Genomic DNA, 262,795 nt, shown 5'->3' with positions numbered 1-262,795 from the left:
AATTTTTCACTTAACAGGGCTAATGCAAGACAATTAACAGTGGGCGGCACCACGTCTCTCTCCCCCACTAAAGCTCCAGACTGACATTTCTCATCCTGACAGAACTATCGGGATTGGGGCAGCTATTAAATGATTGCAGGGATGTCCTGCCATCCCACTGCACATGGAAGAGCCTTTTACAAAATTACAATTACAAAATTACAAATTTTTGCACTCAAATAGCCATGCAACCAAAAGCCATTCCACAACACGTGAAAACGACAGCAGCCTACAGTCTGATATGCCTTAACTTGCAAATATTTTCTCCAGCCTCCCACACAAGGTTTGAATAACCATATATTCTGACAGTAAGACTCAGGAAAGGGTGAAAAGATGATTACATTTAAAAGAAGGAGTATATTTTATTGGAATTTGGTAGCAAACCTCATATTGTACTTTACCATAGTTTCTATCATGGAACACTACTGCAACTTTGCTTTTAGGATGGCCTGATTCTCACAATTTAATGAGGAGATAATCAGGTATATAAGGAACTATCTTTACTTAAACTGAGACACAAACACTTTCATATATATATACTTATTCTGTCATTTGTACTGTTCACAAAAGTATTTTCATGAAATTCGCACGTGGAGAACCAAATGAGGAAGAGTTGTGAATCCTTGATGTCCAAGACATAAATGCAGTTATCCCTAATTCCCTGACTTAAAGCAAAACTTGCTTTCAGTAGGAAGCTTCTCATAGTTCTAGTGCTATGAATTGTAGTGGTACAGAGACTTAAAGCTCAGCTGAGCTCCCTGACTCCAAAACAACTTAGCATTTTCAGTATTCCTCTCTGTGGAATGTGCAAATGCAGCAGTTGAAAGTGATTGTGATGACAAACAGGTAAACTTTGGGTGTGACGTGGCTGGGTGACCCAGAGACTTTCCTATTCTGCAGTACAAAGTAGTACTTCAATTACAATCGATTGTTAATTGATTAATTACAATTAATTGAAGATTACAAAGGACAGAATCTATATTTTACCTATCCTGCCGTGTCTAAAAATATTCAAGCACAAAATCTGCACTGGGTTATTCTCCATGAAATGCCACTGACTTCAGTGTAGAAATGGGTTCAGAGCCCAGCATATTCCAGCAGAATTATGAGAAAGACACTTATTTCCTCTCCAGTTGTCCCCATTCACGGTTTTCAAACGCTGGCAGGTATCCCCACAACACTCTTCATGTCTGGCAAAAAATGCTGGCAGGCTCCTGCTGTGCCAGTCCTTCACTCAGAACCTGCTTGTGATTCTAATCACTGAAACAGGTCGGAGGGTTTGGACATCGGTTTCTTCTGGGATTTCAGTTACTCAGAATACAGACTATAATAAATAGCATTTGGTGAGTGACCTGCAGCAATACACACCCTTAAGAACAAGTATTTATTTCACAAGAAGCTCTCAGTGGAACAGTAGCACCAGAGGAGTGGCGTGTATCTATCTGTATAAATGCAAACATACAAATAAAAATATGCAAATCACATACATATCTTGTAAATATAAATACATGGCTTGCATGTCTTGGCAAAGAAGCAGAAATATCCAAAAATTCCAAAATACAATTTTCTAATTGTATTTTCATGATGGATGATTTTACCCAGCAGAGGAAGTTCAGCAACTTTATAGATATGCAGAAATAAAGAGCTATGAACAAAACCTCACTTCATTTCTCTAAATAAATTAATTCGGCCTGGGACAAAACGGTTTTGTTAAAACTAACAGTTGTGTTGCCGTGGAAAACAGGAAAAAAGCCTGGCCAGTGAATTACTGAGTGCAGAGCAAAATGCTGTCACTATATTCTGTTTTTATGGGTTCAATATTGCAAATTCCATCCACATGCAGTATGCCTCCTGTGCACTATTTTAAGAGGGGTGTTGCTGACCTCAATGGGACTACTTTTCTTAGAGCCTGTGACCAGGCAAGGTCATTACTCTGCTGACACCTTCAGTGTTAGCAACCAAGGAAAGCTTTTCAGTCATTAAACTCCATCCCAGAGGATAAATGTCTGAGTTTACTGCAGTGGCATGGGGCTAATTAGGTAGTATTTATTACCTAATTAAATTATTTGCCAGAACGGAGTGAGAGAGAGACCAAAAACTCTCCAAGGCTCCAGCCAGTGTGACCTGAGGAAGAAGAACAACCCTTGCTATGTCAGGGCAGCCAGTTCTGTGACTGAAACACATGAGCAAGACAGACTCTGAGAAATGAGGTTGTCCTGCCCACCTCAGGAGCAGCCCCTGGTTTACGTTCCTGAATCTTGAGAAGGTGACACTGATTCCTGAGCCAGCCTAATGAGCAATGAAGGGAAAAAACACCCTCTCCATCCCTGCAGGTAACCAGCTAAAGCAGTGCAGAAGGTTTCCCTCCAGTCAAAACCATACAGAACCATACAAAACCAACCTTACAGCAGAACTCTGCATGTGATGGGCACCTCGAGGGCAACGCAGACAAAACCCCTCCGTGCCTCCCACAGCCAGGAAAGGAGCAGGAGCATTAAAATCCCTGCACGTAGGAGCAGATAGTTTAATTCCAAAGCTGCTTTAAAGCATATTTGCAATATGCATTTTAAAGCTAAAACTTCATCTCTTCTGATGAAATGATGTTGACAGAGCTTGGAAATTTAATCTCACGTGGAGGTTGAATTCGTTCAGCTTCAGCTGCCAGTCACTGGATCTTGCTATTAATTAGATATTGAAGTAGAAAAGCACCCTGGTGTGGATAAGCACTGATACACAGTGATGAAGTAATTTCCCAGCCTTTTAAATACTCTGTTTCGCTGAAAGACATATTTTAAACACTTTGAGTTCATTAGGAGTTTAATATTCTTATGTTGCAGTTGTTTTCCTCATTCCTATATGCATAGCATTATACTAAAATACATATGGTGATTCCTCATTTTCTACCAAACTGAATTTTTATTTTTCTTCCATCTTTCTAGATACGAAGTTTATTAGCAAAAAATCAAAAAAGCCCTTTTTTCCCCTTTTGTCTATTTTAACCTAAAACCATTTGACATTAAAAAAACCCATGAATTGTCTTTAAAATACAGTGTCCCTGCAATAAAAGGATTGAAATGCTTTCATTTAATTTCAAAGCTTAAAAGATGAGGGCTTAATCTTCTTCAGAAAAGGGCGTATTCTGCACTGAAATATATGCAAAGCGCCTGGGGGGCTTTCAGCTCACAAGGCTGCTGCAGTCAGGTCAGGACAGTGCCTTGCTGCTATCATTGGGCAGGATGGGAGGCAGAGGCTCACTGTTTTGTGTGTTTTATTTGTTTAATATTTCACTCTGCACTATGTTACAGAGGTAATTTACATTTATATTAGCCAGTACAGTGCAGAGTAAAGCTGGGGGTTGAAGCTGCTCTCATTTGCGCTTTTACTGGGAGCTATAACATTAGACTTTGCTGCAAGTCCCAGTCCTCAAAGGACTGGAGATTCTGTGCCTTTTAAATTGTTATAAACCACGATTTGAGTTGTATTTCTCAGGAACTACTACAGCAGGAACAACCTGAAGCAGGGGAAGAGGAGCCTCACAAGAAGCAGTTGCAGGGCAGCAGTGACCTGACCTGAGCTGGCTTTGGGGCACAGGACTCCCTCCAGCCTCTCCTGTCCTGAGCAACCAGCAGAACAGATGGAGCCCAAAGTCCTGCACTAAATAATTCAACAGAGATGCTTTCACCCCTTGGATTCTCTCCCCTGTCTCTCTGGTGGGGAGTGAGCTGAGTGGGATTGGTGGCTGGGGTTAAACCACGGCAGAGTGAAAACAAAAGAAGTTTTATTCAGTTATAGCAAGATCCCAAAGGATGTGGCAATGCCCTGCTCTTGGCACACCCTTCTGACTTAGCTGTGGCTGATTATTTCCCAGGCTGGGGAATCCCTTGGTGATGGCACTCTGGGTTTCTCCACCTGCTCAAAGCAGTGTCCCAAGTGGTGACAGTCCCACTGCAGGTGCCACCAGCCCTCAACCCCTCTCTGGTTCCCAGCTATGGATGTGCTCCAAGGGGATGCCCACACAGGTGTCCTGGACCAGGGTTTTTCACAGGTAGAACAGCTCTGCAGGTGGGGATCCAAGCAGCAGTGTCTAAAATGTGGTGCTTTACATCAGAGGAGGAATTACAGGGACTCTCAGTGCAAGGTAAAAACTGCCACAGGCCTGTGACACAAAGGACAGCACCAGCACAAGCTCAGCTGGTAATTTCACATGGGGTTAACATTTTTCCCAGCCCACTCTTGCCCTGGCTGTGCCAGTTCAGGTATCACCTGGAGCTCTGAGCTGGCACAGAGGTGGCGTTCGAGCCCAAAACTGGCACGAGCTCCAGAGAAAACACCTTGGCTCATCCACTGGCATGTGATTGTGTCACCCACACAGCCATAAAAAAATGTTCAAGAGCTGGAATGTATGGAGGCTCTGGCTAGCAGCTAGCATTGTAGCTTTTAATCTTATAAAATAAAGTAAGCTATTAATAAAGATTTATTTAAAAGATAAGGATATCTCTGTAAAATCCACCATATTACATTACACAACTTGAAGCAGATAGCCAAAAAAAAAACCAAAGACCCCAAAACCCAACTCTGTGCCTACATTTAAAAATGAAAACATAAATATTTGTTATATATTATATTTGTTATATAATAATATAATAACAAAATATAATATAATGCATAATATTTGTTACATAAATATTTCAGAGTATCTAGAAGGAATGCAAAAATTTTTGAATGTTTAGATTTAGGAAATATGTGAAAATATGAGGCTCTGGAGACACTCCCAAATGACTTTTTAGCCTGTTGGTGTACCCAGGTTGTTCCTTGAGTGCTGTCCTACATCTCCTTCACAGAAATTATTTTGTAATCTCTTAGGTTGGTTTTTTGAGCAGAAAAACTGAGCTCCCATCAGCCCTAATAATTCCTGTTTCTTGGGTGAAAACCCCATTTTTCCTACCTCATGGTTTCTGAAGAGCTCCCAGGAATTCCCAGCATGATTTTCTTTTTATACTTCCCTTTGTGCCATCCCAAAAACTCTGCTGCCCTCAGCAAAGTTCCTTTTTATTTACATTGGAGGAAAGATTAAAATCAACCATTGGAATTAAAACAAAATTTGATCCCACACTCGATCAAATTGCAGTGTTTGTAACTTCCAACTGCTCTGATTTTTAGTGTGGGAAGCCACAGCCTTTTCACATGGTGCAGATTACACAATGGGTCATTGCTTGTAAACCAATTGTGAATATTTTGTCATCAAAAGCTACCCAAATTGGGTCTTACCAATTTAAAAACTTTTGTATTACATTCTGTCTTGTATTTATATTTTTGAAAGTCAGTGTAAGAATGAGGCTCTCTTAATATGTTCTTATGGTAATGGATGCAGTTAAGACACGATGTATAAAATCCCCTCCTGCCATCAGCTCCTATCCAGAATCCAGCCTGGATTTATCACTGATGGGGGCAAACCTGGGGCCAGAACAGCCCTGCTGAGGTGGGGAACAGGATTTTACATGGAGACAGCAGCCCCTGTGCCTTGGGCACAGCCAGCACTTGCCATGGGACATGAAGGCAATCCTGGCCTCTCCTTTTTGTCCCTAAGGATGCTTCAGAAGACAACAAGTTTCCTCTGGACCCCTTTTTCCAAGCCCTGTCTCCATCAACCCGTACACTCAGGGCTGAGCATGGATGAAACTGAGCTGCTGCAAATGATTTCACTGACAGTGATATTGCTCCAGCTTGTCTGGCTTTTCAGCATTTCCTTGCTCTCCACAGATTTTCCACTCCTGCTAGAACCAGCTCCACAGGTTGTGGCAGTAGCTCGGAGGGGTTGTGTAAACAGCAGCACTGCCAGGTCAGCCGGTGACAGCGCTGGCGTCTGCTCCCCGCCATCTGGCACCCCAAGGGGGACAGATGTTGACAGCTGTTCTCGTGCCAAATGCTACCTTTGCCATCCAGCTACTGTGCTCATCCAGCCATAAAATTTATCTCAGCCTGGTGGCTTTGTATTTCAAAGGTAGAGATCTGTTTTCCATGGTAAAGAGGTTGGGTTTTTGTTTCTCCTCATACCTTGAATGAACATTTCTGGAAGGTGCATTGGGCTGTTTTGTGGCATTTTAGGGTTTTTTATTATTATTATGTAGATAGCTAAGCTATAAAATGTTTTTTGGGGTTTTTTTGGGTGCAATTCTGGTTTAATGATGAAAAGATGACAGCTTCTGTCAATCCTGTTTTATCTTGGGAAGAAATCCCACAGAACTGATTTATTTTTTAGATCATTCAGTTAGTTCATCACACCTTACAAACCTTTACAAGTGCCTATAGTGGCAAGAGGCACATGTCTGACTGGGAATGACTTCACTTCTAGGAAAAATACCTCTGCAGATGTTAAATAATGTCTTATGATCCACTAACACAAGGATTAATTAAGTTTAGAAAGGATAGACATAGAGCTGATTCAGTGTTTAAAAAATGAAATAAATATTTGATGGCAATTAAGAGGCATAGCTTCCTTTTACAGGGGTTAATTGAGTTACAGTTTTGTTAAAAGCATCTTTCAGTTTTGTTAAAAGCAATATGAACTCAATAGAAATATCTCATGGTCCTGTTTTGAATTAATTATTAAACAGCAAGAGTAATCAAAATCATCAAATAAATTTGTCTCTATCCATTAAAAGCATATCAGGATGGCTTGCAGTGGCAAACCACAGCCAGAACTGACATTTCTAAGGGAAAAAAGAGTGGCCAAAACAAGGACAAAATAGAGCAGCTGGTTTTTTGTGGCTGGGAGAGAGCAGAGGAGAACCTTTGTTGGGGAGAGCCCCAAGCTACACTGGGCACAAACCTGCCCTTTATGGAAAAATCCTGCAGGGCTCCCTCGTGTAGTTGCAAGTTTTTCTCAGGGTCCCTATATTATTTTACAGCTTTAAGGATGCAAATTTTTTTCTTCTTTTCAGGATACAGCTTTTTGGATTAAAAAATTCCCAAAATCTTAACAGCAAACGGTTCCCTTGTTTGGAGTTTGGAGTTAAAATTATAGTTTTTTTCTTTTTGCACCTTTTTCCTTTGAGAAATCAGGAACCATATTTTCTGGAATTTCAGCATTGCTTCTCCTGGGTGAAGGCTGGGGGTAGGTTGTGGAGGTGGCTCCTTGATCTGCAGGAGTGGTGGTACCCACAGTGAGGAACACCCCTGGACCGGTGCCTGTCCTCCTGTGGGGTTATGGAGCCATGCAAGCAGCTCCTGACTCCTTTGTCATATGTTAATTTGAGTTCTTTAAATGAAGAGACTCCTGTGAATGCTATAAAACTGCAGCTGGAGAAATCAGGGACCAGTGGTCCGTGATAGGGAGCCAATTCAATCCACAAAATTTGGTAAGGAAGAACAAAGGACAAAAGGGAATAGAGGCAGAAATCATGGCTAACAATTCTATGAGTAACCCACTCACCCCTCTGCAATGATTAAACATTAAACTCCCACAAGCTAAGCAAACAAAAAAAAAATCCTCTAAATTCCCCCAAGGCTTTTGTCTCTGTAGCAAGGTTTGAACTTGAGGGTAAGTGCAGCTGCATCCTCAGCTGAGCTCCCTCTGCCCTGGAGGTGCTCTCTGGATGAGCTGGGGTGTCTCTATCGGGGTGTCCCTGGCCAGGCTGGCCTCGGCTTGGGGTGGTGAGCACTCTATGCATGAAGCTCCTACACCATCCCTATAATGTCAGGGTTTCTGTGCCCCTGCTCCACCTTAGCCACATGAGTTCAAGTCTGAGGAGGCAGAATTGCACCTCTTTATTTTCCCTACGAACGAATAATCTGTGTTTGCCTCTTCTTAGCTGTTATAACCCCAGCAGCTTGTCCTGCTTTAGCTTCACTTTATCCACCAGGCAGATCCCAGGCAGACTGCCTGCAGCCCAAGATTTGCCTTTTGCTACTTATCGCCTCTCTGCAGCTTTAATTGTTCCAACTAACTTCAAAAAGCAGAAGATGATTTTAAAATCATCTTCTATAGCTTGACCCATCTGCAAAGATGATTTTAAACCCCAGCTTAAAGAGCAGGGAACTCAATTTACTTTTGCAGAGCCGCCTTGCCAAAACAAAGACCGCAAAAGCAGTGCTCTCCTAGGTGGACATTATCAAAGAAAGGAATGGAGCAGCCAGCTTCCCACATGAAGCTGGAACCCAGCTTCCCTGGGGAATGCAGCACAAGCAAGCACAGGCACGCCAGGGCGAGCAGCACGCAAACAAATCTTCTTTTGCAGGGTCCCACAGTGCTCTTGCTTAACGCAAAGCTCGGCTTTCCACCTCCGCTTTGCTCCGTGGTTGCGTTGCTGGAGGTAAACAGAGCCAGCAGAAATTGCTGAAGTTGGGATTCAGGGTTTTTTTTTCATCCTGTGGACTGCACAGGATGGTAGGGGATGAATTCCCAGCATGGAAAGCTGGGAAGGTGGTGGTGTTATCCCAGGGGGCATCTGGAGAAAGGGGATTGAAATCCCTGGTTGCTGACACTGAGACTTTGCCACTGGAGCATCTCCCCCACTCTCTGAGCAGCAGGAGGGTCTGGAGCCGTAGTGAGAGTCTCTGAAGGAGCTGTGATATGATTCGAAGAGCTACAATATGATTTGGGGTATGTAAAGTAGGCAAACAGAGGTCCTGCTTTCACAGCAGCTTTGTGAAAACACCAAGATTCATCCAGGCACACCAAAGGTCAGACGTGCAAAAAGGATTCCTCTTTGCTAAATTTGAAAACCTCCCTCTCCTGCAGCTCAACTCTGTACACCGTCACTTGGAAGGGAGTGAGGCATCTGACATCTAAATTGCAAGTATGCTATCCTAGACCATTATTTATTCAAACTCTGGCCAAAACAATAAGACACAGTATACGCCTGGCTGAAATAAAAGGGGTTTTATCCTGGTGGGGCTGTTTCTCAGCAGAACTAAAGGAAAGGCTGGGCAGTTGCATCTGGTTGAGTTATCATGTCTAATAAGTTAATTCAGCCATGTGAAAGGATGAAAGACTTAAAATACATGTGAGGGGATTATTTTATGTTTGCAGTAGGCTATGGGCCTGTTTGTAGCTGGGGAATATGATAGAGTGAATGAGAAGTGGCATGTTGAGCTCAGCTGCTTCAACAAATGCACGTGTAAATAACAGTGGTGGATTAAGGACTTAGTTTTAAGGAGTACAAATGTAGAGCTCTAAGGAAGTTAAAGAGCTGAACAGAGGAAAACTAAATTAAAATGGTAAAATCGGAGAGGAAAGGAGGAGAAAGGAAAAGGAAAAACAAAAAAAAACCCCAAAAATGGAAATTATGGAGTGGACATAAAAACAGAGGAGATCACCAGGAAGAAAACAAAAACAAAGACTAGGCTTTCAGATGGTGATTGTGAAATGAAAAAGCTTCACTGGAACCTAAAGCAGTCACTTGAGTTCATCTCCCCTGGAGAAGCCTGTAAAGCCAGCACGGCGTACCCAGAGATACGGAAAACGGTGAGTGTCGCTCTGCGTAATCTGTTTTCTTTCATTTGATGAAGGTCATGACTTTGATATTTTCCACCAGACTGGCCCGATTTGGGTGCCAGGCTGTTTGTTTGTTTACAGATGGAGAAATGTTTCCGACATCTGTCTGCAGCATTCTCCCAGCAGCTACCTCATGTTTCTTGCAACTTCCCAGCCTTGCCCACGGCCTGTTCTTGGAAGGTTAGTTTAGTTTGTGTTGGTTAAAACATCCTTTAGCTGAACTCACTTAACACAACACCACACTGAGGACTGTCTTAGCCTTTATGTAATGTTTTGCTAATTTTAACAAACAGGCTGAGTGGTAGGAGCCACTGGGGTTGCTGAAGAGCCATGAAGAGATTACTCACTCAGATATTTCTGGAAATGTCTAGATTTCTAGAAATACAGATGAAATCATACCGAGATCAGAACACAGCTGTGCAGAGAAGAGGCAACTCATTTTTCACTTCCATTGTCAAGCCCAAATTAGTCCAACACTGGTTGGAGAAGTGATGTGGTCGCTTGGTCTTACTGTGAGCTGTGAAATGGGCACAAGCTGGTCCTGGAGCTGGGGATTAACGAGTCCCCTGAGCCCTTGGAGCAGCTCCTGTCTCATCCCCGTGTGCATCATACAGCAGGGCAACCTGCATCTCATTTCCTGGGATGTCCCTTAGGGTTACCTGGTGGAGGAGACCAAATTAGTTTGGGAAATACACAGAAACCACAAAGTCAATGCCTCAAGTGGAAATTGTGTGAAAAGCCAAGCTGTTCTCTGCGCAGCCAAATAATCAGGCTTACAGAGCTGTGTCTGGCCCGTATTCCCACCCCCTGTGGGGCTCCCAGCTCCTTCCCACATTCTCCTGACCATCCCCTGGGGCGAGCCAGGGCTGGGGGTCAGCTGCCCAGTGGGCAGGACGGCAGCCAAGGACCACGTGTCCTCTCCACCAGTGTCCCAACACACGTCTCTCCTTCCCTGCCCCCGCTGATTTTATCATACAGGCAGGCATGTCCTTGGGTTCCTTAGGCTCTTTCTTCTTTTAATTAGCCAGCAGGCTCTGAATTATGACAAAATGTACTTTAGCCTTAACTCTGCTTTAAAATTGACTTCTGCAGAAGAAGATGTGAAAATCAGTGTGTGTGAACTTGGGAGCTTATTACCTGTGCAGTTTATCTACTAATGGCTATCCCTAAATGTTTTACACTTCCTGCAGTATATCAGTGTTATAATTGTGCAGCTAATTGAACAGGGCTTTCACTGAACTATCCCTAGGAACAGTTTACACTTAAAAACTCAACCAACCATTACCTAAAGCTTTTACAGAAATGCTTACCATAAATTTCCTTTCAAAATCATGATTTAGTGCAAGCATACTGCCATTTCTTTTAGCAAGCAAAAAATTAAATTTTACACTGTAGAAATGTGCAAATGGTCTTTGACAAACTGGCTCCTGACCTCAGAATTACTATGAAACATGTATTTTAAATACTGAGAAACTAGAGAGTAAATGCATTTACAGGAAAGGCTGACCAGAATGATAAATGAATCAGGCTTAATCAGAAACAAACAGTGACCTATTCATAGCTCTTTCAAAAAGGCAAGAACTTTGCAGATGTTGTTGGGTCAAGTTATATAAAAAGACAGTTTATAACGAGCAGAATGTGTGTGCTAAAGTCAAGGGAATTCTTCACAGACACATGTTTTTCCCATAGCTACGTGACTTTATTCCCCAGCGGCGTGGTTTCATTTTGATACATGCTCCTTTTCATCTCCGACCAGGGCACCATCCCCGTGGTGGAGGGACTGCTGGAGAGAGCAGTGAGAACTTGGAGGGACATGAGAAACTGGAGTTTGAGACTTAGTTCCCTTGAGACACCCCAATCCATATTAGTGGGAGCGATGCCCGGTGCCGAGCATACCCTGTGGCGGGAACGTGCGCCGTGGGCAGCGTGGGGGTGGTGCTGCACTGCCCAGATTTTGGGCAAGGTCAAACATTGCTGTGACGTATCCATCAGTGCCCCTGGGGTGCTCACAAGCGTGTGGGAAACGCTTTCTTGGATGGCAGCTCTGGCTCCCATGGGCAAGGCTTCTCCTGGCTGCGAGTGAGGTTTTGAGAGCTTTGTGTTTAGAGTCCACAGCAGGACTAAGGAGCTCTTCAAGAGCTGGAGCCCATTTTTCTCCCATCTCAAGTGGTGGGAGAGTCAGGCAAAGGGCTGCAATTCAGCCAGCAGAGGAGCTGGGGAAGAGCCAAGATGAGCTTTTAAAGGGCTCATGAGTTGACACTGATTTGCGTTTGAAAACCCTGAGCATCTGCACTGAAGCCCAGAAGACCAAAACCCATTCACTGGCCTGGAGCCCAATGCACGCTCCATTAAACCACATTTCATTTCTTCTAAAAAAATAATCAGTGTCCTTTATGGCACCATAATATATCTGAGGTAGTGTCTCCGCTGCTATTAAAGTAGAAGAAGAGGGGAAGGAGATTGATAGCCAATGTCTGATGTGATGAAAGGCAGAATTAATTATAACCCAAGTACAGGACGGCACTGCTGCATCAGTTCTGGCCTGAGCCTGCCTCTCTGTGTATCACCTTGTTGCACAATATTTCATAAAACATAAAAATGTTGAAATAGAGTCATCCTGGAAAGAGCTGTTTATACCCAAATTGTGGATCTGATGGCATTAAACAAGATCTCTTGCTTTGAATCAGGTTGTGCTTTGTCCCCTCTGGGGTTGCAGGGGTGGCTGCAGAGGAAGTCAGACCTGCAGGGTCCAGAGGCTGCCAAGAGCTGTGCACTGAAATTTGAAGTGCAGAGGTGGGGTAGGACAAAGGAACATAGCCTGGAGGGTCAGAGAGGGCAGAGAGTAGTGTGTAAACTCAGAAGGATTTACAAAAACATTTGCACAACTCATCTAGAATAAGCTCATTCATGGTTCATGTAAAATTAGAACAGACTTGGAAAATATTCAATCAAACAGAAATTAGAAATCTGCAGGAAATTTGAGAGGTGAACACCCCCAAACTTTCTCTTCCTATAGTCTAGAGCCAGGTTTTGCCATCTAAACCCATGCCTTAGTACAGTGGAAATTGCCAGTTTTCAGCGAGAGCCTGCAGGTAATGGAAACAAAGTGCTGATTGAATTTATCCTTCCCATGAGTATGACAGGAGGAGAGACTGCAGTTATTTCCATTCCTTGACGAACATGATTAATGGGCTAAATGGGTTGGTCCTGGTCCTGCTTCATCACCTCCACCAGGTGCTAAAATCACTTCAGTGACAGAGGAAACACCAAGACTGACTCAAGGAAGAAGAAGAGCATGTGTGGCATGGCTTGGAAAGAGTGCTAGCCATGCTTCACCACCTACACCCAGACCTGAACTAGGATCCATATTGGAGGAATCAATCTGATTTTTAGTAATTTAAGATTCTCAGATGACTTCTGGCTAAGCATTTTTTTTGGAGAAATAACTGCAATTCCATGGCTGTGAACGTTGAGCAAAAAGACATTTTCTTTTTAAATGAGGAAGGGGTAGCTCCAAGCACTTTGTTTTCCTGCTGTGAAGCAGACAGCCTTTATCTCTACCTGCAATCTAAGCTTTGCAGACAAGGTGAAAAGAGACATGTTTGATTCCTGTGTAACTATTCAAAAGTCCCGACACAGACGCACAGAGGCGAACCACAGACATCATCTCTTAAATAACTTCTTGCAAAAGCTGTGCAGGCGATTTCACAGGTCTTCACAGGAACTTGGCATTTTGCTGGGGAGCATAATCTTTTCTAATACTGTTAATTTTAATAAGCCCTTTCTTGTCTGGTGGTTAAACCACAGGTCTACAAGTCACAACACAGGCGTGTCGTTCCTGCTCTTCCTTGGCCTTGTGTCTCACCTCCAGCGAGACACAATTGCTTTGTTACGTTTTTCTGAACCTTGAGCCCTAAAACTGCAAGATGTTTGCCCATCCTTATTGCTTCATTGAAATAACATTTGCAGAGCACTTTGGGTTGTCAGAGGAGAGACATTATTTATTAGTGTAATTTCTGATTTCGGCTACGCCCACACAACCTGCTTGTTCGTGTGGAACGGCGTCATTTCTCTGACTTCCTTTCTGTGCAAAGGCTCGGTGTTATCTGCATTAGGAAGTGTGATTAAGGAAAGAACTATGCTCCTTTTTAAAGGTTTTTTTTAGATAGATCAACTTAACATGTGCTTTTCCCTTCACAGAAGTAATTTTACTTTTTTTTCTCTGAGCTGAAAACCCTGCAATGGTGAGCTACGATCCTGAGATAACAAAGAGCATTTTCTATGATGACTTGAGTCCACGTGCCACCAACTTTTTCCTTGAGGTGCTAAGCCTCTCCTTTCAGCACCAACATCAGTAAAATTCAAGGGAACTCCAGCAGTTCAGAAGTGAACCTTGGCTGGAACAATTCTTGTAGAGGCTATACATGCTCAGGCATCGCTTATAGGAAGGACTGGCACAGATGTACAAATATTTTATTTACAGAATCTGTGCTAATGAACTCTCTAGCTAGATGTGACCCTTGAAACACTCTGCAGCTTCTAGAAAGTGCAAACTGAGCTAATGGTCGTGTGTGGACGTGAGGATCAATGGGTAAAGGCTGAAGAAATCTAGTAAAACCCCATGTCAGCAGCCTGTTGAATCAGCTCTTTAAACAAGCTGCTGGATGTTGATGTAGGGTTTTGAAGTCTTACGTGCTGACAGGCCCTTGTATTTGCCTACTGATGGCAAAGGCATTATATTTGTCATCAACTGTATGGGAATAATTGGAGACAGCATTTTTGTCACACACTCAATAGGTGTGCAACAAGCCTGGTGTGTTGCCTCTGTCTCTGTCACCACATTTTAAAGTTCATGGACTATGCCTATTTTTTTCCCCCTAATATGTCATATCAGGGTCCAAGCTGTTTTATGAGCAGTAAGCATTTACTTACCACAAATACCACATCAGCATCCAGACATAGCAGGAATAACTGTGGCTGAGTTCTTCCTTTCCCAAATGCCTGGTGCAGGAGGACTGTGTCACTCCGGATTTTGGGTGAGCTGACCAGCACCCATCTGTGTGTCTGATTCTCTGAAGAGATAACTAATAAAATTCAGGCAAAAGCCTGTGATGTGTATGGGAAAACCAATGGCCAAATATTGCTTGTGTCCACTGGTAATTGCAATTCAGGTTGGGAGACTGTAGCCCCTGGTTATGTGCAGCCTTTTTCAATTGTAAACAGAGATAAAATTCTCTGAGATTTTCAGGAGGAGTGAAAATACTGAGTCTCATGCCAAAGGTTGCACAATGCATTTGATTTCCCTCCTATTTTTGCTGTTAGTTCAAATGAACAGGATGCTCTAGAGTTTTGACCCAGAATCATAGAGTTCTGCAAAATTCCTTGATATAGATTAAAGTAGGGTGTGTTTCTGTGAGAAGTAAAGAGATCCCATGGTAGGGATGCCCATCCTTACAGCAGCTGTGGAAAACAGGCTGGAGAGGTCCAGGCAAACACTTTGTCTGATATCCCAAATGAGAGATGCCCGCTGCAAAGCTGGACCTCTCAACAGTGGTGCTCACACACCACCCTACAAATGCAAATTATTAAATGATTGGGTGAGAAGGAAAAGCAATTTTGCTTCAAAATGTCCTCCACACTGCCTTGGTGTTCAGTTCTGAGCACACTTTCCGAGCTGCTCCTGGGCCAGCCCAGCCCTGGGAGCACAACTTTTTTCTGAGTGACAGCTGAGGCTGAGCCTGGTGAAGCACCAGCAGTTCTGGAAACCCCCAAGCAGCAGCAGCCAGGCAGCACAACCTGTGTGCTGCAAAAAAAAAGCCCTATTCACCACCATACCCAATATTATTAATCAGCCCATGGTTTGCTCAGACAGGAAATTGTTACTGACCACTTTAATTTTACTAAACAAATGAAACCACCCCATTACTCATTCAAATCTAATAAACCGCAGCACACAGAGGAGGAAGTGAGCACTTCAAAATGGCTTGGAGAAAAGTTCTCACTTTGTTTTGCCATTTAATTAAAGCCAGGCTCTTTACAGGAAAGGGCATAATTAAATGGCAGCATGTGTACTATGATAATCTTCTTCATTGGCACCCCAACATGCAGCTTGCTACTGAAGGCAGACAGACTTTGTGCTGCTCTTTACACTCCCAGAGCCTCACCTGCTGCTCAGGAAGAAAATACATTGGATACCAGCACAGCTCTCCTCTTCATACCTTGTTGGATGATACAGGGCTTCATTAGGAAGGTGCCAATGAAATAAATTTCCTTGTTGCTTAATGTCTGCAGATGTTCAGAAGGCAACTTCCTGAAGATGGGCCCTGCAAATCACCTGGCAGCTGCTGATTTTATCAATGCCTCAGCATTTCCCGATCATCAGGTCTTTAAAACATAAACAAAATAGTCCAGCTTTAATATTTGCAGTCCTAGCACTAGTTCAATATGTGATGTGATTTGTGTGCATATGTAAATATTGTCTTTGCAGTCAGAAGGCAGACAAAGCATGAATATACTTGTACCACAGAGAGGGATTGCTGTAATTGTTTGCCTTTCTTCTCAACATCAAATTACTGCTTTAAATGAAGGGAATTTCACAAACAGGCAGAAATGCCATTTTTGCTATGGGAATTCTACTTACTCCAGCTGCATGATGAAGTTTCACCAGAAACAAGAGCTCATAAATGGGAATTATTCTTTTGTGGTGTTTTGGCTCCTAAAAGGTGATTAAAGAAGAAAAACATAGATAATCTCAATAAAGGGCAAATATCACGAAGAAGCTTAACACCCAACATGTTTTTGTAGCACTGCAAAGGCCATGAAGGCGTTTTCAAGCACACACGAGTTTGTTCCTGTCTGTACAACACCCACTCTTCAGGACTGCTGGCGTTTGGCACCTTCACACTCCGGATGGACAGTGTTTGCTGGAAGGTCCTTGCCAATTTCTTTGGTGTCTCACCTGGTTTGCCCTAGACAATCCTTAATCCAATGCAAACAGGAGTAAAGACAACAGGAAGATGTATTAAAGAAGCCTGCATACTTAATAAATCCCCTATTAGTCACCATCAGAATGAACTGGTGTGTGATAAATCCTTTTTGTTACCGTGCTCCAGTCCCATGCACGGGCCATGTTATCCACATGAAACCAGCCCCTCTTCCCTTCCCCATCACAGATGTGCTGCAGAACAGGATTCAATCTGCTCTCCTTCCCGTTCTTCAAAATGTTCTCCCTACCACTCTCATTAGTCTTACTTAATTTGTTTTGCTCTGTGGAAGGAATTACAGATTTGCCATCCTAGAGAACAGCTGACATTTTTACAGGAAAAGAAGTACGTGATTCATCATTTTCCAGAAATCTGCACATTACATATGAAGCACATCAGCACCTTCTGAGAAGAAGGATAAATCTTGAGACTTGTACTCTATTGTTCCTGTTTGTCTGCTTTAGGTACCTGCTCAAACACCACAACAAATCCCACAGCCAGCAAGGAAAAATATCTGTGGCCTCTTGTGCCATCACCATTCAGCTGAAAGGAAAGTGGTTGCACCTTGAGAAGAAAATGACTTTAAACAGTGCCATTTTGCAATGGCATTTTCCAGTGCTGCAGAGGACTGTGGAATATCCATGGAGGTGGAATTTTGGAAGCTGTAGGATAGACCTTTTTTCTAAGTCAGAACACACACAAGAAATTCATAATGTAATTCTGATTCAGTGTTCGATTTCAGCCATCACTTTCTGCTTGTTGGTTTGGTTTTGTGGGGTTTTCTCCCTTTCCTTTTTAAAAGCAGCATCCTCAGCTTGTCTTATCAGGAACCATGGGGGGAAATGCTGTGATGAAACCAGACTGTCACAACAAGGGTCCTGAGGAAAGCTGGCAAGAAATGCTATGGAGAGGTGCCATGGTCAAGGAGATGTTCAGCTTCATCTTTCTTCTTGTCATTTTGAGGGGTGAACTTGCACATATTGTACAGAGCAGAAAAAACTCTGAGATACTGGGAAAAAATATTAATAATTCAATTCAGTGAGCATTTTATGTCAGTGAACACAATCTCAGGAGGAATAGCTGGATGTTTTCAATAATGTACTCCTCAGAAATCTTCAGAAACTCAGAAAAATTTATGAAGTGCATGTGAGGACAATAGTGGTCTATCCACTGAGCTAAAAATGTCTTCCTTTCCATCTTCTACATTTTAGCATCGCTCACGGGCACTTTATATCCCAAAAGGTGTACCACAAAATCTATTTTATATGTACAACAGAGCAGCAAAAAAGCTTTGCAGGACAGAGCTTGTTTCTCATACCCTTCTGGCCTTAATCAGAGCAGGACATCAAGGCACTTTTAGGATGAAAAACCCTACCTGGAGTGCTGAATCCAGCTCTGGGCTCCCACCACAGTCCTGGTCCTGGATGTGTTGGAGCCACTCCAGAGGAGGTGATGAGAGGGATGGAGCAGCTCTGCTGTGAGGAAAGGCTGAGAGAACTGAGATTGTTCATCCTGGAGAAGAGGAGGCTCCAGGGAGATCCTAAAGCCTAAAGTGGCTCCAAGAGAGCTGGAGAGGGACTTTGGAGAAGTCATTGAGTGACAGGAAATGGCTTCCACTGCCAGAGGGCAGGGAGAGATGGGATATTGGGAAGAATTCTTCCCTGTGAGGGTGGGGGAACTCTGGCACAGGGTTCCTAGAACAGCTGTGGCTGCCCCTGGATCCCTGGAGGGGCCCAAGGCCAGGTTGGAAGGGGTTTGGAAAAACCTGGGACAGTGGAAGGTGTCCCTGCCCATGGCAGAGGGCTGGAACTTACTAAGGTCCCTTCCAACCCAAACCACCCTGCAATTCTGTGATTACAAAAATCAGCGATCTGAGATTCAAGGAACAGCCTTTCACATTTTCTCTTTCTGCCCTGGAAATGATCCCTCCAGCTCCCTGCAGGCTGAGGCACTGGAAGAATTCATTCTTCAAGCCCCTCCAGCTGCAGGAGCTCTTCAAGAGCCGCCTGTCCGGCCCGATGGCACCCTCAGCCCCGTGCTCCCACCCACAGCACTGCTAGGACAGTGGTATTTCCTGCTCTGGAACTGCACATTCCTATTGCTTCCTCTGGAAGAACAATCCTGCAGTGAGTAAATAGCAGCTTTCAGAGGGAGGCTCCTCTGCAGGCCCGTTTCACTTGGCTCACCACAACTCTGGAAGTCCCCGGCTCGCGGTGCCACCGAGGCGGCTCCTCGCCAGTTTTCCCTACAAATCCCACTCCCAGAGAAGTGGGACAGGATCAGCCCTCCTCTCCAGGACCAGTTTCCTCCCGTGCAGGCTTTTGTGACACCCCTGGGCTGCAGGAGGCTTTAGAATTACCAGTTCCCTGCAAGAGCTCCTCAGCAGCACAGGTGGCCGCTGGCCAGTAAAAAACCTTTGTTACACAAGTGCTGAGGTTCCTCTTTCTCCCCCAGCACCTTCCCAAAGTTATATGAAATGATGGTATTGCTTTGTTAAACAAAAAAAAAACCCAAAACACTGAGCCCTAACTTTTAGAATCCTTTCCAATGTACCTCATCCTTCTTGTTGACTCCAACCACTGTTTAAACAGTTTGTGTTTGCTCAGGCAACTAGATTTATAACCCAGATCAGTAAATAAACCTGGTACTGTGTGCTTTCCTACAGATACTTCTACCTGATAATTGCAAGACACAGCAAGCAGGAGAAAATGACATGTGCACACAGAAAACTGGTGTCTTTAAGGAAAAAGACCAGGAATTATAGCTCTGGTGTGATGTATGGAAGCAGACACACAGGCAGTCGTGGCTGCTTAGCTCCAGGATTTAGATTTAGAAGTGTCTCTCAAAGCAAAATGATGTCCAAGCAAAAATGCTAGGGTGGATGATAAAATATGAATCCCGAATGTCTGTGGGTTGGATTTCACTGAGCTTTGGCTGGAGCTGCTGGATTGAGGAGCTCTGTCTCCTCTGGCTTAGACATTACATAGCAAAGCTTGCAATTTTTCATCTCCTCTGGAATGCAATTTTGCAACAAATACCAATTCTAACTACTAGGTGCAAAGGAATCTTTTTTGAATAAACTTCTACCTTGTCCACCTGTGTTCAGAGTAGGTCAGAGTGCAGAAGGAAGGTCCCCCCCTACTCAGGAGAGAGGTACTGGGGGGAGCTGGGCTGCACACAGACCTGGCACTGGCACTTCAAATCCTTCCATCTGAAAATAGGGGCTGGTGAGGTTTAAATCACAGACACACAATAAAACCCACTTGAAATGAGTCCATGTAAACGAAAGGGTTGAAAAACAGCTATGCATCTCTGTCCTATTTCCCTTTCCAGGAAGGAACATCTCTTGGGTAACCTAAAAACAAAACAAAGTAGCAGAAAACTTTACTTAACCTCCAGCTAATTTCCTATCCGGACTAAATTTAGCAGGTTGGATTTTTTTTGGTGGATGTGCTTCCCAACACAGTGAATTCAGAGGGATGCTGCCATTCCCCTAAAGGAACAGTTGTAGTGCTCTGGTTAAAACTGGCTGATTTAATTCCACATCACAGCATCAAAATGTCACTTTCTGTTTGAACACGGCGGCACAGGGGTCTGGGGAAGCTGATGGGTGAATTCTGCTCCCTGGAAAAGCCCAGCCACCCACATGGCAAACAGCTGCTGCCTTCCAGTCACCTCTGCCTCTCCAGGAGCCGGCCAGCGAGAGCACAGGAGGATAAAAACATTATCATGAAAGCTTCTCCGCGTGTGTTTTGAAACAGACAGTCCTTAATTGAAGGAAGATCAAGTCGGGGACCAGCCCAAAACACTTAGATTATTTTTCCATGAGTCAAGGGTTATACTCAAAACAAAAATTAGCCTACAAATACCAAGGCCAGGCTGGTGCACTGAGCGTTTCCCAGCACAGGTCACTGCTGCCAGCCTCCTGCTACAGAGGAAAAACTATCTGACAAACTACTTGGAAAGTTTTTAAAAGCTTTATTCACTCTGTCAGTCTTTGCCTTTCTAAAGCCTTGAATTTCAGGGCCTGCAATTATTTGCACTGCCGTCAGCTCGAGGTGTAGAAATTGTGGGAGGAGCAAAGGATAAGAGGATAAAAGGATAAAAAATACATTTAGAACCTCTAAAACTGACAGCACAGCTTCTGCTGTGTGTTTGGGGCAGCTGGAGACCAGAACGAGGTGCTTCTCTTACCTAACTGAGAATTGCATCGTCCTCGTGGTGAGAATCTTTCCAGGTTTCCAAACTGCCACAGAAACCATGACTAAGAAGTGTCTGCTCCTCAATCCTGAGATAGTGGAGGAAGAAGAGGAAGGGAAGAAATAATTTTTAAGCAAGTGAATTTAATAAAAAAAATTGCAAGAACTCCTATGAATGAAAAGCAGCACCGCTATTAAAGCAGGGCTTGAAGTTAATGTTTGAGCAGAGACTGTCTTTGATCCCATCAAAGTGAAATGATTGAAAGGGAATGGCAAATGCACCTGCAGACTGGCTGGAAAAGGTGATTTCAGGATACTTCCCTGCATCACATCCCTCCAAGAGCCAGCAGAACCCCTGTTCCAGCCCCTGCCCAGCCTCAGCCCATGCACACAGAGCTTCCTTCTGTGGCTGATTGGTTTTCCAGCCTGGCGTCCAAGGTCCCTGTCCTGTTACAAGCCAGAATCTGAATGCTTGAAATGACATAAAAAACCTCTGTGTGCTCATAAATGCAGTGGCAGAGGCTGCAGCTGTGTTTTCCTGCTGTGCTGGGAGGAGCAGCACCTGGGAAGGGGCATCTTGCTCTTGACAGATCCTTTTTTTTCTTTTCTTTTTTTTTTCCTTGTTTGTGGGCAGAAAATAAAATTAAATTGCATAAACCACCCTTGTTAAATTGGACCCTTATTTTCTTCATGAACTAAAAAGTACATTTGAGATTTCACTACTCACACTAATGAACTGGATGTAAATGAAAAGAAAGCTGTCTTACACATAATTTAGCCTTCTGTAATCATTAACACTCTTTCCTAAGTCCATAGCTGATTCAGTTTGACATTTTTTGTGGGATTTACAAACCCATTTAGCCTCTGTTGGACAAATGAGACTGTGCCACATACAAGCCAGGGCTGAAGATGATTTAAGATTTTTTCCACTCTTACAGCAGCAGTTTCTCCTTCTGTCTCTAGCATTAACAAATAAACACAATTACAGGCATGGCAAGAACAAAAAGTTGCTTACTAGCATGAAACAAAGCAGCAAACTTTTAGGAAGAAGAAAGTTTTTAGAGTTAGAAGTTTTGCAGTGGTTGGTTGTATTTTTCATCTGGTGACACTCAGCTCTGGCAGAGATCTGTGAAAGGTAATTCAGGGCTGGTTTGCAGAGCTCAGTGCAGGTGGTGTCAACGACTTTTAAAAAAAAACCAAACTATGAATAATACATAACCTAGCTTTTGTTGAGTAATTATTAATAGGAAACACACCATTTGAGATAAAGGAGACTCTCAGCTGGCAGAACGTGGTAGGGATCACCAAAACCCTGAAGTTGGCCATCAATGGGGTTTTCTTGGCACTCAGCAGAAAAGGAAATGTATTTTCCCTGCTATTTCCCTGAATAGTTGAGTAGAGCAAACCACCATCCGCAGAAGGCAGGAGAAAAAAATCTGTTTCTGATGCAACTTCCCAGTTTTCAATCAGCATTTTCCATAAGTTGCCTTTCAGTGATGCATTTAAAAGTGAAGAAAATGCTCTGATTGCAAAGAGGATACATATATTAAAAATGCACAAATAAATATTAAAAAAACCCATATATATTATGTATATATATATTTATGGATTGGCTGAACAGAGCCAATGCCACGGCTTCTGGGTGAAATGGAAGAGGAAGATTAATTATTTGCTTCTTCAAGCAGCAGTGCATTTGTGGGCCCTGGAAACACAGGTACTATTTTGCAAAGGGCTCACTGCAAATGAGAAGTGAGCTCCAACCTCGTCATATCTCCTCCCCCACGCTGTGAAAGGTCACAGCTGGCTGAGCTCCATTGTAGCTCCCCTCAGAAAGTGATGAAGGAATTCAGAAGTTGTTTTTCCCACCAAAAATAAAAAAAGAAAAAGAAAGAAAAAAAAGAACAATCATACACCATTCCCATTTTCTGAAGAGGAAATGGTGATTTGTCTCAGCCATGCTGTTGCCTGGGAATTCAGCAGCTTTTGGTATTAAAGGAGTTAAACAGCAGGTTTGCCTTAAATCTTGAGGAAAACATGTTGTTTGAATCGCTTTTTTCCATGGTAAATAAGCATGAATTCTTGCTTGCACATTCTCTGTTTGAGGTGCACCCTGCCTCTGGCTTGGCTGGTTTTTGTTGAATCCCACCTCAGGTCTCACACAAATAACACACCTGAAAGATGCACCCACACTGGAAAATCTCAGCTGAAGGAAAACAAGTAGGAAATGCACTGAAATGCTCTGAAATTCCATCTCCTGAGCAGACATGAATTCCAAGGCACCAATTAATTGTGGGCTCCCTCGTCCTGTGGGTCATGGTGGAAAGCCAGATGAGGATCCAGCAAATGGATTTTTCACTGTGACCTTTTAAATCATCCCAACAGCATGGGCACCACTGGAGAAGCCCCAGATCCTCTTTTGTTATGAATCAGCCCCTCCAAACCATACTGCAAAATCTCCCTCCAGGTCTCATATCCAAACACAAACCCATTCCATCTCCTCAGCATGAAATTCTGTGTCACAGCTGTGCCTCGGATGAACCTTTCCCATATTTTTTATTTTTTCCTGCGTGGCACCTGCCTGTTTCCCTCCCTGCCGAGGAGGGACCTTGTCTGGGCATGAATCAGGCTGATGAGGGGACGAGGCTGGGCTGCCTGTGACACCTGGATGGTTTGAGCTGATCAATTCCTCACACCAGTTATTAATGGGCTGCTTTCTGGAGACCTCTGATTCAGAGCTCTCAATAACTCATTTTAATCAGGTCAGCTAAGGCTGCATGTCAAATAAACAAAATGCTGCCTGCCCCTGAATCCTCTGAAAGAAGCCCAAATCCAGGCAGCGTCTGAACAAGGGGGCACTTTTGATGTTCATTTCCCTCTGTCCTTCTTCCCCAAGGGGGGCAATTCAGAGGAGCAGAATCTTCACACCTCAAATTCATATAGAAATAGATTATTAAGGAATTACGTTCACTGGGTAAGAGTGAGATGAGAATCATGACAAACCTGATGGTGACATTTAGTATCACAACTTTAAAAAGCTGTTTTCAACAGCACATTGCAAGATGCAGCTGCCAACAAGAAGACAGAACATGCAGACACCTCATTTTTGCATGGTTTTCCACTCTGCATCAGAGATGTGATGACAGAAATGGTTCTTATAACTATTTATTCAAGGCTTTATTATAATGGTAATGCCAGAGGGCCCTGGATTAAGATGAATTGGAAGTTTCAATCGTGTAATTTCATTGTTTTTGTGGACCTGACCTGGCGTTTGCTTGTGGGCGACTGCTGGCTTTACAAAGAAAACTGTGTGAAAAGTCTGTATTTTTCACTGGAATAACAATGGACAAAACCCCAGCTCACAGGAGTAATATATATCTACTGTTCTGCACATTGTTCACGTTCTGAAAAGGAAGAGGAACGGGGCTGGGCTCCTCCAGAAATGAGACAGAAATGCCATTGAGGTCTCATTTCCTGCGCAGGGGCTTGTGAGAGCGCAGCGCCTGCAGCCAGCAGTGGGTGAGAGCTGTGTCATGGCTTGTAGGAGCTGCTGCTCCCTCCTGAAATCACTCATCCCAGGTGAAAAAGGCTGGGAAAGGGTCTGCTTTTAACCAGTGTAAGAGCCCTAAGAGCTGCAGCAGACTGAGCTGGGGACAGTCCCTTGGAGTGGGGGGCAGAGATCCTCTCACCTCCCCCTGGGGAAGAGTGGGAGCGAAGCCTCAGGACATCTCAGCATCCAGAACAGCCTCAACATGGACACTCAGAAACCATCAGAAATCGTCAGAAACCATCCCAGATGTGCTCAGTGATGGCCAACAGGCCCCTGGCCACCAGCAGCACAACACATGCCCAGCTGGGCTTCAAACCCGCTGAAGTAATTGTTTAAAGCAGTCACAGCCAAGCAGAAGCTGGAAAATGTTAGAGCTGTTTTAGGTGCTGGTTGTACACACTGCCACTCACACTCATTAATCAGACTCCAAAAATGATGGATGGCTTCAAATGTTGTTGCTGGTGAGTGAAGTTTAGGGGCTCTGGCTGTTTAACACTGGCTTTGTGCCGTTTGAGGTTTTTTTGGGTGGACATGCTGATCCAGCTGCTTCCAGGGTGTGGGGCTTTCAAAGCCATTCGTCCTCCCGACTAAAAATTGTGTATTTGTGAAAAAAATTGCAGTTTGGCAACACTGTGCATATATTGGGTGGCATTTATGGGACAAGAGGTCACTGGTAGCTTCTCCTTTCCCCTGTGTGCTTGAATGGAGCACGGAGAGGCAGCTTCATCTCTGTGGTTGCAAGAATATCTGTGAAATAGGAAACACCAGCTGCACTGGAAAACCCCTCTTCACTTCCAGAAGCTATCCTGGGAGAACAACATGGATGATGTTCATTTTAACAAAAAGAAAACATTCTGAAAAATATTTTAGTTTATATATTTTTTAAAATATATTGTGTCTTTTTCTGGGAAATTATTTTCCTCATCTCACCTTCCTCCTCCTTCCCTCTCACCTGAAGTGATGGACACCATTAAAGACATTTCTTCCTCCCAGATGTGTTCCATTTCTTACAGCTAAAATCAAAATAATTGCCTTCTTTATAAATATCTGCCAGGGATGGAGATGCACTACTTAACAACTTTCTGCAACTGCTTTGGTTCGATTTATTTGGTTCAAATAAATCAGAAGGATTTGAGGAGATAGCCAGCATTTTCTAATTTGTTTCTACTGGCAAAAGTGCTGCAGCGAAGTTACATCCAAACAAATTTGGTGGCAGCATCTGCCTTATAATGACCTAAATGTCTAAAGTTAACTTTAGAAAGTGGCTTGCAGCAGGCTCAAGCAAGGCTTTCTGAGTTTTATTTTCACTCCTTTAAACGAAGAGCTGGTCCATGGGGTTTGTGCAGCCACTGATTTTGGGATCCCTGGAGGGATCCTAAACGCAGCAGAGCTGCTGTGAGTGGACCAAGATCCCCACATGTCCAGAGGAGCAGATCAGTGATGTTTGTGCTGGCCCACAAAGGGTTGGACATGCCAAGAGATGGCTCTGGAGGGAGAGAGGATCTATTTCGATATCCCACCTGACAGCATGGGATTAAAATGGGAAAATATGGGTGTTTTGCAAACTTTCAGCTCTTGTGTGATCCAGATCCTGCCTCTGTGGCTGGGCTTTAGTGCACAGGACTGCTCTGTTGATATATATACATATATATATATACGATTTTTGCATCCAGGATAAATAGATGTTGGAAAAAATGCTTTATTATTTTGTATCATACTCACATAAAAAATATAAATGTATAAGCAATACCACTTTTCTGAGCTGCACAAGAAAATATGCTCCTTACCAGTATTTTAAATATTTAAGATGCCATTCTGGAATAAGAGTAGTCACATTAATAATGCTAATAAAATGTAAGGTTAGTGTCCAGAGATGTAAGGGATTATTACTGTACATGATGTAAAGAAAAAATTAAAGAGCATGTAAATGCCTTCTGCCCTATGTAGCTTTGGCCTTTTAGGTATTTTATTGTAAGATTTTCTTTTATCTTAAAGTTACTGGTAAAAACACATCTCAGGTCAAAATAGTAAATAGTGAATCACCCACAAATTCAGCTCATTTCCTATCTCTCACTGAAAAAATGTTGATTCCAGGCATGGGAGCAGAACTTTGAGCCAAACAGTAATTTCTTTATGGTGTGGATGAGTCATAGGAAAGAATGCCTCATGGGGATAGCAGGAGAAAAAACTAAAGAAGAAGAAGAAAAAAAAAGAAGTAAACTTTCTTTAAAGAAACAGGCAATCAAGTAAAGGGCAAAAGGTCAGAAAAAGCCCTCAGCTGTTTTTGTGATGCTCCTGTGATCCTCTCAGTGCCCTCCAGCTGCTCTGCCCTGAAATGCCATCGTTTGTCCCCAGGAGCTCCAAGGCAGGGCCCTGGCCAGGAGAGGTGTGAGACCCATGGGGCAGCACGGGGCCAGCCCCACCTTTTGGGGTTAAAGAGCCCCAAATCAGGATTAGGAGCTCATTTCACACCAGACACTGGGAATGGGAGTTTTCTTCCCAGCACTGCTCGTGGTGTGCAGTCCTGGGATCCTGCACGTTTTGTGGCAGTGATCCCTGGTGGGAGAGTGATGCAGAGCCAGCCAGGTACCTCTGTGTTGGGTGGGGTTCAATGTTTTTAATCTTCAATCCCTCTTTAGTAACTCTACTTAAATGTCTCTTTTGCTCATCACTCTTTCCTTATTCACAAATGTGAATAAAAGCAGTTTAGCCTCCTCCATAAGTTGCTTTGTGATCTCTTGATGGGCCTTTAATTATTACAAATATTCCTCATCCTCCCTGGGAAGTGTCTCTTTCCTCAGGCAGATTTATCCAGTGGGGTGAATCGATATTCATCAAGCACATTTCATGAAGGCTGATTGAGAAATGAAACAGAATTTCAGCTCAGCTTTCAGCACCAACATCTCCAACATCTCCACTCATTGCCATTCCTCTTCTTTTTTTATCCACGGTGATAATGAATGATTAATTTCAACAAGCGCTGCTATCTACATTTACATAATTATTTATGTGCAATTAAAACATCTTGCCTCCTGTTCCAGAGTCAATATCACGTGGCCAGGAATACAAAACAAGATAATGATGCAACATTAAAATATAGGATAGCTCGTTCCTGTGGGGTAACCATGTGCCTCTTTAATGTCACCTATTTAAAGCCATGCTCAGGACCAATTAATTTCAGTCTGTGAAGACCAGGAAAATTATTTGTGTTATCTCAGTACAGACCATTACCCTCTCCCACACATTTTAGGAGCTTTCAAAAAATTGTGATTCAGGTTCCAGCAGGATATAATTTGAGGCCTGAGGCAAATTTCCTCTTCAGCACCTTTCCTTCATAGGGATGCTACAGCAAATGGACTGACATTTATGTACTGTGATTGCTGTAAGAAATAAACCAGATTTCTCTGATTTTCCAAGAACACTTAAAATATGAAATAGAAACGTGCCCTTTGGAAGAATTATTTAAGAGCTAGTTTTTGGCAGTGTAGGAAAATGCATTACAAAACTAAGGTTTCTATTTAAAAAAAAAATAAAAATTGAATTGGAATTGAATTAACTTCTTTCCACTCAAATTAACTTCCTCACCTGCTAAGATATAGTAGAACTGTTTCAGGAGTTGGATTTGTCCCTAGGAGCTGTTTCCAGAAGGTGGAATTCACAGAGTGTAAATAGTCTGCAAGAAGAAAAGAGTTGTTAACAACAGATTGGCATCAATTATTTATTCCGTATTACCAGGCCAGGGAGAGCTGGGCCCTGGGACTCTGTTTCCAACCACAGCACGTTGGGAAGCACTAGGTGGGGAGTCAGAGCTTCCACAAACATTTGGGAAATGAGAAGACTGTAAATCCAGAGTGACCTTTGCTGTTGGGATGGAACAGAGATCAAAGGGCTGATCTGCTCCAGGGTCAGGCCTGAACCATCTGAGCTACTCTTGGTGCTGGGCACGACGCTCTCCAGCCCTGAGCAGCTTCTCACACCCCACAGGTGAGAGCCAAGTGCTTTCCCTGGCTTTGGCTTGTCCTGTTTTTATTTGGATTTTAGGGTGGAAGACGCAGAAGGAGCAGGATAACAAACCTCTCATTTCAGAAGCACCGCAGCCGCCTCACTCGTTCCACCCCTTGGCGCCCCCAGCCACTCGCTGCCCCTGTCCTGCATTCGAGCTTGCAGAGGACTGAAATGCTGGAGTTGTTTATCCCTTAACAAAATGTTTAACCCTTAGCAAAATGAGAAATGCAATAGGTCCAAACTGGGCCTTCCTAACTAGAAGCACACTGACCCTCCTCACTTGCTGTGTTTTCTTTCAACATAAGAAATCATTTCTCTTTTGTACAGATCTGCCTGATTAACAGGGAGGAGAGAAAAGACAGATTATTTTTACTCCTTAGAAGGCAAACAGCTGGAGCAGGGATACCCACAGCATGACTTCCCATAGGGTGTGAGGATTTTGGATCAGCCAGGGACCACCAGGAGGAGGAGTGCAGGCCATGGGTCACCCATTTTGGCACGGGTAGGATAGGGGGAATTGTGGAACAGAGGCTCTGAAACAACCTCAGGCTGCAGGAGATGAAGCAGCAGGAGCCCTGTGCTCCATGCCCAGCACTCACTGGAGAGGCAGAGCCCAGGATCCCACATGAACATGAACAGGTTTTCCAAGCCAGAGGATGGAAACTGTCCCTGGCTGTCCATAGGGAAAAACCCTACCAGGGACAAGGCACACGAAGAGGAGGCAGCTCTGAAGGTGACCAAACAGGTGGAGGGATCCAGTGCCACGGGTGTTTGTGATGACAGCTGGTGTGAAGGAAAACGTCCTGGTTTTCCAGTGGAAAAGGCGACGTCAGGCCAGGCTGCGCCAGAAGTTGGGAAAGCACACTTTGTAGTGCAGGAGCCCAACAGGAACAGCTCTGATTTTCTGGTTTTGCTCAACACTTGACATGGAAATTGGAAAACTTGGTTTGGGAAGGACAATTTGTGTAGCTGGTACCCCCTAAAGAAATGGTAACCCCTCAGAGGGAGGAGAGGGAGACACAGAGCAGGGCAGGCCATGGTGCAGATGTGTCTTGCTGAATTAAATGTCTGTGCTGGGCTTGCCTGTGATTGCAGCAGTCTCCAGCACAGCAGGGGACAGGGGACACCCACACTAAACACAGCAAAGCACCACAGCAGGAGAGATGGGATGAGTGAAGGAGCCAGCTCTGCCTCAGCATCAGCCCTCCCTGAGGCACCGCTGAGAGATCAATGAGCATCTCTATTACAGTTCTGTTAAAGTTTTGCAGCCTACTCTTTCATTCCGAGTTAATTAACAGTAATGAGAATATTACATGGATTAGGGGGTGGCTCTTGTTTAGCAGAGCATTGACTTTGTTTGTCTATCAGGACTATTCTCATTTTACTGACTTTCAGATCCTCATTAGATATTAAAATCAAGAACCTGCAGGGGAAAAGCCCTTCATCACATTTCTACTAAGTCAGTTTTTGCATTGTGTAGGCTATGGTACTCTCTAATTATTGCTAACTTTCATTAAATTTGAGGTTTCTTTCTTATTAAAACATAATTAACTGGATGGGATTGGAGAGAAACTATGTTTAATATAAAAAAAATTGCAGTGCAGCTGAAGGTGGAAGAGCTTAGGAACAAAAGCGGGGAGGTGAGACTGTCAATATTTTGAACCTTCTAAAAAATCCCCAGACTGTTTCATTTTAAAAGGGCAGCAACAACAAACCTTCCAGAAAATTTGCTTTCATGTTTTCGTGCCCATTTCTTTGCTGTTTGTTTGTTTTAAAATGCTCTGCTCCACTGGTGGCCATGGTATGCTGGGTTACAACACAGTGTTTCCAGACACGGAAGAATGTTTATATATCTGTGGGGAAACATTTAGCTATCTTTTAAAAATAAGCTATTTATGTATCTGGGTGTAAAAGACTGATGTTCAGTTCAGAGCCTCGTCCCATCAGCCTTCCCTCTGCTCTGGGTCACTGTGGTCATATTTACAGGAGTTATTTTTTTATGGTTGTCCCTGTAGCTGGAAGACACCATCATGAACTTCAGAGCCTTCATAACAAACTCATAACAATTCCAATTTCACATAGGATATTTGCAGGGGTTTGAAACAGATCTGGAGAAAATAGCTAAACAAAAAGAGGTTTTAATATTCTTCTTTTTTTAGGTGATTTTATTACAATCTGTGTTCGGTGTAAGAGCTCTTACTCAGAGCACAGTGCATTACACCAGCCTTACACATTGATTTCTTTCTCCTTTTTTTTGCTGTTTCACAGTGTATTTGCCTGATTCTGCTTTCTGCATTGGCATGAAGTCACTCTGTGTAAGTGAAAAACTAGAGCATAACTAGTCCAGACACCAGCCTGGTGTCTCTGCAGAGAGCAGAAATTCCAAAAAGGAGCAGGATAAAGCTCACAAGTCTGTACTCATCCCACGGGAAAGGCTGGTGTGTGCTCACACTCCTGAGCTTCCCGACTGCATCCCCAGGGAAGCGCTGTCCTGTCTGTCCTGTCTGTCCTGGGGACAGGGAATGGGCTCTGGCACATCCAGGCAGGACTGGCAAGGGAGCAGCTTTTCACCTCTGCAGAGACCGACAGGACAAGGGGAATCGTTTAAAACAGAAAGAGAAGAGGTTTAGGTTGGATGTTAGGAAGGAATTGTTCCCTGTGAGGGTGGGCAGGCCCTGGCACAGGTACCCAGAGCAGCTGGGGCTGCCCCTGGATCCTGGAAGTGCCCAAGGATTGGCTTGGAGCAGCCTGGGACAGTGGGAGGTGTCCCTGCCCTTGTCAGGGGGCTAGAAAAAAATGATCTTTAAGGTCCCTTCCAGCCCAAACCATTCCCTGATTGTACAAATACAAACAAAGCTGCAGGCACGTGGTTTGGAAACAGATATTTTTGATTTAACTTTTACCAGGGTGCTTGTAAGGTGACCCAAGGACAGCACAAATCCGGCTGCTTTCTGACTTTATTTTTATTGTCAATGTAATCACCACCCTCCTAAAAACTGTGAACACCTACAAATGTGATTTAGGATTTATTTGATGTTGCGTGGAAATGCAGCGTAGGCGGGGATCCATCTCCCTGATTCAGCCCAGGTTTGAACTTTTCCAGGTGCCCGGCTCCTCTCGGGCTGCGAGGATTCCTCAGCCCAAATTCGCTTTTGCGGGACTCGCAGGAGCGGCCAGTGCCGATGGATGCAGCAGGAAGCGCTTTTTGGGGGACGGTAAAATAATGTCACACCTAAAGAAGGGGAAGCTGTCGTGTCCCGGCCGGGCACGGAGCACCCAGAGCTCCGAGGAGAGGAGCATTCCCGGCTCGGGCAGCTGCGGGATGGGTGGGATGGAGCAGCCTCTGGAAAGGGCTGTTTGCTGCTGAAACACAGCGCAGCTGTTCCTAAATGCCGGGTACCATCTGCTGGCGGGCGGGAGCAGTGCGGGGTGGAGCAGGGACAGGGACAGGAATGGAGCAGGGACAGGGACAGGGATGGAGCAGGGACAGGGACAGGGATGGAGCAGGGACAGGGACAGGGATGGAGCAGGGACAGGGATGGAGCAGGGATAGGGATGGAACAAGGACAGGGATGGAGCAGGGATAGGGATGGAGCAGGGACAGGAATGGAGCAGGGACAGGGACAGGGATGGAGCAGGGACAGGGATGGAGCAGGGACAGGGACAGGGATGGAGCAGGGACAGGGACAGGAATGGAGCAGGGACAGGGACAGGGATGGAGCAGGGATAGGGATGGAGCAGGGACAGGGATGGAGCAGGGGCAGGGATGGAGCAGGGACAGGGACAGGGATAGAGCAGGGATAGGGACAGGGATGGAGCAGGGACAGGGACAGGGATGGAGCAGGGACAGGGATGGAGCAGGGACAGGGATAGAGCAGGGACAGGGATAGAGCAGGGACAGCGACAGGGATAGAGCAGGGATAGGGACAGGGATGGAGCAGGGACAGGGCCTGGGAGCACCATCTGAGGCTGAGGAAATGGCTGGGGCTGGGAGCATCCCCAGGGACTCTGAGGATGGGGCAGGGCTGGGAGCATCAGCCAGGTCTCAGCAGTGCCTGCTGCCAGTGGGAGTTTAACAGAGTCCTGGTGCCAGGCTGTGCTCATCACATCAGTCGTGCCCATAAAATTCAAACCCCACAGAGAGTAAATTAAGTGTCTGAAAAATTTTACAGGAGAGCTGGAGGACTTTTTGCAAGGGCATGGAATGACAGGACAGGAAGAAAGGCTTTGAAGTGCCAGAAAGCAGGGATGGATGGGATATTGGGAAGGAATTGTTCCCTGTGAGGGTGGGCAGGCCCTGGCACAGGTGCCCAGAGCAGCTGTGGCTGCCCCTGGATCCCTGGAAGTGCCCAAGGCCGGGCTTGGAAAAACTTGAGACAGTGGAAGGTGTCCCTGGGGTTGGAATGAGATGGGTGTTAGGTCCCTTCCAACCCAAACCATTCTATGATTCTGTGACCTCTTAAACTGACCTTAATCAATGGGAAAATTAATCAGCATCTCAGTTTTGCATAGGTGCCAGAGTTCATAGATTTCAAGCCCAGTTTTTATCAACCAACACTATAAAAGCCATGCACAGAGATGCTTTATACGACTCAATGCATGCAGATGTTTATTCCAAGAGCTCTGGCATGTCCATCAGCAGTTTGGAAGTTCCTGAACCTGTTCTCAGTTTTGCCACTTTGAGACCTCCTACCCCAGGGAATGTCCCTGGGTCTCAGAGCTGTCTCTGCCTCTGGCCAGCAGCTACAGATGCAGCTTGGCAAACTCCAGATCTGCTGAAACCTGCGGTGCAGAAAAAAAAAATAATATATTTAAAGCATATAGAAAGAAACATCTCAATTTTGTCATCAAAAGCCAAAAGGAGTGAGTCTAAAAGGCCATGTTAACAGTTAAACTGGAGCGGGGTGAGCACTCCGGTTGCTAACAGCTGTTTGCCAACAGAACATTCTCTGGCATTTTCTTTGAGGAAAGCTGAAAAGATCTTTTCACATTAACAGTCCCCAGAATGGGTGTTAAATTTCCTATTATTGTAAGAACAGCCTGGGAATCTCGGTGCCCTGCGTGGGAGCCAATGCCCAGCCAAGCACAGGCAGCAGCTGGGGAATGGCTGAGAAGTGCCCAAGAACTGGTGCCAGTTGGAAGAAAGAAAAAATTCCCAAGGAAAAAGGAGTTTTCAGAAGGAACTTGAAGTTCAGTTGGGGTGACAGAAACATGAATAAGTGATTATTTTTGTATATGCAGGGGTGGAAAAAAGGGGGAAAAAATATGTTTTAATGATTCTGAGGAGACCAGAGCCAGCAGGGATACCAAGAGAGGAGCTGGGGAGAGGGAAAAGCTGCTCCAGAACAGGACAGCTGCTGATGCCCTCCATAATCCCTGGGAAACAGGAGCTCTGAGCTGGGAGTGAGATCTGGATGGATTCCAAATCCTCAGAGGAAAAGGTCTTTGATTTTTGTATAACCTTGTTTCTTATAAACAATTTGATTTTAATTTGATCAGTATTTATTCCCTCAATCTCATTTTTATCAGTAAGAAGAGGTAGCACACTCCAGGTCTGCAGCCTGTTGGGTGGTACCGGTTTGGAGAACACCAGGCAGCTGTGAAGGAACTTCATGAGCCAAAAAGAAGTGACTGATCCTCCTAATCCCTCAGTTCTCTATTGCTGTTTGATATCTTGCTCCATCAAATTAAATGCAATTTAAGGACACTTAAATATTAACAGAAGGGGGCTGCAGATGAAATTGTAGAGGCTTTGAATCTTAATTTTCAACATCACTGTCAATCACTGTCATTGATGTCACTGCTTTGGATGTGCAAAACCAAGTGTTTCAAACAAGAAAGATGAATAAATTGTATACAAATACAGCTGTATATTCCTGTCTGTAAGAGAAGTTTGTCTGGTTGCTGCTACAAGAGGTTTTTGTACTCTGATAATTCAAGAAAAACTAAAAATTTAAATATTTCTATATTGCTTTTAGTTTAAATAACCAACCAAGAGGGCTTTTTCATGCCTGTGGCCAATATTTGTTTTCATGTGCTGCAGCAAGGTAATAGAGACAAAAATTTTCTGCTTTTCTCTCACTCTGGAGATGCTGTGGGAGGGAAGGGAAGGGAAGGGAAGGGGAAGGGGAAGGGGAAGGGGAAGGGGAAGGGGAAGGGGAAGGGGAAGGGGAAGGGGAAGGGGAAGGGGAAGGGGAAGGGAAGGGAAGGGAAGGGAAGGGAAGGGAAGGGAAGGGAAGGGAAGGGAAGGGAAGGGAAGGGAAGGGAAGGGAAGGGAAGGAAGGGAAGGGAAGGGAAGGGAAGGGAAGGGAAGGGAAGGGAAGGAAGGGAAGGGAAGGGAAGGGAAGGGAAGGGAAGGGAAGGAAGGGAAGGGAAGGGAAGGGAAGGGAAGGGAAGGGAAGGGAAGGGAAGGGAAGGGAAGGGAAGGGAAGGGAAGGGAAGGGAAGGGAAGGGAAGGGAAGGGAAGGGAAGGGAAGGGAAGGAAGGGAAGGGAAGGGAAGGAAGGGAAGGGAAGGGAAGGGAAGGGAAGGGGGAAGGGGAGGGGGAAGGGAAGGGAAGGGAAGGGAAGGGAAGGGAAGGGAAGGGAAGGGAAGGGGAGGGAAGGGAAGGGAAGGGAAGGGAAGGGAAGGGAAGGAAGGGAAGGGAAGGGAAGGGAAGGGAAGGGAAGGGAAGGGAAGGGAAGGGAAGGGAAGGGAATGGAAGGGAAGGGAAGGGAAGGGAAGGGAAGGGAAGGGAAGGGAAGGGAAGGGAAGGGAAGGGAAGGGAAGGGAAGGGAAGGGAAGGGAAGGGAAGGGAAGGGAAGGGAAGGGAAGGGAAGGGAAGGGAAGGGAAGGGAAGGGAAGGGAAGGGAAGGGAAGGGAAGGGAAGGGAAGGGAAGGGAAGGGAAGGGAAGGGAAAGGGAAGGGAAGGGAAGGGAAGGAAGGGAAGGGAAGGGAAGGGAAGGGAAGGGAAGGGAAGGGAAGGGAAGGGAAGGGAAGGGAAGGGAAGGGAAGGGAAGGGAAGGGAAGGGGAAGGGAAGTGAAGGGAAGTGAAGGGAAGGGAGGGGAGGGGAAGGAAAGGGAAGGGAAGGGAAGGGAAGGGAAGGGAAGGGAAGGGAAGGGAAGGGAAGGGAAGGGAAGGGAAGGGAAGGGAAGGAAAGGAAAGGAAAGGAAAGGAAAGGAAAGGAAAGGAAAGGAAAGCCTACAGAGAGTCATGGGTGTGATGGTTACCAAATTTGCAGCCTCCTGGCTGTGTTTCAGTTGGAGGAGCTGTGACAACTCCAAAACCAGAAAACTACTGATCACACTCACTTGGATTTCTGTGGTTATATTGAGAAGCACCTCCCCAGTCCCGTGACAGATTCCTTCCTCGATGGCCCTGCTGTTCTTCAGCCCAGCGAGGAGTTCTGCAGGTGCTCTCATGATAAGCTATGCAAAAATAGGCTCATTCTCAAACTAATTCAGGCATTAAGATAAGCTGAGAGTCTAAAGCTTTATCTGAATCTGCTCACTGGATTCAGAGTGCACAGGAGCAGTTTCCACTGATACCTGCACACGATAGATCAGCTCATCCCCTGCCTTGTGCTTGACATAATTACCTTAAATCAAATGACTGACAAGATACAGATTCTCCTTCTAGTGCTGCCACTTGTAATCAAGTTTGAGTTGTAATTATATATATATATTTTAAATTCAAAAGATCCTCAGCTTTCAGAAACAAGATATTCCATCCCTAAATTCAGGAAATGAGATGCTGAGAGGATCAGACACTGTGGCAGGGGTTTCTTTTCCTGCCTGTTAAGCAGTTCTGTTCTGCTCTCGTTCCTGGAATAACTTAAACCACACAGCAGAGCTGGACTTTATCATGGTGTATATAGAATTATCTGCCTCTGCTGTCTGCAGAGAAGAGCTTGGATGCAGAATTGCAGGCATTGCTAAGGAACTGGTCCAGTCAAAGGCATTTCAGGGATGCTGAGCAGCAAATGAATGGCCTGCACAGCTCCTACTGCCTGCCAGCCCCAGCACAATGGAGGGAAAGTGAAAACTGGATATTGCTGCCATCAATGTCCCTCTGTGGCAGCTTTGTGTGTGTGTGTGTGTGCTGTTCCCTGGCCACCAGTGAGATCATCTGACTTTTCAAGGGTTAACACCTCCCTCTGTGCATGCTGCTGGCCTTAAAAGCAATTAAAAAGCTGAGAGATTGCACAGCACGTTCCCAGGAGCCTCTGCTAATCAAGGTGGTTACCCCCAGCTAACTGTGGCTGGATTGATTCCACTGAGAGATGCAATTCTGGCTCAGGTGGGTCATTTTGCAGTAAAAGAAATGCTGCACAACAAACAGCTCTTCCTGAGAACTCCATGAAGGCAGCAGAGCCAGTGTGGCTGAGAGCTGTTTTCACTTTGTCCTGTCTGGGAGCCCTGGCCATGGTCTGTAAGAGCTGCAGATTCCAAACCACTCCCTCCTTCCTGGGGGTGGAAAGGAAAGGAAGAGGAAGAGGCTCCAGGGAGACCTCAGAGCTCCTTCCAGGGCCTGAAGGGGAGAGGAGAGCTGGAGAGGGACTGGGGACAGGGGATGGAGGGACAGGACACAGGGAATGGCTCCCAGTGCCAGAGAGCAGGAATGGATGGGATATGGGGAAGGAATTGTTCCCTTTGAGGGTGAGGACACCCTGGCACAGGTTCATAGAGCAGCTGTGGCTGCCCCTGGATCCCTGGAAGTGCCCAAGGCCAGGCTGGGCAAGGCTTGGAGCAGCCTGGGACAGGGGAAGGTGAAATTACGCAGCAAAGAAATGAAGGTGATTTTTCTGCAGAAACAATTAAGAAGAAGAGCACTGATGCTCAACAAAAACTCCTTAAATGAGCCCCTGATTTGGCACTGCAGCCTCTTCAAGCTTCTCATGCAGAACTAGGGGAGTCTAATCTGATTGAAAATGCATCCAAATTCCCAGCAGCAACCAGCAGGGAAGCGGGACAGAGCTGACATCCAGACGGGCAGCGCTGGGAGGGGACCTGGAGCTGGGACAGGCTGGGACACCTGAGGGGCAGTGTCTGTCTGCAGCACCTCCCTGCAGCCAGGGCAGCCTTCCAGTGCCACCACCAGCGCTGAACATTGTCCCTCTTCCAGCCACTGGCTCCACTCCCATCTCCTCTGCCTGACTGGGGCTCGTGGCCACCTTGATCTCAGTTTCCCAGGTATGGAAATAACAGGAATGAAAATGATTCCGGAGGTGCTGGGCAGATCTAGAGCAAAAGTGGTTAGACAAGAAAAAAAAAAAAAATTAAAAGAGAACTATTTTAAGCCTGTGACTGACTGCATTTCTTGGGACCAGTGCAGCCCACAGGCCATCTGTCTCCTGGAGGACTGGTCTCTGAGACTGGGCACAGACAGATCCTCGAACACACCGTGGCTCAGAAATCAGCTCCAAGACGGGCAGCAGTGTTTTATTTGCTGGCTCAGGACACCCATCCGTGGGCAGTAATCCCCTCCTCATCCTCCTGAGGAGAGGCAGCTGAAGGAGAGGTCAGCAGGATTTGCCCCGAATAGCCTGGCTTCACAGTGCAGGCTGGAGCCAAGGGCTGGATGAGCATAAAAAGCTTTGGATAAGCCACATTAAAGCAAAGGTCAGATGAGATCACTCGACTCCTGATCATTCATGAACAAAGTATTGTTTTCAGTTTCCACAAGGGATCCTGACTTTTGAGGAGATGGGTTTTCCAGGGACTGCTTCTCTCTGAAGTTAACAGGAGGTGTCAAATCAAAGGAGGTTTTTTTTCCCTTGCTTGTCATCATCCTGAGAACAGTCCCATCGAGGCCAGCTCTGAAAACCCTCCTGGCTTGCACAGCCCCTCATTTATCACAGCTGAAATTACCAGCAACTGATGAAACCCTGCAAACTCCTCCTCATTTAAAGAGCACCAGACATACATACGCTGGGATTCAGGAGAAAAATCTCCTAAATCTAGAAAAAATGGGTTGGAAGGTGCTGGGGAGATGCTTTAGGAGAAGCTCCTCCTTGTCTTAAACCTTGGGATGAGTGAACCAAACCAACCCAGGGACAAACCTCCCCTTTTCATCTGCTGCACAAACCAATGAAAGGAGCCTGGTAGATCTCTCCTCCTCATAGCCCTGATCCCAGGAACGCTGATAAACCCCTGCCAATGCCCCCCAGGCACAGCCCTGCTTGGATCATTTCCCCATCAACATTTCTTCCTGGCCCAGTTCACTGCCCCACTCGTGGATTTGCTTCATCTCAGTAACTGATTTGCTCTTTCCAGAGTCCTAATCACTGAAACAGAATATTTAACAAAACCAGACGCCTTTATCCAATATGAGGAGTCATAGTTGGCTGGAGAATGTGGAAACAAGTGATGGAGACTGCCAAGTACTCGTGAGCACTGTTAATGGTACAGTGCAAGAGAGATGTCCAAAAAGACAGCTCCAAAAAGTGAAATTTAACCCTTAAGAGCTACATGAGATGAGGGCAGGGCTTGTCCCTTGCTGCTCTCCCCCACCCACGCCCAGCTCTCGTGGATGCAGTGCATCAGAAATGAGACTCAGAAAATCACTGAGGCCCCTGGATGCTGCAGAGGTGCTCATTTCCCTTCTGTGACACTTCCAAAGCATGTCCTGAGCCCCAGCTCTGCAGCCCCAAGTGTGATTTGGATGGATGCTGTGTCACACTCAGCTCCTGGGTCCCTGGCAGGCACCAGTGGGGCAGGAATTTTCCTCTGGAGCTGGCTCCTATGAGCTTTGGCCATCGAGACTTCAAATGCTCAGCATAAAGTAAAATTAGAGCAAAACTTATTCTGCTGATCAAGGCTGGTGATCACCAGAGTGTGAAGAGGAAATTCAGAGATTACCCTCCAATTAGAAATGTCATTCCAGTGACACTTAAGGATGAGAACTTGAATTTAATAACTACACACTTGTGGAGATCTTACTTGGGTTGGAAAGCCCTCCAAAAATGGTAGAAGGGGTTAAAGAGAAGTAGCTAAAAGGAGATGGACATCCTCAGGATCTCAAGAATACATTGCAAAAGCTCTCTTAAAGTTGGGAGAGCACAAGAGCAAACCCACAAACTAAAAGTTTCTTTAGGGAAATTCAGACTCTGAGCTGGCTGAAGACAGACCAGACAGTCCCTCTGAGTTCCAGATCTACAGACACTGATTTTTTTTCACAGAAAATCAGAAACTGAGGATGACTGACATTGCTTAAAACACAATATTGAATGTATCCAATGAAGGCAGTAGCAGTCAGAGATTTGGACACCAGTCTTATATTTTTGGCTCAGTCTCTGGCAGTGTTCAAATACCTTCCCCCTTGAGTGTTTAAAGGAAAAAATTAAAACCATTTTGGTGAGGATGAAAGGCAGGAAGTCCTCAGAGAAGAGAAATAGCTTCAAGAGAGAAATGCCTCTTCACCTTTCAAACATTATCTCATACTTCCAAATCTTTTGGGCTTGCAACTAAAAAAGGTTGTTTTAAGAGAAATATTGCCTGTGGGGCTAAGTCAGGCTGCTATAAAAGATGTAAAGAATTTTAGGAAAAGTGTACTCCTTAAGGGATTTCTAGTGCTAAGTGAGGAAGAAAGGAGGGTTGGGTGGCTAAAAAAGAGGGCAGGGCTAGATGGGAGATTGGAAGGAATTGTTCCCTGGGAGGGTGGGCAGGCCCTGGCACAGGTGCCCAGAGCAGCTGTGGCTGTCCCTGGATCCCTGGCAGTGCCCAAGGCCAGGCTGGATGGGGCTTGGAGCACCTGGGACAGGGGAAAGTGTCCCTGCCATGGCAGGGGTGGCACTGGATGGGTTTTAATGTCCCTCCCAACCCAAACCAGTCTGTGATTCTATGATAAAATGCTCAGCCCCATCCTCCCACTCTCATTCCTCTGCTTTAGTTTTGTTCCAGAAAAGTGCATCACCTTGGAAACCCATCCCTATGGCAACATGCAGGAATATCTCCATGCAGACATGTCAGAGCTTTGACAGCCCCTGCTTTTTGTGACACTTCTCATGGCACCATCCCGAGGTTGTCGAAGATGATGGGAGCTCGCCTCTGTCAAGACACCACTTGGAAAGATTTTCCACTGAGAACTTGTTTTTGCAGTCTTTCACTCTCCTGGCTCTTGAACTCCCAGTGTGTGTATCACGACTGTGATTTTATCTGAAATGTGTTGTAAAATCCATGTATTTGCCTTCATCAGCAAAAACCCATAACCTCAAATGAGATGTTTTTGACAAGAATGAGATGTTTTTTGACTTTCCATGGAGCCACCCTGCCAAGCACCACGAGCTGCTTCTGTGGCTCTTTCCAAACTCAATCCCACATTGGCTTTTCATTTGTGGGCTTTTTTTTTTTTTCTCAGATACTAAAAAAAGTTCACCTGTACCAGTGCCACCAGCATGGTGAATTTCTTGCTACACTCTTTTTGGGATTAGCATTGTTATCATTTTTCCCCACTCTGTTTTGAGTAAATATGCCACATCTGAGCATGTCACAAATTTACCAGTTAAAAATACCCTGTGCACTGCTGGCAGCGGGTGATAAGAGGGAGTGCATGTGCATGCAGGGTGATAACCTTGGGCTCCAGGAATTGCAGTCAGGAATTCTGATTTCAGCAGCACAAAACTCCTCCCCAAGGGTGTGTTACCAACCACAGCCAACAGCTCTGGGCTGTGTCCTAAACATCTGCAGGTCCAGAAAGGTCGAGGCCCTTTGGAGTGATGCTCACAATGAAATCTGTCACAGCTGGGGTTTCTTTGCACACAAAGACATGGTAACACAGGCTGCAAGCATGTTTTTTGTTTAATCCCTGCTGGACAAAAATGCATGACTAAAATCTCACATGAGGAAAAAAGGTTAAAAAATAAACTGTGGCTTGTGACACTAAGATGTAAATTTTCATCAAATTGCACAGCCAGTATTGAGCTGATCTACCTAGATTTACAAGGCCACAAGAATTGCTTATTCCTCACCAAGAACAAGGGAAAATTGGTACTTTGCACTCACTGTGGAAACGTCAGGTGTGGATGAACACTGACACAAATTAAGGGGTACATTCTCACTCTGTTACAGAGAGCTCAAGGCACTCTGCTCAGCTGTGCCCTCCTAGGAGCTCCCAGAGGCTCCTGCTGCCCTTGAGAACAGGAAAATACGGGAATGCTGTTTGTACAGCCAAAACCAAGAGGATAGAGAGGAATAATGGCAATTATGATTCAGAGCTACAGGTACAAATGGGAGTTTCTCTCACTTAGAAATCATGAATCTCTTTGGAGATCCTTCCTTGAAGGCAAGAGGGCAGAGCTACATTCAAACCCAGCACTTATCCAGCTGAGTCACTACATAAACCCAGCTGGTACAGGAGATGAAGAAGCAGTCTTGTAATTTTGAGTTGCAGAAAGCATTTCAGCATCAGCCTCTCTGCTGCTGACATCAAGGAAGGGAGAAGGAGCCTGTGCCTGCACCAGGAATTACACCTCAGAACAACCAACTTCTATTGCACCCGTGACTGGGAATAGCTCTGCAGTCATGGCAGTAAAAAATTTAAAATATTTTCTGCATTTTTAATGGAGTTTAAAAAATATTCCTTCTGGTTTTTTTTTGTTTTTTTTCTCTGTGCTTGTCCTCCTGTCAATGTTCACATCAAAGACCATCATGAAACCGCTCTGAAAACACCAATCCGCAGAAGTGCTTTATCCTTCCTAGATATCCACATGCAGGCACACTTCAGGGTCATAACTGGACAGCAAAAATGTCTTTTTTTTTCTGTAAAAAGCAAAGCAGGGCTCATGATGAGCTGGGAGGCAGGATGGGATGGAGGCGGTGGGAGCTGCCTGAAGATCCCAGTCCTGGCTGCCGGCAGGAACGACAGATGGTGTTTGTCAAGAGGATAGAGATTTACCTTCTTATTTTACCATGGAAATATAGCAGCAAGAACACACCACCAACATCCACTATTTTATCCAACAGATTTAAGAAATATATCCCACATTAGAAAAAAAAAAAACCCAACAAAGCCCAACAGGATTCCTGCAGGAAAACAGAGCGCCAGATGCAGCTGGAAATCCCAATTAAAAGAAGCAGTTGTGTTTACCAAGAGACAATGTCAGCCATTGCATGTAATTTATTTTCTCATTAAGGAAATGCACTGAGCATATACAAAGATTACATTCAATACAGATTTATCATTACAGAACCATATGAAGATAAAGATACAATCAATACCTGCTTCCTGTGGCAGAAGAGATTGAAGGAACTGCTTCAAGCTGAGAAAGAAATGAAAAATATTTACACCAATTTAAGTGATTTTTAATACAGATGAGATGCTGGAGTCCAAATTAACATTCTCAGCCAAGATCTGCTGCATTGTTGCAATCTTTATATTCAACAGCTTTATCAGACTGGTGCCTAGAGACTAAAAATAGACCAAACTGCCTTGTCTGAGCTCATCTCAAAACAAAACCCCAGGAGAATCCAGGCAGTCTGAAGCCACAGTCTGCATGAGATGATGGAAGGATACACACTGGGGAAGGAGCACAGTAGAACAAGGAGACAGCTCAGCCCCTGTGACAGAAGAGGGCTACACTCTGCAGGGAGGGTTCACTCACTGACCTTGAAGCAGCTCTCTAGAGTTTGCAACCTTAATAAAATTTTGGTCAGTGTGAAGAATTCTACTACACACTGCCTGGAACCGATTTTTCAAAGGATTATACTGAAAAAAGTCACAACACAAAACTAGGGGAAGAACTACTTTGCCACATATTTTTTGAGTTCCATAAATTTGATGACCTAACCTTTTTCCTGCTAGCTAACTAAAACTAGAACTGGAAAGACCACTTCTACTTCAGTTATACCAGCTGGACTTCAAGCCAATCCTGTGCATGTTGTGTGCCAGGGATTGGACCAGATCATCACAGCTGGACATTAAAATCTACAAATATCACTCAACTACTTGCCTGGTGCTCTGAGTTTTAGATCAAAGGAGGTAGTGATGCACAATGCCTTCTACTATGTGATCCTTTCTGGATCATTTACTTGGTAAAACTGCCATGAAAGAGTTTATTAGAAATATTGATTTAGTCCCTTACGCCTCTAAAGACCTCCAAGTAATTTAATTCACTTTGCAAAATGAAAAGGATACATAAACCACCTCAACTCAATCACATCACTGAAGGGGGAGGTATGGATGGATATATACACTCTTACTCTCAAAGACTGAAGTTTAGGGCAGTGGAAAATTATCTATATAACTGAAACCTCAAGAAAAATTATAAACTCAAGTTGTAATTTGCCTTCAAGACAAGGATTAATCACTTGTTTTTAAAACCAGCAGGGGAGATAAATTGAGCCAATCTTTGGATGGGGTACCAGTTCAAAAATAACTTCCAAACCCTTCTTTTTCCTTCTTCTTCTGATGCTGTGGTAAGATTCTCAAAGGATCAGAAAAGACTGGAAGGTGCTTTTTTCCAAGAAAATATGCACAAGCATAGAACCATTGAATGGTTTGGTTTGGAAAGGACCTTGAAGACATCCAGTTCCAGCCCCTCTGCCAGGATCATACACAATACAACTCCATGCCTTATTCTCTTAATGACCTTCTCTTATCAGTTTGTATTAATACTAAATCATCTGCATTTTGAGTTTCCTGGCTTTGTCCAGTGTGCCAATGCTCTCTGAAAGATTAACTTGCTTGCTAGAATTTTCAGTCACTTTGTGTTTGAAAATTTTAGCTTGCTTTTGACTACCTGCCACCAGTAAACAGCATTTGGCAGACATTTACCCTTTACCTTACTACCAGGCTACCTGCAGCAAAGATTTCTCCCTGTCTAAATTGCAGGAAAATGTTAAGTATTCACACAATCAACCCCTCAGGATAAACAACAGGGCAGAGCTTCTTACACAGAGATCAAGACCTATTTAGCAGATGAAACAATTTTTATCTAAACATCTGTCAGGTCTTCCTACACCTTTTGCCTAGTGAGATAAGTGGTACGTGGAGCATGACTAGGAAATATTATCATCCCTTGCTACGAAGGCAGAGCTGTTGTTTCAAGATACTTTTTTTTTTTCTTTTTCCCCTTCATGTCAGCTTCAACAAGGGGTGGCAGAGCAGTGTGAAGATGAGGAGGGAGAGGTAGCTGCTGGAGCTGGTGACCCTGGGAGCCGGGCTCTTGGCGTTGCAGTTGTTGGAGTAGCAGCAGTGGACGCTCACTCCGGGCGCCCTCGATCCGTCCCTCCTTGCCCGCTCGCAGAAGGACCTGAACGAGCAGGATTTCATGATGCCACCTGGAACAGAGCCACAGTGAGCCCAGGGGGGCTGCAAATGGCCACCTGCTCCCACCTGCACCGCCCCAGCACCAGCCTGAGCACCCAGCAATGAGCAACAACCTTGGGGCTGCCTGCTCCTCACAAGTAAATGAATACCACCGCAACACACGGCAGCACAGCAACAAGCGCCCACTTAAATAACTCTGATTTATCTTACAGGCAACTGGTGCAGCTTAGTATCTTTGGATGTGCCCAAGTGCAGGGGCTCATTAGCTTTTTTCCCATGCTAATTTCCAGCTAAGTCACTTAAGTAAAAAGTGGGCAATACTTAAAATGGTTCTTTCCAGCTTTCACACAGAGTGGGTGCAGCTCATTGTGGCACACCAACAAATCATTCCCAGTGGGATTTTGTGTCAACAAAAGCAGGACTGAGATTTATTAATGGGGTTTATTATGAGAGGAGACATTTGGTTTTCTCCTTAACTTACTACACATTCTTTCCAACACTGATGATTTATTTGTGACATTTGTGGCACTTACTTGCTTGTCCTCTAATGACTGCACAGGCATCTGCATGGCCTGGACACTGCTGACTTCCTTGTCTGTTGCAGTCGTCATCACTAGAACCTACACAGGTGTAACACTGCAGTGCCTCACCTGGGTGAAGGGAGAAGAGACCACTTAAGAGTTTACAAGAAGTATTTAAAAACATCAGTCTTTCTAGTACGGTTTCAAGCACACATAAAAGAAAAATTGCAAGAAAGTTTTGGGAAATCCAAAGTCTGCAAGTCTTATCAATGTATCTTTTTTAGAAATGGTTCAGATACTGATCAAAACCCCAACAATAATAAAAAAATCAAACACTGATTATTTAGTTGTTATAATCTGCACTTAAAATAATACAAGAAACATTTCATGTTCTTTAACTGCATCAATATCTTCATGTAGTATTTTCAAAGCAGAGCCTACAAGCTGTATTTTTTCCCCCTCCATCATGATCTTTGGTCCACAGTACCATGAAAAAGCACATTGTATACACATAAAATCTTACAATGATCCAATTTTCCTTTTCTCCTAAAGTATCAATTCAGCTGGAAAGCACAGCAGTGTATCTCAGTTTTGCTCTTGTTTAAACATTACAACCACACCTCAACCCTCTTTCTTTTCCTTGCCTCAAACTACATGGTATTTTCAAAGGCATGCATGACTTTGAAAGGTATTTAAAATACCACATTTGAAGCTTGCAGAGCAGAAATCCCACCCTTGCTATCAGTGGGGACATCTGAATCTGTTAGAACACAAATTTATCTTTACAGAGGTGCAGTTCTGTGCTGCTAACCACACACACAAAATGACCTGAAACCAACCCAACCCGGGAGAGGAGCCCAGAACAGCCAAGAGGCTCAGCCATGCCTGAGGTAGGAAATGCAAATGAAGTAAAAAAGGGAAGAAAAAGGAGTTGACTTACTTTTGAGGACAAAAAGGGAGCTGACAAGAAGCAGGCTGAAGACTGTCCACATCATGGAGATCCAAGAGATGCACCATTAGCCAAAGAAAGCAGTTTGTTTGTTATTAGAGCCTTAATGCTTCTCCTCCATCCCTAATCCTGTGCAGAGGATAACTTACAGGATAAAGAGGTGTTCGAGAGTGCTACTTATCGAGCTTATTCCGGCTGCACCTCTGATCACACCAACCTCATCTCCACCAGCCCTGCAGGCAAATTCTTCCAGGAGCAGGAAATGTATTCACCTTTCAGTGCCAGACATGCTTAAAAACCATCCTGTCACCACATGCCACAGCCTCCGACTCCTCCAACAGCCTCATTACATTTGCCCATGGGATTTGTTGGATCAGGGTCAGAGCATTAAATATTTTGGAGGATTAAGCCTATGCTTGAGACTTGAGTGGTCCAAATCCAGCACATACATATATATATATATATATATATATATTTAGAGAGACAGTAAGATATAGACCTAGATATGTGCACATAAGCAGCAGACTCTTGTGACCCACAAAGTATTCCAAGCAGCGACCCATGAAGCACTTTCTGTGGAGGAATTAATTCCCAAGAGCATCTGGTGCTGAAATAAGCAAGTGAAGGACACAAAACAGAGACATACTTATCTTCAACTTTCAACGAAAAAATTTATTTACAATAGAGAATTTCATTTGTGACATGCATTTTCCTTTTTTTTATTTTTTATGTTTTATTTTACAAATCAGCAAATGCAGATAAAGTTTACATTCCTTAAGGCAAGAGTCCCCATGCAAGTAATACATGTTTATATTAAATCCAAAAGACATCCAACATGGGAACTCATGTACAAAGGGAAGGCTAGGATCAGCAATTTGTAATTTCTTAGAGAACTTGACAATCTCCCTGATACAGGAACTTTGAGATCAACTTGCTATGAATTATACTATGAAAATGCAAACAATAGCAAGAAATTCTGATAGTCATCTTAGTACTGCATACAATTAAATCAACTTTATTTAGAAAGAAAATACAGTAGTGCATACGAAAAAGTGAAAATATAACCTGTCCACATAAATGTATGGACATCAGTGTGCCAATGGTCATATTGCACTCAATATTGAAGTCCAGAAATTTGGTTTAAAGTTAGCTTTTCCCCATTTTGGCAATCAGTTCATCACAAATCTTTGTTAATTCTTCTATCTCTTTATTCTGGAAAATAAAATATGAAGTATTATGAAAAGGATTGCTGCATTAGGATGAGGGTTTTTCTAATTTTATTATCATCTAACCAGTGGGAGAGGTGTGGGAAAATTAACTTGTCTCCAACGCTGAGAGCAGGAAGGAGATCTATACATATAGATATATGGGCATATGTAATACAACTAAATGTTCATACTCATAGTACAACTACATGCATTCAAACAAACGCTTTTTCTCCAAATACAGCGCCCCCAGTTTTAATAAATCAAATTTAGCACCAAAGCAGACAGCTTCAGAGCAGTCATTCCCAGCACACCACTATAATACATAGTGGAATTTTGTTTCTAGGCTGCACTTTTCTATTTTTTTCAATATTTTCAGCCTGCCTTGCAGAGCTGCAAGCAAGGACGAGCTGTTCTGTGCCAAAGCAAGCTCCCTTGGCTGAGCAAGGGAACACAGATATAAATAGGCATTTCCTACAGACACTTTGGAATTAGCATTGGAGTTACAGCTAGCACTAAAAAGGGAAACAGAGCCTGAGAGAAAAACTAAAGCAAGGTCTGAAACCTGAGAACTTAAGCAAACCAAGGCCTGGGCTGCACCCCAAGCTCTGGCCAAGGCTAAGCCAGCCCCAAACACTTGGGCTCAAATCAAACCTGGGTCCAGCTGGTGCACACGGGGGTTTTGCCTTACAATTTGGGGAGTGCTGCTGTCCCCAGGGCCAGGGAGCTGCAGGACAATCCTCAGGTGGAGTCTGACTCTGGGGAGAGCAGACTCCTGATTTACCTTTTGTTCCAGTGTTCTCTCCAAGGCATCCACTTTGAGCTGCTCCTTCCGAAGGCTGGCCTGGTACGCTGCCTGCTCCTGCTGGGCCTTGCCTCTCACTTGTGCAATTTCAGCATTGGCTCTGCAAAAAACACAGCGTTTGGTCTCATCAGGCTCTCCACAGGAAAGGGCAGAGGGTGTCCAAGGGTGGACCGCATCTTAGCAAATGGGGGGAGAGGGCAGGGCTGCCTCCTGCATATCTTGGGTATATTCTAACATTTGTCCCTAAAGACTTTTCACAACTCCCTCTCTTGCTCAGCAGGGGCTGCAGAGTCTTTTCTTACTGTCTGTGTTGCTCCCTTCATGCTCCTCTCAGATATCTCTGCTAGGATCACAAATAATGACTCGGGTAGAAGTGTTTTATGGCAGTTTCCAAAGGTGATCTCCAGTTCAGGGGACTGTACTGTAAGTCCTGAACGTGATGCGTAAAAAGGCTTAATTGGTTATTACATGGAAATCTAGAAAAAACTGGCTAATAGCTTCTTTCTTGATCCTTTCTTGATCCTTGACACTAGGCAAACATCAAGACATGAGCTAAATATAGAAATTTAAGGTGTTCTGTATGGTCAGGAGCTGGAAGAAACACCAGCACATTGCAGAAATTCTCATTACTGCATTTCTTTCCACCCTCTATCACAGAGCCTGTGCTTTGCATATTGCAGGATCAGTTTGGGATGTGAGGTCCAGCCATGGGAATCCTTCTGCAGCATGAACTCCTGAAAAAATGTACAGTCCATGCACCTGCCCTGGTGCCAAGGCCAGGTTGGACAGGGCTTGGGGCAACTTGGCATAATGGAAGTTGTCCTTGCCCATGGCAGAAGGTGGAACAAGATGGTTTTAAGATTCCCTCCCACCCAAACCATTCTGTGAATCCATGACTCAATTACCTGTCCAGTTTTTCCTCAGCGTGAATTTTGAGTGCCTGATACCTCTGCTCTTCCTTCTTCACTCGTGACAAATATTCCTGTGCACATTTCTTCAACACTTCCTCATTCTTAAAAGAGAAGATGACATCAAATTTAATCCCAGAGGTTAAAATGCAGGACAGGTACCTGTTTGTGGGAGTCACACACAGCTGTCTAAAGGGTTGCAGTCCAACACTGACACCCCCACAGAGGCCACCTGAAGGAGAATATTACACAAGGCAAAGAGCTTTACAATTTTTCTGTTTGCATTTGATAGCTGGCTGCAACCTTTCACCTGAGGATTATGGTCATGCAGGACATCAGAATCAGATGGAAACACAAGCCTTGCCTTCTGTTCAGCAGCACAGCATATTCTGGTACACAGAATCTGCTCAGCTCTGCTCTTTAAAGGAGATGTAAATGTGACTCACCTTCCGAAAGCCCTCCAGGACTTCTTTCATCTTCTCGTATCTCCTGAAAAGATCCGCCAGGGATTTCTCCACTGAGTTCAGATCGGCCAGAGCTTGCTCCTTCTCCACTATGAGCTGCTGAACAGTGTGGTGGGAGACAGATTTCTCTCTCTGTTCATCCTCTGAAAGAAGAGAGGGGTAGGGAAAAGAGGTTTTCAGAAGGGTAAGAGGAGCAAGTCCACTGATTTCACTGTCATCTATAGTTTCTACTGTACTCTGCCCTATTTTTGTATTAGTAAGTTTACAGGATCCAGAAAAGTCAGATTTATATAAAAACACAAGCCTGTTTTGGAAAACAGTTGCTAAATACAGTGATATTTAAATATTCTGATGTTGGGGGAAAATGTGAATGTATCTCTGTACTGATGATTTCTGCACTCTGAACTCAGCTGTTGCCATGAAAAGGCAGGTGTTGGATTTCCCTGTTTGCCTGAGGATGCACTAGCTGAATGAAACGACATTTATGCACATTCCTAGCACTGGCCACAAATTATTTGCCATTGCTGATAAATGCCTGCACTCTGTTCAGCGGAATTCAATTCTTCCCTTGGAAAAGCAGTGTTTTACCAGCTCTCAGGATTACTAAAAAAAGTGGCAGAAAGGAAATCTAACAGTAGACAGACTTCCTAAGTGTAAAAAAATCTGCAGAAAACATCTGCCAAGCTCCCCCTGTGTACAGTTAAGTTTGAGCCAGGGACGGTGGGAAGAACATAACAGGAATACAAATCCATATGGAGGAGGAATTTTCAAGGGAACTGACCTCATAATCAGTTGGAATATCCACATAACACTGGAAGAAAAGGTCTGGCATTGTCTTCCAAAATGCTGCATTGTTTCCTTCACATCCTAAACTATGATTCTTGTGTCCATGTTTTAAGGGCTACTTTGAATAATAATGAAAGGAAAACCCACCCACAAAACACAAGAGTTTTGTATTACTATTTTCCTTGGTTTATGACAGAAACTGAAGTAAGGTATAAAGTTCTCCTATGGAAAAAACATGGGGCATTTCACAATGTACAACTTTTCATTCGGGCCTTTATATTTGGAAACATAAAGAATGAAAAAAAGTTTGGGTTTTTTATTTGAACAGAAGATTTCATCTGAATCATTTATAGTGCTGGTCAGCTCAAAAATGCCAGAGCTGATACTGTCAATTCCCAAACTGAGATTCATCTCTTCCTTTTGCATACTCTATCCAAAAATTACACATTTTTGCTGGCCTGACCAAGGCCAGGGCAGGGATGATGCCACACTGTGAATCAGCTCCTGGGCTCCTCTGCTTACCCCTGACAGCACCTGGCTGGGGCAGAGCCTGACCTCAGCTTATTTTGCTCTGTGTGACACAGGAGATCAAAAGAAGCAGAGTTCTCAGGACCTGCTTGTAACCTTTTATTTTACTGGTGAACAAACACCTTTTACAGGGCAGAGAAGCCCAGAGTCCTGTAATACAACATCAACTGGATATATTGAATACTTTATTAAAAATTAAAACCCATTCGTTTCTATTTTGCCTTCTTAGAGACATCCTGTATTCCTCTGTAATGTCAAAATTGATGTGTTCTCAATCAAAACAAAAACCAACTTTGTTTTAATTTATTTTTGTTTAATTTTTGTTTATTTTTCTAAACCTCAGAGGCTGTCTCCTTGTGTTCCAGCAGTAGATTTGTTTAATCATGCTGGAGATTACACCCTGCCTAGATAATTCCAAAGCCCTTCCTGGCAGGATCCTGTTCTCTGGCAACACTTCTGTCACTGCAACTCCAGGCAGGGCAAGAGAGCCCTTTGCACAATCATCCAAAATGCTTTTATGTCACATCCCTACTTTTTGTGAGAGTATTGTCTGAGGTATTTTAGCAACTTCCTGATTTGTTTCCAGGCTGATCAGGAAGTTAATAACTCATGTCACACTCCCTCACCACTACTGAGCTCCTCCTCTTCCTCCAGCACATCGCAGGCTCTCCTCCCTCCTCAGCTGGATCAGCTCCTCCACCACTCAATCCCCAGCACCACTTAAACTCACTCATGGCAAACTGGGGCAAATGCTACAGAATCACAGAATAGTTTGGGTTGGAAGGCACCTTAAAGCTCATTTAGCTCCACCACCCTGCCATGGGCAGGGACACCTCCCACTAGACCAGGTTGCTCCAATGCCTGTCCAAGTGATGCTCCCAAACCAAAGTGGTTAAATACAACAAAATGCAGAAACTTGGCTGGAGGGGGACTAGTTATATGTAATATTTTCATAAAATCACAGAATGGTTTGTGTTGGAAGGGACCTTCTATTTCCTAAGACTATAATTTAGTTTCAATAAAATGTGCTGGTAATAGTCTGCCAGTCAAATCTTAGGTAAGTGGTTACACATCCTTAAATCTAAATATGTTTTTGAGGTTATGTGATCAGGACATTTGAATTAAGTGACTTCCATGTCTGTCCAGGGCTCACCAACAATAACAGCAGTATGCTCAGGACTAACACTATCCAAATTGACAGAATCAGAGCAGCACCACGGCAGATCCGCTTTCAGGCTCAGCTCACTACTACTCACATGACTTAATGGGAATGCAGCAAACAGAGAACAAAAGCAAAAGAAACTAAAGATGCAAAATGCTGGTGTGAAAGTTGGTGAAAAGCTTTACTTACCAGGCTTGCCTGTTTTGTTTTTGCAAGCAAATAGCAAGAAGCAACGAAAACGGAAGCAAAATAGAAAAATCGGGAATTGTTAGGAAAGCAGCAAATAAGTAATGCAACAACTTGTAATGCACAACATCTGTCTGTTTTTCACAAGGAGAATTTCATAATGTATTCAAATGTAGAGTATAAGGATACATTTTAAACAGGAAAAAAAACCTCAAAAACAAATCAACATTAGAAAGCTGTCAGTGAAGAGGAATTGGGGCTGGGATTTTGGCTGTGACCCAGGTGTGTGGAGGGTGGGGTGCAGGGAACACTGGGATCCCCCACGCTGTCAGAGCAAACATGGACACCAAGCACAAAGCAGCAGCACAGCCTGGAAAACCTCATCTTTCCTCTCCCCCATTCCTCATTGTGAACTAAAATGTGCTAGGGGTTGAGGCAAGTGTAAGAAAAAAGAAAAAAAAAGATAAAACATCAGTAAAAAAATACACCAAGTGACACTAAACAGGGATTTCCACACTGACAGCTTGCAAACTCTGGCTACAGAGCGTGGCATGAAGCAATCACAGCAGCTAAGCTGGGTAATTTTTGGGTTCCATATACGTATGACAGTAAACACTAAACCTTCCACAGCCCTCAGAATCAAAGGCAATCGCTGTTTGCAGTGCACATTTTTCAGTGCCTTTAACAGCAAACATAGGCAGTTATGTATTGCTAATATGGGATATTTTCAGTATTCATTATGCACACACCAGCCTACAAAAAGCTCAGCAGGACCTATCAACCTCATTTAATATTCATCAAGGGACTGGTGAAATTGGTTTATGTGCAGTGCCCTTCTAACAGGGCTGTATAAATAGTTCAGAAGGGTTAAATGATAAACAGAAACAACACAGGCATTTCTTTTGTTGTGATGCATATTCTGCTTCAGCACTGAGGCATTACTGGGGTAACAGGTCACTGAATACATGCAAATAACAAACACACATTTTCCTCCACATGTGGCATCGGATAAGCAAATTCCTTTATAGGAAAGGACAGCAATTTACAAGAAATGGCATGACAAAGTGGGACAATTAGATCAAAAATTTACATTAAATGCAGGGAGAAGCCTCACATTTAACGTATTACCATGCTGTAGGATTTGCATACTGCTCTAATTAACACAGAAAGGACATTTTCTGTGTCGCTGTTGTTGGCTCAGTTCCTTTGCAAACGGACAGCAAATTAAATTACTTACAGCCATAGCCCATAGAAACTCACCACAGAGCATCTGAGAGGCTCTGATACTCTGAATCTGATGTTTAAAGGCCTATTTACTCATAGTCAATGGGCCAGTACTTATTGAACCTTCACTTCTTTGCAACAAGAGGAAGTGGCAATAGTGGAATGTAGCATGTACACCAAGGCTGTGCCTCTGCCTCAGGATTCCTATTCTTACTGTTGCACTGCAGTCTCAAAATTTGATTTTTTTTTTTTTTTAAATCTATTTCTCAAAAATGGTATTTTAATGTATCTGTTGTTAACTGCATGCATAGCTTAGGGAAAAAAAGGACAGGTCCTTTGTGTGTCTGTAGCAGTGGCCAGGTTCAAGGTGGAAGCCACACCAGGGTACATTTACTGTAAACCTGAATGAAATAAACTCTTTGCATACTCTGGTCATTCCTACTTGAGCACCTGCACAACGACAGTGACAGACACCATGTCAGAAAGCAGCACATTGGCTCAGTTGTACAAACAAAAGGCAATGGAGGCATCACATCAGAGAGAATGAAGCCTGGCATATTATTAGTGTTTATTACTCATTATTATATATATTTCATTAATTATTTATTATAGTTGTCATTCTCATAAAACTTATTTGTAGGTCCATTTTACCCTTCACATGAAAGGAGGCTGGGATGTCTCCCAATGGCCAAAAAATCCAGGAAGGCAGCAAAAGCACCAGATACTGGGGCTCTTCTGAGCAACTCTGGCCTTGGAGATCCCAAAATCCCACTCAGCCATTTGCATTTCTGGGAAACAGCCTGAGCTGAAGCACTACAAGGCAGCACAAGCCACTGGTGCTTTCTATAGCCAGACTAATAAAAAGAGATTTAGAAATCTTACAGGAGGCTTTAAAATCACATCCCAGAGGCCAGACCTCCAGCACCAAGGAACCACAGGAGCCCTGCAACCTTTGGGTTTGAAGTGCTACTGAGCGTAGAGTTTGTTATTTGTGGCACGTGCTGTTAGCAAAGGCGTTTTTTTAATTACTGAGAGGCAAGGCTTGTCATAGTTTAGACTTAAAAGGAGACCCCTGTGTCAGTAACTGGGGGGGTGGATTGGGCACTTGTAACCTTCCAGCTGGGATTGGAGTTAATCTCGGTTTTGGTCTGATGGATGCATTTAGCACAGATAATCCCTGTTGTTGTGAAGGGCTAAGTTTGGTATCTGCCATTAAACGGCTGTGAGCCGATGCCTAAGGGGTTTTGAGGTCACTGAAAGTCTCTCCTGGAGAAACCCATGAATTTGAACCTGTTTCCTATGGGCCAGTTTGCTCTGTGGCAGAAGGGAAAGCCCTGCGCTTTCTGTGTTACCTGAACTGCCCGGGGGCTGCTGGCTGTGAAACGAGGCCCTGACTTTTCCTTTTCTGGTGTCCTCAGATGCATTCACAATTCCCCGCTGCATCAGCAGATGCAGCCAGCATCAAAATGAAGCCCACAGACTTCAACCAGGGAACATCTTTCACAGTAGGAACACCTACCTATCATCTGAGCAATCGTCTTCTCATATTCCGAAACTATTTTTCTGTAAGAGGGGGAAAAAAAGAAAAACTTTTGGCAAACAACATCACTGCTCATGCTAACTTAGCATATAACACTATCAGAAACCGAACTGCGGTGTTTTTCAGAGATAGAGAAACCCCATCACACTTTTATATGTTCTTTATTGCCCAAATAACAAATAAAACTGATAATTTTAACACTGCACCTGACTTTTAACTCTCCATGGAAATCACTAAAGGTGAGGGGAGGAAGAAGAGATTGCTTTGGAACAGATTCTGTCTTTTGAAACATTACCCATCATGATTATAAACATAATCACACTGGCCTAACTCAAGAATTACAAAGAGCCTGATTTTTCCATTTCCTTCTCCCCTCTTCTCCAAATTTGTGTTGCTTTATTTTTAATACAAACTTCAACTAAACTTATAATTGCTAGCAAGTAAACCTAACAGGAGTAGTGTTGGCTATCATCCAAAATACATCTCATCTTCTAAATTAATCTTCTCATGATTAAATGATTCACCACCACTTAAAAGAACAAGATGAAAATATTCAACTTTGTAGCACAAAATCCATCATGTCCCATTTCCCAAATCTGTTTTCGAAGCAGAGGTGGCAAAATGCTACTTTTAAGACTGTTTTATTTCATATACTCACGGTAGGCTTTGAATTTCCTTCTTAAAAAGAGGTTAGCCAAAATAAGCAGATTAAATGTGATTTAGAAAGATGATCCATCCCTTCCCAGAGCCAAATAAAGCTAATGAAATGAGACTAGCTTGATCTGTGCTTTGATTCATGAGCCACGCAGGACCATCTACAAAAAACAAAATTACCCCACACTTCATCTGAAGTGGATATTCAAAAGAGCTCACTGGAGTTGGAATACACAGCTTTGGAAACTCACTTTCACTTGCTCCATTTTTAGAGCTCTGCTGCAGTTGGTGAGGTTACAGAAAGAATGTGGGAAAATCCTGAGTTAAAAGTCAGTAATGAAAGGAGAAACTTGCAGAGCTCCCAAAAAACTACTGCAGTAACTCCAGAACTGCCTCAGATTTGAATCAGGACAGAGCCCAGAGCCCTGAGAGGCCACCTGGCCCTAAGGTCAGCAGCATCTCCCCTGTCCTGGTCCTGCAGAGAGCACGGCTCTACCCCAGGCACTAGGATTTTTCCTTTCAACCATAAACCACACTTTGGAGAGCAAAGATAACAGCAAGGATTTTGTCCCAAAAGGAAGGGTTTGGTTTCATGCCCAAAGCAGATTACCTCAGAAGCCTGCTGTAAGCAATGAGGATTCCAAAGCTTTGTCACATCCTTGTGACACAAGGCACCTTTTGGAAGTTTTATCATCCAAGTAAAGGAAGCCAAGGACTCAGGGTACCCACGGTAAGGAACACAACATTACAACACTGCAGCACTTCCCAGGGAAGAATTTGCTCCAGATTCATGTCAAAGGCCTCTTTCAGTCAAACAGCCTAAATAATGCTCATTGCAGCTGGGGAACCAAAGGATGCTGCCACATCATTCCTCTTTGGAAGAGCACATCTAACCCCAGGCTGACACATTACACAGGCTTAAATGTTTATATTTGAGACTCTCAGTCTGTTCACTGACTGCACATTTGTAAGGCATAAAAACACCAGAATCCAGGGCTACAAAAGGTCTCAGAGGTCATCCGCTTGACTCCCCTTACAGTCATAATCAATAAGAACTCCAAATAAATAATGAGTAATTAAGTATTTCTTGACTGCCTCTCATTAGACTCTTGGATTATGGTGCAGCCCACTGTGGTTCAGCTCCTCCATAGCTACTGCATTATTAAACCTTCTCATTCTGGCTTCTGTTCTCTGGAGTGGAATTTCCTCCAACTGATCTTTTCCTGGAAATTTAGACAAATTTGGGATATAGCAGCTACAGTATGGAGGACATGGGTACAGGAGCATTACTTCTCCTCCTCTGGGAAGTGATGCTTTTATGCTTGCAACTCTAAATAATCCCTTCACTCCCTGCTTATCATTATGTCATATCTCATTGCTGCATCTCTAATTTACCACACATGGATTGCTTGAACGTTTAAACTTGCAAGAGACCTCTCTTTGTGCACATATGCATATTTACCATTTTGTGACAGTATTAGCCAGATTTTTTCCTTTCATCCACACGTTCCAGGCATGTGCCTGTGGGAAATCTGGCTTGGTTATTGTGGGTTTTTTTTCAAACCAGACTTCATGGAGGGTGGAGACACACACAAGCAAATGACTGTGTGGAAGATGAAGGTGCAGATCTCCAGTGTGCCAGCTGCTCTGTGTCACCCCTGGCTCTCCTTCCACGAGGGCAAAGGCTGGCAGTGCCCGCTGGCAGCAGCAGACACGTGCACCCCGACACAGAACAGAGCAGGCACCACACTTGAGTGTGAGCTGCACATTGAGACATTCCTTACAATCCCTCATTTTGTTCCCTCCTTGTTTTGCTCCCTGGGTTTGACTGCTCACAGCCACTCTGTTCTGTTTCTCCTCATTAAGCATTTCAGGGCTATGCCAGGGCTTTGTTCCTCATCCCAACAGAGCACAAGGGAGGTGAGAGAACTCAGCTGGGCATGGGGAGGTGGCAAAAAAGAAATAAAGAGGCTGCCCTTGCCTTTTGCAGATGCTTTTCTTAAGATGCTTTGGCTCAGAGCCCTGTGCTGCCGCTATTCCAATCTGCCATGTGCAATTCCTGGCACCCATGCAAGTGTTTGTGGAGCTCTGCACTGCAGCTCCCTTCTACTCTCCCTCCCTAAGCACAGTTTTCCTGGATATAAGCAATTGCTTATGTAGGTCATCACCAGAGACAGAGTTTAGCTTTAAATCCCTGAAACTCTTCACTTTGGGAAGAAGCTGGTGCTAGAACGGAAGAGATTTTAAAGAAAATTCAGTCTCATAAGCAACTGTATATATTGTTACTTAAAGGAGGGATGCTAAAATAATCTGACAGTTTCCTTTTATTTATGAGTTAAGAGAGGGGACTACTTTTTCGGGTTTTTGAAGGCAGAAAATAATAAGCTTTAAACACTTCATGAATGATTTTATCATTCTCTTTTGCAATTGATGGCTTTCTCATGTTCAGATAAATGAGCAAGCCAAGCTCATTGCTTTGTCCTTCTTATGGTCCTACCAACTGAAAAAAAAACAGTAAAGCTGAACCTTTCAATTGACTGAATGGGAGGCATCAGTGGTTCTTTGAGCAGCACTGCTCACATCATCCACTACAGGGATTTTGTTGTTATCCTTGCAAGTGGTAGGACCTGGGCTGGAAAGGAAGGTCAAACCGTGTTCCAGTATACAGATATTTAATGTAATAGAGGCAGGCTGGCATAGAAATAGAACAGATACAACCAGAACAAACTGAAAAGCTCTGGGTCCTTCTGTCAGCTCTCAAAGGGAACAAGAGAGCAAAAGCCAAGAGAACTATTGTTTAACTAAAATCAACCTTAGTGTGTGCAGTAATTAAAAAATCATCTTAGTTCAAAGAAAAGTGTTGAATCTCCTTGAAAGCCAACATTCATAGCCCAGAATGGTTCCTTTACAAGAAATGCCTTTCTACTGACACTGGTCTGATTTCTATTGTTGAACAACTGTTACAATGATGGCCTGGAGGCAGCCTGTACTAGTCACAACTATCTGCAAACCTGCACAATCTTCCCTGCATTCTTTCCTTTTTCCAAGCAAAACTACTTGTGGAGAGTGAATTTAGTGAATTTAGCATTGGCATGTGCACCCACCTGCCAGCTCTGCAGGCAACTCCCCCAGTCTGCCACAGGAACCTCACTATGCAATCCTAGTGAGAATTCACACACAAAGCAGAGGAAATCCTTCCCTGACATTAACTCGGAGTAAAACTCTGAGTGAGTAAATGACACCAGCAAAACAGAAGTTTTCATTTATTACCCTGAACAGTGATGCCCACCATACAGAGAAAAGACAAAGTATCAGTTCAGGATCAATGCAAAGCCTTAAGTTAAAAATAATGAAGCAAATTCAGCTAAGCAAAACAATTGTATGAGCATGGTACTCTGTGTCTATCCACAGGCTGAGATGAGGCTCTCAGAGTGATCAAGTTAATAACCCACCTCATTTCCATCACTTCCCTTCTGCTTTCTTCATATTTCTCTTTCCATTCAGATACTTCCCTTTCCTTGGCCACAATCTGAAACAGAAAACAAAGGGAAAAAATCCCACAGGATTATACCCATTTTTTCACTGCCAAGGCTAGCCATACTAATATGATACATAGCTTTGTAAAATACATTATTTTATTCCTATTTCAAGCAGCTTACAATTTTATATAATTATATAGCAATGTCAAGATGCACAGCGTACACCTGAGGTTTAAAACCATCAAGATCTATTTTTGTATCATATCTTCTTTTCACATATATAAAACAAATAAAATTTGCAGTGTAGCACCTTTTCCTTTAGTGTGACTGAGGACGGTTCCAAGAACAGAACAAGTGACCACAACACAAAGCATCTGGGAGAGAACAGGCAAGGAGGGAACAACAAGGGGCAGGTTTTTCCTTTCCCAAATTGTGGAAACAGTTACCTCTGCTCTGGCCAGCCTCAGTGCAGAGTCCAGGTCCTGCTGGGGGTAGAGCAGAGCCGCGGTGCTCTCTGCGTCGGAGGCGCCGATGCGGGAGTACAGCACACTTTTGGAGATGGAAACATCTGCTGGGATAGCAGGTTCTCTCTGTGTGTTTGTTTTTTTAAATACAAAGAAACAAACCATTAAATAGGTGTTTAGCTCATGGGTTTTCTGGGTGTGGTGTTAGGAGTAGGGTTCTGTGCACCTCTAAATTATAACAGCAGTAACACTAACAAGGAGCTCTGAATTCAGCAATCAGCAAATACATATTTAAGATCCATACGAAGCACCTGGAGAGTCATATTACCTTTACAGAGAGAAAATAAAGACAGCACTTTGCCACCAATATATTAAGGGCTTATCTTAGAAAATGTACTGCTTTTCACCACAACATCCACAAGAAATGCACATCAGCAGAAGGAATCAGATTTGAAGGCAGAAAGCTTGTTAAGGGGAATTCTGCTTCCATAAAAACAAATCAAGAAACTACAAGCAAGAGGACAGCTCACTTTCACAGATCTGGCCTAAATATGGTATCTATCATAAAGAATACCACATGAAAGATGTGAATAGCCCCACTGGTGTCCAGCATGCGATTAGTCAGTTAAATAAATGAGGCTTTTTTTTGCAGCTGTCAATTTTGCTCATGTCAGCAGCCCAGATTAAATAGGGGAGAGCAGCATGTGAGATGAGGAGAGCAAAGAACAGGAACGTGCCACTGAGATTCAGGAGATGTCTCAGAAACAACTCTTGATGCCAACAACCCAAGCTACAGCACATTAAAACTGCTGAGATTACAAAGGATAGCTCATAGAACCCAGACTGGTTTGGGTTGGAAGAGACCTTAAATCCCATCCAGTTCTACCCCATGCCATGGCAGGGACACTTTCCACTGTCCCAGGCTGCTCCAAGCCCCATCCAGCCTGGCCTTGGACACTTCCAGGGATCCAGGGGCAGCCACATCTGCTCTGGGCACTGCCAAGTCCCCACCACAAGGGCTGGACCATGAGTGGGGAGGAAAGTCAAGTTGATCAATGCCTTTTTCCATCCCCTGATGGAAATGGATATTCACATCCTGTTTTCCTGGTGTAGCACTTCCTTGCTGCTGAAAAGGGGTTAATGTGTTTTTTCAGTTTACTTGTTAACTTTGTGCATAAAACAATGTATTCTGTTCCTTCAAGTTCACTAACACTGTACATAAGTCTTTAAGCTTTATCTGCAATAATTAAGGGTAGTAATCAAGAGAATTTAAATTATTTTTTACATAAAAGAAAAAATAATTGTTTTCATGTATCTTATTGTAAAAGGAGGTGGTGTGGTTTTGATTTAGTTGTTTTGCTTGTATTTTTTTAAAGAAAATAGCAGAGTCACACTAGTGGCTGAAGCACAGGAATATGAAAGGGAATAGATAATGTCTGGATCAAGGTTCAGTCCTGATTAATTTCAACATCACATATTCTTGTCTCAACACAGGTAAAGGAAATTTTGCCAGATGCTATTCAATAAAATATTCACTTCCTCACAGTTCTTCTCACAGTGCCCAGGATCACAGAAAGCATCCAAACCCACTGTTAATTTTGTTGCAATCCCTTGTGAGTTCTCGTATCACACCTGACTGAAGAAGCTGTATTAAAAATTGTACACAATGCACACAGGACCAGATGTTCTCGATATCACATCTGTAGAAAACATGAAGGAACACTAACAACATTAAAAGGCCAGGAAAGAAAATTTAATTAGAGCAAGAATAACCTAAACAGTACTTACAGAACACCTCACTGCATCTTCATTTACTAATCTCACTAATTTGCTTGCTACTTTTTGTTTTTAAACCTGGGAGTCAATTGACTCTCACTTCTAGGATTTATGCAGCAGGCTATCCTTCTCTGTTTTTGCTACCTTGAACATGGAACACCCAAAATAACGATGAGTTCCAGCAGAATTAGGAGGTGGAAGCTCACACTCAGTGGGTTTTCCTACCAGAAGAAAAAGCATTTCAAAATCTGTCAAAACTGCATAGTTTGTGCTCTTAAAAGTATCTCCCAATGTAGAACAACTACATAGGAAAAAAATACACCTGGGATACAAGCTCAGACACCTCTGTAAATGCATAAACTAAAAAAAAAAAAAAAATGTACTTTAGTACCTCCTTAATCACAAGGCAGGAATAACTGAGAGATAAAAAAAGAGCCATTAGATCATCAAAGCTGTCCTTCAAAGAAAGGCCACCCCTCAGATCGATCTGTTGAACTGCATCTGTCACATTTCAAAAGCCTCCTGCAGCTTAATTTGCTGGATCTCATAAAGAGATTGCTGGAAAATATTCATTGTGCCAAGAAGAAACACAAAATTTTTCAAATTCATATAAAAACATGTCAAAGTAACTGCTGGGAGGATGACAATTTTTAAAGCAAAAGACATGTAGAGCATTTAATATGTACATATAGGTATTTTTATACAGTGCACAATAGCTCATTAATACAGTTTTTTCTCTAGTTCTCTTTGCATTTGAGTAAATTGTGCAAAATAATACCAATGATGATGTGCAGAACTGCTTAAAATTTCCAAAAATGACATAAAAATTCTTGGAATTTAACCACTGAGCAGAAATGCTTGTGGTAGTGCTGCAGCCAGTGCAGCCCTGACTCTGGAAACACCCTGCACAAGTCACAGCCGGGCTCTGTGGCAGGAGTAACCAGTAAAACTCATCATGATTTTATTTCAAAAGCCAATTTTACACAGCTCCTAACTGATGCATAACTCAGTAACTGTTATTTGCTGCCTGCAAAATATTCCTACCCTGAGAAAATAACAGCACCTGACCAACAGGATGATGGTATTACCCAAAATAACCCAATAATAATGCTTTAACACCTAATTGCTGAGAAGGTAAGCAGTTAATTGGGGTAATAATCAGTGCAGGGATTTGTAAGTCACTAAACCTTGCACAGAAAGATTAGAGTCTTCAGGGGAATTACTACAAAATGTAGGTCACTGCAATCTTAGTGTAAATATTTGAGAGCTCAACACACTTCTCTCCCAGAATCTTTCACAGAAACCTGACCAGAAGGGAAACAAATGCACATCTATTAACCAGCTGCAGTTATCTCACTTCCAGGAGGTCAGAGAGGAAGAAAATAGAGAAATGGACTGAAAATGAAAACTAGTTTTTATCAGAGCAGTTAGAGGAATGTGTGTTTAGCCCTGCTGAAAATGAGGCTGCCCTCTCCAAGCACTGAAATGCTGCCTGGGTGTGCACGGAATGATGGACTCTCTGAACTGATGTGTGAGCAGACAGGTCAGTGCAGGTGAAGTGAGACCTACCTGTGCTTGCAAATACATGGAAAGGCAAGGAAAACCCAAGCAGAAGTTTTCTGCCTGTACAGTTCTGCTGAAATCAATGGCATTGCTGTTTGAAGGAAATAATCCTCCTCCATGGGAGGCCCAGGAAGCTGTAATGCACTAATCCCACTTTTGCCCATGCCCTTCGAGTTTCTGTTTTCTCTGGATCCTGTCTCAGCACCCTACTCTCCATCACCTCAGCATCCACAGGGTGCTGGGCACAAGCCCGACTAGAGTTGCACCTACTAAAAAATTACCTCACAACATCCAAACAGAGACCGTTCAACAGAGAAGTGTTAATTCACCTCAACACTGGAAGACAGAAATACTTGGCAATGTAAAAGTGAGTGACTGGTCCTGCTGTTGTTAAGTCTGTGACAAGAAATTTGGGAAAATAACTCCTCTCTGCCTGAGAACAAACTGCACATCCTTATTCTCACTCCTAGTGCTAGCACAAAATGCTTGTTTTCAATCTTTATTTTAGGTGACCTAATTTGTTGTATCAAGTGCTTCTGTCTTTATTTGTCATCCTATTCTTGTTACCCATCCAGTCATCGTTTAGCAGATGTTAAATGTAATTATACAACATTCAGAAAAGAACAAGGCCAGCCATCCAGAAAGGAATTCTGCCAGGAGCATCCACATTTAAGTCACTGCAGTCATCTGCTGGTTTCTGTTCTACTTAATCCAGGCCATCAGTCACTGTAGGTCACAAGGGGTGTCATCATAGGCTAATTTAACACCAGCAACCTCCCACTGAAATAGCAAAGCTATGCAAGGACAAAAGTCCTTCCCAGCCTGATATGACACCCATGGTATTGATCTACAAGCATTGCTGTGCCTGGACCAACATGGGGCTTTGTCATCATCAGTAACTGCTGCCAATTCTCTGTCAGACAGGGGAGTTTTGCTTGTTTTTCTCTTCTTACCTCTGCTTATCATTTTATTATCTCTGTTACACAGATTAATGACATTTTCTAAAAAGTCACATGAAATCCATTCCCCATTTCTAACTTCTAAGGAGTTCAAAAACTGTTCCTACAAACAAGATGCTGTGATGATGCTGAACAGCATCTTTAAAATGTAACCTCACATTCCATAAAATTTCTGCAGCTCAAAATCTCCCCTGGGTAACTTACAAGTACTCACAAACACACAAATGCATTCTCTTCAGTCTAAAATAGTACTATTTGTGAGTTTCTGAACAGTTGACTGGCTGCAAAAATGCAGATTTTAAACAGAAGTTTTCTGTATAACCCATGAAGAGCATCTATGTAATATTAGGTGTTTCATCTCAGGTGTCTCCTGATGCTGGAGGGCCTGAATCCTGCATGTTCCAGCAAAGTCTTGGGAGGACAAGGGATTTGAGAGAGAATCAGGAGGTAGAGAGGATCTAGAGCAGATCCCACCTCATTCTCTTCCAACACCTGACATTCAGGGCAGCAGAGCAAGGGGACACAGTCACAAATGGGAAAATTATTTTTGTTTTTCCTCCTTTGCTCTTTATGTTCCTTATTAGAGGTTTCAGCTTGGTTAGTCCTTCTAATGAAGACAACAGCATGTTTTTCTTAATTAAATAGAAGATTGGAACCACATACTCTAAAATACTCTTAAATCTATGAGGAATGTGTTTACCTTAGTAAAGGTATGTGCACAACAGAAACAAGGCAGTGTGTGGGCTATTTAAGGTATGTGAAACAAATCAAATATGACTATTGTTTTTTCAGAAGAGTACAGTTATACTTGGAAAAAAATCCTTACTTTTATGAAGTGGCTACTTAAGAACTGATCTTTAAAACACCAAGAAATTCTATCCTGTAACCAGCCCAAATGCTGTTGTGATGCAATGAACTCCAGACGACTTAGGATTGGGCAAAAGACTTTCTGCTGACTTACTAATGGACAGTACAAGAGGAGGAACGTCACTCCTCCTTCCTGACAGAAGGATATGTCAGAAGCACATTCTCCCCATTTGGAATGTCTCACTGCAACAGGACACTGCCATCCCCTCAGCATCCCATTTAGCTGATACCCTTTCCCAAGAAAGCCACTAACATTTATGGAATGGCTTTTTTTGGCTTTCCAAACACAGCGAGTTCCACGTGCATCCCTACAGCAGCACAAAGCATCACCCTGAGGCACAACTAGCCAGCATGGCCTGGAAGTAGCAATGAAAAAAATAAGATTTAGATCTCTATGAATAAAGACACACTGAGCTGTGAGGCCTTTTTTCTTTGGAAGCTGTGTAGCCCTTCTAACCCTGCTGCAGTGCCTTTCTTCAGACCAAGGTTGACTGAATTCCTCACTTCCAAACACTGAGGGTCAAAGGTGTCTGACCTCAGGCTGAAAATACCAGCAGAAGACAAAATGTCCTTATGGCCAAAGCAAGCCTGGTATTCTACACCATCAAATATTTTAGAACAAATCTTGCTTCAGAGAAATGACAGTCGGACTGATGCAGATGCAGAATCCATCTCCCGTGGAAGGAACGCTGCTGCTTCTTGCCTGTTGTTAATTGGGGTGTGAGTGGGGTGACAGCATTTCTGTGTCAGCTCTGCTGCCAGCATGCTCCTGGTGTCCCCAGGGAGCCCCAGGACAAGCACTGGGCTCCCCAGGCTGTGCACACTCACACACACACAGGGCAGGCACAAAGCAGGTACCTTGGAGCGCAAAGAGGAGAGGGCAATCTGCCTGGCTAACTTCAGTGCTTCTATCCTCATGGCAGCAAACTCTAGCTCCTCCTGTCAAAGGGTTTGGTGGGGGGTCCCCCACAGGGAAAAAAATGTAATAACAACATGGTAAAAACTTTTGACACACCCAAAAATGTTAAATTTTAACGTGTGATTCGGACAACTCCTGGGTGACAAACACCCCAAATTCCTCTCATGGTGAGGACAGGGACACGAAACTCCAGGGCTTGGTTAGTTTTGAGGTAGCTGTACAAACAAATAATTTTTATTAGATGATCAGTATGAACAATACTTCACGTAAAGGAAACGTTTTCTGAAGCTACAGCTGTTTTATCAGACTCCTCTCCTCTCATTTCCATTTTAATGTGAATTTATGCCACATGCTGGTCTCAGTTCAACCTTTGCTGTTTTAAAGTTTCACTGTAAATATTCCAGAAAGTATGTCCTGACATACAGAGCTGCTCTGCAGATCCATCTGCTTTTCCTAGAAGAAATCATGCCAAATTCTGCATTAGAGAAATTAGAGAAATTACTAGACAAACAAAGCCTGATTTTTATTTCAGCAGAATTAGGTCCTGAATCTCAAAAAATGAATCTATACATACAGACTTACTAAGGCCAGGTGTCAAGACAACTCTCCACACATCAAGTCCTGTGTTCAAGCTTAAAAAAATCTGCTTTGAAAAGACTTCTAAAAAATACATACATTAGAGGTACAGGATAGGTGTTGATGAAATTTGAAGTTATGCATTATATGAATTACATGAGTTAAATGAAAATATCTTTGTTCCTCAAGTCTTTGAAAGGGGAAAGTAGCTTTGGAAAGAATTAAATAATTATTTTAATTCTTTTCTACATCCCCTCCAAGCCTCCCTCCACCCCTTTCAGATAAGGCAAAGCACTTCTCTGCCTGTGTATGGACAAACAGAAAGAAAGGTGACATTTATATTTCTGCTACAAACCTGAAGTTTCTGAGCAAATACTGGGGGGTTCTTTTCTGCTAGGTCAGGATCTAGATATTCAGGTTGATCACATATTGAGGCTTTCTTAGATATCCTATTGAGAAGAGCATCAGCAGAGACAAAGGAGTCTTCAGGAGATGTCTGAAGGGTAAAGAGGAGGCTGAATAAGCAACAGAGTTTTTGCCCAAGTTGTTCTGGCCAAAAGCAAAATACAAAACTTCTGGAGGAAAATAATTCCCCAACTCTTATGATACAGGACTTACGATTTCAATAGCCTCTGGAGTTGTTCCTAGAGTCATGGGCTCCAGATCATTCTGCTTGGCCTTGTCAGGGGACTGTAAATGTGGCTCTTGGCTGGCAGCAAGGACTCGGGAAGCTGGGTGTGGTATTTTCATGCCAGAAGGCTGCTGGGCTTCAGGGTCTTCAAAACTTGACCTGCAAAAAGATTGTGTACATGTTCTCAGGGTGGAGCACAGTTCTACTTCTGTTAACAGCTGAGCAAGTCCTCTTCATCACTTTCATGTGTATGTTTATAAATATAAATATAAATGTATTTATACACATACTGTTTCAACTCAATTTTACATCATTGTATCTTGTAACACTTTGCAGTATCTTTTCAAAACAATGCACTGGAGACATCAAAATAAAACCAGTTCCATCAGAAATGTCACATTTCTTCAGTATTTCTCACTTGCCTTTTTACCCCTTTCTCATTGTGACCTACCTCTCTCCCAAAACACAACTCTTACTAACAAGAACATATGTCCTTGAAAAGCAAAATTATTGGAAGTAAACACAACTCCCACATCCTGGTCTTATGAACAGGAATTTGAATTATTTGTTCAAAGAATGTGTTCAGGGAAAGCCAAGTTAAAATCTGCAATGATCAGATTTCTAGATTAATGTGAAAATCACCTCAGTATCTGAGGAAAAACCTTGAAGTAGGAGGCCACTGTCCAGTAAAACAGTTGCAACTGTGACTATTTAGTTAGAATGTGAAGGAGAAATACATGTCCTTATTCTACCATGAAACTTGTGTATCTTTGCCCTCTGTTCTCTATCATATGTGTACACAGATGGGAATCTATTTTTAAACAAATAACTTGGCAGCACAGAGGCAGAGAGAGGAAGAAGTGCCTGTGTACGTTCTCTGGGGGTAATGCCCTCCCCTGACACCCTCCTGCATTGCTGCAGTGACCTACCCTGAGCAGGGAGTTGTGGAGTCAGACAGTCTGATGGGAGGTGACTTCACTGGGCTCTCCTGCTGGGCATCAAACATTAGGTACAAGGACTGCTTCTTCGGGGTGCTATCATCCTGCTGGCCACAGGGAGAGAGAAACTCATTAAGCTATTCAACCATTCTCCATTAAAGCTAATTCAGGTCACTGAAGCCTTTAGTGAGCAAATGAGTTGACAGAAAACTAATAATACAGGGTCAAAACCTAAACAGTTCACCCTTTGTAGTGGCTCTTCTTCTCCAAATTTGGGGTTCTCAGATTTCTGGTTCTGTCAGGCTGAGGGTGTTACTAAAACATCCACTGAATATTCTCATCAGTTTAAGCACAACATGACTGATTTTCTTAACGTCCCCAGTGGCTATCCCCTCACTGGATCCAGTCAAACTATCAAATCCATGATTAACAGGAAGATGAAATAAGTGATAATCTATAGTGCTGCATTCCAGACTTCACACTAATTCTGTTTCTCTCCTGATTCCCTCCAGCTTCTTCAAAGTTTTACTCCCAGTTTCCTAAACAGTCCAGGAGCTGGTATAGACAGCTCTGCACTGCTGGTAATACTGATTGGCTTTGAATCTCCAGAGAGAACTGCTATGATGCTAGCTTAGAAATAAAATCATAAAATGGAACAAGCTTTACAGGCCACATGACAACAAAGCACAGGCAATTTACGCCAGTTATGCCAATTTCAAGGAACTGGCTTTGCAAATCTGCTGCAGGCACATAATAATTAATTTAAAGGGTGGTGAGGCTGAGGGCATTATCAGGATACTGTATTATGATAAGGGAATGCAAATTAATGGAAATGGAGGTGAGAACTTACAGGCACAGAGGAGCCTATTTTCTCCATATATTCTATTTCATATGAGTTGCCATATTCCAATTCTACAACAGAAACAAAAAAAGAGGTGTTAATACATGCCATGACATGATTTTTTTCAGAAGTAAATGAGAGCTCCTCTCATCGACAAGGGCCATTCCCCACTCTGCTCAATACTTTCCAGTGACAAATTAAAAATAGAATATACAGAGAGAAAGTAAAAGGTGCACTAATACTCACTCATTTTCAACAATGAACCTGACACATTTCACAGCTTGCCAGAAGAAAATTCAGCTTTTTAATTTGCCCCAGGGACCAGAATATTAAGAAAGTTTCAGAGCAATTGCAGAGCACTGACAACTTTCCCCTATCACGTGATCTTATCACGGAAAACACATTTTTGCAAGAAATGGCAATGGTGATGCCAATTTCTTTTAAAAAATATTTTAACAGCTGTTGAGAAAAATTAATTTCTATTTTTTTATGTTTATCACACTCTTAATTCAGAACAACTACTGTGCTATCACTTAAGACAAAGATACCTAAAATACCTGCATGCTCATGAACCAGGGGTGAGACACCAGCCCAGCTTACTGGGCTGCTCTTAAGTTTTGTTTTCAGAGAAAGAGTCTAAGGCAGGAAGATTTACAAAGAACCCTAAGTCTAAAATTTAATAAAAATGCAAATCTTTACTGCCTCTCTACTTCTAATCTCCCAGTTACACTGGAGGGAATAACCAGCATCTCTTCCCAAGCCCAGCTGATAGAGGTAGAGATATAGAACACAGGAAAAGCACTTCCTGCACTCAAATAAAAGCAAACTTCCTACAATGACAACTTAATTTAACAATTAAAAGCATAATTAATTCGTCCAAATGCTGTACTTTGTTCTGTTTCCATGACTTAATTCAATAAACCACTTGCATAATTTGATTTCCACTATAAATAAATCCTAAGGAAATGCACATTAGCATTTGCATTATGATAAAATCATGTGCTAAAATCCTTCTAGATTTGGGCAGCTTTTGAAAAGTAGGGCTTGCATTAGGAAGATGGTAACTACCATTAAAATGTTTGATGTTTAAAAACAAACAACCCTGAAGATAACCTCTTGCCTGTTTTGTTGATTAAAAAAGTTTTAGAGGGTTCAATGTCATTTTACAATGCCTTTTTTAGTATTCTAAATATCTTTTAATAAAATTCTGAATTTCTTTTTTAGTAATAAAAAGCACTGCACAAGGACTGTAATTCCACAATCTATTTACTTTGTCAAACAACCACTGAAGAGGAAGAGCCACAAACCCTCAGTACTGGCTGGGGATATTCACAGTAAAACTTGTGAGTGAAGAGAAAGCTGTAATAGCAGGCTCCTCACAAATAAATTCCTAGCACTGTATGTTTTTAATGGTAACAGACAGCCAGGCAAGATGGACAACCTCCTGGTGTCAGATATCCTTTCTCATTCACTTTTCTCCCCAATGAAAGCAAAACCCAAACTGGAAGGATGAATTCAAACCCCCAACGAGGAGCTGAACTGCAGGAGAAAGCCTGAAATCCCAGGTAACAGCAGCAAGAGTTTAGAAACCGCCTCTCTGTATCCCATTTATGCACAGCCAGCCCAGTGAGGTGTGTCAGGAGCATTTATGGAGCAGCTTTATGCTCCAGAGAGCAATCCCTGGGTGTGCAGGCACGCTCAGGGGCAGCAGACGTTCCGGCACTGTCCTCTGCTGGCACAGCCACAGGGATCCTCCACCTGCCTGCAGCACTGCCAGCAGCTCTGCAATCCCAATCCAAACTGACTGCTGGGACAACACGGATTTAACTTTACTGCTGACAAAGAAGAAGAAAGGCAGGGCACAGATGGAAATAGTCCAAGTAGAAACAAAAGGAATAACGCGGCTGGCTAAACGCAGTTTGTTTCGTCTCACTGCTCTCAGGAGTCTCCAGCGTAATTCCTCTCTGTCCTCTCCTCTCCAACATCATCTCCCCTCCAAAATCTTAGGCTCTGGTTATCTCTACACATTCAGAATCAGAAAAGCCCAGGATATCCCACGAAGCAAAATAATTATCTTTTATAAACACGTACAACAGACTTACTAAGTGATGTCCTCCAACTCCTCCTACAAATAGCTGCAAGATTACATCAGAATTTTCTGCTAATAATTACGGCTTATTCGTGTCTGTGCAACAGGAAAATGGCAGCAGCTATAGGCAGTGCCTGAAATAGATGAGGGCTGGATGCCCTGGCTGACTCGGGAGCTGGGCTGTATCCCTAAGAAGCAGTGTTAGGTTACAGGGTAACACATGGGTGTCTGGGAGAGGTAAAAATATCTACACCGAGAAACAGCGCTCAAACTAGTCAGAAATTTCTTAAAGCTGCAGGAGCAAGACTGTCAAGGGAAAAAAATTATTATTTTTCAGAGATGTGAAAAGCGGAAGCATTGTTGATTATAATGAGTGTGTAATCTGAAACCCCGACTGTACCATGCAGCACACATGAGACAAGACAATTACCATTTAATTAGGAGCTTTGCTCACTTTTTTCTACCCACTGAAAGCTAAAATGATTGTTTCAGAGTGTGTCTCACTATTCTTTTGTTCCATTTTCTTCCATATAGTTTCCATTTTCCCAGATTTAGGGGGGCTTATTTTCTAAAAAATGTTTAAGTTATTTTTTAAAATACAAATACAGGAAAGTCAACGTCTAAAATTTATAATTTGACAATAAAGCCAAATGAATTAATCCAGACTGAAATACTTATCTGTTTAGAATACTCAACAGATTTCCAAAAAGCCCAGGGCACACAATCATGTGCAGATGAACAAAAGCACTGTGATTGTTGTTGCTTTTTGATGTCGAACACCTTGACCTAAAAGTTTAGCAGTTCTTAATCAGGCATAAATTTAGACCCAGCCTAAAATGGCATGAAGTAGAGTTAATGGTAGACTGGGACAGGGACTGAAAGGTTTGGGAGAAAAAAATGAATTCTGGTCAAGAAGAAAAAGTTTAAGCCAAGTTAAACTCAAACATGCTTCCCACCCACAAAGCTGAACATCTGCCTTTGGAGCAGATGTTGCAAAGCAGAATTCCCTCTGGTAGTCCCCCCAAGGAAGGCCACACACACATTTTCTTAATTCTGTCTCTTCCAAATTTCACAGACCTGGAATGACAGTTCTCTAAACAAACTTCCAGCTTTAGCTCTCAACTGCTCATAGGAAGGTACAGCAGGAAAACCTTTAAAAGGCTGATCTAGTAGGGAATTTTATCTGGACATTTGAATGGTAACTATCTTACAGAGGGGACATCCTGGACACTTTCATGCATGAAGATACTTGGAGCCCGGGAAGCTGGAAGAGGGATGGCATGGTATGGGTATTAATGCAGTAATACCAGAATACCAGGATAATGCAGAAAATTTGAGCAGAATTTTAACATGGGACCTTTTCCCATGCAGGCTAAGAACAGGCTCAGGCAGAATCAATAGTTCAGTGACTCTGGAGCAGTATCAGACCCCGCTGTCCTGTGAAGGCACTGAGAGAACACATTGCTCACAGAGAAGAACAATTAACCACACAAAGGAAGCAAAAGCCTTTCTCTGAGGGGCCTTCTCATTTCCCTTTAAGCACTTTTCTTCCCTGAAAACTCAAGGCTGGGGTGTTACATTCAGCTCCCCAAAATTGCCACGCTCCCCAGAATGGCCCAGAGAGCACCATTTTTAGGGTTCCCTAGTGAGAATCTGCATCCAGCAGAGCACAAGCCACCATCCTTGGCCAAAGCTCTCTCAGTGAACACCCCGTGGCTGGAGCAGACTGTACCCTCTGTGGGAGAGCTGAACTTGGTCTCGTTGACGAAGGTGGACAGGTCAGAGGGCTGTGGGTAGTCCTGCTTGTCCGTGTTCAGGTCCACAGTCATGCAGGTCCACTTCTGCCCCGTCACGGAGGACGCCAGCTTCTCCTCATCCGTGGCGTGAACCACCGTGGAGATGACAGGAGGTGTTTCTGGAGTTGGCAGTGGAGTAGGATCCTGCAGCAAACAAGAGCCAATTAATTACATTATCTTTCACTAACACATGGAACAGCTGAGTCTCTGAATTCCTCTGCACAGCCAGAGCCATCTTTTAAATTCCGTAATCTCTGCTGCAGTGCTGTATAAAATACTTAATGGAAAATACTAACTCTACCAGCAGCAAGTTTTCCCAGTATAACTAAGCTCTTTGATGATAAACACTTGCATTGCAAAGCTGCTTTGATAACAGGGAAGAAAGAAGATCCAGAGCTGTTGAAATCTGTTAGGCACTTGACACAAGTGGCACACATCACCCAGCACTGAAGTCTCTGACTACCAAAACTGACTTTTTAGGCTTCCCTCATAGAAGCAAACCCTCGTAGGTCCACAAGGTCATGAACCCTTTCCCCTTTCTTCGCTTCTACACTGTCAAGCAGCACAAATAAAAGGGCAGGATTGATAACAGGAAGGGGAACAGCGGCATGGAAGGAGCTGTGCCTTATCAAAGCAGTCAGGCCTTTGTGGAAGAGCAGCTTTTGTTAACTTCTCTTCCAAGAAAACCACCTGCCAGCAGTTTACAACACGGAATCCCAAGCACATGTTCTTGATAGATCAGCCCACTTGGTTTATTTCTATTTCCCTTCCAGCCCACCAATTTGGTGCACTTAGTTCCTTACTTTCTAATCTAAAAATTTCAGGGTGGATAGTGCTAAGTCTCATTTTTCAGACAACTGACTGAAGATATTTATTTATATCCTTGCTCCATCTTAACACAGGGCTTTGCAAAGTACATTTGCTAATACTCTGGAATTCCCAGAGAAAATACTAGATCTACAATATATTGTGTACACGCTTTTAGAGGACAAACGGTTAATGCTTCATGGTATGAGCCCAATGTGCTAGACTTGGACAAATGCATATGTTCTTTACAAAAATCTCCTCTATTTTTATAAGTCTACAACAAAAATACCTTGTTATTAAACATACAATTCCATAATTAAATGGATCAAACTTCCTTCTTTTCAGCCCTTCAAGAACACAAATTACATGCATCAAAATAAGGTAGCACTTTACCTGAGAAGGAGGATCTGATAGTGGGGATCTTTTTGGTGATTTTTTCACCCTAAATGTATCACTGAAAATAAAGTTCAAACTGTTAATATGGTAATAGCAGCAAGAATCAGGTCATTTCACACTTAGCAAGAGACAGCCACAGACAATGCAACCTCTGTAAGCCCTTCTGCATTAAAATCCCATCCATTAGGCAGCAGCACCACAGAGAAACATGCCATGGGTACATATTTTTGTCATGCACTTGGAACAGGCCTCGATCCCCCAAAAGCTGAGAACAGCAGGATTGCCATATTTTTTCATGCTAACTCCTGACACATTCACAGAGCAGAGTGCTGCAATTCAAATCTCTGCTCCACCAAAGGCACCCTCCGGGGCCCTGTGGAAATGATTTAGCTTCTGTCTGCTTCAGTTCCACATCCCCAAATTAGGCCAAACCCACACTTTTACCTGAGAATTTAAACTGATAAACTTAGGCTCGACTGACCCCAAAAAACATGAAGAACTGGATAAAACCATCTGAGGCAGATGCTGTTCGCCAGATGCCAGAATGAGCTGTGCCATTACAACTGGGGACAACAGACCTTTTTAAAAACAAATCAGCAAGAAATATGGCAATTCTGCTTCCAGTTCCCCTGACGCTTCACAGTGCAGACTGGGAGCACGGACACTGCAGCCCCCCAAAATCCCACAGGTTTCCATCAAGCAAAAAGAATGAAGAACATACATTATGTCATGATGGTGTATAATTCTGAATGTTGCCTTTATTCCCAATTGGCTAAAAATATTTCCTAACCAGGAATAAACTACTTATCTGTCTGTTCTCTAGATGCACATTACCAAAGTTATTAAAAACCACTGATGTTACTAGCTACAGAAGGGAGAAAAATGCCACAGCAAACTCACTGATTAAGATTTTATGTTTGAACAGAGATGCAGTGGCAAAAATTCCTGCCCACCAGCTCATCCCTGATCAATGATAGCGAGGTTGACACCAGAAATTCTAGTGGTGGTTTTCAACTGACAGAGGGTAAATCGATACCACATGTAGAGGGGAAAATAAATTGGGCAGCTGAATATTGGTGTGTTCAATGCCATTAATTATCTGGTTATGATGACAGAATTAACTAGGATAACTTTTTCCTTCAAGAAAGAGAAGCGCTTTATGCAGTATTTACAAAGAATTGATTGTACAATGTTGTTTAGTGGAAGAAATAACACTTTCATATTATAGCTCAGGGATACAAAATACCTATAGTTTTTAAATGAGGATCTTCTTTGATAGGCAACAGATAATGAGGCAACAGATTCCTCAAACTCATTCACAGTCAGACATCTTACTTAAAATAGCTTTCATATGTGCAAGTGAAGTGAAATCACTAACGTAAAAGCTTCATGCTGAATAATAACTGATCATGCTGCAAAATAAATAAGTAAAATTAAAAAGCCCATAAATCAAAGAGGAGATTTGAATTGTTAGCTTAGAATTACTTACAACAGAGAACATACAGACATCACATCTTCTACCATCCTAAGACAAAGAAGACAAAGAGAAGAGAGACAGACAGAAGGAACTGACAAAAAAGATTAACCTACAAATACTCTGCTAATGTTAATGTGTTAAGGCAATCTGATCATGCATATTTTCTAGCTGTATAATCTTAACCCCTACTTTGTACTGTGAAATAAACAAGGAGAAAAAAAATATTCATCAAGTCCTTCAATGTTTTCTTGTTCAATGTTATACTTTTGACACGCTTTCATCTCACAGAACGCATTTTTCAAAGCCGACACCTTAAAGTTAAGTTCCTTTCAACACACTACCTGTCCTTGCCTTCCCTGATGGAGGCCACCTGCTTTTAAAACACAGTATTTGTTATTATATGAGATGCAAAACTGTTCTTGAATGGCAGCTAAGCTAAAGGAGAGGGCACAGTTACTCCAGGTTTTGTCATGTTTGCTGATGTGTTGTGGCAGTAGAAAAAGCTACTTGACCATTTCAAACCATTTACCCAGGTTAGGACATAAAATGACATTTCTTTAAATCTCAGCTGGTTTGGTTCTCTCCAAAACCTAACCTGGTGTTCTAACAGAGCAAACTGCTTTCCCCCAAAGCAGAATCAAACCTTGCCAAACAGCTTAGGCTAAGAGAAATTTTCATTTACTTGTAAGCTTGGCAGCTTCTGCTCATCTTTCCTCACGTGCAATGCTCATGACAGCTTCCATTTCTAAACAGCCTCCAGCCATCCAAGAGCTTCCAGAGCAATGCCTGCACAAGCAGTATCTCTATAATCCACCCATTTTTACTCATCACTGTGAGCTGGCACTGGGGAGGCATCAGCTGCTCTTTGCTCAGCATCACCTGAGCAGTATGACTGTCTCCAAGCAGCTCAGCACTCGGGTAGATGACCAGAGAGCAACCTGTGTGGAGCGCACATCTCTTATAAAAAACCTCATCTTTTCACAGGGAGGTCAATGCTTAGAGTGTTGCAGTTTCATTCAAGAACAAAAATGGCTTATTTTTATTGATTTAACACATGTTAGACTGAGTACATGGCTCAGATTCAAATCAGTACAAGCTCAGCAAAGGCTTAAACTCATGCCTGGCTTCTTCACCTCTAATCTAGAAATCACTGCCTTTCCACATGAGGAATTAATTTTCAAACTTGTCCATAGCGTTTGATTTCTGCACCCCTCAACAGTGCTAATAAAACCTCCTGCCACTGCCTACCCTGGCATCCCCCCTCAAGCCTTAAGGTAGTTTTCTTCTAGAAAGTACCACAGCTGCAGGCTGCAATGGGTTATTAATATGCAGAGTCTCATCTATGTTAAAAAAAAAAAAAGAAAAAAACACTTGCAAAAGTAGGTTACGGGGCTGCAGTGAGCAACGCACAACAGAACCCAGTGAAAGCAGTGCCAAGCACAGGCTGGGAATTCCTGCAGCCCTCCTGACCCAAGAACTTGGGAGCCCTGAGCTGGGGAAGCTGCGATAAATACCAGCACTGAACTTTGTGATTCTAGGGTTTTCCTGCGATGGATTTTCTCAAGGATAAATGTGGCTCAGCAAACTCTGTAAACTCATTTTGCCCCTAAATTAATAACTTTGGAATTCTTTCCAATATTCAAAGCAGATGGGAGAACCCAAGAGGCCCACTCTGGGGGTCTGTCAACTCCAGCTACTGGAAGACACAAGGAGACTCCGGCTGGCAAAACTTGAAGATCTGGTGATATTAAAATTCCCCTCTGCACTTTTCCAGTAAGATTCAATTTGTTCCTCCCTTGCTGTCAGACTTTTAAATCTTCTTGGTTTGGACCAAATCAGGTTGGACTGGAGGCTTGGTAAAATGCATCATTTACCAGTAAGTTTCAGGTAAACCTCAAGAAGTAGCAACACCAGAAAAACCAGGCTCCTTTCCCAAAGAAAACAACTCAACTACACAGTGGTCTAAACTATCTAGAAGTCAGAAATGCACCTAGAATGAAAATAAAGGCACAAGCTTCCTCAAATCTGACAAGGGACTTGAATTAGAAGCTTAGAAGGCAGGAGACTATTCAGAAAAGTCTGAATAATCTCCATCTCACCCTTTACAGCATATCAGCTTTCATACTGCTTTACATTAACCATGTTATCTTCTTATCTTGAATTGGCATTTAAAATTTTTGCTCCCATTTTTGTAGCTAGCTGGAACATTTAAAACCATAAAAGAACATGAACTAAGATACTGTCTTATAGATACACACAGGAGATCAATTTCAGGTATGTGGGACACAAACTTAGTGGTCACCAATTCAAAATAACCGTATCTGACCAGATAAAGCAATATGCAAATCAGCAACCAGCCACAGAGGTTTTTAACCAAGTATCTAAAACCAGCAAGACAGATAATTTATCCTGGAATTTTTTCACCCGTACCTAAAAGCTGGATATTTCCCCAACATATAGTAGTTTCGGAGATTTTAAACTTTCTGCACAATTTTAAGGTCTCTCATAAACAGGAATTTTTTCACATTTCTTAGTCGTGTATATATATTTAAAAAAATGTATTTCAATACTGCACTTTTCTGTTTCAGGTTATTTTCTTTTAAACACCGTAAATCTCTGGATGGAACCATCTTCCTGCTGTTTGCAATGTGAGATTTTTCACTGCCTTACTATTTCACATCCCACGCTCAAAAACAATGATTCATAAAACAGTTGTGCTAGTGTGATTACTCTGATCATCTTAAACAGCATCAACTTCCCAGAAGGAGGTCAGAGAAAATTGGGTACCTAACTGATAAAATTACAATTTAACCAGGTTCAAAATTACACTGAGCCCAAAGACTTAAAAAATGCAGTTGCCTAATGTGGCTTGGTAGTTCTGGGAATATCAAATTATTGAGGAAACAGGCTGAGAGCAGGAACAGCCCCCCAGCGTGACTCCAGTTGTGGCCACCAACACCCAAGGTCACCTCCCTCTCTCTATTCAGATATAAATCCTGTGTAACTGTGCTAAGGGGGAGGAATGTGCTGCTTCTATTCTAGAAACGTCTCTGCCCTTTAACTTACGTTTTTAGCGGCGTCTTCTTCTTCTTGGCAGGTTTGTTGAGGCTGTCTCCTTCCGTTCCGTTCGTTTCGTTGGCACTGGCTGGTATCTCAAAAGAAGCTGGAGATTTGGAAGGTGAGCTGGCTATCTTAGAAGAAGACTTGAAAGGGTCTATGGAGTCCTCAGCCATGTCCGGCTCGAAGCTGTACGTTTGTTGAGGCAGTTTGGGCGATTCCTGCATTTTTGTACTGGATGAGAAGGGGTTAAAATTGGGATCGTCCCACTTGTCGATATCAAAAGTGTAAGAGCCTTTCGTGATGGGGATTTCGTTTGGATCAGTGGGCGACTTGGTCGGGGTGGTTGGAGCATTGTCCAGCTTCTCCACCGGTTTTTTAGTCTTTGGCCTCCGTAGCGGCATTTTAGCACCAGGCTTTTTCCCTGCTTTTTTGGGAGGAGGAGCGCTCTCCTGCTGGTCTTCGCTCCCCGCTTTCTCCTCAGAATAATCGAACTCCAGCCTCACCGCGACGCCTTTGAAGGGAGGGTCCTCCTGTCCCCCGGTGTCCGGCGGAGTCACCTCCCCAGCCTCGGGGGCCGTTGTTAGAGGTAGCGTTTTCCTACTGCCAGGAGGAGAGTTCTGCACTTTGCTGCCTCCGGAGCTAAATGCACTAATCCCTTCTAAACTGTCCGGATCTGAAGGGTCGGATCCTTCAGGCACAGGCGGGGCCTCCTCTTTCTCAGCAGAGATTTTGGAAGGTTCAGTACATTCGGGCTTTGCTGAGTCAGCCTTCACCTCAGGTGCTTTATCCTCACAAGCTGCTTGGCCAAGCTCAGGCGGCTCTTGTGGGGTTTCCTTCACCAGTGGAGCATCCAGAGGTTTTTTGGCTGACTGCTTCTTTTTTAAGGAAGCTGGTCTGGGTTTTTTTGTTCTCTTGAGGGTACTGGAAGCACTGCTGGAACCAGTACCATACACATCTGCTGATGGTGCTAAGGTGTCGCTGTTGCCAAGGTATGATGCTCCATCAAAATCACTGGCCTGCAGGCTGAGAGATCGAGACAACGTGGATTTGGAAATTGGGACCGAATCTGTGGATTTTCTCCGGACATTTGCTTTGGGGTCACGATTCTTGGGCTCTGCAGAGCTCGGTCCTAAGGCATGGAGAGAATCAACCAGCTCAATGTTATCGAAGTCCAAGTTGTAGGTTCCACTGCTGGCTATGGGCTTGTCCTCGTCAAAGACAGTGGAGAAAGAATGGCAAGGGGGACGGAAAGGGCTCTCTTGAACCGGCTCACTGTGTGACACATCGGTTACGGGCTCAGCTTCTGAACATGGGCCTGTGGTAAAAAACACAAAACTCAGCGCACTTCAAGCACAGTTTTAGAACTGGGGCTTAGGAGGCTTTATTATAATCAAATATTACTGCAAGTAAAAGGAAAAAGGCATTAAAGTCATACAAATCGACTAAGCAAACCAAAGTGACTTTTCCAGTTTATGAACCAGATTAGGGGAAAAAATAGAACTGCTCTCCCCAGAACATGATTCAAGGCAAGTCTCACAAAAAGACAAAATATGTATTTGCAATAGCCTCTAAAGCACCTCTTCTAAGCTACCACTTATAGAGATGGATATTACCATAATATGCTAAATATTGCAAATACCAGAAAAACTGCACATAAAGCACTTTTTTTATTCCCATTTTCTACTATTATAAAGAGTTCACACAATTGTGTCAGAGCTCTTATGAAGTGAATCTCTTGTAAATTGACTGGTGCTTCAGTAATTACATGTTGACCTTAAGTTTTGTTTCCCAAGTGCTATTTTTACCCATTTACCTAGCGGAAAGTGGCTTCCTCTCCACAACCCATCAATGTTGCTCCTCTATCTGCCCCAAGCAGTCAATAATTACAAGTTTATAATAAGACATGAATAATTGAGAACTTAATATGAAATAAATTATGGTAAAAAAAAAAAAAAAAAAAAAAAAGTAATTTAGGGAACTCCACAAACATTTTCAGTTGAAAAAAATCTTCCTTTAAAAAGCTAGAAACACTCTACTGATTATTTAAACAAGGTTCTTCCAAGTGTAGTTTAACTCACTGGTGAAAAGAGTTTTGTAGAGAGATTTATATTAAAACTCTTAATCCAAGCAGCTTTCCAATGCAATTAAAGGTTTTCTTATTGAATGGAATCCTAAAATACTTTATAGAAGTCTCTTCACTTGGGATATAACCACTCTACTGGACAAATTAGAAAAAGAATGTATAACAAAAAATCAGGAAATACAGAGGCAGGAAAGCATGAAGGTGATGGTCCTTGATGCCTTCCAGCTCATTAGGTCGATTATTCAAATGTTTTACAAATCCTGCATATGGTTGGTCCTGCTGTGACTATACTACTCTGATCTGAATGTACCATGGTCACCTCTGTCCCTGTGGGGTACTGCAGATCCAGGACAGATCTCTCCAGCTCCCAGTTCAGGCTGGGCTGAGCCAGGTGCTCACAGCTCTCACTGAGGAGCAAAATGCCTCTATGTTTCCTGTTGAAGCAATGCAGCCTTCTTCACTTTGTCATTTTCTTTTAATTAAGCAATTATAAAAAAACCCAGTCAAACAAAAATTAATGCTTTGCTCAGCCCTAAGCGATTTCAGGCATTTCTGCTCATCCTTTTCATTCCAATCCTGACATGTTTTGCAGAATAACTCTCATTTTGCCCTGCTACATTCAGTAACACTGTTCATAGAAGCAATACAGACAATCAATTATTATTTTAATGAGAAGCTATGAACGGATTAAGGGGGAAAAAAATTTCCTTTGTTTCACAAGAAATTGTATGTCTGCATAGAGACTGCAAGAATTATTATTTATGGGTGTAAAGGACAGAAAAGGATGTAAGGGAATTGGACACATTTCCCAAAGTGGCACCATGTACTTCCAGAGACTGTCAAAGGGATGACAGCTGCACAGTTTCTCTTTTAAGACAGTGGAAGTTCACTAGGACAGATCAATTAAAATAATATTCTGATGTGTTTTTCTGCTTAATGAATGCTAATAGCGTGGCAGTACTTCAGAACAGTTTATTTTTCTCCTTAATCCCCACTGGTTTGGGCTTGGTTTCAGCCTGGCTGAGGGGTCATTAATTAGGCTTCTCACTTCACACACACATCACTTGGTGACACTGATGGGACTCCTGTTAAGGGCACTCAGAGAGTGCCATAAACCTCCAGCATTAGCCTAATCTGTCCCTTTCACCCTGAAAGGAGAATGGAAGGCACTTCAGGGGAATACATCACAATAAACACTGGGATGTCAGTGGAGTACAAATGTAGGTCAGCATGAAAAGAAAGTGGGTTCTGAACAAGGAATCATCTGCAGTTATGCACTGTTTTCATTCCAGCCTACGTCAAAGCCCTCAACAGCATCGAGGCCCTTGCTCAGAGTATTATAAACATGCATTAAAACAAAGCAAAATAAAATAAAATAAACCACTGCCCCGCAGGACTTGGACCGTAAATAAGAGGATGAGGTTTGGGATGCATCACCCAATGGGAGTGTGAAAGGCTTTGCAGATACTCCCAACAAAGTGGCATTTCAATTCTGTGTGCTCCACACAATGCAAGGCTTTAATCTTCTTTAACTGCTTGTTTAATGACTTCCTCCTCATCAAATCCTTTTTACTCAAGAGTACAGATTTCTGCAGAGTGTTGCTCGATATTTTTATTGTTTCTTTATGAAACAAGATGTGAAACTGTCTCAGCAAACACAGCTCTTGGCAGAAGTGAAATGCTGCTGTCAGCCTCTTCTGGCTTTATGACAGGACTGGCTCACTCCTGGTAGCAGCAGAATTGGTAGGGCAGGAGGTATAAATGGTACTCAAGGGTTTATTACTACAAAGAGAAATGAAAACCACCCTTTCCTGACATTAACAGCCTATTCAGAGAGCAGTGACATTTGTCCTTTTACAACACAAAGTGAAGCCAATCAGTATCACTACAGTATTTTATTAAAATGTTGTTTGATCACAAAGGAACATACTATGGGAATTAAGGCAGGACTTACCTGCCCTAGAGAGAGACCAGCACAAAGTTTTAAATCAGGTTTACGCCTTTTGTTGGCACTGAGTCACCCACAATTTATACTGGTAAGAACTGCCCACAAGAGTGATAAAAAGTTTTATAAAGCGCTCCAAGAACTCGGATGATAGTTGGGGAACTACCATTGCAATAAAAAAACAGGCAAGGTCCTCAAAACCTCTCATGTCATTCATTAAAAGAGAAGGTCCAAGTTCTGCTCCTTCCACTAGGAAATTCCTGTGATTCTGGACAAATTTTGACTGGATCATCTATGAAAAAAAAAAACAAACCCTAACTCAACTATGAAAAAAAAAATCCCAAACCAAACAACATAAAACTCACACTTCTTGTATCCAGGTGATGAGACCTAAATATTGGAGTCACACAGTGTATTTAACACTTGGCATTTTCACCTGGCACCTGCTATGGAAGAACCAGAAGTTGCTAGAAAGTCACAGAATCACAGAATATCCTGAGTTGGAAGGGACCCACAAAGATCACTGAAGCCCAACTCCTGGCCCTGCACAGGAGAACCCCACCCTGTGCCTGAGAGCATTAATAAGATAAGATTAATACTAATAAGATATTGTACCACTGTGTGCATTAATAAACAAAACAAGTTCTGCTGCTTTTTTACAGAAGTAGCCAAGGGGCTACTTTGCTGAAGCATCTCTAAAGCAGAGAGAACCCCAATAAACTGAGAATAGGCCTAACACTGCTGAGCTGGAAACAAAATTAAACACTCTTCTGACAGGCTTAGCAATAACATTTAAACAGATGTAATAAGCAAATATAGAAGAAATTGATTATCAGTTCTGTTTTCTAGAGAAAAAGTAAACAGAGGCAAACCCCTAGAAAATGCATACAACATGCACCCAGTTATATGTTATGAGGAAAAAATGCCAAAAGCATATAGGAATTGGAACTACCTTACACTAGAAATTTTGAAACACAGTTTATTTCAAATTCCTTCTTGTTATGAAAACCCTGTGATGTCAGGAAATCGATTAGTACCATTTAAAGTTCTGTGAAAATACTTTTGTCATTTATTCTAAGATATATTCTAAGATTGTATATAAAAGTTTCTTTTTAATTTTTCCATATCAGGCTTCAGAAGGAAAAACACTGAAGAAGAATGCTGTACATACAAAAAATTTAGTTTGTTTTTGTCTGGGCCATAATGTCTCTATTGGAAAGCCTGACCTCGAATTTCTCTGGCACCAGAAGGGCTCAAATATAAATATCCTGATTGCTGGGCTGTAATGCACAGAGGGGACTCCAGCTCTGACTCTCCCCTGTGAATACAATCTGAATTCAGTAACCATCTGGAGAAGGCAGTGGGGGTGACAGAAAATTCCTAGGCAGAAATTTCCTGCCAAAACCAGGGTATTTGGGAGAATGGGCTTGGGGGACATTCTGGTGCTCAGATGAAACAAGGGACAAGAGGACACTGCCACGGGAAGCTGAGGAGACAAGTAATAATAATTTAAAACAATGACAAAAAATAGTAACTGCAACCACAAACTCTCCAGTTTACCTCGACATTATAACCCATGTTTCCCAGGATTTATTTAGGAATGGAAGGGATCAGGGGCAGTTTCCATACTTGCTCTGTTGCTCCTCTTCTCCTGCAGACTTGCCCTCAGACTGACTCCCCTCCTCTGCTCTGCTGCTGATGGACCCGAGCCATGCAGCAGGTTTTACCCCACCAGGAGCTGGCACAAACCCAGCATGAGTCCAGCTTAGTTCACTTTCATCATATTTATTAAACAACCACTGAAGTCAACCTAATTAAAAACTCTCCTTTTGGCTTTCCAGCAGTGGGGTCCAGCTGCTGTGCTAATGATATCATGCAACACAACTGCAGCCATCTGCATAAAACATTACTGTCAGCTATAGATGAAATAATCCTTTAAACACTTTCTGTGCTCCCTCCTTTCACCCAAACAGGCTCTGTCACCCATCCCATGTGAAGACAAAGCCATGTGGCTGCTGAACCAGGAGCCCAGCAGGTCAGTGCTGCCCCTACACATGCCAGGCTCTCCAGTTTCCCATATTTCTCACTCCTCCTCTAGGGAAACCTGTTTTTTTAGCTGTATGGTGCCATCCAGGAACTCTGCTTCAATGCCCCTAAGCCCTGAGGAAGGGACTCACTCTCTTTGTGTGCGGCCACATGCATAACTTATGAAATAAATAAACTACAAGACACTCAAGTGGTTTATAAAGTACGAAATGTTTAACATTTCTCATTTCTAAACACCTAAACTATAGTCTTACTATTATTTATTTCTTCTAAAGATTTCCAAAACAAATGAATGCTTTGTGTTGCCCTCCTACATTTGGATTTTTTCTGCATTACACATCTTCTTCCCCTCCAGTAAATTCCCCTGTTGTATAACTGTGTTTTGCATCATTTTGGAATACTGAACAGATCTCTGTCACTTTGCTGTAACTTGCCTCCCATGGACAATCTGATTTGCAAATTAAGTGGTTTCCCCTCTACCATCCAATGACCTTCAATAAAGTTCACACTGGCTGTGAATAGCTATATTCAGTTTCTCACTTTTCTTCAGAAAGATCTGAAAAAAAGGAGGGGGAGAATGGGGATGGAAGGAGACAAGAATCACATGTGCCAGGGAAGCAAATGTGTAATCAAGGGATTGAAGATAATCTATTGCAGTAATTAAAAGCACACTCCAATCCTGTTCAGCATGTGTGTACTTTTGTTTTCTGAGAACTTACTTTGTAATCATTGGATTGCCAAAGATTTAAAAAAGGGAAAGAAGATGTAGAATGAATAACTTTTGTACAGTGATGAGGGAACTCTAACAGCAGAAAACAAAAAGCATCAGGGCTCCTCTGTATTTACTTTCTGTTTTGTGAAATCAGTTTGTAGAAAATCCTTGAAGCTTCTCATAAACCTTTATCATAAATCAAGATCCTAAACAGCATTGCTTAATGAATAACTCACATAAATGCTTTAACTGGCTTGAGACCTTTGGTGAGATGCTACAAACACAATACAAGTGAGCTTTAGACTGCTGGGAGAAATATTATCTGCATACAATTTAGCCAGGTGATCCAACATCACTTGACTTTCAGATGGAAAAAAGACAGCATAATAGGGAATTCAGTCTCAAACTGTTGAGCTGTCATCCCACAGCCCAAACAAAGCTATTTTGGGCTAATAGCATGCTTTCTACTACCTCATATTCCATTACTTGATCTGGAGAACAAAGAACATTTTTTTGTAGAAAGAATTTCTCTGGGCTTTAAACACAATTTTCCCTTTTTAAAGGTTTTATTTTCCCAGTATGTACCAATTTTCACATATGTATACCATACATACATTCATACATAGTCCCGTGTTCCTCCTATAAAATCAGTATTTCTGTGGGCTTTTTCACCTCCTGTTTCAGTAACACATTTGAAAATGGCATTTTGTTAATTGTCACAGTTAACAGTGCTCACACAGGTACCTGCATCTGCAACTCACATCTCCTTTTTCTACTCATCTGACTCTGTGAAGATCCTACAAAAGGAAGCTTGGTTCAAAAGGAAGCAAGTTTTTTTTTCTAGAGAGCTCTTCTTTTCTTTAATATATTCAGAATGTTATGGACAGATTCTCCATTACTGTATTCCAGGAGGCAATAGGAGTTTTTCCTCTCTGTGTGGGAAATTAACTGATACTCCAGAAGCCAATTTATTAGCATTAATTCCTTGCCTGTGCTTAGAGAAATAGCTCCCTGCATATTCACCTCCCTCAGTAACATGTTCCACTCATTACCTGTATCTTCCACGGACAGCTGAGGTTTTATTTCTTGTTCTGCTACGTCTGCAACAACTGCTGCTGCTGCTGCTGCTGCTGCTTCAGGGGGTGGCTGTGGAGGTGAAGGTGGTGCCTTGACAGGTGTAGTGGACTCCGGGGTCTCAAAAGCTTCTTCAGAGTCAGAGCTCCTGAGGAAAATCAAAGCACAGACTGGTGAGCACAGGAGGATTCAGGTTTGCAGTCAGGTCTGGCAATGCTGGGCTTCCTGAGCTGGTGGCACAGACCTCAGCTCTCAGGCTACCTCTGCATTTCCCAAAGGAGATTTGACATTCCAGTGTGGCTCCAGAGCAGGAGGCCATGGCTGTGCTCTTCTCCCTAGACAGGTATTTATGTAATTTGTGTTACAGAAGTGAACACACACTTGGAAATGAATCCATCCTGCAAAACCTGCTTTGCAGTGTGAGGGTGGCTCAGCCACACAGACCAATCAATAACCCCTGTGCTACTCCTCTGCATAAGCACAACTAAATTACCTAAAAAATATAAAGACTCTTCTGAAGAGAATTTCCTAGCTTCATATAAAGCCCCCAAATATCTAAAACAGCACCAAATTTCTTTGTGTGCTCTCAAGGTTGAGAGAACAGACATGAAGATATCTGAGGTGCAGTAAACTCTTGTGCATCCTCCTTCCACGGAAATACTAAATTCTATTTTCAGCAGAATTTTACCAGAGCCCTTTTCAGACAGACCTTGTGACACGAGGTAAGACAGCCTGTAAAATGCATGGAATCCTGGTATTATCAATAATCCTTTTGTGGCATCATGTGCTCACAGGGACACAAAAACCCAGGGACCACCATGGGTTGGTGCCAGCCCAGGAAGGAGACAGCAGCACCCAAAATGCAGTCATTCAAGTGAAACACAAGCTTGAAAAGGAGAAACTCTACAAAATGATGAGCAACATAAACATTAAGTGAAGATCTAAACCATTCAAGGAAACACAGCTTGCTCTTAGAGGTGTACAGCCATATGAAACAGTCCTTCTAGGTCTGGAAACTATAGATCATACTTCTTAAACTGAGCCCAAATTATCAACATTTCATCCTCTGTTTGGGAGCAAGGAATGCAGTAACAATGGTGTCCTATTCAATATGCACTGAACATATGTTCAAAATACATTCAATAAGCATTTCTGTTGGTCAGATGCAGTTTTGGACTGCTGGTCTGTAATGAAGTAAATTGAACATAGCAGTTTGCTAAAGGACAGGACTGCTTTGCATCTTCCCAGTGGTTCTGTGTTGCCATAAAACCAGAAGCCATGTCATCTTCCAGAAACACTCCACAAGCCACCCCAAATCAAGGACTCCTCTCATTTTATTTGAGTTAGAAGGTAACTGAGCTGCCAGATTCTGTTTGTTTCCCAGGTTTCCTGGGACTCATGATTATTTTAAGCAGCTCCATGTCAGAAGAAGTACAAATACAGGATTTGCATTCATTTGCCTGAATCTATCACGGCATAAAGCCTTAGGAGAGTTGGGGAAGAAGAGACCCCAGTGTCACCCCTGACACCTTGAGAAGCACAGTAGTCCAAATCTTCTCTCTTCTTCTCTGCAGAATCCCAGAGAAAGCTCCCACCTCCTCCCACCCCACCAAGATGCACATCATGACCCTGCACCAACCAAATCCTGGCTCACACCCCTACTCCTGAAGCAAAAGGAATTCTACTAGGTTTTAACTTCGGATGTTTGGAGATTGCTTTTTTTCCCTCCCCAGACTTACACAGCTCAAAACCACTATGTCCAGTTTCCCATTATATCTGCTTTTGCAGCTCCTCAGAAAGCCTTTGTGCCACTTCTTTAACCATCCTCATTACTCAGGCCACAGTACAGTCAAACTGGAACAGGCACACTGCACCATTTCAAATCATACCCCTACAAAGACACACCACATTTTAAGTTCTACATATTTTAAGCTTAAAGAACAGCTGCAAACAAAGGGCTTCTACAAACAAAACTTCACAATAGGTATTCAACAACAACAACAAAAGCAGCTTTCTCCTTCCTCCATGGAGCTGGTTCAGGAAACTTTAAAGTTTAAAAATCAAAGAGAAACAGAGTTGTGTGATATTTTTTTCCCAGTGTCATAAAAATAAACCCAAAAAGTTATCATCTAAACCAAGAAAATGAGAAGTAATTCATATCTCTTAGGCTTTCACGTAATTTTTCATTGTGTTGCACTTAATGTTTCACCCTCTACAATTTGAACTCAAAGTCTAGCTCTGTAAAACAATAATGTTTAGACTCCTTTTTACCCAAACCGTCTGTACAGCACATGTAACATACACAGTAACTGGAATGGAAGAAAACCCCTCTATTTTCATATCCTACTCGAAGGAGGACTTGTTAAACTCCCTTGATGAGCAATACTGTGTCCTCCTTAGTTAAATTATGGATAGAATTGGTGGCTGTTTATCTACCTTTTAAAGGAGCTCCCTTTGTTTACTTGGTCTCTTCCTTGGATGAATTGGGCATAACCATTTGAAGTAAAATACTTGTTCTTATTTGTTCACTGCATGAGTTCCCACTCTGGAAAACCTTGAGTCTGTGGACAGACAGTTGAGGTGCCTGAGCTCCAGAAAAAGGCTTTGTTTTGCTAATATTTAATCATTCCCAAAAGATTCTGATGCAACACTCCTGATTTTCAGCTAGTACAATCAAGTAAGAACTGTTTTAACCATAACTCAAATCCTGATGTGCTTGTTATGAGAAGCAACTGTGCTCACAAAGAAAATTCTGTTTAACAAAGAAACACTAAGGGAAGCTTAATACCAAAAAAACCTTCTTTATCATGGCCTGGGATCTGGTCAAGGGCATAAAGCCTGGAAGCACATTCCAGTACTATGCTCCAAAGTCAACCTGGAAATATTGAATCTTGTATTTAGTTTTCCCTAGTGAAAATAGGGATGATCTCTCTGAAGTGAGAAAATTTTTTAAGACTATAGTCCTACGTTCAAATGATAAGAAAAGATTTTCCCAGAACAACAGGATTTTCTGTGAAAAGGAAATTACCTATTTCAGCCAGTTCAATTCACAATGCCTTTTCTCTGACAAATTCAGGGAATACATGGAACAAAAAGAAATAATGCTGCTGCTGTACAGCTCTTGGTGCAAAACAAGACTGCCAAATTGTGATACAGCCTGAGAGCCGGCACCAACTCAAAGCTGCACAAGGAGCAGCCACCACAGGTCCAGCTGAGGGCAGGTTCTCAGCAAAGGAAGGGTCTGGTACCATCGAGAAGATGACTCTGAAGCTCCAGCCAAGGATGAAGCAAAGAGCAGAGTGTGAGTCTGCAGGACTTGTTTGTGGGGCAGTGATGAAGTGGGATCTACAGGAAGGAGCACACATTCATGCTTCTGTTCAGCCAGCCTGGGAAATTAGTGGGAGCTTACTTTTGTAACATGTCATACACATCTTTCCATCTGTATTCTTTGGATTTTGTACATAACAGGTGAACAAATATAGATTGTAGAAGTCCCAAAACATTCTTTCAGTCTGTCTCTTTCATGTCCCTTCTTGAAAGACAGTGGTCAACAGTAAATATAACGCATACAGATGGGGGTCCCACAGCAGGGGAGAACAGGGAAATCTAAGAATCAGACTAGACCAACCAAATCTGCCAACACTGCATCAACTTGTGGAGCCTGAGCACTCCCACTCTCATCTGGGAAGCCTGAGCTCCTGCCCAGCCTGTTACATAAATCTCTGGAGGAAGTACTGAAGGCAGTCACCAGGGTTGACCTCTCTTCCTCACCTCTGGCTCTGTGGAAACCCAGCCTCATAAGTTACATTACCTTTTTTTTATAAACTACAGGTTCTTCCAATTTAAATCCTCCCCGATTTCAGAATGAAAAACCTCCTTTTCGTCGGTGTAGCTGGAAAGCAGTCAGGAAACAAGAATGAGATTTCTTCATTCCCCTTCCTCTCCTCACTGCCTGCCCTCGTCAGGCAGACACAGCCCCTGAAGTGAGTGAGGTCACCCCAGTTGCCACCTGGAAACTCAATTCATTAAAAAGTAGCTTTCAACAGAGCTGTGGCCTTGGGCCCTGGTGGGAACACTGCCATCTGCCTCGGGTTCCTCCAATATTTACACTGCAGCAGCACAGCCACCACCACCGTGCTGCTGGTTTCATTTCACAACACAGAAAAGGAATATAAAAGAAACTTCGAAGCAGGACTTTGACATGAGGACTGAGCTCAGCAGCATCGCCTCCTATGGAGGTGCTCAAGGGAGCAAAACAGGAACTGGGATGTGTCAAGGGAGCTCCACAGGCTTTTGGAGAGTTACTTCATGTAATGTTAAATCTATATAGGATTTTTATTTAGTGTGTAGCCTACTTCAGGATAAAAACAAACATGCCTGACTACTTTATGGAGTACTGATCTACTGATGTGCAATATGAACAATCTGGAGAGGAAATAGGGGGTGGTATTATGAATTTCTGAAGCCAGAAGTTGGAGCTGCATTACTGAGAAGTGCTGCCTGTGTTGAGAGTGGGGAGATGGGGATGGAGCCAAAGGAGCTGCTCTCCAATTACTTAAATTTGTACATTTTCATCCAAACTTTGTACTTAGGATAAAATGGCTCATTTCCCTAATTAATGGAATGTGCCCTGGATTGAGGTCTCTCCTACCTGTCAGCAACATCAGTGATGCCCTGCCAGCACTCCATAAACTCAACTTCCTCTCTGCTGCTCAAAAAAACCTCTGTTCACCAATGGTTTTATCTCTTTATTTTATTGACATGACAACTTCATTCTCATGGTATATTGAGAAATAGGACATATTTGGAGGAAATAAACCAGGCAATCTTAGAACACACAATAACAAAACCAAACTGTGCTCCATTGCCACCCAAGTGTTCTTAGAGGGTAATGCAATGAAAGCAAGCACTGCAAAGGTTCATTGGAGAGCTGCTGTTTGCAGATTGCCCTCTAACTGCAGTGTGAGCTACATTTGGAGGTGTACAGTGAAAATGGGATTCAGAAGATGTGCAATTCCTCCCTGACCAGTTTTAACAGTCTTTTCCTGAGGTATAGCCAGACTCCCTGAGGGGCAGGAGACAGAAATGGGGATTTTGTCTTTTTTTTTTCCCCATCTCATCTTTAGATCCCAAAGTTCTTTACAACTGGCTAGAGCTGCAGCTCAAGGGGAAAATGTCCAAGTACATCCATCGCCTCTAGGAAACATAACTCACACTGAAGTCCTCTGCAGACCCATTTCCCTGAGCCTTAGGACTCAAACAAGGAATCTGTCACCAGGGGATCGTCACACAGTGCTCAGCTCCTGTTCGAGGTACCGGCAGGGATCTGAGGCAAACACAGAGTCCAAGGCCGTGGCATGAAGGACCCAAATGTGCAAACACTGCAGTGCTAATGCAAAAGCACCATCTGTGGCAAGACCTAAAGGAAACAGATTCCATCAGGTCTGGCCCGCCAAAGCATTTGCAGCTGTTGCATCATAAATTTAAGGTATAAATTTCACATGAGTATTTACTGAACAATTTATCATGCACCATGAGAGGAAACTCAATCAGTGAGAAAAGGAGAAAAAAAACAAAAACCAAACCAAGCAACTTTCTAGATTGTTCAATTTAGTATTGAAGATTAATTTTGGCTTTCATTCTTGGTATCTCCCACTGGGAGATGAGCTGGAAATAAAAAGGAGGAATGAGTTCTGTAGTTTCACCTCCATCGATCATTTTCAGAGATGATCCTCATAAAGCTTGCATGAATAATTCAGGTGTGGTTTACTGATGAGCCCAGGACCAAGGATACAGGAGTGGCTGTGTCCTTCTGAGGTCAATCAGGTTGTGTGTTACTTAAGCAGGCACTTTTACTGCAGTGGCAAGGGCCACACAGACTGACAGATTTGGAAAGACACTCAGTAACTCCAAGCTTTAGAGTTTCTAAAGCCAGAGAGACAAGGCAGTCAGAGATATGCGTTAATTTCCGTCAAAGTCATTCACTGTAAAAATTTGATAAAAACTTTTTCAGATTTCCAGGTGTCATTTTCAATGGTTAAACTGATTTTCTCTTAAAAATCCCCCAAACCCGAGTAAGCTACAGCAAAAAAAGAACACTGAGACAGGATGTTCCAGCAATACATCTTTCCAGATGAAGATCAATCCTGCTCTCAACTCTGCCTCTGAAGTGCTGCACATACACAGAATCATAAAATAGTGTGGGTTGGAGGGGACCTTTGAAGTTCATTGAGTTCAGTGCTCTTGGTCAGTTCAGCTCAAGTCTTCTTTATCCACTCAGGCTGGAACATTCAAACATCATGAACAGCTTCTTGTTGTAAATGTATACAGAGTCCAGAGGGAGAAAATGACTGCTCATTACATTTTACATTTGAGGGCTTTTTCCTTTTGTTTATATAAAATTAAATAACTGACAATCTCTTGTAATTCATCTGATAGTATCACTTGTGGTACAATTATACAAGTCTAATACAGAGACACATACAGTCTTACCTCTTTTTCTTTTTTCCCTTCAGGCTCCTACAAATACAGCCCTGCATCGTAATTCAAAAACATCAGGAGAGACCAAATGGTAATTCCTTTCCTGAAGCTCAAGTTACCACTTCAGGCCAGCAGCCATTAGCTGACCCAAGGGCCTACTTGTGAGGACCAAGAATGTTCTACAGCTACAAGAAAAGGTCATATTCCTAATCCAAGCACTAGGTCAGGATAATATCAAGGATGTGCCAACTTTCTATGCTGTGATTTTTACATAATATTTGCCTACACAGTGACTTCCAGCTAAGACGACGTTCCCCAATAATTAGCTTCTTTTAACATAATGATTGTTTGTGATTACATGTTTTGGATATGAAACATCCCTACAGATTTTAAATTTTGATATTAAATTTGTATAGCAACCCACAGAAAATATAGATGCAATGATGGAGTTATCTGGTTATTTTAGGTATTAATATTTGGCATCTACCAAATTGGAATTAGTCTCCCTATCAAATCTAGCACCCACAGATCTGCTGAATACATGGTTTTAGAAAACAATGCAAATATATGTGGTGAGTGGCATAAACCTCACAAACTATTTCCCCTTTCTTTAATAAAACATACCTTTGAAGTTACAGGGTGTCTCAAAATAATTCAGGACCCTCTCTGGGGGTTGGAGCAGATGATCTCCAGAAGTCCCTTCCAACTTCAACCACTCTGATTGTGTAAAACTGTGAAAGCCAGTAACCTCAGCCCAGTGCTGGAGCTGAAAGATGGGTGACACTTGAGGGCCCATGGAAAGCCATCTGTCCTGCTGCCTCTGTCCCCAGGGGAATGCTCTCAGGGCTGGAGCCAATGCATGTAGGAGCCAGGAGCTGGGGGAGGCACCAACACATCACTTACGTGTCACCACACTCCGTTTACAAGACGGTTCATTTAGGGACACATTTCTAACCATTAACTATTAATGGACCTCTCTCGCACTATTGTAGGGCAAAGTGACAAGGTCATCCATCCTAGGATTAAATAAATTCACAATAACCCCATACTGTGAGGAGATCAACCACAAAAGGGGTCACAAGAAGATGATGTTAGGAAGGAAACAGATCACCAAGCTTTCCTTTAGCTCACATCCTGCTCCCACAGGCATGGCATCGTTGTCCCACAGGAACATTACTACTGATGTGCATACACAGGATGAGAATGAAGCCTTGAGAATATAATAAAACTGTGTTTGGTACCTGTAAGGTGGACACAGGTAAACCACAGGGTACTATTGTCTGAGGGTCTGCTCCAGTGATGTGCAAAATGCCCCAGACCACTGACCAGGAGTCAGTGGGAATTCAGAGATTTCTAGTGCTGGGTCTGCACTGAAAAAGTGCATCACTTTATGGGGAATCCTTCAGTCTGCTAGCTGTGTATATGGCACACATACAGAATATATATCATATGTGCAAATAATCATAATAATCATATGTGCAAAAGGCAATCACACCTTGTGCTACTCACCTGCAACACTCGTGCCAGATTCTACACGTTTCTGTCTTGCAAAGTCTGACCATCAAAACAAAGCCATGGTTTCATCACGGGTTTATTTCAGCTTAATAATGCTGAAGAATAATTTTAGTCCTACTTCATAAGTCACCACTGCTGAGTCACCAGATCTCTTTTTTACTTTAAAACTGGGTATGGCTCAATGAAAAGTACAACTCCAGCTTCTTTAATCATAGCAATTTCAATTAATTTTATAGAAGAAATCCATGAACTGGGATGAGGTTAATTTACTTGGTATCTTCATTCTTTATCCTGCTGTCTTTCTGATGCATTAAAATAGTAATTAAAAACAATACTGTAGGACAGAGGAAGTGAGGGCTATTTTTTAAAAAGAGTTTTTGTAAAAAAAACACAATCAAAGCTGGAAGGTTTAAACATAAATCATGTTTTGCATTCAGAGTAATATTCCACAAAATCATCTGCAGTTCCTTCCTCAACAGAAGCTTTCTGCTCAACCCAAGAGCAGGATAACATCACGTGTTCATTTTATGGCCTGAGCTATGAAGCAGCAGAGAAGCAACCTTTGCAATTCTCACTTAAGAATAAAGCTTTTGTCAAATAAATCCCATCCCACCGAAATGACAATTGCACAAGAGCTCATACTGATAGGGATGTGTGCAGAAAACAGGGCAGAAGCTCCTCTCCAGGGGAAGATTTTAATATTATTTCAGCATAAATATTCCTACAGAAAGCACAGCTCGGTGGTGGCACTTGCCAGCCCACAAGGATGTGTTGTGAGAGGCACAAGGCTGAATTTCGGGACACAAGGAGGAAGGTGATGCTGCAGGCAGAGTCATTCCCCTGCCCTGAGAGGTTCTGTGCCTCTCCTCATGCTGAGCCCAAAGGGTGTCAAATCCTTTGCTGCCCCAGAGCACCTCAGACAGCTCAGCTGAGCTGTCAGTGATGGACACCAGGGTAAACTGGGTGTGATTTGGTGAACATGGTCACACACTGCTGCTGATCTGATGCTACGGAGTCACCTCTCAGCTCTTCCGATAATGGGGCTTCCAAGCTGAAATCTTGGGATAACTCAGTGTCTGAGCTCACAGACAAGATTCTGGATTTTCTTTTTTTACACAGGTGAGATAACAGAAATAAAATTATAAGGCTTCCCCTTTCGGATCATTATGTGGAACTTCAGCAACAGAAAATAATACCTTGTGTGTTATCCAAGCCACACAGATCGGTTTGGAAATGTGTCTTCTATAATTGATGGCAAAAAGAAAACTATGAATACCTTAAACATTTATCACATGCTATAAAAAGTCCTGTTTTTCCTCACAGGATGGCTATATTTAGAGAACAGAACTGCAGTGGAGGAGAACTAAAAGGGCACAATCATCTTGTATCATCAAAATAATGTTGAATTTGAGATTTTAGCCTATTGTCTTATAAGCAATGTTCCTACCATAAATGAAATGGGAAGAAGGAATTATTTTTTCCTGCTTTTTCTCTTTGTTTGTTCAGCAGTTTTGAGCACATTTTGTGCAGAAGCCAAATTCCCACTCCCCCAACAAAAGCCATTTCCTGCTTTCACACAGCAATGCTAGAGAAATGTCTCAAGCTGTGGGAAACCACATCTGAAGGAAAAAAGACTGCGGGATACAACATGGCACACTTACAGCAGCACTTCAATCTACTTAAATCATTTTTCTAACTGATTAGCAAGAAGTTCCCCATATTGCTTTAAATCATGTTAAATTTTTCATTTTTATTTCTTTTCCTGAGATCTAGCAGGGTATGTTTTTCAACACCACTGATCTAAATGAATATAAAACAATCCCCCATCCTTTCTGGACAGCCTGCTTTCTCTTTTACTGGCTTCAGCCCGAATAATGAAAATATCTATGCCACAGAAACGAGATTCAGAATTGAAATTGTTTTTTAAATCCCTATGCTCTTCTCAGGCAGATGCTTTATTCTCAGAGGTACAACAGGAAAAAGCAATTTAATTAAAGGCACTCTTCTTCAGACATCACAACTGCAAATATACTAACATGTCCCTAAATCACCAGAGGCTGCTGAATATTCAACCACAGAAACCTTTTAAGAAAGATGCAGGTTGCCCCAATATCAAAGGTGGAAAATATTTAAATATAACCAGTTAATACATAATAATCCCAGCCAGTGATGCACTTTGCTTACCCTAGTGGGTTAGGGGTTGGTGTCTGAATCAGTATTGGAAATATTTAATACCCCTGGCAGGTAACTTTCCTCTTCTTTCAGTCCCAAGGTCTAAAATTTTAATCCAGGAAACATCATTGTGTGAACTGTCCCCTCAAGAAAAAGCATAATGTGCTCCTGCCACACAGCATCATCAATGGGGAGCTGATCAATAACTCATTGGGAGCCAGAGCCACGGGTTTGGACTTGCTTTGTTTACTGAAAACATCTTTTAAATTCAACAAGGCTTTGCAGAGCCACATCTGAGCTCTGCCACGCAGCTCCAAAGCAGGACCTGGGGACAAAACAGCGGCTGTGGAGCGCGAGGATGAACGTGTGACACCCTCCATTCCTGGGGACCAGCGTTCCTGGGAGCACAGAGATTGCTGGGAACACTGAGATGTGCAGTAAGGCCGTGCTCCTGTAGTGCCTGTGGATGGCCTTTCCTTTCAGAAAGGAGACAAGGATTACATGGGGGGTGGAGAAGCAGGGAGAACCTTCACTAAAATGGAGAGAGAGGAGGAGAGACTCTCTGCTTTTAAGCTGCTCCATACTCCACCTTTTTGGCCCCTGCACAGCCTCCTAAAGAACTCTGCAGGATCCCCTCTAATCCTTATTCCTCTCCTTCAACACAAACAGCAGCTGCATGGACAGAAACGTGGCCAGAGAGCAGTAGGAGCGAAGAACAAAAAGAATGTATCTCAACCTCTTAACAACAACAACAAAATCTTTGCTTGGGCTCTACTTGTTCCATCTCCAGCCTCGGGTGGGTGAGATCCCTCTGCTGCTGCTCCAGCCTGGGGCAGCTCTGGAAGGTTTCCCACTGACCTCATTCACCTCTCCCACGGCACACTCGGTGCTGCTCCAGCTCCCAGGGAAACCATCCTGTCCCTTCCCGTGGGTGCTGCGGGAACGCCCGGCTCAGGAAGCACCGACTCAGCACCCCAGGGTGATGGAAGGAGCAAATCCCTGATCTCAGTGGCATTTCACCAGCTGGCACCCAGCTGGAGCCCCCACAGCTCAGCCAGGTGGGGAGCAAGGTGCTGAACCCTCCCTTCTCAAGCTCCTGCTTTGCTCCTGCACTTGGGAACTTCAAGAAAGGGATCTGAATTCCTTGCTCATCTTTCCTCTCCTTCAGCAACCAAACTGTTTTCCCTGGACTCATTTCTAAGGAGAGCAATGGGCTGTTATTAACAAATAAATGCAGGTTTTTATGCTGAAGGATATCAAAGCCTTAAAGGAGCAGAAGCTTATGAGATGGTAACTGTACCCTGTGTCAGATACAACCTGGTTTACATTAAGCTCTACGAAAAAGCTGGTTTTGTTTAGGAAAACCATATTGTGTAAATTTGGACATAACTCTAAGGATTCCAATTAATCAAAATCAAATAAGCCTGAAATGGAAAGACAGGGATTTTCTCAAAGGTTACATATTTGTCCCAGGAGAACCAACAGCCCCAGTTCTTCCTCTGGAAGAGGTTTGCCAAGCACCCACTCATCCCCTGAATCGCTCCTTGCAGCAGAGGGAGAGGATCTGTAGCAAACAATGCTGCAGGGCAGCAACAAACAAGAAATGGTTTGGGTCTGTCTCAGACATATCCACAGCTGCTTCAACCAAAATTCAGTTCAAGTGAAACTTCAATCTGGTTTCCAGAGCCAAGGAAGGATCTCAATATCTTGTCTAGTGTTACCATCAATGAAAACTCTCAGGCCAAAACCTGCCTCACAAAAAAAATTAAGATTGTGGTGGAAAAAGGAAAGTAATTCAATTTTTTTCCATTAGCTGGTTTTAATGGGAATACAAAACATGATATCCGTAGCCTGCTCCTAAATTCAGATGGTTGCTTCAGAGCATTTAAGGATCTGAAAAGAAATGACACTTTTCTTTTCTTAGCTTTTTCCATAGTAAAAAATACATTTGCTTGTTTGCTTCTTACAGCAAACCCGCCCACTTTCTGCAAGAGAATGCAAACTGCGTTGCATTTCTAGCTGTAATTACAACTCTGCCTCTTTCCACTCAAAAGCCTTTTTACCTGGACTACATAAGAAGCTTGGTACGTAGCTAAATCATAACAAGGCATCAGAGATGGATAAGGAAATGGTATCCAAGACATAAGCAAATATAAAAACTGTAGGTGCATCGGTCTTAAAACAAAGGAAATGTGTTTGTAAGAGACAGAACTGCTTTTCTGGGTGCAGTAATCATGTTAGAGAAACATCAAAAGCACCCAGACTATTACCTCTTGAAACACACAGCACTGAAGAGCATCTTTGATTTAAATCTAACAATCAGTTCCTCTGGCTGCTGGGTCAAGGCAAGCAAAAAGCAAAAAAGCAAACGCAGCCAGGGCAACAGCTCTGCTGGTAAATGACAGCCACAATGCATGTGCAGGAAATGCCTTTTCATTCATGTTTTTACCACCTCACATCAGTTTGTATTTTCCAATTTGCCTGCATGTCATAATACATAATAGATGACAGCAGCTCCATTACACATGGCATAGGGCACCCCACTCCGTATGGAGAGCTTTCGAGCACACATGGGTTTGGCCAGACGTGTGCTGTGCCTCGTTAATAGAGGGCTGAGGGAGGCTGGGGTCTTTTCATTTTGTTTTCAAGTCTAAACGTGACCTGCCTACTTCCAGTGACAGAAGAAGTGGTTGATGTAACCACCTCCCATATCAAAGGGAGTGCTGTCATTGACTTCAGAGATGAGATCCTTTGGGCTCAAATAAGGGAGGCTGGAATGAAAGACAGGGAAGCTTGACAGAAGAATCTCCTCGTTACCTCTGGTACATCTTAAGTAAAACATCCCCATGGCTTCCAGCAATCCACCCTATTTAGCAGACAAACCCAGCAGATAGAGCATCCTCTAATTACTGATGGGGTTGCTCACTGAAGGCTGTCAGTAAGAGGAAGAAGAAAACAAATTTATGTTTCTACATAATAAGCTGACAATAGGCAGAACTGTCTGTCAAGGGATTAACTCAGACTAATTATCAATTCAGTAAAAGCAGCTTCTCCTCCTCCCAAGACCCAAATTCTTTCAATATTTTCTAAATATATATATATATATCACTCTTCCATGTACATATATTTATTTAGACCATTTTCCTATGTATGAGCGTGTAATACTGTGCCAATATTTCACCAGACTAATTTCTTTCAAACTTTTAAGAACCACAAAATGGATTCTTCCAGGTTTGGGAAATAGGAAAAAAAAAAAAAATGGTGGCAAGTAAGGGCTGTTTTTTTACACATATGGAGTGATAACTTTAATAAATACATGTGTATACAGATGCTTACACAAAGAAAACTGCTCACATCTCCTGTGCAGAAGGCTGAGGCTATCCAGTTTAAATTTTTCTGAGTCTCTCCAGTAACCAACAAACAAAAGACCACGCAGCAGAAGAAATATTGAAAAACAACCCACCGGGACACCAACATCTTGGCCTGCTACCAATGATCAGTGACATTCAATTTCTTTCTTGGAGCCTGCTCCAGCTCCCACTGAAGTCAGTGGGCATTTCACTATCAACTTCAGTGGGAGCTGGCTCAGGCTTCAGTCATTTTCCCCTTGGATTGGCAAGGGATGCAAACGTTAGAGACGCAGCATGTAGAGCTCCTGATGGGAGGAAATAACACATCAGCGGCCCTTTGGCTGATCAAGAAATGGGCACTGAATGTAAATTCTGCCCAGTTGCTGCAAGGACAGCAACCATAATGCAACCAGAAAAGCAAGGTGTGGTTCCTGCACAGGAGAAAGAAACTATATTCCCTTAAAAAATCCCCATACATTTCAGGGATGACAAGTGCCTAAGAGCTCCCAGCATTTAAACATTTAAAACCCTAGCAACGTTTCCAGTTTGCAAATGCTTAGAAAACATTACCAACAGATTGAAATATACTACAAATAAAAGCACTAAAGATGAAGGTGGTAGCACTTGGCAAGCTCATTTCTGCTCACACCCTGAGCAAGGCAGCACTGGCATCTCAGACAGCGCATGCAAGGACCAGACGTGTGCGTGCACACAACAAATCCGTGCACACTGAACATCATCTCACTGTCACTGCCTTTTATTTCAGCAGAGCCCACTCCGGTTATCTGATGGAAACGTGCCCCCGATTGAGCTCAATCTGTGACCACCAGGGTGCCTGCTGAGATTTGCAGAGCACATGACAGCGCTCATAGCGTCAGCAGCGAGGTCTGAACCACCCCACTTTCATCTGCAGTTAACTTTTATTGTCAGGGGCTTCCCTTGGGCTTTCCCTTTTTTATCATTCCAAATTGACTTTTCTTTTTTCTTTAAATAAAAGGGCAATTGTCTGCTGCCAGTGAGTGCTAACAATCCACAATGAGCAACAGAACACCCCAGGCTGTCAGTACCAATAGTGGGTTTATTACAAATACTTTTATCCTGGCTGAAACAAATTTACATTAAAATTGGGAATTTGGCATACACATACAGGAAGGGCATATTTAATCATAAATACACTCTAAAATCTTAACCTAGACCCCTTTTCAGCATGGACTGTAAAACCAATTTATTTCTACAACTTTCCCTAGTGTTTAATCAAGAAGTCCACCACAGGATACACTGGAGGAACTCCTAAAGCTGCAGCTATTTAAGGAATTTGTTTGCTTCTAGTCTTTTTTTTTTTATGCTATTCTACTCTAGTAAAGATTCCTGATTGACATCCCCCCATTCTAATGAACTCAGGGCAGCCAAACCCAGCCCTGCTCTCCCTTTGTGGAGCAGCTCTCCTTAGGGCAATCAGCCTCTGCTGATGGCAGAAATGATGACTTCAGGGATGCTGGAACTGTGTGGGCAGCTGCCCAACTTGCCTGGGACATGGCCAGATGTTTCTGCCTCTGAGCCATCACTGCCATTAAGGAATTTGCTTATGTGTGCAACACAAGTCAAATGCAAACTCATTTAAAAAGCATTGGTAAAAGTTACAGTGATAAGGGAATAAAGTCAAAACCTCACACCAGAACTGATGAGCATGACATCCTATGAGGATGTTCTTGTTTCATAAAACAGGCTCATGTTTTCTCAAGCATAAAGAAACACCTTCATTCTTATCTCATTTTGAAGAGTATTTAATTGAAGAAAGCAGCACACTCTCTTGGTGATTTATTTAATACAAGATTAGTAATACCTTCCACAAACTCCTCCCAAGGACATCAACAGTTACTGAATGATGCCTGTGCTAAAAATATATCTTTTGATTATGTCAGACCTTAAAAGATCATCTTGAAACCCCACAAGAATGACTTAATGCAAAAGATGAGTATGTTTATATATAAAAGGAGTCATTGAGAGAGATGACAATATAATTTGCTCAAGTGCCCCCCAAATGTATAAATATATACATATACACCTTGATCAATATGTTCATCCAACAGAATGCATTCCTAAAGGGCTGTGAAAATTTGAGTTAAAAATCCTGAACCCTGTTTCAGCAACATGTCTTTTATTGCCCAGTCCTTGCACCACTGTTTAAAATCAACAGCAGTGTGTGAAGATGAAAATGGAATTTATAGTGCTTTAAAGACAGCAAGGCATCAATTTATTCCACTATATTACTAAAATAGATGCTCTTCATAGGAATGTCAGATGGAACTATAGGGGAAAAAATATTAATTGCTGAAGCTACACATCAAAAGAACAAAGGATGCAGAAATGTTAGGCCTGTATCTTACAAATATAACAAGTCACTGTCAAGCAAAGCTATCTGCTGATATATTGGAATATGACAATAGGGAGCAGATAGCCACTTGTAAGGCCTATTACAGAGGCAAAACTATCAGTTACTGCTCTATCATTCCCCAATGGCTCTGAAGCACTTATCTCAAACACACAAATGATGTCTCAGCCATAATCAGAGCTACCTTAACAAGCACACATTACATTAAAAAAAAATAAATAAATTAAAGAGACCTATATAAGGTTAGTTTGTCGACTAGCCCTAATGGATGAACACCTAAAACTTACCAAAATATATATTCAGTAATGAAGGCAGGAGTCAGACATGTTAAGATAAATGTGATTTATATAACTGTAGTGACAAAATGAGGCAAGGCAGTCCTAAAATCCATTCAGAGGTAAGGTCCCTGCTCTAGCATTCCAGCTCACTAGCCTGTGGTGGAGGGTTAAGGAGAAAAGACTTGGCTAAGTAAACTGATAAATCCTGTACCAATGAACTACAAAATCCTATTTACAAATGGGAAATGATGCTGCTATCCCTGCATGCACATACACATTTCTGCACTTTTATATATGATTTAGCCACCCAGAAGAGTGCTAACTCCCTCTGAACAAGCACAATTTGTCTGCTTTTTGCTCCCTCCCCCAGCGAATCTTTCCGAGTCGGCCTTCAGTGAGGAGAGATCTAAGGACACCTTGCTTATGCTTCATCAGAGGCTATAACGCCGTGACAGGGATGGATGTGACAAGGTTGATGTGACCTGAAAAACAGTATCGGTGCAGAGAAAAGCAGAAAGAAGCCCTGATAAAAAGCACGGCGAAACGGAGCTCCACGCTGCGCATTTTAACCCGAAAGCACAGAGGTGGCGGTGGGCTTGGGAAGGGGGAAGGGGCTGGGGATGGTGATTGTGTTTGAGTGATCACGCACCCGACACACGGACAGACAAAGCGTGCTGCTGGGCAGGCACACACAGGGAGCGCGGTGCCCTGGCAGGCAGCTCGCCCACAGCCGCCGGAGCCCGGCGCTGCCCCGGCCCCGAGCGAGCCCGCGCCGAACAAAGGCCTCAGGCACCCCCACCGCAGCCAAGGCACCCGCACTTACATGGCCTCAGACGGCTCCCGGACCAGGCCACCTGTCTGTGCCTGCTGCAGCGACTGCGAGCCTCCCATCCTCAGCGTGCCCTGGGCTCGGGGCTAGGCGACAGCAAGGCCGGCTTCCTCCGGAATCCCCCCGGCGAGCAGCCCCGGCAGCTCCGGCGCTGTGCAGGCTGCAGTGCTGCAGTGCAGATGGAAACAGCTGCTCGCATCAGTGGCAGCGCAGGCAGGAACACTTCGGCAGCTTCTCTTCTCTGAACTCTTGCCAGTTTTGGTGGTGGGTTGTTTGGTTTTGGGCTCGGTTTGTTGGTTTGGGTTTTTTTTTTTTTTTTTTTCTATCCAGACGAACGGTATTTATAAAATGAAACAAAACCCCGGCCGCTGTGACAGGGTAATCATCTGCTAAACAACAGCGGTCGGAACAGCTCCGGTGCAGGCGCCTGGAACGGTACTATTGGCTATGGAAAGCGGCTTTAAAAAAATAAATAAATAAAAGAAGAAGACGAAGAAAAGCAGACCCTCCCTTTAAGCACACATTGTCAGCTACTGTGGCTCTCTAAGGACCTACAGGCAGGACCATTACATTGTGTTGACTCAGCTGATTTGAAATGCAAATGTACGTGTGCCCCGGGTGCCGCGCACGCATTTCCCCCCCAGCACCGACGGGTCGTGCACATCGGGACGCTGGCACACAGGATTAATAAACAGAACGGCTCCTTTCTTTTCGTTCCACAAACCGGCTCATCCCTCTTGCGAAAAAAAAAATGGAATCTTCCGTGAGGAACGTAAAGAGAATATCATGAGCAGCCAAGGTAAACAAGCCAAAGTGGGAGCAGCTCCATCCAACACTGGGGCACTTTAACCATTCTGCTCCTGCCTGCACACACCCGCTTGCTGGTCACCGACCTTAAGATAGGCGGGGAGGATCTTTAATATCACAAAGCATTCCAAAACCTACAGATCAGCTTATCCTTTTGCCATCAAGGAGGTACCAGGGCACTGGGAATTCTTAAGATGCTGAAAAGGATGGGCACCGTCGCTCTCTGCATCCCTGTCGTTGGCAAATAACAGATGATTCACATACAAGCCGTGTTTCACATCATTAAAGAAGCAAAAAGAAAAAAAAAATCAATTGCACTGCTGCCTGTACCAAGAATTAAACTCTAGGGATACAAATGGCTTGCAGCTATGTAACAATTCTGGATACATCACAGGGCAGAGGGGTCAAAAGGATCAGATAAATTTAACAAAAATATTAAAACCTACTGACTTCCAAGCACCTATCACAGCACAGCTTTTATGCTCTCCTGGAGGCCTCATCAGGCTCACACTTTCAACAGTTTCGGGGTTTTTTTTTCTCTGCTTGCATAAATGGAAATCCGGTTGGGTTTTCTTGCTTGACAGGAGAATGACTGCTGAATACATGTGTAAGGTTCTGATTCTCTGGGTGCATCCACAATAAATTATTCTTGAGATAAGAGGAAACAAGGATGTTTAGCGAAGATTAAGAACTTTTCATGTCCCAAGGCTGCCTAAAATTTAATTCTGTTTTATGAACAGTATCAAGATGTAATTTATCTTCCTTTTCCCTATTTTTTTTTAAACTATGGGGGAAAGCCTGTGAGCCAGCGCTTTGTTTAGCCACAAGCTTCCAAGCAAGTTATAATTTTGGGGTTGTTTTGTTTCTGATAAAAGCCAAACCCTCATTTCTTGCATCTCATTGCTCAAAACTCATCCCAAATCCACCAGAGAAGCAGCGGCACCGCCTCACTCAGGGACTGAGCTCCAGAACTTCTGGAGCAGGGCTGGGTGCCTGAGCCACAAGTGACCCCTAAACTCTGCAGTAGTGCCCAGCTCTACTCACCTTCCCTTGCCAAGGTGGTGGCAGCTCACTACACCCTCTGTATTTGCCATTCACAAGTAAGGAACACACAGAAAGTGGATAGAGTGTATGAAAATGTCCTATACATTCTTTGGCAGTAGATTTGAAACGGTTAATAACTCCAGGATTTCCATCCAGTATGGGAAATTGATGATACCGGCCAACAGACTAAAATTACATGTCTGTTTCCAGAGTCCCTGTTAGGCTGAGGTTACAGCTCAGCTTCACTTTCGTGTGTGGCAGCTCTACCTAGTCTTTCAATTTCATAATAGCTCCCTGCTGGATTTCACTTGTTACAGAGAAAATGAAGACTCAGAGAAAACAAAAACCCCTAGAAAGGCAAACACCAAATTAAGTAAAGCCCTACCAGGTACCTGGAAGCCAAGAGGGAGAACACAGGCACTGTTTGTCCTGACAGTGAGGAAAACAGGGATATTCCTAACAAGTGCAAAGAATGCACTTAAAATAACTGTGTCAACTCCTTCAAGTTTCACATGAACATTTATTAAATAAACAAAGCCCTAATAAAGAAGGCTGGGATTGAATCCTATGCTGGGGCAGCATGGTCTTTTCAGAAGCTGTACAGTGGAGAAGATCTTTTTTCCATTCTCCAACATTTCTATGCAACAACCATTCCAATTGCAACAGAAATGCAGGTCTTGGCAAACCTGCAGGATGAAGGGCTTCAGCCTTTGGAGCCCAGTTGTGGCCCTGGTCACTTTGCAGGTTCTGTCTGGGTTACAGAGGGCTCTGGGTTATGGTGAGGGGTGTCAGAGGCAAGGCATTGCCTCCTTCTCCCCTCCCAAGTTCTTGTGTGCTCGTGGCACAATTCAGAGATCCACCAGAGGACAGCTCACCACCTCTGAGCTTCTCCTCCTCATAAAGAGCACAGGATTCCACTCTTCCCCTTGAAAAATAACCATCCAAGCAGCTCAGCTACAGCAATGTGAACTCCTGCTGGCCATGGTCTTCTACAAGAGAAGTGGCTGTAACTGAGCCTTGGACTGGACAGAGTTTATTGCCTATGGGATGCAGTAACAAATACTAAACTGATGTCTCTGACCAACCCATGCAAGAAGCCACAATGCAGATTTACTTCTGATTTGGCCATAAAATCTGTTACCCTACAAAGCTGCAGCCCATCCTGACTGGTAAATACCTCAGATGAGAGGAGCTCTACCTCTCCTGCCTGGCCCCAGCTCACCCTTTAGGCCTGCCAAGAAGCATCAACTCAGCACTAAATTTAGTGTGGGCTTTTAAAAATACCAGAATTGTGTTGACACCGAGTGCATTTTGTAAGAACATCTCTGGAACCTTAAAAACACACAGATGTAGCTCAAGAAGAAAAAAAAATCCCATTGTAGCTTCAAAGGATTTAAAGATGCCCTAGGCACTTCAGCCGAGAGATTAAAAGCCATGTAGCAACTTACTGGGATCCTACTGCTGAAAAGCCTATTTAAGTATTCAGTACCACACTTTAAAATTAATAATTTTCTCTTTCTCTCTCTTTCACCTATTTAAGCAAGAGCCGTATTTTGGCCTCTACTAAATTAATGTTTTATTGAAACTGGATGTCCACTGATTAGTTGTTTAAAACACTCACCAGACTCCTAAATATTTGGTCTCATGACATTTCATGTTTATATATAAATTCAAACTTTGGTCACTTGCACCCAATTTGAAAGTTTTGGCTTCCATCAAAAACAATGCTGAGCAGGACTGTGATAAGGTTTGAGATACTGAAATTTATGTTCTGTTTCTTTGCTCTTGGCTTCAGTGTCCATCATGCCAGGCATTTACACAAGTTATAAACATGACCACACATACACACACACACAGAACATCAAAGAGCCTGCTGAAAGAAAAGCCTCCCTCACACATCTATTCCCTAGGGAAGGAGTGGTGAATATTAAGCTGTACCTCCTAGCTGCAATGCATTATCGAGGTACTGTGCAGAAACAAGAACCATGTAAAAGAAAATGCAAAGACAGAGCAAAACCAAACACCCCAGGCAAAAAGGGATTTCTCTGGTATCTGAATGTTGTTGCCACAGCTCCAAGGAATGATACTTCCTATAAAAAAGAGAAACAAAAACACAACAAAAAAACCAAACCAAACAAAAAAACAAAAAGCAAAAGATGGAGAAATGTTTTAAAAAACAGATTATTGTTTAAATATAATTCTCCTGCCTCCATAATTTTTATGTATACATACATATATATATATATATACACATATATTTTCAAATTACACTGCCTTTGGACCCCAAAGCCTTGAATGCAGCTTGGGAAGAGGTTTTCACTCCAAAGCCTCTCTTATCTATAGGCTGCCTGGAATCAAAGGGTTCATGGCAAGGCAATCCACAATATCAGACTGCTAAAGAACAGCAGCATCTTCCCTAAAGGACTAAAAGGACCTAACTGCTTGGAAAAACTGACTCTGTATGGACAGAGAGGCAAAGCAAACGGTGCCTGGGGAGGCTGGCTGTGTTAGACAGCACATCAGCACATAAAAGCACTCACATCTTTTGAAGTGCAGTGGTGACAGCCCTTTTAGGACACCCAAGGCTGGAGACTCCCTAAAAGCCCTGCAGGAGCACCAGCCCTCCTGGCCTCTGCTGATCTGACTCTGTGCCAAGCCCTTCCAGAAACCCAGGTCTCCCAGGAGAGGAGCTGATCTTTGTGCTCCAGGGAAGGTCAAGCAGGCTGTTTTCAGCCATGTGGGCACTCAGGTTTGGAATTCATCTTTCTAAGGGTTATACAGCAGGCAGCTGACAGGCTTTTAAAGAATTCCAGCATTCTTCATTATAGGCTGCACAAAAATATGTAAGTCTAGACATGTAGTGCATATTTCTGTGCTTCTCTGCTCACCATGCATTTTGTCAGTCCTGAGACACTTTTATTTCCTTTTGCTTTGTCTTTATCCTGCAAATCAAATTTTCTTGCTCCTGTAGCCAGACTTTTGCTCCTTAGTCTCATCTCTGTCTCTTAGAAAGAGAGGATGTAGCTTATAATTTCCACTTCCCTAGAGGAGAATCACTTAAAATTCCTTCTCAAGGAGCTGAAGCTGCTGCTGGAACACTACAAGGCATTTACGACCTTTCCTTTGGTTCTGCCCATTTTCTTGTTGATTCCAATCCTCTGCCATGCCCAGAGATGGAAAGAAGGAGGAAGGGATCCACAGGGAATCTCTGTGAGACCACACTCATCATGTTTTGTTTTGTTTTTTCCAGCCAGGTCACTCCATGCTCCAGCTCTGCACCTGCACTGCTGTGGGACAGGGAGAACATTTAACACTGGTGCTGTCATTATCTCCTTCAGGAAGTCACAGCTAAGCACAGAAACACAACCAAACCCACTTTCAATCTCTGTCTCCAGAGGTGTGATTTTTTTATTTTTTTTGGCTTCAGGGAATAGAAAAAAATTAACTCTGTTCCAGCCAAAACCACAGTATTGTGAGCACACTGATTTAAAATTAAAAATCTTTATTATTTTGGAAGATGATAACCCAAACCACCTCCTGGAGGGCCAAGCTGTAACCTCTTGCTGCTGTCAAGTAGCAAGAGCAGTGGAAAAAAAAGGAAATTTCTTTCTTTCTCTCCCTTAATTTTATGAGGGCCTTTGTGCTACAAATAAAAGAACAAAAAAGTTAGCTGAAAAGTGACAAATTTCTCCCATTTTGGTATACTGGCAAAAACCAGTGAAAGGTTAACACAACTTGTAACATCTATGCTTTAGCAGTGCCTAATAAATAGCCATGTACTGCAGTTTATGGCCATGGTATAGTTAAGTTATTATTACAATCTATAATCAGCCATTTAAAGATACATTTATTGCCATCCTTCTAAAATCCTGTTATCCTTAGCTTAATTCCATTCCAGTACAGATAAATCAGAAATTCAGTCCTACATGGAGAATGACAGACCTTCAGATTGAAAACATGGATTTGTTGGTTTGGTGTTTTTTTTGTTAGCTGTAGGTTTTAGATTAGTTTTTTCTCAGCGTTTATCTTTTAATGGTCTGAGAATGGGGCACTGATTCACAACTGGAGAGTGTAAATGAAATCTGAGCAGCAAAATAATTGCAGAGCGTTAAAATCAGTGGGGTATTTTTCAATACAGTTTTCAAGGAAAACAGAAGCAATTTGTTCGATTGCCTCTGTACATCAGCTGGCACAACACAGCCCTATCCAAGTCACCGTGGCACAAAATTATACAGCACCAAACACCATGAGGAGATCTAGGTGTAAAACCTCACAGACTTAACTTGTTCTTACAGATCAAATACTCTCATAGACACATTGTCTGCTCCACCACTTATCTACATTAACATAGTGTGAGTGCTATGTTTGCATTGATACACTCTTCATGAAAACACACAATGTCCCAGAGTTTCAAGCCTGAGTGTCCTGACAGAATTCCCATCTGCTAATTCCAAGAAAACAGGAGTGACTGGTGATGATGCAGCCAGGATGGACACTGAAGCTGACAAGAAACAGACATTAGAGTGCATTAAAAATAAAAGTAAGAATAGAAATAAGAATAGAAATAAGAATAGAATTAAGAATAAAAATAAGAATAGAATTAAGAATAGAATTAAGAATAAAAATAAGAATAAAAATAAGAATAAAAATAAGAATAAAAATAAGAATAAAAATAAGAATAAAAATAAGAATAAAAATAAGAATAAAAATAAGAATAAAAATAAGAATAAAAATAAAAATAAAAATAATGAAAATGAAAATAAGAATTAAAATAAGAATAAAATAATAAGAATAAAATCATAAGAATAAAATCATAAGAATAAAATCATAAGAATAAAAATTATAAGAATTAAAATTATAAGAATAAAAACAGTAAGAATAAAAATAATAAGAATAAAAATAAGACAAAACATAAATAATTGTGACCCCTCCTCACCGATCACTGCTTGGTTGCTAAGGTCACTGCTTAATCTAAATTGCAAGTGAGATTAATGGCATTAAGAGTTATGAATAACCAAGATGCCTGCTTAGTTATTGAAATTTCCAGCATGGGAAACGCAGAGGAAAGATAACAAAAGGGGCCCTGCACGGTGCTGCTCGGGATGCCGGGGGGGGGCTCCAGGCTTTCAGAGGCCGGCAGTGAATTACGATCAGCAACGTGAGAACTGCCCACCCCGCAGGATTCCACGTTCCAAAGCCTCCTATGAAATTCAGGAGGCACACAAAGCGGCAGATTAGGTTTCCAAGGGCTGAGCACAGCTCCGGCTGTGGGTGCCTCCTGCCTTGCCCTGGCTGTGTGGGATGTGGTGAAGGAGCGAGGGCTCTGTCCCACGGAGGAGACCCGAGAGGGGGTCAGGGCAGCCAAATCCCCGTGCAGAGCTCACACCTCACCTCGTGCAGCCTCTGCCCTCTCGTCTGCTCCTCTGCTTTCCCCTCCTGCCAAGGCACAGACACTTCTGGTTTGGATTCTGGGCTCCAGGCCTGAATTCCTTGGATGACAAACAAAACTTTAAACTCCTATTTACTGAATTTCTGGCCTGGGCTTCAGACTGGGACCACAAGCATCACCACAACAAAGGAGGGAGTTTGTTTTGCTGCTGAATGTGCCTCTGCAGACCGTGTCCACAAGCCAAATGCCCAAATTCCACTGACATCTCCAAACACCAGAATTGCAGATGCAGAACCATCACAGATGACAAGAGCTCATCTTGCTTCCATGCTTCTGAGTCTCTAAACATCCTGAGCTGTAAGATCCCTACGGCAGCTGGAGCCAGGCTTGTCAGGAAAGGAGCTGCCTAGAGCCAGGAGGGGACTGACATTTATTTGTAAGGGCTCTCGTGCACCTGCCCTCAGCTGAGAACATCAGTGTTGATAATGGTCTCCAGGAGCACCTTGTCACAGGAGATATCAGCAAGCAGAATCCAAAGGGCTCCTGGCCTCAGGGCCTAAGCAAGGAATTAGATTATGAAAATGCAGGATGAAGAAACCAGGCAAGAACAGTATTTCCCCCCGGTGCAATGTTCTGCTGTGGCTGCTAAGGATGGGTGGTCAAATGACCGCCTTAAAAGAAGTCAACATACAGCTTCAATTTGATTTCATGAGAGTTAACACAAAATTGGTCTAAAGTATGTCTAGTATGTTTCAATGGTTTCTTTAAGCTTTTGTTTTTAGAAGATTTAGCATTAGAGGTAGAGTACCCCAAAAGCACATGCCACATTTTAGCACCATGGTGATTATTGAGAAATACAAAATATACCTGACAGCAGTTTTAGAGCATGTATTACCTGCTCTAGGACAAGAGGTGATCCCACACAAGTCCTCCACCCTCCTGGCAGCGTCAGGAGCTGTCACTGTGTTTGCCACAGTGCCAAGGAACAGCATCCCAAGCCAGGTGTGTAATTTCTGAACATGTACTGCCATGGTTTTCACAGGATGCAGAAGGATCAATGCTGTTCTAAAACTCCTTGTGGATGGATTAATTAGTGTAACGACATATTCATTTTCATGCTGCTGAACCCGTTCTAGCAGCAAGCAAATTACCATAAATTGCCTGAGGGAACCTGTAAAATACACAGGAATAACAGGCAAACAGAGAGCTGCCATCACCCTTTTGTCCACCGCCTCAGACTGAGATCAGCTTTACAAGACACACAAATAATTGCTCTCTTTGAGCAAACCTGCAGGCAGAACACCCCAGAGAGCCCAAATTCCCAACCAGCATGTGGTTAGAGAACAGGTGACATTTCCCACTTGTGCCAAGCACCCATGAATGTTCTGCCTTTTAAAAATGGAGCTGCTGGCAGCTGTTTGTTGCACTGCTGCTGGCTGATGGAATCTGTCTGTGCCAGCACACACCATGGGGCTCTCTGGCCACCCTGCCCAGCAAACACACAGGACTGTCCCCCCACATCCTGCCTTCACCCAGTGTTTTGGGCTTGAAACACAGCAGACACCCTCAAATTTGATGCTATTAGTAATAAATCAAAGACACCTACACAAAGCATCCTCCTGACTAGGGGTGAGCAGTACTAAACACACCACTCAGGAGACAATCTCCTTAAAAAACCTGGAATGGTGGAAATGGATGAAGAGCAGGACTGTGGCTCATTCCTGTCCATTTTTTACAGGCTGGCTGGTTATATGGGAAGTATCTATTTTTCAATGCTGTTTTTCAGGAGATGGTAAATGCTTTTCATGGTATCAGTCACAAAGATCCAACAAAAATCCTTGGGTTTGATTTACAAGAATTAAACAACTTCATTTCAATGCCTTCTATCATAAAAATACACATCACTTCACTTGTGCACCAGACAGTCCAGACACACACGACTACTATCCAGTTCACATGACAACCATAAAACCCACAAAACTGCACCTTCCTTCTGCCCCAGAAAATCCCCAAACCCAAAAAACCTGCAAACTCCCAGATTTTGGAAAGAAAGAGGCATTTGTACCCCTCACTTGTACTTATCATCTTTTCCTTGCTCAGTGCACATGTAAACTTAAATGTTGTAACACATTTCTTTTAAAAGGGTTAAATTCACTCAAGGAAAAAAAAAACTTGAGTTTTTGAATCTCATTTAATCTCTTTGTGGTTTTGAATACATCATGAAAAGCAACTCAGTCTAGGATTATCAGTGTTGGCCCAAAATGAAGGCAATACATTGATTTTTATTTCCTTAATTTTACACCAAGCCTCTCTGAAGGTGGGCAAAAGGAGTAAACTTGGTTTCAACACACCATCAAGCAAATAAAACCCAGAAGTCATAAAGCTTATCCTGTTTTGCTGCCTGACACCAATTATTCAGCTTTGCTTCCTCCCAGGGAAGCATTATGAAACATTTTGGAAACCAACAACATACAAAGTTGAGCTTTGTGTAAACACTGTTGTGACTTTCTGCTTTCAGAGAGATTTGTTGCTTTGTTTCCAATTGGTTCCAGGCTCATTTCAGGAAAATTAGGTAAGACAGAAATGTGTATTTAATTTCAGAGATTCAGAGATCAACAGACATTCCCTGTTCATCCAAAGTCTCTCAAAATGTTAGGACTCCAGCCTGCTTTAGCTTTTGAAAGAAAACTGAGAAAAAGGAGGACCCAGCTCTCCATTCCCATCACCCACATAGAATACCCCAGGTGCAATTTTCAAAGCAAGAAGGGAGGCTGCAGGAGAGGACATGCCCAAAACCAGCCCCTGGTTTTTGTTCTCCAGAACAAATCACATCCGTCTCTCTTCCTCACAGGACAAAGGGATGGATCAGCTCCTCAGAGACTGCCCAGCTCTGTCCATAGGGCTTCCATAAAGAATCAGCTACTCTCTAGCAGTATTTCAGCACTTCTCTCAAATTGCGAGGTGTCTGTGACACAGTTCACAATGTGATCTTCATAATCATAGAGGAGACTGCAAAGCCTCAAGGATCCATTTTGTAGAAAATCACACAGTGGCCCCGCAGTTGCACAAGTTCAGCACCTTGCCAGGCACTTGCCATCAATGTGACAAAGTGAAATACAACCCAATTTGCAAGCTATTATTTTCTGTGGCTGATTTGATTTGATACACAGGAATGACATAAAAATGCAAGGTAGTCCTGATCAGAAGTGTTTACATAAGGGGCTGATTACAACAGCAGACAGCTATACGGACAGTTAACAGCTTTGCTTTTCAAGATGTTGAAAGGATGATCTTTTGTCCCACAGACAGCTCTAATTCTCAACTTTATGTGCATCTTAATTTCCATTAAGATGGAAATGTGAACAAACACAGCAGTTCAACTTTGGCGAAAGAAGCTGTGGGTGACAGGATCACTATTCTCAAGGCATAATGAGGATGCTGGGAGTGCACATTTGAGCTGCTGACATCCTAGGCTGGATTTTCTTTCTGCATTAAGAAGTTCTAATACAACATGTTACCCAAAGAGGCTGTGGACTTCCCATCTCTGTAAGTGTCCAAGGCCAAGAGTTTCTTAGGTACACACAGATATTTACACTATTAAACACACTACATCAATATCAAAACAAAACAGAAACTTCAGAGGCACAAGCCAAACTAAACATGTAAGCAGAGCAGTTCTGCTTGCCTGCAGTTCTAAAGTTATTTCTCCTGTCGTTGAAGCTGAATTCTAATGAAAAGGAAAAGAAAATGCCCGTGTTCTAGTGGTTCCAATTTGGATTTGTAAACAACAGTCATTTGTGACTACACTACAGCTTCTTACAGGTTTCCTGAACTAAATATTAACAGCTATCTCCCAGAATGTGAAAGTCAGGGTATCCGTAAAGTTCAAACAATTTTGGGTGATTCTCTGGAAAGAGCCAACATCTTAGGGTATGTTCCAATTTAAAATCGTACCTGCTCATTTTTCTCCATTTTTTTAGAGGATAACCATTGTATCTACCCTTCGATTCAGAAAATCCTCTCCAGATGACAGAAATTGCAAACTGATGTAAAACTGTTCTGTTCTCCATCAGTGGTACACAGCTTGTAGTGTCATGAAGGAAAACTACAAAGATTTGGCCTAACTGTGCTTCAGCAGCACATACACTAAAGGTGGAGACACCATTTTTCTGATCAAAACAATCAGGAGTTTAGAAGAAATAATTAATCAACGTTTCCTAGATATTATAGCTGCTAGTTTTTCCAGCAGCATTTGCTAATAGCTGTTTGTGCACTGTTCCACTGCAGAACACTTCTATTGTGTACATTTTAATTCAGAACTCAGAGTATCCTCCTGCTGACAGCAGCATCTTTTGACATTTCTGAACAGAGCTGTAGTGGCATAAATGTATTTCCTGTGGTGTCTCCTGTCTTGTATCCCACTTGTCACAAGCTGCCAGTGTGTATCGGTGGGGTGGAGAATGCTGCTCTCCAGGGAGTGCCCATTTCATACTCTCAGCTGTGCTGTGACCTTTTCCATTAATAGATGTGACAATAAGGGCAGGCCTTGATTGCTGAGCCACAAGAGCAGACTGGTTAATCACCCTCAGATGGGCGTCAGCTGAAGCTCTGACAGGAATATCCAAGCCCATCTCCACCATATTTTTGAGATGGGATGGTTGGGACATGATCTTTAATGTTCCTTCCAACCCAAATCATTCTAGGAGTCTGACTCAGTTTAGGGGTTTTCAAGGCAAAAAATGTGCTGGAGCACCTATCAAATGCTATGGCAACAATCAGTATAAATCTGAGGCAGTGAAACATTTATTCGGGGAGAGTGAAACCAAGCTGAGAAACTTCTTCCTTCGCTACTGACAGTGACAATGCAAATCAGGTGTGGGGTGGGGATGATGCTGGCAACATCTGAAAGGGAATGAGCAGAACAGTCCTCTTAAATAGGACCTGATCTTGCACTGTTTCACACCCAAAACCAAAACAAAACAACAAACTAACTTCAAGAAAGGAAAATATTGGGGAAAAACACCTAAAAAACCCCAATAGTTTAAAAATAGAAGGAAAACTCAGCATAGTAACAACCAGTGTAGCCTAAGCTCCCTCTTCTGGAATTTTAGAGTAAATACACTGGATTAGGCAGGTCTTGGTAAGTCTAACATCTGGATTCAAAATCTAGCAGCAAAGTGTTCATGTAACTTAGACAAAACACCTGTCAAACTTAGTCAGCCTCTTTCACACGAGCAACATTTCTTAAGCAGAAGATGTAAAGACGTGGAAAAATCTTGCAACAACTGAAATCACACAATACCTTTTTTTTTCCCTTGTGAAACCTTTGGTTTCTTGAGCAGGCAGCTCTACACCATCACCAGGGGCCACAGCCAAAGGTACATCCTCAGAAACGTGGTTATCAACTCCTTTGCAGCTATCGGGCTTGGAAGTGCTGCAAAACAATTATTAAAAATAAGCTGACAAATTTCAGAAATGCCCATGAAGCTTTAATGAAGTCTCTTTATAGGATGAATTTTGGCTGGATCTACAGGAGCTGTAAGGAACACATCACCCCCTCCTAAATTCCCTTCTCTCTCCCATAAATTACTTCTTCCTACAAACATTATTTCATTTCTCAGCTAAGCACATAATCAGTAATATTGCAAAGACTTTACAGCTCTTGTAGACCATAACACTAAGTGCCAGAGGAATTTAAGTGTATATAAAATCAGTATAATAAATAAATCACTAATGACTGCTTTGCAATTCTCACACAGCCCTTTTGCCTCACTGTACAATATAAACATTCAATTAAACAATTTGTGTTTTAGCAAAATAACTTAAAATCTGGGATTAAAACATTGTCTTACTTTAAAAGCTCTCCCTAGGCTGTAAAGCTAATCCCAGAACTCATTACATGCATGTTAAATCCTCTGCTCAGGAGCAGGGCAGCGCCCACACAACTCCCCCTGCTCTCAGCCACACTCATTAAACCACTGACAGAAAAGGAACAAAATAACCAATGACTTCATGTCTCAAAAGCAAGAGCAGTTTAAGGTCTTGTCACACCACACTGTCCCTTCCAGGGCACCTCAGACACACCAGAGGGACACAAATGTCCTGGGATAGCAGCTGCACACAACAACCACCCCTCCGGCTGCTGCCAGGATACTGACACAAGTGCTGATGGAAACAGGACGTGGCTGAGAAGCTTCTTACAGGTTTCCTGAACTAAATATTAACAGCTATCTTAGTAATTCCTTCTAAAGTTTTCTCTCCTCTTTCCCCTGTAATGACACTGGAATTGTAGGCAGCAGTTAAATTGTGTTACTGATGAAGAGTTAGTAAGGTGCAGGGACAGGCTGTTCCCTTCTTTGGTGCACAGAGGGTAGGCCTGAAGCACATCCCTGATTTAGTCACAATACACAGGAGCACGAGAACAGCCACTTCCCAAAGTGCTCGTCCACTCAGTCACCAAGATCACCAAAGCTCTTTGTGAGTGTCGTTTACCTTGACCAGCTTATACCCACAAAGCTGCTTTGTGCCATATGAGACAACTACCCAGCTGTTTCTTCTAAGAAATTCTCTCTGCTGTCCTCACTCCTTCCTTCCTTTCCTTCCTTCTGTTTGTCCAAACTGGCCTGATGCTGACAGACACCCAAAACTTTCAGTCAACACAAATAAATAAATAAATAATGATTAAAAAGCAGGCTGTTTCCTTTTTCATGCAAAGGCCTTTGTCCTTGGCTAAAAATGTCTCTGTACTAATATAGCAACAGCACCCCCTCTATATAGGGGCACATGGAGAGCAGTGACTATATAGGGGCACATGGAGAGCAGTGAAAGTAAGATTTTTAAAGCATAAAAAAAGTGAACTGCTAAAAATAAGTGAATGCTGAACATCTGTTTGGAGAACAAAAAGAATTGCAAAACCCAAACAATTCACAAGAGGGCCCAGCCAAACAAGAGCACCAAAGGCACATAAATTATGGCCCTTGTGTTATGGACACACAAAGCTGTTCCAGTCCCACAGTAGCACCTGTTTCACACTCCTCACACAGGCCCAAAGGATCATCTGCAGCCCTTCAGCTTCCCCCTTTAAGCCTCTCCATATCAAAGGAGACAATTTTCAGAGATACTCTGACTAATGAGTGTCATTCCCAACACTAAAACAAAGCTTGCCATCAACACACAAGGAATTCCAGAAAAGCTCTGCTCCCCATCCTTCATAAAGCCCTGTGTCCACTCCTCCTCCTGATCTGACAGACTGCACAAACTGAGGCAGGGGAGCACAGAACAGCAACCCTGTCCAAAATACAGGCTCTGTGTCCACTCTGAGCTCTCCAGCCTAACACTGCATCAATGACCATGTGTCAACTCACAGCACTTTATCACCTCACACATGAAGCAGCTACATTAAAACCTCTCCACAGCTCTTATTAAAACAAGATTTTCCATTCAACTTTTTTCTCAGCTAGTAATATTTTAATGGTTGCAGGAAGAATACTACCCAAAGGCCCAAATCTTCTCAGTGCACAATGAACTATACATTGACCAGTGTTTATCCTGTGGAGTGATTAGAAAACAAGCATTTTCAAGCACCACCTCTTGCAAGCAAATCTCAAAAATTATTTTGTGACTATCTGTGTGCACAGATAAATGTGAGTACTCCTGTCTGCTTGTGCTGCCAACACTAAGAAGTACAGCCCTAAACACATGCAGCAAGTGCCTTTCTAAGCTGTCATTTTTTTCTGGGCATTTGCAGGTTTTGGGGTTTTTTTTTCCCCACAAGCCAGGAAGGAAGTCACAGGGAACAGACAGACACTGCTCAGAAGTGTTTCACACCTCTCACCTGGAGCCCAGCTAAGCTTTGGTCTTGTACAGACAGGGCTCTTATTTGCCTTCTCTACCTTTCCAACCCAAACATTCCTCATACAGCACAGAAGTCCTGTTGAAGAGCTCTGCACCTGCAGAGTGAAGAGAAAGCTGTGTCTGGCCAAAACTTCTCCTAGTGCAACATGCAATGGCAAATCAGAGTGAACTTGGCCTTTCATTGCTAAACAAAAATGCTTGGCAGAACCGCCAGGGAACTTTTTACCTAATTCTTTTCAGGGCACTTCTCTGTAGATAGAGTAAATAAAATCTTACAGAGCAGATGACAGCACGTTGTGCCTGATCAACATGTTATCAGCAGGAGAGAGGCAGTCAGTCACCCTCAAGAAGCAAAACAAAGATAGAGTTTCCTGACTGGACAGATGGAGGGACAACCTGATCTCTTACTCTGCCCTGCCATCTGGAAGCCATTTAGCACAAACTGACCCCCATCATATATGCACCATTATATTTCCCTGTCAAAGTGCACACCATCTGCATTATGTGATGCCCCTGATGGGGAAATACATGGAAACAAAAGCAAATTTAGTAAGTGACTAAATATCTTGGGAGAAAACACTTTATGACTGCACCTTACTGCAGACAGACTGGAGTAACACCACGGCATTCAGGAGACCCCGTAACATTTTCATTTTGCAGAGGTACCCAGCAGACATCACAGCGACATCATGCGTGTGAGCATTACAGAATTATATCCAGTCACACTGAAATGTGCAGTGGTGCAGTGCTTCTACATAAAATTCCAAAAAAGCTGAGGCTTTAATAAGATTATCTTACTTATATTGGCCATAATCTGCTCCATGACACAAGTGAATTGTTGATGACAGATAAAGAAATGACATGAAAAAAAAAACCCATCACTGAGGCTCTTCCCTTAGGTAAGAAAAGTTCAGTCCTGCTATTGCTGATCCTGAGCATAATCCCACGTGTTTTAATACTTTCATTTGCTACCAACACTATTGTTCCCAGCTCAGGACCAAAGGCCAGGGAAGTCAGCAGAGCTGCACCATGACTGAGCACACAGGAGTTAAAGCAGAGGTGCAGCTGCACTGATTTAACCCCTCTTCTGCCGACCAGCTGCCACCTGGGGGTGGGCACAGTGGCAGCCTCTGGGTTTTCTACTGCTGGGACAGCAGGAAACCCCTCTGCAAGGCTCACGGACAACAAGTGACAACAGTCTGGACAGGAGAATCAGGTGAAGGAGAACAGGTAGGCTTTTATATCCAAAGCTGCACACGGATGCAAAATAAAGGAGTAAGGAAAACAAACAACACTGACAAGAGTTAACTTGTGCAGCATTTAAAAAAGCAAACAAAAGAGTTAAAAACAACAAACAGAAGAACAACTCACAGCCAGCTTCACTCCTGAGCTGAGCACAGTGTATTTCTCTATCAGTTTCCTCTGTTTCAGGAACTGGAAAACTACCTACAACCAACGTGAAATACCCCTGGTTTGTCAGTTTTTAGAGCTGAACCCTGGCAAAAATCCTTGCAGCTCCCTCAAGGCCAGGATTTGGAAACAACAGCCAGATCCTGTGGTTGCTGCATAGTCTGTGTGCCCTCATCCCTACTGGGCTCAGCCACCCTGGATGGGGCAAGCAAAGCTCAGCACAGCCTGTGCAGCTGGGGTGGAACAAGGAACCCCAACACACCCTTCAGACATTAACAATAAAGCATTTAAAGGCACAACTTCTGAAGCAGATCAAAAGAAAAGGTATAATATAATTAACTCGAAATTCCAGATTCATATGAGAATGCAAAAAGAGTGAATTCATGAGGTTTACAAGAAACAGTGAATTAAAGCACTCTGAGACTGCTCTCCCTAAATGTTTAGTCATAGACAGCTTGTGTGCCTTTTTCCCTGCAAACAGCAAATTATCACCCCAAGGGCACACAATCTTCTGCTCCAGACTGTAGTCCAAAGACCATATACAAATCTTTCTGGCACTATTAGTGTTAGTCTTTTTTAATGCTTGCACATTCAAAAAGTAGCACACAGCTCCACCTCAATTAATGCTCACTCTTTTCTAACTGCCTCACTACTATTGCCAACAGTCCATTAGCAAGAAAAACAGAATCCACAAAAAACCATCAGTAACCCAATTACATTTGTTAAAAACAAAAGAAACACAACTCTTTGAGTAAAAACTTACAAGAAATGAAAGAAATCCACATCATTAGCTTTCCCACTGCAAGCTTCTCTAGATCGTCTTACTCTGACTGTAGGAAAAAGTTTGTTTCTCACAGACGCCTTCAGCCAGCATTGGTGACTAACCAGCTTGGGGACTGGTGGCAGACCAGGACTAAACAGCAAGGTCACCCAGCTTTTAAGGTGGATTGAGCAAACCACACAAGGTCCCTTCAGCCTTTGATGGTGTGTTATTGTGACTTCAGCTAACAAATTTAATGCCAGCTTAAATATACTGTGTGTGTTTACACTCCACTGAACTCCCGGTGATTGAAGGGTACACACACCCTGCAAGGCTTCCTCTATTGTTAAGATAAATTTATATGCCCGAAGATCCTGACAACCCCACCAGCACAAAGAAAGCAAGTTTCCCTTCTCAGTGCAAGCGAAGGCAGACAAAAAGGCCAAAGTCCAGCAGAGATACCTGAATGTTTTATAACCAACATCATACTGTTAAAGAACTTCTCAAAGAAAATGCTTCAAGGATTAGTTACCTTGTATTAATAAAATATATATATATATATAAGCACCTAAAAAAATATAGGGCATATATTGCACCTTCACATGTCATGAGCCTCCTATGTGCTGAAGTGACAGAATCTCAGCGAAAGGTAAAGAGCATCTTCTTTTGAAGGTTTCCACAAGAGACTGAAACTCTGCTACAGATCTCTGCTGACAGATACAGGCAGACATTTATATCCGTGCAGGGACCATGAGAGTGGTTCCTTGGGCAGTGCTGAGCTCCTGGAGCTCTATCCTCCCACAGCCACTGCCCCTGGCCCAGGGCACAGCTCTGGACAGTACCTGGCTGCAGTCAGCTCAGCAGCTCCCACGGGAACAGCATTTCCAAAGGCTTCAGACACAGCTAAGGGATGCTCACAGGGATCAAGGGGAGAAGCCAACTGATTGTCATCACCTGGCCCAGCAAGGCTGTGGAGAGAAAAGACAGAGAAAGGCAGCCTTAAATATCTGAGTTATTCAGAATTACTGTTGTTTATCCTTCTGAATCCCTGGGCTCGAGCATGAATGAGCTAACTTGCGTGTTAGGGAACACAGAGAAAGCTGGCATTTTTAATCTAAGTTGCTTTTGTTCCCACAGGACTGAAGTCTCTGGATTTTTGTCTGACTCAGAACTGCAGGAGCAATGATACAGTACAACTCAACAGCAAATGAACCCCGCTGTGCTTCTGATTATGAAAAGCAAATGAGAAATGAAGCTGCTGCTTGAACAAGAGAAATGACAACATTTCCTCACTCAGATAAAATACAAGGAGCCCGATGTTAGCTTTCACCTGAGCTGGGGGTGCTCATCAGTGGGGGCACCAAGGTGTCCAGGTGCTGTGGAAAACACACACAGGAGACATCCAGCCTTGCCCCATTTCTGGGAAAAGCAGAGTGCCACTGAATACCAGCAGCTCGTGACTGAAGAAACTTAAGTCTAAATTATTACTTCCTTACCTAACTTCAAATCTAGATGATTCCTGGATGATTCCCTACCGTAATTTAATTCTGAATCAAAAAACATTAGAAACAGTTGAACTTTACTATAACAATGTCAGTGTTATTCTGGTAATGACTGAATGCTGCCATCTGAACGTACTCACACTGCCCATATTTTATCTAAAGGGTTCTGTAGCATGTTCATATGGGAAAAACAATTACAACTCTGAGCAATTGACTGCCCACTCTGGTTTAACCACACCTGAGGGCTCTGCCTGTTGTAGGGAACTTTGAGCCAAGGTGTTTACAGGTTCTAAAGTCCTCTAGCTTATTATCATAAAGAGACTGGTTTTCATTCATTGCTGAGTTGCAACTGGGGTGTCCTCTCTGCTTTGCCTTAAAATGAGGGCTTAGAAAGTAGATTTTGACAACAGCACTTTACAATTTCTTTTTATGTACATAATGAGTAAACTGAGGAGATGGGCAGGTTTTCTTCTTGCTGTGACAGAGCACTATGACTATTCCCTGTTAACATGTAGAAAGCACAGCACAAACCCAAGCTACAACTGGAACTGCTGTGCCCCAATCTGGTGAGAAGTGTTTGCTCCTCACCACTCACGTTTCCTGCACAACCAACTCCTGGACAGGGATTTTCATAGTTTATGGACAAAGTAACCTGAAACTCAGGCTTGGGAAGGTGATGAAGAAGCTGCTCCTTGCCAAGCCACCCTGCTCTGTGCCGCACAAACAATGAAGCCATCCACAAGCTGCTCAAACGAGTTCCACAAGTGACATTCCCAGGTATCACAACTGCCTTTGGCTCTGCCACCAGGTCCCTGCTGTCAGCCCTCTGCAGCCACCAGCCCTTAAGGCAAATTTGTTTCAAGAACTGAGCTCCATGAAAAGGCCACCAAGCTTTTTCCATTCTGTTGCCTCAGTTCTGGGTCGAGCCTGGAAGAGCTCTATTTATTTTATCTACATAAAACCGCTTCCAAATTCTACTTATGACAAGCATGACTGAAATAGTTTGCGAAGGAAAATAGCTCACAGTTTAATGAGCAGTTGCTTACCAACAGCTGCAGCGAGCACACTAAACTCAGCCCAAAGACCACGGGGTTCAGACTGTTATTAGTGTGTCACAAGAGAAAGACACTGCCCATCAAGTGTCCTTGGGCTCTTGAGTTTCACAATTTCATTTTTGAGGCCTCTACTTAGCCTTGGAAAGAGATTTTCCAAGTCACTGTTAGAAGGCAGGTATGCAAATAACAAGTTTCAGGCAAAGCTGGACCCACAGTATTCATTATGTATCAATGAGTGAATGAGAAATAACTTCATAAACCTGTCTAATTTCTTCTTAAACACAGCAGGTCTGATTCTATGTAAGAAAGCTTCAAAGGGAGACAGAAATTTTAGATATATACAGGGACACAACTTGGCACACATGGACACAGAGACAGCAAGTGCTGGCTGCTCTGGGGGGTCTGTTTGCTGCTCTCCTCATCCCTGAGATGCAGACCTTAAACCCCTGATTTCATAGGAAAAAAGCATTTTATAAAACAGTTTGATACTGGTGCTGGAGACAGAAGGCAGCTAAGGGTCTTGGCATTTACTCCCTGTCCATGTTTTTCCAATCAGGAGAGCTGGATGTGGCTCCCTTTGAACAGTCAACAATAGCTCCAAGTTTACTCCAAGGGAAACCAATAAGCATTTCAAACTCTGCTATCTCCCAGTCCCAAACATTTGGCTGCTTTTAATGAGATAACGGCAAGATTTATGGATCCTTCTCTTACTCCAGAAATCTCTGGAAAATGGCACCAACAACCACAAGGCAGGACTGAGCTCTCAGTGCTCTCATCACCCGCTGTTTTGTTTTCTTCAGGACACAAGATGTTCTCACCGGGTACAGCAAGCCTGACAAACAAAATCCTTTAGATTTCATACTTGCCTTTCTAGTATCTTGGGCCAAAGAGCCAAATTTTTGAACCTCAGCTCACCCATACATAAGTAAAAACATTAATCAGTCCCAGAAAAATATTGAGAGAATCTGCTACTTCTGTTCTTACACTGCAATTCTTTGGAAAGGAAAAAAGATCTAGCAGCACCTACATCAGTTTTAAATTCATATATTCAAACACGCTGTACTTCATAAAATTTGATCCATTTCACTAATTCCTTCATATTATTAGTTTTATCTTTTCACAGTTTAGTTTGCAGCCTCTTACATTAATTATATTCACTGAAATAAACTTGGTGTCAAGAAAATCCAACAATAACCTGTTACAGTAACTCTGTGCCCCTTTGGTATTTCTGTTCTTTAAAAGTATTTCCATGATTACTGGGACTCCTGTCAATGATTCAGCAGAGAAGGAGGTAAGAAGTTATTTCTCATATTAGAAATCAACATTACAGGTATCACTAACTAAAAACATATTTAGGGAACAGCTCAGAACTGCTGCTTAAGATACACGCAAAGCATTAAAAACAAATCCCTCTTTTTCCCTCCTGAACTACTACTTATGAATTAATTTAAAACCCATTTAAATATCAACAGCATTTCAGGAAAAATACAAGATTCTAAGATTAAAATGGAAAGTGTGGCTTTTTTTCCCAAGGAACTAAGGGAACATCCATCCCCACAGGAGAGTCCATACACCAGCAGCAGCTTAAAAGCTCAGACACAGCAACAACTGGGAGTCACTTTTGCTGGTCACTGGGCTTAGATTTAGCCAAAGTTTTTTATCAGCTAAAAATGCACTCACAGTCAAAAGTTCAAGTTTTGGGCAATACACTGCCTTACCCAACAAAAGACCTACTTATGCATTTAAATACGTGATGTGGGAAAAATCTCTCAAATTCCGTACTCTGAAGAAGAAACACCTTAAGTGCCTCGCACCAGCACTTTGTATTTAGGCTCAGCCTGGGCCAGGCTGAGTCCTGCTGAGCTGGGACTGTGCAAACACAGTAATGAAGGTATCCAAGAGATGAACTGACATGCGTTAATTAAAAGCAAATAAAACTCCCATCACACAGAGGAAACACGAGTTTGATGCTCAGTGCATGGCAGCAGAACTACACTTATGGAAAACAGGCACTGTCACCAAGACACCAGAACTGGCTCCTTGGGGAATGACTCCAGATTTCCATGGTGTTCCTCTGAGCAGGACTCGAGGAATCAGCAGAACAGGTCTGGGTGCCGGGTGACAGTGCCTGGAGCACACAAGGAGAGCCACCCCTGGCAGCGCCTGAGTCACAGCTGTCCCCAGGGGAGGGACCTGCTGTCACCCCGGCTGGCCACAGCCCATGCGGGAACACGCGGCTGTCCAGCTCCGGACACAGGGCACCAGCACCAGGGGAGTCCCTTCTCTTCCAGCACAACTCCATCCCAACAACACGAGGAAGGCAAACAAACGCGGGAGCTGGCTCTGGAGACATGAAAGCGTTTTTTCGTTTTTTACAAGGCCTCCTGAAGGCAATTCCCCACCTGTGGAAAGCAACCCCAGCTGTGCAGCAGCTGGCAATGCCTGCAGGTAATTCCCGATGTTCTGCTGGAGCGGAAGCAGAGCGCTGTCGCTGTCAGGGCGCATGCAGAGGCATTCTCAGAAAGTGTATTTTTCTGGCACTCTTTGTGGAAACCCTGACAAGACAGAGGAGTTATCTTGGCAGGGGATGGTGTTTAGTCACACGTTACCTGAGGGCCTGCACTTCCTCTCTCACCCTTGCTCAGAAATCCCTTAATTTCTGTAACACGCACACCCAGACTGATCACTGATATGATTAGCTATAACAATAAAATAGAATTTCTTTAATTTTTTTAATTTTTTTGCCGGAGCATTCTACATTACTGTGGTCGCATTAAAACTTAGGAGTGAGTAACTACATTAAACAAGCACAACTACATTAGATTAAAATACTTAAAGGGACTGAAACGTGTTACAGCACTACTTCCCTTGCGAGCTAAAAGGACAGCTGAAAGCCACATAAAAGTGTCATAAGTATAAATCACGCCTGCACAGGATGAATAAGCATATTTGCTGTAATAACTGTCAACCATTAAAAAAAGCCCATCCCGTCACCACGGAACAGCTTTCAGAGCCTCGGAAGGGCTCTCGGTCACATCCTGATGTCATCGGAGCAGGATTTCAAAGTTCCCAAATTCCCAGCCTTCCCAGCCAGCAAACCTGAAGTTCCTCAGTGCAAAGAGCACTCACAGAGTCTCCTCCTCACTCGACCAGAAACCCCAAACCCAGCCAGAAACCAGCGCAGGAGCCACAAAACCACCCAGTCTTTTTTTTTTTGAGAGGGGGAAGGAGAGTCAATCCTGACCCAGCGCTGGAGGCAGCGCTATGGGAGCGGGAGGAACAGCTGCCAGAAGTTAAAATAAATAAATGAATAAATAAATAAATAAATAAAAAGGAAAGAGGGGGAAAAAAAAAATCAAACAACTTTCCCGCTCACAAAGTGTCTACTTACCAACGCCAGGAAATAATCACCAGCGTTCCTGCTCGCACTCATCCTCACTGGCAGCACAGCCCCGGGCGCAGCCCCTCGCTCGGCCAGCGCTCCCCTGCGCTCCCCCCATCGCGGGCGGGCACCGCCGAGCCCCGCTCCCTCCGCTGCTCCGGGAGCCTACAAAAGGCCGAGGAAGAGGAGCCCGGAGCTGCTGCTGCTCGCAGGCTCCTCCCATGAGGCTCCCCGAGGAAAGGCCGGAGCGGCCGCGGTGCCGCGCCCGGGTCCTCCCCCGGCGCTCACGGGCAGCGCGGCCCGCCCGGTCGGCACCGCTCCCTCAGCTAAAGCCGCGGCCCGCACCGCTCCCTGAGCAAAAACCCCGGTCAGCCCCGATCCCTCAGCAAAAACCCCGGCCAGCACCGATCCCTCAGCTGAAGCCCCGTCCCGCACCGCTCCCTCAGCAAAAACCCCGGTCAGCCCCGATCCCTCAGCAAAAACCCCGGTCAGCCCCGCTCCCTCAGCAAAACCCCCGTCCCGCACCGCTCCCTCAGCAAAAACCCCAGCCAGCCCCGCTAGCCGGCCCGCACGTGGCTTCTCTTCTGTTTATCCAAGTTTTTCTTCCTCCCCCCTCCCCGCTTTTACGGTGGAATTTCAGAGTTTCCATCCGCTGGAGGTGGGGGGATGTGGAGAGATTGAGTTACGGTGATTGTAACGCTTAAAGCACACACGCATAGCTCCCAAGGCTTTAAAAGCCACTCAAGAACAGCCTGGTTTAATTCATGGTGCTGGGCAGCATTTTTTTCCTTTTAAGTTTCAGGCGGCAAGAATGGTCTTTTGCCCAACTTTAAGTAGAACTTTTAAAAATGTTTTCGGGATGCAGTCGTAAAGTTTTTTAACAGCTTTCACTGAAGTGTTGTTTATAGCTAAGCAAATATTTTTTTTAAAAAATCTAAACCAAACCATTTTTAATCCTAACTTAATTGTTGGGTTAAATTCCAACTCCTAAACGCAGGTTTTCTCATAGGTTTCTTTACCTGCCTTCATATAGGTTAATCTTTACCTGCCTTCTTAAAAGTTCCTTTACTTGCTTTCTTTTGAGTTTCTTTCTTTCCATAGGTTTTTACCGGTTTTCTTACAATTTTTTTACTTTGAAGAAAATGGAGCAGCTTTAATTATTAATCTCTTGGGTTTCCTATGGGTTTATTACAACAGAAAAGAAGGGCTTTATAGGTAACTACGTCTGCATGGGGATACACCAAATTACATATACGAGCTGCCAGCACCCAAGGAATTAATTGAGTCTCTCCCCAGAGAGATCATTATCATGTTTATAACATGCCATACAATAACCATAAGCTTTATGGTATCTTTCCCCACAGCAAGAGAGTTGGTAGTTTGGGCATTTGGTAAGCAATCAAAATATTTCGGATAAAATGCCGGGGTTACCAAGACTCAATGTAGCTGAGTTAGTTTCCCAGCTGACTCCATGTCTCCAAACCCTTCAGCTGTCACATCTTGGGTGACAAAACTAACACTTCCTCCTCAGAAATCAGCCCCTAGCAGGACTGTGCATCTCCTTTTAATGTTAAAGTACAGTGATGATACCTTGTGGACTTCTCAAAGCATCAAATCAGAACTAGGGGGGGGGGGGGGGGGATATATTATTCACTTTTTAATTTTTTAACTCTTTTGTGTTAAAAAAGTTAACTGTTTCTACTTCTAGCCCTTGTCTGATCTTCTGTAGGCATAAGCAGGCAACAGGTTTTCGTTCAGGTAAATTTTGTGTTAGAGGAGAACTTTCCCATCCAGTATGAGAGCAGAAGACAGGGATTTCCCCTCCATGTGCTCATTGCTGCTTTTAACAATTCAGATACCTGTCCAGGAAATAAAACACTATACCAAATGATCCCCAGACACCAAATAATGGGTTAAATGGGTTAAAATTAAAAACATATAGAGTACCAACATCATCTGGGCTGCAGGACATGGCTTTTCATGGGGCAAACACTGTGCATGGGGTGAGGAGAGCTCACTTGGTAGCAGGAATTGGAGCCAGTAGCACCCACTCTGACAGCAAGAATTAAGATGAGCCTGAGAGTTAAAGCTTTCTGGGGAGAGCATCTCTATCATATCCTGCTCCCTGAGCAGTAGGAAACCAGCCATGGAAAAATTTACTGTGATTTTTGATACAGGTACAAAGATCCAGTCCCTCTCTCATTTTGGGGGGAATTAACCTCTTTTGCCATCTGGAAGCCATTTCACAAATAGCTTCTGCAGGTATAACAGCCCTGGGGGGAGGGAAACCCTGGAAAGAGGATGATTCATTAAAATAAAGTTTTATTTTCCTTGCGAGCAGCAGTCTGGCTCAAAGCCGTGGCCACAGACGAGCCATGTCCCTGCTAACAGAACCAAACCGAGCATTTTTGGAATAAACTCTCATTTTTCTCAGACAACATACCTCTACCTGTTTATCCCTTAGCCTTTTGCTGTGCCAAAACCCTTTGACCTACTGTGAAGCAATTTCAACCCACCTTTGCCACAGAAACATTTCCAATTGTCTCCCAGTGCCCTTTGCTATTTAGAAGTGGGAATGTGATAGGAGGAAGCTCCAGGAACAGCATGCTCAGGTGTGCCTGAGCTACCTTGACAGGGCTTGAGGAGTGCAGAGGGAACTGAAAAGCAGCAGGGAAACAAAAGATAAGCTCCCAGCAGACAATGACAGGGCAGGGGTGGCTGGGGCAGAGCAGAGCTGCCAAGGAAAGCCTTGTGAAAGGTTTCTCTGGAGGGCAGAGCTGGACCAGAGCGGTGAGTGGCTGCTGAGAGGGACTGGGAGCAGGAGACACCCCACAGGATGGCTGTGCCAGAGTCCAAACCCTTCCCTGGCTCCCAGGGAACCGCTGCAAGGCAAGTCCAGAAAGCATCAGGATAGCACATACCAGGGGGACACTTTTAAAAATGTAAATCATGGACTCACAGAATGGTTTGGGCTGGAAGGGACATCTGCCAGGAGCCACTCCTGCCATGGGCAGGGACACCTTCCACTATCCCAGTCCACTCCAATCCCTGTCCAACCTGGCTTTGGACACTTCCAGGGATCCAGGGGCAGCCACAGCTTTTCTGGAAAACCTGTGCCAAGTTCTCATCACCCTTTCAGTGAAGAATTTCTTCCCTATATCCAATCTAGCCCTGCACTCTTTCAGTTTAAAATTCTCCCTTGGCCTATCACAGCATGCCCTTGCAAAAAGTTATGTGTGATTTTAAATTGTTCTTTGTGCAAACTTGGTGCCCATTTTAAGACTTTTCTGCAACAAATCCATATAAATGTACTTCAGTTTGTTTAGACTAAAAGAGGAGTTTCTTGTTTGCATTTCCTAACCAGAGGTTCAGAGTCATTCACGCTGCAAAACCACAGAGCCAATTAACTGCAGAGCAGCCTGGCTGAGATACCAAGCCACGTCTGTAACAACACACCTGAACTTTATATTCCCACTACTTTCCACATACAAATTGCCCACAACCATCATTTGTGGTGGCTGAAAATTAGGTTGTGCATTTCCCAGCAATTTTTACATGGAGAGGCTTTAGGATGGCTGTCTCTTTAAATTCCCAGACTTTCACCTAAATCTAAAGGAAAGTTTAGTGTTAACCCATTTCATCTTGGAGGATGAAAGTGATGGGAAACTGCCATTTTACAAATTTCCAATTAAGATTGGTTTTTAGAAAACCCTAGGCTAGACTCAAAGCCTCACAAATTCTAGTGATAACTTCACTAGCAAACCAAGCTTATTTAGAGTTTCTACCAGAAGAACAATATTTGGAGAATGGAAGATGTAATGTAAGTTTCATGTACCATCACAACACATTAAAAAAAAAGAAAGAGAAGATGTGGAAAATCTTGGAGACCTTTAAATATTCAGCAAAACTAACTCTGTATTTTGAGTCATTTAATGACATTGTTTGGAAGGGGAAGTGGAATTTTTAAGTGTCTATTTATTTTTTTCCTTAGTTGTTAGTAACTGAGCAATGCATTCATGCTTTTTGCTTCCATTCCAGGAAACAAATCCAATCTTCTCTGTCTGCTGCAGAGTTATTCTTAGCAGGCTTTGATATTTCTACCAGCTAGGAGAGCATAACAATGTTATCATGGTTACAAATTCCAAAGATTTTACATAAGCTCTTGAGTGGCTTTAAAAAAAAAAAAGGGCTTTATTGATTACACTGTTTGTGTTTCCTCAGCCAATACAGCTAGGAAAAACAGTCTGGAGAATAATTAAAAAAAAGCAGTTTGATGAGTTTCATGGAGCACATGCTCCATGTTTTTCAGAGCAACATGAACAAGGAGAAGCCAAGATTGACAAGCTGGAGGCTGGGAAACAGCAGGCCAATGAATCACTTAAATCCTACTTATACATACAGCCTGTCTTCCTAATGTGATTTTTTTTAAACTGTTGAAACAAGTATGCACCCCTCTTATTTAAGCAGAGCAGGACAACTGTGAGTAGAGTGCCTGTGGGATGGTCTGGGTGGGAAAGGATGACAGGACAGGGCAGAATTCTCCCTGGCTGGGATCTCTCCAGTGGAGCAGAGATTTTGGGCCAGCATTTACCCACTTCAAGGGCAGGCTGCAGCCTCTCACCCAGCTGTCTGGAAAGGAATGTACCAAGAGGGAAAGCAAGTCAATTAGTGAAATTAAATTGGAAACAACCTTGTGGAGTCCTGAGGCACTTTTGGGCAGCTGGTTATTTTACTGGGGCTGGTGGATACTGAAGAGGGGCAGTGGGGAAGAGGAAGGATTGAGCCTGGCTGAACAGAGAGGAGATGCTGAGCAGGTTCCAGCAAGGAGAACAAGATTACAGCAACATTCTAGGACTGGTCCTTCCCCAGGCACAGAATGGTGGCAATCAGCTTTCACTGGGACCTTAGAATCCAGAACAATTACACCTTTGATCGCAGCAATTAACATTTCTGCACTTATTACTACAACTTGAGAGAGAGAACTTCTTTTAGGCCAAAGAGTCTCCACTGTAAGAATTTACCTGTGAGGTGAGAGTAGATGAACAGGCCCAAATGGACCCATATAACATATCTCTTTTATTTTTTCAGGGTACCCAGATGTTAAGGAGTTGCAATAACTAAAAAATCCCCTCTTGTTTTTAGCAATGCATCTGTGGATTCCCATACACCTTGGACCAGTATTGATAAGACAGGCTCCAGAGAATCAACATAACAGATAGGAGGAAAAACAGAAAGAAAAGGGTAATTCAAGAACTATGGAGCTCTAGCTCTTCAGACACATCCCTGTGTCTGTAATTGCTGATTTCAGAGATGCCCTCCATGGAGTTCAAACATGGGGCTAGTCCTACTTTGCATATTCTGTTAGACACAGGGACCATGGAAGAAGCTCCATGGTATATCCTATTTTCCAAGAAGCCAGAAGATATTGTGTTTGAACAGAAAGAACAAGGGATCTCTGTAAGATGCAGAAATGATTTTTAGAAAACAGGCAGATTACTTGGAAGAAGCCAGGTTGAAAAATACATCTGGAGAAATCTAATTAGGAAGAAAAAGAAAAGTGATCTGAGACTAATTTTTATTTAATGAGGGAAGAAAACAAAAAATAATGCTAAACTTCCTGTCCAGACATTGGACTAAGTATGGCAGTGTCCACACTGGATTTCCTCAGCAAATTTCTGTATTTGATTAAAGAAATGTAATGTCTTGAGAAACACAAGGATGTGTGAAAACAGCAGCTCTTGTATCACCCATCTGTGTCAATACCTACCTCATGAATGTGTGGCATGGTCTCACACACCTGGTTTTTCACTGGAATGTGTTTGAATATAACAGGGCATACTATTCAATCAGCATTTTATAAATACTTTACAAATTTCATAAATACTTAGCTACTGCCTAAACCAGAGGTCAGCTCAGTCACTGGAATTCATGAGAGTAGCTGGCAAAACTCCCTTTCACTTCCTAGAAAGCCATGGGAGATGTTCGTTGGGTAAGAGCAAAGTTATCTTCATTTTTACTCTTCTGTGAATAGGAGAACACCAAACTTAAATATCTCAGCCTTCACACAGATGAAATTCCCACAGAGCTACCCATCCTGTTAATTTAATTCAGGACTGCAGGCATCTCCAAAGGCACAACTGTACTAACAGCTGCACCTACTAAGGATAAAAATGACAGTGAGAAGGGAGGAAAATAAAGAGAAAGAATTCAGATACAAAGGAAGAAGGACAGGAGAGATAAATAACCTGATTCATTTTGTGCATTTCATTTATGTGTAAATCACCTCCAGCTACTTTTCCCTTTGCTTTGTAAGCTGCTACACACCTGAATTGATTTTGAAGTTAAAAAATAGGGAAATAAAGAGCTGCATAATCAGTGTTTTGACAAGTTTCCTTTTAACTCCAAACTCTTGTTTTCAGATACTAACAAAACAAAGCCTTAGTGCTCAAAACCCACTTGCCTGATCTGAAAAGCAGTTCTACATTCCCCACCTCATCCAGAAGGACTGTTAAAATATTTAATATTGTATTTGTCATGCAGACAAAAAAAAAGACCAAGTCATATTTACTAAGAAGTGAACATTCTTGCCAATTTTTGATGGCAAGCACAAAGAATGTCTGGACCAACTTTAGAGATCTTGTCTGACCTATGCAGAGGACATGAGGAATGTTTTTCAAGGAGTTTTGCTGACTCCAGCTGCTGCCATGTACTTCCCATATAAAAATATTGTTTTGATTGGTAAGTGATGGCAGTCAGTGCAGCAGAACTCTGCATTCTCTGAGAGCATGGGTGTCACTGCTTGCTGCGTGTTTGCAGCTCCCTGTGCCCTTCCCTGACTGCACTCCCAGCCCAGCTGAGCCCCTGAGCATCTCTGTGAGCCTGGAGCACCCAGAGGCTGGAGAACAAACCCAGCGTTCTGCCAAAGCAACAAATGCAATGTGCTCTCTGTACCTGCACATCTGGGAGTGACTCCACAGCCTCCCCTTCACAGGACTCCCTCACAACTTCTTCCAAGAGGCAATGGCAGCTTGCATGTGCCAGCCAGTTGAATTACAGCAGCTTACCAAAAATCCATCCCACCTCTAAACATCCTTAAAATTTTGCCATTGTTTCCAGTTTTATTCCACTCTGCTCTGCTCAACATCTGTCACAGTCCATGGTGCAAACAGGAGCATTTCAGGGACTTATGGACTCCCTGTGCATGCAGGAACCTCCATTCTCCCTCCATAAAAGAAAGATGTGTTGGTTACATTACAAATATATGGGTTACATTACAAATATGTGGATATCCATTGCAAAAGGAGAAAAAACAAACAAAAAAACCAGCTCAAGTCCTGATCTTCCTTTCCAAGTAAACCTCAGACTGAGAAGTTAAGCAAATGGATGCCCAGTAAGTGGGAATATTAACATTTTGATGCCCAAATGTGGCCATTAGGAATACAGATTTTCTGTTATTGACTTGGTAAAGAGAGTTAAAAGCATCAAAGAAATTTGGAGTTTTTTTCAGTCTTTTTCAGTGCTGACAGACAGGTTTGCCAAAATCCAACTCTTCCCTGCTTCTGCTGTTAGCACAGCTGTAGTTCCACAAGGAAGTGTGGCTTCAGCCACCATCTCCTCCCCAAAAATGAATGTCTTTTTTGCTGAAGATTTGAAGGGGAGTGATTGGTGCTGTACTGTTGCCTGCAGACCTAAGGGCTCTCCTCATCAGTTGACCAGGGCTGCCCCCCTAAAGGTGGTGGGGGCAGGAATCACTGCAGGAATCAGTGCTTGGATTCACTGCTCATCCCCAGACCAGCCTCCTCCCAGGCCATAGCCACAGAGGGAAGAAATTCCTCTATTTCCTCTCCAGGAGGAAATCCCAACAAGAATTTAAGAGTTAGATCACACAACTTTACCCCTCAAGCACAACTCAGTGGGGTTTCAGCATCAGGGATCCTGTAAGAGAGGGAGTTATCCAGAAGAGGTGGAAGGGGAAGAAAGCAAAGCTGATAAAATTCAGAACCTTCTCCTTCTCAGTAAGAAGATTCTGAATGGTTCTAAGAACTGTTTCCTTCTCCTAAACATAATTTACTTTGTATTGATAATTATTTTGATAGCTGGGGAGGAATCTTTCTCCCTGGAGTTCTTTATATCAGGTCCATATCCTCACAGTAAGCTCTGAGAAAAGTGCACCACAGTTTGCATGGCAGTTTATCCTCTGCAAGGATGGCAGGGCAATAAATCACTGCAAGGCACTCAAAGCTTGGTGGCTGACGTACACAGCATGTGAAATACACCCCGAAATGTAATGATACAAACAAACCCAGTTGTAATCTCAGGAAAACTGGATTGCTCAATGTATTGGACCTGATGAAGACAGACCAGCCAGCTCAGCTAATGCTCTCTGCTTCTTTTTTGTGATATAAATGCATGTTGCTCTAAAAATGAGCCTGACCAGGGCAGAGGCTCCTCTGGACCTCTGAGAGTCCCCAGTGTTTCAGCCTTTTGGACAGCCACAGTCCAAAATGAGCAGCTGCCTGTTGATGCAAACCCTCATGCTGGAAAAACAGGTGATAATGAATTCTTGAAGCATATGCAAGCATTAAGCAACTACTCCGTGAATTGTCAGCAGCTGTTTCAAGAGCCCTGCCCTGCTTGCCACAGGTATTTATTTAAAGTATGATACCCACCCTGATATGAAATACAAGCACAGACTTATGCACTGCCCAAAGTCCTTTGTGGCTCCTGAGCCAGCCCATGCTAGCAATTTGTTTGGGAATTTCAAAGCTACCCACTGTGAAGCTTCCCATTGTGTAAAGGGAAGCAAACAGAAAAGAAAGGACCTAAAGAGAAATAACAGGTTCTCCTTTCCTTGTCATTTTATAGACAGATCCTTCAAGAGAAAGTCATATAGCTGTCCTGGTTTCCAACACCTCTAATATTTTTCTAGTATATATTCTGCTCACACAATTAGATGACATTCAGCCTCCATCCACAGCAGGCAGAACCCCCTCACATTCTCACCACAACTGAACCACTTCAGGTATTTTCACTTACAATATGGTTTTATCCCCTCAGCCTTGAAGGAATGTGGCACTGGAACATTTTCCCTCATTGGTCAGTTAGTGCCATCTGTGGTTTTGGGATTACTTAGAACGATTCCACCTCTGCAGACCATTTATTGGCATTGTCTGATACAGTCTGGCTTTTCCCTGTAGCCCTGTGCTCTGCTGTTATCTCTGCCATTGCTGCCTCCACTGATACAGAAAAGAGAGGAACAGTGTGCAAGCAAGTTCTGAGGCTACAGAGGAAGCAGTGACATGACTAGGTAAAGGGAGATCACCTGTTCTAAAATCATAATTATCTTGAATTAACTGTGTATCAAACTAGGAATTCAAACAGCAAAGTAGATGCTCATTAAAAAAGAAAAAAAAAAAAGTCTTAGCTTTATTAAAGCAGTTACTGCTAGGTTTGGAAAATAAATTAAATAAAACCAAAAAAGCAACTCTGAGGCTCCACAAGTCCTAGCTCAGAAGAATTCACATCTGAAACAACTCCATGTCATTAGAAACACTGAATAACACAGTGATCAAAGGCACTGTCAGTGCAATTATATTGTACTGGAGGATAAGAGGGAGGCCCAGACAACCTAACTGTGAGTAATTGGGTTACTCCATAGGCTTGTTTTTAAACACTGCACTACACCATGTGAATGCTGCAGGTCTCATTTAACTGGGTCACCAAAATTGAAGTAAAAGTCTCCTAACTTAAGGCTAGGAAGTGCAATTTGTATGCCTAACTTCAGGCTACAAGGTGAGAGCGCTGGCAAGCGTATGCAAATCCGCACAGGTACAGGCAGGAATCCGGCCCAGCAGATAGAACAGCTCAGAACTCTGCTCCTCAGCTTTTAGGACCTCTCTGTCCATACAAATATTATTTTTTTTTGTCATGTAATCCACATTTAGAAGCAACATCTATTTAAAATAAAGTTAAGAACAGAGTGAGTGACGTGCCCTCCCAAACTGCCAAGACAACGGGCACCTGCCTGGAAAATTGCACCCCTCTCCATCCAGCCCTGGGCTCCTGCCAACCATTTCACGTAGTAATTCAAAGTAAATACCTTTCAGTGGGTAATCCTGCCACAGCCATGTCTTGAAGTTCACTGAGGTCAAGGTTCTTAGGCTCAGTTAATGCAAGAGGTGATAGCTTTCCTTTGGCATCCTGGAGGGAGCTTTCGTGTTCTGAATTCATCTTGCTTGGCTGATTTTCAGCAACAGCGAGACCTGCATGTGCAGAATGCTCACCCTGCTCCATCACAGGGAGGGTTGGAGAGTGGTTTTTGTACAGGTCTGCCTCCTGCTCTTCATTGCTGGTGTTTATAGCTAAGTCTCCCTCAGCAGTGACTAACATCCTTGCAGTACCAGTTTCAGGGATGTCTCCACTTTTCTCGTTACCTGTCCTTGCTGTGCCTAACACTGTGTCACTGCTCTCTTTCACATCTCCCTCAGTCATACTGCCAGATTCTAGTTTACAGTCAGTTTGCAAGCAATCATCCTGGCTTACTTCAGTTTTTAAGTAATCTATTAACCCATGCGTGGTCACTTCCTTTTCTTGCTGTGCATCTTGAGAATTTCCCGATGTTTCCAAGAATTTCCTATTTACTGCTTCATCCTGTATCATCTGCACGTCACTCTGAGACCTAATGTCATGCACAAAATTGCCGTGAGTGTTTGCCTCCTGATTTTCCTCAGGTGACAGGCTGAAACTGTCTGGCAATTTTTCATGATTGTAAGATCCTCCCGGGACAAGCGTTGAAGCTGCCATGTCAGAGATGCTCTTGGCAACATCTGCATCACCGTACTCACTTTTCTCCTGTTCATTTGGCTTAGGATCCTGGCACTGTGCAGTAGGAAGACTTACATCCTCTTCAGAGGAAACTGGTTCTGCATTGCACTCTGTAATTAAGTTATTTCCCTCTGTGGCAGCAGCATCTTCTATGTCCCTCCCCTGCACATCGCCTGCATAGATAACAGCTCTGGTGGGTTGCTGCTGGCTGTCGGAACACGCAGGGAAGTTCTCAGCTGCTGCCCCATCAAATGAAGCTGGTCCTTGCTTCTTTATCTCTAAGCCTATTAGCGATTCAGGATCAACGCCACCAGCGCACACGCCTTCCTCTCTTTCCATCTCACCGCTCTCAGTGGGTTTGCCCGGCTTTTGCAGATTTTCCGGAGCTTGTTCGGCAGATGGAGCGCCATCCAAGCTAGGGACCGCTTCTAAACAGCCAGCAGGCTGCCTGCTTTCCTCAGTGTCCTGGAGACTTGCTGGTGGCAGCTCTGCCACTGTGTTTTCATGTTGCAGAGATTTGCCCTCGGCAGCTTTGCAGGAAATCTCAGCAGCTAAAGACAACTCTTGCCCCTCTGCTTCTGAGGTGCCCTCGGGAGCCCCTTTGCCCGCCTTGTTTGGTTCTGAAAAGTTCTCAGCACCACAGAGTTCTGCTGTGTCCTTGGCCATTGGACTCTGCTTGAAGCCTGCATGGTTTTCAGTCAAAAGCTGGGGTAATTCAGCACTCAGTGTGCTGTGAACAGTTTTTTTAAAAATCTGGCTGATGTGCTCCCTGAAGTCTGGGATGCTGGAGCCAATGTCCAGAGAGCTGCAAGTCAGAGCCTCATGCTCCCTTCCAGAGTTCTCTGCAGACTGCTCAGAGACACTGATATCTGCCCTGGTTATGTTATTATTCTGTTTTGAAAGCTCTTCCATTTTTTCTGAATTCCCAGGTTTCTCTAAGATCTTACCGTACTTGTCATCTATGCCGATATTGGTTGCAATTTCCTCATTACAGCCTTCTCGTGATGATGAAAGGCTCAGCAGCTTCCCTTCTGGAGTAGGGAATGCTAACAGAGACTCTGCTGAACTGTCACTTTGCTGTTCTTTGAAGTTGGGCTCACTTTTTGTTTTTTTGGATTTAATTGCAGAGATCTCTTTCTTCAGCTTCTCAGAACTGAAGTGTGATAAGTTTCCAGTTCTCTGCCCTACATTCAAAGTCTCTGACAGGGCAAAAATTCTGTCTCCATCACCCTGAAAACTTTGGTCTGGGCAGTCTTTTTCACTCACACACATATTCCCTGCAGAGATATTTTCTGAATTTGCTGCTTTACCTGTGCTTACCCTGGGTGAGGGACCTAAGGGTGCTGACACCTGAGGATCTGGGGGACCCTGCAAATTAGAGTTCCCTTCTAAGGTGTTTTGGGGTGCTACAACTCCCAGCTCATTATTTAGTGATTCCCCCCCGGTACTCTTGTCCATGTTGTTTCCAGATTGCTGGCTGGGATGGCTGAGTGCAGAAATTGTAAAATCTGCTTGACAATAACCAGGCTGCTCTGTTACATTTTGAATGCAGCTGGATTTATGTGAGTTATCAGTGGGAATTACTTCCCTGTGCGCCTGTGAAGGTGAAGGAGATCCTTGTGCCCCTGGACTTGTATCAGGCTTTATGATCCTTGTTTCTGGGATGGAAGCACCGTCCTCACAACTCATCCCCATGTTTCCATCTTTCTGGGTGATTCCCCCATCAGCAGTCAGAATATTTTCAGGGTTTTTTGCCATTAATGGCATTTTCCTTTGCATTTCTGGACGAGATATTTGGGGATCATTTTTCCCAGAATTATCAGAAGTATGTGCTATTTCTGTATCGCCTGGCAATGCCTGTGCTATGTTAGTGGCACTTGCTGAGTCCTGTGTCCCTGGGAGAGTGTTTATAGCATCAGCACAGCTTTCTCCAGCATTATCCTCTCTCCTGCACACGCTGCCTGGCTGCTCATTCCTTTCAAGTTCTTTACAAAACGTGTCTCTCTGACATGCTGCTTCATGCTGCCTCGCTGAGATCAAAGAATTATCACCCTGCTCGGGCTTGCTTGAGTTCTGCTTACTGCAGCACTTTTCCTCTGCCGTGAGATGGGTTTTGTTTTGCTCGTCTCGCCAATTAAGCGCGGTCACACCACAAGTGTTTTGCCCGTGTTTGCCCACATCCTCAGCGCTGCTGTCATCCTTGTCCTGTTCTTTTGGCCTGTCAGAGCCACACTGGGGTGGTGCTGGACCTGGCATGGAAGATTGTTTGTCAGGGTTGTTTGAAGTGTCCAGAGGTATTCGTGGTAAGTTGCTGTGATTATCTCGGTCCAGCTGCTCGGGTTGTGGGGCCCTTCCCTTGTGCTGCTGATCATCTGCTCTCCTGGCAGCTGTCAGGCTGCTCTGCTGCTCAGGTTCTGCATTTGAACTCCAGCCACTGTCACCAGCAGCAGACAGCGACTGCTCCGCTCGCTCTGCTTGGGGAGGAGCTCTTGGAACACCTTCATTCCCCTGCCCCTCTGGGACACTGCACCCCAGGACCTCCCAGGAGCTGCAGCTGTCCCTCTCAGAGGGGCACTCGTTTGCAGGGACGTGGCTGTCACCCCTTTCCTCCGTGTGAACTTGGTCATCTGTAAGTCCTGCAGCTTTGGGGGGTTCTGAAGGAGCCACCTGTGCATTTCTGGGACTTTCTGCAGCCACTTGCTCCAGCTGAGCTTGCACATCCAATTTACATTTACTTTTCTGAGCCAAGTCTTCATCCTCCGCAGAACTTTTCTTGGTGGTTTGGTGCTTCTCTTGTTGAACACCCTCATTTTGATTTCCATCCCCAGCACTGCTGTGTGCAGCTGCAGGCTCCTGCTCTGGATCTCTGTGAGGTGCTTTGGTGATGTGACTGTTCTGTGCTTTGGTTCCCAGAGCCTGTGAGGCCTCCTTGGTTTGTCCCACAGTCCCTGCCAACTCATTTAAGGCCTGGAGATCAAGTTTTAATTCTGGCATTTTTGCACTGTCTCCTGACTTGCTGGAGCTCTCAGGCTTTTCTTGACTCTCAGCTTTGCATTCAGATTCCAACACAGTTTCTCTAGCAAAAGCCTTTTCCCAGGACTCATCCTGCTTACTCTGCTTAATATGATTATTCCCAGGGTGGAGAAGCAGTGAGCTGTGTGCCCCATCTAAACAAACCTTTTCAGTCCTGTTACAGCCTGACTGGTCCCAAGTTTTTCCTTCTGCCTCAGTGTTAAAGCAACCAAAACTCTGTGGGCATTCCTCCCTTGCCAAGAGGGGTGAAGCCACGAGCTTGTCCCCCAGGCCGTCTGGGGCAGCTGCTTTCTCTCTGCTCATTTCTTGTTCAGGTTCACAGCCACGAGACTGGGAATTGCCTTCGGGTAATTTAAAGTTACTGTCTAAATTCAGAGGTTTCCCCCCACTTTCTTCCCCCAGGTCACCTGTTGAAGTGTTTTCAAAAAGACTGAATTTTTCAGGATCGTGTTCCAAATGGGTATTTTCCATGTCCTGGTGGTGGCTGTTAACAGAGCTCAAAAGTTGTCTTCCTGCCTCACTTGAGCCCTCAGGTAATTCACTGGTTTCTGACACTTGTGCATCCTCTGTTTTGATTCCATTTTTTCTTCCTCTTACATCCATCCCCGTTTCTTTTTGATACAGCTCTGTGGATCTGCTCAAAGAAGTACTTAATGCATTTTCTTCCAGTAATAATCTTTTATCTACCACTGAATTTTCCTTGGTGGGACTGATAATGCTTTCTGTCTCAGAAAGTGCAGTGCTTTCTCTAGACACATCATCAGCTTTTATAATTCCATTGCTATTGGCTTCTTTTGGGCTTTCAGTTGTGACAGCTGATTTTTCTTCTTCCTCTCTCTCAAATGATAAAGGCTCACTGAAATGCTTGGCACTAACAAGCTCATGCTCCTTTTGAAGCTCTCTTTGAAAAAGGGGTTTGTTTTTTTCAGAAGCTGTTTTCACTGCTTCGCTCCTTGCTGGATCTTGAGAGCCATTTCCAGGCACATATTCCCTTGAAGGCTCCTCAGGCTTTGGTACCAGGAAGAGATTTGGAGGGCTAGAAGGCAACTCTGACATTAAAGTACAAGGTTCTGATTGCTTCCTTTTGCTTCCAGACAGAGCTGGATTTGCCTCATTCCCTTTAGCTGTTGTTTCAGCCCCCATCTGTAGATTACAGCTCTCAGTGAAGCCCTGAGCATTCACAATTGCTCCAAATTTTTCACTGTCTGAGCCTCCTGTTGCTGGATAATTTGGGATTAAGGTTTCCTTTTTCATTAGCAGACCCTCTCCACCATCTGTGTCCTGTCTACCTTGCTGCATTTCTGCCTGCAGCTGACCTACTTCCCAAACTCCTGGCTCCTGAGCAGTAAAACAACCTCCTGCTGCTTCACCCTGGGGAAGCGTGCTGCCATGTGGCTGCCTCATGTCACCCAGCTGCTCATCCTGCTGAAAGCATCCGAATTCTCCCCAAACCATTGGTGTGGCTGCAGTGAGTGCTGCCGCAGGGCCGGGCTCCAGGCGTGCCCCTCCGGGCTCATTCTCCTTGCTTTTGGTAGAGGAGGCAGCGGTGTCACCCTCAGATTGGGCATGTGCCAATCCCTCTTCCTTGTCATTGCCCGGACCTGGGGGTGGCTGTGCTGTGTCGCAGTCTGAGCTGTGTTTTTTGTCACCCCTGCCAGGTTCTTTGGGCAGGCTCCTCTCCTTTGCTTCAGCAGAGTGCTTTAAGAGATGTGATTGTCCTCCTTGCTCTTGCAAGGCAGTGTTCTGTCCCGTCCCCTCTGGAGACACCGTGCTGGAAGAATTTGGGTTGGAATTTGGGCTGGGTAGCTCTTCAGCACCGTGGCTACTGATGCCTTCATTACTGATGCTGCCAACAATGGAAACGTTTATTTGTTTCATGTCAATAAAGAAGCAAAGAATAAGAAGCAAAGAATAAAACCGTTTTGTGCCTCTGATGTTTCAAAGCCATGCAGTGCATGCACTGAGCTGGTAATCTGCTTTCAGGAGTTAAACCATCAGACACAGTGATTTAAATGCTTATTACTCTGCCCAGTATGTTCCCAGTCCTACCTGAGAGCCACCGTGCTCATGGCATGCATTTTAACCATTCCAAAATCTTAGACAAGTGTGGGGAGAAGGGACACACATCTGACAGACTTCAGGAACAACAGGGGGAAAAAAAACAATACTGGGAAAACCCACAGCACCTCAAAGAAAGGCTTTTTGTTTCTGCTTCTAAGAGACTACTTTGCCAAAGCTACACAGCAAGTGCTGTTATCTGGCTGGACTCGAGTGTGTAGCAGAAGATTAAGAAGGGCCCATCTGCTGAATGTTTTCTCCAACAGATCAGCAGAGTTGATTCTCACCAAAAGGTCAAAGGGCTCACCCTGCCCAGTGTGGGATGCTGCTGTGCCACGATCCACACCCGATGAGCTCATTTCACTGCGGTGTTTGATTTCAGTGCATCTAAGCTACAACCCTTGGTGTGCTCTCTTTCTCCACCCATTAGAGATAAGCTAGAAAAAAACAGAGTCAGAGATGACTAACTGCGAGAAGGAGAAGTTATTTTGAGTATTTTTCACTGTGTGGACCTCAGTTTTGCACGCTGAGGTTTGTAGGTGATGAAATAGCCTTGTTCTTCCATGCCTAGGCATGGGAATATTTCCAACTGGATGTAGAATTGTACAGAGGAGCAAGGGGCAGTGTTTATAATGTGAAATAATGAATCCCAAGCAGGGCAGGACACAGAAAACACACTGCCAAGTGCTGAGGGAATCAGTGCAGAGCTGCACAAGGAGAGGTGGCTCAGAGCTTTGCCCCAGCCTAGCAGTGACAGGTTACATTTCAGAAATTCCAAGTCCCCTTTAGATTGGAGCTAGAAAAGATGCTTAAAACACCTTCTGTACACCCAAGCATAGATTGGATTTTAAGTAATCTCCAGAAATCTGAGAAGCCTCCTTCTGCTTCTCTGCCCAGGTTTCTCACACAAAATACTTGATGGAGAAGTGAGTCAATGGCCAGCTCTGGGGTCCCTGTGGTTTAGGTTTGTGTTTGTGTATCTTGGGCTGTGCTACCATGCACAAAAGGCACTTCCAGGTGGGGCCAAGCCCCCTGCTTATTCTGAGATCTGCCCAACAAACAATTCCTTTAGGGACAGCTACACCTAAAGCTGAATATGAATCTGTCTTAGGTCCTGAAAACCTTCTTCAGAGCCACTGCAGTGGAGAATAAACTAGTCTTTAAAGAGCCACTGAAATTTGCCTACATTAAGCAAAATTAAGCCTCAAATCTAAGGTAAAATATAACTTACAATTAATATATAGGTTAAACAAGCAATGCTTGGCATGGGTTTGAATATTTAATTCATAACAATGATACATTTTATTTAAATGGTCAGAAAATGGTTTTGCCCAGAGGAATTTTTCTTTCCCTAGCACACTGAAAACAGAGTGAAAACACTCATCCATATCAAACTTACTGCCACCAGGAATTCCAGAGGTGGCAATCCAGTATTTGGTGTCTGCTGACAACATGGGGCATGACAGGGCATGAGCAAACAGCAGGGAGATGCCAGGAGGTTTTCCCTAAGCAAGGAATACACTTTATTATTGACGTTAATTTTGCACTCAGGGACGCTTAATTAGAAGAGGAGGGACAGAAGCCACAACACGGAACTGGAGAGGGGGTGGAGAAGTGGGAGTCAATTGTTATTCCGGCTTTTTGCTGTGTTGCAGGTCTGTCTTTTACTGACTAAATTGCTCATTAGCAGTTTTGTGCCCAGGGTTCTTCACCCTGGGATCGAGCTCCTGTCAGAGATACAGTGATCAGGAGGAGAACAAAATCCAGGTGGAGGGTGAGGGGGGAGAGCCCCTCTAACCTCTGTGAAACTGAGCGCTGGAAGAAGTAGAAAACACCATCTACAGTTACAATTGCTCCTTGTCATTTATCTTTAATCCCTGATTGTTTATTTATCATTAATCCCATCTGTCAGCAGAGCTGGTAAATGCACAGTAATAAATCTGGGATGGAAATATTGGTAATGTTCACTGTATAGAACATTCATCATCATATATTTGCATTTTTCATATGACTGAATTTTCTCTGAGACTTTTACAGGCGACTTCTTTGTTACAGTAGACTTCTGTTTGCAGCTATTTAATATGAAACAGTTCCAGACATGTCTGAAGTGGTTAAATATTCTTGATTTCAATATCCAAACCCTTGAACTATCTACTGCCATACTGGTGGCAACTTTGTCAAGAGCCATAGTAATAAACTTGTGACTTAGCAGGTTCAAGGGAGATGACAATCCTATGAACTAAGTTCAGCATTACAAATCAATCAAAACAGTTTTTCTATATTCAATGTAGAATATTGAATTCTATATTCAATGTATATAATATGCAGGTATTCAATAATGCTGAAAAGCTGTTCATTTTACTCAGGAGCAGATGAAGGAATTGGGACAAATTTGTAATTAACATATGCTGAAGAGAATTAAAATGCCAGTGCTGGCACAGACTGTGACAGTGAGTTAAACTATCCCTGTTAGAGTGGAGAAGCACAGATTCATTATCTGTGCTGCTGCAGCTCTCAAAGTGTTTTATTCAGAGCAGAACTGAAAGGTTTGAGTTCTCATTCAGTAGGACAGGCCCAGACTGACCTGTCTGGGTATCTCTATTTATGTTTCTCCCTCTGATGGAGCTGACAAGGAAAAACCATAGAGGGAACACATCCTACATCTTCCTTTTCATTATTTGCAATCTTGCTTTTCTGTCTGCACGACATGCTGGGGTTAGACAAGCATCTGCTGGGAATGCCTTAAGCACAGTTGATCCTGCTTTAGGGCAGAAGGATGGACTGGATGACCTCTTAAGGTCACACCTAGTCCCATTATCTTCCACTCTTTTTAAAGGGAATAACACTACCGGGAAATTACACCACATGCTGAGGATAATTCCCCTGAGTAAAACCCAATCTCCATTAAATCAATAATTACTTTCAGGGAACATGTATTTTTAGACAGCCCATTTAGTACAATCAACATAAAGCTATGGCCCTAAAAGTTGGTATTTTTACGCACAGGAAAATAAAGCACGTTCTCTTTTGTGGGTAATCTGACATATCTCAATATTATTAAGGGGAAAATTCATTCCTATTTAAAACAAAACATGCAAATGACAAAGCATGGAAGAACATTTGAGTTCCTCATAGTTGATGTAGAGTTTAGGGCAGAAAATCTATTTTGCTGGGAATAATTGCTACATGTGACTGATGATGTTAAGCAAAAGAAAATGCAGTCATTCAAAGACGTGGGTACATCTGCAGCTTAAATTATGTGTGTCCCACTGCACTCAAGAGTTACCAAAGGAAACTTGTCCCTCATCTTAGAATTTAGGCAACACAGTCAAGAATTTACAATTTCAAGGCCCTAACATACTAAGCATATGAATATTTTACTTTCAGTTGCAACATCAAATAACAACGAGTTAAATCTTTACACACCTAAAATGTTTGCCTTGCATAAACAATTACCCAAAATTTGATTGTTTGGAAGAGCATTGCCAGTTTAGCAATTGATTTTTAATGCATGCAGTTAACCTCTTCCACCATCAGAAGATACTGTGGCGAATCTGAATTTTTATGGAAAAATTTAGGAGTCCTGCCCAGTTATGAAACTGTTTATTAGGCGAGCACTGCCTGCTCTGTGTTTTGGGTGTGAAGCTGTAAAGGGTGTTAAGAAATGGATGACTTTTGGTGCACATCCCATAAATACTTCCAGATTAAGAGCCATACCCAGCCCATCAGCCATTAACACTTGAAGTCCCAACTCCCATTTGTCTGTTTTGTCATCCACAGCAAAGACAAAGAGCCAGGAGATAAAACCAGCAGCAGCCAGACACAATCTCTGGCATTTAGCATTTACTATCAGAGTGGGAGTGTGTGTGGAGGGAGGGGGTTACAGATGCCCAAATATGATAAGAGTACTGGATAAACAACAAGAAATGAAAGTACCACGACGTAAAATTGTAGATAATTTAAAATTTCCACTTCTAATTAATTTTCTCCCATTCTAAAACATGCAGTAGGTGTTGAAAGGACAGGCAGCCCTCCCAACCCAGTCACTCTCGTGAGGGAAAAACATCAAGTGCCAAAGCCTGTGGATCCCAGAGGTCACATACGGCTGCCATCCACTGATGTAACTCTGAGCCTGAGTGATTACATTCCCAGGAGCCTGAAATCTGAGGATGAATTTAGAAAGCACCGAGGGGAACAAATGCACAGCCAGCTCTGCAACCACAGCACATGTACAGCTCCTCTCAAATGTTTCTGTTCTCTTTCCACTGACACATGAGAGATCAGTGACTCCGTTTTGAGTTTACACATTTGGACCTGGGTTAAGGAATCCTGCGTTTTAATCTGTCCCTAAGAGGTACTGAAAGTCAGTGAGGAACATGGAATTCATTTCCATATTCCCTTCCAAAAACAAAACGAAACTAAACAAAGTGACAGTTTTAGAGACAGAACCATTCACTTTTTGAACTTTTCATGTGAACAAACACATGAGAAATCCATCATCGCTAAAGGGCTGCTAACAGCAGCCAGACTCCCCCACCCTCCCTGTGCATCTAAGCTTTCAGGAAAAGGTAGGAAGCAGGAATAATGATCTATACCATCCTCTGGGGAGCCATCCTCCCCTTCTCCCCCACCCCCGGTCACTTTTCACCTCCTTCTTCCATACACAGAATAAAACTCAGACCCTGCGGTATTTTAAGCACGACCAAACTAAATTATTCTAACATTAAAGAGCCAAGCTGCGCTGCAGCGAGCAAACACGGCCAGGTCTCCCTTTCCAGTTCCAGGACTGGCTCCTGCTGTCCATGTGAGATGTTTGGAGTGTCAGCAGGGAGCAGGACAGACTGTCCCAGAGCATGGGTGGCAGCTGTGTCACCCCACAGGGGCTCTGTGTTCTGCACTCCTGCCATGGTCATCCTCAAAGAGTCCTTAACCCCCTGCACTGTGTCACCTTTTAAATGGATGCATCAGCTTCTTCTGAATGTCCTGGAAGAAGTGCCTCTGTCCAGCTGAGGATTCCCCAGGCTGTGCACCAGGAGAAGGGCATGGACACCACTGCAAAACCCCAGCCTTCCTAACTCTCCTGGCTCTCCAGCATTTTATTCCACGTGGAAAGTTCACAGATTAATTACTGATTAATTGCTTATTTTCAGCTCACAGGACCAGTGAGTAGCAGGTAAGAAAAAAAAATTGGGCTGCAACAGACAATTATAAAGTTAGAGCCACAGACATTTTGAGTTCCAAATGCCAGGAATTTATGAGCGACTTGTGAGAATTTGTGGAGGATAGAAGAAAGGCACCCAGAGGAAAAGCAAACTTGGTAATTTTCCACCCAGAGATCCTCCATCTGAGGGTGGCAGGTCACAGGCTCTTGAGGCTCTCAGAGTTCAGGGTGGAAAAGATGCGTTCAAAGCAGCACAGGGGAGCGAGTTAAAAATAAACAGCTGGAATGTGGAACTTCAAAGATTTTCCGTTTATTGTCTTTGTTTCTATTTTGGCAGGATGTAACTTAAAAGACACCCAAAACAGGCATGTGCCAGCACTTTCAGGAGTAAGGCTAAAAAACAAGTAATTGCCTGGGCTCCCACCCATCTATTAAGTTTCCTGAAACAAGAATCCTATGAATCCTTTCAAGCTGACTCATCCATGTAACATTCATCTCCCACGAGTCAGAATTTTGCATGCTGCACTGCAAAGCTGTTTTAGCCAGCTTGAATATAAATCTAAGTGTTCTAGGCACTCACATCTTGAAAAGGAACCCCGACAGAACTCCTCTTTATGCCATTTTTGAACAATACATTTTTTAAAAATGCAAATTATTTACAGATTAGGATAAAGTTACTAAGCTAATGTTAAAAAAAAATAAATTAAAAATTAAAAAAGAAAGATTGCACTTGTTGCAGGCAAGTCACAAATATTCCAAGCCCAAGGTAAGAGTCTCCACTGCACCAGGTGGATGCTGGTACAAATGCTGTCTGTTATTGTGAAGTTCCACAAACAACTCCAGTTTGCAGAATGATAGTCATGATAGGTCTACTGTAATTATCTGCACTTAGCAGTACTCAACATTTCCTCTCTTTTCCCCCCTTTCCATCCCCTGCATGCTGATTAGAACAGCAGAAAATTGCCATTTTGCTGTCACACATCAGAATGCATTATTTTTTAAGGTAGTTTCCTAGTTTATAAAAAAACTATGTTTTCTTCAGTAGGACAGCGTGGTTACACACAAACAACACAGTGATTATGCACAATACCATCAAAAGAAACAATAACTAGAGGATATGTGTGGTATTTGTTAACTGAAATAACAAACAAAATTCATTAGACATTAAAAATCTCACCCTGTCCAATTTTACACCATTACTCCAAAATTTGATTTTTTTTCTAGTTCCTGGGAATGAGGGAATGTTTTCCCTCATTAGAGGCACTCAAAGACAGGAGAAATTTACCCAAGGAAAAGGTGTTTCCTGTATAGACCTGGTGCTCAATAATAGAATGATACTGGATTATCACTTGAAATTTCATGCCTAAATACCTTTATCACTGTAAATTGACTTAGCAGTCTTAGTCTTAGTCTTGCTCACACTCTATTATTTTCATAGATAATTAAGATGTGCTAGTGGCAGTCAGAAGAAATAGAATTAATAGCAGAGATCCTCCTGTGTCAGAGCTCCACAGCACAGGCAAACTGTCCCTTCCAGAAAACAAGCTGCTCTTTTTTCAGAAATCCTTTTAGATTATGTCACAGGTCTGAATTTCCCTGAAATGTCCCCAGTGTGGTCAAGAATGATCTTATTTAATACCTAAATTAGGACTTAAACTGTTGCACAATATCAATAATTTTAAAATAGACTGGACTACACTGGAATAGAATAGAATAGTATAGAATAGAATTAGAACAGAATAGAATAGAATTAGAATAGAACAGAACAGAATAAGACTAGACTAGATTAGACTAGATTAGACTAGACTAGACTAGACTAGACTAGACTAGAATAGAATAGAATAGAATAGAATAGAATAGAATAGAATAGAATAGAATAGAATAGAATAGAATAGAATAGAATAGAATAGAATAGAATAGAATAGAATAGAATAGAATAGAATAGAATAGAATAGAATAGAATATTAAAGGGGACCATTATAATCCAACTGCCTGAGCACTTCAGGGCTGACCAAAAGTTAAAACAAAGACTCTTCAATGTTTTCTATCTCAGATGAGGGTTTATTAGTGCAAGCAAGAAGCACAGGAAGGTTGGGTCAGGGATTACTGCAGCAGCTGGAGCCTGGTTTCTGGTTATGCAGTGAGGCAAGGAAGTCAGTTTGGTGATCAGTGGGTGCTCTGGTGGTGTGAGGTTATTTTGAGGAATGCATCATCATCCATCAGGATGGCAGATCTTGCCCCCAGCTACCAACAACATCAGGGCTTCAGTGCTTTTTGCAGGAAGAAACTTCATGTCTTACCTTGTAGGTCCTGGAATGGAGGGGGATAAGCTCTCAGCCAGGGGCACAGCAGCAGCAAGAGGATCTGAGATGTCCTGGCCTCCAGAATTTTCTGTGCTCTTTTTCTGAGAGCTCCTTTTTAAATTGTGGCCATTTCCAGGAGGTTGGCCTAATTCTGAGTCTTGTGGAGTGCTCTAGAATGAAAAAAAAAAAAATAGAACAATTTAAATAGCTGCTGCTATTTTGGAGAATGCATAAGCTTAAGGAGTTTTGTTCTGCCCACAGACAGTTCTGTGTTTTGTTCTGCCGTGGATTTCACCACTCTGATGGAACTTGCAGGTTCTAAAGCCAAGCCATTTTTTTCTTAACAGCAGAAAAACAGAAGGAAGTGGTTGGGCCAAAAATAAGTACTAGAAGTAGAGGGAGAGAAGAATGCAACAATTGTTCTAAAGCAGTCAGGGCCTTTACTGACCCAAGGAGGGTATCATCTTCTCTTCTTCCAAGCCTGACAAATGCTTCCTTGCTAAGCAAGTTTAAAATGAGAAAGGATGGAAACAGGCTATAAACTTGGACAGTCATCATATTAGCAGCGTATTTGGAGTTAAGTTAGAGATAAAACCAATGCCATTCAAGACCCAGCACTTGAATCCAAGTCCAGATTCCTTCCCTCCCACTTCAACAAAACTCAGAATGCCTCTGAATTGAAACACAGGGCCTGATTCTTCACCAGGCTGCCCTTCTCTGATTACAGCTACAGGAAATGCTGGAGTTTCTGTAGTGACAGCTAGAAATGCTATTACTCAGCTGTGGCTATGCTGCATCACCTCTTCTTAAAGGGAAATAATTACCCAGGATCTTCATCCATGGAGATGTACCTTTACTGCTGTGAGTGGCTTTTTTTGTTTTGTTTTATTGGTTTTGCTGCAGGGAGGAAGAGAGTCCTGTGCAAGCACCAGGGTTACATCAGGTACTGAGTGGCACCTTCCTACTGGATTTTTTTTTGAGGAAGAATCTTTAGAACACGAAGAAGAACTGGAAAAGGCTGTCCTGAACAGTAGCTGAGGATGTTCTTTGAGCACAGCAAAAGAACTGGAGTAATGGAGAGGAACAAATGAAAAGCAAAACAGTCTGCATGAAGGCTTTTTTCAAATCCTCTGGCACATCAAGCAATAGTTGATAAGAAGGAAAGCTGCCTCATCAAATCACCCTTAACATAAAGTCACTGTTGTTTTAATTCTTAAATGTAGTTGTGAAAAACCTGGGGCACACTTAACCTAAAGACACGTGTGTGTGTTTACTGATGGCAGAACCACTGCAGGGTAACACCAGAGATTAAAAGCACAGTACACAATTCCAGCTCATCTCTTGGGATTTTTTGCACTCATTTTAATGTTTATTTTGTTCTAGCAGTAGTCAATGAATTGCAGAGAGCTGTTGTTCAGAGAATTACACTGCTCTGTGTGAATATGGTGTACTCCCACACAGCCAAAATCTCCTGGAGCTCAGAGCCAGGAATGAGACACCCAGTGGACAAGCAAAGCCCGTGTAATGAGCAACTGAAAAGGTCAGGGCAGACTGAAAATACAAAAAGACTCCCTTTATACTAAAGACAAATTTGATTAACTCTAACATCCTCTGCCTTTCCCTGGAGGAACCCCTTCACTACAGCTTTGTTTGCAGGAGTTGCCTTTATCTCACCACTTTCCGCTGGGAGAGACCAAGGGCTCTTGGTTTCGTGATTATGAAGCACTTACCCAGCATGTGCTGACATCTGGCATTTAGAATATTTATCTCAGTATATATGTTGGCTATAAACCCAGAGTATATGGCAAAAAAATACTAGAACATCAAGAATTATACAAGGAAATTTGTTTCTTTCAGCCAGGGGAAAAAAAATAGAGCTGAGCAAGCTTACAGGGCTCTGTTTTGATTTTGGTGCAGAGTTTTGGACAGCTTTGCTTTTGCTTGCATGAGAAATCTGCATGGAGAGTTTATTTCAGTATGCAGAGAGAAAGAGCTGTGAAAAAATGTGTTATTAAATGAATCACCAGGAAAAACTCCCAATCAGTGGGTGGGTAAATTCCCACCAAGACAGGAGAGGCAGTCACAGTGCCAGGCTCTTACTTAGTCCCTGTATCATGTCTTATCATGAGAGGTACAGGTGGGTCAGACACAGAGCTGGGCCACAAACAAAAGCTTCACAGCAGCAGCCAAATTAAAAAGTCATTTTCAGGCCCCTTGCAGACAGAAATGACCTCCTTTCCTTTCCCAGTAGGGCAGGCAGGGTCAGGAGAACCACACAGAGAACCCCAAGAAATTAGTTCCATTTATAAAATTGTCCAGATGCCTCCAGCAGCTGGAAAGAGCAATGAGAACTAATTATTCATTTTTCCTCCCTTCTATGACTACCACCTCAAATTTTCTTCAGCTGCTTTGGGTGCCAGGCAGGAGGAACACCTCACATCTCTGTTGAGAAGGGAAGAGCCACATGTTTTGTCTTCTTCTCCTAAAGCCTCTGTCATGTTCCAAAGCAGAAAATGCACAGCAATTAAGTCATTAACTAATTTACACAGTGCAGTCTCAGTAGCCACACATTGGTTCTCATTGGTCTCTCTTCACAAGATCAGCCACTTGGCCCCAGAGGCTCCTTTAGGTTACAGTGCTCTGTTCTGCTGACCTGCAGCCACCCCACTTCCACAGCCACAGCGTGATGGGGATGCACACAAATCCTGAAAATAAAACTCCCTGAGAACCAGGATCCTTTGGATTGTCATCCAGACTCACAAATCCCAGGTGCCAGGAGCTAATCAGCCCCATGGGCTCTGTTGTGGCCCAGAAGGAAACTCCTCACCAGCCTGTCACATCACAAACCCAACAGCTCATTGCTAAAGAGCCCCACAAATATGAGGAGACCTACAAGCAGCTGTTTGAGGAAACTTTGAAACCTTAACATGGAGTCAGGATAATTTGTCATTGGCTCCCTGAGTCACAGAACACTCTGGGGCAGAACAGTTGGGTAGAAGTTTGCTGTTGCTGTTCATCCCAGAATTCACAAGTGAACTGCAGAATATGGACATTGCCTGCTACACCTGAACACCCCACCTCATCAAAATCAGGATGTTTCCATATTAGACACAGAGAAGGGCCCATGTCCCAGTGATTTTATCAGCTGCTACACCAAAATTTGGACTTCATATCTAAACAAAAGCACTGGGAGGGGCAGGTTCAGCAGAAGAGAGAAAGATCACAACAAACCAGGTCAGTTATATGCACACATGTGAAGAGTAAATTTAACATTTTCCATGGATTGTTTGGGGTCAGGGGACTGGTAGGGTTTTTTGTTCGGTTGATCGGTTTTGACTTTTTGTTTTGTTTTGTTTTGTTTTTAAATAGTTTTGTGCTTTCAGGGAACTAATGTTTAAGAAGTTAATCTCCAAACAATCCCCTAAGTGACTGAATTTAGCCACAGAAAAAACCTGACTCTTGTTCTTCCAGTTCGTTGCCAAATTCAACATGTATTAAAACAATCCTAGCAGCACAGGCCCTGTTGGAGCACAGAGGAGTTTGAACTGTGGGCACTCCTTATTTTGTTTTTTCCAGGCTTGTTTGAATGATCAAAAAGTTGCCCTAATACCTAGTGAGGCAAAAGCACACATGTATGTTCAAAAGAAGCCCAAAAGACTATTTTAGCAATAATCTAAAATGAATCTTAATGTAGATATTTTACATGTAAAATGAAATACTAGTATGCCGAGATATAGAAAAATTTTATATATTGGTTTTCTACATTAAATGTATTCATGTAATCATCTCAAAAGAACATGCTCTGTGCATCTAAGCCAGACAGCAGAAAAACAATTCAAGTTTTTGATTAAACTTCTAAAATTTAGGCTAGTTATGCAAATCAGGTGCTGAACTAGCTTTGCAAAGCATGCTTTTAAAGTTTTTAATTAACATGTGTCAAAACAATTATAAAGACTATGTTTTGTTCACAAGTACCATCAGAAAGCTGCAGCTAAATAAATTACTTTTGAGTTTCAATACATACAGCTTCAGAAGTGATTGACTGCAGAAGCTTGCAGCTAAATTTGTACTATATTTGTTTCAAGTACAGTGTACTCCTATTAGAAAAGGATTCTAATTATAAAGAGTTTGCTACCTGGAAGGCTTAAATAATTATAATAAAAACCAGAACACAGAGGTTTTCAGCATTTTTAAGTCTAGGATAATTAAAAAAACCCAACAACAAACCAACCAGCTTTTTCACAGAGAGCATAAACAAACAACAGGAGGAAAACTAAACATCTCATAATTTTTTCCCCTTGAAGGCAGCACAATATTTAAATGAATACAACTGATTCTCCTGAAATATGCAATGTAATTTGCATTAAAGCCTTCCAGAAGCACTGGAGTCTGCAAGAACACAAAGTAAATCTACAGGATCACTTTATTTTCCCAATGACTTTGAACAGGATGCTGAAAAGAAAAGAAAAAAATAAATAAAAAAAGAAAGAGAACTCCATTAAGAAGGTAGCCAAAAGGATTATGTGCACTGCTGCACTGGAGTTATCATGGCAGGAAGAAATGCCTTTAATGCTGCCTGGGAGCCCGTGGAGAGCCCAGCTCCCAAAAGCCCAGTTCACAGCCAGGGCAGCAGCATCAGGCACAGCCTCGTGTTCCAGCCACCCCGACCCTCGAGTTTCCCAGCACAGCTCACAGAGCACAACACAGCTCTGCTTCCAACCCCAAGCCCCTCTGAACTTGCCTTTGCTCCCCTTCCTCCTCTCTCTCACTCAAAGTTGCTTCCTCTTCCATCTGCCCTCTGCCACGTTCCCCCATTGAGCACATCCTTTTACAGCAGCTCCTTTTACATCCTTTTACAGAGCTCCCAGTAGCTCAGAGTCATCTTCCAGGGGCTACATTTAACTTTCCATTCCCACTAACTCCCTCTGGTTTAGTGGAGGAGAAGCTGGAGCAAGCCTTTACACAAGTCTCAATCAATAAACCAGAAATTGCCTTCCCTTTTTTTTCCACGTCTTCCATTACAAGTTGGGGGAGGGAGGTGTTGGAATAGATATTTAAAAAAAAAAAAGTCTGCTTGCTAGGGGTTGTTCACATGTTTGGGATATCAGGGTTTTTAAAATGGCTCTTGAAATTTTCAAAGACAGAACAGTTTTTTTTTTAAACTGCCTTTTCCCTCTTCTGGCTTTTGTTGCTGTTCTGCAGGAACAGTAGCCAAGTAGTAAGCTGGGGTTTTAAAAGTTCACATCTTTGCAAAGTCATTGTCTCTCTCCTGTCTGGAGAAATGGTACCAAAATAAATAAGTAAATACTGAATGGATATTGCTTTAACAACTGGAACTTTGCATTAAAAGGAGTGAGCACTGATCAGCAAAACCAGTGAGCCATCACAGAAGAGTAACACATTGCTACCTAATATATTGAGCTGAACTTGAACTCCATATGACACTTCAGATCTGAAGAATTACTCTAAAATTCAGTTTTATCACTTTAAAAGGGAGCTAAATGTGATTTTAGTAAACAACTTGGTGCATTGCTGCCCTTTTCTGAGAGTGGCTGGGGTGCAGCAGGTTGGAGGGGATGCCTGTCATGACCCCTTTGTGTTTTTATTCCCAAACATCGTGACTGCTTAATCAGTTGGATGTAATTATGACATGAGCAGATAGGAAGAGCAGACTCTATCCTTAAGGGAGTCTCCTATAGAATTTTGCAATTACAGTAGATTTTCTCTTTAATCAGTAATGGTGTAATTTGCTGTTGCTTCTGGCGTGGTTTATTTGTCTCTCACGGGAGTAGAATTTTAAGTTCATACTTACTCTAATTAAAACCCTCAAAGGAACAGGAATGCAAAAATTGGCATTCACTTCTCATTTAATTTAATTTGCTTCTCACAAATACAAGAAGCAAAGTGAATTGTGATATGGTAACAATGGTATTTGAAAAATTCTTACAGCTTTTGAATTTAAGTACCTATGACCTTCTCTTAGAGATAAAGGGCTGCTTTTCCTCCTGAGAAACACCTCCTGAAATTACTCTGGCTGTGAACACAAAAATAAACACTGGTGTGTGTAGGTGTGTGCCTGTATACTTAGGTATTTATAGTCACCATCTTATCCTTGATTTAGCTTTTTTCCCAGAATACACAGTCTCCTCTCAGCCACAGCAGGAACAATTCAAACCTTCAGGCTTCAGCGCTTGTGTTATGACTCTTCCAATCCACTGAGGGCACTAAATGGTTTATCTTTAGATTTGTGTAATGTCAACATGGGTGTCTTCTCTAGAACCTGAGAAGCCTTGCTATGTGTGAGGAATTTGCACTGAGGTAATGAAGCATGGCTGTGTAACTCCTTCATGGCTCTCCTCAACTTCACCTTTCCGCCTGTTTAATGTCATCTGTGGACAGCAAGCAAAGGAAAATTCAGAGTTATCTTTGGATCTTCGCTAGTCTGGCTGCAGTTGTTCTCCTTTGTCGCTTTCCTGCTGTTTGGTGAAGGCCTGGTGAGTGCCTGTATTATTTTCTTAAGGATGGCAGGTGTATGAGATACAGCAGGAGAGAGAGAGAGAAAATAAAGTTGATGAACTTGGGAAGAAAATCTTCATCCCCTAATTGCAATTTTTAGTCAGGATGGTTTTAGTTAAAGCAGCTTTCTGCTGAGTGGTCCTTAGCAGCCTGACAATAAATGACTTGAGAAGATGCTGTTAGATTCAAATAAAGTACTATTAGGAAAATAATCTCCAAGCCGAGTCCCAAACTCTGTTGTGCTTCCCAGACAACAGTGTTTGCCTGCCTAGTAATTTCACAGCTGTGGAAAATGCAGGTCCAACATTTTCACACTATTTTTAAAATGGAGAAATATAGTAAATAATTACAGAGGAACTTTACAAATATAATTTATTTTTCCTTTTCATCACGTATCCCATGAGAAATGATGATGGCTTTACAGTTGTGAAGGAAGCTTTAGCCATTAATTCAGAAGAGAAGGACCAGTCTCCCAACTTGCTTTTCACTATACTTTCAAATTAAGAACTGCACCATAGCTTTAAATCTTCTTCTTTCATCCTCTCTCCTTCACTCACAGGAAAGATGAAAATAATAATATGAATAACAATTATTCATTGCAGTGAGAAGTGTCCCAGAATTTACTGCATTTGCATAAAAGGGCATACATTTCTCTAAAAATATATGATGTTCTTTTTGAGTAAACTCAAAGAAATACTTGACATTATTTACCACAGAATATTGGGCCAGCAGTAATTACCACTGGAAGTAAGAATTAATTAATGTGGTGGCTGGAGGGATGTTAGGACTATGTAAGCATCAGGAACAGACTGTAGCCAACTGATAGCAACATCCTGATATGCACTGGATGAAATGGAAGGAAAAATGAAAGAGAATCATAATTTAGGGAGTAAAAGTTGTGAATCTCAGTGGATACACCAAACCCAGGGAAGAGCCCCTGCATCACATCAAAATGCTACAGGCAGAATTGCCGTGCAGAAAATCGGGAATGCCTTTCTGTTCCCAGTTGACCATGAACAATGGAACGTGCAGAGATGTCACTGCAGTGCTCAAGAAGTATATAAACACCCAGGGTGAGCCCCAGAGCTCAGAGGCATTTCCCAGTTCCCATCTGTGGGAATGGAGGCTGAATGCTGAGCCCATCCTCTGCTGATCCCTGCAACGCCAGGATCTGAAGGGAGAGCCACAGCAATTAACAGCAGCCATCAGTTCAGAGAGACTGAAATCAGTCAAAAGGTGGGAAGAGTAATAATGCAGAATATTAGCTGTAGGATGCTCAGCAGTCAGATTTGTTCATAGGAAATAAATGGAGAAATCCCAGCAGGATGGCAGCACGGCGCTTCAGACAAACCAGCAGACTCTGGAGAAGTTGTGGCCCCTCTGGCAAGTGCTGCCTGGCTTAAACATTTCACAGCAGAAAACAGGAACAAAAAGATAACCACACATTAAGACTGTGTTTAAAGAGAAATTAACAGTAACAGTGGAATAACCAGCTTTGTTTGCTTTTTTGCTTATTCAGAAAACCAAGAGGAAGAAAGGATAAAGCAAAATATGTAGAAATGACTTATGTCTAACTGACTTTAAAATTCCCTCTTCAACTCTGGGGCAAAAGATGTACTACTAGAACTTCAATTTAGCAGCAGTTTTCACCTTCAAAGAGCTTTACAATTACTTGGTGACTTTTGCTTTTCTGTAGTCGTGAGAAAGGCTGTGGAATATGACAGCGCTCCTCTTCTGAACTCTGACTGGCAAGAATTAAAATCCTGAGTTAAAAGTATTCCATATTGGAAAATCCAGCCTATTCAAGCTTTACAAAATTTTATGCTCATGTCTCCAGTTACAAAGAACTCTTTCTGTTTTTAACATCCTCCACCCATCCCTTTAAAATGAGAGCAAAGATGCCCTGGTAATGGCATCATTCTAGTAAAGATAAAGATAAAATACAGTCAGGGAAGTAAATAATAATCCTGTAATGTGCAGTACTTTGGGAGCTGCCCCTGAGTTCTCTGCACAACTCCCAGAGCAGCAGGGATGAGGCTGAGATACATCTGGGATCACTCTGCTTCCCACAGACCACATGCCTCCCCATCTCTGACATTTTTGGGAGCAGATTTGTTGGTCCTGCTTAGCTTGGTCTCATTTCTAAGTGTGGCTTTGTGAACTGGCACCTGAGTCCAGACTATCCAGAGGTGCAGGGCTGAGGAAGTGCAGTTACATCAGCCTCTGGGAAAGTGAGTGTTTTCCTTTTGTTAAGGCCTGTAGATGATTTTTAGACATTTGGCCCTCCAGAAAAGTCAAAGAAAAGAAGACAATGTCATTTCTCCATGATACCCAGTTCTTTTGGGTGGATTAAGAAAGATCTGTTTAATGGGAAGCTGAGACCTTCTACAGTTCCATAAACTGCAGTACTTACCACAGCTTCCCATTAAAGAATACCTCCATTACTTCACCTGTATTTTGCCTGCTAAAGGCTGGATCTCAAGCATCAAACTGGGTCAAAAATATATGTTCTTCCAAAATATTTCTTTTTCAATTTAAAGGCCTTTGTTTTCATGTGGAGTTTTACTATTCAAGGAAAATACATCATAAAAATAGCTTATATTCGATTCAGCATAAGCCCAACAAGCTGTGCCACTGTAATAGGGCAGGGCACAATCCTAAAATCTCTCAGCAGTTTGAACTTTGTGTGCTTTACAGCAAAACAGAACGTGGTTACTATATGTGAAATCACTTTGTTAAATACACTGCTGGCCACAGCCTTTTTTATCCAAGCATTATCTTTGTTCACTGCCACTAAATTTTGGTTATATTCTCCTCAGAGGCTGGTCTTTACAAGACAGATTGGGTATTTACTTCTTCTCCAAGTGTCTACTACATTCTTCCTAGTAGCACATTTATTGCACAGATCTTCCCACTCATTAAACGAGTTCTAAACTTAGCACAGGCTCTCCCAGCTTTAATGCAAACCATGTGTGAGGCTTCCAAATGACTCACTGAGAGCCTGAGCCCTGCAATGGTGTTCTCTGATAAACACACAAACAAAAACAACTCAGACCAACTGGTTCTGAGCATCAGAAAAACACCAACTGAGCCGTTTCAATGGTGTTAGGGTTGGAAGGGAAGGCAGCCAGCAAAGGGGGTCAAGTACAGGCTGCTTCTCTAAAGCATACATTGCTACTAAAGAAAAGAAAAAATGAAAAGAAACCAGATTTATTTTTTTTTTTACAACTTGCTGAAAACTTTAAATGTATCTGCCTTGCAAATGTGCAGTCAGTGTCACAAAACCCAAAAAGTCAGAAGCAGATGCAGAAGGAAAAGAGCAGCCAAGCCTGGTGCCAACATTTCGAATGCAAACCATGCAAACCAGTTTCATCATCCACTGCCTGCTGTGCTCCTTGGCCTGGTATAAGGATGGCTTTATTGACATTGGGGAATTTCTGACTAAAAATCAAAATATTTAAGATTCGTTGCTACTTCTTCTCTCTCAGTTAATAGTGTTTTCTAAAATTATTTGGATTCTTAGCATATTTTGTTTTGCTTTGGGTTTGGAGGGGGTTGAGTTGTCTTTTGTTTTGGTTTTTACAGTCTGAAAAGGAGACCAGCAGCTTATTTCCTTTTTAGAAGAGTTTTTTTTACTACATTTCTGATAAATTCATTAGTTTTTAAGTAAAGTCTTCCCAGCCTCAGGATGACTCCTGAACAAATATATTTACACTTCCAAAATCTTCCTGAGTGGAAGCTATATACTATGGAGAGTAAATTCTCATTACTTAGTTATAGAAATGAACACATTCCCCTCTTCCCAAACCTTGAGAAAATTTGGAACCAAATCTTGGGCTAACAATAAAACTTAGTAAGAATAACCACAAACTGTGGAAGGTTTCCCTTCTAGAAATTATTTATGGGAAAATCTGTAGTAGTTGTAATACTGATTGCCTTGAGAGGGTCCACTTTGCAGTGCAGAAGGTGCAGCAAATCTGCTGACAGCAAAATTAATCCTAACACATTTCAGCAGCTACCACAATATATGGAAAAGGAGAAGATAAAATATATACTGGTGTTTTAATTGTTGGAATTAATGAATTATAACTTTTATTCAAACTTGTATCAGCATAGTAACTTCTAATGTAACCCTCCACCAGTAGCCAGAGTAGTTCACTGCCTTCCCTTCAAAAATATAAAAATAAACCACCAAACAGCACCGTGCATTAACAGCACACGCTGGGAAGATGGCTGTAAAGTCCTGGGTGGGGACACAGACAGTGCAAGGTCATTTCTGAGCAAGGAGGAGCTGCCAGGGCTCTGAGGCCACCACGGGCACTGCCCCAGGACCCGATTTCAGCATCCCCAGGGATGGCACAGAGTGCTGGTCCTGCCCTGCCTGCTGTGACAGACTGACCCTGGCTGCCACCCTGGCCCTTCCCTGTCCCCAGGGATGTGCCTGGAGCTGCCCCAGCTGCCCATGGGGATCATGGGGATCCTGTTCATCCCATGGGGATCATGGGGATCCTGCTCATCCCATGGGGATCATGGGGATCCTGCTCATCCCATGGGGATCATGGGGATCCTGCTCATCCCATCGGGATCATGGGGATCCTGCTCATCCCATGGGGATCATGGGGATCCTGCTCATCCCATGGGGATCCTCCAGGGAATCCTGTCCCCCAGGGAAACCCACCAGGACCCTGCCCTGGTGCTTTGGAGCACTGTCATTGCCAAAGGAAAACAACCAAGTTGCTTTCAATTACCATTAATGACACTTAAATATGAGTGTAACAGGGAGCAGAAGATAAATACGGGGTGAGTGGCCCGTGGAAGCAGTTTCTGAAAGGTTTGCTCTAGGCGAGGAGAGGAGCAAAGACAATTTCCCTGTCACACTCACCTCGTTCTCTGCACTGCTGCTCTCATTGCCCATCTCGACTCTGATGTCCAGGATCACACAGCAATTAAGGAAAGATCACTGGAAGAAAGGAAAAAGCTCTTAATGTGCTGTAAAGAAACAAACCAAAGCAGAACAACAAAAACCCCTGGAAATTTTGGAGGGCTGTCATCTCAGCCACCCAGCCAGCTGCCCCTCCTAACATTCAGTCTTAAAATGATTCTAAGTCATAAACTGGGGGAAAGAATTCTTAATGTTTTTATTTCCTAATGTTTCTCTGCTGTCTTCCTGAAAGACAGTCCTTGAAACTCAGCTTTGTTGCTCTGTTTCTGGATTATCCCATGACATTTGAACAGAAAGACGTTTTCCTTGCCAAAGTCACTTTGGAGGGACAGCCCATAAGAAAACCTTACAGCTTTAACTGTATTCAAACCATTTTTATTTCTTGAAATTCCTGGACCAAGCTGCCTGCTCACATTGTCAGAAGAGTGGTGTAAAACCTGACTGTCACTGCAACAAGCAATTTTCAATCAATGCACTCAGAGAAAGAGTAAATGGATTTTTTTATCCTGATCACTGGCATCGTTCCCTGCTTTTCTTAGGCATTATTCTGTTACAATGTTGTGTTCTAAACACTTTCTTTAGACTTAAGAGGATCTGCCTACCATAATTACTACTGGTTTTATACTAGTTCAGCTCTAATTATTTAATTTTAAAAAAATCTCTGAGCAGTTCTAGAGTTAAGTGTCTCCCCAGGCATCGTTCATTTCTGTATTTTTTTGAAAAGGATACTCAATAGTAAAAGTTCACATCAGAGATTCACTTATAGACATTCTGGTCCTAGACATTTTATCGGGGGCTCATGCATTGAAATTTACTGTATTTATTGTATTACTGAATAGGTGAAAATTACAATCTCTTCAGTTTGGTTTTTTTTCCCCAGAGAATTTGGGGTTGGTCTGCTTTGTGTGTCAAGAAAACCTTCATTAAAGTCAGGCTCTGAAAACCTTCATTAAAATCAGGAGATTGCACTCTGGACGCCAAGGAAACCATGTAAGTCTTTAAGGAATGTTGTTACTTATTACTACAGTACATTTTTTAAAACTTGAAATATAATTTTTCTTCACAGGAGGCTTGGGGAGAGAGAAGTTTGGTGTTGTGCTCTTAAGCTCTGCTCTGTTTAAACTTGATTGTCTTCAGGGGATACAGCGGTGCTTGAACTTGCTCCTGTTGAAATCACTGGGGCCAGGACTGCACTTTCAGTGATTAATTAGCAACGTGAGGTTTTATCTGCTGAGATTGCTGCCAAATCCTCTCCTGCTTTAAACAGTTTTAAAAGTGTTTTAAAACAGTTCTGAGCTACGCTGAAGACTGGATAAAACATTTTCCAAATCACTGTTTCCTGGGTATGAAGTACTCCATCATGGAGTAATGAACACACACAAATCTTCCCAGGCTCAGCACAGTGAAATGTTCCAAGACAACACTTTAAGATTACAATATTTTAAATATGTATTGATATAATAAAACAGTCTCACACTGTTAACGAGCTGCTGACTAAGGTTTAAATGCACAGGAGGGAAAGAATAACTCCACTACAGTGATGTGCTTCCCCCAACAGCCAGCACAATTCTTTGAGAGTGAATATTGTGGCATTTTTCTGTTCCCCTGACCTGCCAAGCTTTTCTCTTCCCAGATCTTCTGTCCCTACAGACATCATGTGAAAACACCTGAAAATTCAGAGTTCTCTAAATTGTCCCCTCACAAGGATTTGCAGCAATAACATAAACTGGGGAGTGAATGAAACTCTCCCAAATCCCCACGGAGCTGTTTAGTTAATTGGAGCGGGGTCTTGTATATCAATTGTGCAAAATGCAGATTTTGCTCATCAGGTTCTTACATAGATTAGACAATGCATGTCAGAATATTGTCAGAAATTTAATTTAGAGTAAATTCACTGCAGTGCATAATATACTGTCAATATTTCTGCACCAGCTCAGCCATACTGACTGCAACTGCTAATAGAGGCCAAAGTTCCAACACTGAGTTGAAAGATAACAATACTTTATTTACAGTTTTTTTTATTGAAATGCACAGGAATCAAAGTAGAAAATGACAAGAGCACAGCAGAAATGCCAGCTGTCAAAAATCTCCACTAACACTTCATATCACATTGTCTACCCACTCTTTTCCTTCCCTAGAGCATGAAATTTCAAATTTTCACACAATTCTCACATTACCATCTGCTTAATAATGAAGATAAATGTCATAAACAGGAAATAAAGACATTACAGATTCTTCAATAATGAAACAAGCGATAATAATATTAAAGTGTGAATTACATTGCAGACTGCTAAGATAATTTTTTAGATTACAGTGTTACTGTAATCCTTTTTACATACATTATTTCTAAATCATTCAATGCACAAGCATTACTTAGGTTGCAAACTACAAGGGCTTTATCATATGTGTAGACTTTCAAATAAACATTACAATCATGCTAAAAATCCATCCATTAAATAAACATAGGTTAACCAAAAGATAATATTCATCACCTTTCTATAGTATCTTTCACAATTTACATGTCATTATTAAAATTATTTGAACACTATAGATCTCAAAAACAGCTTGCTGGTACCAAATGGGTCTGCTCAGCCTGCAGAGACTTTTGAGCTGAACAACAAGCAAACAAGAGGATATTTAAAGTTCCACTTACATTCCAAGATTTATCTGGCACCTTTGGCTTCACTGATTCACGCTTTTAGAGCGTGTCTTCAAACCATTCCTTCCATCTTCACCTCACCAGCTTTCACCTGATTTTCCTCCTACTTCTCCTCAGACTCATGAAATGTAGTCTTTCTCTCCAGGACCCACCTTCATAACCTGCTCAACAACCACCTTGCCTCCACCCCAGGCGAGGAAGAAAACAAGTTACACCTCCTCAGCCCGGCCTCCCCCTGCTCCTGCCAGGCTGCTGAGGCTCTCTGAGTGCCATAAATCCAATACTAATGTTCTTCACAAAAACAAACCCCAGAGAACATCAATTTTGGGTCAAACATATTTCACTTCTACTGTTTCTTGGCTCGTGGTATAAGCAGTGCTTCTTGCAAAAACTGTGTCAGTAACACACTGGAGTTATGCATGTGTTGTTTTCAAGGGAAAATTGGTGTTGGGGGGAGTATTTATCCTACATTTTGTGTCCAGGTTTGTTTATATGTTTAAGCTCATCTTTCATTTTCTCGTATTACCCTTGAAAGCTGTCAGAAATACCTGCTAGCAAATGTTGATGTGCCTGTTCAGGTTATGGTGAAATAATTTCCCATTTAATCATCCTGAAGGGTGGAGACGTGACAAAAACCCTTTGAAATGTGATGTTGCAAGAAGTACTGGTTTATGGGCGAGCTAATTGTTATTATTAACTCTGATTGTCCTTTCCAGCAACGCTTCCACAAAAGGGATGCTCAGAAACACAGCTGGTAACCAAAAACAGAGTATTTATCATTAGTGGCAACTCCAAGGGATTAATGAGTTTCTGTAAACACCAGTGGTGGTTTTTGGGGCCACAAACCAAAGGAATGGTTCACTGTGGGTTTGCAGCTTGAAGAGTGTGAGGCAGCATTGCTGAATCCAGCATGGAAAAGTCGTATCTGACATGGCTAAAAGGCAGGATTTCATAGGGCAGCAATCTGGTGCCTGCTGACTGTTGTTCCACAAAATCTTGGTCTATAAACTCCTGACTTGGAAACATAAAGCCTGTGATGAGCTGGAATGCACAGTTGCAAGATCAAGGGCTACATGAATAGCCCTGCCTTTTAAATCTTTCCTTTTTTTATGAAGTTGGTGATCCAGCATTCTCTGGTCTCCCCAGCCAAGTTCAGAATCCAGTAAATCTGAAGTTCATCAATTCAAAATTTTAGCATGTTCTTCCTTAAAAACGAAGCAGGGACATTGCACAATTGATTGTCTTATAGACAACAAATGATGCAATGTTTTTTTTGTTTAGGCTCTCTGCCATGAATTTAAGAGCAGGGATCCTGTGGGAGCTCAGGAAAACACAAGCCTGGTAATACAGACTCACTCCTGCTAGCTGCATTATTTCCTCATCAAAACAAACTGAACTCACATTTGGGGCTATTCCATTTCTAAGTTAAGGCCAGCAAATGCCACAAAATGAAAGTGAAGAAGCTGCCTTGCAAAACAATTGTCTGGCAGAAACTTTGGGGAGAACAACCTTCAGTAATCCACAGCTGACGATTTCTGGTTGCGTGTTTTCATCCACACAGGTGCAAAGCTGAATCCCTGTGTTTGGCTGGGTTGTGTAAGGTTTGCAAAGCCACACAGACAACTCCTGCTGCCAGAACCGTGAGTGCTGTGAAATGAGGGCAGTGACACCAACACAGCCACGTTGTGCTCTGATCTCTGGGCCTACAATGATCCTGACTGACAGCACTGGCATTGTGCCTTTGGGTCAGTTTTCTGACCCACTCTTGTGAATAAATTAGGATTCATTAATTCATCTCTATCCCAGCTATCCCAAGGAGCCCTTCTTCACTGCGAGCTGTTCACACCTTTGCAGAGGTTGATCTGCTCTGCTCCCGTATGAAGTGTAAACCACCAGCTCTGAAAGAATTCCACATGCTCTGATATCTCTATTTATTCTCTTTGATTTTATGACTTTCATTCTTTTGATTTTATGGAACTGGTGGGGGAAGAAGTACTCACATCAGGCTGCTTTACTGTTGTTTGCTGGAATTTCCCCTCTGGCTCCTCATCCACACTTCACGCTCATCCAGGGAGAGATTGTCTTTTCTTGATCAAAACAGGATTTAACCCAGGAGGACTGGAGGAAAATACAGCTCAGACTTAAAGGTAAGCTATGTAGTGGGTTAATGAGTTAGGTATTTCAGTAAGATCCAAATAATTTGTCATGAGTGTTCATATTTAATCCCAGTTTATAAAGTATTGGATACACTTAACAAACACACACTACCACAGGTATGTTAGTTTCTTGTATACTGAAGACATGCTACCTTAGGTTTTTGTAGAAGACCATTTAGTTTGAGGTCATTTTACTTTATGGCACAAATACTGCCAATGTAAGAGGAAATGTTTTATGTTCCTTACTTTCACATGATTGGTACTACATATAAAGCATTGCAAAAGCTCTGCTGAAGCACTGAGCACACTATTGCACACCAGCTATTCCCACAGGAAAGAGAAGAAAGGTGAGGTTCAGAATTTTACTCTTCTCTGATCTTGATGTAATAGTGCAAAACCATTCCCAATTTCTGCGTATTCCAGCAATATCACAGAGATCTGCAAGACTGACCTATGGCAGTCCTTTGCCTTTTGCTTTCTCACAAATTCTAGAAGAGCAAATACCAAGATCTGGCGGGGGAAATCATAACTCATCATGAGAGTTAATAAACAAGTAATGATTTTCAAGTGCACAGCTTGATGGGAAAGATGTTGCTTAGTAACATCAGCAGCTGGATCTGCTGGAAAACCGTGATGTCGCTTGGCAACCGAAAGCTGAACTGGATTTTTGTGAGTTGTGAAATAGTATTTTCGTGCCCTTCCCCCAAGAAAACCAGAAACTGCCTATGGAGATCACATCAGTGAGTCCATGTAGGACTGAGATTCAGAGGACAGCAGAGGATGCAGCCCAGCTTTGGCTGATGTGCCCCACTTCATGTACAAGTGTGAAAGAAAAGAAACAGGGATGCTGAGTACCTGCCACAAAGACATGAGAGCATGTATTAAAAAACAGGTTATGAAAGTTAAAAATTATTCTTCCAGTTTCTGGCTAATTTTCAATCAGGATGACAATGTGGCCTGGAAAAATCCAATTGATTACATACTTCCATTGCTTCTAATCAGACCCATGTGGCATTTCAGGGCACTCCTGCATCCTTCAGATGTTTAAGTTATGTTTTATGGCACAAAAGTGAAGAAGAAGGCACATATTTCTTTGGAGATGAATGGATTTGCCCAAGGTTAAAAAGCTTACCCAGTGGCAGAACTAGGATGTCAGCACTGGCTTCCTCATCATGCTCCAGTTGCCAGACTCTGCTGGAATTTACCTTATTGGAGCCTCCATCAGGAGGTGCCCTTCCTAAGAAAACATGGGGGTGCTAAATGATTTTGGTTTACTTTCTATCTAGTAATATTTTCCCAGCTGAAAAAAGAAAATCTGTTGTTTCAGCTCTTAACAGAACCTTCCTAATTCTATATAGTTTCAAGCAATAATAAATAAAAGTGATTATGGGAATCTTAAGTGTGGTTGTGTTGTATTTTACTTATCCCTTAATTGCCTCTCTGGAAGACATGAGGCTCAGATAATTTTGTGGTTTATTTGCCAGTCCCATGAGGGTGTCATGGGCACCTCAGGGTGCCTAAAATGGTGCTCAGTGCCTACATCTGTGGATCTCAATAATCTTTCCCTTGTGCATTGAGCATTAAATGTTTTCAGGTCACATACATTCCCTTCTGCTGCACTGGCTGCAGATATCAAAGTACTGCACAGGGCTTAGTCCTTAAAAGAGATGCCAAAAGTTTTTCATAAAATAGATATGATCCAAATAAGAATATCTAAATATTGGAACATTTCTCTTTCCAAACCACATTTATACCAGCAGTTTTTCACCAGATTCCATATGCAGCACTTCAGTCAGTGGGAAGGCTGTGGATTCAGAGCTCTCTGCATTGACTCTCCATGTCCACATGCACATTCCAGCTTTGGAGAGCTGGACACAGATTCCTACTTCACTTCTGAACACCACCACCAGCTAAGAAGGCTTGGGAGCTGTAGGGGAGGCTGACCTCCCCTGTACATAGCTCACCTGGTCAGTCTGTGCCTATCATTGTGCAGGACTACAAAATATTTCCTTATTATTACTGCTGGCCTTTTATAAGCAGCTAATTATGACTTGTATTATGAAACATCCATAGGTCCACAGCCAACTTGACAAAGTTTACATGTGTTTTCATGCTCTAAATGCAAACAGTCATTCAGTCAAAGTGAGGAATTTCTGTTCCTAAATCTCACAGCTGAGGCAGGAAGAACATGCCTTCTGACTTGAGGCAAAATTCTGGAAGTATTGGTGGGAGGTGTGATGTGAGGGGAGGATTTTTAGAACCTGCCCTCTGCTCCTCTAGCTGGTCTGCCTGCTCTGGTGTCCAGTCTCAGCACTGGGAATGGTGGGACATGACTTGAGACGAAAATTCATATTATGAGGAGGAAACAAGGTGGGGATCATTTAGCTTAACACACCTAGAGGCACATGCAGGGCCTGGGAAGAATGCATCACATTATGATTTCTTGCCTCTTTTCAGGTCCTTCCTCCTTCAAATTATTTTTCTTGCTTTCTCTTCTGAGTTTACCCAATTCTTCAATGCAGTCCCTTTTTTCTCCTCCCTTTCTCCAAGAGACTCAGTGGAAATACAAGGGAGAGCAGAGTTGCCACAGGGACTGGTTTTCTGGGAGCTGCTGGGAAAGCAGGGACAAGGCAGATCTAAAGCTGGGAGGGAAGGAGTTCCTTCCTGATGGTTCTGCTTTAGCTGTGGGGTCTGACCCAGCTGTCAGCCACTGTCTCTCCCTAACTGTGCATGGCAGCAGTGTTTAATCCCACTCTCCTGGCCTGAGGTGTGTGTTGACATGTCAGGGTTGGCAGGGTGAAGCTGCTTTCTGGGCTTTGTGCTCACACACCTTCCATGCCCACACAAACATCCCAGGAGAGGAGGACTCGTTCCCAGGCTCCTGGAAAGCCTCCAGCACTCAGAGCCTCTCCTTGGGCTGAGGGGAGGATGTTTATTGGTTTTCTTTCTGCTGACACAACACAGCTACATAACCACGTAGCACACAGTCACACATATATACATGTGCATATATTACATATATAGAAATGCAGATATCTTATGCAGATTATATCCTTCATCCTCAATTAGAGGCCATTTAGCCTGAGGCTGTTTTTAATAATTTCATGATAGCTGTTAGATCACTGAGTGAGAATAAATTAGATAAAAACTCAGCTATTGGATATTTCGCAGCTGTCAATACCCTTACTCCAGAAATGCTGTTTTATCAGTAGTGAGAGCAGGCTGTGAAAATAAATCTCTCAGAAGAGCTGCACAGCAAGACAACTTGTTAACAGCCAGACAGGGGTTAAATTTCATATTCTAGTCCAAGCAAGTGTATTAGGTTTTTGCAGGACTAACTCTGGGAACTGAGTCACTGACCTCTGAAATTGTAGTCAAGATAGTGCTCATAAGTTGTTTACAAAGATTCCAGAGTTTGGATAAAAAAATATTTACTTTGAAACTAAATTTGTTGAGTTTCTTCAGTCTTCTGCACCTTGAAAGCAGTTAGATTAAGTAAACACAGCACTTGGATGTACTGTAAGCATCTAGTTGGTTTACTTGTGCAAGTTCCTCACCGATTCACAAAGCAGGAGAATGCTGCTGACGTTTTAGAAAAGCAGAAATTGAGGCACAGGAGAGTTGAGTGATCAGTGATATGTTGTGTAATCCTGGGCTAAGCAGGAAATTACAGCTGGTGTTCAGCCCTCATACAGAATGAAGATGATTACTGATTTGATTTGGCACTACTGTTCTAAAAGGAGAGATTGTATTTCACATGGAATAGTCCCTGGATTATGGACTTTTCTAAGTATGATCTAGCACTGCACAAAAAGACTCCATCACATTTCAAGGCTAATCAGGACCAAAATGCTTCCTCAGGCTTATTTATAAAGTCAGCCAAGAACAGTTTTGTGCAGAGTAGCATCATCCTCAAAGATGTCATAAATAAATAAAAAAAACTCCAACCCAACAGTAAGGCTAAAATAATTTAGTGTACTTTTTTCCAAAGGATAATAATTTCATGCTGATAAGAATGCTTCCTAACAGACATTACCATAGTTTTATACCTGTTACCCTGTTAAAGCTGATGTAATGAATTAATGTTTAAGCTGAATGTAAATTATAAACCTATTTTCCCCCTTGACTTTGATTCAACTAAGCAAAATTGCAAAGCAAGATTGAGAGAAACCAGTTCCAACCAGTCTTCCATGTATTTATGATGACCTGGTGACAACAAATGGTGCCTGAGCTGCATTATCCCCCTCTAGACTGGGTTTGATGTTTGATGTTTGCCTTTGTGGCAGTGGCTTTTTTGGAAGATGATCTAATGCTGTGCTGGTGGGAAGTGGTCCTGGTGATCTCTGGTGGCTGGTAGAGATAAAGTTACCTAAGCTGCTCACTGTTGTTACAGATGGCACCACTCTTCATCCTTCTGACAGATCTAAACCTAATCAGCTTCACCTAATGACAGATTTAAACTCTTATAACTTATTGCCTTCTCCAGCTGGGTCTCCACTATTTATATTCATGTTCTCATTTTCCACTAGTGTGAACAATATCCAGTTTCAGAAACTCACTCTTCATTTACAGGTGTATTTTTTCATTGGCATTTCATCTTCATTAAGGAATATGCTAGTTGCAGGCTTTACAGTACCTTAACTCAATCTCAGTTTTGGTTTGGGGAGGGTTCCCTGGAGACCAGGCTCACCAAATACTTGTTACACATAATGATGCACTGCACTGGCACTTTCAAACAGGGATTGTAACAATGAATATATAGAATTTCTACTTCAAACAGGAAACCATTACAGCATGTAGACAACTAAGTACCAGTCACTAGTACCAAAAGGTGGATATTAACCATATTTCAAGGCAGTGGAATGAGCACAAAATAAGGCCTACAATTGTTTGTCCAGTTTAAAGTTCACGTGAGTAAAGATTTGGGTTTCTTCTTGTACCCAAATGTGTCTTTTCCTCTTGTTGGATTAAACTCTGAAAGATTACTTGGTGAACTTCTGTGCATCTAGAAAAGAGTAATATTCTTCTCTGAAAAGTGTGATAGCCCACAGATTGACTCAAACCTTTTTAAACTTCCTATGTAAGAACAGAACTTGCCACAAAATCATATTATGAGGCTGTATGATATATTAGTCAAAAGGATCAAGCATAATTTCTGAAACTCTTGAAATCTTTGTACTAGTAGAAATGGTTTAATAGTTCCATGTCTGAAATATTTGTTTTGGCCTGGTGTGTCTTCATGCAGGAACTAAATATTGCACGTAGGATAATTAAGAAATGTAAAGGCTCTTTTGTTAGAATGTGAGAATATTTCCATGCTCAGTGCTCCTGACACATCTCATCCCTTGGTGTGAGCATTGTGTGATTTAAGAGTCTACCAAAGAAACTGAAAAAAACCCTCCACTTTATGTAGACTATGAATTTAAACCTCCTGCCCCTTGTATCATGCAGAGATTTTCATATGGGTTCAATAAAACTGTGCAATGCTCCAAAAGTGTGGCTAAAATCAGGTCTTTCTCATCAAGAAAGTGGTTAAGTATAATTTTCAGTTTACAGTTGCAAGTTGAATGGAAAGTGTGAGTAACAGGCAATGTAAAAAGTAGGCATGCATGATCACAACAGATACTAATAATTGCTGTATTTTCATTAGTATCAATATGCTGTAGATACAAAACACAGACACAGAAATACAGGCAACAGATCACGCTGCTGTCAGAGCTGCCAGCTTTCCATAATGGAGACTACACATCCCCCCTGAAGTGTTGTAGAATTCATGCTAAAACACACACATTAAAATCTTGGCAGATAAGGTCAAAACCTGCAGATTTATGAAGCTATGCTGTATAAAAAAATGGGATTTGGTACTCATGAACAGCTTTTTTTGTACTTTTTTCCCCCCTTCCTTAACTGCAGCAATTGTGTTTCTGGCTTCAACTAGAAGTTGCTCACTATGTCAGTTTGTCAACATCAAAAATTGTTTGTGCTTCAGAAGATCTAGAAGGGTCCTCTCTGCCTTTTTTGGAGGGTTTGTGAAAATCTGACAGTGAACCTTCAGTGCACAGAAATGCACTGAAATGTTTGGCTGACACTTCACAGAATCATAGAAAACAGAGCTGAGGAACAAATCCTTCCCTATTTTAGTATCTCCCCCAAAGAGGTATTTTTTTATAGGTCTGCTGGAGGAAACACATTTTAGGAATGGGACAAAAAGTTCTGAAATAATATTTACCAAAAAAATTCCTTTGTCTCAGTTGGGCAGTTCCTCAGATCTATTCTGCAGAAATATCTACAGTGTTGGTCCACTGATAAAATTTTATTTCATTGTTTCTAGGGAGATTATCTCATCATCCTGCTTTCTTACTCACAATTCTACTGGTCTTGTTCCTTTCTAAAATACTCCTGTAGAAAATATGGCATCTGTTCATATCAAAACAAAAATATTAGCACTATATTAATCACATTATGTTTTGGTAGCAAGAAAAAACTGTTTTTACACAGTCAGGTTGCCATGAATCAGCAAATCTTTTCTGATTACTTATACTCTAAAAAGCAGATTTCATCAAGGTAATAAAAGAAATCATTCTTACCTTTTATTTAAGCACAGACCCATTAAAGCCCTACAAAACTCTTCGCAGCACACTACTGCTTACACATGAAGTGAATAAATTTAAATATCTAAATCCATTTGCAAGGACTCAGAGCTGGCTGAAGCTTGGGTTTGACCAAGAATAAAGAGTGCTGGATCTTAGGCTTGCTGGGAAACCAGGAAAGTAAATGAGTCTGTCAAGTCCTAACTAGCATTTAATGACAAATTTAATTTGGCAAGAATATATAGTTCAGTATTTTGTCAAGCTTGCTGAGGCTTGTATATTCTGTATATGGATCTTGACCAACTGCTGTATTTTCATAGGATCCTGCATTAAAGAGCTTCTAAAGAAAACATACAAAACTTAAATCCAACTTTGTTTCACCATGTGATTTTTAGAACAGAGTACTTAAAAGGGATTATGTCAAGAAAAATAAAAACTATAATCTCTGATGGCTCAGCTCTTATCCTGTCTGTCAGCAGTGCAGCTCTTCAAACCATTATTTTCTGCAATTAAATGTGGAATCAATTAACTGTGCTTAAGGCATTCCTTTAGCCTTGAGCCTAGATCACAGAAATAGGGTAAAATGTTACTCTTTTCAGACTTGTTATGGACTTTACTGATAAAACCCCAGCTATAATGTAACTTATATCAAGTTAGACTGGCTTTTCCTCAGACTAGGTTGCTTCCCCCATGTTGTTAAAATGCTTGATGAAAACTCCAGCTAGGTAATTAATGCATGTGCAAAGTGCCTACTGACCTCCTTAGGCCAGGGTACCCAAGCCTGTCACTGTCACAGGACTCTGCCCTAGAGATGGAAAAGTGACTGGATGTGATGCAGATGCAGATGCAGATGGAGATGCAGATGCAGATGGAGATGCAGATGTCAGTTTACTCAAAACTAAGCCAATGAGGATTAGATCATCCACCCGCAGGCCCATCTGAGTTTTCTGGTCAGCTACCAGCACTTTTTCCTGTCCAAAATCCTTATAAAAATAAGATTTATAGATTCTATGTATTAGCATGGAATTAAACTTTGAATTTATAATGAAAACATTTTGACATGAAGACACAGATTTCTTTTTTTTAACTCCTATATGTATGTTGCAGGTTTCTAATCCATCTTTTGGGCTGTGCAAAGGGAAAATAGTCTGCTCCTAGGTGGTTAGCAGCTTGATCCTGAATAGTTGAATCACGAGGACAAAATTCAAGCGATAAACACTCTATTTTTAAGGTAAGATCAGGTTTTGTGGGAAATATCTGCTTTATAATACAGACAGAAGCATGCTTGCCATTGTCATCATGTGCCTGTCAATAAGATTGTTAGCTTTGCCTGAAGATAAACCCATTTTTTTAAACCTGGAAAACAGTTTCCAAAACATTGTGATAATATAAACCCTGTTCAATAATAAATTCCAGAAATAACTGAAGTGGCCATGGACTTACATATTGAAAATGGACTTCAATATCATGTCATCAATATTAAAAACAGTAACAATCAAATTTTTGCTAATCTTATTTTGGTTTAATTGGTTCTTTGAGTGGGTAAGACTGGAAGTGACTTCAACTACCTGAAGATCTATAAGTTTCGGGTCACCAGAGGCAATATTGTACCTACAACTGCTCAGTGTTGTGCTTTATAGCCCAAAACAAACTTTGCTAGGCATGAAAGACAAAACATCGTAGACAGTTCCCAGCTAAGAATATCATCAAACATCTGCATAATCTGTCTAGTGAGCAGCCAGCTCATTTCATCCCTGAAATTCTGCATGAGAAGCACACATTCTTGTTGTTACATGGCAACTTCAAAACAACAAGCAATCCTTTCTGACATAAACCCTTAGAACTGTTTCTGCAAAAGAAAAGAACAAGTGGAAGAGAGCCACATTTAACAACTCCAGCATTTGCAAATAGTTATGACAGTCTGTAATGCTGTAACTTGTTTTTAAAACAGCTATTTTAGGACATGTACATTTAATGATCAGTCTCTTGGTCTTAGAGAGATACTGACTAAACAAGACATCATCCTGTAGACACACTATATAGGGCATGGGATTGTAAAACAAGTTATACAAGAGATCATGAAACTATAGAACCTCAAAAGAGACACTCTTTTTTTATGGTACAGAGAAAAAAATTCTTTTACTTGTCAGACACTCCCTTTGCCTTTCTGTAATGTCTAAATCATAATTAGTAAGCTGTTTTGAGTCTAGACATTTTTTAAATTTAAGGAACTAATAAAAAATTACTTACCCAATTTTCCTCTAGACTAAAAATGAAAATGCACCACTCTGTCCCTGATTTTTATAACCTTCTGCACTCCTTCCCTCCTAGCTGGTGTGTGGATCCCCTTTCTCCCTGGATCACATGAAAGTGTTCTATTAATGTGAATTGGCTGATGTTTGAGAACACTATGCTGGAGAGCTATGAAGTGTAAGGAATCTGACCCAGGGAGCTGTTGGGGCTATGACACATCAGTTCTTCACGGGAATTCTCAGTTGCTGGAAGGGAGTGACACAGGACAGGTCCTGTACACTGGGTGCAGCACATTGGCACTCTTGTTGTTGCTGGGATATGGATTGCTTAAGGCAGGGAGACAAGCCCCATGTTAAATGTAACCAGAATTTTACCTTCTGGCTTTTCACTCCACGACTGTACCTTGAAAGTATCTGGCTGTCACTTTCACCTGATCTTGCAAGGAAAAGTTGGGAAAATGTTTTAATTTAGCAGGTGACAAATGTAAACAACAACAGCACTGCTGAAAGTGACAGCTGCCTTCAGAAAACCACTGCAAGTCAGCGCTGCTCTGCATATTTCGTAAGGAATGCCTTGCTGGAGCTCAGGATAAACATTCAAAGCCTAGGAATGCTAGCAGATTACCTGGCAGGATGGAGAGAAGGAAAAAGAAGTCTTCTGGTTCTGTTGCATTCTTCATCCCTTTGCCTGTGTTGGGTTTTCTCTTGCCCACATGGGCAGAAAAGAGGGAATTGCAGCTTTGTCTCTTCCCACATGGGATGAGATGGAGCTTTCAGCCACTGGTTTGAAGGGAGTGCTTGGAGTGTTACATGCGGGAGTCTTTCAGGGAACCAAGCCTTGCCACTTCAGCAGAGTTGTCTCAACCACAAACCCCCAGAGCACATGTCACTGCAACAGGAAACCCGCACCAATCACAGAAATGTCTTTTAAGTAGAGCATGTTTTCACTTACATGGTACTTTTGGAAAATCCTCCCTTGGAATACACTGTTCCAGAAAGGAAAAACACATTGCATTCCTAATAGGTTGTGAGTTACAGGCCTTTAAACACATAAATATAAATATACCCACATCAGCACAAGATACAAAAAATAACTGTTGGGATAGGATTAAACCTATCACAAAAGTGCTTAGGCTTAAGTCAGTTGTTTGCATGGTATTGGCAAAGTCTAAGAGGTGATAATTTCTACAGACTGCTATAAGAAATAGTGAATTTATGAATTTTCTGTGAATACAGAAATTATTAGCATAGTACAATTTTTATGTTCAAAAATTTGCCATGCAGTTATGCAAAATATGTGCACGAATCTTTAGAACACTATTTGGCTTTCTCCTTTTGCAAAATTCTGACATTGTTCTGCATTTGTTTTTAATTTGTTTGTTCCTTCATTCAAGATGTGCTGGATGGACCACCAAGACTGAAGCTGTCTGGGTATTCTCCATCTGAGGCACCTTTGATACATGTATATATTTCCTACTCCTTCTTGCAAAGATTTTATTTTATTTTATTTTATTTTATTTTATTTTATTTTATTTTATTTTATTTTATTTTATTTTATTTTATTTTATTTTATTTTATTTTATTTTATACATTGCTGTTTGATTGTAGGGAAAAGTGAAAGGTTTTCAGCCTTTTGGCCTCCAGCAACATGACTTCCACATGTTGTTGTAGCAACCTGGTGTCAGTCTTTCACTTACTGAAACCTTCCAAGTCCTTAAAAATAAAGTGTTTCTGGTGCCAGTGAGGGTTTGATCCTACCAGGATTTTTTCCTTGACATCCCACCAAACTGGGTCCTGGCTTTTTTTCATAATTCTATTAATAATTGTTCTTTCAATCCTTCTTAGACTGGCACAACGTGTACGGTGATGTGATGGGCTGTAACCTAATCCACACTGCTGAGGGAATATCTGGTGCCAGATTTTCACCTCCCACAGGATTATCTGTAAATACAGAAATAAAAGCTGCTGCAAGAACCAAGTATACTAATTTACACTTCTGCATTACTAAAGCAATTTTTTAAAATTAGCTACACTAATTAAAAGAGTTTTCTCTCATCTGTGTTTTCTTGCAGAGCTGGCAGCTGAATGCCAAATATCTCTGATGTTTTATTTCTGATGTTTTCAATTAGTCCAGGCCCCATTTAAGATACCAGGATTAACTATATATCAGGAACAACCATCACTGGGGCAACAGGTCCTGTGTTGCCATGTTTTTAGACAGCTAATTTCTTGCTTTATCTCTTCATCCTGAATAGGAGCATTTATTTTAGCGTATTCAAGGGAAATGCAAAAAGGTTTATCTTTAAAATCATAACACTCCTGGGCAGTGACTAAAAGGTCTCATTTAAAGACAAATCTTTTTCCATTAATGCCTGGGAACATCTGCTAGCAAATCAGGGATATTCACATCAGGAGGCCAATTTCCAGAACTGGACAAGTGATTAGACTTGATAACAAATGAAACAGTGGTAGATCCACATTTTAAGGGCTCTAGATAAGAGCACTGGCATGCTGGGCAATTCCCAAGCTTAGATGCCCTGTGAATCCCTCTTGCAATTTACTGCTCAGCACCATAAAGAAACCACATTATTGCTCTGTATTTGGAAACTGACTTTTGCTTGCTGAAATACAGCACCTGTATGATCATGGTATATACAAATTGTACAACGTTAGGAATTAGAATTTAGTTGGAGATCTGCTGCTAAATGCCAGAAACCCTACATTCATTTCTGCACCCTGAGAGAAGCAAAAGAGGGAATGGTGAAATCTGAAATGTTTATTTTTGGATTCCTCTATGTGAGTCTTCTCACTTCAATGAGAATAAGGTTTTATGTATATGCATAGATGAGAACTAAATGAACATCGGACAAAAATATAGTCTTGGTGTGTAAAGGCAACTAGAAAATCATGCAGTCAACTACAAGTGGGACAGTTTCTTCACTTACCATTTTCACTGTTGACTAACAATTGACGTAGATACACAATAATAGGTAGGAAAGCAGAAATCTGATCGTCTGGACAAGCAGAACTCTCAAAACAAAAATGCAAGGCAACATCTTGCAGTATTCTGGAATGCTGAGTTCCTATTAAGCATAGAGAGATGCCAGTAAAAAATTGTAACTCACATTTGCTAAGCCTGTTTTTGCATCCTGAATATTTTTTACCATGTGTTTGTGTACTGCAGTGTACAATGGACCCAGTCTTGTCAGGATTCTCTTTTGAGCCTTTCTGTGTCAGCATTCGAAAGCAAATTGGTCATATTGAATTTGCAATGCAAATTTGACAGCACTCTACATGTCACACAAAGAATAGAAAATGGTTCAAGAGTTCAAATATTATTTATTAATGTTCAATTGAAGTATTATGTATTTTAAACATATATTTTGAAAGATAGCTTGTGCACAGTTACAGTCTGTAGTCCAACTGAAGAACTGGTTTAGGGAAACTGAAGTAGATCCATGTCTATTTACTGAGTCAAGCTGATCTATGAAGATGTTTAAGAAAATACTCCCAAAAATGCCTTAAAACCCCACCACAATAACTAGAACAACATAATAGTATTAATCAGCAATGAAAGGCCAAGTGTTATGATTTATATTTGCAGGGACCAGCAGCACCAGGAAAGAGATCATCCCCCTATTCTCAGCATTGGTGCAACCACACCACAAGTGCTACACTGAGTGCTGGGCCCTTCACTTTAAAAAGAACATTGAGGTGGTGGACAGAGAACTCTTCTGAGGAATGGCTGAGGGAGCTGGGGGTTTCTAGTCTCAAGAGAAGGATGCTCAGGGGGGCCTTCATCGCTGTCCGCATCACTGACTTGGAGGAGGGTGCAGGGGGCTGGGAACGCTCTCTGCCGTGCCTGCATTCAGACTCAGACGATCCGAGGGAATGGCTTTAGGGAACATCCAGATTAGATATCAGAAATATTTTTTTCACTGCTTAGTACTTAAGCATTAGGAATAGGTTCGCAGGGAGGTGGTGGAGTCACCATCTCTGAGGTGTTCAGGAGGAGCTGGGTGATGTGGTTTAGGGGTTACACTGACAGTACTCGGTGAACAGTTGGACTGGATGATCTTCAAGGTCACTTCCAACCCGGACGATTCCATGATTCTAACTAGATGATCTTTAAAGTCCCTTCCAACCCAAACCGTTCTGTGGCCCTGCGATTTATTTCATTTGCCAGAGCGCAGATCCCTGCTCAGTGACTAACGCAGGCGTTTCCACGGACACATGCACGAATTAGAGGCGCTGGGACAAGCGCAGCACCCCTTTACCTCTCATTTCCCCTCAGATGTCGGCTCCCTCCTCACGCCCCGCGCTCTCCGCGCCCACAGCGCCCTCCCGAGGCGGCGGCGGAGCCACGCCCGCAGCGGAGCGGCCTCGGCGGCCCCGCCCGCGCCGGGCCTCCCGCAGCGCCCTCCGCCTCTCACCGCGCTCGGCCCCGGCCAGCGACCCGCCGCTCCGCTGTGAACGCCTTACGAGGAAGTAAATGTTAAAGGAACGTTGAGAGCTCGGTAACCATCTCTGCGGCGAGCCCTGTTTGCCGTGGAACAGAGCGCGCAGCCTGCAGAACCGGAGCGGAAAACAGCGCCAATATGGATGACCACGATCGGAGCGGAGGGGCTCAACGACCACCGGCGCTGCCCGCAGACTCCCCCACGGAGGTCCTCTGAGGCTAACTGCGCAGGCTCCACTCGGTCCGCGTATCCCAGGAAGGCCGGCACAGGCGTGAGGCGGAGAGTTCCCGGGCGCATCCCGCGGTTCTGGGTGACAGCTGCCGCGGCCGCGCGCCCGCCATGTCGGAGACCGGCAACAGCAGCGAGTCCTCGCCGGGCGCGCGGGACCGCCGCTCGCGCGCGCAGCACGCCCAGGAGGACACGGTGGAGGCGGCGAGCGAGGGGATCCAGCAGCTGAACAGCGGCGAGGGCGACGACAAGGAGCTCTACAGGATGATCCGGAGCCAGTATCGGGAGCTCATCTCCAGTGTGAAGCGTAAGGAGACAGCGGGGGCTGCCCCGGGCCTGCGGGTGGGGGGTCCGGGCTGGCGGCCGGAGGGGCCTCCGGGGCTGGCGGCCGGTTTTGGGCGTGGGGAACTGTAGGAACGCTCCTGGTAACTCCGGGTTCCTCGGCCTGCTGATTCTTTGGCTTTTTACTTAGATCGAATTTCGATTCACAGGAAGCATGGAATCGCAAAATCATAGGTTGGTTGGAAGGGACCTTATGGGTATTCTCGTTCCGACCGTGGTAGGAACAGCTTCCACTGGTGTCCAGCCTGGCCTTGGACACTTCGAAGCATGGGGCAGCCACAGTTTCTCTGGGCAACCTGTGCCAGGGCCTCACCACCCTTACAGGGAACAAGTTCTTCCTGATATCTAAATGGCCTCAGCGTGAGGCGATTCCCCCTTGTCCTGGGGAAGTCCCCATCCCGCATCCCCTGGGATAGCGAGCTTACGAGGGATTTAGCTGCACTAACGCATATGTGGTGCCTGCATTGGTGCAGGGGAACAGTCGGCTTTAGACTTGGAGATGCAGAGAAATCCTTTAATTTTGCTTTCATGGTGTCTGAGCTTTAGTTTGAAACTGCAGGTATCGTTATGTGCCTGGACCAGAAAGTTATTCTTGGGCCTTCCAGAAAATGCTATGTAGTTTTTAGCATCTCTCCAGACAGGCATGTTAGTCCTTCTCCTATGTGCATTTGAGTGAGTTGTGATGTTTTCCTCACAGAAATGTGGCCATGGTTGTGTGAGTAGCATTGCCAAGTTCAGCAACACGTGGGATTAGTTGTTTTGTGAATACTTGACAAATTTGTGCGGTTGTTTTACAAGAGACTATAGTGCAGTTTATGGGTGATCCAGCCTGTTTATAGAAGGGAGTAAGCATACAGTTTTAGGGGCTGGTTTGTTTCTTTCATGGAAATTGGTGGGTGATCTCTCCCTTATCTAGACCCATGAGCTTTTTGTTCTGTTATCTCTCTTTGGCCCACTTGAGGAGAGGAGTGATGGAACTTTGGCTTCCAGTCAGCATCAAACAAGTGCAGTGTTTCTCAGTACTTCTATGTTTAAATAATTCAGGATTTCCTTTGTGTCTTTCCCCACAGAAAATCGAGAAAATATACTGAGTTCCAAAAGCAACAGGCTGACAGAAGCTTTGGAAGAGGCCAATAGACTTTTTGATGGAGGTAAAACAAATTCTGTGGTCTTTAATTGATGTGTTTGGCCAAGTGTGAGGAGATGATGCCTTACAAACAAAAGAGGGCAAGAGTGACGTTGAGGTCCAAGTATTAGTTAGAATTTTTAAATAACTTAAAATAGATATGTTAAGTTGAAGATTGGTTGAGTAAGTTGATGTGAGAAAATAAATGTCATTATAGTTTATTTGCTCTTTGAAATAATTCCTTGATTTATTTTGATTCACTGGAACAATGTATGTCAGTAATGCACATAAAAAATATCAGTGTAGAGGGGTTCATTTCTCTTGGAAAGTTGGAAAATGTGGTGATAAAAAATGCATTTGTTGTTCAAGATCGAGTGTTAGTCTTCCATAATTTGTCATTCTTTCCTTTTCTTAAATGCAAATTCATTATAAGGATTATGTAAGTGTGTTAGAGGTAAAGAAGGCAATGAAAGGATTTCCAAAGCACTAAAGCTAGGATAGTCCCTGTGCTGAATGTGATAATTATATTTGTGACAATTTCATAGTAATCACCGTAACATCTTTTCTGTAACAGTTTGCCGTGCACGAGAAGCTGCACTGGATGCCCAGTTTCTTGTTATAGCATCCAATATAGGAAAGGAGAAAGCCAATGAGTTACACTCTGAGATGTCAGCATTTGATTCAACAGCATTTGCAGAAGACTTGGTAAGTTCCAGGCTCTGCATCCGCCAGCATGTCTGCTGGAGGTTTGCCCTGTTTGTTACAGAACCATAAAGCCTCAGATTGTCAGGCAGCACATGGCAGTTCTGGTGGAATTTAATGCTCTTCTATGAATTTCTTTGATAAACTTTCTAGTTACTTTTGTTAATTGTCTTAAACTACATATTAAGCACTTGCAATAGGGGAAAATCTGACTTAAAGTGCAGACACTTCCCCTATTATTGCGCTGCTGCTGCTTTACCATGGTTCAGTTTGTGCTCTTAAAGTCTTCTGCTCTTTTTTCAGTCACTCTTCTGTATTTTCTCAGTAGCTAAGTAGCTTCTTTATCCTGTCCACTGGTTTCTATATTGATTGATAGATTTGTTGAGGCCATGTGTCACTCATATGAAATGGAACTTTGGGACACTTGAATGCTTTCAGACTGGACAGTTTGTCTCTTTGTACTGTGACTTGAGGGAAGAGTCAGATCAGAACAGCTTTTAAGCAGGCTGTTGGCTTTTTTGCTCTTTGAAAATGTTCCCTGATGTTACAGCAGATCAACAAGGAATCCTGACTTGTTTGCTTAAGTCTATAAAAAACATAAGGTTCAATTTAAAATTTTTCCTGGGTTAGTGTGGACAGGGATAGATAGGCCAGATAAGTTTTTGATATTTGAGGGGCTGGGCTTTCGGCAAGTGTGTGGTGTTCAAAAGCTGTGAGATATCTGAGCTCTAAACTACAGTATAAGGACTGTTCTGCTACTTAATACATCACTGAAATGTGTTGGAATCTAAGCAGTTTGTTTACCTATGGCTTTCATTTCTTGCTGAACACAAGGGTGACTTTGAGTGTTCATCTGTTTTCATGGTATCCTCAGGAAAGTCAAAGTTCTTAGGCAGTGGTATTAAGTACTAATTTATCAGGCAAACACCACAACACAGTGTTTCACCATGAGTGTATCTACTGGTTTACCTCTAAGTGAGTTTTTATTGCAGCTTTTTTTTCTTTTGTAGCTGACTTTCATGGGTATAAACCGCACAGAAGTACAAGAAACTGATGACTCTGAGGATGTTACAGGTGGTTTTTTACCTAGTGATGCCTGGCAGACAATGGGAGAAGAAGCATCCAAGTACTTCAGAAGAGCACCTACTTTTCACTACATGTAAGTTTCTTCAAGGAAATGATGTGTATTGCTGCTTACAGTAAAGGCCTTAACTGATTCTTGTCTTTGATGCCCTGGCTTGAATTGAGTTTAATCTGAAGTCACAGCAGAATCTTGACAAGGTATGAGGCTGTCAACATACTGGAACAGCTTTTGGGGCTGGTTCTTTGCAGAAATCTTTTAATGTGATGAAGCTTTATCAGTCATCATTTTGCACTTGAGTAGATCCACTGCTCAGTATCAAGTTTCCTAAGCATACAGAGTAAACCAGATCTGCATGTATGTTTTCTTTGTGTTTTGGTTAGGATGGGATCTTTCAAGTCTGAATCTCCTGTACCAAAGCAACGGATTGAGAGGCAGAAGAAAGCTAGCAGAGGAAAAGCAGAACGGGCAATGCCTGCTCAGGTTTGTAAAGTTATCTTTGTTAGCCCTGTGTTCTGGCATAGTTATTACAAATGACTTCTAAATATTTTCATTTGTTTGTTTTGGGTTTTGTAATTATAAACTGCATAGTATTTGTGACATCCCTTAAGGGGAAGGGAGCATGCAAGATCTACAGATGCTTGTGCTGTGCTTATCTCCAGGAGCCAGAACAAGCATGTTTGTCCCAGAAAAGTGCTGCCCTGCCTTCATGTGGTTCTTTTTCCAGCTATATCCTATTGTTTCTCACAGTGTGTGATTACCAGCACTCCTTGGTTGTTATTGCCAACAGTCTTTAGTTGGCTCCACTGCAGCCAGCTGGAGTTGGAGACACACACATCAGCCCCTTTCCTTCTGAGTTTCTACCAAAGGATTCAAACTCCATTATTAGGCTTCTTGATTTGTTTTGTGTGGACTGCGGGATTTCACTGAGTGGAAGGAAATAGGAGTTGCAGACTAATTTCATGTTCAGAAATAGGGTTTGCAAACTGATTTTTCAGGTTATGAACTTACTTGTTCTGTTGTCTGTTGCTTTGAAAGGAAACAAAAAAGGAACTTCTTTACAATGATGTGGTTTTTCTTTAGAAAGTGTCTAACAGGGTGTGGCATTTACACGGAAATGTGGTTAATGGCAGCAAGCTAATTAGCTCACGTAACCACTGTTTTCTGTGCTTTCTGTTTCTGTATTTTTGTCATTCGTTGGCAGAAAAACAAAAGTCTGGAATACTGAAAAAGGCTTACATCTGAAACTGCAAATATAATCCATGTTGTTACAGGGTAGCTGAGGCCATGATAATGCCAGGATACAGAGGCAAATGGTTGATTGTTGCCTTTTAAAAGGCAGCCTACTCAATTCAAATAGTGATAGAAAGGATTTGTTATAGTTTGTACTGGGAAGAAGAGGACCTGGAAGGTTTGTGGATTGCTTCCAAATGGTCATCTTCATTAAACTCAGAGATTGTAGCACTGTGCAACCCAGCTCCTCAGAGCTATTGAAAAGTAAGTGTACACCTGTACATGGGCTCAAAACATACAAGCCATGGCCTCTCAGACTGATATTGCAAGATGGGAATTAAATCCTAAAGCTCTTCAAATTTTTCTCATTTTGGCATAAGTGTGTTTGTTATGTTGCACATAGGGAGAAAAATTCAACTTTTATGTTACGTGTTCAAAAGAGGCCCTTTGCATATTCAATAATAGTTATTTGAGGTGAATCTCTGCTTCTTTTTCCCAGTTAAAAAAAATGGAGGAGTCTCATCAAGAAGCGACAGAAAAAGAAGTAGAGAGGATCTTGAGAATACTGCAGACTCATTTTGAAAGTGATCGTAAGTATGATGAAATTAAGCATTAACTGGAGTAAATGTATATTCTCTGTGTTCTACAGTTGGGAGTGGTAAAACTACAGAGACAAAATGAGGTGAAGTTGCAAGTAGAAATCTTTTTTGAAGCACATATACCAGCTATGTATTTTTTATGAACATTAATTAGCTGCTGTTTGACTGCAAAGTAAATGTAAATCCTCTCTCCTGATTAAAGCCTGCCATTTTTAGATGGCAGCCAAATAGTCACTGTATATGGATCTGCATGGGGGAAAAGATGGAGGAAATTAATATACTCTATAGAACATTTGTTTTTGCAGGCAACTGGGAATTCTGGATGGTAACTAAATTGACAAACATCCCTTTAGCTTTTGAAAGGTGTACTGGCTCTCTTAAGTTTGTGTTTACATCTGTTAGCTCTGTGTGTAGCACCTGTTTATTTGTTTGTTTGTTTAATTTAACAAAGCCATTTTTGCATCCCCAGCTGATACACCCATTTATTTCTTTGATTTTGTGATTGATCCGAACTCGTTTGCACGCACTGTGGAAAACATGTTCCACGTGTCCTTCCTTATTAGGGTAAGGCATGACATTTTCTTGAAATATCACTTTAGATACTAGAATGACCTAGAAATACTGACCTGTTCTTTTTCCACATTCAATATTGAAGAATCAGGATTTAAATGTCAGGAATACTAATTTATGTTCTGCAAGCAGTCTGTAGTATTTTGGTAATCGAATAAAAAGGGAAACAGAGTTGACAGACTTAATTTTTTTGTACTGTAATCAACTTAGCAACAAAACAGTAGTGATACTTTTGCAGCCAATATGTTTTTCAGAACAGATTCTGGCTCACATTTAGATGTAGAACAGTTCTCAGAGAGTATAGAAGAGTTGTTGAGGCTGTAGAAAATTGTATTAGTGCAAGGTTTTCTTTTTGAATCCATGGATTTGCACTTCAAAACTATGTTTAGTTCATCTAATAAATAAAATTAATTCTGGAAAAAATAAAAACTGACAAGGATATTTTGACTAATTCAGGTTTTATATTGAAGAGAAATGTTGTTAAGAAGGGTTATCCCGAGTATATTTAGAGAATAATGATGATTTTAATATAGCAAAACTTTTATAATCCGGCAGTTACACACTGCTATATGGGCTGCCTTCTTCATACATAAGTGCTGTATTAAACTGTTTTCTTTCTTATGTAGTATGCCAATGAAGATTCTTTATCAGTATATGTACCTGTTCATGATTATGTAGAAGTAAAACTATGAAATTTCAGTGCATTATCCTAACTGGAAAGCTCTAAGTTATGGAACTTTAAATCCCACTGTTGTTTAGGATGGTCTTGCAAAAATAAAGCTGGATGAAGATGAATTGCCAGTAATAGGTAAAATGTAGCTTTAAAATACTTTAATTGTTTTTTGTAATGACATTACATGTTATGTGTTCACAAAGTTTTAGGTATATTTTTAACTGGGAATATGCAGTGAATGTAATTGAAGGCATAAAGAGATTTTTGAGCAGCTGAAAGGATTGAGTCTTTTCAAATATCATTGTATGGAAAAAGACCATTATGCTGATTTATACAAATTAATTCTATTAATAGAAATCACAGGTTACCTTTCAGGTTATATTTTTACTAATAAGTACAGGAACATTGCTACACTTGGCTGAAAAAAGAGATTTTTGGGAATAAGAACTCTCTTGTCTCGGAGTTGGGAACTGCTTGCAGCTTCAGAACAGTTGGAAGGGAAATGCCATTCTTCGTATGAGGTTGGCTTTCATTCCCACAGGATATCAGTGGGGTTAGGACTTCGGAGGGATTTCGTAAGGAATGAAATACTTAGGTCCTTCTGAAAAAAGTTAGTTCCTAAATTTTTAAGACGGGAGATTAAGGAAGCATCTCAAGCAGTACATGATACAGGCTGATACAAGCTGATAGAGACTAACTGGGTGGAACATGCAGGATTGATCTGAGTTCTGTGGAGCTTTTGTGTTGCTGGTGGAAACTGACTTTGCAAGTGTAAATCCTGAAAATGCTGTGTTTTGATCAGAGCCTATAAAACTCTGCCAGGGAGGGGAGGAGGACAGCAGAGCTGGAGCACGGAACCAGGTCGTCCTAAGTCTGGACCAGAAGGAATGGAAGGTACCAGGGAGAGCACTTCATACTTTGTATCAGTTCTTTTTTATTTAAGCCTCTGAGAGCTGTGCTGTTACCTGCTCTGGGGAGGGCAGGTGTTCTGTGTACAGTAACACTGCGTTTGGCCTTATGGTTGCCAGAACAATCACAGATCTAAGGGATGTTTGTAGCTACAAGAAAACTGAGAATTGGGGTAGTGATTCCATCTTTGATTCCTGAAGCCTGGTCAGTTTAAGTGCTTTTAAGCTGTGCACTGTCTTGTCTTTACTGCTTAACACAAGGGTTGGGTAAATATGGAATCTTTTTCTTCCCTTATGTATAATACTTGTCTCTGGAGAAGTTCTCCATGCAGTTTCCTAACTCTAATAAATCTTAGACAAAAAGTAGTTTTGAGCACACACACAGCTCTTTTCTTTTGTCCCTCACTCAGAATGTGCAGGGGAAATGTATTCATTTGAAATAGTGCTTTAGTATCAGAAACTTTATTATTTGCTTAGTGGTAATTAAATTGAAATAGTTGAGCTCTGCTGACTGACATGCTGCTGTTATCTCTAACCAGGAGATCATAGAAATATTTCAGATAAAAGAAGCCATGATTACCCCTCTTTCTCAGAGCACTGAAGAGGACATGGACACAGAGTAACTATTCAGGTAAGTTCTTTTAAGAAATCAAACTCAGTAAGTTCCTTATGTGCTTGGAAGAACTTCAGGTAAACTACCTGTGACTTAAAAATGCAGAAGAACTGTAAGCATGGTGACTGTAACATCTGAAATTGCTGTGTTCTTGCCCTCTTGATGAAACAAAATGTAATTTAGCTTTGTATGCAATGATTACCTGGGAAAAAAAAAACACTTTATTTTTGAGTTTGGTCAGTGAAGTGGTGAGTTATTCTTTGGAACTTTATACTCAGAATGCAGTGCTGGAAAGAATCATAGCTTAGTTTTTCTGTTTGGTTTCTTAACTTCCTGATAGCTGATGACGTTAATAAAGTAGTCTGAAGAAGGGCTTAGAGGGAACCAGTCTGTCTTCCCTTCTGCTTCCATAAAATTCTTCCAATGATAGGACTGAAGTCCTCACTTCACTGTTGTTTTGTCAGTTCCGAATCTTAATGCATATTGTCTTACTGTCTTTTTTTTTTTCTTTCCCCTTAGGTGCCTTAAAGAAAATACTTCAAAACATTTGTTTCAACAACTGCTTTATATGTATATGTTGTAGAATTAAATTTATTTTTTCTGGAACATCTCAACGCTTTATAAGAGCTGCTTTTTTAGAATCATGGAATGGTTTGGGTTGGAAGAGACCTTAAAGCTCATCCAGTTCCACCCCCCTGCCATTGCAGGCACACCTTCCACTATCCCAGGCTGCTCCAAGCCCTGTCCAGCCTGGCCTTGGACACTTCCAGGGGCCCAGGGGCAGCCACAGCTGCTCTGGCCAACCCGAGGAAGTTTAGACTTGTCACAGAGCTATTTATATATTATGGTGCAGTTTGCTATCTCATATAAAATTTACTGGTGCTCAAGAGAAAGGTAAAAAGGAAATACTGTGCCCCTTCTTTCCTCCCTTGTCTGGCCCCAGCAGCAGCAAGTGGAATTCACATGGTTAAACATCCCTGCTGTGATAATCTTGCTATCCTACATTATTTTTGGTGCTGCCGGAGAACAGATACTGCCCTGCTGTTCTTACTGCTCTGGAAATACAGGTCTGAGTTTGGAAATCCCGTCTCAATTACAGATAGCAGTTCCCCCTTCCTTTGTTCAAACTCCTCCTGTATTTGTTTGGTAACTTGGGCATTGGGCAGGCCGGCTCTATGGGGCCACGACATTATTTCATTAAAAATGCATGAAGTCTTGTTCCCTTTACAGAAGACACTCTGTGCAAGAGCTCAGGATTTCTTCCATCCTTTTATCCTGCTGCAGCAGCTGAGGAGGATCCACAGGGATCCATCCCCCCCGGAAGGCCTGTTGTGTGTGGGTTGAGGAGCCGGCCAGGCCCTGCGGGGCACGGGGACGCTCTGCGAGGAGCGGCAGAACCGGCGGCGATGTTTCACCGCCGATCCGCCCGCGGGGGAGCCTGGGCCGGGCGCGGCTGCGGCTGGGCGGGGGCACTGCGGGGCGGCCGGCGCCATGCCCGCCGCCGTGGTGGAGTACAAGGGATGGAAGGAGGGCTACGGCTGCGGCTACTGCGGCGCGGCGCGGGGCAAGGTGTCCGCGGGTGAGCGGGGCCGGGGGCTGGGGGCCGGGCCGAGCCGCGGGGCTCCTCAGGCCGCGCCGGCGCTGCGGCCCCGCCGCGCTGCCCGCACGAAACATGGCGGCGGCGGCTCTTCCTGTGCGCGCCGCCCGCGCGCCGCCCGCAGCAAAGATGGCGGCGAGCGCCGCTTCCGGGCGGCCCGGGGCGCTGACCTGAGGCGGGCGGGCACCGCGGGGGTGGCGGCGGGCGGCGGCTCCGCCAGCATCGTCGAGTTCTTCGGCGGGGAGGATGGCTACCGCTGCGGCTACTGCAGGAGCGACACCGGCAACCTGTCGCACGGTGCGGGCGGGGCGGGCTGGGCGCGGCGCCGCGGGCCGGCCGCCCGGCGCTGGCCGAGAAGCGGCGCCTGCGGGCGCGGGGCCGGGGACGGCGGCGGGGACAGGCGGCGGCTCCGCAGCCGCTCCCGCCCGCCCAGCCGGGAGCTGGGAACGGCTCCTATGGCCCGCTGCTCCCGGATGAGCGTGACAGAACTAAGCGGCAATTTTGTGTTGTTTTCCTTGTGTATTTCTGGGGAAATGGGAGGTGCGGAGGGGAACTTAGCGCTGGTTCGGTCAGAAAAATATGGTTGATTGCATCCCAAGATTTGTGGTGGGCTTTATTGAAATCAGTAATTATGATATTTAAGAACGTGCCAAATACTTGAAAGACATCTCTGTATAAGTGGCCATTAGCTACTCAGAGTTGCAGTAACCACAGACTGGTTTGGGTTGGAAGGGACATTAAAGCCCACCCAGTGCCACCCCTGCCAGGGCAGGGACACCTCAAACTCTCCCAGGCTGCTCCAAGCCCCATCCAACCCAGCCTTGGGCACTGCCAGGGATCCAGGGGCAGCCACAGCTGCTCTGGGCACCTGTGCCAGGGCCTGCCCACCCTGCCAGGAACAATTCCAGCCCAGTGTCCCATCTTAGCCTGCCCTCTGGCAGTGGAAGCCATTCTCCGTGTCCTGTCATTTCATCCCTTGTGCCGAGTCCCTCTCCAGCTCATTTGGAGCCCCTTTAGGCCCTGGGAAGGGCTCTGAGGTGTTGCTGGAGCCTTCTCTGGGTGCACACCCCCAAGCCTGGCTCAGAGCAGAGGGGCTCCAGCCCGTTCTGTGGAGTTTGTTGTATTTCAAAACCAAACCACGGTCAGTCAAGTGTGTTGCTGTGTTATTTATTTCAGGTATGTGGGCACATTCGATGACAGTTCAAGATTACCAAGATCTCATTGACAGAGGATGGCGAAGGTACATTGAAAAAGAAAATACAAAGTCATGTTGTCTGTTGAAATAAAAGTTAGAATCCACATTTAAAATTTAGATCTTTAGAAACACTTACATATCCATGAGTAATTGAACTATTTGTCCAGTGCTCTGTGACCTTTTGCAATGTGACACTGTCAAACATAAAAGTATTCAGTTGTCTCAGAAGGATAATATGGTCAGCAAAGAACTGAAGAACTTATTTTTTGACTTTTGTTACTTATTATGAAATGTTTTGATGTGATTTTAATAAAAAAGCTTCTTCATTTATTTTGTGGTATAAGCAACAACAAAAAAATCAATGCATATTTGTTACTCTTTCCAGAAGTGGAAAATATGTCTACAAACCTATCATGAATCAAACATGTTGTCCTCAGTACACAATAAGGTAAGAAACTCAAAATACACTTTTGTAAGGGATTTAACCACTTCAAATATGCTCCAGCGTTTGTGTTTACTGCTTGAAATACATCATACTTGAGAAGTTTATCTACTTTTAATGATACTTTGAACAGTTAGTATATCTTCTTGGGTTTGTGCATAGGGACATTAGCAGCTCTGGGATATTTTCCTGTAAGGAACTTTGTCTGTAATCCACAAACACTGCTTTAGCAGACTAAATAAGAGAGGCTTACACTTCTATTTTAGTAATTCTAGAGATACACATGAAAAACACGTCCTAAAGACTGATATTATTCACTAGAAGACAACGCAATTTTATTATCTCAAAAGCATTGATAAAACATTTGACCACTCAATATAGGAATACTTAAGAAATAATAAATAGAAATTACAATGTAATTTTTGTAAATTGTTCCTTAACCCTTTTTTCCTGAAACAATCTTTCACAAAAGAAATGTTCTCTTTTTTTTTCTTTAGGTGCCGGGCTTTGCATTTTCAGGCCTCCAAGTCCCACAAGAAGGTTCTGAAGAAAATGTTGAAATTTATTTCCAAAGGAGATGTTTCGAAAGTAGCGAGTGAAGGTAAGAAACTCTGAGTGTTCGAAAACCAATACTGATGCGTGGAAGGAGGATTTAAATACCTGCTTGAGTGGTCAAATGAGCTTTGAATTCTGTGTGTAGACCCCTGGCTGGGCTGTTTCTTGAGCAAATCATTAGCCCAGAAGCCAAATTGTTTAGGTGACTTGGGTTATTGAAGAAAATGTTTCCTTTTTCCACAGACCAGCTTGTTTTCCTGGGTATGTCCTCACTTTCTAGCTGGGTGCTGTTGAGAATTAGATGCTGTTTTTACATCTGTCATGAAACTGGTAACCTGGAGAGGACTAACTAGAGCAGCTGATGGCAGAGAAAAGGAAGAGCAAACAAAGAGGGTTTTCCTAAGTGACTGAACAATCACCCTCCATTTATCCAGCACCAAACCCAGCAATTCTTCGTGGTGGTGAAACTTGTATTGGTTCTGAATCATTATAATCATTATAATTTGCCTCTTTTGTGTGTGTGTGGTATGCTAGGTTTGTTTGTTATTTACTTGAAGTTATAGCTTGAAATAGTTGGCTGTCCCAATTTTAGTGGAGAAAATGAAACTCTTCTCTTAAATTAATTGATATCTGTAATTTGGGATCATAAAGGAAACTTTGTTTTCAGACTGTGGCGATAGTCACTTTGTCTGTGGGAAAACACTTGTAAAATTGGAAATTAGTTAATTTAGTATTAATTTTAATTGTGAAAAATATGAGCTGTGGTTGTACAGAGAGAAAATCACTCATGAGGTGTTAATTATTGACAGAAGAGCCGATGGATGCCCATATAGATGATGTGGCCACGTGTGATTTTCCATACAAAAATGAGTCTCAGGTCAGTCAGTCTGAACTGACTCCCTTGGCTGTGGATCACTCTGAGAGGGTGGAGGATGAAGATAAGGACTCAGGAGAAACAAAAGAAGAGGGGAATGTGCCGAAGGTGGAATTGGATTCTGTTCAGATCTGTACAGACAAAGACGCATCACTCCCTGCAGAACCATCACATTCAGCTAAAGCTGTTCATGCACCACCTAAGCCAGGTAATTTCTGGTAGTAATTGGAATATGCTGTCATCATTTCACATCTTGAAATCCCTTCTTTTTTATCTTGCTTAGTAAATAAATATTTGTTTTCTTTTATTTCCTGTGCTCCTCCCAATTTATGGAATTACAGCGTAAAAATTAAGAGGTGCTGGGTGTTACTTGTAATATTTTAGTTTATGTTTTGTTATATTAAAAAGTTATCTTCTTTTCCTCACCTTAAGTAAGACTGAATCTCTAGGATCTGAAACTAAAAAAGGGAGACTCAGATTAGAAATTTTTGATGATGAGGATGGGGAGGCCCTGGCACAGGTTGTCCAGAGAAGCTGCGGCTGCCCCTGGATCCCTGGAAGTGTCCGAGGCCAGGGTGGGGCTTGGAGCCACCTGGGACAGTGGAAGGTGTCCTTTCAAAGATCTCTTCCAGCCCAAACCATTGAGTGATTCAATGGCTGCCTTCTCTTGGGACATGGGTGATTTCTGGAAGGAAGATGGTAAGGAGTGGGTGGATTATTGCCAGAATAATTTATTTAAGGTAGAATTGCTGACAGACACTTTGTGGCCCTGAGGCTACAGGTAAGGCAGCCTTGTCTTACAGATCACGCTTCTCATTTTGTGTAGCCTGTTCTGGAAAATAAAGGGAATTTCCTTAATTGTGGTTTACTAGTGGAAACTCGTGGCTTTAGAGTTTCTGTCTATTTTGGGACATCCTACTAATTCCAGATTACTCACTCACCTGTTGCATGTTGTGCCAGTATTTAGGAGAACAAAGTACTTTTGTCTCTTTCCCTATAAGTGAGATAATGTTTTTTCCTTTAATAACCACTCATCCCTCTTGAATCCGATTTTCACCAGATTAATAAGCAATTTTTGCATCTAAATAAAAGGAGAATTTTGAGAAATACTTGATCAGAGAATCAGTATTGTTGCCTAGAAATACTACAGAATTTTTAAAACTGCATTTTATATTTTGATCTTATACAAACCTTTACAGCCCTTATGTAGTTTACTTCTTATATGATTTTGTTGTGCAAATTTTCAAAGCTCTCTTGTTTAATAATAAATTGAAAACCTTGGCCTATGTAAATTTAACATTGGAAAGAAATGAAGTGGCTGTTGACAGCAGAGGGCAGACTTGGGTAAAGAATAGGTGTTTAAAAACCTGACAGTTCTTTGGAAAAGGTGAGGTAAGGTCTTCAGTTAGGTTAAGAATATCTTTGGGTCAAACTTTAAGCACTGGAAATGCAAATAAGTAACATTGTAGTGCATTTCAGAAAAAAAGGGTTTAATTTTACAGAGTATAAATATTCATTAGTGGGCTTCTTTCGGGTGTTTTTAAAGATAAAACTGAATAGTAAGTGCATCAGAAAGCTTATTTAATTTTTTTTTTTGAATGCTAGCTAGTGTCACAGGTCAAATTCAGTTTAAAATTTTCCAGATAGAAAGATGTTTAGTTTTCATCTTGAAAATGTAGACTTAGTCAGTAATAAGATTGTTTAATTGCATTTTTATTCCTTTATAAACAAAGCAGGTCATTGTCCTCTAGGAATAATGGTCTGTTTCTGCACAGTTTCAGATAGAAAAGAAGGTTTGCTTATATCTGTGTAGGCACAGTCACTGCTTTAAGAAGTTTTTCTTGCTAATTTACAGCTTACAGAAGATTTGAGACACAAAACAGATCCCGATACAGATGAAGTACTCATTCTTCAAATATATCACGAGAGTTTTAAATAAACTCTTCCTCTGACTTGTTTGCCTGAGGACAGGTCACATAGTGTCTGTAATTCCCTCATGTCTTTGGATTTGTGTTGGTTTAGAACTTGCAGTTCTTGTTCTAGTAAGAAACAAATGGATCAAGATGAGAAATAGTGCATAGGTTTGACTTTTTCACAAACACCATTGCACAAATAAAATTCTATAAGTGACTGATTTGTTAAAAATAAACCGCAAAAAGTGAATTTATTAATTAAAACAGACAATCTGAAAGTAATTTTAAGCAGATGCAAACTTTTGTGGCCTTTTACTCTTCCATTACACAACCATAGTAGCATTGGCAGCATTTCTACATCCTGCCTATGGATTCCAGGTGAGAACAAATCAATGCTTTATTCTGGGGTGTGTGTCTTTACAGGAGTCTGTGGTGTAGCCACGTGGGCTTTAAATGCAGAACAAATATCTGTGATTTTGTGTTGTATTTTTGTCCTTCAGTATTTCAAGTTTTTTCAATATACCCTTGGTTTTGGGGTGAAATGGTCAAGGTGATTCCAGATTAGAGTGCTGCAGTAAATAGCTGTGGAAGAATCGCTGCATTAGCGTGGCATCAGCTGTTGGTGGTTGTAAATGTGAAAGGTCATGTTGAGTTCACACCACAGTCTGCAGTAAATGATGATTTTGGTCATTTCTTTCCAGAGGTGAGGTAAGAGCTGCTCATTTGTTGTCAGATGTGGTGTTTAACTCTTTGCCTGTGCCCTTGTAGGGAAAGGGGCTGACCTGAGCAAGCCCCTGTGTCGGAAAGCAAAGGACATAAGGAAAGAGAGAAAACTGCAGAAGCTCCTGCAGAACCAGATGGGCACAGTAGAAGGCTCTCAACTTCAAGGAGATCAAGCTTTCCTCTTGCAAAACTCTAAATCTAAAACAAACCAGCCTAAAAACATTGAAGACTTTATTTTTGTCCCTCTACCTGATGATGCACAACACAAATTAGAGGTAATGTCTTGTTCACTGTTGTTGGAGGCAGATGTTTAGTTAAGGAGTTTTTGAAAAACTTAGGTCTGTATTTATGGCTTTATGGAGTAGTTGTGTGCCTTAAATCTTGAAATATATTGTGGTACTGAATGATGTATATTTATATATAGATATGCACTGTAAGGGTGTATATATCTATATATATATATGTATTTATATAAATTACACACCTATGGTGCAGCTGCACTCTTTTTAACCACAGGAGGGTACCCTTGCACTGCAATCAGTCATAGCAGAGTTCAGTTCAGTTACTAAAATAACTTGCAAATTAATTTCATACAGTGTGACTTGAAAATGAAAAACTTTGAATTAACCAAGTGTTAAATAATGAGAGAAATTCAGTCTTTAGGTCTGTTGTATGTAAATACTTAAATGATCTAAGCTAATGAAACTTGACAAGGAAGCAGTAACTTCATGAAATTAATCAGATAACAAGATAGTTGCTCTTTATACTCATCGTTGGTTTGTGCTGATGTCTGAAAGCTGTAAAAATGAGAGTAAAAAAGTTTGCTTAATATACTAGTTGCCACTACATCTACTAGAGACAGTAATCTGGAAGACTTTTGGACTTTCTAACGTTTGTTAATCATAAAACCATTTTTCTTGTTATTTTTTCCATAAGCTGGAAAATTAACTGAATATTTTCCCAATCATTTTCAGTGATGGTACTGGAAATGAAAATATTTGTTGACTAGAAGCCATGAAATTGATCCATCTCCCTAACTCCTTAACATTTCCTGAGGAGTTGTTTAACAGAAGCAGGATGACTTTGTCTGAGCATCTTCAATTAGAAGATACAAGGAGAATTAAAAGGATTTTAAAAAATTTTGCTCCTTGTGAAAATAGAACCATTCTGAATATTACATAATTTTTTGAAATTAATATGACCTTAAATATTTTTGAAAGAACATGCACTGCTGCCTATGTAGTAGCATTCTTTTGCTTAGACAGCAATCATTTTTACTAAGGAGAATGTTTAATTTATAGATTTTTTTTAAAATTATTTTTGTGTATTTAATGGTGAATTGAGTATGGAAACACTGCTTCATTTTCTTCTTTCAGTTTCAAAAATACCTGGAAATCCCCTTGGGATTATTGCCATAGAAATATGATTTTTGGATGAAGAGCAGAGATTTAAGTCTTCCAAACAGGATGACACTATGAGACAATATTTTAAGTAGCACAGAAAACCTCTTTAAAATTAGGATCTGCATACCATTTGTTGATATTATTTCCTGAAAATTGTGTGGTTCTTCTTTAAGCATTTCAGTTCATTTGAAGTTTGAAAACCTCCTGTGTTATTCACTGTAAATATGAAAGTCTTCAGCAATGTAAAGTGAGCTGGAGAATTAGAAGACTATTGACTAATAGTAATTAATTTGTGATGGCCCTTGTGCAGGAGGGTGAAATTCCTCTCTGTTGTGATGTTTCTGTTATGTATAAATGTATAGTTATTGCATGATATTTTAATTATAAATGTGTTTAACTTCTTCTGAAGGTGAGGGTGGTGAGATCATCTCCACCAAGTTCACAGTTCAAAGCCACATTTCAGGAGTCTTACCAGGTCTATAAACGTTACCAGATGGTTATTCACAAGGACCCACCTGATAAACCAACCATAAGTCAGGTCAGAAGGCCAAATTTAATTTTATGCAAAGCTTCCTCTCCATTTCACGTGTCCTGTTTTTAGGAGAAACAAATATGGATTTTATATCCATTATGTATTCAGGAGCTTGTAAAATACTGGATCCAATAAAATCAACATCCTGAAAGTGCAAACTCTTGGTACCTCTTTGTGAATGCCACAAACTGTAGTTGCAGGCAGAAAAGTTATGGATGCTGTTGGGTAAGAAATGGAGAGGGTGAGGCTCTTGGAGGTAGAGATGGGCCTTAAAAATACAAATCTTATAAAAACTAAATCCACCTGGACACTCAGCCTGATAGCTGACCTCCTTGGCTTTGGTTTGAATATTTCCATCAGAAGGATACAATGATCAGGGCCAAGATGTGAGCAGAAGTTTATCACACACACAAATTGTTGGTTTAAGGTTCACCAGAGTGAAATCATTCTCTTCAGTTTCAATTGAAGCCTTTAAAAAGTGATCTATGCACTCCACCTGAATTTACACGTTGTTGCTGCTGCCTGCAGTGAATAGGTGGAGTGTAAGAGTGAACTGGCAGATGTGTTACACCTCTATTCTATAAGGAAAAAAATATCATGAGCCTGGAGAAACAGTATATGTAGGAAGAACAAGTAATTGTTGAACCAGGGCAGTCAGTGAGCGATGTGCTGTTAAAAAGAAAACATTTTAACAAGTCCTTGAGACTCTGCAATACAACTAAAATTTGCAGTTGGTTTGTTAGATATGAGCAAAAATAGGAAGCTGTCTTATTATTGTGTTGAAGGTAGAAAACTGATTTCAGAGGCTTTGAAGTGGCTAGGAGATCTTTCACTAGCCTGACCTTCAGTAGCAGATGATCTGATGATATGCACTCAAAACAGAATGCTTGTATTTCCCTTGCTCTGAAGGTGAGGTTAGTACCTGTCTCCTTTGAGGACCCCCAGTTCAAATCATCCTTCAACCAATCTGCCACTTTATTTGCCAAGTATCAGATGTCTGTGCACAAGGACACACCTTCTGACTGTGGGGAGAATGAGGTACAGTTCACTGCATGCACCTTTCTGAAAACACCTTCTTCAAATGCACAACTAAATGGTGGGAAATGCTGTCTAAATATTAAATTATTGAAATTGCCATTTCTGAGGTTTTTTGATGGCAAAATCATCTTTGCCTTAAAGTTCTTTAGTACCTTTTTTATCTCCCTAATTTTTTGTGTTCTCACTTAATTTAATAGGTGAAGGTTTTAAAAGTCTCAATTTTATTCTCATTCCAATGCTAAGCACGCTGCTCAACTGGAACTCACCTTTACAGTAGGAATAGTGCAAAAATATCTCACCAGCTGGTCTTCTGAGGTTTGATGAGAATATGTTGCATATGGATAAATCCTGCTCTTAAAAGGGTGCTTACAGAGCATAATCTTAATCTAATAAATTAAAAATAATTAAAAATATTTGTGGGGTTCTGAACAAGGAGCAGTTCTTAATTTCTCTGGCAGGTGGCACAACCTCCTCATTGGTAAAGTTAGTGAAAATGCTACCTCAGATCTGTCATTTCTACTGCAGATGTGCAGCTTTATTATTGGTCAGGATTTTCTGTTCCTGAGAGTGAACTACCTGCAAAGCAAAACCTTGTAAACTGGGGCTGTTTTCCAGGTAGAGTTGTAAAACCACATCATAATTTTTGGCTTTAGTTCAAAAGAGTGTAAGGAGAGCTTTTTTTTTTTTTTTAATTTGTGAGATGTCTGTAATGCTGCTCTGGAAAGCCATAAAATCCATTTCACTTTGTTTAGTAAAATAATAGGTCTCATAACAGTAAGTAGTAGTCTCTACCCTCTTTATAATTGCTGCAATAAGTGGGTTTAATTATAATAATGTAAAAATTGGAGGCATGCCAAGAGAGACTGAGCTATTTACTAGATTTGTACCAAGCATTACCTGAGCAGATTTGAGACTTGATTTTTCTGCTTTGATGGAAGTAGTTCAGCCTAGAAAGATGTGTTAGGGACAGTCAGGTTTCCACCACCTGAAGGTCTAAAGGCTGTCCTGGGAATTGCTGTTGGATAGGAAGGAGATGGATTCCTGTTCACTGCTAATAGTGGAACAGATTTTTATCCTCTTTTTCCTTATTACTTATCATAGGGCTTTCCCTACTTTGCATTTATCTCCTCTCTTTGGCCTCACATTTGTGCAGGCTTAGATAATTCCAAGGGAAACAAAAAACCTTCTCTGAAGCATCTACTGAATTTAAAAACTTGGTCTGATGCTGATGGGTTTGAATTTAGGTTCTTTTTCAGCCTTGGTAAATCATATTTTGTGTCCATGAGACTGCCTGGCCAAGAAGGGTTTTTTTATTCGCAATTAGGAACTAACACTCTTACTTCAATTGACATTTTGTATTTGATCTCTGCAGGAAGTAAACTGGAGAATGTTTTACACAAAAATTTGGGTGGGAAGAGAGTTATCTGAGTCCCTTTTAAGGTACCAAGTTGGATAAAACTGATCCAAGTTATTGAGAGGAAGGGTGGAAAATGCTACTTGTGAGACCTCCAAGCTTTTTCTGCTTCCTCTTTTTCAGACTTTTTAATATATCATACAGACATTATGGAACCAGGGAGTTTTTTAGGCAAAGAGAATAAAATTCTATCCTATACAGAGGACTTTTTTTCGGGGTAGTAAGGAGTCTGCTCTACACTTTAAACTGGCAAATATCCAGGATTGTTTCACTTTTAATTCATGCAAACTACTCTGTGAGGTTGTTGAAGTTTTTTTCAGGGAGAGTCCTTCCCACTTTTGTGTTTGGAAAGTTTTTAGTTTAGGAAGAGTTCTTAGTTTTATATTATCCAGATTTATTTATTTATTTATTAGTATTATTTATATTATTTAGTTTTATATTTGGGTGAACACTTCATTTTTAGAAACCTGCCTATATTTAAATTCAGACTCCAACGAAGATTGTTATGGGACATATTAACAACTTATTTTGGGAGTATATTCTTAGATTGTTGGCATTACAGTATAGTATCTGTTGCTAGGCTAGTTTAATATTTACTTTATTACATTAAAAGGCAATTCTAAGACTCTTCTAATTCAATTTAGAATTTTGGTGGTTATTTGAGAATAACACTAATGGGAAAAACTATAAAAATGTTCACAATAGTAATAAGAAATACATGGACAGTGAAGCTGATTATTGTTCAGTGGGTGTGGAGAAGGCCTTTTTGCACCTCAGTAATGTAAATACAGCTTTCCATCAGGACTTGAAGTGGGAAGGGAGAGCAGAGGATTTTCAGGGCAGAGAGTTGTGGAATTGAACTTCTGGGCACTTTCTGGTTAATGCCAGTTTGAGACCAGTGATAACTGCTGTTTCGGTGCCCTTCATGATGCTGAGTCTTTTTAAAATTAAATTTAAATTTAAATTGAGTCTTTTAAATTTAAATTTAAAATTTTGCCTTTTCCTCCTTTCCTTCTTCTGCTTCCCTGCTGAAGATTGGGCAGCACTAATTACAGTGTGTTCATTAAAATAATTGGAGATTTTTCTGGGGAGAATCCTGCAGCGCATTTTGGTGATGCAGTACTGATTCCTGAGTGAGGCACTGACTTCTGTTTGTTCTAATAAAAACCAAAGTGGAAACTTCATTATGAAATCAACTTTTTCCAAGTTCCAGACTTGTGATGAAACTTTTCTTCCTATGGAAGCATCACCACAATCTTCTGTTTCTCTTTCACTGGCAGGGAGAGAATTAGGTAAGGTAGAAATATATTGTCTCTCTGCCAAATATGTTAATATTCTAGGAACAGTTTGAAGTATTTCCTTGCTCCTGGAATTAAAACCAATTTAGCTTGCAAGAGAAAAAAAATCAAATCGATCTTTATCTTGGCATAAAAACCACAACTATGTTCTGCATAGTCTTAAAATATTCATGATGGCATTTTTTTCTTAATTTGTCTGGTAGAAGTTGAATTTACCCTGAAATCCTCTCACTCCTCTGAAGAACTTTTGATCACTTGCTGCAGGAATTCAGTTCAAAACTGACCTGGTTGTCTCTGTGCTTTGGAGTGGAGTCGATTCTGGATGTTTATGGCAGCATGTTTGTATTGTATGGAATTTTCCTGAGGAAAAACAGCAGACAATTTTCTTATTGAAAGCATCTTTAGAATACTTGCTCTTAAATAGTGCTGAGGAAGAATTGATTTTTTCAGTTCTTCTCTGTGGGAGTATAAAACTTTATTAAGCCACTGTGTAAATGCATGGGCATCTGTTTGAGGAATATATGTATTCTTATTATAGTTGTTGGAGAAAATGAGATTAGGGAGAACCTGAACAGATTGTGAAGTTCAATTATAAATAACTATAAAGAAGGTAAGGTAAAGTAGTGGAAAATAGGAAGATACTTGTATCCCTGCCTACTGGAGAAGTTTATCCAAGGGTGCTCTTGAAATAGCCAGGTTCCTGAGCTGCTCATTTTTGGAAGCTACTGAAACAATCTGGATTAATGTTTGTCCCATTCTTTGCATTTCTTCTGCCCCTTTATGAAAATGCTTTATGTGGATCTTTATGTCAGGTCCAAAATGATGGTCACCATATCCCATTCCCAGTATAACAGAGCTGTTCTTCAGTGGCTTTTTTTGTTTTGTTGTTTTCTTGTTTGTTGAGTTGTTTCTAAAGTAGTGGAAGATGCAATCATGATTAGCTTGAGGAACTGTGTCTGTAACATACAAAACCCCCACAGATGTAATTAATTGCAAGCATTTATTTGTTTAGGTTATTTCCTGGCTTAGTGGTGGTTATATTTATTTTGTGAAATGGGTCAACCTATAAGGAAAAGAAATTAAAATCTTAGAAAATCTTTGAAAAAGTGAGACATGGAGACCTCTAATGAACAGAGAGATGAGAGTAGGCTGAGTATTTTTATATTGAAAAAACCTTGGTTCCCTGTAGAAACAGTGAAAGATCAGTTGGAGCATAAATTATGGAGCTGAGCAGCATATGAACAGTAAAATAATCATGCAAACAAATCATGTGGCTGAGGATTTGTTCACCTTTTTTTTTCCACTTTGCATAAGAAAAATAATAAATGCTGATACAGCTTTGTTGTAATAATTCATGCACAGAGAAATAGATAAATATGGATTTGGAGTCTGTTTTTAAAATCAAGGAACTTTTAATAGCCTTTGGTTATATTTCTGGGAGAAAATGTGTAGATTAATATAGGGAAGGATACTCTGAGACTTAAGAAGAATGAACTTGTGTCTTGTATAATCCCAAGGTTTGACTCTTTGGATGATCCATTTCCATTGGATTTATGGAAGGTGTGTAATGGCTTTTCTGTGCTTTGCTAAGAGCAGTCCTTACCTGCAAATATTTTAACTCTTGCTCAGTAGAAAAAGATCCCTGTTTGTGGGTAAGAAATGCAGGGAGGGCCTTGCAGAATACAAATCACCTGGAAGATGCTGTGATCCAACTCTATCCAGCTTCAGGATGGTTTTTGGTGTACCTGGAGACAGATAGTTCAGAACTTTTTGCCACCTGAATCTCTTGTGTTTTAGATGAAGCAGATGGAATGATAGATACAGATGTGGAACTGTGGAGGTCTGGATCAAAGATCTTAGGTGAAACAAATACATTTTTTGGCCTTTTCATGCCAAGAAGGAAATTTTTGATCCAATGAAATAATCAAGGTGTGATTTGGATAGAATAGAGGGTGTCTTTAGCAGTTTTTAATGAAGTATCATCTCATCAGAGGCATCACATCTCTGACCCCAGTGTCAGAATCCTCAAGTCTATTTACAGCAATCTTTGTCTTTAAGAAACACAGCTGAAGTGTAACTGAAACAAGCTATGTGGCAGCTACACAAGCTAGAAAACATTTCCATAAAAGATCATAAAAATTCTACAGTAGTTTCCAGAGAGAGCAAGAGTGAACGTTTTACTGATGTTTAGACCTCCTGAAGCAAACGTTTTATTTAACTTTTCACAAGGGTTTCATAATGACAAACTTGTAGAAAAACAGTATCTGTCTGTTCCCTCTGTGAAAGTAGCTGGACCCTCTCTTTGCTTTGTGCTTAGCTAAATATTTGTCTTGGAAGAAAAGAATTTCAGGACACACAAAAGATACACTGTTTGAAAAGGTGCAAAAAATTACTGAAATGCGTAGAGTGGGGTTTTTCTTTCACCTCCCCTTTATTTTTTTAATTGCTTCCCAGGAATCCACTTGAACTAATAGAGAAAACTGAGTGAGTAGTCTGGGAAATGCCAAGGAGCACGTTCTGATCAGTTCCAAACTGGTATCAGCAGCCAGTTGCAAACTTTAAGGTCCCTCCAAGTTTCCTCCTTATATTCCTGTGAGAGAATGCTTAAAAATCAATAGCCTTTGTGGTTATTTTTAGCCTTCTATACATTTTTATACAGCTCCTGGAAGCCATGGCAGAGCATCTCACTGCAGTGGAACTTGGATTTCACATCCTGGTAGCTCTGACTCAAAGACTTAGAAGGAATGTTTCTGTATCAGCCTAATGCCTTTTTTGTGGCCCTTGTGACTGCAGTGCTGTGGATTCATGGATTTTATCATAAAATGCCTGTAAGACCCCAAAAAATTAGGTATGCAGACAATTAAGTGACTTGTCTACAGTCATATAATTTTAGTTCAGATTCTTTTTGCATCTCAGTTTATACACACATGCATTGTCTGTGTAAATCCATATAAAATTAAATAATCTTTACTGTAAGACTGATAAACCTCCAGCATATTGAGAAGTTTCTTCTGAGCAAGCAAGCCACAGTGACTTTTGTCACTCCATAAAGGAATTCAAATTGGAACTGAAATGTATCAGCAATTATTTCATTAGTCCCATTCTTGCACTGGAAACTACATTTGAGACATGCATTTAAACTTTAAATCCCTCTTTCCTTTGTAAACTTTAAATCCTTCTTGCTGTGTTTTGAAGGCTCTTCCTTCACCTTCAGATCTGTGGATATCTCTGAAACTCAATTGTTTTAGCATTCCTGTATTTTTGTAAGCAGTTGTTGAAAATGCTAAATAGAGCCCCCCCCGGGATAAGTCTTTGATTCCTCTGCTGAACTCTAGTTTATTGCCCAGTTCAAGGCAGGTTGGCACCATTTTTTCCTGTAAAAATACCAATTTTGTCTCCTTTTCCTGATTTCTACAGAAACTTAAAGAATTTTGTTCATTTTTCTTGGGAGGGGTTGTTAGCAGTATCTCCTCACCTTACTAAAAGTCAGGCTCATTTTTACATTTTCACTGTACATATTAATATTGATTCTTATCTGTTTTGGATAAGGAAGATTATTTCAATTCATATATGACAGCAGAGAGGTGACACACTGGATTTGCAGGTTTTATGATTTGTCATCATTATTTTCCATTTTAATATGAGCCTTGGACCTCTATGAAAAATAAAACAAAAAACCTCATGACCAAACTCCTTGGTTTATTTTAATCCTATTCAAGGATTGGATTTTAAAAAACAAAAAGGATGGCTCAAATCCCATATACATTTCTCACCCCTCTGTAGCCCAGGGAAAAGGACAAGTGCTCAGCTTCCCTTGACAGAGAATTGTTAATGAGAACAAACTCTTAATACTGTCAAAGGGGAAATGATAAATGAATGCTTTTTGTGGTGCCTTTTCATGGGCTAGCTCAGATAATTGTGCAGTTCCTGCTGGTGGCACCTGGAAGGTTTCCTGAGAAGGACTTGGTGTCCTCCTGTGGCATCAGGAACCTTCCCTTCCAGAAAGCCCTGAGCTGCCAGGTGAAAGCCATTCCAGTTCAGCAGCTGAATCTCTTCCCCCTGTGTAAAAGGGAGCAGTGTTAACAGTCTGGTTTTTTACCTCTTTTTAAAGCTGTGCACGTGCTCTTGCTCCAGCAAGAAGCTTTGGGTTGGACCCAGCCTGCCTTTTATTTTTCTGCCTTTTTTCTCTCTTTGATTTCATTCTCAGTGATGTGTTTCTTCTCTTAGGTTTATTAATTATGTTTCAACTTACTCCCTGTTGTTGAGATGATTCTTTCTGGCAGCTGTAATTAGTTTACACCAAAGTAAAAATGTCATGAATTTTTTATATATTATCTAGCTTTTAAAAGTTTATGTAAATCAGTTGGAAATTAAAATTAGAAAAGCGTGGTGTTGTGTAAGGAATTTGAATTGTGTATGTGTGCCATACTGAGTTATTTAACATGCAACATCATCTTTTGGCTGTATTTCTTTCATGGTTTATTGAATAATTTTTAATTGTGTTCATAACAATCTTGCAGTGTTAGATGAGTTTGTTAATTTAGAAATTTAATCTAGTGGTTTCTTCTTTTTACATAAATGGATAGACTAGTTTAAGAAAATTATCTAACCCCTCAACTTTATTGGGTATTATTAATAGTGAAATAATTTATAACAAGACTAGCAGTGTTTTGGTTTTTTTTTCCCTTAAGATTGTGATACAAATTCAGGTGCAGTTAAGATTTTTTTTTTTTCCTAGCAGCTGGAACAGCAGAAGATATGCTTAGGTACACTTGAAAAGTCCCCCTTCACCCTCAGAGCCAAGGGATTGGGCAGCAGGGCCTGGAGAATTGATAAAACTATTTGAAAAGTGTCGTGGGCTCAGGTTTCTCACCATAGGGTTTAGTTTGCACCATATAGCTAAAATTACAGATTAAGAACAATTGGGGGTCTTCTGACATGAAAATTAATAACACATGGTTTATTTTTTCTGAAACCTGCACTTTCTAAAACCACTGGCTGTAGGGACAGAGGCACTCATAGTGTAGGAATTTGTAACTCTGTATTTTTATTTCAGGAAAATAACTCAATAAATCAAAATCTTAATTACCTTTCTTTTTCTTTAAATATTATTTGTGTTATTTTCCTTATCCACCAGACCAAAATAATTCTACAATTAATTTAAGATACCACAGTCATTTGTTCTTCCAAACTCTGAGTAATTTAAAGTGATAGTGACTACATCTGAAATGGTAAATAATAGGAAATGCACAATCCCTTGCCTTCACCATCACAATTTAGAAATTCAGTGTTCTTCCATAAAGTCTGTGTCCAAAGGTTTCCCATCAATCCATAGATCAGCAGGACAAGAAGAGCAAGATGAGGCAGCAGCTGATACTGTTGGCACTTTCTGTTGCTGTTTGCCTTCCTCTCTTCCTCTTCCCTGGGAAAAATGAGATGGCTGATGAGCAATCACCCCAGATTTTTGTATTCCCCTTTAATTGATCTCAGAATTTAATGGAATTCTTGACAACAAAATCTTGCCAACAGTCAGGTTTTTGTAGGTGTCTATATGTATTCTTTTTATCTAACCTTTAATTAAAATTTCTTATTTACTATTACTTTGTAGTGTGGGAATTGCTGTCTTACTAAATCACCCAGCCATTACGAGAGGGGGGAATTAAACTGTGTATTAAAGTAGTTGTTTAACAAGGGAATATTTGGGGTTAAATACAAATCAGAACTCTGCAATGTGTTTAATGTGGACTCCAACGATAAGGAAGTATTTGTATCAAATAAGTAAATGATAGTGAGTAAACAAGTATTGTATTTTATTTCTCTAAGAATCTTGGATAAGCTCCAGATCATTAAACATTGCCTTTTTGGGTTATTCTTGGCAGCACATCAGTTTGTATTAAGTCAAAAATTCAGGTTTGAAATGGTTGCACTTTCAGGAGGTTGATTTTCTTTCTTTTCTTTTTCTTTCCTCTTCTTAAAACTTAAAATGAGCTTGCTTTTAATTTTGAATATAAATTAATTAATTTCTGTTAAGATGTATGAGGGCCCCAAACCCATTGCTTTGGTGGTAGGGGGGTTACCAGTGGAAGAGTTGGGAAAGACTCCCTGTTGCAGGGAGTCACAGAGGAGGGTAATGTGTAATTTAAAATAAAGGGTACAGAAACAGACCTCTGTTACAGGGTGATAATTCTCTCACATCACCTTTTTAAAAACCATCTTCTGTTTTTTAGAAAATACTTTGCATAGTTAATTATTGTGTCTGTTTGTACTTCTAAACCAAATGTGAGAGTTTAAGGGTTTAAATGAAATTTCCATAAGCAAAGTCTGATGTTGCTTTTCAAAGATATGGATTTGAAAGAGTGTATTTGACTATGAATGTATCCTAACACATTGCTGATAGTTTTCTTTCTTTTTCTGCTTTGCATATTTGGGCTGTTTTCTTGGGCACGTGTTACTGCTCACTCCACCTCGATGCAGTTCACACGATTCCTCTGTGATTCCCCTCTGGAGGTATGTGCTCATTCAGGGTGGGAGTTTTGAAATGAATGTATTGAATTTATTTTGTTTAATGAATGTATCAGTGTCCTCTATGCTCTCTGTAGACAGCCAGCCATTGTTAGAGGTGGTGGAGGTGGCTGGCACAGAATTCCCGTCTCCACCAACTGGTGAAGAAGATTCTGCTGTGTTTCTAAAGGAGCCTGAGGACTCCTTTGCTGGGTAATAAGCTACCACTGAACTTCATAGCACTGCATTAAAAAATAGAAGCACAAAAGGCCCTGTCTTTTGTGGGTTTTGATTCAATTCTGTGAAAAGACTGTATTCCTAAATAATTTGCTAAACTTGTATTTGACTACAATCTGAGGTAAAAGTTGAGGAGAGATGCTGTTCCTTCATTTCAAGTGAGCAAACTGCCATGGATTCCTTGCAGTGTCTTTCTTTTTAGTCCTAAAGGGTTCAGGACGACGTGACTGTAATGAAATTGTCAGGTTATAGTAATTACACTGGTAATTTGATATGTGGCAGTTTGAGTGAATCCATGTGTGGAGAGTTTGTTGCTTTTCTCTGTTGAGTCCACTGGCCTTTGCATTCCTGAAAGCTGAAGAGTAATAGAGCTCATTAGACTTTATAGGAAAAGGGCTTTTATCACCTCGTCAACTCGTGCAGCAGACTGCCATTATATTCTTAATTTTGTATGGCTGTGTAGATGTTGATGCACACTACCCTGCTAGGTTTATACCCATATTGTTTCTTACAGACACTTTTTATTGACATTTTGAAGCTTGGATTAAATTTTGTGTGGCACCACTACAGATGTCTTCAATTAGATGAAGTTAAATAAAAGGGGTTATATATCAGAGGCCAAGGGATTCTTGAAATTCTTTATTCTGAAACAGTTGCCACAAGCAAATCTAGCAGTGTGTAGTCTGTTTACTCTTTTGAACAAAAATAATTTAAAACAAAATTTAAACCTTACAGGTTTTCAATTTGTAATTTCTGGAGTTTTTAATGTTATCATTAGCTGCAAATAGTATGAACACCCAAACTCTTCCTGTCTTTTTTATTTCCTCTTTTTATTATTCAGTTTAGTTTCTGTTTTGGCTGTGGGTTCTGGCAGAAAAAATGAATGCTTTAAAGAAAGGATACAGTATGAAGTAGCAGAAAACTAGGCAGTTTTCTAGCAGTAAGCAGCATAATGTAAAGTGAATTGTTTGAGGTGGTTTCTTATTCATCCTTTCATTTTAGAGGCTGCATTTAACCATTTTTCATTTTACCACAGGTAGATATGGAATGGTGGTAATGGTTCAGCAGAGGGGAACAGCCTGCAGGACTCAGCCAGAGCACTGCAGGCTGGGAGCCTGCTCTTGCCAGGGTGGGAGAATTCCTGGAAGAAAGTCCCAAGGGAAATCCAAACTGTTCAGGGTGATTCCTTATTTTTGGTGCTCAGTGAGTGAGCGGGATGTCATGGGCCAGTTGTGTCAGCATCGCTGATGGTCATCTCAGTGTTTGTCCTGCCAGAGCTGCTCCATCCTGTCCTGAGACAGCAGCTGGAAGGAGCCTCAGCACCCAGATGGGCCATGCTGTTATGCAGTCAAGGGATAACTTTGTTTTGTTCTCAAATTATTCTCTAATTGCTGCTTAGACTTTTTTTTTCATCTTGACTGATGTTAAGCACTGAACTGACAATTTTATAAAACTCTTGTTAAAATAATCTCTTTGAAAGAGCTGGTGATTTATGCCCATTGTTTTGGGTGTGCCTACAGCACTATGTTTTCCAGCCTGTGTTTATGCTCCATGGGTTTATGAACATTTGGTATCTGCCTTCTGGATCACTCAGAATTATGGGATGTTTCTGGAGCTATTTACTTTCAGGTTTTTTTTCAACCATCCTGAATACTTAAAAATCATCATCCTAGTTTGCTGCAGCATCGTTCAGCCTTCACTGATTCATGTGCCAGTCTGGAGAATCCAGCAGGATGGAAAGTGATCTGTTTTCTGTTATGCAAATGATCATTTGTTCTCCTATGAACCATGCTGAGATGCTTTGATTCTAAAGAAGTGAAAGATGTTTGTGAATATTGATCTTTGCTCTTCAAAAAGCACATCAGCCTCTGCTTCACATTGTTTTTATTGATAGGCTTTAATTTTCAGGAGATCTAGTAAGTGAGACCATTGCAAGCCTGTAATTCTCAGGATCACCTTCTTAGAAGGTGGTACTTGACTCACATTTGAACCAGCTCAAACTCTAGATTTTCCAGTCAGGCACAGAATGTGGATCTGTTAAGAGTGTCCTACTAATCCCTAATGAAAGTAGGACAGAGATCTGGAAAGGAAATGTGTTGCTAACCAAGACATAGAAATCTACCATATGGCAGATTTGTGTGTGTGCCATTGGGAAAGGAACTGCTGGAATTAATCACTTTGCTTATTTGGCAAATAATTTCCACTGGAGTAGAGAAGTCAAGGGTTTCCTGGCTTTTTTTTTTTTTCTTTCTTTGATAGCATAAATTTAATATCTTCCTCTTCCCTCCATGCACAGCAGAGTGTAAAATGGAAAAGTAGAAAATAAGAAACTTCATGAAACCTCACAGAGAAAAATAATCATGTATTGTACAGGCAGGACCCATTTTTGGTAATTATAATAAGCAAAATACCAGTTAATATTAAAGACTGACCGATGTCCTTTGAAGAAATTCGAGTGTTGTCACCATCACTGAAGTTCAGTTGTAAGTAGTTAGTACACTGAGGTACTAATTGGCACTATATAATATCAGTTCTGTTAAATATTTAAATTTTAATAATGGGTTGTAAAATAGAAGTAATCAAACGTGTTCATGGAATCATTAGCTAGCAGGATGTGAAGACAGGTAGAATTAACATGTAATGGAATATATTGTATTTTTCTCTGCATGACACTGTAAACATTGGAGAGGAAATTGTAGTTTCCATTTTGTCCTGGATTTTTTTCAATATCATCAGATTATAATAATTCATTGTTTTGAAATAGAACTATAAACTGTTAATTTTAAATACTTTGGTCCTTCTGGAATGATTCCAGGGCTAGTGTATAATTTTGGGTGGAGAAGATAAGCCCATTCTGGTTGGGCTTGCTCCCCTGATGTCACCGGTGTATTTTACATTTACATTTACATTTACCTTGACAAACACGGTGCAAGGGGAGATGTCAGGGGTGTGAAATGCTGTAGCCTGCTTCAGGAAAATGTTTCCTATTCTCTAGACCTGTTTCAGGTTAAATTGCCTGGATAGTGCACAGGAAATCGAGTTAAAGAGCCAAGTGTTCATTGAGAAATGGGAGAAAATGTAATACTGACAAGCATTACAAAGGATTACATTGTATGAGAATTTTTGAAGGTGGAGGGAAATCTTACTCTTTTTAAAAAGTTATTTGCTTAATGTAACAGAGATCCCTGATTGTTTTACCTGAAATCAGTGCTGTGCTCACTATGTTTGTTCCAGAACATAGACTCTCTTATGTTCATGACATTTCACTGTAATTGCATTAGTGAAATAACTGCAGATTGTATTTTACCAAAAGTTTTAACTGATGTTAACGCTGCAGTTTGCAGTGGTCCAGTGACCAAATCCATGCTGCTCTTTGGAGGTTTGGAGTCATACACAGACACAGCATTTGTTTAACTTCAGAAGACTTTGCTTTGAGTGAAAATCTTTTCCATGGTGGCTTAGACCATCTTCTTTAACATTCATTAAATCCTATATGATGAATTTTTAACAAAGAAAGAAAATCTGTTTAAACTGAAACTTACTTAAGCAAGTCTGTGTTCTATTACCAACCACATTTCCCCATGGCTTTGAGATGTTTCATTTTTCTCTCTCTGACTGCACTCTGGGAAGGGAACTTAACCTGTGCTGAGAAATCCTTAGAGAACATTTTTTACTTGACTGTGTCCCTGCTTAAAAATGTTACCACTGACCATGTGATTTCATTTGACTGATGATACTGAATGAAACCAATAATGAAACTGTTGGATAGGTGGGCTTTACTTGAGGAAGAGAAACCCAGTTTAATGTGCTATATCTGAGTTTAATGTCCTCACATACTGCAGATGGAGCTCTCAAACATTTCATCATTTCACTTTTAGAGTATTCGTAGCTCCACATTTAGTTTTATGGTATATAACTATATAAAAATTCAAAGATATTGTTATGTGGCCTTTCTTTAGGAACTTGCTGATTGGGTAAGCCAGTTGAAATGATTTTTTGTTCACGTGGTTGATTTCTTTTGACACATGTGGTACCAATTAGAGTAACTTCTCCTGCCTATCATCTCTTCAGTCTGGGCTACTGTATCAAAATACTTGATTAAACCCACCTTCTGCTGTTGTAATGCAAAACAGTTGGTAATAGCAGGCAATATTGTCAGATTTATTGAGTGAGAAGCAGCTTTCTGAAGACCTGGCAATGCAGTGAAAAACATGACTAGATGGATAATTAAGTTGAGCACGGTGGAATTCAGGATTAAAGTAAACTTGACGTGGGAGAAAATTAAATGCCAGAGTTGGTTGTGTAATACAGTTTAAATTAGGGAGATCATTTTCTTCTTAACTTCAAGCATCAGTTTCTGGCTCGAGGTGCTTTACCTCATCCAGAGTCAAACTTGAGTGCACATCCAAAACCACAGCACACAGCAATAGCCAGTCCCTTGGTATTGTCGCAGGATTTGCTCTGATGTGGGCTGACAACGAAGAGGTTCCACAGATTTTGTTGCCACACAGTTTCAGGTTTTTGGATAAAAGGTGTTTTGTTAGTTATAGAGAGTAAACATCACATAAAGAATGAGCTGCTCAGGTTTTTTCAGAAATGGTCCTCTGAAGTAAATTTAATTGCCACTTTGAGGAGCTCAGTTTCTGTGGCTAAAGTGCTTCCAGTGCTTGGGGGTGTGGAAGAGAGGGTCTGGAGGGTCCTTGCTGTGAGAGGGAGTGTTGGAGGCACCAGGTTAGCATGTAATAATTCATTAATAACTTGATGAATCCTGTTGGTTTATCCTGTTAGTACCATAAGTGCTTGATGGCAGAGGCTATTTCAAATTCACGTTTGGGATGTGTGATATGTGAGTTATACCCAAAAGATCCACTAACAGTGTTTTCCCTGCCTTTCAAATGCTTTTTTCCCTTTTTCTAAATACAGATGGCCAGCAAAATTTTTTACAGTATTTACTTACGTGTTGAAATTCTCTTTAAAATTGTTTTCATACTGGAAGTCTGTCAGGGAGTTAATCCCTCTCTTGTTCTTGCTTAGGCAGAGCATGCCCCCAGTGGGCCGGAATGTGGCTATGGCTCCTTCCACCAGCAATACTGGCTGGATGGGAAGATAATTGCTGTTGGAGTAATTGATATCCTGCCCTACTGTGTGTCCTCAGTCTATCTGTACTACGACCCAGACTTTTCTTTCTTATCTTTGGGAGTCTACTCTGCGTTAAGGTAAGAGAATGTTTTCATTATCTGGTTGGACGAATCATAGAAATTGATACTTGTTTCTAAACTTGGGGTTTTATTTTTAGTTTATAGTAACACTACCTTTAGCAAAGTAGTTGTGGGGTTGGTTGCCTTCCAAGTAAGTTTTTAATTGTCATCCTTGACTAGGGATGTATCTTTCTAGTTAGCTAAAGACTTTTACAGGTTAATAAAAACACACAGAAAATGCCTCGTTTTTATTGCCCCTGAAAATAGTTTAATATTGCTTGGTTTCAGCAGGAAAAGCCCCTTTTTTTGTCTGAATAGGAATAATTTTTCCTTTGACCTTTTTCTTAGCCCAGTCACCAGATGAAATTAATCACTTTTATAGTTTTATGCACATTGAGATCATAAATAAGAGTACCTAAAAAGTGTCCTCTGAATTAGTGCTCTCCTGCTGTACTAGCACTAAGTATATTTTCCAGGTATGTTAATCTCATTACCTTTCTCATAATCTCTCTCAGAAAGCCTGATGGAGAGAGTAATCCTATGAATTTTAAGGCCTTAAATTAACTATCCAACATGGCCTTGCAAAACAGTAGGAGTTGTGGGTATTGCTTTTCACTGTGAATAAAACCTGCATGTGAAATTGCAAGTTACTGCTTTTCTTCTGTAGGCAATTTTATGATTCCATTGTTATTTTAAGTGGAAAAAAGAAGAACAAACCCTAAATGAGTGGAAATACTTGTATAACTATTTTTTTTCTTACCTTTTTTTTGCTTCTCTGTTAATATGAAATAAGTTGGCCACAGACAAATGTGGTGTCCCAGGGAGGTGCTCATGAAGCAGCTGGGTTTGAGCCTCACGCCAAACGTGTCTATTTACAAGTCTGAGTCTGAGAAGCTGTAGCATGAATCTTTTCACCTGTGGAGATTTGCACTGCACTCTGTCAGGTGCAAAAGGAGCCCTGGAATTGTGAGATCCAGCTTTCTCCTTTCTCCAGGGCCTCCTGTTGAGAGGCAGCTTCTCAGCTCTTGTTCAGTGTCACCCTCCAGGGTGGGTAAATGGCATGACTTGAACTTTGTGAAGCACAAACACCACTTTTAGGGAGCTCCTTACCACACTTAATTCATAAACCTTTGCTATAACTAATAAACCACGTGCAATTTAATATCTCAAAGGTCTAATCGGAATTGGATTGGATTTTGATTAGGATCTGACAATTTTGTAGAATTAATCAGAATTAACAAATATGGAAAAACATCAGAACTCCTATGACTTAGAATTGATCTTTTTTTCTCTTAGTGGTCTAGATCTTTAGAACTATTCCATTGCAAATGTTAGATACTTGAACTTAGACTAATTCTTTTTCTTGCAAGATGAACATATAAAATCCTAAGTCCTCCTAAGAACTATTTTTTAGTATTTGTACATATCACATTACTTTATGTAATAGTAGACTGGCATAATCCATGCTTATGAATTCTTTAAATTATTTTAATTTTTCTACATAATAAATTTAAATCTTTTTCACTGCACCATGCACAAATGGCTCAACTTGTGAAAAAGCAGCTTGTAAATTCTGCAGCATTTAAGGCAATAAAAATGAGTTCCCAACAGTCCTGGAGGGAGCCAACCTCGTTCTTCTTTCAAAAAGGGGAAAAAAAAAATTGAGTTAGGGAGGACTTAGGAAGCTGCAAAGGAATCTGATACCTTCAAAGCTGTTGCCAATTTTACTCTGAGGGGGTTGGACTGCACTGCTGTCACTTCCACTTCATGCCACTCTGAGAATTGTTGCTGCTGAGTTGTAGAAAGGATGGGATTTGAAGATCATTTGAAATATGTAGGCATGTAAGTAGAGAACAAGGCGAGAAAAAGCTGTTTGGAAAGGCCAGTCTTGCCAAAGGGGAAAAAAAAAATATCAAGAAATACTGAGTAATACTAATTTAATTTTAAGGGATAAATCACCTCCAGTGTTTGTAGATGCTTCCTATATGAATGTACTCATATCTTGGATCAGAGAATAGCTTGTGTTGGAAGAGGCCTTTTAAAGATCATCTATTCCAACTCCCCTGCAGTGAGCAGGGGACATCTTATCCCTCTGACAACAGTAAGAACCAGCAGCCATTTTTTATCAAATTTGTTACAGAAGTTATCTGCACAGATAGAAATGCTGCAAAAATGATCATTATAGAGGAAGCACTGGCTGAGACTTTGTAGTAACAGCGCTTTTCTTGTGCCAGTAAAATGAAAAGAAACTTTTTTTGGAATACATTGACATTTTTCTTTCAGAATAAATGAGAAAATCATACTGACAAACATGGGATGGGTAAAAACACATTTTGTTGCATAAAGATGGATGTTTTTACATGCAAATTGCTGGAGCATAAATGATGGAACAAACAAGAGGCTTATCCTTGAAGCTTATTTTTAAAAAACACTCTGATGTTTTCCTCAGACATGTTAACCAGTAGAATTCCCAAATACCAGTAGAGTTCTATAGAATTCCAATGTACACATATATTGGCAAAAAATGTATTAAACTGAGTGTCTTAGTAATCTTTATTTAGATTTCAAATCAGGCAGTTGGCAGACCAGAACACAAAATTTTTAAAGTATTTTTAAGCCTGACATGGTGTTGTGCATTTTGGTGATTTGTTTGTTAAGTAATAATTCTCAGTTTATCATGTTTGGGATTTTTGAAAACATTAGTTTGCAGTTTAAGATCCTCATTTTTATTTTATTGAAGTCTAGTCCTTTATATAGATTAAGAGCCAGGTAGCTGTAAAATGTTTCAATATGAAGTGGTAAAATGACTTTAAGAATTGTATTCAAATGTAATTAGTCTTTTCTTTCCCCTCACAGGGAAATTGCTTTTACTAGACAGCTTTATGTAAAAGCTCCCGATCTCTGTTTTTATTATATGGGTTTCTACATTCATTCATGCCCCAAAATGAGATACAAGGTAAAGTGTGTTTTCACTTATTTCCTTTGTGTGCTGTTATTCAAAGCTTTTGACAGTGTTCATAGTAATATAATATTTTGTAATTGTCATTTTGGATTTTAATGTAGACTTTATATGGTTAAATTTGAATGCTGGTTACTATTTAACTTGGCTTAGTTATTTATTTTTTTCCCCCAATTTAGCTGCATGTGCTATTTATTACATCTTGGCTTAAGAGAGGTTTTCAAGGCTGTCAGATAATTATTTGTCCTTTGGTTACCTGGCTATCTTGTATTTACAGGATCTCTTCCAATACACTAAAATTCTCCCTTTTTGAGGTTGGCATATTTGTAACTGTTGCTTAGTGACTCCAGGCAGTGATAAGATGTCTTCTTGGGCTTGGCTGGGTTTTACTCTTTATTTTTTGTTAGAGGCTGGGGACTTGCTCCATGAAACCAGTGAGAACTTTGGTGAGCAGAGATCTTGAGCCAGAGGAGATTTTGAGGAGAGGATCAGGAGAATCCATGGAACATTTACAGAAACCACTCTGGCTGCTTTGGAAGCCCTGGTGGCTTCACCTTTGTTCAGACCTCAGTGCCTGAGAGTGTCTTTCTTGTGGCATTACATCTTGTGAATGTGGTACCTTTTCTCTTTAAGCATATTAAAGCATATCTTTAAGCTTTTAGATACTATTGATACAATTTCAGAGTGCTGAACATTGATAGCAGTTTGCTGAACACTTACACATAACCATTTTGATCTGTTAATAATAAGGAAAGAGAAAAAGTTCACAAAATCTAGGAAGGAGGCAAAGTGTTTTAATTTCCTTTATTCCCCCTCTCAAAATGTGCTAAAAATCTGCAGTGTTTTCAGCTGCTTTTCAAATAGCCAAAAATTGTGAGGCTCATTAAAGTGATGGTTGTGAAAGAATTTCATCTGGATTATGGTCTATGCAATGGGTGACCATGATGATTCAGTCTTCTGAAAATAACAAACCCCTCTTGTTTTGTTAGATGATGTGTTTGTTTGTGTCCCCTTTGCCAACTTGAATTTTCATGTCTGTGTGCTGGCCAAACAAAGAGAATGTTATAATGTTATGTTTGATGGAAGAAGATGGGTGAGTTGAAAAAATCTGCCCTGTGTCATCTGAATCATCATAAAGGCTGTCACATCACCACCTTGAACCAAAGGTTTTGATTACTTCCTCTACTCTTTGGAGATATTGAAAAGTTTGTTTATGTTGAGACACTGCAATTTAACATCCCTTGTCTCTTGTACAACCTGCATGGTTCAGGACTTGTAAAAGGAATGGATGTCATTTACCAGGTCACTTAAGAAACAAATCTGGCAATAATAGCAAAAAAAAAAAAAAAAATCCCATTTCTAAAAGATGTCATGGCTAAGAAACTTGGGGTTCAGCTGCTTGTAGTGCTTTACTAAAAAAAAAGTTTTACTAAAACTTCGTGTACATGGATTAAATAAAGGTCACACCTGAGGCATTGCTTTAGAGGAGCCACTCTACATCTGTATTATTTATTATAATGTTTTGTTGAGCCAGTGCTGCAATTTGAAAATGATTGCATCAAGAATACAACGCTCCCACAATGCTTCTAGATTTCATTCTTAAATAATGGAAATTGATTAAATTGTAGTGGGAGTGTTTTACTCCTTGTTTCCTTCAGAGAAGCTCTTTTGCTTCCCTTGCTTAGAATTAATGACTATTTGATATGGCTGTGATTTGGTAGAATACACATTGTAGTCTTCCAGAAACCTGCATATGTCAGTGTGTTAGGTAATTAAAGCTGGAGCAGGGACTGGGGAGGATAAGAAGAAAAGCCTGTACATGTGAGATTAGAACACACATAATGCTCTCTGCTGGGACAGCAATAATCTAATAATTGAATTGCAAGGACCTTTGTTCTATTTTATATTTCTTTTCCTGAATGTATTTGTTTCACAAGTAGACAAAAGTAATGGAATTGCAAATCAGGTTGACATTAATTCTGTAGTTCCACTTTTCCCTCACTGAAATAGAACACCAGAACCAAATTATCAACCAAACCTCTGAAATGCAGCTGGATAATGCTGCTGCTCTTGTGAAGTGGTTGGGAGTGGTGAAGTAGGGTGGGGAAGTACTGACTTTGCAGATTAAGTAATTTCAGTAATGCCTGGTTGGCTTAGAGGCATTTCATGTGGAAGATTTTGCTTTATTGCAGTTTAATAGAGATGTTAGAGGCTCCCTCCCCTTAATGAAATTGCTGTGGAAGAGTGACAGGCTGTGGGTGTCTGATGTTACTGGTGTCAGGTAAGGAAATTAAATGAAGGAAAGAAAGAGGAGGAGCTGGAAAGCTATCCACTGGGTTTCCAGCCTTTTCCTTGTCATTTTCTTTGCAAATTATTTGTCCTGGGATGTTGAGAAATGGAGGCTGAGCACAGGAGCACTTCTCTGTGTGGGAGTTGTCTCAGGAGAACACAAGCACTTACACTGAAGGCACAGGATTTGGGGAATAGTTATTGGGAGTCAGTGTGAGGCCATTTCATCTGAAGGATTCTCTTTCCACACCTGGTACAATTTGGTGTATGAATGATGTGTAATCCACTGGAAAAATGGAAGCCTGAAAGTCCTGGAAGCAGATCCCAGAGCTGGGATTCCTGTGGTACAGTAACAGAGTTGGAGAGTTCTGGATTCTCAGGCAGGAAGATGAATGGTTAGAGTGTCGTCTAACCCATGGATGAGACATAATTACAGAGGTTTTTAAAATAGCTCCCTTTTGATTCACTGTTCCCATTCCTTTTGTTCCCAAGCAGCCAGCATTGATTGCAATGTGATTTTAGGGCAGTGGAGTCCCAGTGAAATTACTTAAAGTTGGGGGAAGGGACACCACTGCAATATTTGGCTATCTTTTAGTTCCCAGCCTCTGTCAGATTTGTTCCCATGTATGGGTTAATATTTACAAACTGGTAAAATAAAATCTACATTAACTTGAGACAAAAGGATTCCTGTAGTCCTGTTACGTTAATATGGAAAAATCCAGTGAAAAACCTTAAGCAATGGCTTTGTTCCATTTTTTCTGGGTAGGTTAGGGTAATACAAGATTTAAATGGTTCTCTGAAGAAATTCACGACCTTGTGGGAAACCTTCTCAGGCTCTGTTAGATGTGGTAGTTCTCACATTGGAAAACAGTCTCCTGGAAAACTGTCCACGAGTCATATGATGCAAAGTCTTTTTCCTAATGCATTTTGGAGTGTGTGATAAAGTTTTAAGCATAAGAAAGTATTTTACTTGAAAATGAGGTTGGTCTCAGGGTTGATTCTCAATGTGCTTAAGTCCTGTCTGTCAATGTTTGCAGTTAAATGCAGTAATTTACAAGCATATTTATGGAATTACACAAATAAAAGAAGCACCTTTAGCAAGCAGCCATATCAGAAAAGTGCTTCAGAGATCCTTGAATTTTCTTCCCAGACTGATATTCTGTCTGTTTTATTCTGCATCCCTCAAGTAAAAAAATTCACTCTGTGGCTCTACATTACTAAATTCATATTTTCTGATCACTTCTGAACTCTAAGGTCCTTTCTGTTCTTTCCATTGCAGTCCTTTGATACTGATTTTGAGTCTTGTGATGGGTGACATTAAATAGATTTTGAAGTTGGCTTTCTGGTATAAAAATAAGCGTATTTGCTGCCTTGCATTAGCCATTGGTCTCTGTTGACCTTAAATCCCTTTCTCCTCTAAGTTTTTGTTCTGGGAAGAATTTCCCAGAATCCTGGGAAGGATTTCTATGGATTGTTGAAATCCGTAGAAGGATTTCTGTGTTGAAATAGAAAAGGATTTCTATTTCAACATAGAATTGTTGACATTTTCTATGTGAGTTTCCTTAATTCTGGGTTTTGTGAGGCTTTTTCAGTGCTGGTATTTGCATGCAAACACTGCATTTGGAGTGTGGCTCAGTCCTTGTTTTGGTCAAGGATGTGCTTCCCCTGGAGGCCAACCCACTGATGCTGGTAAATAACTCTGAGAGCACTTTGAAGTGCACAGCAGATTTAATGTCTTCGTGCTGTGTTATCTCTGTGTGCCATTTTAAGACCATTCTATGATGTGAAGAGGTGTTTTGACTGAAACCTTTATCCAGACTTGTATGCAGGCCAAAGTAAATGGAATTATTTCAAACAGTCTCCTTTGGTATCAAGTCATGGCCAGACTTCAGATAGATGGAATACTAGAAAGGGCTCTGAAATGTCAGAAAAGAAACAAAAGGCTGATTCAACTGTGATTAATCATTCTTAAACTAAATACCTCGGACTGACTGTGGTCGTAAGCGGTGCCCCTGGAATTTTATGGCACTTGAGAGCCAATTTCTTTGGCTGCTTTCAGGAATTTCAGCATCACTCCTCGTGCAGCAGTGAAATGCATCCAGTGGTAGCCTGCATGTCCAGGTCCACAAGATTCACAGGAGCCTGGCTCATCTTCCCCTGCCCAGCCTCTTTCACCATGTCTCACCATGGAATTTAGTTAATGTTTTCAGTAAGCTCAGATTTGCTGTGTAAAGGGAAATTTGTGAGGGAAGGAGATTTAACCTGACGTGCCTTAATGTGATCCTCTGTGATTTTGGGAGTGTAAGCACATCCTTGTTATGGTTCTGAACAGCAAAAAGCTTTGCTAAATATGTCACCAGTTCCACACAAAAAGAGCTGGTGCTTTTATACCTCTGTGTGTCATCTTTTTATTCAGCCTCCTTTTCTCACTGGTATTACTATTTACCTTAAAATGGGAAAATAGGATTAGCTGGGAGGAGTTTGGAGGGCTGGAGTTGCCCTGAAACTAATGGCTTTTCCAGGATTAATTTTACAAGTTTATAGAAGTAAATCTGAATTGCAATTAGTACAAAACAACTTTTTATGTAAGCAGGTCATAAAGAGCCAACAAAATATCCTGAAAAGTCTGTCTTGTTATACAGTGTCAAGTTGTTGCTCGCAGCACCATTTGATAATAAAGAAATTAAGTATCTGCATTGTAAAATCATTATTTACTCTAAGAAGACAATAAAAGTTTTGGCAACAGTGGTTTTGCTTTTTTTGGCAGGACCATTAGAAACAAACAGCAAATAATAAAGACAAAAACATTAGTAAAGTCCTGAGAATGATAAGTTACACAAGTGGGGAGGTAATCCCTGTTTTTTTGTGTGTCTTATTAACATCATTTTTATCCTACTTCTGCCTTCCTTCCATTCCTGGTCTTCCCTGGGATCCTCCTCTACATGAGCAGCAGCAGCTGAAATTGAGCATTGATTTCTTCAGAGCTCTGGGCTTACCCCAGCTGCTCCTTCTAATGGGTTGGGTTAGTGTCTGAGCAGAAAGACTCTGAATTCTAGTGGAGTTTTGGGCATTAAAACCCAAAGGGATTTTGAGAAGTCTTTTAGAGTGATCAAAACTTCCAAAAGGATTTTGCATGATTGTCTTGATGTACACGTGTTAAATGCTTCTGAAAATCAAGCTGCTTTAATGTTCCTTCAAGGTGTATCTGGTGCAAAAAGTCCTTATCTCACTCCATGTATTTTATCCAACGTGTTTTGACCAGGAGGGATGTCTGGTTTTTGGATGTGAGAAGGCAGGTGCTCTATTGATGATTGCAGAATCACAACTTTTTTTTGAATCTCTTTTCCTTTTGTTTCTTCCTTCCATAAAAGCTTTTTCCTTTCACCTTTCCTTATCTGAAAGCCTGTGCCATGTAAATGGAACTGAACATGTTCCAATAAACAACTGTGAGAATGTGGGACAGAATAAAAACACCATGGGTGAAAAATTATTAGTTCTTTAGTTCTTGATGTCACACTAGTGATAAATATTTAAAAGCTTTTCTCCTTTACTTTTAACAGCTTCTTACAAAGTGTTTGAGGCCACTTTCTAGGTTTTCTTTTTCTTCAAGACACTTGTGGAGAGGTTGTGAAAAACACATTATTTTGAGCATCAGCAAGCAGGAATACAGAGATTCTCCATTCTGGATAGCAACAGCCATAACTGACTGCTGACAGGGCATTTCCACTGAAAATGTAATTGTTTAAAACAGAATATCAGTTTCTGTGTATATTTCCATGTTTTTCATAGCAGATTAAGATAATCAATGCAATTACTCAATTGCTTCTTTATTTTTTCCCTAAGCTGTTGTTTTTTCTTGTGTATAATTGGTAAATTATTACAGTTTTTCCTCAGTACAGGTGTTGAGGCAGCATTTTTCTGCAATCCCATTTTTCTTCTAGAAACAGACACAGACCCCAGCCATGACTTTTTGCTTCACTTCACTTCTGGTAAAATATTTTCAATGGGGATTTACTTTTTCTGTCATTTCAATTCCCTTGGGAGAGAAATGAACATGTCCCTGGGGATTTATTTTTCTAATGTTGGAAATGTTTATGTTCCCAATATTAGAAATCCATGTTTCTTTTTATTTGTTTATGGAGTTTAAGATGCCTGAAGTTTTAGCAGAAATGAAATTAAAGTAATATGTATATTTATGTTTGATAGTATTATTTCTAGGCTTTTATCAGGGCAGATGATGTTTGTTCTGACCTCTGAGTTCAACAAGTCTCTTTCTCATTATTACACCTTGAGAAAATAAACTTGGTTTGGATCAAGTTATTTTCATGTGATCTGTAAAAAACCCAACCATATTCTGTATATTCAGGATTCCCAGTTCAAATGTTGTGAGGAATAAACATAGAAATGTGATTAATGTGGCATGAACTACTTACATTTGCACATCAGTAGGGATGTGTTTTTTGTGTGTAAGAAACTTTTACTTGTTACAGGAATCTTCTTAATTTGGGACAACTTAACTATAATTTTTTTTTAGTAAATATGATTTTGCTAATTTGTTTAAGATTTAAAAATGTGAGCTAAAATTCTACCTTAAGAACCCAAGAGTAAGAGGCACAGTTTGTTAAATTTGTCAGTTCTGTGCTAGTGGATGGTTTTAGAGTTACTGGAGGTAACTTGCCTGTCTCTGTCAAAAGGAGCTGCTAAAAAGATTTATTCAGGATCATGTTAATAAACCTGAGGCAAACCATCTTCTGAATGATGGTAGCTGGTGGAAATTTATCAAGTCTAATTCATGACTCAGCATAGTCGTAAATTCCCTGCTTATTTCTGACTTACACTAAATCTTAGTTGAAGGCTCATTTGGGGACTCCAGAGCAACAACTGGCAGTTAAAGTGAGAACTGTAAATTGTGAAATGCAGAGACAAAAGAGCTGTGGATTTTGTTTGGGTGCCTTTCTTGTGTTTTTGGTTTTTTGGTTTCATTTTTTTGTTGTTGTTGTTTGTTTTTTATTTTTTTTAAGGGAGAATAATATATTTCACAATTCATATGTCTTTAATTTTTTCCTTCATATGAGAAATGAGGTCAAAATTCCCATTTCAGAATTTTCCAATTATAGTTCTACAAACCCATTAGTCCTTGCTAGTAAGAGTGTATGGAATTAAGAATATTTTTATGGTTTCTAACAAGCAAATAAATTGATGTAATGCTGCTCCATCAGCTTCAGTTTCGTTGATTTAATAATTTTGGATGGTCCTCAAACACTAATTAACACCTTGTACTTCTGAATTTTGTCTTTGTCTCTTTGTGGCAATTCCCAAAAGTGAGTTAATTTGAATATTCAGAGGTGGACACTGTGCAGTGCTGTGATGGGACAGGTGGAAACATATTTCTGAAGATAATTCACTTTTCCTGACACAGTTCCTATGTGAAGTTGTTCACAGCCAGGCCAGTTCAGATGTTGGACAAAATATTGAAGTTCTTGTGCCCTACAGAAAAGTCAAATCTGTCACTAAAGTGTGAGTCACTGAAACTGGTTCATTTAATCTCTGCACACATTTATTGGAGATGGCAACACTTGGAGTGTTGGATCTCTCATTTAACTCCAAATCCAGCTGCTCTTATTTTTGCTGTTTTGCTGATTATATTAGCTCTAATTAGGCAATATTGTCAAGTGGAATTTATTTGTTCTGAAAGCTTGGAGCTCCTGCTTTTCCTGGCTCTGCCATATTTCAGTTGTGGCCTTTACAGTAGGAGCTGGCTGACAAGCCAGTTAATCTACACAAGAGATGTTTTCTCTCCAGTTTTCCAGGAAAGGTTTAATGGGAGATACTTTAATGAGGCCTGGTTTAACTAAGACCTCATTAATTTTACAGAGGTAGCACAGTACACTCCTCTGAAGTGTTACATGTAATCTAGATGACAATTCATTATTATGAATGATTATTTTCTTTGAGTTTGTTTAGCTGCCGACTGTACCGAGTCTCCAAGTAAAAGTATAATTAATGAACAGAATATATTAATGAGGTCCTATTATTTATCCTCAACCCTGATGTTAAACACAGTCTAGTTTGCAGAAAGTTCAACATCAGTACTTGGATGGGAATGAGAGTCCCAGAATCCTATAGAGGTGAGTGATTTGGAGCCAGGAGGGAAAAGTGGAATTATGGATTGTGTAGTCCATCCCTTTATTGTAATACAGGTTCAGTTATATTTGTGTTAACTTTTAAAACCTGTAGGAGGTGAGCAAAGGGCCTCCCTTGATACACCCATGCATCTCTCTGCCTTGGTGAATGTATATTAGAATATATGTTCTTTCTTTAGTGGTCATCCCACTGAAATTCCATTGGTTAGTGTCTCACTTAAGCTTTTCTTCCTAAAGAATGAGATTCTTATTTCTTTTTTGTTGTAGTTGTGTTTGTTTTGTAGATTTTTTTTTTTGCAACACCCTTCCAACATCTCCTTAATGTCTCTTCATGGGCTTCTCTAAAAACTCCAATCAACCACCCACCAAAAATACCCCTCAATTCCTCCTTCAAGTCTCATTTTTTAAGCTTTCGGTAATTTTTTTTTTTTTTAATGCAGCCTAGAAGATTTTCATCAATCAATGTATTTTTGTCCTAAAGAATGGTGGCTAAAATTAGACCCTCAGATGCTGAGGTCAGCATTTGTTTGTGTAACATGAGGTACTGCCTTCATTGTGCTGGGGGAGATAGTAACCTCTGGAGGCAAGGAGAAAGGGTGGAAAGGGGGAGAAGAAATGGGAATTGTGCAGCTACAAAGTTTTCAGAATGGGCTAAATTGGGATGTGGGCTGAGTTATTTTTAGTGTCCAGGTTCGTGACTCCGTGACTGTGAAATAAAATGTGTGTGTGCTGGTGAATTTCTCTGCTGTCCATTCTGCTTTAGCTAAGTCTGTGTTAAAACTTGAGTTTTTCTTTCTTTCAGAAGAGAATATTGCATTAAATGAGTTGACAGGGCATAAAAGGTTTCTTGGTTTTTCCTTCCAGTGCTTATGGAGATCTGCTGGATGAATTTTATCTTCCTTATTGTAGGAAATTGTTATTTATAGTATTATAGTAAATATTTGAAGTGACAGCTCGAAGTAAAGAATGAAGAATTAAAATGTAGAGCAAGGCTATGATAGTACTGGCTTACGGATGATGGTAATTAATTGTGTTTTCACACCACCAGCATATCCCTGGTAGGGGAGCAGATTATTTCATGTTATCCTGTGGTAGCCACCACCATTATTTAGATGCAAGTAATTAAAAACAAATTTCTATTCTATTTAATTGGTGTTAGTGACAGTAGTTGAAGTTTGTGGAGCTTAGCAAGCTCTTGGGTGGCGCTGAGTTTTCCCCAGAGATCCTTGAGGGCTCTGAGAGGCTGCACAGAGCAGAGCCCCAAGCAGGAGGGTCAATGGAGAAGTGAAATATTTTTGTTACAGCTCATTTAAAGTTTTTTTTCTTAATCTAATAAAATCAGTTCCCAAGGGGTTTCAAAGGTTGCCTCACTGTGGAGACCTGGGAGTTTGATAAGTTGTTGTCTTTTTGAGTGCAAATTAAAAAATAAAGCAAAAAATCAGCAACCCCAAAGCCCCCCTTGGTGTTTTCCAGCACTGCCCCAAGGTTTCTGCTTGTCCTGGGAGAATTAACCACTGCCAAAAACTTCATTTTGTGTAGTTGTTCTCAGCTGAAGAACTGAATTGTTCTAAAAGGAATGACTGAAACTGCTCAGAGTAGTTATTTGCTGTGTTAGATGTGTTGGATAATTTGGGAATTCTTACTAGAAAGGTTCCAAGGGAGTAGAGCATCCTTTCTAATAGTATAGGATAGTGTTTGCTTCCTTCCTTTTTCTTGTTCAGAATAAAAGTATTTTCACAAATAACACTGAGACTGGATGACAAAAAAAAGGGTGTGAAAATGACTCCATTGTTAATTAATTGAAGAAGAATGGGTCTGTGGAGCAAAAGTACATAGGACCCAAAATCTATCTTTGTCCCAACACAAATGCACTGTTGTTCTGTGAATGGACAGAGGACAAGATGAGCTTTTTGTTCCACTGAACTATTGATTTTATTTATTTATTTCAGCTATTAGGGCAAGTGTTCTCAAGGGGTGCTTAGTGATCGTATGGGCAGCATATCCATGATTTATTTCATTTTTTTTTTTTCCTTATGTTCTTTTCATTTTAATCTTTACCAGTTGGCATTGTGTGGCTTGTTAATTGCTTTTAACTATCTGCCATTCAGGGGAAAGGGAGGAAGGCAGAGAGATGTTACATTTTATTTTTAGAAATGTTTAGGAACATTTATGGCTGCTGTCCTTCAGATGTGCAGATCTTGATTAAACTTACTTGACTCAAACTGATGAAAGTTTTAGTCATTTGAACTTATGTCAATATTTATTGGCATAATATAATGTATGCAAAGCATACAAGTGTTTATACCACTTTGCTGTCTATTTTAGAAGTGTGTTAAAAGTGCAGGGAAGTGCATGAGGCTGCTTTCGTGTTTCAAATGCATGCCCACGAGTACAGGGTGCAGCTTTATTGATTTTAAAATAGGGTGATTGCCTGAGCAATCTTTAGTTATTTTTAACTTTGAAAAGCAGGGACTGTAAAGTGTTAAAATGGCAACAAAGTGCTTGACTTCTATAAGAGCAGTTCTAATTTAATACTCCCCTAATCCTATATTTGGGAGGATGCTTAATACACCCTTTAATTAGCAGGTTTTGGAATGATCAGGACTTACACAGCCTATAGTATAGTTACTAATTCCAGTCCCTTTGCCTCCAAATTTGTTTTCTAATGTGAAGGGGTTTATAAAGCAAAGTTTCCAAACATCTGGCGTTAGGAGAAAACTGAACTGTTGATGTTTCAGCTCAAAGACTTTGAGGATACATAACATTAAACAGTCTGTTTTCCTAAACACACACGTTTGTATTCCTTAAATGGCAGGAATTCAGATGGAAGCATAATGGGGAACGTGTTCTGCCCAGCTGAGAGAAGTGTGGGGCAGTTTTACAGGGTCACAAGCTTAATGGATGCAAAGCTGCACAAGGAATGACTGCTACAAAACCTCCCACTATAATTTCATTTTGTTCAGCTTTGCATGCTAGAAATGAACTTACTTGACAAGAATTCTAGGATTAGAAGTTTCATATTTTGTTTATAATTGCGGAGACAGAGTTTAATAATATGAGGAGTTTGAAATCAAGTCAGTGTCAAAAAGAACATGTTGAAAGAATACAATTATTTTTACTGTATTGTGTCCTCAGGCAGTTATTATTTTCTTCAAAACAGCTTAACAAAAATTCAGTACATCTCTATCTAGCCATGTTCTCAGTGTCTTATTCCTACATTTGTTTAGTGTCCCTCTTCTTGGATTCTTTCATCAATTTTTTGTATCTAGTATGGTCTCAGGGAATGCATTGAAGCCTTGGGGCTCTCTCAGTTCAGTATTTTTTTTGAAAACTAATGTAGCTATAGGCTGGTTTTCAGTTTGGAGTGTCAAGGAGAAGAGAGCCAAATACATCCTGGGCTCTGGGGAGACCTCAGATCTCCTTCCAGTGCCTAAGGAGGCTCCAAGAGAACTGGAGAGGGACCTGGGAGAAGGGATAGAGTGACAGGATGAGGTGGAATGGCTTCCACTGCCAGAGGGCTGGGATAGATGGGATATTGGGAAGGAATTCTTTACTGTGAGGTTGCCCAGAGAAGCTGTGGCTGCCCCAAACTTGGGAGTTCCAGGCTGGGTTGGACGAGGCTGGAGCAAGCTGGGATGGTGGAAGGTGAGTGGAATGAGCTGAGCTGGGAGGTCCCTTCCAAAGCAAACCATTCCATGGCTCTGTGGTTCCAGGATGGTGAGAAGCTGGCAGGGGCTGTGGTGGCAGTTCAGATTCTGCTTCTAGCAATGCTGGGGCTGTTGCCACTCACAGATGTTGGAGCTGGAGGTGGATGTGGTCCCACTTCACTTCCCACTTTTCCAGTCTGGGACACCCTGAGCCATCTCTTCTGGGTGGCAAAAACTGTCACGTTGTTACAGCCCAGGTTTTTGTCTGTTCTGAGCCTGGTGCAGGGATGGCTTCAGCTCAGCCCTGCAGTTGGAGCTCCTTGGGGTGGGATGGTCCCAAGGTGGTCGGATGCTCTCCTGCTGAGAAGGGACTCCTGGGAGAGCACAGAGTCTTTGTTTACAAATTCCCCTCTCCCAGCAAACAAGGCAGGCTTGTTTAACAAACACTCGACAAACAAAACGGACCTAAAATTACAGTGCTTGTCTCATGAATGAAAACTTACTATGAAAATAAACATTTTTAGGGACAACAGAAGGAACTTCTTTTAAATCACACATGTTTTGATGGCCCAGAATTTTTGTACAGATACTCATTGATCCATTGTGCAGATAGCTGTTGCTTTGGTTGCTGTTAAAGTTTAAGTTCTAACACATGCTTGGAACGCTGGCAAAGCGAGCCTTTGTATTTATTTATTCAGTTTTTAATCTGCAGATGTAAGGGAGATGAGTGGGCTTTGATTTTTTGGCAGAGGTGCATTACTCCATCCTTGTAATACAAATTGTAGACACTGAAAGACTGAGATTTATCATTGCCTTTTTTCCTCCTTCAGATTTTTAGTCTGAATAACATGTTTGTGTATGCATCGAGGATACGTTACCATGAATTTCACAATATTATTTAGTCAGGGTCCTGCAAAAATGGTTTGCTAATGAACTTTACTGTGCTGTTGTTTCCCTTTGTCTTAGAGCTTTGCTCTTTTTCTTCTATCCTGAAATTGCTGTTAATATCTATTTGCCTGTATGTGCCACTGTTTTTGAGGTTGTTTCTTCAGTGCTGGGCTAGGACTAAAGACAAATTACTTGGCTTTTACTCCATTTTTCGTTGTTTGGCTTAAAAAGACTTGTCTAGTTCCCCATGTATTGGTAGAAAGCCTTGAAGTTAAAAATCTTGCACTGTTCTGAATTACTGGCTTTGGAATATTATTTCTTGTTCTTAGATACATGAAAGCAGCTAGAAATGAAAAAAGCTGGACTGACAAATTTTAAAGCGACCTTGTTTTTTGACATGATCTAATTGTGTAGTTTGAAAACCCAATATAGCATATCTTAATCTAAAGCCAACATCATGCATTTGAATTCTTAGTTAGGAGTATATTTCAACTTGTGAATATCAGAGTTTCACAATTTGCAAAGTTTTCAATTAGTCTGTTATTTATTTTGTCTTGAAATATTCCACAGGTTGAGTTGGTAGCTGGGCATGAGAAGCATGAAATTATTTATTCAGTATAGGGCTACCCTCACCCAGACTTCCTTGGGAAGGTCTTATTTTTCTTGCCCTCAGAGTCTGGATGGATTTTTGGCAAGTTCTGTGTGGTTTTGGCTGTTGGAGGCTGAAGCAGGACTTTGGGGAAGCAGGACAGGAGTGGTGTTCCCAGCGGTGTGGGATGGTCTGGGCAGACACACAGGGAGAGCTGATCCGTAGGGCTGAGCTGGAAAAGGGGCTCTGGGTGGGATGAAGAGTTTTGGAGTTGGGAGAAGGGAAGGTTTGAGGCTGCAAACAAAACTCTCTGAGGAGTTATTGGAGAGACACTGGGAAAGATGGGGAAAGCTTGGACACTGATGGACCCTGTGGAAAAGGCTTGGAAGTGAGCATAGAACTGTGGAAATAAACATTCCAGCAAAGAAGAGTCAAAAATGTCAAAAATCCAGAGAAACTGGGCAGGAAGAAAAGCAGGTTTCAATGTGCCCTGTCCTGGACAATTTTATCCAGGAGCTGGGAATGTGAAGTTGGATGAAGTTGCAAGAGCAGCGCATGTGTTGTGAATAAAATGTGTAAATGGAGACGTCATAGATACCTGAAAAGCAAAAACATAGAATATGGCTGCTTTCCTCTTGTGTCATTCTTCAGAATTGTTGCTTAAAAGGGTGAGAAAAGTCAGGTTGGAGTTGAAATGAGTGTTATGTCAAAATAATTTCTGGTCGTTATCACAGAAGATTAAGAAACTAATTTACATTGGTTCAGTGCTTGGCACATTGTAACCATAGCCGATGTTTTTATAAAATGAAAAGATTGTGCACCCTGCCCTCACAACCATTTCTATCATGCTGGTGCTTTAATTCTGTGGAATTTCAATTTTCTGCTTCCAGCTGCACAATTGTACAGAAAAAAAAAATTAAAACATACTCACTTTCATTTAAATTCTCTAATTTTGTTTATCTATTTTTTCTATTAACTAAACATAATGTGTGGTGTTTTTACTTTGATGACTACATAGCAGAAGCCCCTTTGACAGGGAATTAATTTACTTTTCCTGTGGCATATGTCCATAAGCTACAGATGAAAGCTGTTCTTTCAGATGTGACTCCAGCTAGTGAGGTATTAATGAATGTTTAAAGCTATTTGATATCAGTGTGACAATTTTGTGCCTCTGTGGGTAAAGTGTGGTTATAATCTATTAGGTTGTGCATATTTTTCCTGTGATTATTTCACCTTACATTAAATATAAGAAAACAAACTTTAATTCTTAATTTCATACATTTAATTTAATGAACTGAAAAAATACTGTCAGTTTGCAGCAGCCCTTCAAGACAAAGATGTAGGATCCACATGATTGAAACACTCATTTCTATTTCTTGTTATTTTTTGGGATTTTTTTTTCCTCTTCTTTTGCTTCTCCCAGCTGCCAAAATAAACTCCTTTTGAGATAGACCTAAGTCAACAGAGTTGGTGAGTCTCTAATGAAGCATTCTTCTTGAGGCCCCCACTTGGGTTTTATCTTTTTTGTCATAGTTCTTTTTAATCTCCCTTTCCAAGTTTAATGCTAGGGTCTCCTTAAGAATTTCTGCTGCAGAGTCAAAGTAAACAAAGTCCATTTCAATAATCATATGATTTTTATTCCCCCAAGCTCTTTGATTTTTTTTTTTTCAGTAAAAAGTCAATTCATATTACATTTTTTTTTTCTGTAATATACTTTTAAAATATCAAGCTGTTGAAAAAGTTGGCTAAAATTCAAGGAAACGAATGGCCTTCAAATTTACAAGCTTAACTCTTCTTTATTGTTGTTTTCCACTTAAGTTTCTCAAATTGTGTTGCTTTTTTTAGCATTCTTGAGTAGCCTCTCTACAGATAAGACAGATTCTGGCTTCCAGCTCTAGAACAATCTCTGTGGTACCGTCTTTAATTAGCTTGTTCCCAAATGAATTTTAGATGGTAATTTAATAAATGTTAGCTGGTTTGATCTATTTTATTTACAGTCACAAAATCATTTTTCCTGTAAAATGTTTTGAGCACACAACCTTTTGAGTTCATAGGGAATCTCAGTCTCTAAATGGGCACAAATACACCTTAAATTAGAAACATTCCTTGGAATCTCAGTCTCGTGTGGATGTCGCTGTTCTGCCAGTTTAGTATCACTGATACTAAATATTTAGTACATGAGAGAGAGAAAATGGTAATATTTGAAGCTATGGAAAGCTTTCATATTCTTAATAATATTCTTAATATTCTGATGGTAGTCTCTGGGACTGCACCCAGTAGAATTTTCCTGTAAGTTCAGTCTGTTTTTATAAAATGCCATTGTGTACAGCACAGATTATGAGATAGAAACAATGAAGAAAAGAGAATGAACCATGGGAAATGTAAAAAAGGCAAAACAGACACATTGGAGTTTGGTGATGTAAAATTATTTAAGAAATATGCTTAAAAAGGGGTCCTAACTTTATGTAAGCTCCATACTTGTAATATTTCTCTTCGTTTCTCATTTTCAATAGTTGTCCTCAAAGTTGTCTGTGATTTGGTTATTATTATTATTTCAGCTTTGGATAAACAATCACCCTAGGGCAGCCCAGAATCCATAAATTTGGTGTTGCTGTCATCAAAGGTCTTGAAGTAGGGTACAAAAGCAGTGTCAGGGTAAATAATGTACTTTATTGGTCTTGAAGGGACCATTCTGTAACGTTTGTAATGTTGTCTCTGCAGTGTGGAACTCCATCAGGACACATTCAGTCTGGTAGGTTTAATCTGACCTGTGGCTGCTACTGAAATCCTTAAGAATCACAAATGTAGAATTTGTGTGTATATGTCTATCCATCTTTCTTACTAAGAGGAAGAGGAACAGAGTAGGAATAGGCACAGATATTTAATGTCCTGTGTGTGAGTTAAGAAATGATTGAATTTTCGTAAGTATTCATGTAAATACATGTGTGTCTATGCAGTCATCCCATTTTTGTGATGTCATTGCTGAACATACAGATTTTTCTTCCCCTCTTTTGTGCAAGCCTTATCACTGAATTTATTCCAGACACAGTGCCTTTCATACTGTGACTTTTAAGAGAGTGGCTTTAGTTGCTTAGAACAAAAGGAAAACTCTCACTTTACTGCAGTTTATAGATGAGAAGGGACAAACTCTTAACAAGAAGTCTTGGAGGAGAGAAAGGAGGGCTTGAAAGTGGCTGTGAGAGGATGCCCAGAGCTGTGTCTTACCTTCAGCTCTGGGCAGTTGCATCCCAAGCTGATAAGGAAGAGACGATGCAGCAGCCCTCTCTAAGGCTCTCCACCACACTGATTACTGCTGACTTTGAAACCAGAATTATCTCATTGATTGATACAGTGGTGGTACAGAGGAGAGCTGTTGGAGTGTGGGCATGGATGTGCTTTATCTCAAGCAGAGCTTTGTTGGTTTCTTGGATGCTGTGGATGGTGTGTTTGAATATTAACGTGCTGCAGGTCATAGCTTGGAGCTCAACATAAACACCCAGAGCCTCCCTTGGTGTGTTCTGCTCAGTGAGTGGAGGGAAGGACTTGGAGACTAAAGGGGAAAGGAAAAAAAATCAAAACCTGTCCCAAATATTCCCTTTTTGCCCCAGTGGAAAGTAGTTTTTTCTCTGGCAGCCCTTGAGCCTTTTCAGACACATGTTGGCTGTTTCCTAGTATCAAAAACAAGCTTGAAAATGTTCAATATTCCAGATAATTTCTAGGAAAGAGGGCAAGGGGAAAGCAGCTATTTGGAGTGACACTAAGCTATGAAGATAGCAAAATCCAAACAATTCAGGGGATTGCACGTGTTGGGAAAACAAAGAAATAGTAAAAGTTTCTGAAGGTATTTTGAGGGGAAGGGGAGTATTTCTTTAGAAGTACTTTGCAGAGCACCTTAGGCAAATAAAGTGCTGAGATTTACCTTCAATCTCAGTGAAATTTAAGATAAACTTAATTTAATTCCACTTCTGTGGTGGGTTCAGAGCATGTAGGCAGTTAATGGCCAAATAATTACATGATAATTGTAGAATACTGGATGTGAAACTTGGCTGCCTTCCTTTTTGACTTTTACTTGTTATCTTAATCTGGTTTACACTTACCTGAAATATTTTATTCACCTGAGGGACACTGTGAAAACTTAATGAAGTGCTATTTTTTTTAATATTTAGTAATGTTTGGCCATGTATGAATATATAGTCAATAATTGCAGGAAATGGTTTTGTTTGACATGTAGAAACAAATGTCAGAAATATTTTCACTTTGGGTTTATCATCAGTTATTTCTCTTAATACATTACATGGACTAGGGAAATAAAAAAGAGGTGCAAGTTGGCAAATTATATACAAATTTGCTTTGGGTAGTGTAAAAATCATTGAGGAATGTTTAGAAAGACAGTTAAAAGTAATAGTGACATAATTAACTGGTCTAGCTAAACATTGGAACTAGATGACCTTAAAGGTCCTTTCCAGCCCAAACCATTCTATGATTCCATATTTTTGTTGGAAATACATCAGACCATATTTACATTTCACTTATCAACCAAAGAATATGGGAGAAGGTGGGTGTTTGCACTGAATTTCCATGTTTGAGGTGCCTGGGGAAGCACTTTACAGCTCCCTGGCTGCTTGTAAAGTTCCCTTTACATGGATTTTGTGATGATGTAACTCAACAAGAATGAACTCATCCTTCTCAAGAGCAAGGACTGGCACTTCATGTACTCAAGTTCTGTGAGCTGCAAAATAAATCCTGGCTATTCTTCTTAACATTTTTTAAGGATTACAACACATTATTCTTTAATGAAACAGAAAGGTGGCTAAGCTCTCAAGAATGCAGCTCTGGGATCCTAAAAATGTGGAGTCCATAATTATTTCAAAGTTTTCAGCTTGGACAAAATCAGCTTATTTGATGCTGGCACTGGAGTTTTGGGCAGCCTGGTGAAATCCACCTTATTAATTGAGTTACCCAATGATGTAACTCCTGTTTGGTGTATATTTTCTTGTAAGCTCAATGCTTTTTGATGATAAAGGTGAGGTCTCCAGCCATCTCCCCATGATGAACAGAGCTGCTTGCTTCAATCTGTGCCTATTGCTTATGGGGTTTTTGTTTGTTTAAAAAGATATTTGAAACAGTGACTACGAGGTGGGAGTGAATTTGTGGAGGTAGTTTTGGGGCAAGGGGGGATTTTGTTGTTTTTCTGAAGTCTTTTAGGCCTTGCACAGCTGGATGCCATGTGAGAGGCTGGAAGCACAGAGGGGTTGGGATGCGCAGCTTTGTCCGACCTGGGAGAGCACAGCAGGTCAAGTTAACGACCAAGGGCTCTCCTGGGGATCCAGAAACTCTGATTTCTCTTTATGGAATGAAATCAGGGAGCAGGGTTCTGCTGCAGCACTCTGCAGGGGGATTCCAGCAGGGTTGTCTTTCAGGGGAAGGGCTGAATGCTCCTGCACGGGCAGCGCTGCCCAGCTCTAGCAGGTCGCTGTTGATAACTTGGTTTTGCTTTGTTTGTGTAGCCAGGCAGCTGGCTGGAAATGGAGATGAAGGCAGTCTTAATTCACTTTTAATAAAAGATCAATAGCTTTATTGTGAGAAAACAGAATACAGATGTAAACTGTACCTGATAAAAGAATTAAATGAGAGTTTAGCCTTCCTATTTTGTTTTTTCAGTGCTACTGGTGCTTGACCTTCATTTTTGAGACTATTGTCTTTCTTGGTAGTTTTACATTTTAAGTTTTACTTAGACTACAAAAACAAACTCTGCTGGTGTTTTTCATCTCAAGTGCTTACCAAATCCCTCAGATTTTTCAAAACATTTAAAAAGTAATCTCCAGACTAAAGTCTCATTAAAACCTTTGCCCTTCCTGTGGAACAAAAGTTCAGAGAAGTTCTGGCTGATTGTAATTTGAAAACTATAAAACAAAAACCATCATGGTGTGAAGTATTAATTTAGGCTTGGCAATCTCTCTGTAAAATTTATTTCCAAAAGCTTCCAATTAAAATGCAGCATGTCTCACTGTATAGAGGAAAGCACCTTGAAGGCTCTCTTTTATATTATATGGGAGGACAAATGCTGCAAACATTAGTGACAATAAAACACCTTGCAGGTATTTTTTATTACAAACCAGTCCCATTTATGTTGCAGTGAGTTGACTTGGTAGAAGGAACCAAGTGCTCAGGAATTTCTTAGCCATACTATTTTTCAGTAGTGCTTTTTAGTCAATCCATTTGGTAGATTAGTCAGATATTTATCTTGTTGTATGTTTATGTAATCTTTTTGTATCTTTAATCTAATTTGTACCTTTAATCTAATTTGAACCTTTGTTACTCATTGGGTTGTTATGCTTCTTGAACAGTGGAGTTTAAATGGTTTCCCCTTGTGGCTTTTTCCCCTGTTTCAAAGAAGAAAAAGGAAAATTGGGAAAAAGACAAGTTAACCAGGATGGTTAAAGGAATGGAATACCTTACCCTGTGGTGCTGTACAGAATTTAATTCCCTTCAGTCTGATGGAGGTATCACAGAATGGTTTGGATTGGAAAAGACCTTGGACATCATCCAGTCTCATCCCCATGGGCAGAGACACCTCCCACTAGATCAGGGATTTTTTATTTTTTTATTTCCAGAAACGTTTCAAAAAAGCAAATTTTGTGTCTTGGCTATTTCTTGGCAAAATGTAGATGCAGAGAGACAAATATGTGCAGTTGTTTAATATTGACAGAGTTAATTTCATCAGCAGGTGGTATTGGGTTTGAGAAGCTGAAACCTGAGACAGGTGCTTAGGAATGATCTGTAAGATGATACTTTTTGTTCAAAGTCTTGTAGACAAATATTCCCAAGATGGTCTGGACAACTTAAACAGTTCTACTGTGCAAGGGCTTGTATATAATGAGATAAAAGAAAGCAAAATGTTTTCAGTTGTAGACTGAATCACTTGTGAAATGAATGCTGGTTTAATCCAAAGCCAGAGCAGAGAAATTATTTTCAAAATCAATTTTGCAAATCTGTTTGAGTTCTACTGTGATAAATCCCTCTGCAGCACTTCCTTTTAGGAGATCCCCTTTCTGTTTTGGATTTATGTTGGGTGTATGCTGCAAATCAATATTAAGAATAAGAAGGAATATAAATAGTATGCTCAGAGGCAATTTATTTAGATGATGTAATAATTTTGGAATGAGTAATGAAATTTGAACATTTTTCTTGAAGTACACATGCTCATGTACATGAGGCAGAATCTGTGTGGGTTCTCAGGTTTAGGTGTTTTTGCAGTCCAGGAATAGAGGGAGAGAGGAGAAAGGTTGGAGGTGGATTTGTAGTGGTTTATTTTCCAGTAAGTAAATATACTGGTTTTAAATGTAAGTAAATATGAGGTTTTAAGTATTCTGAATAAAGTAAGTAAATTGAGAGTAGGTGCTTATGGAAAGGGTGGGGGGAGGCAAAAGCCCTTAGAAATAATTTCATTTGATTCAATAAAATGCTGTGGGTTCCCTTTTTAATTCTCTCAATACAGCCACAGTGCAAATGCCATTCATTGGGAACTCACCTGGGCACGTCCTGTGTTCCCCCTGCTCTGTGGGATGAGTCAGGGGATGTGGGTTTGACCAGCAGTGTAAATAAAACAGCTTTACAGGAGAGCTATCTTCCTTTTGGTGTGTTGGGAAACCCTTCTGGGAAGGGAGGATCTCAGACAGAATCAAGGGCTTCTTTCATTTTTGCCTCTGATTCCACTGAGTGTCCTGGGTCAGTGATGTGTCATCCCCACAGCCTCCTGTGCCTTCAGGGAAGTTTATTAACAAACTCCTAAATTGTGGGGGAAGAAAACATCTAAAGGAAGTCACCTCAGAACTATTTTTTCCCTTTCCTCTCCCAAATGATGGTATTTTGATGACCAAAATAAATATTGAACCTACAGTGAATGGTTGGATAATCAGTTTTTCCCTTTACTGTGCTGCTCAGTGCTAAAGAAGATTTTTTTTAAAATTATAACCAAACCAGTAATGCTGCAATGCAGTTAATTTTACACATCCCATTTTATGATAGACTGTAACATTACAGAAGTGGGAAATTTAGAGTAGGGCTGCACAGTGGTTTTCATGTCTGGGAATCTCAATTTCAAGATGTGGGAGCAGGATCTTCTAGGGAAACTGAATGCCTGGGCTGTCTTTTCTTAGAGCCATGAGTTAAACTTATGCTACTAGGAAAGATTAATTTGCCACTTGTATTTTCTGTGTTTAAGCAACAGCTCTGAAAGACAGTTCCTTGGCTATTTCTGCCTTCTTGGCCAGTTGAGAAAATGTCTTTAAATCAACAAGTAGTTATGTTCTAATTTTTTTAAAATATGACTGAAAAGGCATATTTTTTCCCCAAGTCCTTAAACAGTTTCATCTGAGTAATGATGATTAAAAGTTCTTTAAGCACTACCTTCACATAGCTTTCAACTATTTCTGTTTAGAGAGCATAACATTTCAAAGTGGTTTATTTAAAAATGTCACTTCCATTCTCTGGCTTTAGAGGATTTTCTAGGGCCTTGAGGTTTAGGTTTCTGAATGGAATTGGAGAAATATTGTTTTAATTTAATATAAAAATTTGTTTTTAATTAAAAAAAATCCAACAAGGCCAACAGTAGTAGTTACAAGTCAATCCTGGATGTTTCTCAAATGAGATAATCAGTCATACAGACCTCTTCAGAAATCTACCTCAGGTATTTGACAAGGCTGGGCATGAAGTTTGGTTTTTTTTATCTTTTTTGCACGGACACTGATGACTTTTTATCAGAGATGAATCTTTTATTTCCTACTCAACAATTTAATGTTGGTGGGAAATACTTTAAAAAGATAATTTTTCTTTAAATGCAATGAAGAGTTGAACAGTAAGAGTATAAAAAGAATTGGGAATTGCTGGTGGTTCTGATTCTCCCAAACTGGGTGTTACTGCCTAAGGGTGTCTCTAAAGGAATGTCTTCACCTCCAGGCTGCAGTCACAGTAACTTGGTGCTGTCCCTTCCCAAACCTTGCTCAGGTTCATGGAAGGCTTCTTTGCCTTTTCTCAGAGCAGATACTGGGTAGTAAATCATCCTCATCTCAAGATGATAATCTCAATTTTCCATTTAATGTAATTGATGTGAAGAACTCTTAATGACATCAACGGCAGGATGACTTCTGATAATGCCCAGTCTTTTAATTTCTAATTTGTATCCTTAAACTTTGTCATTCTCTTTACTGTATGGCTGTTTTTCCAGCTGAGATGTGTAATGAATTTGCAAGTTAAAATGAATTTGCTATTGCCACCATATGGCTCTGAATGTTGAGAGTGTATGGATTGCATGAGTAATGGCTCAAAGATAGAATTTTGACTTATAGGCCGCTGCATAATCTTATTTTAAATCAGATGAAGATCTGATTAGGGGAGGTTATTATTGCTGAGGTGGTGATTTTCTGTGTAGCTGGAGGGAAAATAATTAAGGCTGTTTAGTTTCTGGTAATGTCTGCAAAGAATATCTTCTTAATAAATCAACCAAAAAATAGTAGAATTTCACTAATCATTACCTGTAAGTTAATCCAGGAAAAGCTTCATGAATTAAAGTGTTACTGTTTAAGTAGCAATGAACAAACTGCTCCATCACTAATGTAATAAAAATAGCATCCTGCTTACTGTTCACTGGGGTTTTTCTATTAGATTTTTTTTTTGGTTAAGTCTCCATTATTTTCTAGAATTACCAACACTTGATATGAGCTGCTTTTGGAAGTGCTGAGTTTTTTAGTGTTGGCCCCAGCTCAGCAGAACTCCAGAGGATAACCTAAATACAGAGTTCCAGTAAGCAAAGCCAAAACTTTGCTAGTTCATGTTGGATATCGTGGAAGTGTGTTATGTTAATTTTACATTTTCATCACGTGCCAAGGTTGAGTTTGTGCTCCTGAGATGGTGCTGAAATGACTAAAGCCTGTGATTTCACTGAACACTCATTCGGTGTAGATTAGATTAAAAACCACTCCTTGCTCTTTGGAAAATCAAGTTGTAGCCAGAGTTCTTGTGCAACTGATATGACTGCTCTCTTTTTGTTTGTTTTTTCCCATCTTTTCCCCTTGCCAGGCTCAGTACAGGCCCTCTGACCTGCTGTGTCCAGAGACCTTCATGTGGACACCCATTGAGCAATGCCTGCCCCTGCTCGAGCACTCCAAATACTCCCGCCTCAACCAGGATGGAAAAGCAGGTGAGGCTACAAGGAATGAAATATCTGTAATTTGTCTGTCTCCTTCTAACATATCAGAATCATCTGCTGCTGAAGCAGCTTGGAAATCTTACCTGTAAATGATGAAAAGTGTACAATTCACAACTCCTACAGCAAACATTAGTAAGTAGAGAATTTTATCTTTTAAGCAATGCACATTTTAAGTACATTCTGTCCTGTAGACTGTAAGTAGGTCAAAATTATTACATATTGCTGCTACATATTTCAGATTATGTTCAAATTGTTCATTTGCTATTATGTTCATTTCAAATTATGTTCATTTGCTGTTCTGGGCATGAACAAAACAAATAAAATAATTGTTCCTCACATTCTTCTTGGATGGATGCATAAAGGAATTAAATTGGAATCAAGACAGGAAAATACTGGAGAAGCTTAAAGGCATCAGGTGCTTTTGTTAAGAAACAGAGTGGCAGATTTAGTTTAACAATCAATTAAACATTCAGTTTAACAGTCAGAGGATGTGAGGAACACAATAAACAGCAGAAGCACCTTAAACATCTTGATGTAATGTGACACAGTTTTACACTGTGTAAAATTTATTGTGTAAAACAGGTACTTAGTGATTTACCAGCACTGACTGGTTGAAATTGTTACTGACCAGAGCACAATGCAGTGATGCTACTGTAAAACAAGGCAATCAAATGGGAAAAAAGACACAAATTTGCTTTAGTTATTGATTCTCTGGGCCAATGGCAGGTCCCAAGGGAGCTGTGTTAGACCATGCTTGGGGGGAAAGGGAATAACTTAACTTCTGTTATTAATTGAAACTTGTTGCATATCCTCTTTTTGAGGTTTTCTTTCTCCTGTGAGTAACAATTGAGTGTGGCTGCAATATTATTCAGAGATCTGTGGCATTGTTTAGCTCAAGGGCATATGTAACACTGTGGTCTGTTTCTAGACACCAAAACACAGATTTACCTGTCTGGGTCTCAGTAGTCTTCAGCAGCTACTTCTTACTTTTTACATTTTTTCCTTTTACTCTTTTTACTTTTTTTTTTTTCTGTTTGATCCTTTTACTTTTTACTGTAGTTTAGTAGGATTCCCTTGGCAGTTAACTGTAGATAAATTAAAGGAATTTGAAAAGACTGCTTAAGCAGCACTGTGAAGTTTTGGAAATGCTGTTGAGTTCCTTGCTTTTCCTCACCCTCTGCCTGTTACTTGGTTGCTCAATGGGAACACTAATAGTAGTAATTTTAGGAGCAAGGTTCAAATAAATCCATCATTGTTAGATTGGTGAGGGGAAAATGGAAAAAAATTACAAAAGTAATTTTTTAATTACAAAAATTAAGGAGGGAGAAGGGAATGATTTTGGAGGCCAATGGTGGTTGGGACACTTCTGGTATTCAGAAAGGAGGGAGTGCTAAAGTGGTGCCTGTGAAGGTGTTAACCCCAGGCAAGCAGAGGGGCAGCATCTTGTGGATGGTGTGAAATCCCTGGGGCATAGCAGGCGTTTGGAAACCACGGAAACAAAGCTTTGCATCATTATCAGCACAGAATATCTTGCTCCAGACACTGCCGGAGCTGTGACTTGTGTCCTGTGGTTGAAGGAAATTAAAACATAGCTGCATGTTGAGATGCTCTGGGCCTGCTGGGAGCTCGGAGGCTTTGGGGGTTTGGGTTGCTGCTCAGAGGAAGCCATTTCTCACCACTGAAATCAGTTCCCTTCCTCATTCTTTACTCTCTGCAACAGTCACTAACACGAGTTTAATGAAGTTACAGTGAATTTTTAAAAGAGCAATACAAATGGTGGTGTGCTTTATTCCTCTTGAATCAGCTTTCTGTAGCGCTGTCTCTAATTATTTTGGTTAAATAGGATATGATTTATCAGGAGTGGGACTTCCAGCATTGAAGCCAAGGGCAATAACCAGATCCAGTAAACAAATGGGAGAAATGGTGTGACTTCCATTGTTGCCTGGGGCAGTGAAACAGTCACTGGCAATGGTCATCTTCTGTTGCTGTCTCTAATGTCAGAAAATTTGGGAAATACTGTCTCATACTAATTTTCTCATAATTACTATGAGACATAATTCATGTATTCATCATTCTCCTGAGTTTTTGTATGTGTTTTCCCTCCTTTAAAAAAAAAATCATAAACATTTATGTAATAAATTTACCAATTTCAGGTTCAGGAGAGTGTGTTATGTGCTTTCATCTTTCAAACCTCTGTAATATGAAAAGGATTTTTGAGTATTCATACACATTACATTGCAGAGCTCCTTCCTAAATAAGATTTACTTTTCTGGAATAAAAATAAAAAGATACTCATAAAAAGTGGCTTTTGTTCTTAAAGCGTAAGAAAATATTAATTTATATAACTCATGCATTGGAACAGATTTCTTCATTTTTGTTGTCTGTTCACTTTGAAAATTTGGAAGACCTGGCATCTCCTTATAAATGAGAGTGATGTATGAAGATTCTGATATTAAAAACCAGTGGCCAGGCATTTATTTAGAACTAAGCAAGCAGTTTGTGGAGGGGTGCTCTAGTAGAGGGTTTGGATACTGACTCAGTCTGGAAATTGAAATAGTGCTGAACTTCATTTAATGGCCATTAGCTGTAAGTACAGATGGAGATATGCTAAAGAAAGAAGTTAATTAGAAGGTTGTTCTGCAGTCAGAGACTTCGATAGCACATCAAACTGATGAGCAGAAGTCAGTCACATAATAGCATTTGCTGAAGTATTCCTGGGCATGGTCTGCCTGCCACACCCCTTGACTTCCTCCCAAAACTGCTCCTCAGGGTTTTACTCTACTGGTGTCTTCCCTAAAACTTTATCCATGAAACAAGAGCAGTGTGGAAAGAACTAAAAATAATTTATTTGGTGTCCTAACAATATTTTTGTCCTTCCACTTTCCATTTAACTAGACTAACTCAGTGTTGTGTTTTCTCTCTTTCTAATACCTGTTGAGATTTTCAGTTTATTGCTCTGGGAGAAGCCTGTGAAAAATATCTTCATGAAGTAAAATTTTTACAAAAATCTACTTTTGGGATGATCATTAAATTAGTGTGAAACTTCAAATCTAGGACATTTAAAAAGCAACTTCAGATAAGGGCAGATACAATCCCAGTCTGAGAGTGATGGCTTCAAAGCCTTCATAGTTACATGAGTGTCACATAATGTGGGGTGTACTTGGTGCCAGCCAGGGTGGACATGGGGCTGTTACCCAGGTGAAAAAGCTTTATCCAAATTTTTAGGCACAGCCCACAGCAATCCCAGTGGTGGAAGCTCCTTCCCATGTTCTTGTGTCTGCAGAAACTGTGTGAGCAGAGCTTTGAGAGCTGCACTTCAAAAGGACTTCAGTACTTTTTCTGTCTTAACCATTTCGTTTGCTGAAGTTGATAAATTGGCTAAGCTAGTACACATCTGTTCAACTTCCTGCAGATCTAATAACAGAGTGAAATCAAAATGGCATTGAATGGAATACATTAATTAAAATGAAAGTATTTTCAGCACATTAGAAAAAAAAATTCACATAACAAAGGCATAACACAGGCTGCTCTGGCTTTGTGCTTTCTAGGAGACAGGAAACTCTTTGCTCCAGAGGGTATGGTTAACTGGTTAACACAAACCATGCTGGATACGGAAGGGTGGGATAAAAAGAGAGAGACAGAGAGAGAGAGAGGCACTTCTGGGTTTCCTGGTCAATTATAGTAGTAGACTAAATTATAGTCTATTAATAGACTAAATAATATTAGACTAAACTGACCTTCTTGTAAACATCACAGTGAAGGAGAGTTTCAAAGAGAGGGATCTAAGGAAGTTTCTTAGTTCTCTTTCCGAGTTTATGGAGAAATCTTCTGCAGCATGAGAGTTTTAGAAGAAATTAAGAGTATGGAGACACAAAGCAGTTTCCTACAAAACATAAATTTGTCTGGGATAGGATCCTCTAGTTAGGGGTAGAACTTAGAATGCTGCCTGCAGGTTCTAGGAATGGAGTGAAGCAGAGTGAGGGAAGCTTTAGAAGTGAGGATCTCTCATGTGATCACGGTGTTGGTAGCTGGCAGAGACATGGATAGAAAACAGGGAAAGAATTTTGAAGTTCATAGAGGTAGAACAATGAGAAGAAGGGTTTGACAAGAGCAAGAAATAGTGATGGTAGGATTCAAACTTGAGCGTGTTGGTAGATCCTTGTAGAGGTGAATAAGGCTATTATTTGGATACACCATCCAAAAGCCAAATGATTCAGCAACCACCTTCCACTCCTTGCTGTAGACCAGACTGCATCTGCCACCCTGCACAGAAGTAAAACCTCCTTTCTTCTTCCAGCAGGATGGAAGTCCTTAGAAGAACTCAGGCTTTAGGCTGTTTCCAGCTGGTGTGAGCCAAAGTGATGATAGGCAGTGGAATCCAGAGGAGAGGATTTGTCTGTTCTGTGCTTTGCAGTGATTGGGCTGTGGCAGCCCAGGAACTGGGCAAGGCACAAAGGACAGATGTTGAAATCCAAAAAGCCTTTGAAATTGCCGCATGTTCATATACAAGCCTTAACCATCAGAATAAAACAAAACTTAAACCCAAACCAATACTAAAATCAGTGCCTGAGCTCCCCTTCTCAGGAGAAAGTCCTGGAATGCCACACAAAGCTATGGAGAGGTCAGAAAATCCTCACTTCATGCTCACAAGAATCACTCTGTAAAAAACCCATTCCATGCAATACCTTCTGGCTTCATAGCAGATCACTAGTTTCTGAGTTCCTGAACTAAAGAAAATTAAGATTTCCAGTCTTTCTCTGTACTAATCTTATAACTTTTATTAGCGATTTTACTGGATTTTTAAAGCTTTTAGCTGAAAAACTGTTTCTTTAGAAATGTCTTTCTATATATTTTTATCTATTCTGCTGCTCATAGTAAGCTAGAGTAGTAAAATGCAAATAAAAATTCCAGTATTTAATAACTTCTGAATCCTCTTAGTACTGATTGCATTATGTATCTTAATGCTTTTTGCAAGCAACTGAGTGCTATTAGTTCTAGTAAATAAAACTTAAATAAAACCAGAAGTCTACAACTGTGTGCAGTTACACAAAAGTGTTTATTTTAAATATATGTTTTAATGCATTATGCTTCCACTAGAAAAATAATTTGTCACAACCATTTCAGTAACTATAATTTTTAGTGTTGTGTTTTTAAAACATTTTATGTACAATTTTTAGTGCACTTTGTTATCAAAGAGTATTTCAAACAGGTTTTATATTAATTGTGTGTGTGAACACAAGTAATTTGTTGACTTTTTTTTCCCCATCCAGTACAGAGACTGTTTAATTTTACAATATATTAAAAAAAAATTAGTATATGGATGCTGGTCTTGTTCCTTCCCTTAACAGAAAAGCCATGATCACATATTTGTGTCGTGAAAGTGAACTGTGGTTGCCATTTGGTCACGTCTCAGAGTTCAGGTCCTTGGCAAAGGGCTGTATTCATGCAGGATGGATGCAGGCACAGGGATTTGAGTGCAGGCAGAGGGATTAATCCAAAGGCCAGGATATGTTAATGTTTATAAGGGTGGTGTGATGCAGATTAATGTTTACAAGGATAAATGCACTGAACTTCTCGAGATGATGAAAATGTGGTCGCAAAACTATCACAGATGGAAAACATTAAACCAATTGTTTAGAACTCTGCAATCATCTGATTTGGGAGAGATGGCTGCTTTGCTCTAAAACAACTGCTGCTTATACTTTTATTTTATTTTTTTGAGATAGCGTTGTTCAGAGAGTTGGGAAACAGTTTAAATAAACTCTGATAGATCACGAACTAAAATCTTCTAAAGAAGTAACTTTCCACTATTAGCACAGCTATAGGTAATAAATTTGAATTCTGTAACCAAGAAAAAGACACATCCCAGTTCTTTCTAGCAGCTTCTCTAGAACAGACAGATCTTATGAGTTTGTCTGTTTCTAATTAAGTTAATGAACACTTCGAGCCATCAGAATGCATCTTTCTAAATCCAGTGTGATCCTTGAGTGTACAAGATGTTTAAACAGTGAAGATAATGCCAATATGGTATAGCCAGGCACATTTTTCCCTCACTTTTTTCTACGTTTGGATTAAATTGAAATGACTGGCATGGGGTTATAGGCTCATAGGTGGTGCTTCTGTAATACAAAGGAAATGTTATTCTATTAATTTGTGGGTCCTAAGCAAACTGCCATGGCATAAATTGGTGTGTGGGTTAGAAAATGCAAAAAAATCTAAGATGGGTTTATGCTTAAGATACTCTTTCACCTTTTGAATATTGTGGTATTTGATTTACCAGCAGAATAATTCTGCTGGGGTTTTTTTGGTTTGGTTTAGGTTTTTTTTGTGAAGATTCAGGGTAATGTGGGGAAGGGCAAGGACTGCCAGATCCTGTAGGAATCATTTTCCATACTCAGAAGGTGTTAGGAGGAATTAAAAGTTCAATAATGTGGGAGTAGTAGAGCAATCATGCAGATTTATTTCGTGCTGAGGACAGTGAGCGTGTGGGACTGGTTTCCAAATGTGATAAAAGTTAACAGCTGTAATTAGGCCCAGACACAGAGCAGCCATGGAAGGGACACCACAGGCATGTGCTGAGCCACACTCCAACATCCATCAGGGAAACCTGTGCCAGGGTCAGACCTTCTGGAATGATCCTCATTCACTCCCTGCTCTGGTGACATCATCCCAGCTCCTCACGTGAAATGTAATTGATTCCGTGTTTTAATTAATTTAGCCAGCAAATTGATTGCTGTAATCTGATTTATTTAGCTGATAAGCTACTGCCAATTGCTTCAGTTTTTCCTATTTCATGGAGATGTTTGTAATTCTCAGCTTAACTCTCGTCTCTGGTTTTTTTTCTTCTCACATATCAGTCTTAATGTGGACTTTGCCCTTCATTTTGAAAGATCCTGTTGCTGCTTTCTGCCACGTTCACTTCTATTCAGTTCAGATATTTTAATAAATAGTATTTAACTCTTTTTCTCCTTCAGATTTTTTTCCCTGTTTTCTTTGCATTGTTTTGGAGCTGTAACTTCTTAAAGCATAATCTCTAACTTGTGTCTTTTATACTGGTTTTTCATAGAAGAATGGTATCATGGAATGGTCTGGGTTGGGAGGCACCTTAAAGCCAATCCAGTACCACCCCCTGCCATGGACAGGGACACCTCAAACTGTCCCAGAGTCCCAAGCCCCAGTGTCCAGCCTGGCCTTGGACACTTCCAGGGATCCAGGGGCAGCCCCAGCTGCTCTGGGCACCTGTGCCAGGGCCTGCCCACCCTCACAGGGAACAGTTCCTTCCAAATATCCCATCTACATCCAACCCTCCTGCAGCTTTAAGCCATTTAAGATGCATTACTCTTCTCAGCCATTAATTCAGGGATTTAATAATGTGTTTGATGTGTCTCTACCAACAGTAACAGAGTCACTTTTAATTTATGTTCTTGAGATGGGAGGTTCCTTGCTAAAGTCTCTCCAAAGAGATCTGTGCAGTTTTCATTCCCTGCTAGCCAGTGACTTAGAGTTGCTTTCATGTGCTGTTTCCAAGTGCCTGTTGGATTTTAACTGTGATTTCCCCTTCTGTCTCTGAAGAGAAATGAATAACTCAAAAAGCAGAACATTCCAATGTTCTTGTAAATAACTTGGATACTTCAAGGAACAGAAAAGCTCAGCTAACAAAGGTTCTGAGAAATGTGGAGGACACACATCTGATGCAGCAGAAAGCTTGGGCAGGTTCTCCAGTGCTGACTCAGAGCAAATAAAACTCCCCAGAATCAGAGCTGGGTGTTAGAAGTGCCTGTGGGGGTCCATGAAAAATGGGTCAGGCCATGAATGAGCCTGTAAAGCTTTGACTTTTCTAGTTCTGATCTGCAAAACTGCCTTGTGCAGGCTGCTGAGGGCCTGGAGCTGCAGTCAGGTAACCTGGGCTAGGGAGAGCATGCACAGGAATGAGAGAACCACAGGAGTGTGAGAGCATCTCTGAGTGCCCCTGCCTTCAAAACAGAGCTGTTCCTGCTGTGGTCCTGCTTTGGGCCCTTGTCTGCACAGTGCACTTAAACTGAAGGCTGGAAGTTGGTTAGATAAAGCTAAAATAGAAAAAAAACCCAAACCTGAATTGCCCTGGGTGAGCAGTTAATATTCTTCATTGGCAGTTCACATTCTCATTTCTTGTATTTGAAATCATCAAGAACAATGTTAAAGATTCAACATATTTTGTTCTTTGGAAGAACATCTTAAAGTAAATAAGTTATCTTTGTCAGCTTGCCATTGACAACATTATATTCCTTTTTTTGTTGCTGTCATAGTGTCTTGGCTTTGGAGGCACTGGATGCAGTTTTCAGATGTGAAGTGTTCAGTCCCATTTAACTAACATTTTCCCAGGTGCTACTAGGTTTTTTTGCACTGCATTCCTAAAAACCAAATCCTTGGAGGAATTAGTATCAGTCCTTGGTAGGACAAGAGCAAACAGCACCAAGTTGTACCAGGGGAGGTCTAGGCTGGATATTAGAAGAAATTTCTTCATGGAAAGGGTTGTCCAGCCCTGGAGCAGCTGCCCAGCTGTACTCAGTCCGTGGAGGGGTTTAAAAGCTGTGTGGATGTGACACTTGAGGACATGGGAGGGCTTGGCAGTGCTGGGTTAATGGATGGACTTGATGGTCTTACTGGGCTTTTCCAACCTGAATGATTCTGTGATTCTATGATTTAAATCTTGCCCTTCAGTAGACATTTTCCAGTCACCTTTTTTCAGGATAATATATTGAGGTGGGCTAGAACAGTGGTATTACACAACTGGGAATTTTATGCATTCTGTTTTATGTGCATCTCCTCCGAGCGTGTCCAGTTGGATTTCAGTGCTGGGCAGCACGGGCAGGGATTGTTTCCAGGTATAGCAGAAGCTGTGAATTACAGCTGAGCCCCTGAGCTGCTGCATTGACAGGAAACATTTTCCACGGGCCCCTGCTCATGTTTTCTCCAGGAATAACGGGAATTCCCAGCACAATGAGTTATTGTTTCCGTGGCACAGCGGGGCGAGCGCGTTCCGCCGCGCGATCCGGCTGCCGCGCCTCGGCGTGGAGCTCCACATCGTAAACCAGTGTAGGAGTTCAGGCACAAAGCCCAAAAGTTTGGGTTGGAAGATGCCTTCAGGATTTCCCTTCCATGCAACATCCTGTCTTTGCCCATTTTAAGGATCCCTATACCTGTAAAACTGCAGTCCCGCTGTTTTAAGGATCATCGGTAATGTTTTGATAAAGGTGCATTTTTCCACTTACAAACGTGTTCTTTATGAACAGTGGTTTCAAAAGTTCCTATTTTTTGTAAGAGTAACTGCATAGAATTGGCTGATTGGGAATATCCTGAACATTTTACTGTACTTCCTTTGTGACTTGTGCTTTCTGGTTTTAATTAAGAATTCTTTTCATTGAATTTTTGTGTGTTGTTGTTTATGCTTCATTTTAACTGTGCTCTTATTTTGGTTTGAATTAGTATTTTTGTACCTCAAGGCATAGGGGTCTTTAATATTCCTTAATGTATGAGTCTAGTTTGAGGGAAGCCATATGAGAAAAAGCACATTTCAGCTCACTATTTTATATAAATATGACTATTAATGGGTATTGCTGATTGGCCCTTTTCTTTTTTGAGGATGACATCGTTGGGGAACAAAAGAAATTATGCTTTAAATTGGGTAACAAATGAGCTTAAATTCAAAGGTCAGAAAGATTCGGCTTCTGACTGGGATGGAATAATTTTCGATTTCCAGTAATTAATATCTCCTACGTTTCAGTCATAAAATTTAAAAAGTTAATGTGTTTCTTCCTTTTGCAGTTTCTTTGTTTTAAAATCATTGATCATTAACTGTGACAAGGTCATGTAAACCAGATGTAGCTTTTTTTTAAAAATATTGAACAAGGCTGCAGTGTTTCTCATAAAAATTAACATCACCATAGAGTAATCAGCAAGGGGTGGTGCTTCTTTTCATCATTTTTACACCTAGTTTGAAAGCTTGAGTATCATAAAACTTTAAATCTCCCAGTAAATGGAATTTTTAAACTTTTTTCTTTGATTGTAAAAATGGGAACATTGTGTTCATCTTTAAAACCTTCAAAATTAAAGATTTAAAACCACAAGCAACATAAAAAAAAATCAAAACCCCAGCACATCCATGGGCTGGGAATGCAGCAGTTGTGAAGTGTTTATCTTCATACTTTTTGTTCTGTGGATTTAATGCTTAGAGGTAAAATAATTCTTTTGAGATTCCATTTTTAAGCAAAATGGAAATTTAATTTATAGTGTGAGTTTCCTTCAGTGTCTGCTTTCAAAGTGAATCACAGATTTCAGTTAGTGACACAGGTTTAAATATTTTAATTTTTGAATCAGTGTTGGTTCTTTGCCTTTTCTTTCTTTCAGTGTTTTACCTTGCTATGATGGGGGAAAAAAATCCAGGTTCTCTTGCATCGTATGGATACAGAATTACAAAGTGATGATGGCCAAATACTTTCATTATTCCAGGGAGTTGAAGGAGCATTTAAAGAAAATTTAACTTATGATCAGAAACAGAATAATTTCAGAGTTTAGCAGGAGTACCACATTTCTTTTTGTGGTTTCTTACTACTTCTGAGTCCATTCTGTAGAGAAAATATAAGAAATATTTTCCTGTGACTAATGTGGGTTGTTTTGGGAATTGGCAGTTGTCCTTTCTTCTATTTAGAAAATAGGAAAGTCAATAATTTTGTCACTTTATTTTTAATTATTTCTTCACTTGTTTTCCTGTAAGTGGAAAAAAGCACTTTAAAGGAAAGTTAGATTGCTTCCATCTCTGGATTATACCCTGGAAAATGAAAAAATGTCATTTTTGTGAGGAGTCTGTCCAAGGGGACAATGGAAGAGGTGCCCTGGCTCTAAAGAGGAGCAGCACAGGATTCTGCAGCTCAGGCTGCCCTTCCACATCAGTGTTGATCAAAACCAGCTTAGCTCAACTAAGCCACCAGCAAAAAGCTGATTGAGTGATAGTTTTCTGCAGAAACCTTGAGCCATTGCCCTTTTTCCAGCGTGGTGTTGGCTCTCAGGCTCTTGCAGAGCTCACTCTCCACTCCAAGTCTCACTTGTCCAGCTGTGCACGTGCTTACCCTGCTTTCTCCCCAGATGGAGCTGGTTTTCACTTCAGCTTGTATTAGGGAATAATAATAATAATAAAGGTTAATGCACGTGAAGAATAAAAATGTTTGGATGTGGGCTTCCCCAAATAAATTAGAAAAATGTTAATTCACCCCTGAGCTGTAAGAAAAAGATCCTGACCATCAAGTTCTGGATTTCTTTAAAAAGCACTCTGCTGTCCAGCTTTCTGTTGCTGTGAATAAAAAAGGTGAAATCACTCCTCCTTATTTCATGCTGGTATTTCAGCAGGAATGCTTATCAGCATTTGAAAATGAGGTTTTGGCTTGGGAGGGAGCTTGTAGTTTTAGGAGGAGGTTGATTTGGGTTGTGCAAAGAAATGAGGACTGGATTGTCCAGGAGTTTGTCGGGCTTCCTGCCCCTCACATTCCTGCTCATCCCTGGAGTGTGGGAGCCCTTTTTTGGGTGATTGCAGGCTGAGGCTGCCTTTGGGCACTTTTGGTGAAGGTCAGGAGCTCAGACCATGCCTGCCAAGACACCCCATTGCATGGAGAGGCTTTGGATGACTCCCACTCCTTGCTTTCTTTTCTGCTGGCACTTAGCGACGTATCTGTTCCACTTTGTGTTTCCAGAAGGAAAATCCTCCATGTGTGCATTTAACAGTGGCATGGGGCTGGAAACAGAACATTTTAACACCTCTGTGCACTCTTTATGGGGTCACAGTGGCAAGGTTGAATTAGAAGTGAAATCTCTCCTACGTTCAGATTTCAGTAGACAACTGCAGCATAAATAATTTGATGCTTTAGGAGTATAGAGGAGAAAAGAAAGAAGTGACAGGTAATTTATTCAACAAGAATTCACCTGTATTTTTAGCTCTGAGACAGGATAATATTTCTATTTTCAGTTGGCAGCTGCAGTTGCCCAGTTTCCTAAAATTACAGGAACTTTCAATTTACATAATTGATTGCTCTGTATTTTGTGTATCTATCTACCATCCAGACTATTTTGATAGATGTAACTGAATTAAGGGATGAAGCCTTGTATATTCTTTATGTCAAATGACAGTGTCTCTTCTGTAGACTACAATAAATCAACAGCTCAGGGGGTGAAAAATGAGAAAGTGTGAGGAGGAAAACATAAGCACTTTTAAAAAACTTTTTAGTGGTAACAGTACTGTATTCAGGAATTACAGTAATGACCAAAATTGCCCTAACATACCTGTTCCACTATCTGATCAGTCAGGGTCTTTCCAGAAATGGAAGTCACTGAATAAAATTTCTTCACTAAAGCTTGGAAATTAAAGGATGTTCTTTTCTTATTTTCAGCAAGGGACTTTTTTTTAATGAAGCATTTGGTCTTGTTTTGAATTGTGATTGCTGCTGTATCCCAGCATCAGCCACACAGGGAAGGCCTCTTAGAATTCAGTTGCATCATCTTGAACAGAAAGCACATTCTACCATGTGCCACTCAACAGGAGCAGATACTTAATTTTTCTTCTTGGGAGAGTAACTTCTTTGTTAAAGTGTGCCAGAGCCAAAACTGTTTTTGTTTTCCATTAAATTAGCTTCAATTTATTCTGCTTATATTTAAATTGTGTTTAAAGGGAGTAGTTTCCTGAAAACCCATGATGTTGCCTCTAGACCAGCAGCAACTGAAAGATGGCTGAATTTTGACATTCAGATTTGTTGTGATGGTGACACAAGTTCCTATTTGCTATTTCTAAGAACTTAACTGGATACCTGAGATTATTTTACTTTATACTTAACAACTCAGTAAAAGGTTTCTTTTACAGATGGAGTTTAAATTACATACATGTAAGTATTTCTACAGAAGGTTATTTTTGTTATTAAAGCTTTGATTTTGAGGGGAGTCAGTGGAAGAACAGGTAATCATTGCAGCAATTTGGAATGTTATTTTTCATTGCAAGGAGGCAGCGAGTAAAAGTGGAGGAAGGGCACAAATACTGAGCAGCAAGAACAGGAAGGCTGCAGTGAAACCAAAGGTACAGTAGCTCTCAAAGAAATCAGATCTGGGGTCAGCAGCGCTGCAAGCCAGAAGATGAACTCAGCCAGAGTATCAGGCTTTGGGAGTATTTGAAATCAATGAGTATCAGTGAGTGGGGAACAGCTCTAAAGTGCTTTTGGCTCTGTGAGGGCTCAGCTTGGCCTAAATCCATCTCAGGGCACAGACTGGGAGGCGGTCTAGAGGTGCAGTAAATATAAACTTTCCAATTTAAGAAGTTAAAATAATTTTACACTTGAGTCACCTCCAGAAGCTAAACTTTTAGATTTTTTCCTTGGTGAGGTCTCAGGAAGGAGGAGGATGTAACAGAAGAGGCAGAAGGGCTGGTAGTAAAACCAACCTATTGGGATATCAGGGAGGTGTTGGCCACACATCAAAAACCTGATGGATTTCAAAGAGGGAGAGAAAGCCATAAAGTGTTTTTGACTTGGTGTTTATCTAAAGCAATTGCCAAAAATAATTAGTGGGGAGCACAATCTTAGCAAGTACTACTCAGATTTTCTTCCTTCAAACCAAGTTTTCCCAGTTAAGTCTTAAGAAACACATTGTGCTTTCATGTCAGGAATCCAAACACAGATAAAAGTAATGAAGTCATTCCAAACTTGGTAAAGCAGCCTTCATTAAGTTTCACATACTAAATTCAGGCAATCAGCAGAAAAAAGTTTATAGGCCATTTCTGTGGATGAACAGAGGCAGGTTCTTCAGAATATCTTGCACTGAAAAGCATTTCGTGGCCTCCCTCAAAACATAGAGAAGCATTAATTAAAAGCAGAAAGAATGTTCAAAAGGAAGTCTTTGCATAGTTCATGTCCCAAAATACTGACATTCCAGTAAGCATCTCTGTTATAATTTCTGGAATTTATATGGTTCTGTTCTCAGACTCATGTTTCGGATTCTGGGTTGACTCTTCTTGGTGACTTTTTGAACCTAAAGTTCAGAAATGTCCAAGATTTCTTTTCCCACTATTTTGTAATAATTTTACTAATTTATCCTGCAGTGGCCTCAGATGTGTGGCACATTCCCTGAGTTTCTTTCAAGAGTTTTCTAGCACTGAAGTGCAAATTTTTCTGACACACAGCAGCCATATAACATTATTGTTCAGCAGTAGGAGCATCAATGGGATTCATAAAAATAAGAAAGTTTTAACTTGTTCAACAACACTCTTACGTGTATGATTCTGGATAAATTAAGTCACAAGGGGTCTGTATGTGAAGGATATAAGGTTTAACTGTGGTGTGTGTATCTTTGAAGAGGAATTGTGTTGTACCCACACAGGGAGTGCTTGCACTGCTCCCCCTGTTGATCTGCAGAGCTCAGGGATCAGACTTAAGGGACAGACATGTAACCCCTAGAATGAAACTCAGTATAACTGAGGGAAAACCAGACTGGGGCTGGAGAGCCAGGGAATTTCACCTGGGAATTTGGTTTATTGCCTGATGCTGACCTAAGGAAACAGCCTGCTGGAGGCTTCTTGCTGGTTTTAATACATTTGTCCCAGCTGATGTGATGGGTTTTGCAAGGGGTTCTGTAATGACAAGTCTCTCCTGGTCAGTTCTGTTTGACTCTTTCCCAGAGTTTGACTTCTGGCTCCAGGAGCACTAAATGGATGTGAATTTTTAAATACAGCAGTAGAAGTGTTTTCAGAAATGCCATCCATCACCATTAGAAACGTGTGATGCACGATTTACCTTTCCACACTTTGCAGACACAGTTCCTTTGCAGGCTGGGTTTTATTCCCAGCCATGATTCAAGAACGCTCTGCAGCTCAGCTTTCATCTACAGATGAGTTTTCTTACTTCATGCTGTTTTCATTATGCATATTGAAGTTAGAGGCATAAATTAAGGCGACGTGGACACTATAAATAACTGGGTTTTGTGTTCTGTGATTGCCTCTGCAGAGGATGAAGGTCGCCTGAAGGAGCTGGGCAGGGTGAGAGTGCTCCACAAGAGAACCGTGATGCCTTACAGCGTGTACAAGAAGAGGAGGAAGGGGCCGAGTGACGAGGCCAGCGTTCAGCAGTACGCCAGCCTGGTGGGACAGAGCTGTTCAGAGAGAATGCTCTTGTTCAGGAGCTGAAATCCCATGAGATGGCCTTTCAATGGCGCTCCATTTCATTGCACTGCCACTGGGTGATCTGTACCATAGCTGTGTGCTGCTGTGCCCACTGAGACAGGCTGAAGCACAGCTATATAGCCAGGCTTGTGTCAATACATGGTACTGTGTGTCAAGGCCAACTCCAGTCAATCTTACAGTACAGCAAGGCTTTAGCAATACCAGTCTAGAAAAACACGCTTGCAGTATATTTTAATTAAGTAGTTCTAGCCTTTCTATGCATTATGAATAATTCTAAGTATCTAAGCAAAATGTAAAACAGGTGTCTTTTTTTTTTTTTCTTTTTTTGTAGAGATGAAGGTTGATTAAATCTAGAATAAGAATCATTAAATTACAGATATTTTCAAATAGCACCTTGGATATCTATCCAGTTGTTAAAAGTTGCTGTGAAATTTGTGCTTGCATTTGTATGCTCCTAAAATCTTGCAAGAGAACTGAAACGTGCTATTACTTTCCAGCATGATGCAATTTTATTTCAGCAGTACGTTTAGAAAAACAGGAAGAAATTATTTTCACTGCACATTCTGCATTTGTTTAAAGCAGTAAGTTGGTGTCAGAGGTCCTAGTGAGTGTAGGAGTTTGAGGTAGGTTCTCAGTGGCAGGGGATGCAGTGCTTTGGAAAACTTTCCCCTTCAGAGAAGAAGCAGAACAGTTGCACTATAAATATACCAAAGATATGCAGCCAAGTGGCACAGTGGTTTTTGGTATAAGCCTTATCCTTTGTCTAACAAGAGTGGGTAATTCAATGGCTAATGTGAAATAGAGCTGGGGAGGTTTATCCTGCAGCTCTCGGTGCACATTTCAGAACTATGCTAACAAAAAAGAGACATAAGGTACTACTGCTGGGTTTTGTTGCAGGTGCTTTTTTTTTCTGCACAATTGTACAGGAAGACTTCAATACCATATTCCAGCTTTTTTACTGACTGTTTTGTTTCTGGTGCAGCAGCTCACGGGTTAACATCTTTAATAACATTATAGTAAATACTTTTGTTGGAAACACAGGAAGTTGTGATCCTTTATGAAAGCACTTTATTATCTCGTAGATGAACGTTGTCTGTGTCCCTATTAAGTCATATAAGTTGGAGGAATTTGGGGAAATAACACTGTTGTATAATTCAGTAATGTATTACAACATTGTAACATTACCAGTGCATTTGTGTTTCTTATCTTCATGGATAACAGGGGCTGGTATTTACCTTGAATCAACTTGGAGTTTCCTGTTAGCCTTTAACAAAGATTCTTATTCAAGGATATGTGGGTGGTTTTCCCCCAGCAAGGAAACAAATTCAGTTTTACCCTCTAAGGATTACATCTCCTGACATTCATGGATCCATTGATCTAATTTTAAACACTTGGCCAATATTATTAATCATTAATTTTTATGTGGAGCAGACGTAAGAACTTGGGGAATCAAGTGCAATGCAGATATAACTTTGTTTTTCCATATCTGTTTGATATGGAATTAGTGTATATTGTAATATTATTGATAGTAAGCATCAATAGCAACTTTTTAAAAAGTCATTTTATGTTTTATTAATTGGGCTGTATAGTATTGATCTACTCCCAATCTGCAGCAGAAGTAGTCATTCACGTCAGCATCATATCTGGTATGTGTTTATCTGTTGCCTGGTACTGAGAAGTTTCTTTGCACTGTATCTTGTAGTTTGTCCATGCCTTACCTCAGCCTCCTGCCATGGGGAGAACCACTAAATAATCCTCATGAAGATTATTATGAAGAATTCCTTTCTGTGAAGAAAATACTTATACCACTCTGTCAAACAGTGTAACATTTTCTGCCTACACAATGTGCTGAAAAGTGGTGATGCCCATATGGCTTGCAACCAGAATAAATGAGAAAACCTTCTTACGTGATATAAAATTGGTTAACAGGCACGGAGGAATTTCACTATGAATTGCAAAATCTTAAAGGTTATCAAAGCCATTTAATGACAGCCTTGCTGAGCTCCTGGAGAAGTTAAACTTTCTGTTAAATTTCAAGGGAGCAGACTTAATGTCCCCACTGAGAGTTCCTGGAGAGCTCCATCTCTTTGTGCCTGTGTTTGTTACTGATATGCCTTGGATTAGGCTTTTATCTGATGCTCTTTCTCTTGGGGAGCTTTTAAGGACTGCAGTTAAAGGAAAGTGAGAGAAGTACAAACCTGAAAGCTGAGCACAGCTTGAAGTTGTCCTTAGTGTGAGCGCTGGAGGTAAATGACCATTTCCTGTGAGTCTGAAATGGTGCTTTCACTTTCTGGCCTCCTCTGGGGCTGCAGCACCAGGGCAGAGCGGGCTCCTGGCTCGTACTCAACTCAAATATGGATTTATATTAAAAGGCAAAACCAGACGACACTGAGATTAACTCAGAAACTGAGTTCATCTCCTGTGGTTTGCTGAGATCTGACTCACTTTAGTGTTATTTTAGAAAGAAACTGCTGCAGTATGTTTGAGGACTGATACCTCTATCCCTGCTTTTGGAAGAGGGACAGAGGGTGAGGATGAAGTTCTGTAAATTTTACCTGACTTCAGTGGAGCTGAAAATTCACCACTATTACAATATTATTTAATATATTGTCATTGATGATTATTGAATTTAGAGAGATTTAACTGAGCACAAACTATTTTATAAAAGTTTCTTTGTTTTTTTTTTTTTTTGTGTAGCTGGTTTGTGAGAGTCAATCTCCAATGTAAGGTTGCCTTGTTCTGTCATCTGTTGGTAAATGAGCATAAAACAGTGCTAAGAAAGTGCAGAGTTGTGACCAGTGCTAAAAAATGCCATTTTTTGTTTTAATTGGAAAAAAGTGGGAAGCTTACACATGTCCAGCATCAACACGTGTCAGTAAATTCAAGAACCTGCATGTTGAGTTTGTAATTGCTTTTTAGCAGGCCTGTTTGACTTGCAAGTGTAGAAAATAAAGTTATTTCCAGTCTCTGTGAATTATTATAAGAATTAATAGCTCTGAATGTGATTTCTGAATTAGTGTGTAGGAATTTCATTATCCTGGAGATTGACCAAGCGTCCAGTGAACAGCAAAATCAAAGAATACATCAAAGGGAAGCAGTGATTAGAAGGGAGGCCTGCAAGTTTAAAATCATGTTCAAAACACATGACCTGTTTTAGAACTAACTTTTAGTTCCAGCCGGTCAGATTAATGAAGAGATTGCACGAAATATACTTGATACTTCTTTTCTGAGTGGAGCAAAATAAGATGAAGAGACTTTTCAGAAATGGAGACTAGACAGGTCTAGCTATTTATTTGAGCTTGGTTGAACAAAAACATGTCTCTGAATTAAGGAGGCAAACCAGCAACACAGAAATCTGGGTTGTGTGTATAAAGATAACCAAACCATCATTTTCTGAATGAGGCAGAATTCCAGCTAATTCTGGATTCCTGAACAAGACTTTTCTCAAAGCCCAGCACCAGAATGGCTTGAAATGTTGGTGGGGCTTTGTCTGTTCCATTGCTCCTGTGGAGTTTACATCCATCCATCAGTCTGTTTGAGGTTCTGTGGATTCCTTTGACAGGTGGAAGCTCCAGGCTGATCAGCCACATGTTTGTGAACTCCTTCTCATCCTGGTTGTCCCAGATAATCCTCCAGACATGTGTTATGTGCTGTCCTGATCTGACTCTCCATCTCCACTCAAGCCTTAATGTCTCTTTCCTTCTTCTGTCCCAGCCTTGCTACAGGAAGAGTCTGGAAAGGTGGAAGCAATTTTTTAGGGCAGAAATCATCACTTTTCAGGGAATCATCAGCATTTCCCAAAGCAGTGTAGCCAAATCTTGTACCGATATATTTATAAAGCTGTACCTTCAGTCACACAGACTGGGTGCAAAATGCTGAATTACTTTTGCTCTTGCGAAATGATTTGGGGTTTTTAAGTTAATTGAAGTGATGGATTGTAGGAGCAGATGTACAATAGTAACTCTTCTTAAATGTGGCTAATTGTGGTCAGTTGGTTTCTAAATAAAAGTGTTCTAGAAATGAATCTACTGTATGCATTTTATAGTGCATGTAAAGCTCATCTCATGAGAGCTTTGTTTTCTAACAGCATTAAAATAAGAATGGAAACTAAATTAACATGTAAGCCTAAGTTCAGCATGTGTTAATGCTCTCTGTATTGATACAGTACAATCTTAACTCTGGAAATGGCCTTACTGCTCATCTCAGACAAGTAGCAGCTCAGCAGCTTTCTGGCTGTATTCTTTCTGGTTATGTTTTACTGTTTTGATGTTTATTCATTTCCTTATTATAACTATTCCCATCAGATTTTTGTGCTTCCCATCAGTTATTTCCACTTCACTTTTGACACATAATACATGCGTCTGCCAAAAGTCCTGCTGAGAGATTGCTATCAGGACAAAAGAAAGTGTTGGAAAGTCTGTTAAGTAGTGAGAAGAGAGCAGAGTCCACAGGGACAGTCAGTCTGCAACCTTTGTGCTGCAGAAAAAGCAGGATTTATTTATAATTTAGTCCGCTGCAGGCTTAAATAAATGTGTCAGATTTCATTCATTTCCCTTTGTCTGTGACATCTGATTGTCATTGTCCAGGAAGAATCAATGGGGCATTGTAGAGCAGAAAAAGAAATGAAGGGCAGTGCAGAAAGCTTGAGCTGAGGAATGAAATCACATGAATTCTCTTGGAATTCTCACTCCATGTCTGCACAGGAGCAGGAAAGTGGAGGCTGAATGGGACTTTCAAAAAGTGTTTGTTGCTTCTCTCCTGTCTCCTCCAGGCTGGAGCAGAGCAAGGACACATCCACTACCCCAAGAGCATCCCTCACTGTGTGCATTCATCTCTAACAAAGCTCCTTGGACTGATTCTGTGCAGTAAATACTGAAATACTGAAAGTTTTTTATATCCTCTGTCTAATTTTCATGCTTTTGGTTGCAAGTGACCCTGCTTTGGTGGGTCCTGCCCATGCAGGTTCAGTCCAGCACTGAGGTTCCTCTTTGCAGCAGCACCAGACCTTTTTGGAGACTGTTGCCATCTCAACCTGCTGTGTTTTTTCTAAACTAACAAATCCCTATTTCCAAAATGTGTGTTTTTAAGATAATTTATTGAGCTTTCTTAAGTATTGTCCCACTGATCCACTTCTTCAGTGTTTGCCCTAGTGCCAGCTGCTCCAGTAATAGAAGCAATAATTATTTCAGTGTTTTACATTGGCAAATCAATGTTACTTTTTCAAAATTATAATCACTATTCTACCTGATTTCTCTGTTTAACAGAGATCCCTCTTTGCTGTTTATTTATCACACTTCAGTAAAATATGGTGGAGCTCCAACCCTCACTGTCCCAGCAGACAGAATTTTTCTCTCCTTAACTGCTCTGAACCTGCAACCACCAGATGGCATTTCCAGCCTGCACAGGTCATTGCAGCATTTAAGTTATTTATTGTCTGAATATCCAAATTTTCTGAGTCTCTTTTATTAACATCTCACTCTAATTTTTTACTCTGCTTTTAATTGGGGTCTATAAAAAAAATAATTGTCAGGTGGGGTTGACAAAGTTCAGTGGTGTTTCAGTTAAGCACAAATTTGTTAAAAATCAGGATTAAAAGCTGTTTCAAGACGAATAGTCTTGATTTTATAACACTGAATTTATTAGATGTGTTATACTACCAGTAAATTACTGAAATGAAGATCCATAGGACAATTACAGAGGGGTCAGCTGGCAGATTTACCTGTCCCCAAATGCTTCTGGTGCTGCTCCTTTCCATGCTCCAACCAAATGTGCAGGACATTCATAACATCTCGTGTGCATTGTTTGTCTGCTTTCTCCATATCCCTCTTTCATTCTTAACCTTATTTTGATACCAGGATTCCTTTCTCACCTCTGCCACAGAATGATGTCAAAATAAGTTTTCTAATAGTGAAATAAGAGGTCAGGAGACTGCAACACTTCATTGCCAAGGGCTCTGCAACCCATTTGTTTTGTCTCTGTTGCCCAAGGTGAAAGCAAAGACACATCAGCTGAAAAAGCAAGGTTCCCAATTTGAAATTATTATTTTTCACACAAATACATTACCCAGAAACCTGGAGGAGGCCTGGCAGCAGCTGCTATGTGTGTCCTCAAATTGAGATTGTCCTCATCTCTGAAATTTTTGCAGTCCATAAAATCCCAGATGTGTTGAACATTCTCCTTCCTAAGGTGGCTGTGGTAAAAGGAGTGAAAAACTGCTTTTCCTGGGCAGGGATATCTGCCACGAGACCAGGCAGCCCAGAGCCCCATCCAGCCTGGCCTTGGATCATTCCTGACACCCCTCACCTCAAATCAACCCAGGTGATCCTCTCAAACCTCCTGTCTTCAGGGAGTTTTCATCCTCTATTCGCCCAGTTTACTGGGATGGATATATTCCAGGAATCCAGTGCAGTGTGATGAAATTGGAGCGTCTGCATCTTCTTTGTGTCAGATTTTAATACATTAAATCTATATTTTTCTTTTACTGCCTTGGATTGTAAAATAAAATAGTATTATACACTTTGGGGGGAAAAGTAGAACAATTAAATAGAAAAATGAGATTTGCTAAAATTAAAAATGGACATTCCTGAAAAGACAGAACTGTCCTAAAAAAACACCAGTCAGTCCAAAGGAGTGAAGTTGTCAAAATACACCTCCCACATGCAGAGAGGAATGCACTTTGTATGCCTGAAAATCCTGATGCTTTTAAACAGCTGCTTCTCCATCCACACTTCCTTTGTGTTTCTTTTTCATTGTTGTGCCCTCGGTTTTCATTCTGCACATACGAGCATCTTCCAGTTCTGTGGACTTCTCAGAAATGGAGGCATTTATCTGTGCCAGGAGTTCAGGAGCACATTCAGCCAAGTGCTGCCTTGCAGAGTGACCTGGGAGAGCAGGAACACGTTGACATTTACAGTGGATAATCTATTGATTCGTGGGACAAAGCAAAGGCAATCAGCAGGAGGGCTGTAATTGTTTCATTAGAGCCCCATGAGCAGCGCTCTGTACATTGATCCAAAATGCCTGGGAGCTGCAGCTTCTCAATGTCATGACTCTCCCCATGAGCACCTTATTTTTTAATTTTCTGGTTCTTGGAAGTGCTTTGAAGTCTCCCAACATCTCAACGTCGCTGAACAGCGCTCCCTGAGTGTCACCCTGTGCCAGGTAAGAGATTAAAATCCAGGCTGCTGAGTGGGAGTGGTTTCCTCCCCTTCTGTTTTTGTTGAGGCCTTTAGAAGTGACTCCACTTTTCTTAAAAGTGAGGTCAAATACACCCATATCTGGCCTTCAGACTCCTCGTGAATGGGCTCCACTGAGCATGTTTATTTTGTCTTACTCTGCATCAAGCAGAAGTGAAAATGTGGCTTTAAAAGCCAGCAGTCCATCCTCATTAGAAGCCCTGCAGTCACTGGTGATGTGTAGAAATAGCTGGGTATTTAATCAAAAGTTCAATTCTGACATTAACAGTTGGATATTTAATAAGAACTTTGACTCTGACATACAAAGAAAGAGGTTCCCCAGTTCCTCTTCCAGCCAACATCTGGGATTCTTCCCAGACCTCTCTGTACCAATGTTCATTATTGTATTTTATAGTAAGTAAAATCAGGTTTACAATCTCCTGAACCTTCTGTTGGTACTAAAAATACAGCTAATAATTGTCTATACATCTTGTTTTTACTGGAAATAAAAATCCTCTGGATTGAGACATAGCCACGCACTACAGCCAAGCTGTAAACACTTGTCCTCCAAAAAAATGTTGAAGTTAAGGTGGAACATGAATTTATAAGCTCAATGGTTTTTCTTGTGTTACCTCTGACATCACAGGCTCAGTAGAATAACCATCTCTCGTGATTTCACCCCTTTCTGAGAGTTTTCACCCATGGCCTTGTCCCTTTTCCTTTTCCTGCACACCTGCACTGTCCCTTTGGTGTGTCAGGTCCGTGGAGAGCTCATGCTTGGCACGCTGCTCGACAATTCCACCTGTGGAAATGTGTGTGGAAAGATGGTATCTGGCCATTAGATGCATTATCTGAGATTTCACCATGATCTCACCGAGTTAATCCTCCTGTTTTTCAAGAAGTGTAGTAGTAAGGAGGGCCATAAATTACCTGCAGTATTGTTTTTGGTGTTAAATTGAACTAAGAAAAGTGAAAGGCTTTTTATGTGCCAACTATTTCCTTAGCTGCCTGCAGTTCTGTGCAAGTCTCCTGTTTTGGTGACGTGGTTTTTCACAGTGGGGTTGTGTTTGAAACAGAAGATGGTAAAATCCAGAGCTGTTAGGGTTGGTACAAACCTTCACCGAGTTTCTGATGGTTCCGACGTTTGTAGCTTGGAATATTTTACACACATGTTCCAGCTTTGCATTCACAACATTTGTTAAACCAACAAGTCTGTAGCAGACACGAGAGCTACCATCAGGAAACTTGTTTGACAGTTTAAACAGACAGCATCTGTGTTTCCTACATTTCATAGTACACAAAAAAGAACGAGGATTGCCCATAGCTCAATTAATTCAAGATGTTGTCGCACGGTGGAACTCTGTTTTGGAGATGTTAAAAACAAAATCTAATTGAAAAAAGGGATTTTGCCCTCATATTTGGCTGAGTTTCATCAATATCACCTCCTCAGTGGAATAATACTGAGAGCAGTTGGCTTGAATTTGGAGAATTACAATAAATTGGTGGCCATCAGGGCTGTCCTCCCGTGCTTCCAGCTACAGTCTCTGTTAGAGGTGAATTTGGGATTTTTCAAATTTCAAAGCACGGTAAGGGATTCGA

General features: G+C 41.5%; 4 protein-coding genes across 15 annotated transcripts; 2 read left to right on the top strand and 2 right to left on the bottom strand.

The window, feature by feature from the left end:
• Positions 1–42,486: 42,486 nt before the first annotated feature.
• LOC102105667 (uncharacterized) lies at positions 42,487–46,301 on the bottom strand. The gene is made up of 3 exons (XM_005520808.2): positions 45,976–46,301; positions 45,048–45,164; positions 42,487–44,525 (listed from the first exon to the last, which is right to left on the bottom strand). The coding sequence occupies exons 1-3, from the start codon at positions 46,028–46,030 to the stop codon at positions 44,320–44,322; spliced, it is 378 nt and encodes a 125-aa protein (XP_005520865.1). The 5' UTR covers positions 46,031–46,301; the 3' UTR covers positions 42,487–44,319.
• Positions 46,302–46,630: 329 nt separating this feature from the next.
• TACC2 (transforming acidic coiled-coil containing protein 2) lies at positions 46,631–174,774 on the bottom strand. Of its 8 annotated transcripts, none has more exons than XM_014250215.2 (23): positions 174,656–174,774; positions 165,660–165,777; positions 160,941–161,018; positions 149,540–149,712; positions 136,263–141,866; positions 121,067–121,192; positions 115,503–115,634; positions 85,923–86,092; positions 78,091–79,399; positions 73,545–73,605; positions 72,281–72,488; positions 68,469–68,530; positions 67,610–67,725; positions 66,668–66,839; positions 66,405–66,545; positions 65,413–65,493; positions 59,372–59,515; positions 58,899–58,975; positions 54,772–54,815; positions 49,349–49,509; positions 48,900–49,006; positions 47,974–48,094; positions 46,631–47,196 (listed from the first exon to the last, which is right to left on the bottom strand). In XM_014250215.2, the coding sequence occupies exons 3-23, from the start codon at positions 160,971–160,973 to the stop codon at positions 47,131–47,133; spliced, it is 9,108 nt and encodes a 3,035-aa protein (XP_014105690.2). In that variant the 5' UTR covers positions 160,974–161,018; positions 165,660–165,777; positions 174,656–174,774; the 3' UTR covers positions 46,631–47,130. The 8 variants fall into 8 exon arrangements, with proteins under 8 accessions (XP_014105690.2, XP_087915514.1, XP_014105692.2 ...); XM_088059388.1 differs by having other exon boundaries at positions 67,610–67,722; XM_014250217.2 differs by having other exon boundaries at positions 73,545–73,593.
• A 4,249-nt stretch (positions 174,775–179,023) lies between these two features.
• Positions 179,024–187,802, top strand: NSMCE4A (NSE4A component of SMC5/6 complex). The gene is made up of 11 exons (XM_005520807.3): positions 179,024–179,652; positions 180,758–180,838; positions 181,388–181,518; positions 182,526–182,674; positions 182,980–183,079; positions 184,329–184,419; positions 184,898–184,992; positions 185,758–185,806; positions 186,474–186,565; positions 187,119–187,210; positions 187,712–187,802. The coding sequence occupies exons 1-10, from the start codon at positions 179,457–179,459 to the stop codon at positions 187,200–187,202; spliced, it is 1,068 nt and encodes a 355-aa protein (XP_005520864.3). The 5' UTR covers positions 179,024–179,456; the 3' UTR covers positions 187,203–187,210; positions 187,712–187,802.
• An 844-nt stretch (positions 187,803–188,646) lies between these two features.
• Positions 188,647–256,995, top strand: ATE1 (arginyltransferase 1). Of its 5 annotated transcripts, XM_088059543.1 has the most exons (13): positions 188,929–189,086; positions 189,966–190,029; positions 190,370–190,432; positions 190,924–191,027; positions 191,791–192,063; positions 194,537–194,766; positions 196,304–196,432; positions 197,336–197,464; positions 206,651–206,683; positions 211,949–212,130; positions 214,969–215,068; positions 238,705–238,825; positions 253,846–256,995. In XM_088059543.1, exons 2-13 carry the CDS (start codon positions 189,968–189,970, stop codon positions 254,022–254,024), a joined length of 1,605 nt encoding a protein of 534 aa, XP_087915669.1. In that variant the 5' UTR covers positions 188,929–189,086; positions 189,966–189,967; the 3' UTR covers positions 254,025–256,995. The 5 variants fall into 5 exon arrangements, with proteins under 5 accessions (XP_014105909.2, XP_014105908.2, XP_087915669.1 ...); XM_014250434.2 differs by lacking the exons at positions 188,929–189,086; positions 196,304–196,432 and adding an exon at positions 188,647–188,771; XM_014250433.2 differs by lacking the exons at positions 188,929–189,086; positions 197,336–197,464 and adding an exon at positions 188,647–188,771.
• Positions 256,996–262,795: the final 5,800 nt, after the last annotated feature.

Source organism: Pseudopodoces humilis, chromosome 9, assembly GCF_049639895.1.
Source record: "Pseudopodoces humilis isolate 2021_Gansu_Grassland_sample_001 chromosome 9, ASM4963989v1, whole genome shotgun sequence".
NCBI lineage: Eukaryota > Metazoa > Chordata > Aves > Passeriformes > Paridae > Pseudopodoces > Pseudopodoces humilis.
Note: the sequence above shows the minus strand (reverse complement) of the source record. Positions and strands in the feature narration are given on the sequence as shown.

What these genes read in the sequence shown, in the direction of transcription:
- LOC102105667 (XM_005520808.2), bottom strand. Translation starts at nt 46,030, where the DNA reads ATGATGTGGACAGTCTTCAGCCTGCTTCTTGTCAGCTCCCTTTTTGTC. An exon ending in CTCCCTTTTTGTCCTCAAAA is followed by an intron (nt 45,165 to 45,975) that starts GTAAGTCAACTC and finishes CCCTTCACCCAG; the next exon opens with GTGAGGCACTGCAGTGTTAC. An exon ending in AGTCATTAGAGGACAAGCAA is followed by an intron (nt 44,526 to 45,047) that starts GTAAGTGCCACA and finishes GCTCTGTTCCAG; the next exon opens with GTGGCATCATGAAATCCTGC.
- TACC2 (XM_014250215.2), bottom strand. Translation starts at nt 160,973, where the DNA reads ATGGGCAATGAGAGCAGCAGTGCAGAGAACGAG. An exon ending in TCCATTCCAGGACCTACAAG is followed by an intron (nt 141,867 to 149,539) that starts GTAAGACATGAA and finishes CATTGTTGGCAG; the next exon opens with CATCAGTAATGAAGGCATCA. An exon ending in AGGGAAGTGATGGAAATGAG is followed by an intron (nt 54,816 to 58,898) that starts GTGGGTTATTAA and finishes CCCCTCTTACAG; the next exon opens with AAAAATAGTTTCGGAATATG.
- NSMCE4A (XM_005520807.3), top strand. Translation starts at nt 179,457, where the DNA reads ATGTCGGAGACCGGCAACAGCAGCGAGTCCTCGCCGGGCGCGCGGGAC. An exon ending in GCTCATCTCCAGTGTGAAGC is followed by an intron (nt 179,653 to 180,757) that starts GTAAGGAGACAG and finishes CTTTCCCCACAG; the next exon opens with AAAATCGAGAAAATATACTG. An exon ending in TGGACCAGAAGGAATGGAAG is followed by an intron (nt 186,566 to 187,118) that starts GTACCAGGGAGA and finishes ATCTCTAACCAG; the next exon opens with GAGATCATAGAAATATTTCA.
- ATE1 (XM_088059543.1), top strand. Translation starts at nt 189,968, where the DNA reads ATGTGGGCACATTCGATGACAGTTCAAGATTACCAAGATCTCATTGAC. An exon ending in ATAAACCAACCATAAGTCAG is followed by an intron (nt 196,433 to 197,335) that starts GTCAGAAGGCCA and finishes CTTGCTCTGAAG; the next exon opens with GTGAGGTTAGTACCTGTCTC. An exon ending in GCCCCAAAATGAGATACAAG is followed by an intron (nt 215,069 to 238,704) that starts GTAAAGTGTGTT and finishes TCCCCTTGCCAG; the next exon opens with GCTCAGTACAGGCCCTCTGA.